The 244687-nt window shown below is 33.7% G+C and overlaps 6 protein-coding genes and 1 long non-coding RNA gene across 11 annotated transcripts; 2 read left to right on the top strand and 5 right to left on the bottom strand.

Moving 5' to 3' along the window:
• Positions 1-3763: 3763 nt before the first annotated feature.
• Positions 3764-10091, bottom strand: LOC120412891 (tryptophan 5-hydroxylase 1). Its single transcript, XM_039573521.2, has 9 exons — positions 9778-10091; positions 5371-5695; positions 5142-5307; positions 5026-5076; positions 4650-4931; positions 4461-4587; positions 4169-4401; positions 3895-4111; positions 3764-3837 (listed from the first exon to the last, which is right to left on the bottom strand). Exons 1-9 carry the CDS (start codon positions 9883-9885, stop codon positions 3769-3771), a joined length of 1578 nt encoding a protein of 525 aa, XP_039429455.1. The 5' UTR covers positions 9886-10091; the 3' UTR covers positions 3764-3768.
• Positions 10092-14273: 4182 nt separating this feature from the next.
• On the bottom strand, positions 14274-15468 carry LOC120412881 (uncharacterized). Its single transcript, XR_005604876.2, has 4 exons — positions 15308-15468; positions 15161-15252; positions 14943-15099; positions 14274-14881 (listed from the first exon to the last, which is right to left on the bottom strand). It is a non-coding gene; the product is annotated as an uncharacterized LOC120412881 (long non-coding RNA).
• Positions 15469-23664: 8196 nt separating this feature from the next.
• Positions 23665-24569, bottom strand: LOC120412882 (uncharacterized). Its single transcript, XM_039573509.2, has 4 exons — positions 24368-24569; positions 24133-24299; positions 23915-24071; positions 23665-23849 (listed from the first exon to the last, which is right to left on the bottom strand). The coding sequence occupies exons 1-4, from the start codon at positions 24471-24473 to the stop codon at positions 23734-23736; spliced, it is 546 nt and encodes a 181-aa protein (XP_039429443.1). The 5' UTR covers positions 24474-24569; the 3' UTR covers positions 23665-23733.
• Positions 24570-39922: 15353 nt separating this feature from the next.
• LOC120412875 (uncharacterized) lies at positions 39923-40944 on the bottom strand. The gene is made up of 3 exons (XM_039573506.2): positions 40448-40944; positions 40232-40388; positions 39923-40166 (listed from the first exon to the last, which is right to left on the bottom strand). The coding sequence occupies exons 1-3, from the start codon at positions 40652-40654 to the stop codon at positions 40033-40035; spliced, it is 498 nt and encodes a 165-aa protein (XP_039429440.1). The 5' UTR covers positions 40655-40944; the 3' UTR covers positions 39923-40032.
• An 8256-nt stretch (positions 40945-49200) lies between these two features.
• On the top strand, positions 49201-50318 carry LOC120412876 (uncharacterized). Its single transcript, XM_039573507.2, has 3 exons — positions 49201-49534; positions 49590-49752; positions 49808-50318. The coding sequence occupies exons 1-3, from the start codon at positions 49241-49243 to the stop codon at positions 49951-49953; spliced, it is 603 nt and encodes a 200-aa protein (XP_039429441.1). The 5' UTR covers positions 49201-49240; the 3' UTR covers positions 49954-50318.
• Positions 50319-57610: 7292 nt separating this feature from the next.
• Positions 57611-85075, top strand: LOC120412874 (JNK-interacting protein 1). Its single transcript, XM_039573505.2, has 5 exons — positions 57611-57925; positions 76536-76969; positions 83669-84450; positions 84510-84694; positions 84760-85075. The coding sequence occupies exons 1-5, from the start codon at positions 57843-57845 to the stop codon at positions 84830-84832; spliced, it is 1557 nt and encodes a 518-aa protein (XP_039429439.1). The 5' UTR covers positions 57611-57842; the 3' UTR covers positions 84833-85075.
• A 7284-nt stretch (positions 85076-92359) lies between these two features.
• LOC120412890 (hypoxia-inducible factor 3-alpha) lies at positions 92360-242265 on the bottom strand. 5 transcript variants are annotated; one of them, XM_039573519.2, is made up of 10 exons: positions 241231-242265; positions 201773-202065; positions 137315-137353; positions 121311-121477; positions 114956-115125; positions 105639-105874; positions 105390-105582; positions 99212-100409; positions 98998-99149; positions 92360-93101 (listed from the first exon to the last, which is right to left on the bottom strand). In XM_039573519.2, exons 2-10 carry the CDS (start codon positions 201970-201972, stop codon positions 92811-92813), a joined length of 2646 nt encoding a protein of 881 aa, XP_039429453.1. In that variant the 5' UTR covers positions 201973-202065; positions 241231-242265; the 3' UTR covers positions 92360-92810. The 5 variants fall into 5 exon arrangements, with proteins under 5 accessions (XP_039429453.1, XP_039429451.1, XP_052566784.1 ...); XM_039573517.2 differs by lacking the exons at positions 201773-202065; positions 241231-242265 and adding exons at positions 170850-171596; positions 189964-190767; XM_052710824.1 differs by lacking the exons at positions 201773-202065; positions 241231-242265 and adding exons at positions 170850-171586; positions 189964-190767.
• Positions 242266-244687: the final 2422 nt, after the last annotated feature.

Raw genomic sequence — 244687 nt, 5'->3', positions numbered from 1 at the left:
GAAGATTGATTGAAAATGTCTAGTCAAAAATTTATGTTCACAGGTTTGCACCTTCCCCTCTTGGACCGCCTATAAAATCCGCCGGTTGTTGGTCGTCGTGGTGCCGCGTCGCCGTCGTGTTGTTCTTTGTCGTCGCCCCAAGACTTCTCCGTCTCGACTTGCTTCATTTCCTTCTTCTGAACTTCTGAGCTTGTTTGTGTCCGGCAAACGGCGACGACGACAGACGGTGACGAGCTGTGAGGCTGTGTTTGTTTCTTCTCTTCTCCCGCAAGCCTGCAACTAAAACACGTTGCAAGCGAAATTAAAACTGGTGGCGTCGCAACGCTTGAACCCAACTGTGGGCTGTAAATGAAAAAGAGCTAAAAAGAGCTAATAAACTAATAAATATATTTCTAATAGAACAAGACAAATGTAACTAAGACAAAAGTGTCAACAAATGACATGATCTGACATAAGCAATATGTACTGTTTGTAAGCACTTTCGTTTTTTGAGCCATTTACATTATTTTGCTTGATGAATTCTCCAAATCTTGAGTAATAAAAAAACATGGTAAACACGCTGAAATTTGTATCTGTTGTGTTTATCAAATATTTATGACTTTTTTCAATGAGGTTCCTTTTCCAAAGAAATGAGTCAGTTTTCTTTATCTGTAAAATGGTACTTTAAAGCTATTTACTGTAACTTAAAGGAAATCCTAATAAGCTTAGTACATAAGAGCACAGAGGCATCAATTTGTTAGTTTTACTGACAGGCATTTAGATACAAAAGTATTGAAAAATTGCTATTTTTATCAAAAACATAAACTAAAATTTTAATCAAATGTTCAAAATCATGAATTTTAGAAAATTACCTATCGTTCAATGACAAAATAAACTTTTTGAATAATTATTTTTTCAAAAAATGATTTTTTATTGTAAATACAAAGAGACATTTTTTGTAAATCGAACAATTGATGCCGAGGATTTTACTACATGGAATTTGATTCGGTACTTATGGAAAAAGAAAAAGGGAACCATCAATAAAATAATAAATTTTGGTTTACAGTTGTACACAAGAATTCTGGACTCCAGAATCGGACACTTTTTGCCTTCCTCACCTCAATGAGGCAAGGCTATAAAATCACTCGAAAAATGAACTTCTTAAATACACCTCCTAGTATACCTTCACGTATACCTATCGACTCAGAATCAAATTCTGAACAAATGTCTGTGGGGATGTGTATGGACACGATTTTTTTTCCACACGATTATCTCAGAAATGACTGAACCGATTTTGGCCGGATCCGCCTTATTCTGTACGTTTTGGGGTCCCCTAAGACCCTATTAAATTTTATTCTGATTAGTTAGGTATTTAAAAAGTTATGCTAAGAAAAAGATATTTGTGTCTACAAAAAAGGGTGATTTTTTGCATAACCTCAAAAGGCCGGGTCTTTTTGTTTACGTGCGAGAGTCGCGCCAGATGCGAAACACCCGGTTGCCATATTGCTTCAAATGATAGTCTGCATGTTTTCTGGAAAAGTCTGTATCAGGTATATCGTTTTTTCATAAACTTATTTTCATTATTACTTCGTTAATGTGAGGAAGGCACCACCCAACTATTGGTGGATTAAGAAACGTTTTTAAATAACAGAATACATTATGAAGAATCCTATTATCCATTATTATCAAATTTAAAACAAGCTTGAATTTTTGTTGACTTAGTGAAATTCCAATCGAAATTAATTCAAAAAGCAAAGCAAAATGAATATGAGTCAAAACTTATTACACTATTTATTATGTTTTATGTTTCATTGAAGCTTGAAATATGGCTTTATAATTAATTTTTTCAACCGAATACTTGAATCTTAAACACCTGCAATAAACGAATTAACTTAACAAAAAATAAAAGCAAAATATTTACCACACAACAAAGAAAAATCGTAAGCCAAAATCTTAAACCAAAATTTTGTTGAAAGTGTTTTGCCCATCGGCTCTGGTTGTTATCGAGGATCTGGAAAAAGAGCATAACAAAGAGGAAGTCAATGGTAAATAATTTACGCAAAAAATATCAGAGTAACCTTTATACATTATTACAGATATTTTGCAGGCTTAAAATATGAAATCAAATATTCTACAGTTTTTTTTTTGCAAAATTTTGAATAGAAAAGGGAAACAAAAACATAAAAATACAGTAGCCTCATTCTTATTAGAAAAGTCTATTTTTTCCAAAGTTCAAAAACATTTTATAAAAAAATATAAAAATACAAATATATTAATTTGATTCAGCTTTTTTACTGTTAAAAACATGAAGATAAGTTGTTATTCGAAGTAATATGCTCAATTTTATTTTAATTTTGTGTACTGGATTGTATTGTAATTGGATGAAAATTAAAATTTTTAAGATTATAATATTTATTAACTTTTCAGGATAAACATTAAGGAACTACCATGAATCTAGTTTATATAGCAAATATTATTTTAGACATTTTTAATGGATTTCTACATATTTCAAACAATCCTGAAATGCGGAGGAAAAATAAAATTCACTACAAATCCAAAATTTTAATATTTTAGAAAAAAAACGTTACTTTTTCCACCCTTAGGTGGTTGGCGCTTTCCTCACATTTAAAGGGTGCTATCCTAAATGCAAAAAGTGCGTAAATAACACTTAAGTGCTTATAACTTTTGATAGGGTTGTCAGATCTTCAATGTCTTGGATGCGTTGGAATGGTCTTTTAAATACCTTTCTGAAAATGTCTTACAAAAACCACCCTTTTTACAATCTTCCGGATTTTTGTTAAAATCGTTTTTTAGCATAACTTTTGAAGTACTTAACTAAACTGCATAATTTTTAATAGCGACTTATGGGACCCCAAGATGGATCGAATGACGCCAAAACGGACAAAATTGGTTCTGCCAATGTCGAGATAATCGAGTGACAATTTTTTGATCAACATCCCACCACACACACAGACATTTGCTCCGAATTTGATTCTGAGTCGATAGGTATACATGAAGGTGGGTCTAGGAGGTCTAATTGAGAAGTTCATTTTTCGAGTGATTTTATAGCCTTTCCTCAGTAACGTGAGGAAGACAAAAAACCAATACCAGTTACTTGATTTCAAAATTCAATCATTAAATGTTTGAAATGATTTTGTTGAAATTTTCCACTAAGTGTTTAGGAGAATTACCATCATTTTGGGTGAAAAAGGACACATGAGGTGAATTGTACAGCTGTTATATTCATGTTTAGAGACAGTATTTCAAAGTGCTCTAAAAACCAATGTCCCTATACAAACTATAGTCTTGATTCACCCCATTTGAAAGAACTGAATGCAATTGAAATTTCATATTTATTCGTTTTGATTGAATTTATATTGACATTATTATTGTAAATTTTTGATGGTCTGACGGTCATTCATTAAAAAAAAACTCTTTTGCGCAAAATTAAAAATTTACAATAATAATGTCAATATAAATTCTATCAAAACAATTAAATAAGAAATTTCAATTGCCTACAATATTTTTAAAGAGATTCCCCATACTTGCATGGTGAAAGACCATTTTTCTCTATCTGCAAAAAATCATGAAGGCAAATATTTAAATTTTGCATTTTCTGCAAATTTGCTGCTACTACACTCAGAGGATATACTTTATTGTTAAACATTTGTTGATTTTTTTTTCATAATTTGATTCTGGTTCACATCGAAGAGCTGCCATTCTGACACATAGATAGCATTAGTATTTTTTCTTTGTATTTGCACAAATAGTTTTCAAAATTCACAACATTCACTGGTTCGGCGTGGTTGCCTTGTCCGTGGAGTCAGAGCTCTCCGAGTTGGGACTTTTTTCTGCCACCTAGAAGTAGAACATAATTAGTTCAATTCAGTTAAATCTCAGAGATCAACAAATTACATGCAAACTGCTCGAGAGCAACTTCTCGATCGATTCCACGTCGAGATTTTCGTCCATGGCGGAGATCTTCTTCAGTGCCGTGGACACAATGCTCAAATCACCGCGCAGCTCGCTGACCAGGGCCGTTATCTTCTTGGCATTGCTCAGCACCTCCACCGTTTGCGTGTACGGATTGTACCGCACTCCGAACGGTCGCTGGATGTTCTCGGCAAAGGATCTGGAAGGGACATTGGTCTTGTAGGAAATTTGCAGAGAACACCCCAACTAAGATTACCTCATCTTCTCTTTGGCCTCTTCGAAGGAATCCGTGTAGTAGTATGCATTCTGATAAGCTGTAATGATGCACTCCTCGCTGCAGGTGACCTCCGGATCGAACCGTTTGATCTTATCCGTGGCGGTGATGGCGTGGTTAAGTTCGGCCACAGAGGAAAGCAGTCCGGCACCGAATACCTTGAACGATCCATCCTCCTGACGGCACAGCCCAAACTCGACCGTGAAGAAGTATAGCTGGAATGGTGAAGTTTAATTGAGTTTTTTTGTTGTTGTTACAAATGGAATATCCTCACCGTGGCCAGCTTATCGATGTCCTCATCGGTTGCTCCAAGCGATGCCAGTCCAATCTCCTGGGAAAATTGGGCAAAACTCTGATTCGCCAGCAGTGGCATGTGCCCAAGCAGCTCGTGACAGCAGTCGCTGGAAATACAAAATTTCAAATTGTAACCACGAAGGAATTATAATTTGAAATTTTAATTTACGGTTCCGGAGTGTAGAACGGGTCCGACGAGTGCCGGATGTACTGGGTGCAGTGGAACACCCGGAATGCTAGGCCGGACAGGAAGTCTCGGGGCGAGAGATAACCGGCCACTGGCCGGATCTGGAACCCGGTTTTGCGCTTCAGGAATACGTTGATGTCTTGCAGTTGGGGCAGGTTATCTTCACGGTAACCGCAGTACTTGACCAACTCGGGCCAGTTTTCCATGTACTCCGGGACGGCATGCAACAGATAGAGCTTGTGCAGTTCACGAAAAACCGTTCCCCTGAAAGTGAAGAAAGCGCAAGAAATTGAATTAGCTTGTTTTGAATATGCTCTCGTTAGAGCAAAGATTGAGATTGAGACGTAATTCAATTTACCATGTCTTGATCTCTTCCGGTGTGTACTGAACCCTCGGGATGGGATTGCCACTGCAAGAGTTGAATAAAGTTTAATTGAATCCTTTCATCAGCTTCTGAACCTCGAAGACACCTACTGCTTATACGAGTTAGCTATCGCTGCAAATTGCTCCCTTCTTTTGCGATAAACTGGATCCTTGAACCCCGGATGGTCGGCATCCAGCTCACTCCCGTACATCAGAACGTTCTGGGCTCGATCCAGATCGGAAATCTTCCTCGGAAACCAGTGCATCTCACCAAAATCTAAACAAACAAATCAAACCTTAATTCCTGCACCAAACCATCCCAACCACTCCCAACAATTACCGAAACTTCCACACGCGGACAGGGGCGTCTGCGGGGGTCCATCGCTCTCCATCGGAGCGGCATAGCTTACGGACTGGACCTCCCGTTTCAGCAACCGGAGAACCTGATCCAGCTTGTTGGCATCGCACTCGATGTCCACCAGGACGTCGGCCTCTTCGCACAGCTCACCGCTCTTGTTAAGCTCCACGTGCAGCACGTTGATGCCCAGTTCCTGGAAGACCTGGAGTGCGCGGGCCAGTCCACCGACCTGGTTCTTCAGGGTGAAAATGATGGACGTTTTGTCGCCGCGGTGGTCGTTGCCGTTGCTGCAGTCGGCCGATTTGCCCTGAAGGGATGGCGGATTTTTTACAGACTAATCACGAGAAAGACGGGTTTTAAAGCATTTGAAGCATTCTACATAAACAAAAACTCAACCTAAAACAAAATGATAAGCATTCTAAATCATGCAAATTAAAATTGAATCATGCAACAAAAGATTTGATCAAAAATTTGTCAGAAATCTATTTTAGAACAAAATTGATCTTCTAAAAATAGAGAAAGCAAAAATCAAATTTTGATTTAATTTGTTTTAAATAAATTTGCCAATGTTAAAAAAAATCTGTGTCATTCTCGGCTTTGTTTTTGATTTCCATTTTCTTTATTTTAAGTCAAAATCAGGGTAAGTAAAATTTTATTGCAAGAATGATTTATGTTTTGGAAAAGTGAGACAGAGTCTACGTTTCAACAAATCAATTTTTATTATGTTGATGAAACTTTTTTCATTAATTTCCTATGTCAAATGAAACCATATTGCATCATCAGAATTTTCAATGCAAGTCTTTATACAAATTCACATTTTTTTTGGAAAAATAGGTTTTTTTTGCAAGAAATCGTAAATTTAAAAAAGGAATGCAAAATCAAATAACATACAGTATGTAAAAAACGTATTTACACCCCTTGGGCACTATGCACATTTTGTTGTTTCATCAATACCTGGGCAAAAAGTAAGTTTGATCCACGAGAACAAAAATTACGAAATTCCATACATTTTTGGCAGGTTGCTCGATCGAAACCATAACAACGTTTTTGCTAAGGTATTTAAAAACGTGGGTTTTATAGAAAACCTAGATGTATGGGCGATTCCACATAGGTTGACTTGTGAATTGTGGACCGGTTCGAATGCCGGCGGATTTTCCGACGACGTAATTCCGGGTTGGTACGAAATTCCAACGAAAAATCTATTCTATCGATACAAAGACCCCTAAAACGGTGTTATACCCACTTCAAAATGTTTATTTATCATTTCTATGGTAATATATTGACATTTTGTTAATTTGAAAGTTTGCAAAAATAAGTTTAGATAAGTTTTATATAGAATTTTCAGAGTTATATAAACATTTATACTTAGTAATTAGTAAACTTTATATTCAGTTTTATTATAAGTATTATAAGTCAAGGATGCCTATTTCGAGTTGGGAGCCTGGATTTATGGTGATTTGTCAACAATTAACATTATTTATGTTAATTTTTCGAAAGGTGTACAAACTTTTTTGGCACCTTTTTTATTTTTGTAATAGTATTTGTTATATAACTTTTTACAGAATCATCTTTTCATGAGCTTTTTGTAAAAAATGCTCGGCATGAGTTTCTGAACAAAACGTAGTACTAGGTTTCTGTCATAATTTTAATTGTTTACATTTTTCATCACAAAATGTGTATAGTGCCCAAGGGGTGTAAATACTTTTTTTACATACTGTATTTGAAAAGCTGAGTAATTTTCTAATACAAATTTTCAACATTGTTGAACGGACAATTCATTGCTCAAATTCAGCTTTTTCATGTTTTTAAAATGGGGCTTTCTCAGTGTCCTTTTATTTGCTCAATAACACTATATTTAATTTGAAATATTTGCAAAACCATCTTTTAAAAAAAATATTTTCCTGTTACCAAATTTAGCACCATCCTTAACTCTGGCGCTTTAATTGTAGTTTATGCAACAACTTGCAAAAAGAGGTTTTTTAGCATGAGTCGTACATTTATCCAACGAGGTTCAAAAGATAAATGAAAAAAATAACATTTTTTGCATTTCAGAAAAACACCCAATGACTAAAATTATAAGTCAAATGTTCATGTATTTTGTCAATAAATCGCTTGAATAATACAAATAATGAAAAGTATTACTTTTCAAAACAAGTACTGAAAATTTCCACTTTTCAGCACCCATTTCAGTGCTGATAAGTAGAACTTTTAGTATTTTTTTTGAATAGTGTTGCTATTCGATTTTGTTATTTTTGGTACAGAAAAGTAGGCTATTTCGTCGTTCGTTAGTAGTTTCAAGACGGAATTGCAAAAATGTATTTTTTAGTATCCTTACATCATAAATTTCGATGATAAAAAATACGCTTCATTTTAAATTCAGCTCTTAGGCCGGTGCAAATATTTTCCAAAGTTTTTTTCTCCCTGATTTTTCGGGCTCTTTTTGAAACGGGGAGAAACAAAACTTAATAAAAAGTTTTACATCAGCCATATCGAAAAAAAACTGCAACAAATATAATCGTACAAAGAAAATCCTTTTGAAATTAATTTTTGATGGAAATTAAAACAAATAGGTAAATGTGAATTTTTTTTTTTCAATTTCAACCGATCAAATCTTTAAAATAACATACCAAGTTTCGAGCAAAATTAGCTATTGGGAAATTCGAATAAACCCGGAAATTTTTTAGTTCACATTTTATCAACAACCAGGCCTGCAAAATGTTTCCAACCCAGCGTACACATGAAGCAAACCAAAATGTCAGTTCACTGCTAGCATCTGACTGTAAGCCTACTGTGTCCGTTCAACCACTGCCGCCTGACTCGTGCCGGTCGGCTGCTGGAGAATGAGAGACGTGAAAAATGAGCTACACTCACTCAATTCGTGTCGTATGACTGACTCGTAAAATCCTCTCTAAACACTATTTTGACTATTTTTAAACAATTGAATGGTTCTAGACTGTGCAAAACACTTAAAACAACCATAACTTATATTCAAAATTACATTTCCACGCATAAATACTAACTTTTTGTGTAAAAACTTGTTTCTTTATGTGTATGCGTGTAACGTCGAATGAGCGTTAGTCGACTACTGCCTCGCCTTACAGCTGCTCAGTGAGCTAGGGCACTCACGACTGAGTCGGGTTTGTTTATGTCACGGTTTTGCGGTTCAGTGAATGGATCTGAAAAAATCGTGTATGCGTCGCCGATTTTCGCGTCAGGACCCCTGACATTTTCAGCTCATTTGTACAAAATTTCACAAAATAATGATATTTTAATCAATTTCATTGTTCATCATCATCAAACAGAACAGCGCAAAGCTACGATATTTTGTAAAAAGTAACAGGATTCCTTCGAATCGAGATCGATTAGAATAGTCACACAAAACTTGAAGTTAATCAAACAAACAACTCGCTACTAAATAGCATTACGTTTGATGAAAAGCTAAGAATATTAAAAGAAAAAACTTTCGGGGATTTTTTTTTTCAAAAATATGGCATTTCATTAGCTTTAAGTGTCTTCAAACACTAGCACAAATGAATAGAAACGTCTTCATTAACAAAAGATTTTACATCTTTTTAAAACTTACACGAGATTTTATACCTTATTTTAGAAAAAAAAACTTTACTATTTATTTTAAACGCCGTTATTTGAAATTTTTTAAATCCAGGTAATTAAATGATATTTTTTTAACTTGATAAAAAAAATTGTTTTCATCAGTCTAAAGTCGAAGGTGGTGATGGCTGTTAAGTTCTTTGAAAAAAAAATCTAGACATGTAGCTGTTAACTTCAACGAACCTATTTTTTAACATGGAAAAAATAACCAATACAAAAATTCAGATCCAGATTCAAAATTAATAAATCATAATAATACTGCAACTGATAAACCTTTGAGAAACATTGTTCAGAAATATAATATCTTTACCAAAAATATTTAAAAATTGGCATTTGCGCGACAGACACGATGCATTATGAGAAAGTTGAAGAACTTTGAACTGAAAAATATAATTCAATGAATTTTGAACGATAAATTTTAATTTCTACTGGCAATACATTTAACGCGGTTTATAATCATGATTTATTTATGAAAAAACAAACACTTGAAACAAATGCTTTGTTAAATTCTTGAATGAAAGGCTTTTATTTTTTCAATAACCACAGTATGTAATTTCATTTGAAAATTCCAAAAATCATCTTTTTTTATCAAATTTTAATAATAATGAGAGATTGAAATAAAGTTCCAAATAACTTGGGTATTTTTATTTCACTATGTATTACCCTAAATTTTTTGTTATGAAATTTTAAGATGTTTTTCATTATTTCAAGTCGTAAACACACTTAACAATTGTAGCAGCAAACAATGCACATCAAGAGTGTTTAACCACAGATATTTACGGCAAACTCCTTCCGTTTGTGTAGCGGACTTCCCTCCTTGACGGTCCACTCCTGCTCTCCGCTGTGGTACAGCCATAATCCGAGTAATCCTTTGCCAGACCCACTCATCACTTTTGTTGTTCACTTATTTTTGGAAAATTTAAAATTTCCCGTCACAAATATCCACTCCAGAAGTCACTTCACTTTAAATCTCTTCCTGCACACAAAAGCAGTCACTCCAAAGTAGCAAGCAACCAACCCGATTTTTGGCTTCTGGGCTCGAGAACCGATCGACGAACCGACGCCAGCAACAAGTGCGAATCAACTGTTGCGTGCGGGTAGAATTTTCTGGCCTTTTATACCTTTCCGGTTTTCTGGGTCGTCAGCACTTACTTAAGGAGATGATGCTGCCGCTATGTATCCTTTTCTCGGTTTGGTTCTACTCATCGGCACATCCCACCGACGAACGCGACCCGTATTCACTTTTTGGGATGGGAAACTTTGGGAAAGGTTTGGGAAATTCGGTCAAAATAAACTCTAAAACTTAAAAACTAAAAACTAAAAACTAAAAACTAAAAACTAAAAACTAAAAACTAAAAACTAAAAACTAAAAACTAAAAACTAAAAACTAAAAACTAAAAACTAAAAACTAAAAACTAAAAACTAAAAACTAAAAACTAAAAACTAAAAACTAAAAACTAAAAACTAAAAACTAAAAACTAAAAACTAAAAACTAAAAACTAAAAACTAAAAACTAAAAACTAAAAACTAAAAACTAAAAACTAAAAACTAAAAACTAAAAACTAAAAACTAAAAACTAAAAACTAAAAACTAAAAACTAAAAACTAAAAACTAAAAACTAAAAACTAAAAACTAAAAACTAAAAACTAAAAACTAAAAACTAAAAACTAAAAACTAAAAACTAAAAACTAAAAACTAAAAACTAAAAACTAAAAACTAAAAACTAAAAACTAAAAACTAAAAACTAAAAACTAAAAACTAAAAACTAAAAACTAAAAACTAAAAACTAAAAACTAAAAACTAAAAACTAAAAACTAAAAACTAAAAACTAAAAACTAAAAACTAAAAACTAAAAACTAAAAACTAAAAACTAAAAACTAAAAACTAAAAACTAAAACTAAAAACTAAAAACTAAAAACTAAAAACTAAAAACTAAAAACTAAAAACTAAAAACTAAAAACTAAAAACTAAAAACTAAAAACTAAAAACTAAAAACTAAAAACTAAAAACTAAAAACTAAAAACTAAAAACTAAAAACTAAAAACTAAAAACTAAAAACTAAAAACTAAAAACTAAAAACTAAAAACTAAAAACTAAAAACTAAAAACTAAAAACTAAAAACTAAAAACTAAAAACTAAAAACTAAAAACTAAAAACTAAAAACTAAAAACTAAAAACTAAAAACTAAAAACTAAAAACTAAAAACTAAAAACTAAAAACTAAAAACTAAAAACTAAAAACTAAAAACTAAAAACTAAAAACTAAAAACTAAAAACTAAAAACTAAAAACTAAAAACTAAAAACTAAAAACTAAAAACTAAAAACTAAAAACTAAAAACTAAAAACTAAAACTAAAAACTAAAAACTAAAAACTAAAAACTAAAAACTAAAAACTAAAAACTAAAAACTAAAAACTAAAAACTAAAAACTAAAAACTAAAAACTAAAAACTAAAAACTAAAAACTAAAAACTAAAAACTAAAAACTAAAAACTAAAAACTAAAAACTAAAAACTAAAAACTAAAAACTAAAAACTAAAAACTAAAAACTAAAAACTAAAAACTAAAAACTAAAAACTAAAAACTAAAAACTAAAAACTAAAAACTAAAAACTAAAAACTAAAAACTAAAAACTAAAAACTAAAAACTAAAAACTAAAAACTAAAAACTAAAAACTAAAAACTAAAAACTAAAAACTAAAAACTAAAAACTAAAAACTAAAAACTAAAAACTAAAAACTAAAAACTAAAAACTAAAAACTAAAAACTAAAAACTAAAAACTAAAAACTAAAAACTAAAAACTAAAAACTAAAAACTAAAAACTAAAAACTAAAAACTAAAAACTAAAAACTAAAAACTAAAAACTAAAAACTAAAAACTAAAAACTAAAAACTAAAAACTAAAAACTAAAAACTAAAAACTAAAAACTAAAAACTAAAAACTAAAAACTAAAAACTAAAAACTAGAAAATCATTTTGTAGAGCAGATAATTCAAATTATATCTGTTTTATTTTTTATTGTCAAATATTTTGAGTTTAAATACTGATAAAATAACGATTTTATAATCCACAAAGCTGCAACTGGAATGGGAAAGTTCTTCGAAGTTTGAGAAAACCCGAATGGGTGCAAAATCTCTACCAGCATCATCAGCAAACCGAGACGCTCGGTTGGGTGGGAACTGGAGTAAAAGCAAACCAGCAAGTGGGGTTGTGGGAGGGAGGGGGACAGTGAAAAGAGTGTCCTTTTCGAAAGGAGAAAACGATTTGTCGCAAAACCCGCATCTTGACGACGCCTGAATTGGCTGAATCACGATAAAGTCAGGAATAATCTAAACTTTATTGTCATGAACTGGGACCGACAGCAGATGGGCTGCGTCACGCACGCAAAAGTTGGGTTTGTAGGTTGCTTGAAAGGGACGTTTTGGACGAAGGATTCGACTTGTTGAACGTTTCACGGTTGGCTGCGCTGCAAATGGGATATTAAATCTGGAAAATTTCCCGCATTCAATTTGGCTACAGGTTTTCTATCACCAACTCCTGACCCAGTCCTGCAGCAGCTATTCTAGTGACGTCAGAGCATCCTCTTGAAAGCAGGCTCGTTACCGTGTTTTCCAATCTCGCTAAAATCGATGCCGCAGAATGTAATGGTTGCATTGCAAATTTACGACCATCTCGGCCAAAGTGTATACTTTTCTAATGAATAAATGCATGAAGAATCCCAGCTCCACCAGGACTGCTTCTCAAGCGTGGAAGATGCTCAATGAAACATTTTTCGTCCGCCCACCACCCAATTGAGGGGAAAGCACCGGAAGAATAGTGGCGTCGTCAAACGCTAAAGATATACAACAATCCGAGAACTGGGAGTTCCTGTTCCGTTTTGTGCCGGAGATTTATAACAAAACGATTCGCTGGATCCTCTTTGGGTTTCCCCCGGCCCTGGACCGTGGGTACTTGAAAGGGGGAGAAAATCTTCTGAACCACCATCACTCGTCCCGAGTAGGCTGTCAAGCATTCAATTCTTCCTAATTCATTCACTTTGACTCACGATGGTAGCGAGGTGCGATCCATGGCGAATGAAGGTAAAAAATGTCTGTGTAAAATCGCATGCAAAAGCATGCACATCACCTTTGTGAGCAAAAGCATGTAATATTGTATGAGAAAACGTGCACACAAAAAGCATGTACGAAAGACAATACAATATTACATGCTTTTGCTCACAAAGTTGATGTGCATGCATTTGCATGCGATTTTACCATCGGATATTTTGCTGTACAATTGGCCTAGTATTTTCAAATATATAAAAAAATATTTTCAAGTTTTTTTCCGTCTGCTCGGGAAATTGACAAAGTTTCTCATGTTGCAACATTAGATGGAATTCTTCTCCTCCAAATCGTCCCACCCACGGACAAGGGTTAGCTCTTACGGATGGGGTGTTTCTCGCCAAACAAACACACACAGTGCAACAAGTGGAGTGGTCCTTCGTTTCTGGGAAGAAGAGGCTCTCCCCAAAACCACCCTGCCAAACAAAGCTTTCCTCGTTTTTTCCCTTCTTTTTGTTTGAAATCGTTTTCTGCTTGTCTAACGATCTTCTCTGCTGCAGCTCGTCGCTGTCGTGCTATCTTGTCGCACGTGCATTTTGGACCAACGCCTTTTTGTGCTGCTCACAATGCCTCAGATCCCCAAAATAAGGAAGATTCGATCTGATCGTGCTATCTTGACACACCCTGAAATTAGCTGTAAATGCGACAACTGGCCAAAGGGATTTCAGGTCAGAACGCGTTTGACACACATACATGCCCGATTACCGTAAACATTTGTCATTATAACTCGGAACTCCAGCAGCCAAAATCAACCAAACTTCAGGACAAAGCGACTTGCGACAAGATAGCACGACAGCGGCGTGCAGCTCAGCAGTGATTGATGTTTGCTCTGCTGCTATCGTCCGGGTTTCTTTCACTCTGTGGCGTACTGTTAGTTGAGGTAAAGGTGCTAGGTTCGAGCTTTCGTGAAGAAAATCTTACGATTGTTGCTATCTGCGATTAAAAGGAAGGTAATTTATTCTTCGAGAATAGTTTGCAAAAAAGAAAACGTTGCATACATTAACCCACTCAGAGTTGACTCCTGAATAAATAGTAATTTTATACACCACAATGATAGGAGTTCTGTGAGAGGTAGAACGAATAAGCACTTCGTTATACATTGCAACATTGTGTGGGGGTTGTTTGAGGTTACATCAAATGAGTTATTCTATTTTTAGAATTAAACATATCCTTAGTGAAGTAGTTTTCTATTCATGATTTAATTAACAATTTTTAAGTAAAAATGTGTTATTCATAAGTTGATTTTCTCAAAAAGTTATTACATAGATCTGTAATGTACTATGATGTTTTCGAGGATTGCAGAGAGCTTCTTAGAAATTATTTCCACTGATAAAGTTGAGGAACAGTTTTGCAATGCAAAATTTGCATTCGTAATTCCCGTTATTATATTCAGATTTAATTTCACACCTGTAGCAAATAGCAAAAACGAAACTATTGGCACTACGCCCCCCGGGGCATGGCCTTCCTCTAACGTGGGATTTCTGCTCCAGCGCCTCTGACGAGACAGGAGAAACCGGGACCGACGTTTTACTTCACCATCCGATAGAAGCTCTGTGGATAAGGCGGGAATCGAACCCGCGTCTCATAGCATCATCGGGATCGGCAGCCGAAGCCGCTACCCCTGCGCCACGAGACCCAAATAGCAGTAAAATTAAAAAAATTAAAATAACACAATTAAAGCAAAATTTGCTTTTCACAGCTGGATTCTAAATCGATCCGCGATGCGTTCTCGTGCTCCACGTATCGTACAATACCATTTAAAATCCAATTGATCAAAAAGACGATAGCTGTGAAGAAAAAAAAAATACTGGAAATTGATAATATTATTTTTTCAATACAAAAACTTACGGAGACCAAAGATCACCATATTAAACAAAGCTATCTCAAGCCAAAAATAGTCCTGCTGGTTGGGAATGAGTAAAACAGCGATAATGATCAGCACCGAGAGTTGAGCGACAAACACCAGGAAATAAACTTTGAATGCTTTGACATATCTGACGTTTTCCTGAAAAAAGTCGTAACGATTTGTTACACAATTTTAACTTTTTAAACTCGACTTATGATACCTTCAAAATACCAACGAGCAAAAACACGTGAGCAATGAATGACACGATACTTTCAACTGTAAACACTACATCTAGCGTGGTGGGTTCTTCAACTGCAAAATATAAAATTCAGTGATAACATTTTAATCACAAATTTATTCAAATCACCTAAATCGGCAACGAGCTGCCAAATGCCGGTTAGAACTCCAAAAATGTGTAAACAGGCGTAAAATCCACCAACAATTGGGAAAAAAGTCAAGGGCACCATTTTCAAAACTGTTCCTTGCCAAAACCAAAACCAACTGCACTTATCAAATGATTACACAAGACTGGGCTGGGATGTGAGCTGGTGCCGAATTTTTACTTGTCGCTGATAACGATAGTTTACTATTTTGCTAGTTTCTATGAGTGAGGTACAGTTCCAATTAATAATATATTTACTGTGTACGAGCTTCTTCGTTTTTCTTAAGCTATTTCGATGTTTTTTTCCCTTTCCCTCAAATGATTTACTTGTTCTGGAAACCAGAAAACTTTCTACCCAATTTGAGTCGATAAGTTGTTCAAAGGTTGGAACCAGTTAATTTTTTGGCATTTTTTTATTGCTTATTGCGAGATAAAATCACGTTTCTCCATCGCTGTGAGTGACAGGACACTATTGCCGCCTAACTACCGCAGTATAAAAATCAGCCTGTTGAACTGAAATTCTGCGTTGATTTGGCTGTCAACCTGGTTTGTTTTGAATATTTTCCAAAAATTCAGCTGAAAACTCAAGGCTACCTTTGACAACGGCCAAAAATTTGTTCTGCGGTTGTCATGCGACCATTATCTTGCGCTCGTATCACCGCGCGTAAACTCTAATTATTAACGCCCGCAGTAATAACTTAATTTTTATTTTAATGTTGAGCAATTCTCTACCAAAACCGGAAATGGATTTTATTTGTATTTTTTTATTTGGCTCAAACTTTGTGGGGGCCTTCCCTATGACCAAATAAACTATTTTGTGTGATTGGTTCATCCATACAAGTCTCCATACAATTTTGGCTGCTGTCCATACAAAAATGGTATGAAAATATTCAAACAGCTGTACCTTTTGAGTGAATTTTCTGATCAGTTTGAAGTCTTCGGCAAAGTTGTAGGTATTGTTGAGGACTTTTGAGAAAAAAATAGTTACACGGAAAAAAATTGCAGATTTTTTTATCAACTTTTTTTTCACTAAAACTCAATTTCCCAAAATACGTATTTTTTGATTTTAGAGATTTTTTGATATGTTTTAGGGGACAAAAATCCGCAACTTTTGAGCCATAGAGAAACATGGTCAAAAAATCTGCCGCTGAGTTATGAATTTTTGAAAAAACAGTGATTTTTGGAAAAAAATCGAAGTTTCATGCAAAAACAAGTTTGACATTATTTTTTAATGCAAAATTGAATTTGCAATCGAAAAGTACTTTACAAATTTTTTGATAAAGGGATCCGTTTTCAAGATATAGCCACCGAAAGTTTGATTTTAGCGAAATATTTGCAGTTTTTCAATTTTAAAAAATAGTGACCATGAGTGATCATTTCTAAAAATATTTTTTTTGAAAAGTTCAGAAAATTTGCTATAAAATTGTCTAAGAGACATCGAAGATTGGACCTCTGGTTGCTGAGATACAGCGGCTTAAAGAAAAAGAAACACGAAAATTGAAGTTTTCTAAGTCTCACCCAAACAGCCCACCATTTTCTAATGACGATATCTCAGCAATTAATGGTCCGATTTTCAATGTTAATACATGAAACATTCGTGAAATTTTCCGATCTTCTCGAAAAAAATACTTAGAAATTTTTTTAAATCAAGACTAACATTTTAAAAGGGCCAAACATTGACTATAACGCCCATTTAAAATGCTAGTCTTGATTCACTCATGGTCACTATTTTTTAAAATTGAAAAACTGCAAATATTTCGCTAAGATCAAACTTTCGGTGGCTATACCTTGAAGACGGAGCCCTTTATCAAAAAATTTGTGAAGTACTTTTCGATTGCAAATTCAATTTCGCATTAAAAAATTATGTCAAACTTGTTTTTGCATGAAACTTTGATTTTTTTCCAAAAATCACTATTTTTTCAAAAATTCATAACTCGGCGGCAGATTTTTTGACCATGTTTCTCTATAGCTCAAAAGTTGCGGATTTTTGTCCCCTAAAACATATAAAAAAATCTCGAAAATAAAAAAATACGTATTCTGAATTTTTTTTTCCGTGTACCTATTTTTTTTATCAAAAGTCCTCAACAATACCTACAACTTTGCCGAAGACACCAAATTGATCAGAAAATTCACTCAAAAGTTACAGCTGTTTGAATATTTACATACCGTTTTTGTACGGACAGCAGCCAAAATTGTATGGAGACTTGTATGGGTGAACCAATGACGCTAAATAGCTTATTTGGTAATAGGGAAGGCCACCACAAAGTTTAAGTCAAATAAAAAAATACAAAAAATAAAAATGGTTGGGGCTGCGAAGTCGGGTCATATTTCAAACGACTCCGACTCCGACTCCGGCTTTCTCAGATTAGCTGACCCCGACTCCGACTCCGGCTCCGGCTTTGAACAAATGGTTGGCTCCGACTCCGACTCCGACTCCGGCCTACCAACTCTAGCCGACTCCGACTCCGACTCCGACTCCAGCTTTCAACAAAAGGTTGGCTCCGACTCCGACTCCACATGTTTTTAAATGTTTCAAAAGTTAGTTATCTATTATTAGTTAATTATTTTTAAAACATTGATAATTAGTATTATTTAAATACTCTCTAAGCGTCTTGTTTTTCTCAAGAAAAATAAGTTAAGTAAAAGTAAAGTAAAGTAAATAAACGGAAAAAAGTTTCTAGGTTACAAGTTTTATACGTTATGGAAACAGAAATAAAAAAAAAACTTCAGTTTAAGAGGCATTTTGAGAAGAACAGTTTTGTAAGTAAATTTGGATTTATTTGCTTAACCTCAAATTTGAAAATATTTTTTTCAAAGCTAATAAATGTAAATATCAAATTGTTATTTTTGAATGAATAACTAAAAGAAACCTGGCCTGGCCTGGCTCTATTGAACATTAAAATTCAATTTGCTAACTTTGAGGCTGACATTTGTAAGAAGCACAGTGACATGCACATTCATCCCACATATTCGGAACACCCACAAATTCGGAACACTTTTGTGGTAATTTGACAATCGGATGCAAAATGCAACTTTTTTGTCGTCCCTGCTACTTTTAGGACCTTTATTTTGACATTCTCTTGCTATTTCAATAGCAAAAGTAGTTCATTTTGAACAAAAAACTGCATTTCGAGACTATTTTATTCAGCGCTGCAAAACACTGCCTCCAAATTGCCTGTTCCATAATTGTGGGATATTATTGTGCCTTGGTGGAAAACCTGAATTTAATTGATATTTTCACAAAAAAGTTATCAGACCATATTTTAAACATCACTAAGCTTGAGTTTTATTGGTTTCAGAGTGTGAAGTCATTATTTTGTAAAAAATATGTTCTCCTGGAGAGAAAAAAAAGTTTGTTTACATCGTAAGAAAAAAGTGTTCCGAATTTGTGGATTTCCAGGGTCAATGTTTTTCATTAAAAACTTGATATAAAACGTAAAAATATACAGCCGGTCTATACATCAACCGAAAGATCCCAAGAAAAGCTTTCAAATGAAGGTAAAAGCAAATCATTATGTTCAATCATCGATTTTTCATGATTTGTTGAACATTGACCGATCTGTAAACTGTTCCGAATATGAGGGATGACTGCACCTTGTTTTTTAAATGACAATTTTAAACGATACTTTTCTCTGTTTTTTTTTTTTTTTTTTTTTTTTTTAAGACGTACTTGGACATCACGCCATGGCTGAAGGAGATTATTATTGCAAATCAATAAAAAGTAAATCTTTCCCAGTTCCTGAGGGGAACACCCTTGAAGAGTATTGGGGCCGGCATTTACAAAGCGGATTCAGTGGCAGTTTCATTCTCAACTTAATGTTAACATGTTAGGGTTAATGATAACATTCCATAGGTCGCCTCCCTAAGGTGTCGTGATAAGGTCCAGTTTGTGACGATACACCACCTTCCCTTTACTAAGCAATCGATTCCGGAAGGGAAAAGATCACCAGTTGTGTTGGTCCGAGCCGGGATTTGAACCCCGCTCTACCGCTTACGAGGCGGAAGCGTTACCACTGGGCTACATGGCTCGGTCATTGCAAATCAATGTATCTAAACAATTTCTTCGTGGAAAGGATGCTTAAGATGTCCTTTTCAAATATCTGTGGCATGGAAAATATTTTAACATGGAAATTTTGAATTGATTTTCATTTTAAAATTTTATATACTTTAAAAAGGAGGAGCACGATACTTCGTGAATCTTCACCTAAAACGAAGCTTTTTGGATGATCTTGCGCCTCCATCAAAATATATGAAAAAACTTAAAATATAATAAAAACAAATATCCACAAGTAAAATATTTTCTAGGTCACAAACATTTCATTTTTATAAGGTTCATTGATTTACAATAATTATCACCTTCCGTCATATTGGCGTAAGACATACAGTATGAGAAAATTCGTACCAGTTGATAATATTTTAATTCTGGGTTTTTTATTTATAATATTTGAAAAATAAATTTAAATCCTATTTTTTGTTCTATAATTTTTATTATTAGTTCATTTTTGTACTGAATTCTTGAGATTTGTTCAACGATAATTTGCAACGCTATCAAAATAGTTTACCTAAAATCAACATCAACAATCAATGATTATCTCAAATTTGTTACAACTTCTTTTAACATTTTTTGTTAGTTTAAATTATTTTAAATGCAACACTTTGATTTTCTTGTACTCAGTTAGAAACAAAATGCGCATGTGGAGTTCCAAGTAAGAGATTGTTATTATCGTTGATTATTTGTTACAAAAGTTAAACTGTCAGTGACTCTTTTTCGACCTGCAAAAACAGTGATTACTATTTATAATCTTTTTATGTACCTCGTAATTTTTTCCTAAAAAATGATATAACTTAAACCTCTAAGACATTCGCTATAGGGGTAAAAGATGACTTTGTGTGTACTTTTTTCAGAAATAACTGAATGAAATTTGGCCAAATTTGAATTGAAAGGGAACATAAATATAGTCTGACTACATAACCAATATTTTTTTTATTATTTTTCGAATGATGATACTACATACTTGGGTAAGAGGTTATCATTTAGAGATTATAGTGTAATAACACAATTAGAGCATTTCAATCACAATAAAAAGCTTCAAATACATAATGGCATCTGATAAATCAATTCAAAATATAAGTTGTTTTGTAAATTAATTTGTTACATAGGAAATACTGAACAATGAAAAACATATTTTTTGTTGAATTTAAGATAACTCCGGCTCCGACTCCGACTCCGGGTTATCAGAAATCTTTGGCTCCGACTCCGACTCCGACTCCAGCTCATCAAATTTAGCCGACTCCGGCTCCGACTCCGACTCCTGCTGTTCGAGTTTTGACGACTCCGACTCCGACTCCAACTCCAGGTCCCCAAAAAGACCCGACTCCACCGACTCCGGCTCCGACTCCGACTCCGACTCCACAGCCCTGGTTTTTTGAAAAACATTAAAAATCTGGACATAAAAAGTATTAAAAATTATTTTTAAACCCAAAATGGAATTTTAAATCGAGAATCGTGAAGTACTTTTTTTATAAATTGAGCCGTTTTCAAGCTAATGCTATAGTTTTAAGATAGTCCTATAATTTTCCCTCTGGTACTTTGAAAATCTGATAATTAGTTTCTGAGCTTCAGCCTTTGATAATGTGCTGTTAAATATGAAAATAAGAAAATTATCTATTTTGAAACCTTTTTAAAAGTTTAGCTTGAATAACTTAGAAATATTTTTTATTAAACAGATGAGAGACTTTTTGTCTGGATTTTCAATATCTGACAAAAAAAAATCAAAAAAAAAAAATCAAAAAATGCTTAACAGTTACATAAAATATAGCATTTTTTCCGTGTACTTATTTTTTCTGAAGAATTTTCATCTTTACCCACAACTTTTCCCAAGACACCGAAAATACCAATAAAGCCCTTCAGAAGATACAGAATTTTCAAACAATTCAAGACCCATTTTGATCAGCCCTTAAAATTGAATGGAAAAACTAATGATGCATATTACCTATTATATTATGTAATTTTACCTCAATTAAGACTGCAAAAGTTACGTTACACCAGAAGAGAGGTCATAAAAAATGTACCCCTTCCCAGATGTAATATTGACATGATTTTTTTTACTGTGTAATATTTAGAAATAAGCAAATTTGTGAAAAGCTGAATCTCAGCTTTTTTTAAATGAAATCAGTGTCCAAATCCTGTGATTGGCCTCTCATATGTTGGGTTACCAAAAATTTTCAATGAGCCATATTGGAGATCTGGTAACCTAGTCATTAGAAACATGCATTTGTGAAGTATACATACTTGTACTGTCTACTTTTTTGATACCGGATCTAAGAAATAGCTGTGGAAATAGATGATTACAAGTCAAAATAGTTTAGTAAAATTGGGCCCTAAATAGAGCTAAATTGCAGATATTATTGTTCACAACGATAATGCTTATTTCTCGGAGTACAATAACCTTTTATACGATCGCAAAGGATTACAAATGGATTTAGGTCAATTTTAAACATTAACGTAACAGCCCTGCTTTACAGAATGCATCCTACTTGACAACTCGTTCCAAGGAGATCATAGTTGACCAATCGATAAAAGTTGTCTCAAGACAAGTGTCATTTTTGCATTTAAATAACAAAAAAAAAGTTATCAGAGATTTTTTTAAATCGTCTATTTTACCGTTGTACATAAAACTTGACACTGGGCTTTGGGACTAGAGGGTGACGATTCTCGAGATTTTCAATTTTACCGGGAATCGAGAGTAGAATTTGGCAATTTCCCGGGAATTCCCGGGACCCGGGAGTTTTTTTCAACTTTGCCAATAGAGCCAATAATTTATAAAGAAAAGTAATAAATGTTTTTCTTTTCAATGAATTCAGTTACAATTCATTCGTACTTATTCAATGAACCTCATTATTTTAGGGCACTGTCTACCTATTTTTTTTCTTTAACTTTTCTTTAACTTCGCAACCCTTCATGACAGAAAAGGTCCTACTTGACAGCTCGTTCCAAGGGAACCATAGTTGATCCATCGAAAAAATGTTGTCTTGTCAATAATTTGTTTGCATTAAAATGAAAAAAAAAAGAGATCTGAAATGGTTTTTAATTGTGTTTTTAATTAATGTTTATAAAAATTGACATAGAGCTTTAGTACCCAATTGAAAAAAAAACTAGATCATGAGAACTGCTATGCTCGAGAGATGATATGGAAATTATACTTATTTCGAAAAGTCTTTTCCCTCTTAGAAATAATAAATAGAAACAATAACAGTTATAATAACAGTGCATTTAGGTGCATTTATAAGTATTTATAGGTGTTTGATAAGTTAAAACTTACACTTTCTGAATAAAAGAAAATAAAGGGATGCATTGGTTTATTCAAACTTGAACATCGAAATTTTGAAAATCTTATGTTCTAAATAATTCAGAATTTTTCAAATGTTTTTTCTGATGAGTTAATATAATTTTTGCTTTGATATTCATAATTTTAAAATTTCCCGGGAGTCTCGACCAAATTTCCCGGGAATCGAGAGGTCAAAAATGGTCGATTTCCCGGGAATTCCCACTCGTCACCCTCTATTTGGGACCATATTGGGATCATAATACGTAACACTGCTGGTAGCGAAGATTTTCAGAGTTCAAAGCTGCCTTTAGTTTGAAATTGGGTCCTGAAGCCCTATACTTATTTTTATGTAAAACGATCAAAACACGATTAAAAACCATTGCTAATTTCATATCAAAACCTAAAATATGACCAAAAATTGTTTTTTTAACACTTTGGCTCAATTCTGAGGGCAGATTCAGCGGGCAAAATTCCTTAAAAATACATGTAGTTGGACAATTTTCGAATTTCGTTACGGTGGTCCCATACACTTTTCCCTTGAATATTGGACATTTTTGAATGAAGATATCTCGAATTTAAAGAAAAATACCCCTGGGATTTTTTTTCCGCATTTATAGTGCTAGAGCACCTCTTTCGAATGCAACCTGGCACTTCAAATTTGGCCTGCGCCTTTTCGAGATATTTAAAGTTCAAGAGTTTTAAATTGACATCCATTAGCAACAACTCTCCTGAAGACACCAATGCTCCAAAACTTCCCATTTTTTTCGGAACATCAATTTTCCAAATAATTTCAAATGTTGGAGTTTTTTATTAAAGGTCCAATAAACCAAATTTTCAGTTTTTACTTTTGGAGTGTTTGTTAATACCCCTGACTCAAGGCGGTTTGAAAAACATCCAAAAAGCAAAAACTGGAAATTTGGAATATTGGACCTTTTCAAAAAAAAGGAAATAAAAATAAGGAGCAACTGCTGTGTAAATTGGCGGGGAATGGCCCAGAAAGTAAAAAAGAAACTGTTTAGTTAAATATTTTTGTATAATTTGCATGGTCTTAAACGATAAATTTACACAATACACTTTTCCAAGTTACGCTACTTGGTAGACTATGTGGTTCGTGTCCAGAATCCAATTTGAAGATTTGTGTTCACTCTCAATGTAACGAATGACTCCGTTCAGTATCCACATTATGAGAACGAAGAAAACTACAAAATAAAAAACCACGCATTAGTTGTCATCATATGTTTGTTAAGAAAAAATAAATACCTACCAATCATCACACACGATCCAACCACCAGAAACAGTATTGAGACGGGATATTTCCGATGTACCAAATTGTAAACGTGAATTACTATGAATAACGTAAGAGCCACTGCAGAAATCACTACGAAGTGGACTCTGTATCCTCTGACAAAAACGATGTTGTGCTGCAAAATAAAAATGGTTAGAACGTGTCTTAGTCATCCAAAAGGGCAAAACCCGATATACCTTGAGAATCCCAACTGCCAGAAAGATGCTGGACGCAAGCCACACAACACCCTGCAGAATGGGACTACTAAACAGCATTACGTAAAAATATGATCGATTTGGTCCCATGGAAGCTTCGCCAGGGTTGTGGTCGAACATTCTGTAGGCAATAAAATCGTCGCCATTAGCTGAGAAAAAAGTGAAATCATTAAATTACGTTTCAAAAAGCCTCAAAAAACAATGTTTACAAACTTACCAATTCTCACAATGCCGTAGATTATCGCACAGAGTGCACCAATCGACACCACCGCGGCATAGGCCAGGCCAAGTATACGGAACGGTTTTTGCGACGATGACGACATTTTAGCTCGAGTAGTGCCGGTTTTCACATGCGTATTGATTAAGCTACACTAAGCGACTGCAGTACTACTCAGAACGTAGTAAACAAACGGCGCCGCCACAGTGCATTCTAACCGGGACCGGGAGGAGTGTGTGTGTGTTTGTGCCAACTTTATGGTCTTAGTCTTGGTAGGGTGATTTTTTTGCTGAATGACTCGGTTGGGTTTATTCAAAACAGTTGGGTAATTTGACAATTGTTGGAAAAATAACTGAAATGTAAAACAGTTTGATGTTTATACGAATATGTTGTATCTTTTTTTTCTATCGGTAGAAGATTGATGATAATTTACGAATTGCCCTTTTTATTTTGCAAAGTATGAATATTATCTGCTCATTTTTATCGGTCATGCTCTGACGATTCACATGAATTGAGAAAGCCCCCTTTAATCGTAAAAAATATAATTCAGATAAATATAGCTAGAATGGTCTTAGTTTGTCTTCTAAACAAATAATCTATACCGTTAAGTAGAAACGGTTGAGGTTTTTGTGTCAGATCGAATATTTGCAATTAAGAGGAGCGACCGTGGCTGACTGGTTACGGTGATCGCTTTGTAAGAGAATGGTTCTGGGTTCAATTCCCATCTGCTCCCAACGAGAAAGTTAAGAACACATAATTTTGAAAAGGAGAATATGAACGAAAAATCAAAGTCGCTCGTCATCTAACCTAAGGCACTCTCCAGGATCCCTTCGAAAGATTGGCTGCGCTAGGGTCTGCTTAGATTAGATTAGATTAGATTAGATCGAATATTTGCAATTAAGAAAATATGTTAAATAATCTGATATTCAAAATAATCTTGAAAATCAAAGTTCAAGAATTTAGCGTAGATACAAGTGTCAGTTTTCAAAAGCTATGCTAATTGGAAAACATTTTGACAGTTAAAATTTCATCAAATTTTACACTTTCAACGCTCGCAACTATTTATCTTTTTTTCAATTTCTTAACCCTTAAATGCCAATTTTTCGTATTTTTTTTACCGTGTTTTGGGGTTCATTTTTAGCAAAATGTTGTTCTTTTTTAGAACTCAAAAGTTGAAAATGAAATATTAATAATATTAGATACTTTGCAAAAAAAAACACAAGAAATTTTTTTTGTAGGCATGTAGGCAAAATGAAACAAATGACCAAAATGACCAAAATGACCAAAATGACCGAAATGATCAAAATGATCAAAATGATCAAAATGATCAAAATGATCAAAATGATCAAAATGATCAAAATGATCAAAATGATCAAAATGATCAAAATGATCAAAATGATCAAAATGATCAAAATGATCAAAATGATCAAAATGATCAAAATGATCAAAATGATCAAAATGATCCAAATGATCAAAATGACCAAAATGACCAAAATGACCAAAATGACCAAAATGACCAAAATGACCAAAATGACCAAAATGACCAAAATGACCAAAATGACCAAAATGACCAAAATAACCAAAATGACCAAAATGACCAAAATGACCAAAATGACCAAAATGACCAAAATGACCAAAATGACCAAAATGATCAAAATGACCAAAATGATCAAAATGATCAAAATGATCAAAATGATCAAAATGATCAAAATGATCAAAATGATCAAAATGATCAAAATGATCAAAATGATCAAAATTATCAAAATTATCAAAATGATCAAAATGATCAAAATGATCAAAATGATCAAAATGATCAAAATGATCAAAATGATCAAAATAATCAAAATGATCAAAATGATCAAAATGATCAAAATGATCAAAATGATCAAAATGATCAAAATGATCAAAATGATCAAAATGATCAAAATGATCAAAATTATCAAAATTATCAAAATTATCAAAATTATCAAAATTATCAAAATTATCAAAATGATCAAAATTATCAAAATGATCAATATGATCAAAATGATCAAAATGATCAAAATGATCAAAATGACCGAAATGATCGAAATGACCGAAATGATCAAAATGATCAAAATGATCAAAATGATCAAAATGATCAAAATGATCAAAATGATCAAAATGATCAAAATGATCAAAATGATCAAAATGATCAAAATGATCAAAATGATCAAAATGATCAAAATGATCAAAATGATCAAAATGATCAAAATGATCAAAATGATCAAAATGATCAAAATGATCAAAATGATCAAAATGATCAAAATGATCAAAATGATCAAAATGATCAAAATGATCAAAATGATCAAAATGATCAAAATGATCAAAATGATCAAAATGATCAAAATGATCAAAATGATCAAAATGATCAAAATGATCAAAATGATCAAAATGATCAAAATGATCAAAATGATCAAAATGATCAAAATGATCAAAATGATCAAAATGATCAAAATGATCAAAATGATCAAAATGATCAAAATGATCAAAATGATCAAAATGATCAAAATGATCAAAATTATCAAAATTATCAAAATGATCAAAATTATCAAAATTATCAAAATGATCAAAATGATCAAAATGATCAAAATGATCAAAATGATCAAAATGATCAAAATGATCAAAATGATCAAAATGATCAAAATGATCAAAATGATCAAAATGATCAAAATGATCAAAATGATCAAAATGATCAAAATGATCAAAATGATCAAAATGATCAAAATGATCAAAATGATCAAAATGATCAAAATGATCAAAATGATCAAAATGATCAAAATGACCAAAATGATCAAAATGATCAAAATGATCAAAATGATCAAAATGATCAAAATGATCAAAATGATCAAAATGATCAAAATGATCAAAATGATCAAAATGATCAAAATGATCAAAATGATCAAAATGATCAAAATGATCAAAATGATCAAAATTATCAAAATGATCAAAATGATCAAAATGATCAAAATTATCAAAATGATCAAAATGATCAAAATTATCAAAATGATCAAAATGATCAAAATGATCAAAATGATCAAAATGATCAAAATGATCAAAATGATCAAAATGATCAAAATGATCAAAATGATCAAAATGATCAAAATGATCAAAATGATCAAAATGATCAAAATGATCAAAATGATCAAAATGATCAAAATGATCAAAATGATCTAAATGATCAAAATGATCAAAATGATCAAAATGATCAAAATGATCAAAATGATCAAAATGATCAAAATGATCAAAATGATCAAAATGATCAAAATGATCAAAATGATCAAAATGATCAAAATGATCAAAATGATCAAAATGATCAAAATGATCAAAATGATCAAAATGATCAAAATGATCAAAATGATCAAAATGATCAAAATGATCAAAATGATCAAAATGATCAAAATGATCCAAATGATCCAAATGATCCAAATGATCAAAATGATCAAAATGATCAAAATGACCAAAATGACCAAAATGACCAAAATGACCAAAATGACCGAAATGATCAAAATAATCAAAATGATCAAAATGATCAAAATGATCAAAATGATCAAAATGATCAAAATGATCCAAATGATCAAAATGATCAAAATGATCAAAATGATCAAAATGATCAAAATGATCAAAATGATCCAAATGATCAAAATGACCAAAATGACCAAAATGACCAAAATGACCAAAATGGCCAAAATGACCAAAATGACCAAAATGACCAAAATGACCAAAATGACCAAAATGACCTAAATGACCAAAATGACCAAAATGACCAAAATGACCAAAATGACCAAAATGATCAAAATGACCAAAATGATCAAAATGATCAAAATGATCAAAATGATCAAAATGACCAAAATGACCAAAATGATCAAAATGATCAAAATGATCAAAATGATCAAAATGATCAAAATTATCAAAATGATCAAAATTATCAAAATGATCAAAATGATTAAAATGATCAAAATGATCAAAATTATCAAAATTATCAAAATTATCAAAATAATCAAAATTATCAAAATTATCAAAATGATCAAAATTATCAAAATGATCAATATGATCAAAATGATCAAAATGATCAAAATGATCAAAATGACCGAAATGATCGAAATGACCGAAATGATCGAAATGATCAAAATGATCAAAATGATCAAAATGATCAAAATGATCAAAATGATCAAAATGATCAAAATGATCAAAATGATCAAAATGATCAAAATGATCAAAATGATCAAAATGATCAAAATGATCAAAATGATCAAAATGATCAAAATGATCAAAATGATCAAAATGATCAAAATGATCAAAATGATCAAAATGATCAAAATGATCAAAATGATCAAAATGATCAAAATGATCAAAATGATCAAAAAAATCAAAATGATCAAAATGATCAAAATGATCAAAATGATCAAAATGATCAAAATGATCAAAATGATCCAAATGATCAAAATGATCAAAATGATCAAAATTATCAAAATGATCAAAATTATCAAAATTATCAAAATTATCAAAATGATCAAAATGATCAAAATGATCAAAATGATCAAAATGATCAAAATGATCAAAATTATCAAAATGATCAAAATGTTCAAAATGATCAAAATGATCAAAATGATCAAAATGATCAAAATGATCAAAATGATCAAAATGATCAAAATGATCAAAATGATCAAAATGATCAAAATGATCCAAATGATCCAAATGATCAAAATGATCCAAATGATCAAAATGATCAAAATGATCAAAATGATCAAAATGATCAAAATGATCAAAATGATCAAAATGATCAAAATTATCAAAATGATCAAAATTATCAAAATTATCAAAATGATCAAAATGATCAAAATGATCAAAATGATCAAAATGATCAAAATGATCAAAATTATCAAAATGATCAAAATGATCAAAATGATCAAAATTATCAAAATTATCAAAATGATCAAAATTATCAAAATGATCAAAATGATCAAAATGATCAAAATGATCAAAATGATCAAAATGATCAAAATGATCACAATGATCACAATGATCAAAATGATCAAAATGATCAAAATGATCAAAATGATCAAAATGATCAAAATGATCAAAATGATCAAAATGATCAAAATGATCAAAATGATCAAAATGATCTAAATGATCAAAATGATCAAAATGATCAAAATGATCAAAATGATCAAAATGATCAAAATGATCAAAATGATCAAAATGATCAAAATGATCAAAATGATCAAAATGATCAAAATGATCAAAATGATCAAAATGATCAAAATGATCAAAATGATCAAAATGATCAAAATGATCAAAATGATCAAAATGATCAAAATGATCAAAATGATCCAAATGATCCAAATGATCCAAATGATCAAAATGATCAAAATGATCAAAATGACCAAAATGACCAAAATGACCAAAATGACCAAAATGACCAAAATGACCGAAATGATCAAAATGATCAAAATGATCAAAATGATCAAAATGATCAAAATGATCAAAATGATCAAAATGATCCAAATGATCAAAATGATCAAAATGATCAAAATGATCAAAATGATCAAAATGATCAAAATGATCAAAATGATCAAAATGATCCAAATGATCAAAATGACCAAAATGACCAAAATGACCAAAATGACCAAAATGACCAAAATGACCAAAATGACCAAAATGACCAAAATGACCAAAATGACCAAAATGGCCAAAATGACCAAAATGACCTAAATGACCAAAATGACCAAAATGACCAAAATGACCAAAATGACCAAAATGATCAAAATGACCAAAATGATCAAAATGATCAAAATGATCAAAATGATCAAAATGACCGAAATGACCAAAATGATCAAAATGATCAAAATGATCAAAATGATCAAAATGATCAAAATGATCAAAATTATCAAAATGATCAAAATTATCAAAATGATCAAAATGATCAAAATTATCAAAATGATCAAAATGATCAAAACGATCAAAATGATCAAAATAATCAAAATGATCAAAATGATCAAAATGATCAAAATGATCAAAATGATCAAAATGATCAAAATGATCAAAATGATCAAAATGATTAAAATGATCAAAATGATCAAAATTATCAAAATTATCAAAATAATCAAAATTATCAAAATTATCAAAATGATCAAAATTATCAAAATGATCAATATGATCAAAATGATCAAAATGATCAAAATGATCAAAATGACCGAAATGATCGAAATGACCGAAATGATCGAAATGATCAAAATGATCAAAATGATCAAAATGATCAAAATGATCAAAATGATCAAAATGATCAAAATGATCAAAATGATCAAAATGATCAAAATGATCAAAATGATCAAAATGATCAAAATGATCAAAATGATCAAAATGATCAAAATGATCAAAATGATCAAAATGATCAAAATGATCAAAATGATCAAAATGATCAAAATGATCAAAATGATCAAAATGATCAAAATGATCAAAATGATCAAAATGATCAAAAAAATCAAAATGATCAAAATGATCACAAAAATCAAAATGATCAAAATGATCAAAATGATCAAAATGATCAAAATGATCAAAATGATCAAAATGATCAAAATGATCCAAATGATCAAAATGATCAAAATGATCAAAATTATCAAAATTATCAAAATTATCAAAATGATCAAAATGATCAAAATGATCAAAATGATCAAAATGATCAAAATTATCAAAATGATCAAAATGTTCAAAATGATCAAAATGATCAAAATGATCAAAATGATCAAAATGATCAAAATGATCAAAATTATCAAAATGATCAAAATGATCAAAATGATCAAAATGATCAAAATGATCAAAATGATCCAAATGATCCAAATGATCAAAATGATCCAAATGATCAAAATGATCAAAATGATCAAAATGATCAAAATGATCAAAATGATCAAAATGATCAAAATGATCAAAATTATCAAAATGATCAAAATTATCAAAATTATCAAAATAATCAAAATTATCAAAATTATCAAAATGATCAAAATGATCAAAATGATCAAAATGATCAAAATGATCAAAATTATCAAAATGATCAAAATGTTCAAAATGATCAAAATGATCAAAATGATCAAAATGATCAAAATGATCAAAATGATCAAAATGATCAAAATGATCAAAATGATCAAAATGATCAAAATGATCCAAATGATCCAAATGATCAAAATGATCAAAATGATCAAAATGATCAAAATGATCAAAATGATCAAAATGATCAAAATGATCAAAATGATCAAAATGATCAAAATGATCAAAATTATCAAAATGATCAAAATTATCAAAATTATCAAAATAATCAAAATTATCAAAATTATCAAAATGATCAAAATTATCAAAATGATCAATATGATCAAAATGATCAAAATGATCAAAATGATCAAAATGACCGAAATGACCGAAATGATCGAAATGACCGAAATGATCGAAATGATCAAAATGATCAAAATGATCAAAATGATCAAAATGATCAAAATGATCAAAATGATCAAAATGATCAAAATGATCAAAATGATCAAAATGATCAAAATGATCAAAATGATCAAAATGATCAAAATGATCAAAATGATCAAAATGATCAAAATGATCAAAATGATCAAAATGATCAAAATGATCAAAATGATCAAAATGATCAAAATGATCAAAATGATCAAAATGATCAAAATGATCAAAAAAATCAAAATGATCAAAATGATCACAAAAATCAAAATGATCAAAATGATCAAAATGATCAAAATGATCAAAATGATCAAAATGATCAAAATGATCAAAATGATCAAAATGATCAAAATGATCAAAATGATCAAAATGATCAAAATTATCAAAATGATCAAAATTATCAAAATGATCAAAATGATCAAAATGATCAAAATGATCAAAATGATCAAAATGATCAAAATGATCAAAATGATCAAAATGATCAAAATGATCAAAATGATCAAAATGATCAAAATGATCAAAATGATCAAAATGATCAAAATGATCAAAATGATCAAAATGATCAAAATGATCAAAATGATCAAAATGATCAAAATGATCAAAATGATCAAAATGATCAAAATGATCAAAATGATCAAAATGATCAAAATGATCAAAATGATCAAAATGATCCAAATGATCCAAATGATCCAAATGATCAAAATGATCAAAATGATCAAAATGATCAAAATGACCAAAATGACCAAAATGACCAAAATGACCAAAATGACCAAAATGATCAAAATGACCAAAATGATCAAAATGATCAAAATGATCAAAATGATCAAAATGATCAAAATGATCCAAATGATCAAAATGATCAAAATGATCAAAATGATCAAAATGATCAAAATGATCCAAATGATCAAAATGACCAAAATGACCAAAATGACCAAAATGACCAAAATGACCAAAATGACCAAAATGACCAAAATGACCAAAATGACCAAAATGACCAAAATGACCAAAATGGCCAAAATGACCAAAATGACCAAAATGACCAAAATGACCAAAATGACCAAAATGACCAAAATGACCAAAATGATCAAAATGACCAAAATGATCAAAATGATCAAAATGATCAAAATGATCAAAATGACCAAAATGACCAAAATGATCAAAATGATCAAAATGATCAAAATGATCAAAATGATCAAAATGATCAAAATTATCAAAATGATCAAAATGATCAAAATGATCAAAATGATCAAAATGATCAAAATGATCAAAATGATCAAAATGATCAAAATGATCAAAATAATCAAAATGATCAAAATGATCAAAATGATCAAAATGATCAAAATGATCAAAATGATCAAAATGATCAAAATGATCAAAATGATTAAAATGATCAAAATGATCAAAATTATCAAAATTATCAAAATAATCAAAATTATCAAAATTATCAAAATGATCAAAATTATCAAAATGATCAATATGATCAAAATGATCAAAATGATCAAAATGATCAAAATGACCGAAATGATCGAAATGACCGAAATGATCGAAATGATCAAAATGATCAAAATGATCAAAATGATCAAAATGATCAAAATGATCAAAATGATCAAAATGATCAAAATGATCAAAATGATCAAAATGATCAAAATGATCAAAATGATCAAAATGATCAAAATGATCAAAATGATCAAAATGATCAAAATGATCAAAATGATCAAAATGATCAAAATGATCAAAATGATCAAAATGATCAAAATGATCAAAATGATCAAAATGATCAAAAAAATCAAAATGATCAAAATGATCACAAAAATCAAAATGATCAAAATGATCAAAATGATCAAAATGATCAAAATGATCAAAATGATCAAAATGATCAAAATGATCCAAATGATCAAAATGATCAAAATGATCAAAATTATCAAAATTATCAAAATTATCAAAATGATCAAAATGATCAAAATGATCAAAATGATCAAAATGATCAAAATTATCAAAATGATCAAAATGTTCAAAATGATCAAAATGATCAAAATGATCAAAATGATCAAAATGATCAAAATGATCAAAATGATCAAAATGATCAAAATGATCAAAATGATCAAAATGATCAAAATGATCAAAATGATCAAAATGATCAAAATGATCAAAATGATCAAAATGATCAAAATGATCAAAATGATCAAAATGATCAAAATGATCAAAATGATCAAAAAAATCAAAATGATCAAAATGATCACAAAAATCAAAATGATCAAAATGATCAAAATGATCAAAATGATCAAAATGATCAAAATGATCAAAATGATCAAAATGATCCAAATGATCAAAATGATCGAAATGATCAAAATGATCAAAATTATCAAAATGATCAAAATGATCAAAATGATCAAAATGATCAAAATGATCAAAATGATCAAAATGATCAAAATGATCAAAATGTTCAAAATGATCAAAATGATCAAAATGATCAAAATGATCAAAATGATCAAAATGATCAAAATGATCAAAATGATCAAAATGATCAAAATGATCAAAATGATCCAAATGATCCAAATGATCAAAATGATCAAAATGATCAAAATGATCAAAATGATCAAAATGATCAAAATGATCCAAATGATCAAAATGATCAAAATGATCAAAATGATCAAAATTATCAAAATGATCAAAATTATCAAAATTATCAAAATAATCAAAATTATCAAAATTATCAAAATTATCAAAATGATCAAAATTATCAAAACGATCAATATGATCAAAATGATCAAAATGATCAAAATGATCAAAATGTCCGAAATGATCGAAATGACCGAAATGATCGAAATGATCAAAATGATCAAAATGATCAAAATGATCAAAATGATCAAAATGATCAAAATGATCAAAATGATCAAAATGATCAAAATGATCAAAATGATCAAAATGATCAAAATGATCAAAATGATCAAAATGATCAAAATGATCAAAATGATCAAAATGATCAAAATGATCAAAATGATCAAAATGATCAAAATGATCAAAATGATCAAAATGATCAAAATGATCAAAATGATCAAAATGATCAAAATGATCACAAAAATCAAAATGATCAAAATGATCAAAATGATCAAAATGATCAAAATGATCAAAATGATCAAAATGATCAAAATGATCAAAATGATCCAAATGATCAAAATGATCAAAATGATCAAAATTATCAAAATGATCAAAATTATCAAAATTATCAAAATTATCAAAATGATCAAAATGATCAAAATGATCAAAATGATCAAAATGATCAAAATGATCAAAATGATCAAAATGATCAAAATGATCAAAATGATCAAAATGATCAAAATGATCAAAATGATCAAAATGATCAAAATGATCAAAATGATCAAAATGATCAAAATGATCAAAATGATCAAAATGATCAAAATGATCAAAATGATCAAAAAAATCAAAATGATCAAAATGATCACAAGAATCAAAATGATCAAAATGATCAAAATGATCAAAATGATCAAAATGATCAAAATGATCAAAATGATCAAAATGATCAAAATGATCAAAATGATCAAAATGATCAAAATGATCAAAATGATCAAAATGATCAAAATGATCAAAATGATCAAAATGATCAAAATGATCAAAATGATCAAAATGATCAAAATGATCAAAATGATCAAAATGATCAAAATTATCAAAATGATCAAAATGATCAAAATGATCAAAATGATCAAAATGATCCAAATGATCAAAATGATCAAAATGATCAAAATTATCAAAATGATCAAAATTATCAAAATTATCAAAATTATCAAAATGATCAAAATGATCAAAATGATCAAAATGATCAAAATGATCAAAATGATCCAAATGATCAAAATGATCAAAATGATCAAAATTATCAAAATGATCAAAATGATCAAAATGATCAAAATGATCAAAATGATCAAAATGATCAAAATGATCAAAAAAATCAAAATGATCAAAATGATCACAAAAATCAAAATGATCAAAATGATCAAAATGATCAAAATGATCAAAATGATCAAAATGATCAAAATGATCAAAATGATCCAAATGATCAAAATGATCAAAATGATCAAAATTATCAAAATGATCAAAATGATCAAAATGATCAAAATGATCAAAATGATCAAAATGATCAAAATGATCAAAATGATCAAAATTATCAAAATGATCAAAATGATCAAAATGATCAAAATGATCAAAATGATCCAAATGATCAAAATGATCAAAATGATCAAAATTATCAAAATGATCAAAATTATCAAAATTATCAAAATTATCAAAATGATCAAAATGATCAAAATGATCAAAATGATCAAAATGATCCAAATGATCAAAATGATCAAAATGATCAAAATTATCAAAATGATCAAAATGATCAAAATGATCAAAATGATCAAAATGATCAAAATGATCAAAATGATCAAAAAAATCAAAATGATCAAAATGATCAAAATGATCAAAATGATCAAAATGATCAAAATGATCAAAATGATCAAAATGATCAAAATGATCAAAATGATCAAAATGATCAAAATGATCAAAATTATCAAAATTATCAAAATTATCAAAATTATCAAAATGATCAAAATGATCAAAATGATCAAAATGATCAAAATGATCAAAATGATCAAAATGATCAAAATGATCAAAATTATCAAAATGATCAAAATGATCAAAATGATCAAAATGATCAAAATGATCAAAATGATCAAAATGATCAAAATGATCAAAATGATCAAAATGATCAAAATGATCAAAATGATCAAAATGATCAAAAATATCAAAATGATCAAAATGATCACAAAAATCAAAATGATCAAAATGATCAAAATGATCAAAATGATCAAAATGATCAAAATGATCAAAATGATCAAAATGATCAAAATTATCAAAATGATCAAAATTATCAAAATTATCAAAATTATCAAAATGATCAAAATGATCAAAATGATCAAAATGATCAAAATGATCAAAATTATCAAAATTATCAAAATTATCAAAATTATCAAAATTATCAAAATGATCAAAATGATCAAAATGATCAAAATGATCAAAATGATCAAAATGATCAAAATGATCAAAATGATCAAAATTATCAAAATGATCAAAATGATCAAAATGATCAAAATGATCAAAATGATCAAAATGATCAAAATGATCAAAATGATCAAAATGATCAAAATGATCAAAATGATCAAAATGATCAAAATGATCAAAAATATCAAAATGATCAAAATGATCACAAAAATCAAAATGATCAAAATGATCAAAATGATCAAAATGATCAAAATGATCAAAATGATCAAAATGATCAAAATGATCAAAATGATCAAAATTATCAAAATGATCAAAATTATCAAAATTATCAAAATTATCAAAATGATCAAAATGATCAAAATGATCAAAATGATCAAAATGATCAAAATTATCAAAATTATCAAAATTATCAAAATGATCAAAATGATCAAAATGATCAAAATGATCCAAATGATCCAAATGATCAAAATGATCAAAATGATCAAAATGATCAAAATGATCAAAATGATCAAAATGATCAAAATGATCAAAATGATCAAAATGATCAAAATGATCAAAATGATCAAAATGATCAAAATGATCAAAATGATCAAAATGATCAAAATGATCAAAATGATCAAAATGATCAAAATGATCAAAATGATCAAAATGATCAAAATGATCAAAATGATCAAAATGATCAAAATGATCAAAATGATCAAAATGATCAAAATGATCAAAATGACCGAAATGATCGAAATGACCGAAATGATCGAAATGATCAAAATGATCAAAATGATCAAAATGATCAAAATGATCAAAATGATCAAAATGATCAAAATGATCAAAATGATCAAAATGATCAAAATGATCAAAATGATCAAAATGATCAAAATGATCAAAATGATCAAAATGATCAAAATGATCAAAATGATCAAAATGATCAAAATGATCAAAATGATCAAAAAAATCAAAATGATCAAAATGATCACAAAAATCAAAATGATCAAAATGATCAAAATGATCAAAATGATCAAAATGATCAAAATGATCAAAATGATCCAAATGATCAAAATGATCAAAATGATCAAAATTATCAAAATGATCAAAATTATCAAAATTATCAAAATTATCAAAATGATCAAAATGATCAAAATGATCAAAATGATCAAAATGATCAAAATGATCAAAATGATCAAAATGATCAAAATGATCAAAATGATCAAAATGATCAAAATGATCAAAATGATCAAAAAAATCAAAATGATCAAAATGATCACAAAAATCAAAATGATCAAAATGATCAAAATGATCAAAATGATCAAAATGATCAAAATGATCAAAATGATCAAAATGATCCAAATGATCAAAATGATCAAAATGATCAAAATTATCAAAATGATCAAAATTATCAAAATTATCAAAATTATCAAAATGATCAAAATGATCAAAATGATCAAAATGATCAAAATTATCAAAATGATCAAAATGTTCAAAATGATCAAAATGATCAAAATGATCAAAATGATCAAAATGATCAAAATGATCAAAATGATCAAAATGATCAAAATGATCCAAATGATCCAAATGATCAAAATGATCAAAATGATCAAAATGATCAAAATTATCAAAATTATCAAAATTATCAAAATTATCAAAATTATCAAAATTATCAAAATTACCAAAATGATCAAAATTATCAAAATGATCAAAATGATCAAAATGATCAAAATGATCAAAATGATCAAAATGATCAAAATGATCAAAATGATCAAAATGTTCAAAATGATCAAAATGATCAAAATGATCAAAATGATCAAAATGATCAAAATGATCAAAATGATCAAAATGATCAAAATGATCAAAATGATCAAAATGATCAAAATGATCAAAATTATCAAAATGATCAAAATTATCAAAATGATCAAAATTATCAAAATGATCAAAATGATCAAAATTATCAAAATGATCAAAATTATCAAAATGATCAAAATGATCAAAATGATCAAAATGATCAAAATGATCAAAATGATCAAAATGACCAAAATGACCAAAATGACCAAAATGATCAAAATGATCAAAATGACCAAAATGACCAAAATGACCAAAATGACCAAAATGACCAAAATGACCAAAATGACCAAAATGACCAAAATGACCAAAATGACCAAAATGACCAAAATGACCAAAATGACCAAAATGACCAAAATGACCAAAATGACCCAAATGACCAAAATGACCAAAATGATCAAAATGATCAAAATGATCAAAATGATCAAAATGATCAAAATGATCAAAATGATCAAAATGATCAAAATGATCAAAATGATCAAAATGATCAAAATGATCAAAATGATCAAAATGATCAAAATGATCAAAATGATCAAAATGATCAAAATGATCAAAATGATCAAAATGATCAAAATGATCAAAATGATCAAAATGATCAAAATGATCAAAATGATCAAAATGATCAAAATGATCAAAATGATCAAAATGACCAAAATGACCAAAATGACCAAAATGACCAAAATGACCAAAATGACCAAAATGACCAAAATGACCAAAATGACCAAAATGACCAAAATGACCAAAATGACCAAAATGATCAAAATGATCAAAATGATCAAAATGACCAAAATGACCAAAATGACCAAAATGACCAAAATGACCAAAATGACCGAAATGATCAACCCCCATTTTGAGCATGTTGATCATTTTGGTAATGTTGGTAATTTTGATCATTTTGATCATTTTGATCATTTTGATCATTTTGGTCATTTTGCTCGTTTTGGTCATTATGGTCAATTGGTCATTTTGGTCATTTTGGTCATTTTGGTTTTTTTGGTCATTTCGGCCATTTTGAGCATGTTGATTGATAATTTTGGTAATTATGGTCATTTTGGTCATTTTGATAATTTTGATCAGCAAACTGACATAAAATTCCTTTTACTATGGTCAAATTAGGAGTTATGAACATTAACTTTTTTTTGCAATTACCTTATTGTTTACGGATCAAGATAAGAGATAAAAAAAATGCCATTTTAGAATTAACACTGTCATTTATTGATCACTGACAAACGTTTAGTTTGAGCTTATATTCCTACGATGCTAATCTATTTTACTTAAACTAAGTGAAATGCCTACTGTTGTAACGCTCAAACTGAAGTGCTTTGATTCCATTTGAGGAGTTGTGCAGTTTTCAGAGCGTCACTTTCTATTTCCACTACTCGATTTGCTTCAATGTTTCGAATAATTGCTGATAACATCCAGATTATGAAGTAAAAATGTGCTGAAACCAAATTGAAAGTGAGATACATGAAGCGAATAAGCAAACCGAATCTTGATCACACTTACAAAACGTAACGGCAGTCGTGCTGATGAACCAAAAGTTAACGTTCACGTCTGGCTTATCTCGTCCAAAGTAGTAAATTGTGTACATGGCAAGTATGTAGTACAGGATGAATTTCACCACAAAATACCAAATGTATCCTTTTACGACTATTATGTTTTTCTGTAAAAGGATCAGTAATTGATTTCTGTGACTCATTTTTCACCACTCAGTTCACTCACCTTACTAACTCCATAGCTAAGATACAGACAAGCAATCACAGAAACAACGCTCAGCAGCATAACCGAGAAATTCCTCAACGTTTCGGGAAACCGGCCATTCGAGTTGATAAACTGCAGCAGGAAAACTCCAAACTCAAAGAACGACACGACCAAACACAAAACTACGTAGATTTTTTCCAAAATGAGGAAAACTCGAAACGACACCATGATCGGTGAAGCAATTAGCCAATCTAAAAATTCGGTTCATTCACTGCACTGCACTCGGAACGCCCAGCCGGGGGAGATATTTTGCTCAGATGTCAGATACACAATTGACAATGCAGCGGCGGAAAAAATGCCGCCGAGCAAACGAGCCTCGATGTCTGTGGATCGATCATAGCGAACGCGAGGATCCGATCGTCCGATCGCGACTGAAAACCGGCCTGCCCAAGGGGACAATCTCGCCGAGCGCTTCAATTCTCCCCAAACTCACCTTTCGAAATCAACAGTTTCTATGAATAGCGTCCGCTTTTCTAACGTGCGCAATCGTGCCAAATCACGCTCTTTCTTCCTCCCTCTCCCTTGATTCTCTCTCGCTCACTGGTCGCGAGCTAATCCAAGCCACTCAATGTAATCATAAATATACTAAGGACGCCCAAGCAACACAAACCAAGTTCAGCATGCGGATTGTTTTTGGCAGTTGAAATGGAAGCGGTACCTTGGCGCTAATATATCATAATTTGACAGTGAGGAACAGGTAATTGGGGAAGGCGAATAAATCAGCTCGCAATTGAATGAATTATGCCGATTTTGATTTCGATTGGTTGAGAACGAGTTTTAAACTCATCTGGAAGGAATTTTAGGGAAAAAAAACCAAACCATCCACTTTAACAACCACTAAGTCTTTTGTGGTTTCTATATTGCAAGTGTTTCTGCTCTAACCTATTCAGTAATAAAAAATGTAAATTTGGAAGGTGTAATTTTGTAAAGTTGAAAATTACCTCTTTTATGATGTAATTTTATCACAATTTAGACTGAAAAAGTGCCATTATACCAGAATAGTGATTAAATTACACATTTTTTCTGACATGAAAGACCCCTACCCAGATGTTATATTACCACGATTTTTTTTACTGTGTAGGGGTCCAAAGGCTTGCATGGGGAGGGCACCCAAACTTCTTTCTACTCCAAGAAACCTTCCACCCCAGGATTTAAACTGACGGCCTTTGGATTGCGGGTCCAACCACAGACAAGCGACTTTGGTGTGTTGTTTTAACTTATACGGGGGAGACAACTCATAAACCTAAAATGACTTAACGCTGAAAAAATCTTTAAAAACATTATTGTGCTTTACATTATCCATTAAAAAGAATAAATCATCAGAAGAAAACATTTCTTGAGCTGTTCTCTCAGATTTCGGTCATTCGATTTTTTTTGTAATTTTTAATCCGACTGAAACTTTTTTGGCACCTTCGGTATGCCCAAAGAAGCCATTTTGCATCATTAGTTTGTCCATATAATTTTCCATACAAATTTGGCAGCTGGCCATACAAAAATGATGTATGAAAATTAAAAAATCTGTATCTTTTGAAGGAATTTTTTGATCGATTTGGTGTCTTGGGCAAAGTTGTAGGTATGGATATGGATTTTTCAACTTAATTTTTCGATGTGAAATCAAATTTGCAATCAAAAAGTATTTTAGTGAAATTTTGATTAAGTGCACCGTTTTCAATTAAAATCCATTTTTAGGTGACTTTTTTGAAAATAGTCGAAATTTTTCATTTTTTAAAATTAGTGCACATGTTTGCCCACCTTTGAAAAAAACATTTTTGAAAAGCTGAGAAAATTCTCTATGTTTTGCTTATTCGGACTTTGTTGATACGACCTCAAGTTGCTGAGATATTGCCATGCAAAGGTTTAAAAACGGGAAAATGTATGTTCTAAGTCCCACCCAAATTACACACCATTTTCTAATGTCGACATCTCAGCAGCTAATCGTCCGATTTTCAATGTTAAAATATGAAACATTCGTGAAATTTTCCGATCTTTTCGAAAAAAATAAAATTAAAAAATATTTTTTTTTAGTATAACAAAGCTGACAGCAGCCTTCTTATTGACGTTTAGGCCAGCTTGTTTACTATGAAACCTCGTGGAGAGATGTGGAAGCGCGCCTGGACCTGCCTGGAGATAACAACAAGTCGTCGAAGTCATCGGATCGAATCTTGGGAAAGACGAAGTTCATCAAAAAAATGAAAATCTAAAAGTTCTCCATGAAGAGGGTTTCACATGAATCACAGTTAGAGAGCGCGAAAATATTATTTTATTTTTTTTTTCATGCAATTTCAATTTTTTTCTAAATAAATCGGGCAGAAACAAGCGTACCAAAATAGTCAGAGATACTATTTTTATTGGCTTCGTCGTTGATTGAAATTCTAATAAGAACTGTTTGTTTACATGTAAGTTGGGTAACGGTTAGACAACTGTTTTCAATCTATCTTTCCTTTTCAGTGTGCGCTTTGATTTGACAGCACAGCCGTTAACCACGCCCCCTTTTTTTCGTTGAATCTCTTGTTAGCTAGCACAGTGTTGTCAAATACATTTGTACAACTTACTCTGATAACTTGCATCTTATTCTGGCAAGTTATACAACATAAAAAAGTGCGCTTTTTCCAATGCACACGAGTTGTAGAACAAGTTGTGGTAACGAGGCCGTTCGGTTATACAACCAGTTAGGAAATACGTTTATCTGACAAAGTGTGTTGCTTGGGATTGAAAATCGGACCATTAGTTGCTGAGATATCGACATTAGAAAATGGTGTGTTGTTTGGGAGGGACTTAGAAAACATAAATTTTCCTGTTTTTAAACCTTTGCATGGCAATATCTCAGCAACTAAGGGTCGTATCAACATAGTTCAAAAAAGCAAAATCTAGAGAATTTTCTCATTTGTTCAAAACTATTTTTTTCAAGGGTGAGCAACTATGTGCATTAATTTTAAAAAATGAAAATGTCCGACTATTTTCAAAAAAGTCACCTAAAAATGGATTTAACTTGAAAACGGTGCACTTTATCAAAATTTCACTTGAGTACTTTTTGATTGCAAATTTGATTTTACATCGAAAAATGAAGTTGAAATATTTTTGCGACCAATTTTTCGATTTTTTGAAAAAATCAGTATTGATTCAAAAATTCATAACTCGCTCAAAGATTATTTGCACAACCTGGAAATTTCTGAAAAGTTGGCTTTTGATGTTCTCTAAAACATATCAAAAAATAAAAAAAATTAAAAATAGTGTTATTTTGCAAATCAAGTTTAAGTGATAAAAAGTTAAATAAAAAATCACCAAATTTTTTTTTACCTTGTATAATTTTTTTTCAGTGTAGTCCATATCCATACCTACAACTTTGCCGAAGACACCAAATCGATCAAAAAATTCCTTCAAAAGATACAGATTTTTGAATTTTCATACATCATTTTTGTATGGCCAGCTGCCAAATTTACCGAAGACACCAAAAAGGTTTCAGCCGGATTAAAAAATACAAAAATTAAAATTTAAGAAAAAAGACTTTGTTTAACTGTGTAAAATTTGCATCAAATTTTCACTTCAAACCCATTTCTATTTTATGCAACAAGTTGGAAAGAAGGAGATGTTTCAGCACGAGTTGTACATTTTCCCAAAGAAGTTGGATAAATACATTGAGAGCTTAAAAAAAAAAATTTACATTACCATTTTTTTTAAATTTCGGAAAACAGCCTCATGATTTAGATTTTTTCAATAAATGGTTTTCTCCTCCGCTTGAATGTTATTTTCCACCTACATAACTGTCAAAAAGATAAACAGTATCGAACAAATGAATGAACAATGATAAGCGTGCTTGTTCCGTATGTCAGTTACAAAACAAATAAAAAAGAAGATTTCAGCACAATCTGATAAATTTTCCAAGAAAACTCGTTAAAACTATTAGCAATCAAACGCAAAGATTTTTCAGTTTTTCACTAAAACACGTGTATAAACAACAGGTCGTCAATGTTATGCTCTCTTAATCCTATTTCGCCAAGAAAAAAATCGAACGAATTACCGGAATTTTTTTTTGTTGAATCAAATTTCTAGGCGCGAATTCAAACAGGAAAGGAAGCATTAATTTTTATTGGATTGTGCAACGAGGTGCGCAAGAAGACGCTGATTAAGAAAAAAAAATCTAAAAAGAAATCGCTATCCTTTGCCCAACATGCTCAAAAATCCAACTTTGCACTTCGTCGCCATCGTGCTAACTTGTCGTACGTGCATTTTGGGCCAAATTGAGTTAAGAACGCCATATTGTGCAGCTCACAATGCCTCACATTTTGACCGTCACAGATCCCCAAAATTCGATTTCAATCCTGAGATATTCAACAAAAACCGAAAAAACTCCGTGCATTTTTGTCACTTTATATATGAAAGCAGTTTCAGTCTTGTCCTGCTATCTTGTCACTCCATGAAAAATGATGTAAGTGCGACAAAAGGCCAAAGGGATTTCAGGCCAGGAAAGTCAGGATGCGTTTGTCGCACGTACAAGCTAGACTACCGTAAACAGTTGTAATTATAACTCGGGACTCCAGCAACCAACTTCAACCAAACTTTGGGACAATGCACAGAATGGTCAGCCAAACAAAACGTGTCATTGTCATTGTTTACATTGCGTGCTTTCGTTTTTGTTTATTCAAGGTCAAACATTAAAACGCGTTTTTCTCGGAACGTCGAAATGGCGGGTGCGACAAGATAGCACGACGACATCGACTTGTGAACAATGAATATTGCCTCAAAAATATGATATCAAGAACTTCAAGTGCTCCTTGCTCTAAAAAAACAAATAAATAAATTTTAAACCTTTAACTTATATTTAAGAAGAAAACAAGAATAGACATTTGGTGATGATGCTCAAAATTTACAATTTATTCGACTTTTTGAGATCTAGAGTCCCAAAAATAAGTTTGATGTAAAAAGTTCAAATGAGGGCCAAAAAAAATACCAAAAAAATGTCCCCTTATTTAAAAGAATTAGCATAGCATAGCATAGCACAGGTGCCCACCCGCAGTTGCTACTCCGTTATTGACCAGGACCTCCAGAAGTTACATCCACGAGCCGTGGAAGATAAGTGGGAGCTATCTTTCCTCGCTTCGCAACTTCTCAAAGGCCCCTATCATGCTGATCAATACCGGCGCCGGCCACGACCAGTGGTAGAGTCACGGGGAAGTGGATGGGAATGTTAGTCCGATACTTGAGTGATAGAGACCGCCCAATCGACTGCTTCTCCGACAAAGTATCACATGAGTTTTGAGGGGGTTAGTAGATGGGTATGAAATCAGAATTCACGAGAGGCAGTGATGTGACTATGAGCATTTTTTATCGGTTGAAAATTTTAAATCTTAAGCAGCCGGCTGCGGAAAGAAAGTTTTTTTAATCGAACGCGTGCCAACCGAGCAGTAGTGCTATGGGCTTGACTTGTCAGTATATATTTACTGTTTGTACAATTTAGATAACGCGAGCAAATTTCAAAAATGGTAAATAAAAGACGCATTACTCTTTAAAAAATTGAAAGTTTGATGAGTTAATACTAAAACTGTTAGCTGGAATAAATTATTACGATCAACGAATATAAACGAAAAGAAAACAGGTCATCACGTAACCGATTGTAATGAAATTAAAACAATAACATAAACGAACTAAACCGGCGGCATGCCTTCCAATCACCGATGATAAAAGAAGGACTTATAAAAAATAAAATATCAAATAAAAGGCTCCGATAAACACGGAAAGGCATCGCAAATCAGACTGGCTCAATTGTCATCGATGACAACCAGAGCCAGCCGCACCTTCTCACACACACACGCGCGCGAAAAGAAAAACGAAAATCACACCGACGACGAACGCGAAAAAACCCTGCGACCCGACGGCAAGGCATCGCAAATCAGACTCAATGACCCCTTATTTAAAAAAATTTAAAAAAAAGTAAGACAAAATTGAACATTGAACTTGGTTTAAGCAAACACCTGTATCATAAAAAAGAAAAAAATAAATATTATATAACGTCATGGTTCGGAATCCGGACACTTATTAGCATATCATTTTTGTTATAGCTGGCAAAAAAATCATATAACAAGTTGAAAAGTAGCAATATCATCAGGATGTAGTAAAAACAGCCAGTTTTAAGAGAATGCATGCAAAATATGTCTTTTCCAACAATTATACATCAGATTTTTGCAATTGAGATACCTTGTTATGCATCGAATCCAAGACACTGATAAAAGCTGATTCGAAATCCGGACACTCGATTTTGCTTAGGAACCGCACAAATCTGGACTGAAATGTTAGTGAATGGCATTTTTTAGGTCTCAAATAAGCCGTTAACATCAAAACAATTGATATTTTATATAATATTTGCTAAAATTTCAAAACCATAAATTTCTCGGACGCCTATGAAATATTTCAGTGAAATGTTTCACATTTTTAGTAAATTTATAATTTTATTTTATATAATTGCTTTGGCATTAACTACAGCGTTCAAACAAACTTTAAATGAAAGTTGATGTTAGAATTTATCAGATAACACAGTTTTGACATTCATAATGCGAACTTATATTCAAATAATTGATAAAACACGATGAGGTGTCCGGGTTTCGAAGCGTCCGGGAATTCAAATCATGACGTTAACAATTGAAATTACAAATCTGTTTATAAAGTTTTACATCATTACCAAAGGTTTTTAGGATCATAGAGTTATTATAGTTCATTAAAAAATAGATAGTCTGTAAATAACATTCTACACTTACTTTAAGCTTTCACACGTGCATTCATACTCATATTTAAGTAATTTTTATGCTAAAATGTCCACTTTGAAAATATGTGCAGCGATATTAGCTATGTCAAAATAATTACTAGGGAAGGTGGGCCATGCTCTTGTTTTACTGCTTAACTTGATGAAATTTACCCAAATAACTATTAATGTTGCACCTTATGCGAAATAAATCATTTTGAGCCACTTTTCAGCAAAAAATAAGTGATTTGTTCACAAAATGTTTATAAGCACCTGAGAAACAATTGCCTTAACGGTGCACATCAACCAGAGCTTTTGTTCCTAGATTTTTGTTACAGATATTTAGGTATTTTTAAAACTACGAAAATTATCGATGTAATTTTTAATTCATCCCCTATAGGGTAGGGTACTTTATAAAGTACTGTCTTCTAAGCCTATTTTTACAATCTGATTGTTGCAGGATTGGGTCCGTAAGTTTGTCAATTTTGGAATAAGAAGACAACAACTTCTTTGGTTGCTGTGCACCCTTAATCACCAGTGTGTCATAATATTTGTCATTTGACAAAAATGCTTGGTTTGTTAACTGTTTTAAAACCATTTTAGAGTATATAACTAAAGGTGTTCAATTCTATATCACGATGACCTTAACAGTTGATACAAAAATCAGATTTTTATGAATTATTATCTTAGTTCTCTTAGTTGTAAATAAAAAAGTTATCGTCTCACCACCACAAAAGAAGAAAGGATGAAAAAAACATTTTTTTCAAATCAATAAACAGAATCAATAAAGAAATAGTAGTTTATGCTACAAGTTGGAAAAAGATGTTTTGTTTTTTTTTCAGCACGAGTCGTATCACTTTTCGAAATTTTTATCTCGAGTAGAGAAAAGTAGGCCTTCTCGTAATGCGAGAATAACAGGAAAAGTAAAAAAAATCACAACGGAATTGCAAAAATAATATTTTAAAGATACCTAGCAATTTATTTTTATTTTAAATGAGTTCTCAATTTAAGGGGGCCGTCTAATCCCCATACATGGCAATTCTTCCCAAATTCCAGATACTTTTTTGATGTAGCCCAAACTTTTGGGGGCCTAGTTTGTATGGAGAATTAGTGCGGTTCGCTTCTCCCACATATTGCATGCATTTTTTTTTGTTGTATGCAAAGCGACGATCCGCTTTAATTCTCCATACAAACTTTTGAGAAAAACCAGTCGGCACTGTCTAAATACTTTTGGAAAATTCAAAATGCATGGATTTCTGGGGATCCTAAAGTTCATGCACAATTTGAGGGGAATAGTTTTTTTCATTCAAAAATAACGATCTTTTAGGCTCTTTGAAAGTAAACATTTAAATGGCCAAAGAGTCTCAAACATCAAAATTTTTTAGAGAAAAAAAAATACGGGTTAAATCTCACTTAACATTCAAATGTTACGTCCAATCAAGCTTATATTTTTGATTTGGGCTCAGTACGCCTACCGGAACAAGCCCCTGGATGACATTTTTGTTACATCTTAGTAGAACTAAGTTACAACATGTAGAAGGAATTTAGTCAACATATTGTCAGGGAATAACATCGAATAAAAACTCATGTCAATGATGGAAAACGTCACTTTATGTTTACTTCAAGATCGCTTCACATTTTCCTGTTTTTTTTTTATAATTTGCGATATACTCATGAGTTGCAAATACAGTTGTTTTGAGAAAAATGTATTTTTAATTAATTTCAGTAGTTTTTTTTTACTTTTCTGAACTTACAAATAAATAAGACGATCTTATTGAGTAGAGAAAGCACCACTTTTACGAATTATAAACCTCAAATCACAAAATCTGTAGCGTGGAATTAATCAGTTAGCCCGGTTAGTAGTTGAAGACAATAACCGGGGTATTTGCAGTATCGTCGATCGAGAGAAAAAAAAAGTACCGTCAACGGTCATCTAAAGCAAGTGAGCAAACCTCCGGCAACTTGAAGCTAGTCAGTCAGTCAGTTGTTCGCGGTCCATTCAGCAGCGAGTGAGTTTGGTAATGGGGGAATCCTACCCGGTCCGAATGGTGTCCCGGAAAACGTTCCACATTCTGGGCATTGCGTACGCCATTCTGGCCATCGTGGTGTCGCACTTTTTCGCGCTGGCTGGGCTGATCAGGGTGTGCTATCCGGACGATGGCCAACTGCTACAGCTGGAGAAGAACGGTGACGAAGAACTGGACGACGATGATGACTACCCGGTGAGCAGAGTGGACTACAACTTTGTGCTTCACCTGACGCAGAGCATTTTGTCGTCGGTGGCGGGGGTGGTGCTGATCGTTGGGATTGTGAAGGTAGTTTGAAGTGTTCTCGGTGGTTATCTAGTGATTGATTGTTGAAATTTTGCAGGAAAAGACAACCCTGGTACTGGCGTACAGAATGTACTACATTGTGATATCAACGATTGGTCTCATCATTTTCCTGATCGTGCAGATTGTTGACATGGTCAACTATGACTTACCAATGCCCGAAACGATATTCATTCTGTTTGTTAAACTTGTTCTGATGTTTGGTAAGTCCCTCTCTAGTTCTCACAGTAAACTGTTCTAAATAAAGAATAATTCCAGTGGTTTACTACCTTATTCTGTGGATTCTGGACGGAGTGGTCGAGTACATCGAGGGAGATCGCGGGACGATTGACCGAGAATCGGCACCGCAAGGAATCTTCAAGATCACGCTGGGGGACGACCAGAAGACAGTTCTTCAGATGTAGCCTGTAACACAGTCAACCAACTCCGCAGCCATAGCTTTTTCATCGCAAATACCTCAAACTCAACTTAGCAATAGCAACAACGACCGTAGAAGCCACGTGTTGATCCGTTTTGTTTCAACTTTCGATGGAATCAATAGTTTCTGGAGAAAACAACAACCACAACTTAACAAAAACACGCACGCACAATCTGTTTGTCTGAGCAAAGCTTTTCACGGCCCCATTGAAAGTGTGTGAACAGGAAATGAGATTAATCATGCACTGATTTTTTGCCCCACCTTCCGGTCCTCCCGATCTCGCGACTTTAGCTCATTAGAATGCAGTCTATCGGAGATCTTGCTGTAGGTAAGTCCAAACACGTCACCTTTAGTGGGGTACAAGCGAACCGATGTTGCTGTACGGCGATGACACTGCGTCGAGAAAGATTCAACAGCAGCTGAGGGATTTCTACAAAATTATAATAATTAAATTCAATTTGCTCATTTTGCGATAAGAAAAGGTGTTGCTGTAAAGTTGTAAATTAACTCTCTGAAATTTACTCAAGACCTCAAAACATCACATCTTAACAGGCATTTTAAACTGCAATAATATCTAAAAAAATCTTGTAAAATGTCCTTCTTGTAGGGTGTCCTCACTAACCGAAATGTACCTGTCATCCCTTATTCTTCGAACACAATCAGCACGACGCATGCTCGCAGAGCATAACCACCCCAAAGCAAATGCACTTTCTTCCATTTCTCCCTCTTCCTCTCTCAAAAAACAATTTTATTCCTTGTCCCTGCAAGGATCGATACCCTGAGGCGCCTAATGTCTCTGAGGCTCTCTCTCCCTAGTGTTCTCTCTCTCTTTGCCTTGTTCTCCTTCTCTCTCTCATTGTTATGATGTGTAAGGGTGTAAATAATTTATTTTTTTTCCTCGAAATTTACAACATTCTGCCGACGAAGGGCATAAAGAAACCGTACTGTTGCACGTTTATGCTCTAGCATTCCAATGCTGGTATGCGAAGGGTGAAACGTCATTGCTTGAATAAAAGGGGAGCGTCCTTTGATGGCGAACATTCTTAATTCTGGTTAATGTTTTTTGCTTCATAATGTCTTGAATAATTGTTTTCTCAGTTCCTCTCTTTTTGTTTGGCGTTAAAATTTGTCGCAGATTTTCCACTAAACAAAATTTATAAAAAAAAATAATGATCTCCTTGAAAATTCTGTAAAGTTTTATGATTTGGTAAAATCTACCCCAGGAAGATTAGAAAATTTCGTTGTAAACGTTGCAATAATTAAAGAAACTATGCAGTTCCATACAAAATAAGTACAACATTTTAAAAATTGCCAAAGTGACAACTTGGATGCTGTTTAGAATGACGAAATGATGACAATTTTAAACATAAAGCTAGGATTTTAAATTTTGATATTGTTGATTTGTTGTTTATGTTGTTGTTGATTTCACACAAGTTTTTTATATTTTTAACATTATTTTCCAAGAATCAGACTTTTCAGTCGTGATTGAACATGCATTTTTTTAATTGTATATATTTATTTTAAATTTAAATTACTATCAAAATGACTTAAACTTTAAAAAGGATATCTTAACCAGTAGATTACTAAATTGCAAAATAAATTTACCTTTTTTTTGAAAATTTGTATATTTTTTATTAAATAAAAAGAAGATTTTTGAGAAAAACTCAATAGTAAAAATAACATTCAACATTATTTTGCATTTAATTTCTCTCTTTTAAAAAAAGCATCGAAAAAATGATTTAATGTGTTGTATTACATTTTATTTGCAGTTTTTGTCACCGTCCCCACCTCCCCCCTTCAAGATTGGCCCAAAAAATCTGGGGACAAAAAAAATTATTTAAAAAAACTTCAAAATTTAGATGGAAATTTAAGTGCAATCAGCTCAAATCAATTTCAAATGCATTCCCCTGCGTTTAGAATCATTGTCAGCATGTTTGGGTTGATTTAACAATCTTATGATTCTTTGAAAATTTTCGATGTTTAGTATCGCAACTGAACTAGTGTAAAATGCATTTTAAAATACTTTTTGGATTCAAATGTTGAGACTATGGCTTGTTATTTAAATGTTTTTTTTTATTCGGCCAGACGGAAGTTGTCCCTTCCCTTTAAACAAAAATGCTTCGGCCTAATCACACAAGTTCGATGCATCATTTATGATTTTTTTTTAAATCTGTTCCGAAAAATATTGGCATATTTTGGATTCCAGAGTGACTTTTACAATTATAGTTTTCTGTGTTAATTTCAGACAAAAAGAGTGCAATTATTAAAATAATTATTTATTATCTGAATTTAATTAACAAGTCAAAAGGTTCCACAATTTATATGAAAATTTTTCTGCTGATAACGCCTCTAAATTTGAATATTTTTTCAAATTATGTTTCTGCTTAGTGAAAAATTGTCAATAGAATCAATAGAATATAATTAATATTATTTTTAGAATACCACTTTGTACATATTTAAATTAATCCACTGATATACAATTTCGTACTTATAATTAACATTAATTTGAATCATTTCAAAACTTCATAAATACTTCTTTTTGGAGTTATTTAAACACAGTTTGAACCCATATCATTCCGTACGCATTGAATTTGGAATTTTTAATCGTGAATAAATCTCATTTTTTTCATAGACAAACTATTTCAGCCGATTGTACGGTTCATGAGTACATGACAAGAAAATAACATCTTCAATTTACAATAGAGTAGAGTCTTCTCGAATTTCGCAATTTATCCGAGATTTTTAGTTTCGTGGTTTTTCATATGGATGAACCTTTTTTTCATGCATTCCTGATGTCAAAAGCCGAAATTTCTGCATCATAAGTTTTTCCTTACAAGGTTCCATACAATTTTCCAAAATGTGTAACTTGAAAAGTAATTTTTTGATCAATTCGGTGTCTTTGGAAAAGTTGTCAATCCCAGCACCAAAATACAAATTTCTTTTTTTTCTTTTTTATTTGTTTTAGGTTGCAAAAGTGCACTTAACTTAAAGTCATTTTCGATTTGTATTTTGAAATTTTGTTTTACAGTTTTCTATAAAACAATTTTTTAAAGATAATGATTGCTAGATATAATTTATGCATCATTATGAACTCAAGCTCAAAGGTTGTTTTTTTTTAGTCCCTTAAAACATATATTGAAATGTTTGGAAAAATAATAAAATCCGTATTTTGAGAATGCAACTTTTTATGAAATAGAAAAAAAGATTTCATAAACCTTTTTTTTCTCGCGAAAGTCTTAATCATAACCTGCCACTTTGCCCAATACACCAAATCGATGAAAAATCCCTTTTCAAGAAACAGATTTTCTGATATTCACATGCCACACACGGAGAAAAAAGAGTTCCCAAGATCGTGAACAAGCGTTTATGAAAATGGGAACCACAAACAAAGTGTTCAAATCCCATGGTACGTTTTTGGAAATCGTTCCATGGGATTTGAACACTTTGTTCGTTCCCATTTTGTTCACGATTTTGGGAACTCTTTTTTCTCCGTGCATGTGGTCTGCTAATAAACGCAAAAAATGTACTTTTAGAATAATTGTGTATGGAAAAGTTACTAAAAAATTAAAGGTACAAAATATCTTGCTTATATTGTTTTGCTAAGATTAAAGAAATTTAATTTGCTTACTTGCTAAACGAAAACATATCCTAATCGACATTTTCACCAGGGTAATTCTCCGCCAACTCACACAGCAGTTGCCCCGACCCCTCTTCGATTTGCGTGAAACTTTGTCCTAAGGGGTAACTTTTGTCCCTGATCACGAATCCGAGGTCCGTTTTTTGATATCTCGTGACGGAGGGGCGGTACGACCCCTTCCATTTTTGAACAAGTGAAAAAAGATGTGTTTTTCAATAATTTGCAGCCTGAAACGGTGATGAGATAGAAATTTGGTGTCAAAGGGACTTTTATGTAAAATTAGACGCCCGATTTGATGGCGTACTCAGAATTCCGAATAAACGTATTTTTCATCGAAAAAAACACTAAAAAAGTTTTAAAAATTCTCCCATTTTCCGTTACTCGACTGTAAAAAATTTTGGAACATGTCATTTTATGGGAAATTTAATGTACTTTTCGAATCTACATTGTCCCAGAAGGGTCATTTTTTCATTTAGAACAAAATTTTTCATTTTAAAATTTCGTGTTTTTTCTAACTTTGCAGATTATTTTTTAGAGTATAACAATATTCTACAAAGTTGTAGAGCAGACAATTACAAAAATTTTGATATATAGACATAAGGGGTTTGCTTATAAACATCACGAGTTATCGCGATTTTACGAAAAAAAGTTTTGAAAAAGTTGGTCGTCATCGATCATGGCCATTCATGGTCACCCGCGACAGACACGGACGACGAAACAAAGAGAAACGCAAAAAGTAACTATTTCAAAACTTTTTTTCGTAAAATCGCGATAACTCGTGATGTTTATAAGCAAACCCCTTATGTCTATATATCAAAATTTTTGTAATTGTCTGCTCTACAACTTTGTAGAACATTGTTACACTCTAAAAAATAACCCTGCAAAGTTAGAAAAAACACGAAATTTTAAAATGAAAAATTTTGTTCTAAATGAAAAAATGACCCTTCTGGGACAATGTAGATTCGAAAAGTACATTAAATTTCCCATAAAATGACATGTTCCAAAAATTTTTACAGTCGAGTAACGGAAAATGGGAGAATTTTTAAAATTTTTTTAGTGTTTTTTTCGATGAAAAATACGTTTATTCGGAATTCTGAGTACGCCATCAAATCGGGCGTCTAATTTTACATAAAAGTCCCTTTGACACCAAATTTCTATCTCATCACCGTTTCAGGCTGCAAATTGTTGAAAAACACCTCTTTTTTCGCATGTTCAAAAATGGAAGGGGTCGTACCGCCCCTCCGTCACGAGATATCAAAAAACGGACCTCGGTTTCGTGATCAGGGACAAAAGTTACCCCTTAGGACAAAATTTCACGAAAATCGAAGAGGGGTCGGGGCAACTTTTCCCGATTTCGTGTGAGTTGGTAGAGAATTACCCACCAAAATTACAATCAGTAAAATAAGTGTACTTAAATTGTATTTATTGTAACGTTTTTAAGCAAAAGAGAAATTTCTGAAATGTATAAGCAAAATAACATTTATAGCAGTTTTTTTAACATTCTGTACACTCAACTCCCGGTGGTTGGTCACTTTTTGGTTTAACAGTTTTCTAGTTTGTAACCCGTTGGTTGGTCAAAGTCAAACCAAAAAGTGACGAACTGTCACTTTTTACACGGCGCTCACGCACACTATCAAAACAAACGTTTGATAGTGTGTGTGAACTCCATGTAAAAAGGGTGTCAAACTAAACAGTGACCCCGTTCGTTTGACAACATTTGGTGTCAAACTATCGGGGTTTGAGTGTACTATCTAAATAGGAATCTCAGCAAGCATAATACAAGAAAGAACAAAGACGAAACGAAAAAAACGAAACTATTGGCACTACGCCCCCCGGGGCATGGCCTTCCTCTAACGTGGGATTTCTGCTCCAGCGCCTCTGACGAGACAGGAGAAACCGGGACCGACGTTTTACTTCACCATCCGATAGAAGCTCAGTGGATAAGGCGGGAATCGAACCCGCGTCTCATAGCATCATCGGGATCGGCAGCCGAAGCCGCTACCCCTGCGCCACGAGACCCACATCGACATCGACCCAGACATCGACTTGTTATTTATAATTCAGAAACTATAAAATTGTACGTATTGTACTTTAAATCTAGTTTGATTAAAAAAACATAAATAACTAAAAACGAAGTTGACTTCATAGCTGTCGGCCACTATTGCTAGTACCAACCACCCAAGTAGCACACTTTATTCGCCAAGAGATTTCCGAACTGCTTGTTGAACTCGTTTACTATGTTTTCCCAACGTCCCTGAGGACTCTTGAACGCTGGATAAAGCGCACGTTTTTCTGTTGATGAACATCTCTTCATCCGTCAGAAATGTGCGTGGTTTAAGTTAGTTTTGCATCATTGCATAGAGAACGTTTGTTAAACATGTCATAGGAATTCTTGACTATAAGATTTTGAATTGGGTTTGGTGAACGTTGTTAGAACCGTTTAGGAAAACGTTTTGAGAACCGTCCAAGAACATATCGTGGCAGACAAGAAATTTAAAGAGGCTTTTCATAGTATACGTCCCAACTTTCGCTTTAAATATATTTATCTTTATTTGTAAGCAATGTCACTTTACGATACTCTAACTACTAGTTTTGTGATTTATCAGTTTTGATAGGGATACGATGGATAATAAAAATATCAGCAAAAAACAAAATCATTCAATTTCATTATTATGCTTTTGGAGATATTTTTTTTTCAATTTTTGAGTACTAATCAACATCGCTTGCTGCTATATACTCTGCTGCTGGTTCCCCCGGTGGCTGCATTTTCAGTTTTCCTTTTTGATGAAGAATTCTCACGGCAAGCATCGAACCGTCGATCACTCCAAATGTCAACCCGGGCGCGCGTCTGCATCTTTCCACGAGAGGTTATGTTGGATGAGCTGGCCTAAACGTCAATTAGAAGTCTGCGGTCATCTAGCTTTTGCCAAGTTCACTAACAGTTTGCTAAAACTTCCCTTGAACATAAGCTGTTTCTATTTTTAGAACTATCTGTGCTTGTTTCGTCAACATGTTCTTTCTCGGTTTTTAAAACACGAAGACAAACTATACATTTACAACTTGTTTACGAGAAATCCCAGCCGAAGCCAAAGGTCAAATCTACTATGCTATCATGTTTAGCAAACTGAAATGAAACATCATGTCTGCAAATGTCATTTTGCTCTCCGAGTTCTACAAGCATGTTTCATTTAAGTCAGAATAAACTTCAAAATGAACTTTTCGTAATCCGTTGCTAGATTTGACATTTATGTTACACAACCATGTTTAACAATGGTTTTTTGATCAAAATTTGAACAAATTACAAATTGTTATGAAACTAGTTCAATAATTAACGTATAAAAACGCTTGTGCAGCAATTGTTCAACAAAAAAAATAAAAAGCGATGTTTTTCTTGCTACTTGGGCACTAAGGACTTCCTTTTTATCTACAAGGACTTCGCCGCTCTGGGCTCCTAAGTGTTTGAGTACGGCACGGAGCGACGGCGCCAGATACCCATATTTATACACAAAGAATTTTAGAGCACTCACCGCGGGATTCGAACCAGCAACCTATGAATTGTGAGTCCAGTGCGCGGTCCGATTGATCCACACTACATTTTTTTTTACGTTGTATGCAATGGATGTAATAAATGATAAGCAACGTTGTTTTAATAAAATTTCTAAAGATTTGAAAAAAATAGTCTTTTGTTGTGAAATGCTTCAAACTTCACATTTAATTGGAATCACTAAGCTAATCTTTTGTTGCAACAGTTAAAAGATTTAAACATTGAAGTAGAAAATTGTCTCTATGCTTCAATTTCATTTTGGCTCACGTTTCATGGACGCTCCCTCGCTACAACATAACTGTCACTAAATTGGTAGAAAACCCCTCTCTCGAAAAAGGACAGCTCTCTTTTCCATGCACGTGAGCAGTTCCAACGAAGAGAAAGAGAGTGCAAATTTTCGCCATCGTCCCTCTTGTGTTTGCCAGCCAACCCTGAGCTGCTGAGAGTCCTGTTTCTTCGTCGCGTGTGTCAAGTCGCCGTCGTCATCGTCGGGATAGAAAGAAAAGAAAAAGAGGAACAAAAAAAAGTGAAAGGAAAAGCCCGAGCCAGTGAAAAATCGACAGATTTTTCCTGCTCGCCCACAAATGCGTTAATTAACGCGAACTGCGACGGAGTCACGTGCGTGCGTGCGTGAGTGAGTGTGTTTTGTGATTTCGGAAGCGCTACGAATCCTCGAGGATAATCCGCACCGAGGATGGCCGATGCGGATTTCGAGGAGTTTCGCCAAACTTTGGATACTTTTCCAACCTTCAGCAAGGCTCCAGCACCGTTTTATACGTGAGTAAACTAGCAGAGAATGGGGAAAAGCTGACGGGGGGGAAAATATGTGGTTGTGCCACCCTCCTACGCACACACACACATACACCCATGTTCACATTTTCGATGCTGGAAGGAAAATCTGGACTTTTCACTTGGCAAATATTGACGAAAATTGCGTTTCTGGCAGCACACCTGGCAAAGAAGGAAGTGATTTAGTGTCCACGGAAGGACGCCCATCTACACGCGTCCTGTCACCGCCTTCCGATTTGGTTCAGGGACGAAAAATGATTCATGCTATTTTTATGCTTCCATTTAGCCATAGGGAACATGGTGGCCCCTCTCCTTTCCTCGTTTTCTTTCGCAATTGGTATCGTAAAATGTTGCTCAAAGTGTAATTAGATATACAAATGGGTGGCGAAGAACTTGTTTACCCAAAAAAGAAATGTGATTTTCATTGAGTTGATCCATATTACCGACGGGCATATCAAAAAAGATATCCAGGAGTGATATTCACAGTTCGTTGTCGAGATTGTATCTAGACTTTTTTTTCAAAACAACCTCTGCTCTATGGGTTTGCTATGTACATAAGACCTTTTGAAAAAGTGAGTGAGGTATGATGTTTATCCCGAGCATGGGTAAATAACAAGGGAAATTCGTAATAATACCTTTCTCTGGTATCAATACCAAATTTTGGTATTCCTGGACCCTTTAAAATTTGTCTTAAGGATTATGCAAGAGCAAAATGTGGTATCATACCAATTTAAGGTATTGTTTTGATATTGCACAATTGCAGAATTTGTCAATGATCGAACACCACATTTTGGTATTATTTTGGTATTAAAGTGTTTTATCAAATTCCTCTGAAACTATGGGAAAATTTTGACCAATTTTGACAAAATAATTAATTTTGCGCTAAAATCATGTCTCAAAGCGAATGCTTTCATTCAAAACCGGAAATTTCAAACTTTATATTAAACATTTTTGATATACCCCCTATAAAAGTGACTTGAAATTGTGGAAAATTTTCTAAGTCAGGATGGCACATTTTGGTATTTAAGTGTTTTATCAAATTCCTTTGAAACTATGGGAAAATTTTGACCAATTTTGACAAAATAATTAATTTTGCGCTAAAATGATGTCTCAAAGCGAATGCTTTCATTCAAAACCAGAAATTTCAAACATGATTTTAAACATTTTTGATATACCTGTTCGGGCCACAGACTGGCCCCACGAAATGCGGCGGATTTGTTTGCCGAAGGCGATAGGTGGACTCTGGACTGGCCGTGGGCGTCGGAAAGAAGCACTCAATAGTTTCTCACTAAATACTAGTTTATTAAATAATAGCTAAAACTAGAGAGCGAAATTGTTCTTCCTGCTGGTGGCGCGAGACTCACGTGGACAAAACTTCTTCTCGGTCGACTCCTTTCACGCGCCTTTTCCTTCTCCCTTTTCTGTCGTCGATCGTAGCAACGGCTGCCGTTGCGCGCTGAACACAGGGTTGCATCGATCGCAGCAAACATTGCGACGATGACAAGTGTTGCCATTTTTCCTCGATAGGTTGGGGATCCAACAATACCCCTTACAGAAATGACTTGAAATTGTGGAAAATTTTCTAAGTCAGGATGGCACATTTTGGTTTTATTTGAATATTGAAAGGTTTCATCAATTTTCTTTGAAACTATGGGAAATTTGCTAAAAAAAATTTACGAGTTAATTAATTTTGCGCTAAAATGACTTGAATGTTAAAGATGATTTTAAAAATTAGTGTGATATACCCACTAATATTTTTTTCAAAAACGTTGAAATATCTCTAAGTCGGGATAACCAATTACTTTGAAAAACGAGTCAATCGACAGATTAATGAATTTTGGTGAATTTCAATTCAGTTTCATTTTAATAATACTTATTTTTCAATCTTGTTATTTTTCAGAAGCTTCAAGAACTTCAAGCACAGGCCGTTCATCAATGACAAATGCATTCGGTGTGGTGAAGAATATCACTAATAACAACATGGAATCATCAGGTGAGTAGATTTGGCTGTTGCATATGAATAATTTCCGTTTTTTCACTAACTGCAACTGCTGCACTAAAAATGGTATGAAAATACCAAATTTTGGTATTACTTGTTCAAATACCAGCGACCATAATGTGCTCTTGGTTGCCCAGTAATAGATGGTAAAATACCATGAAATCATACCAAAATCATGTATGTGAAAGACCACAGAAATACCAAAATATGATTTTCCAAGGGCGCGAGAATATCTTAAAAATAAAACCATGGCAATACCAAGTTTTGGTATTCAAGCAATGTTCAAAAATCCAGAAGACCTCAACTTGGTATTGAAATGGTTTTATTTTGAGGTGGGTAATTCTCCGCCAACTCACACAGCAGTTGCCCCGACCCCTCTTCGATTTGCGTGAAACTTTGTCCTAAGGGGTAACTTTTGTCCCTGATCACGAATCCGAGGTCCGTTTTTTGATATCTCGTGACGGAGGGGCGGTACGACCCCTTCCATTTTTGAACATGCGAAAAAAGAGGTGTTTTTCAATAATTTGCAGCCTGAAACGGTGATGAGATAGAAATTTGGTGTCAAAGGGACTTTTATGTAAAATTAGACGCCCGATTTGATGGCGTACTCAGAATTCCGAAAAAACGTATTTTTCATCGAAAAAAACACTAAAAAAGTTCTAAAAATTCTCCCATTTTCCGTTACTCGACTGTAAAAAATTTTGAAACATGTCATTTAATGGGAAATTTAATGTACTTTTCGAATCTACATTGTCCCAGAAGGGTCATTTTTTCATTTAGAACAAAATTTTTCATTTTAAAATTTCGTGTTTTTTCTAACTTTGCAGGGTTATTTTTTAGAGTGTAACAATGTTCTACAAAGTTGTAGAGCAGACAATTACAAAAATTTTGATATATAGACATAAGGGGTTTGCTTATAAACATCACGAGTTATCGCGATTTCACGAAAAAAAGTTTTGAAAAAGTTGGTCGTCATCGATCATGGCCGTTCATGGTCACCCGCGACAGACACGGACGACGAAACAAAGAGAAACGCAAAAAGTAACTTTTTCAAAACTTTTTTTCGTAAAATCGCGATAACTTGTGATGTTTATAAGCAAACCCCTTATGTCTATATATCAAAATTTTTGTAATTGTCTGCTCTACAACTTTGTAGAACATTGTTACACTCTAAAAAATAACCCTGCAAAGTTAGAAAAAACACGAAATTTTAAAATGAAAAATTTTGTTCTAAATGAAAAAATGACCCTTCTGGGACAATGTAGATTCGAAAAGTACATTAAATTTCCCATTAAATGACATGTTCCAAAATTTTTTACAGTCGAGTAACGGAAAATGGGAGGATTTTTAAAACTTTTTTAGTGTTTTTTCGATGAAAAATACGTTTTTTCGGAATTCTGAGTACGCCATCAAATCGGGCGTCTAATTTTACATAAAAGTCCCTTTGACACCAAATTTCTATCTCATCACCGTTTCAGGCTGCAAATTATTGAAAAATACCTCTTTTTTCGCATGTTCAAAAATGGAAGGGGTCGTACCGCCCCTCCGTCACGAGATATCAAAAAACGGACCTCGGATTCGTGATCAGGGACAAAAGTTACCCCTTAGGACAAAGTTTCACGCAAATCGAAGAGGGGTCGGGGCAACTTTTCCCGATTTCGTGTGAGTTGGTAGAGAATTACCCAGGTATTATTTTACCCTTGGAATAACATGGTTTGGTATTGTTGTGCCCTTACACATACAAGATTTTGGTATGATTTCATGGTATTTTACCATCTATTACTGGGCAACCAAGGGCACATTTTGGGCGCTGTTATTTGCCCAAGTAATACCAAAATTTGGTATTCCCGTGTTATTTACCCCAGCTCGGGATGACAGGTTTGATGCAATTGATATTCAGAAACAACTTTATTAAAATAATATATTAAACAATTCTTTGAAATGTAAATATCGTTAAGCTTGATAAATCCATAAATGCTAACCATTTGAAAAATTGTCAAAATTTCACTCATAATGGAATGTGGCTACATGCCAAATATACATTATCATGATCCCGGGTTGCCGGATCTTAGCACTTTTGTAATCATTTAAATATTCCAATAACCTAACTAACGAAAGGTCAGATGATGGATCCTGGCATAGTTTCCATTCCATACAGATAAGTGATATCCGCACACTACGAAAAAACGTGTTATTTTCGGTCAAATATGATGTACATACATAATTTAAGCATCAAACTAGACGTATAGCTGTGTTAAATAAACCGGAAAATTACACGACCCAAAATTATCCAAGGTCGTGTAAAATAGCATTAAACGCAGTTTGGTTGATACTGATTCTAATAGATATCTCAAAATTCTAATTGGATGATCAAAAACGTGTTTATATTGTCATTTCTTGTATTTCCAAAGATTTTCCAAAGTATTTTGCTACCTTGTTGTTTTCGTTCACCACCATTCTTCCGGCATGCCTTTTGTACTGAGGAGGCCACCCCGCCGGAGAAGTCATCATGGTGACGCAGCTGAAGGGAACTCTCTATTTGTGCACTATGTTTTGATCCGCTCCGGGAACATCGGAACAGCAGCTTGCCGGAACAGTTTTACTTAGCTCTTCGCGACTAGAACGTATTTTGCTTGAGTTTAACAATTTCTGCAACGAGTCATTTTAATTTTCAAATTCTGATGAATTTTTTTTAGAAAAGACATAATTTGTATGCATTTTCTTAAAATTGACTGTTTGTACTACATCCTGATGATATTTCTACATTTTCCACAAATTAAATGATTTTTTTTGCTAGCTATAACAAAAACGATATGCTACTAAGTGTCCGGATTTCGAATCATGCCGTTATGTGCATCATTTTAAGCATAAAATTGGGTTATTTATTATGTAATTTTAGGTTTCACATACACGGAGAAAAATGAGTTTCAAAAATTCCGTTATTGAAAAACGTACCATGCAATAGAGGAGAAAAGCAACTCGCGACAAAATTTTGAGGCTAGGAATTTTGACAGGTATGATTTTCATAAAGTATTCGCCTCCTTTTCTCTCCCACAGAAAACCTGGGAACGAGGTAGCTGTCAAACTAGACCAAAATGTTAAAGTCACTCACAAAATGAACTTTGAGTGATTTGAGTTCATTTCTGACGTCACGATTTTCTCCTCTATTTGAACACTTTGTTTGTGGTTCTCAATTTCATGAACGTTTGTTCACGATTAAAGGTAAGAACAAGATTGTCCGTCAGGCTTGGACGCAAACGCAAAATTCTGCGCCTGTCATCATAGCCTGACAGTCATCGACCATTGAACAAAGCAACCCCTGCAGATTGTTCGACTGACAGCTGATGGAAAAATCGAACTGGCACAGCGTTCTGCGTTCACCACTGCGTCGAACGGACAATCTTGTTTTTAGCTTAAGGGAACTCATTTTTCTCTGTGTAATGTCACGAAATGCCAATAGATTGTGTGCGTTTTTAGTGTGCGGCATAATAAAATTTAACATTTTACATATTAAATAATTAATAAATTATTTAAATGTTACACAATTGCTTACTGAAAAAAATTATGATTTAACCTAAAAATTGATAAATCCTCATCAAAGTGTTGCCAAAGCTGCCGGTGGTTTCCTGATGAAAACAAAGAGTTGTCACAGCTCCCTGTGAAATATGTTGGCTTGACATCGGGGGGCCTTCCCTACAAAAACAGCTATAAGTCGCATGGTAAAAAACTTTTGCGGGAAAGATACAGCAGGATTCTAATGGAAATAAAACGTTAGGTTTGAATGTGTTGGTGAATTTCAAATAGAAAGATATTGACAGGAATTGTCCGGATGTAGCTCGTTTTCAGCAATAGCTTATGATGCGTTGGAACGAGACACGTCATAAAAGGATATTGACCTCAAGGCTGTATATTATAAGTAGGCGCCATCTTGACTTGCATAAGAATAGAGGAGAAAATCGTGACGTCAGAAATGAACTCAAATCACTCAAAGTTCATTTTGTGAGTGACTTTAACATTTTGGCCTAGTTTGACAGCTACCTCGTTCCCAGGTTTTCTGTGGGAGAGAAAAGGAGGCGAATACTTTATGAAAATCATACCTGTCAAAATTCCTAGCCTCAAAATTTTGTCGCGAGTTGCTTTTCTCCTCTATGTGTTTATCACTCCGTGACACTCAAATCAAAACAATAACAAAAGAAAAGCTCGGAACTTAACCTCAAAGGTAAACAACCGAATGAACTTTTTTGACAGGTGTCAGTTCCGGCACTTAGCAATTAAAATAATAATTTTGTTCCGGATGTTCCGTTTCGCATGGACACAAACACTCCTGGTCACGGGGCAAGGACACGGCCACGGGAATGGCCAGGAACAGACACCTACACGGCCAGAGACACGAAAACGGCCAGAAGCACGGGCACGAACACGGGCAGGAGTCCGGACAAGGACACGGCCTAGAGCACGGCCACGGGAACGACCAGGAACAGGCAACTACGTGGTCAGGTGCACGTACACGAACACGGCCAGAAGCACGGACAAGCACACGGGCACTAATACGAAAAAAAACTCGGATTATGACGTTTCGCGTAATCGGAAGCAAATTCAAATTCAAAAAAATGCTAAGTCCCGATTTGACACCTGTCAAACCACTCAAATGGCACTCACAAAATGAACATGAGTTCTTTGAGTTCATTTGCTACGTCACGGTTTTCTTGCCTATGGAACGTGACAGAATCACAGATAGTGATTTTGACGACGCTCAAATGCGAGTACTTTTGGACAGACAGCTGAACAGAAAAATCATCGGAAAACATTTTTTTTTTCGATATAAATAGTCAGCCAGTATTGGGATTGAATTCTCGATTATATAATTGAAATATTTTTAAAGAACAAAAATTCCGTGAATTTTCATGAATTTATCGTTTAAATTACGAAAAACTTGAAAATTTTAAATCAAGCCGTAGTTTTATCTGGCCTCCTGACAGTTTTGTGCTTTTGCTCTCATTTGACAACCGTGTGCATTTTCATATTTTTATGAAGGCAAGTTAAAGTAAAATCATGCTTAGAGGAATGGTCTTAAAAATAACTTTTTTTGTTGAATTGCATTTAGATTAACATTTCCAGTTTTTTGGGCTATTTGAAAGCACATTGCATTTTATGAGTGAGTACAAGTGGCTCAGTATCATCCCTGCCGACGGTACGTTAATTACAATTGTATAACTCTATATCCCATGCTAAAGTGAGATGAAATCAAATACTGAACTCTTGTACTCATGAGTAAATTGTCTCTCCTACCTATAAATCAAAGGTTATCTCAAAACGGTCATTTGTCACACACCTGAAGCAACTTATCACGAACGTGCCGAATCTTTAGCAATAAAGAATCAAAAATAAGGAAAAACAGCGTTCCAATTCGAATAACTGTCCACGTGACAGAAGGATTTTCTCAACCTGATTTTTTCTTATCAATCTGGGGGGGATTCCTTTCAAGAAAATCGTAAACCCTTACCTTCAGATCGTTCCACATGAAACTGTATGCTAACTTCTCAACCGGCAAACCAAAAGAAAATCATAATGCATGAAGTGTGGGAATCCCTTTTTAAGTGGCATTTTACGATTCAGCCCCCAAGAACCCAAAAAACTTCGCTGCCTAAATCATGGCGACACGTTTTTCCGGGTTTTCTCCCCGACCCGGCATCCCCCCATCACTAGCATCTCATTAGGCGAATGACATGCTTCGAGCCTGTACTAAATTACGCGTTTTTTCTTCTACAGCTTGTGGACATGGGAAAAAAACTATGTTTTTTTTCTTGAAGAAGATGAAAAAAATATTAGTTTAACTTGATGGTTAATTATTTCAGCCTTTTCTAATACAAATATCAGCAAATCTTTATTTTGACCATTTTTCGAATGAATAATCCCATCGTGCTTCGAAACAACCCATCTCGGATAGATTTGTTGGATCACAATATTGGAAAATTTGGCAAGCGGTCCGGCCGTGTCGGCCCAAGCCGGCAGAACATCGTCATCTCATCAGAGGGATAAGGGCAAGGCACGTAGTTCGCAACGGTGTGTATACCGAGAGTACCTACTACTTTCTAACGAGAAATTGAGCTTATGCAAACACGACATCTGGGTCCGGTCGACGACGGTGCCAGGGCATTATCCGGAAAGTGAGGAAATCAATCTGCGACCTTCCGGGCCGGGCGCTGTATACAGAGCATTCGGAAGATATAAAGAAGCAAAATTGATGAACGTTTGGATCATCGCACGATTTTGACCTCGTTGGTGAAGGGAGGGATGGGTGACACTTATTTAAGGGTGGGGGTTTATTGTGGAGTTTTGCTAAACGGTCGATGAGTTGAGAAATGAAAAAAGTTCGAAAAGAAATCTAAACATTTATTGTTATTGGCACAGGTGACAGTATATTAAAGATTGATATAACACTCTGTTCCAATAAAGACAAAATCACTAAACTTGATTTAAACTATCGAAAGAGATATCTGAGCACAGTACAAGAAGATTCATTCTATTCAGTGTGCATGTCATTCGCCTTCGTCTTAGATCTTGATGATGTCACCAGAGGCTGGGCTGTAAAATCCAGCAATCAATACTTTCTCATTTCCCTTGGGCGTCAAAAAGTTGCAAAGATGCACGTTTGATTACAGAGAATATCTGGCATCTGATCTATTGGTTTTTGTTGAGTCAAAATTCAATCAATTGTCATTCAGTCGTTCAGAATAGATTGCATAACGCTTTTTTATGAATTTTAAATCAAAGTAAGGCTTCTTAATATTCAAACAAATTTGGAATTTAGGGACCACGTATCGGTAAAGATGTTTGGGTATTTTTTTTATTAATGAATTCATTGATATTTTGCAGTCTTTTCATAATTGCATAACTATAATGAAAATTTGGCTTTAAATTTGAAATTAGTTTTTTTTTACTTGAAGTACAGTCACCCCACATATTCGGAACACCCACAAACTCAAAACGCTCGAAACACTTATGTGATAATTTGTCAAAAGCTTGCCAAATGATTTTTTCTAACGACCCTACTATTTGTAGGACCTTCATTTGAACTGCATTTCAAGACTATTTCATCCACAGAGGAAAAACAATCATGGTTACAGTACATCTGGGAAGGGGTAAATTTTTTTATGTCAGAAAAAAATGTAATTTTACCTCTAAAAATGTGTAATTTTACCACTAAAATGATGTAAGGTCACTATTTCAGGCTAATTTGAGGTAGTATTACATCATAAAAGAGGTAATATTAAACCTTCCAAATTTACACAATTTTTTACTGTGCATTGCAGCAAAATACTGCCTCCAAGTCGTCTGTTTCATAATTGTGGAATGTTATTAACCCACAATGTTAATACACCTGAATTGAACTGATATTTTCACAAAAAAGTTATCAGACCATTAATTCAACATTACAAAGCTTGAGTTTCTTTGGTTTCAATGTGTTTTTTTTTAATAAGTGAAAAATTGTAAAAAAAAAATGAAGAGCGAACCAAAATTGTTCACACCTGAGCATGAGCATGAGCATGGTTGACTGCCAATGAGCTGCTACTCCGTTATTGACAGATCAGCTGAAGTTAAACAATGAATCAAAAATGATCAGTGGGAGCCAACCATCCGTTCACTGTTTAACCTCTGAAGATCCCTACTTTATTAGTCAATACCGGCGCCCTTCCAAGAAGCCTGTAGTTCAACGAAAGGGAGGAATGTTAGTCCGATAGTTGAAGTTGCATACTCATCAAGCACATAGTTTTTCGCTATATACTTGTTGATACCGCTTGAGACCGTTGAATCCACAGCATCTCCTTCAAGCATCACGTGATTAATATTTTTTTGGGTTAGTAGGATAAGGTATTGGCTTTTCGATGCCTCCCGAGCTACGGCGCTATGGGGAGGACTTTCATAACAGACCCGTCGGCGAGCCTTCCGAGCAACGGTGCTATGGGAAGTTCTTTCTGGTTAGCACACAAAATCACTCACAAACAGTTATTTTGCTCCACTATTAACTCGACGATTCAAATTGTCAGTGCGTCTTTCGATCATTATATAGAAATGGCTTTTTCACCGCAAATAAATAAAACCTCGAAAAAAATAAAAACAATCCTCCCGACGTCATGCCTTCCAATCAACGATGATATAGGAAGGGCTTTGAAAACCACAAAACAATAAATTAAGACACACACAATTCACGACCAAAGGCACACACAAAAAAAATCACCTATCACTCCGAATGTTTTTTACACCACCTTTACAAATTATGCACTCACCCCATACGAACAGCGACACAAAAGCACACAAAAAAATATCCTGAATAATCACGACTTCGCGTCCCCACTTCCAGCGCACCAATCCGAACCAAAATTGTTCACACCTGTGAGAAAAAGTGTTCTGAATTTGTGAATTGGAAATGTCCTTTTTTTAACTGACTAGGTATCGAAGTAAGCCATGCGCACGGTCGGACGCGATTTTTCTGACGTTGTCATTTTTAATTTCAATATTTTACTTTGAATTAACCGAATATTTAATGAATTTCGAAGAATAACTTTCAGAAGTGGCCAGTTCTAACGATTGCAATGGAAGTGTACGAAGGCAAAGTTGCTGGCAAGTGAAAACGGCAGTCTTGGACGCCGGGAGTTTGCTTATCGGGGAATTGATCCTGAGGTCACGCGTCCCGTTTAATTCAAGAATCTCCAGCCCAAGGCGCTAACGATACTGCTGTTTTTGGCATGTTGCCGGAAGTTCAGCAAAAACAGTTTTCTCAAGGCTGAGATCTTTCCATTTTTTTATCATTTTTATTTATTATTTTATTCTTTCATATTTGTATTTGTTGAATGATCTACGCACTACTTCATTCGTCGGTGAAGTATCCCATCAATCCCTTTCCCCTTCCAAATCCGGATATCTTGGAGGTCGTCTAAGTTCTTAGGCATCTCTATAGGGTATCCAATCATCAAATCCCTCCCCCACTTCCTCCGTTGATCGTGAGGAGTCGACCAAAAGGGCAAATGAGTGGTGATGTGTCATTCGGCACATTCCTGGCGCATTTATTTTCCTTATCGGCGCCAACCTAGCTATTGCGAGCTTTATGTTCGGCTAGAGTTCGGTCAACCAAGCTAAACTAAGCTAAGCTAAATGTTATTTTTTTTAACTGGCTATAAAACGTACAAAATAACGGTCAATCGAAAAATCAATCGAAGGGAAGTGGGGTAAAACGGGCTTTGAAGTTTGAGGTACAAAAAACATAAAAAATCTTCAAATTGCTCGCATTTCCGTAAAACTTTATCAATTCTTACTCTCTTTGATGTATTCGAATGGTCTTTTAAAGCCTTCAAAATGTGCCATAGACATCCAGGGTTGGTTTAACTTTTTCTCATAGATTTTGCAAATTACTGTTAAAAATTGATTTTTTTTTTAATCTTAATATCTTTTTGCAACAGCGTCCAACACCTATAGTTCCATAGGTCAAATGTTTGGGAATTTTTTGGACTATAAGCCTACGGTATTAACTTTTTGGCCAATCACAGTTTTTCTCATAGTTTTTCGATTTTTCTATAACAAACTTTTTACAACGTTAGTTTTTATCCTGTCTCCATAGCGGCACTTTTGACATATGAGCAGTTCTCTCAGATTTCGGTCATTCGATTTTTTTTTGTATTTTTTAATCCGACTGAAACTTTTTTGGTGCCTTCGGTATGCCCAAAGAAGCCAATTTGGCATCATTAGTTTGTCCATATAATTTTCCATACAAATTTGGCAGCTGGCCATACAAAAATGATGTATGAAAATTAAAAAATCTGTATCTTTTGAAGGAATTTTTTGATCGATTTGGTGTCTTCGACAAAGTTGTAGATGGATATGGACTACGCTGGAAAAAAATTATACACGGTAAAAAAATTTGGTGATTTTTTATTTAACTTTTTGTCACTAAACCTTGATTTGCCAAAAAACACTTTTTTTATTTTTTTTAATTTTTTGATATGTTTTAGAGGACATCAAATGCCAACTTTTCAGAAATTTCCTGGTTGTGCAAAAAATCTTTGAGCGAGTTTTATGCAAAATATAGATAATTTTCTCAGCTTTTCAAAAATATTTTTTCTAAAAGGGTGCAAACATGTGTACTAATTTAAAAAAAAATTAAAACTTGGACTAGTTTCAAAAAAGACACTTAAAAATTGATTTAACTTGAAAACGGTGTTTTTTTTTTTCAAAATTTCACTAAAGTACTTTTTGATTGCAAATTTAATTTAACATCGAAAAATGAAGTTGAAAAATTTTTGCGACCAATGTTTCGATTTTTTGAAAAAAATCAGTATTGATTCAAAAATTCATAACTCGCTCAAAGATTTTTGGCACAACCTGGAAATTTCTGAAAAGTTGGCATTTGATGTCCTCTAAAACATATAAAAAAAACAATTTTAGTGAAAAAATAGTACAATTTTCAAACTCAAATAAAAAAGTGTTCCATCCAGATATCATATGTAAAATAGACACTTTTTTTGTGAAGTTTTTGAGTGTAAATTTTTGCTCGGGTGACCCAGTACATCCCAGTTTGGTGATAATTTGATCAAATTCATGTTTCTGAGTCAATTTCACAACAGATACATGCACTAACATTAGGGTGATCATAAAAAAAATCAACCTAAATGATACCACCTGATTCGATTCTTTAGGCAAAAATAAGTAACTGTTTACATTTTGAGCGAAATTGGTTAAGGGTTAAGAGTCACTTTTTATCGTTGAAGTTGGTGAAAAATAATCTTTTCATACAAAAACGTCTTCTTTAAATCATTAATAACTCGTCAGGGTTAACTCGGATCACTTTGCGGTCTTCGACAAAGTTTTTTGACTTATAGTTTAACTCAAGAATCTCACATTTGACAATGATCCAAAACAACGTTACATTTTGACGGAAATTCGAAATTGATGCTTTTTCCCATACATTTTTTCTCATACCAACCTCTGACATTTTTGCCATGTATGTATTTTATTATTACATTATTGTAACCCCTTGATTTTGTGGGTGTAAGAATATGGAGATAACTGTATTTCACAGCTACAGTAGATTCTACACATTTGATTTTTAAATGAATCAAATTTGTTTTCAAGAAATTTAATTTACCATTCAGTTTCAACTGTTTCAAGAGACATCACTTCCTTTCTCGCTCGAGAGTAATTAAAACCATTTCGAGCCACGAAAGCTTCTTCAAGCTCGGTGCTCTCAAGCAAAACGGAACACAACACATCTTTCAAGATGAGAGCTTTCAACCTTCAGCCTGCCAGGCTCAGAAAAAAAGGGCCAACCCTCTATTGTATCGAGGCTTAGCGCACTCTCCCAGCCTCGGTGTCCTCAGCCGTGACTGACTTGGCCTTTTCCATTTTTACTGTTGATACTGCTGGGGAGGACCGTGTTTTTTTTCGTTTTTCCATGTGACACGTGCTCAGACAATCGCGAATGAGAACTCTCGGGGATTTGATCAGAGATGGAAAGACGTTTTGTTTAATTTAACAAAAAAGTATTTTTTAAGTGATTTAAAAATTATGTTGACATTTCCCCCACCGTAGAAAAAAAAACTTAAGAAACTTGTGAAAGTGTCACACAATTTCGCAAACGACACTTTGGTTGACTGGGCTGGCTGTAAAGTTCACAACGTGGAACAATGAACACATCGCCCTTTTTTCCGGGTGACGTTTGTCGTTGCTCAGGGAAAAAGTTTTTCCCAATGAATGCCGAACAAGCTCGCAGACGCAGACCGGCACTTTTTGCGCTGCCTTGCTCTTCTGTTTGTGTCATTTTATGGCGGAGGATAATTTTCCCGACGAGTTTCGGGCTCAAGTTGGGTGCCCCCTTGTTCTGATATAAGAGCTTTTCTTGATTTGAGGAAACCTTTTTTTGCTAATTTTTTGAGGGGTTCTTGCGCCGGGCTATTCTACGAACGAAAACAAAAATAAGAAAGGGAAAAGCTTTCAATTGGGTTTCTCCTTAGCAATCTGATAATGAAGCCAGTTATCAGATTAGATTTTAATTTATGAAAACAAATTCAAAAATTTCGTCAGTTGGAATAGTTTGCTCGACGAAAATTTTGTCTAAAAAAAATCATTATAAATGGTAAATAATTGTCAGAAAATAAAATAATAATAGAAATAATACTTCTACTAAAATAAACTTAATAATCATAGAAAAGCAATCAAAACTTCATCTCATGATTAAGAATACATTATAAAGGCACTCAAATGTGAACAAAAGTCGCAGACAGAATAAAAGAACATAAAAAAACATGAATTCATTGCATTCTCACCTTTCTGCATTGCATTCATTGCCGTTGCTTCCATTCATTTTCATTTCCTTCAGTCTACAAGCAAAAAACAAATCCAAAATGAAAAAGGATGTTGCTGGTGGTGTCCTACCAGAGAGCAACTAAATAGGTCACTACTTCCTGCTGTTGCTGCTGCCCGGTCCAATGCTGTTAGTTCAAGTGCCTTGCCTGGGACTGTATCTTCTATTGATGTCGTCTCCAGGCTCACGTTCACCATCAGATTCTTCTTTCCTGTGGAGTAGTCCCAGGACAGTTGAGCACCGTGAAATTGTTGGAAGTTGATCGAAATTGAATTTAAAAGATATTTCAGCTAATCTTTTATGTTTCTTGTTTCTTGTTTCTTGTTTCTTGTTTCTTGTTTCTTGTTTCTTGTTTCTTGTTTCTTGTTTCTTGTTTCTTGTTTCTTGTTTCTTGTTTCTTGTTTCTTGTTTCTTGTTTCTTGTTTCTTGTTTCTTGTTTCTTGTTTCTTGTTTCTTGTTTCTTGTTTCTTGTTTCTTGTTTCTTGTTTCTTGTTTCTTGTTTCTTGTTTCTTGTTTCTTGTTTCTTGTTTCTTGTTTCTTGTTTCTTGTTTCTTGTTTCTTGTTTCTTGTTTCTTGTTTCTTGTTTCTTGTTTCTTGTTTCTTGTTTCTTGTTTCTTGTTTCTTGTTTCTTGTTTCTTGTTTCTTGTTTCTTGTTTCTTGTTTCTTGTTTCTTGTTTCTTGTTTCTTGTTTCTTGTTTCTTGTTTCTTGTTTCTTGTTTCTTGTTTCTTGTTTCTTGTTTCTTGTTTCTTGTTTCTTGTTTCTTGTTTCTTGTTTCTTGTTTCTTGTTTCTTGTTTCTTGTTTCTTGTTTCTTGTTTCTTGTTTCTTGTTTCTTGTTTCTTGTTTCTTGTTTCTTGTTTCTTGTTTCTTGTTTCTTGTTTCTTGTTTCTTGTTTCTTGTTTCTTGTTTCTTGTTTCTTGTTTCTTGTTTCTTGTTTCTTGTTTCTTGTTTCTTGTTTCTTGTTTCTTGTTTCTTGTTTCTTGTTTCTTGTTTCTTGTTTCTTGTTTCTTGTTTCTTGTTTCTTGTTTCTTGTTTCTTGTTTCTTGTTTCTTGTTTCTTGTTTCTTGTTTCTTGTTTCTTGTTTCTTGTTTCTTGTTTCTTTTTTTGTGTGTCTAAAATCATGCTAGAAAATTGATCTTTTCATTTTCATTAATTCTTTTTTTTTTCCACTATATTAAAGTATTTTTTTAAATACTGAAATTTTCACAAAATACCGAATTTTTCCTCAAATTGCAAATTATCATAATTTGCTATATGAGTATCAAATAAAATGAAATTTTGCATGCTTTTTCAATTTAATAAAGTTTTTTGTTAAATACTAAATTTTTCACAAAATACCTTATTTAAAAAAAACTTAAATTTTATAAATATGCATTATAAGTAACAAACGTCATTATGCGTCGTTTGATATCCATATTGCTTTTTTTAAATGAGTATTTTCGAAAAATATTGTATTTTATAAAAATTTTAGTATTTCACAATGGTAAAAAAAACTCTCAAAAAGTGAAAAAGCAAACAAAAATTCGCTTCGTTTGATACCCATGTTGCAAATTATGAAAATTTGAGTATTTTCGAGAAATACGGTATTTTGTGAAAATTTTCATATTTAACAAAAAAAGCTTGAATAGAGTGAAAAAAACATACAAAACTGCGCTGGGTTTGAAATTATAAAAATTACGGTATTTTGTGAGTTTTTTTTTTTATTTCCCTAAAGAATAAATTCTATTAATGTGAAAAAGAAAATCAAATTTTTACTTCGTTTGATAACCTAATGCAAGTTTTGAAATTTTGAGTATTTTCGAAAAAATATGGTATTTTGTGAAAAATTTCATATTTAACGGAAAAATCATAAATAAAAAGAAAAAGCATTCAAAATTTCGCTTCGTTTGATACCCATAATGCAAATTATAAAAATTTTTGTACTTTCGAAAAAATGCGGTATTTTGTGAAATTTTTAGTATTTTCCAAAAAAAAACCCTTTTATTCTTTAAAAGAAAACCAAATTTCGGTTCGTTTGATACCCATATTGCATACTTAGAAAATTTTAGTATTTTCGAAAATACGGTATTTTGTGAACAATTGTGAATACATATTATAACATGATATGGTTGAATTATTAGATTTTAGAAAGATTTTGAAAATGATGCATCGTTCATTATCGATGATAAGGTTATCGCTAGGGTTAGTGAAATTTCACGATTTCGCGGACAGCGTGAAATCCGCGAAATTTGGCTTTTTCCGCGAAATCCCATGAAATTTTATGTTTGTGTGAAACTGTAACGATTTTTTCAAAATCTTTTATCAAATTTGAATAGGAATAAAAATAATTTTAAGGACTACGGCAGAATTAAGTGAGTGAGTACTCTTATTCCATTTTTAATATAGGTTTAGTGAACTTGGACAATTTCGTGAAATTTAAAAAAAATCATTTTTTTCTTACATATATATATATTTTTTTTTCAAATAAGATCATAATAAAAATTTCAACCATATAGACTGTTTTGAGAAAATTTCATTAATTTTCATTTAAAAAGCTTGATATGAAGCATTTGAAGAATTGTTCAAATTTTTCATTTTTTTTAAATAACTAAATTTAGTTATATTTTTATTCGCTGTGGTAAAACATTTATTACTTTTATTTTTGAGAGGTAAAATTTCTTAAGAACTTTAAAGAATCATGCTTTGTTTTATTCAAAATAAAACGAAGAATATTTTTTATCGTTCAAATCACCATTTCGAATTTTTTCTGAGTCCAGTGTAATTTTAACGACATTTCAATATTTGGGTTTATGATTCCCGTAAAAGTAAAAAAAAATACCACCTTTTTTGTTTTCTGTTCTAGTTTTGAAAAAAAAAAATATTTTTCGTTACAAATTATATTAGTCTATTGATTTTAAAATTAGTTTTTGAAAAGAGAGATTAAAAACTTAAAAAATATTTTGAATGGGCTAAATGTCACAGAAAAAACTATTTTACTCATTTTGTCTGGACAAGATTGTTAAATTTTGCTTTGATATGAAATTCAATAAATTGTAAACAGATAAAACAGAAGCAAATCAGGGAAATCTTTTCCGCTTTATTAGTCGAATATTTTTAAAAACACCCAAGTAACATTTTTTCCAGGAGTTCTACAAGAGCTCTTCAAGATAGCTACAGCATAGCAGTTTGGACCGCGGTAGGATAAAATTCTCTTCAAGTACTCTTCCAAACTCCTGAAGAAGTTTTGAAGAGAATTTTATCCTACCGCGGTCCAAACTGCTATGCTGTAGCTATCTTGAAGAGCTCGTGTAGAACTCCTGGAAAAAATGTTACTTGGGCAGTTCAATAAATGAGAATACGCATACCCTACATTTTGTTTCAAAACATAAATAGAGCCCATCCATCAACCAGGTGGAAACTTTTTTGAAAATTGAGAGATTTTTTGTGTCACGTTCAAATTTAGTGAAGATATTTTTTAGTTTATTTTTTTTGCTTCATTATATATGAAGCATACAAAGTAGTTTCTGTGATTTTAGCATAACATTTTCAGTATTATTTTAACATTTTTCACGTTCCACGAAATTTGTGTGAAATTTTGTGTTTTGAAATTGTGGTCCCCGTGAAATTTGCTATAAGCCTAATAGAAATATCGAAATAACGATAACGATATATTATCGTTATCGAGCCTCGATATTTGGAAATTTTTGAATGAATTTTTACTAGATCACTGATTTGAATTGTGTATTAAAAGTCTAAGGGGTATGTCAATTTCGTTAATCCGATAATTGCCTACATTTATGGTTTCGAGAATATTTATTATATTCTTGAAATTAAAAATCTGGCCAACGTTGTTTCCATCCACAGTAGAGGTGTATCCGGCAAAAGCAACTCTACCCACTAGGACTATCGTCAAGTTTTATCACCTCATGTACAGCACGTTTACCACCACTTTGGGAGGTGGATTCTCGACTGCTCTCTCGCAATCCATTGCCTTTTTGTCCCAAGTGTTTAAAGCCATAAAGAGGGGACTTGAAATGATACTCTGTGCGGCATTTTCAGCAGGCGTTTTAGGACCCAAAGGGCACACACTCTTCACTTGAAATCACCCTCCTCGGTACGCCGTTTAGGCTTGAAAATTGGCCAACCTAATTGCTTTTTAATTAAACTCGATACTAGGTCAAGTCTACCCCCCTCGAGCAACCCAACAACCGGTCAAGTGTGAAATTTTCAATTTTTCTTCTCGTTTTCCCACTATTTTCCTACCAGACTGCTGCCCGATGTGGAGCTGGACGATGAAACGCCGTCGACCAAGAGCGGCGATGACGCCTCGGACCATGAGGACCTGCTGAGTGACACGGACTCCGTTCTCAAACCAACGGTCAACGGTCCCAGCAAAACCCAGCAAATCATCCAAACCATCTCGACCATCAGCAGCAGTAGCAGTGCCGAGGATGACGAAATTGGCGACGGTCTGCGAACAACCCCAGCCGTTGTAGCTGCAGCGGCCAAGGGCTCGGACGTTGGTTCCACCGGGGTGACGAACACGACGACCACAGCACAGGAACAGGCTGGTCAACTGCAGTTGACACTGTGCAACACCACGTCGTCACAGCTGGCCCGAACCAGCTCGTTGCCGTGGATTCCGGGACAGGTCGAGAGGCGGCGCCGCAAGCTGCCGGAAATACCCAAGAATAAGAAATGTGAGTTTAGATACCTTTCGTGGTCTACAGAAAAGTTGAAGCAACTTTTCCGAAGAGAGTAAATCTCTATCCTCAAACCGGTGTTTTTTCGAGACATTTTCGAACTTTATATTAGGGTGTTCCTTCAAAATGGATTTGTTTGATTATGCATCGTAAATGGAATATATTACTAAAGGTTAATAGACATAAAGCCCTGATGGGCAACAGGTAAAAATTGGAAATAGGTCTTCTTAAATAGATTTCTGCAAAATTTGCTCAAAGGGGTAATGTTGGTCTCTGATCACGAATCCGAGGTATTTTTTTCGATATCTCTTGATGGAAGGCGGTACGACCCCGTACAGTTTCCTGGACTTTTACTATGACACGTTTTTAGTGATTTGTAGACATGGATGGAACAATCGCAAAAAAAATCTCGCGAGCAAAAAAATGCTCCCGAACTTTTCGAAAAAAATTATAGAATAAATTGTTGAATCTTATTGTAAGCACTACTTAAATGAATTTATCTCGTTTTGTTTACAATCATCGTTCATTTACAAAAAGTGACAGGACAATTTTGGACGTAAGACGTTACACCTGCAAATATATTAGTGAAATCGATGTTCCGCCGAATAATCCTCATGATGATTTTTTGATTTTCTTTTAAATCATAATTTTCATCAAAAAAAGGAAAAAAAATAAATTCAAAATCGCTACCGTTTCCCGTTACTCAGATGCCAAAAATCATAAGCGAGAAATTTAATGCACATTCCGAATCTGCAATAAAGAGGGAGGTATTTTTTTCCAGAGTTGGGATTCTAGTGAGAAGAAGGAAAGCTTTGCGCTCACTTGCGAGTGAGGTAGAGAACTTGTGGTCCTTTCCTCTCCTCGTTCGACGACAACGAGTTATTTCAAGAAAATTTACCTCGGTTGATCAAAATCAAATTAACACTGCAATTCTGGTTTAAGCGAACGACACGATGGTAAAGAGGAGGCAATCCTTTCTCGCGAGCTAGCCATTCGCGAGTGGGGGAGAGAACAGGCAATCTGCGAGTTGCTCTCGGCAGCTTTGGACTCGCAGCGAGAACTCAAGAGAGATGATTTTTTTCTCGCGAGGGTGCCACAAAACACTGTATTTTTCACTATAAAAAAAAATCATTTTAAAATTACGTGTATTTTCTAACTAAGGTTACTTTTTAGAGTGTACCACTGCTCAACAAAGTTTTAGAACAGACAACAAAAAATGTTGTTGTATGAACATAAGGGGTTTGCGTATATTCTTCAAAAAGGCACGAGCCACATAAAAGTTCGAATAGTCATTCTTATTAAATTTTAATTTGAAAAAGTTGAAAAATTTAAAGAAAACTCACGGAAACAAGAATCAATTATTAACAAAAAACTTTTGAATTTAGCCCTTCTAAATAAATTTTTTCAAGGTACTCCTCAGGTTTGAAAAAAATGATAAAACTCTTTAAAAAAAGTTTTAAAAAATATAAATATTTATGTTTGAAGAAAAATAAAATCAAAGAATGTTAAAAATAGTTCAAAAACTATTTGAACTTTTAAAAAAATATAGAACTCTTTAAAAAAGTTAAAAAAAAATAAATATTTATGTTTGAAGAAAAATAAAATAACAGAATGTTAAAAATAGTTCAAAAATTTGTCTCACATCCAAAGTTGCTAGGTCAAAGTCGAAAAAATCTGGCCAAGTGCCAAAAAAGAATCTGGATGACTCTGGCAAACGAATTTTTGATTATTTTGATAGAATGAGATTAAGAATTAATTCAAAAGCTTGTACAATTCTGATGATTTTTTCATCAAATGGGTTGAATTTAAATTTTCATTGAAAAAAACAATATTTCTGGAGTTTTTCTTTAAAAGTTTTTGCTTTTCGGGTATTTTTGAAACCACCAGGGGTATTAAAAAACACCCAAAAAGCAAAAACTAAAAATTTGGTTTATTGAACCTTTAAAAAAAAACTCCAGATTTCCTTTTTTTACTTTCAGCTAAACTCATTCATTTGTACCAAAAAGATGTTTGACAAATGTAAAATCTGTCAGATAATGATAAATCGTTATTCTGGCTCACACTTGAAAACTCTGGCATTCCCAGATTTATCTGGTGACCTGGCTACCCTGCTCACATCCCAATCCAGGCCATCATTGTAACGAGTTGGTGTCTTCTAGGCATTTGTGAAGCTTATAAACTGGTCATTTTTCAATTCGAAAAGAATCCATAGGGATATTTAAAAAAAGTCCACATGTTAAAAAAGCCGATATCGAGAATCGATCGCATTACTTTTGACACATCGAATCTGTGCCTTTGTCGCAGGGGGCTTCTACGAACTGTCAAACCAATACAAACGCATCGTTATTGTTAGGAACCAGGCTGGTACCCACTTTTTGGATCTTTTACCCCAAAAAAGTTTAAAATAGGGCAAATGTTTCAAGTTTTGTCACGCTCTATTGTAGAAAATTCAATTTATAAATAATTTTTGTTTACATATTTTTCGAAGAATTAGAGCTCGTGAATAAAGTGTTTAAGTGTTTCAATGGGTTTATTGACGATTTGAAGGATTAAATTTTCAAAAGGTCCTCCCTGCAAAGGAAACCCATGGTGGATAGATTGTTTTGAAAATTTAATCTAGATTTAAGGATTAATTACCTTTTGGAACACCGATAATCCGAAAACTTTTCTAAGCCGATCACCAATGAGCAGTTCTCTAGGATTTCGGTCATTCGATTTTTTTTGTATTTTTTAATCCGACTGAAACTTTTTTGGTGCCTTCGGTATGCCCAAAGAAGCCATTTTGCATCATTAGTTTGTCCATATAATTTTCCATACAAATTCGGCAGCTGTCCATACAAAAATGATGTATGAAAATTCAAAAATCTGTATCTTTTGAAGGAATTTTTTGATCGATTTGGTGTCTTCGGCAAAGTTGTAGGTATGGATACGGACTACACTGGAAAAAAATAATACACGGTAAAAAAAATTTGGTGATTTTTTTATTTAACTTTTTATCACTAAAACTTGATTTACAAAAAAACACTATTTTTATTTTTTTTTATTTTTTGATATGTTTTAGAAGGCATAAAATGCCAACTTTTCAGAAATTTCCAGGTTGTGCAAAAAATCACTGACCGAGTTATGAATTTTTTAATCAATACTGATTTTTTCAAAAAATCGAAATTTTGGTCGTAAAAATTTTTCAACTTCATTTTTCGATGTAAAATCAAATTTGCAATCAAAAAGTACTTTACTGAAATTTTGATAAAGTGCACCGTTTTCAAGTTATAGCCATATTTAAGTGACTTTTTTGAAAATAGTCGCAGTTTTTCATTTTTTTAAATTAGTGCACATGTTTGCCCAGTTTTGAAAAAAATATTTTTGAAAAGCTGAGAAAATTCTCTATATTTTGCTTATTTGGACTTTGTTGATACGACCTTTAGTTGCTGAGATATTGCAATGCAAAGGTTTAAAAACAGGAAATTTGATGTTTTCTAAGTTTCACCCAAACAACCCACCATTTTCTATCGTCAATATCTCAGCAACTAATGGTCCGATTTTCAATGTTAATATATGAAACATTTGTGAAATTTTCCAATCTCTTCGAAAAAAATATTTTTGGAATTTTCAAATCAAGACTAACATTTCACAAAGGCCAAACATTCAATATTACGCCCTTTTAAAATGTTTGTCTTGATTTGAAAACTCCAAAAATATTTTTTTCGAAAAGATCGGAAAATTTCACAATTGTTTCATATATTAACATTGAAAATCGGACCATTAGTTGCTGAGATATTGACGATAGAAAATGGTGGGTTGTTTGGGTGAAACTTAGAAAACATCAATTTTCCTGTTTTTAAACCTTTGCATTGCAATATCTCAGCAACTAAAGGTCGTATCAACATAGTCCGAATAAGCAAAATATAGAGAATTTTCTCAGCTTTTCAAAAATATTTTTTTCAAAACTGGGCAAACATGTGCACTAATTTAAAAAAATGAAAAACTGCGACTATTTTCAAAAAAGTCACTTAAATATGGCTATAACTTGAAAACGGTGCACTTTATCAAAATTTTAGTAAAGTACTTTTTGATTGCAAATTTGATTTTACATCGAAAAATGAAGTTGAAAAATTTTTACGACCAAAATTTCGATTTTTTGAAAAAATCAGTATTGATTAAAAAATTCATAACTCGGTCAGTGATTTTTTGCACAACCTGGAAATTTCTGAAAAGTTGGCATTTTATGTCTTCTAAAACATATCAAAAAATAAAAAAAATTAAAAATAGTGTTTTTTTGTAAATCAAGTTTTAGTGATAAAAAGATAAATAAAAAAATCACCAAATTTTTTTTACCGTGTATTATTTTTTCCAGTGTAGTCCGTATCCATACCTACAACTTTGCCGAAGACACCAAATCGATCAAAAAATTCCTTCAAAAGATACAGATTTTTGAATTTTCATACATCATTTTTGTATGGACAGCTGCCGAATTTGTATGGAAAATTATATGGACAAACTAATGATGCAAAATGGCTTCTTTGGGCATACCGAAGGCACCAAAAAAGTTTCAGCCGGATTAAAAAATACAAAAATTAAAATTGAAGAAAAAAGACCGATTTCGTAGAGAATTGCTCCAATTTCTTTTTCAAAACAATAACATTGGGCGGCCATATTGCTTGGATGAGCGCTACGGGAAATTTTGACAGTTCAGCCCACCTGCTTTGTCGTAGCCGTACACAGTAAAATAAATCATGGTAAAATTACATCTGGGAATTAGTGCATTTTTGTGCCATAAAAAGTGTGTAATTTTACCTCTAAAAAGTTGTAATTTTAACACCCTTTTTGTTGTAATAATGTAACTTGTACTTGTATGACACAATCTTTTGTAAACTATCATTTCATTTCTGGTCCCCAGAAACACGTGCACTTTGAATTATTCGAAAAATATTTAGTCTGGGCCGAATGGTTTTTCTCCAAAGTTTGTATGGAGAATTAGTGCTGTTCGCTACTCCCACATATTGCATGCAATTTTTGGATTGTATGCAACAGCGACGAACCGCCCTAATTCTCCATACAAATTTTGGAGAAAAAACCATTCGGTCAGGACTAAATATTTTTCGAATAATTCAAAGGGCACGTGTTTCTGGGGACCAGAACCTTCATGATTCCCCTCGAGTTGAGCCTGCACAGTAATTTTTGTCAATTTTTGTTGGTCAGTGTAATGTGGTCCTCGAACACGCACCAATCGACAGAACTTAATTTCAGCCTGCCAATTAATATTATTTTAAATTTTGGGCAAACATATAAGGTCCACCTGAAGTAAACTCCGTAGCATTTAAAAACAAAATTTCCAAAGTTTTTTTTTAAACTGACCAATGAGCTATTGTTTTTCATATGTTTAAAGAACCTTTAAAAAAAACTCTAGGTTTCAATTTTGCTTATTGGCAGGAGCGTGTCCAGCGAGCCCGAATCTATCATACCTTGACGAAACTGAAGCGTTTACTCATATCAATTTTCAAAATGTCGGTTTGTGTTATGCGTGTATAGTAAATTATCTGGAAAAATACGCTTAGTTCGAAAATGAGCCAGTTTTTGCTTATAGGGGAAATATACCCTTTGCAATCAAACACCTATCTTTGTCATATGGAGAGTTTGATGCTCGATTAAAGCTCCAAAAATACTATTTAGACTATAAACTTACCAGCAACAGCACCGCCTCGAGTAAGCACGCAAATGTATGCCACTTTCTGGCCAAAAAGATCAAATTTAATGCACTTTGATCATAATTTCTATTTTGCGAAACCATTTCTCATCATTTTGGTGGCACACACATCCACACGCAAGATCAGAGGTTAACTGCTTAACGAAAGTCGCCAACAATATCTTTTCACTTGCGCTAACGATTTCAAAGCGCTTAAGATATAACATTGCTTCCTACTACCGGCAACCTGTTCTTTCGCACATTAGTTAGTCACTCAGTTGAAAAATAATCCGAAAAATGTAAATAATTAGCAAGCACCATCAAAAAAACAAACGCGCTAAGTCTTTTGACGTTTGAATTTTGAGTTCCCATTCCAAACGAAGGCTGAAGAAAACCGAGCGAGAAGCGAAGGCAAATAAAGAACAAAGCGCCTGTTGGTGTGAGCCAGTGATGCCAGGAAACGTTCTCTATAAATGCTACTTTTCGTGAGTGTTAGCATAAAATTTCATCAATTTTGGCAGCACTAAGCAGACCCAAAAGGGGGCTGGAAGAAAAAAAGAACTAAGCTGAAAATATGAAAATGGGCGTGGCCCAATGCATTATCGATTGATTAGAATACATTTTGGAAATATTTTTTTCAAATGCTTGTAAAAGGAATAGAATAGCTTGTAGTAAAAGTGGAAATAAACAGAAATGTTCACAAAAGGTTGCTCTACTCGTTAGTGTAATTGGTTTTGGTAAATTTCAAGGAGCACTCCAGATTATCCAGCATCATTCAAACACGATCGCTTATTAGGCTTAAAATGGGTTTATTTACCCTAACTTTTGATAAATTGGGAATTTTTTTTTAAAGGAATGTTTATTTTGACGTACTCAACAAAAGATTTTAAGGACTCAAAGTTGTACAATTTAATCTAGTTGTTTGAAATGAGGGAGGTTGAAATGTCTCAAATATCACCGTTTTTGTAAGTTTGAAATTCTTGTTACGACTCTCATTCCGCATTCTCTTTCAGCTTCCGTACTTCAGATGCTCTCCTCCGGGTACACCTCGCTGGCCGACGAGCTGAACGCCAGCCGGAAGGGCTCGATCGGCAGCCACGGCCACAACAGCCACTTTCACCACCATCACCACTCCGGCAGCACCAGCACAATGCTGAAGCAGAACTCGCTGCTGGCGCTCAAATGTGGCTACCTGCTGGACGAGGACTCCAGCCCCGACTCGGACCGGCTGCAGAGCCTCGGCGACGTGGACAGCGGCCACAGTACGGCCCACTCGCCGACCGACTTCAAGAGCATGTCGCCGCAGGCACCGGGACCGGGTGGCCAGGAGCCGAGAACGCCGGAGGCCACCTCGCCCTTTCCACCACCGTACGGGGGCGTTCCGTTCAGCCAGCTGGAGATGCTGGAGGCGACCCACCGGGGACTGCACAAGTTTGTTCCGAGGCATCATGATGAGATTGAGGTTGAGATTGGTGATCCGATTTACGTGCAGAAGGAGGCGGAGGATTTGTGGTGTGAGGGGGTGAATTTGAGAACTGGGCGGCAGGGCATCTTTCCGTCGGCGTATGCCGTCGATCTGGACTACAACGACTTTGACGCGACCGCGGTCGAGATGAAGCGGGAACGGTATCTGTTGGGTTATCTTGGGTCGGTGGAAACGCTGGCCCACAAGGGTACGGGGGTGGTGTGCCAGGCCGTGAGGAAGATCGTTGGGGATGGGACGGAATCGCCCAAGGCGCAGGCTTGCATCCTGGAGATTTCCGACCAGGGGCTGCGGATGGTGGACCGGTCGAGGGTGAGTTTGTGCCATTTGATGTTAAATAACATGATTATTTGAAATTTAATTCTCAGCAGAACAAAAAGGACAAACGGCCCTGCATCGACTACTTCTACTCGCTGAAGAACGTCTCGTTTTGTGCGTTCCACCCGCGGGATCACCGCTACATCGGCTTCATCACCAAACATCCGACGGTGCAGCGGTTCGCGTGCCACGTGTTCCAGGGCACCGAATCGACCCGGCCGGTGGCGGAAGCCGTCGGGTAAGAAGTTTGGAGTTCTTTTTGGGAGTTTTTGAAATCTATTTGATTTTTTATCATATTTTTAGGAGAGCATTCCAGAGATTCTACCAGAAGTTCATAGAGACAGCATATCCAATCGAGGACATTTACATAGAGTAAAAAGAGATTTCAGGACGGAAAGGTGCGGAATATTAAGGTGAGGTCGAGCGGAAGTTGGGGACGGACAACCAGAACAATTCAACCAAAGAGTAACGTTATCTCATTCATTAAAGCAACAGCAGTTATTGACTTATAAGACAAACATATAGTTTACCATTTGTTAGAAAGGACATTTCCCAGAAGAAAATAACGAAACAAATATCAGCAGTAAAATGTGACAAGCTTTCACCTTCTAAAATATTTCTCTTTCTATTTTAATCTACTTTACAAATCTGAAACAAACTGGACAAAACCTGAACTAAAAATAAATTATTGGACTGCAGTTTCACCATTTCAAAAGCTTTTTTTTGTTTTCTATAGCAAAACTATTACTTAAAAGAAATGAGCAATTCTCTACCAAAACCGGAAATGGATTTTATTTGTATTTTTTGATTTGACTCAAACTTTGTGGGGGCCTTCCCTATGACCAAATAAGCTATTTTGCGTCATTGGTTCACCCATACAAGTCTCCATACAATTTTGGCTGCTGTCCATACAAAAATGGTATGTAAATATTCAAACAGCTGTAACTTTTGAGTGAATTTTCTGATCAATTTGGTGTCTTGGGCAAAGTTGTAGGTATTGTTGAGGACTTTTGAGAAAAAAATAGGTACACGGAAAAAAAAATTTGCAGATTTTTTTATCAACTTTTTTTTCACTAAAACTCAATTTCCCAAAAAAAGGTATTTTTTGATTTTCGAGATTTTTTGATATGTTTTAGGGGACAAAAATCCGCAACTTTTGAGCCATAGAGAAACATGGTCAAAAAATCTGCCGCCGAGTTATGATTTTTTGAAAAAAATAGTGATTTTTGGAAAAAATCGAAGTTTCATGCAAAAACAAGTTTGACATTATTTTTTAATGCAAAATTGAATTTGCAATCGAAAAGTACTGCACAGATTTTTTGATTAAGGGCTCCGTTTTCAACATATAGCCACCGAAAGTTTGATTTTAGCGAAATATTTGCAGTTATTCAATTTTTAAAAATAGTGACCATGAGTGACCATTTCTATAAATATTTTTTTTGAAAAGTTCAGAAAATGTGCTATAAAATTGTCTAAGAGACATTGTAGATTGGACCTCGGGTTGCTGAGATACAGCGGCTTAAAGAAAAAGAAACACGAAAATTGAAGTTTTCTAAGTCTCACCCAAACAGCCCACCATTTTCTAATGACGATATCTCAGCAATTAATCGTCCGATTTTCAATGTTAATACATGAAACATTCGTGAAATTTTCCGATCTTTTCGAAAAAAATATTTTGAAATTTTTTAAATCAAGACTAACATTTTAAAAGGGCCAAATATTGAATATAACGCCTATTTAAAATGCTAGTCTAGATTTAAAAATTTTCAAAATATTTTTTTCGAAAAGATCGGAAAATTTCACGAATGTTTCATGTATTAACATTGAAAATCGGACGATTAATTGCTGAGATATCGTCATTAGAAAATGGTGGGCTGTTTGGGTGAGACTTAGAAAACTTCAATTTTCGTGTTTCTTTTTCTTAAAGCGGCTGTATCTCAGCAACCCGAGGTCCAATCTACAATGTCTCTTAGACAATTTTATAGCACATTTTCTGAACTTTTCAAAAAAAATATTTATAGAAATGGTCACTCATGGTCACTATTTTTAAAAATTGAATAACTGCAAATATTTCGCTAAAATCAAACTTTCGGTGGCTATATGTTGAAAACGGAGCCCTTAATCAAAAAATCTGTACAGTACTTTTCGATTGCAAATTCAATTTTGCATTAAAAAATTATGTCAAACTTGTTTTTGCATGAAACTTCGATTTTTTACAAAAATCACTATTTTTTCAAAAAATCATAACTCGGCGGCAGATTTTTTGACCATGTTTCTCTATGGCTCAAAAGTTGCGGATTTTTGTCCCCTAAAACATATCAAAAAATCTCGAAAATCAAAAAATACGTATTTTGGGAAATTGAGTTTTAGTGAAAAAAAAGTTGATAAAAAAATCTGCAATTTTTTTTTTCCGTGTACCTATTTTTTTCTCAAAAGTCCTCAACAATACCTACAACTTTGCCGAAGACACCAAATTGATCAGAAAATTCACTCAAAAGTTACAGCTGTTTGAATATTTACATACCATTTTTGTATGGACAGCAGCCAAAATTGTATGGAGACTTGTATGGGTGAACCAATGACGCAAAATAGCTTATTTGGTCATAGGGAAGGCCCCCACAAAGTTTGAGTCAAATAAAAAAATACAAAAAATAAAAATGGTCGAAATCGGCCGATTTCGTAGAGAGTTGCTCAAATACTCTTTTTGTTACTACTCAAAGTATTACAATTTTCCGCTACAATTGCCGTTTAAATTTTACACCAGAAAAACACAAATGATCACAGCAGCCCACTCAATTGTCTTTTGCAAGCAGTAACATAACCCAACTTTTCGGCACCCTCAGCAAACGTCAAATCAGTACAAATTACTGCCGGATCTCTCTCGGAAAAGACCCGTCAGCAATCATGCATGCTTTGACGTTTGCTGAGGGTGCCGAAAAAAGGTTTAACAAAAATCACTTCGTGCATCAGCCAATATTAAAAGCAAACTGAGAGCAACATTACTGGCGTAGCCTACTACGTTCCTATAGCAACCGAGGGGGATCAAACTACTTTAGATCAAACAGTGCGGCCGCGGCGGCTACCTTGATTCTGCTTTCAGCTCCTGAACAAACGTTGACTTACAAAATGATTCGCTATCATTTTCGGTACAAGTTAACAAACAAAAACCGAACAAAGGCTCATCGTTTACATAAGTTTGCAGTCTAACAAAAAAAACTGAATAAAAACAATACATTGTAACAAGCAGTATATACAAAACAAACATCTAACATGAAAATAAAACATTAACATGTAGCTGAATGTAAGAGTAGAGATTTCTTGTAAATACTAGATTAAATTTGTAAAGCAGAAGCAAAATCGTATATTTTTATGACAGGCATGGGTTGAGGATCTGCAGAAGCTAACAAAGCAACAACACAAATGGAAACATTCAAAATAAAAGAGAAGTGGTTGACAAAGTTGCCTAAAGTGTTTTCCATTGCTGGAAGAAAATGCTTTTTGTTTTTCAGGTATTTAAAATTGCTGATAAAAAGTTAGTATTTTTTGCAATTATTTAGTTTGTAACATCATCAAAACAAGTTGGGGGAGATTTATAATAAGCTTATTATCAGTATGATTTTCGTTTTCTTCGTTGCTAGTTACTGGACATTATTTCGTGAATGTTTGAGTGTGATGAGCGGGAAGCAAAAACGATACGAGAAAGTGTAGAAAGGGTGTGCGAACGGAGACATATATAGTTAAATCATAAATATTTCATAATATTATAGAAAGAGAAACCCAAAATAAAGACAAAATGTTATCATCATAATAATCTTCAAAAGTCGTTATTCGAGAGCTGATTCACAAAACTAAAAGGAAACAATTGAAACTACACACAATAAGCAAGCATTTTCGAACGACATTATAAGAAAAGTGACGACAAGACCTACTTAAAAAAATAAACTGTTGTTTGAAAAGATTTTATCGGTTGCATACAAAACTAAAACTAAAAACAATAATGAAGAAAGTCTAACAATATTTGCAATATTAAACGCAAACATTGCAATGAAAAGACCATTCTGAACGCAATTATAACAGAAACACATAACAACACACAAAACCAAGTCTTTTCTCTAGTCACAAGTTCAGAAAAAAAGTATAACACATTCAAATAAAAAAAGAAGAAAATCTGTAAGCAAACCGCATCTAACACACACCTAGAAACCATACATCCACACCAAGAAGCAGCTAGCTCAGCATTCTTTCTGCAGGCAGGCAAGATCGAACCCCTCAATGTTAGGTTCGCCAAACATCCTTGCAAAATGCAAATAAAAAATAAAAACTTACAAACAAACAGTCATCTGAATTCATTGCGAGAAGCAAAAGAAGAAATAAATCGTGATTGAGGATGAGCATTTTGTGTTGTTAATTTTGAGAAATAATAGAGAAAATTCTGGTATTTTAAATTCTTTGAAGTTGTGAGGAGCAAAGAAAACAGCAATTTTTCCTGCAATTTTTGCATTGAAATGTTAAAACTATGGCTTGGATTTTTTTTTCACCCCAGAAAAGCCATTTTGCATCATCAGTTAACCCATCTAATTTCCATACAAATTTGACAGCTGTCTAATGCAAAAATGATTTATAAAATGTCAAAAGACTGTATTTTTCGAAGGAATTTGATCGATTTGGTATCATAAACGAAGTTGTCGGTATGGATGGGGATTACACTGAAAAAAATTATGCATGGAATTTATATTTTTTATAATTATTCAAATCACTTTTTGTCACTAAACATTACATTCCTTCAAACACAATTTTCAATTTAATGCCACTTTAAAATGTTTCAGAAATCTGAAAATCAAATCAGACAATTTCACGAATGTTTTATTTATTAAAGTTGAACATCGGACCATTAGTTGCCGAGATATCTATGATTAAAAATTTTTTAGGTAATAACACTCAAAAAGGAGGTAATATTCAACCTACCAAATTTTTAACATTCCAAAATTCAACTTTTTTTTTTGCTGTGTAGCAGTACTTTCAAAACAAATAGGCATTGTTTTCAACATAAAAAGTTCTGTTAATTATGTAAGAAGATAGTTCATCTCGATTGTTTTGCATTTGCTGGCATGAAAAAGACCATAAAAACTGCTTAAAAACATTTAGAAACTATGTTTTTCGAACATTTTGCATTTACATTAGCAGTTCTTGAGAAACATGTAGAAACATTATTTATCTGAACATTAATTGTGTTTAATAAATTTGAAAAATGCACGCTAACATTTATATCGTTATTGAGCAACTCGTAATATTGAATGTTTGGCCTTTTTGAAATGTTAGTCTTGATTTGAAAATTTTGAAAATATTTTTTTCGAAAAGATCGGAAAATTTCACAAATGTTTCATATATTAACATTGAAAATCGGACCATTAGTTGCTAAGATATTGACGATAGAAAATGGTGGGTTGTTTGGATGAGACTTAGAAATCATCAATTTTCCTGTTTTTAAACCTTTGCATTGCAATATCTCAGCAACTAAAGGTCGTATCAACAAAGTCCGAATAAGCAAAATATAGAGAATTTTCTCAGCTTTTCAAAAATATTTTTTTCAAAACTGGGCAAACATGTGCACTAATTTTAAAAAATGAAAAACTGCGACTATTTTCAAAAAAGTCACTTAAATATGGCTATAACTTGAAAACGGTGCACTTTATCAAAATTTCACTTAAGTACTTTTTGATTGCAAATTTAATTTTACATCGAAAAATGAAGTTGAAAAATTTTTACGACCAAAATTTCGATTTTTTGAAAAAATCAGTATTGATTAAAAAATTCATAACTCGGTCAATGATTTTTTGCACAACCTGGAAATTTCTGAAAAGTTGGCATTTTATGTCCTCTAAAACATATCAAAAAATAAAAAAAAATAAAAATAGTGTTTTTTTGTAAATCAAGTTTTAGTGACAAAAAGTTAAATAAAAAAATCACCAAATTTTTTTTACCGTGTATTATTTTTTTCTAGTGTAGTCCGTATCCATACCTACAACTTTGCCGAAGACACCAAATCGATCAAAAAATTCCTTCAAAAGATACAGATTTTTGAATTTTCAAACATCATTTTTGTATGGACAGCTTCCAAATTTGTATGGAAAATTATATGGACAAACTAATGATGCAAAATGGCTTCTTTGGGCATACCGAAGGCACCAAAAAAGTTTCAGTCGGATTAAAAAATACAAAAAAAATCGAATGACCGAAATCCTAGAGAACTGCTCAGTAGCTGTTAATAACAGGAATGAGTCAAATATCGAAGAATTTTGAAAATTGGCAACAATTTTCCCACTAAAATGGACATAACTTTACTGAAAATGGATAAAATTTCATTCTTTTTTCTGCAAAATTGTTCTTCATTTTGTTTGCAACAATGCTACAACATTAGTTTTGGAATTCAGACATGACAGTTTATTTACCAGAGCAATTTGAAAATATTTTTAAAGAAAAAACACTATTTTACACCTTCTCAAGACGCTGGGACTCAAGTAATGGGCCGATTTAAGGTGTGCTATGTCAGGAATATATTTTGGGAACTAAGAATTGATATTTTGATGAAAATTTACATCTTTGTCCGGAGTTAGACCGAGATTTTAGTCGTATTTTTGAGGTTTTAGGTGAAATATTAGGGTTTTTTAACTTCAAATCGAGATAAAATCAGTTTTCACCGACAGAATATTTTGGAAATCGATTTTTCTGACTCAGAATAGTCTCCCCAACAACCTTCAGGAGGAATTTCCGAGGTGCATGCAAGTTGCATAATAATCCCCTTCTTACCCACCGTGGGGCATTTTGATCTATATCTATTAGTAATATTTTTATCAGGGTACTTGAAGTTCACATCCGTGATAGGGAAGCGCTTTCATTTGGGTGACCACTTCTCGGGTGAGATTTCAAAAAGCCGTAAGAGCCGCCGTGACCTCTTACACTAATTTTCGTTTTTCTCGAAAATGAGACAAAAAATCATTTATTTTTAGTTAGGGGCACTTGAAGGACGTGTAGATGAACAATCTCGAGCATTTTTGATATTAATTTTTCATAAATTGGTCGAATACCGATGTAAAAAGGACTTTGCTCTTACGGCTTTTTGAAAACTAATCCGAGACTTAATCTTCCCGTTGGTATAAGTGAAGCGGAATTTCTCTCCAGTAAATAAAACTTTCCTTTTTTAATTTACTTATTTTTCATTTTATTTCATTTTCACATGCCACATATCGAATGTTTTCTTCTTCTTCTTCTTCTTATTTTTTTTTTTGATTTTCAACCTCTCGCGCTGACTTCATTCTAGCTATTTTAGTGTTACACCATGTGCATTTCATTTGAGTTTTGGTTGGTTTGCTCTGCTGCTGCTGATCTCTTACACGCTAAACGGGGGGTAAACATTACAGACAAGTTGTTTGTTGTTGTTATTAAAAATGTGTGTTTTGTTTGTTTGTGTACGTCAAGCGGAATTATGGTTCATTGTTCGTTATTTATAAAGTAACAGTTAGTAACTAGGAAACAACAGCAACATTTTCATTTCATTTCGCTAATCCGGGTTGGTATCAATTTCTCTTTTCACTATTCTGTTTGTTTCTGTTCCTACGTTCGTTTGCACATGCTGTGTAAATTTTCCTAGTTGATAAGGTTAGATAGCTTCAACTGCATAAATTGTGGTTCGATTGTAATGAAATAAACTTTTGCAGATTTACTTGTATATGTACAGATTAAATTGTTAAACAACTTGGGTGTCTTAGTGTTTGTGTGTATTTTGAGTTGGTATCAGTTTTTTTTGTTAAAGCTAAGTTGCCTTCAAAGAACATAAAAATCTGAATTTGAATAAAACAGTTTTAAAAACTATTAACAAACCTTACACTTACAGTACCATTTGTAATTTTGTTTTTTTTTTATTTGTTTAGTCCCTTCGCGCACACTCGATATCGTTTTCCGCACACAGTTATAAATTTGTCTCTTTTATACAAATCACATTACGTCTAGTTTACAATATACACATTTTACAAAGTAGTCAATAAAGTCAATCTGTTCTAGTTTCGGAAAATTTTGTGGATGGGAACAATACTATCAATTTCAATGTGAAAAAACTCATATCACGCACGGTTTTCCTTGTTTAATTTTTTTCTATTTCTTTTCGCCCTACTCTTACACCAAATCTTAACTACATGTAGTTAGTGTTATCCTCTCAAACAGTTTTGTATAATCTTTGTATTTGTTAGGGTTTGCCTCCGGTTTATTCTCTGCGTTGCTCTTCCCCTCTCCCATCAGAATAAAAACCCAAAAAATAAGCTCGCAAAACTCGCATCCAAACCTGAGCCTCGGACTAGTTACTACCTCGGACTTAAATCCGCACCCCGGTGGTAAAAGTGCGAGCTGCTCGTGCTGTTGCTGTTGGGCGTAATGACCGATGTGGTTACTGCCACTGCCGCGGGAACGTCCACCGTGGGGCCTTCGGGCCGCATTATGACCGGATCGATGCGACGGAGCGCGCCAACATTGCCACCAGCGGCGGCCACAGCTAATCCTCCGGCTGCGCCGCCGCCACCACCGTTCGACTGGATTTGCAGGGTGAACTCTTGCTGAATTGACTGTAGCATTTCGCGGTGCTCTTGTTGTTCCTCCTGAGAAAGGGGGAAGAAAAAAAGGGGTTTGAATCAGAGATGGTCATGACTTCTACAGGGTGGTCACATTTTTAACATCGAGGAACGATATAAAATGTTGTACATATAATTTTTTGACTTTTTATCACGATTTCAAAAAATAAGATTTTTCCGTTAAATTGGCAACACTGCCCGATGTATTTTTACCAACTTGTGCCAAAGCTCAAAAGATTCGTTTTTTCTGTCCGAATAAGGTTTTTTAAAAAAATCGTTTTTTTTGGCGCAATTTTTAATGTTAAATAGTCGAATTTATGAAAAAATCAAATATTTTTTTTAGTTTAGTCCTAAACAATATCTACAACTTGTCCGAAACACCAAAAAGTTTAGAAAATCTATTCTCAAAAAACAGATTTTTGAATATTTAAGAAGCCTTTTTGAATGGACCCGATTCTCCACAGAATTGGCCGATTATGACCTTTTTTATTGTCTGTATACTTTGATTTGGCTCAAACTTTGTATGAGCCTTTTCCTGTTTTTTGAAAATGCAATTTTCACTCTTAAAAACCTCAAAATATTTGTTATAGCAACATTGGTATCAAATGATTGTGTTTTTGTCATACATTACAAAAGTCATAAATTTTTTTTTTGAAAACATTAAAAAATGACAACACAACGTATTTTCGAAAAACAATATACTCTAAATTTTATTTTTTTTTGCAATATGGGTATCTAATAATCGGGACTTTTTTATACATTTGGAATGTAATAAAAACATTTTATGAAAATACTCAAAATTTTCCCAAAACTACGTATGTTTGAAAAATACTCAAAATTTCAGTTTTTTTTTTTTTGCAATATTGCCATTAAATGATTCGGATTTTTCATACATTTCAAGTGTAATAACAAGATTTGTTGAAAATACTCAACATTTTCACAAAAGTACGCATTTTCGAGAAAAAAATACTCAAAATATCAGTTTTTTGCAATATGGGTATCAAATGATCTGGACAATACATTTGGAATGAAAAAAACAATTTTTTTTGAAAATACTCAAAATTTTAACAAAGCTAAGTACTTTTGAGCATTTTTTCAAAAATACGTGGTTTTGTGAAAATTTGAGTGTAGTTTTGTGATTTTTTTTAGAATTTTCAAAAAAATGATAATAAATTCAAAATGTATGAAAAAATCTCAATCATTTGAATCCCATACACCCAAAGTAAAAGAACGAGGGGATAGTCCTCACGAAAAGAAACGTGAGGAAAGTGCTATTTTGCGAGAGTATAGTCCTCTCGCGTGTTCATTCGTTCATTGGAACAGTTCATCCTATGGGTGGCTTATATGGACAAACGACCGCCACTTAGTCACCGAATCATGGTGGCCCATACGGCAAAGGCACGGTTCAATATGCCGAAGGTCTTGGGTTCGAGTCTCGGTACCGGTACTTTTTTTTGATAGATGAACTTTTTTGGAAAATGAACCATGAGTAAAGTACTCTCGGTAATTTCGGGATTTATCCTCTCCGTCCGCACACAGTACCATTTTACTACCGAATCGTGCTCTTTATCCTCTCGTATGCCGATGCCCAGTTCTGGGTGTATAGAAAAAAACTGAAACTGTAAAAACTGAGTATTTTTTCGGAAAAACTTAGTTTTGTGATTTTTTCAGTATTTTCAAAAAATGTTATTATTATATTCGAAATGATTAAAAAAACCCGATCATTTGGTACCCGTTTTGCGGAAAAATGAATTTTTGAGTATTTTTTTCAAAATTACGTAGTTTTGTGAAAATTTTAGAATTTTGAAAAAAATTTGTTTTAACGTTCGAAATGTATGAAAAATCACGAACGTTTGATACTCATATTGTTAAAAACTAAAATTCTGAGTTTTTTTTTTCAAAAATACGTGGATTTGTGATTTTTTTTTGTATTTTTTAAAAAAGTTATAACTAGGCTAAGTGATTTTTCACACTTGAAAATTTTAAATTTCACGGGGACCTCAATTTCAATACACCAAATTTCACGCAAATTTCGCGGAACGTGAAAAATAACTCTGAAATCATATGTTTAAATCTCAGAAACTACTTGTTATGCTTCATTTTATATTATTCTTAGATAAACTTAAAAAAACTTGCCTCAATTTGAACGTGACAAAAAAAAACAAAAGTCTCCTTATTTTCAAAAAAAAAAAAAAATCCACCTGGTTTACGGAAGAGCACTTTATATTTTTTGAAACAAAATGTAGGATATGCGTTTTCTCATTAACTGAACTGCTTTTTTATATAAATATTCGACTAGTAAAGATAAAAAGTCAATCTTGTTCGGCCAAAATAAGAAAAAATATTTGAATTTTCTGTGACAGTTAGCCCATTAAAAATATTTTTTACAGTTTTTAACTCACTTATCAAAAACTAAATTTAAAATCAATAGCAAAAATAATATGATCTGTAACGAAATCGAAATTTCTTATCCAAAATGAGCACAGAAAACAAAAAAAGAGTATTTTATCTTTCCCGGGAATCATCCACCCAAATAATCAAATATTTTTAAAATTAAACAGGACTCTAAAAAAAATCTGAAATGTTTTTAAAAGAAAATTTGACAAATAAAAAAACTCCTCATTTTAATTTACATCAAACAAAGCTGGATTATTTGAATTTCTATTGAAACATTACCTTTCAAATAAAATAGCAGCAAAATGTGTATTACAACGAATGAAATTATTACTTAATTTAAGTAATTTCCAAAAAAACTGAAAAAATGCAATTCTTCAAATGGTTCATGTCATGCTTTTCAATTGAAAGATGACAAAATTTACTTAAATAGTGTTTATGAATCAAATATTTATTATTTTGTTTTTTTTTAATATTTGAGAAAATTGATAAATTTCACGAAGAAGAATAAGCCGTACCCAAGCAGACGGAAATAACTTGGGAATAACATTTTTGATATTTAAAAATACTAGGCCAATAACATTTTATGTCATTTATAACAAGATTTGTTTTTCGTCGCTATGATTTTTTTTGTTATTGTAATAACAGACTAATATTTTTTTCAGTTATTCTTCGAACAAATCTTTGTTATAATTTTTTTTTTTATTTTAACAACTAATCCGATCATCCCAATAACAGTTGGAGGTATTCTTCCATAACAAAAAATGTAATTCCAAAGTTGCTTTGGCGTTCATCCAATATCAGTCCAATAACAAATTTTGTTATGATAAAATAAACTGTTATTAAACCTTTATGCAAAAATTGATTTTTCAGGAAGGTTCCATAACACTTTCTGTTATTTTAACAGTATTTGTTATTGAAATGGCATGAATTTAGTTATTACCGTCTGATCGGAATACACGAAATCGTCAAAAATCACTAACCCTATATTAGTAATTAAACCACTTAAAATTATTTTCATTCCTTTTGATAAATTATTTTGAGAAATATCGTTACAGTTTTACACAAACATACAATTTCACGGGATTTCACGGAAAAAGCAAAATTTCACGGATTTCACGCTGTCCGCGAAATCGTGAAATTTCACAAACCCTAAACCACGTGGACACTTTTTTGGGAATCTGAGGTTTACATTGATTGCTATGAAAAATTGTCCGAGGAACACGATGGTAATAAAATTAAAAAATAAAAAATATAAGGAATTGGTCGAAACTGAAATTTAAAACTTAAAACGTTAAAATAAAATATGAGGAGGCATTTAAGGGTTCAAATTTTTATCGAATTTCTTGGACAATTTTCTATAAAATGCAATCTGAAGAAAGTCTTTTGCTCAAATAGTTTCAGCTTTGATAAAAAAGAAAAAAAAGTTTTTTAGAAAATCGTCAAAAAAAAGAAAAAGTTTTTTAAAAAATCGTCAAAAAAGAGGGCTGTGCCAAAAATAGAGGGATGGTCCAATCAGGAACAAATTTGGGATTTCTGTTAACTATCAATAGATGAACGTTCCCTCCAGGTTTGGTCCAAATCGGTGAAGGTCGAGTCCAAAAGTGTACCCAGTTGACCTGGAATGACCCAAACACATTCAGTCAAAATAGCAACATTTCCTCTTAACATGTTTAACAAATCAATTTTTTCCAAACTCTTTCGATCGGGTTTTTAGACATTCAATCTTTCTGATTCATCTGTTAGGTCTGATAAAAAAAAACCTATCCAACGATAGTTCGCATGGAAGATTCGGACAATATTTCTATCACAATATCTGAAATCCGGCCTCCAAAAGTGTATAAATAACACTTAAGTGCTAATAACTTTTTATAGGGTTGTCAGATCTACAATGTTTTGGGCTCGTTGGAAAGGTCTTTTTAATACATCTCTAAAAATGTATAACAAGACGAGTTTTCTTACAAAAACAACCCTTTTTCCAATCTTCTGAAGTGAAGTCAAGATCGTTTTTTTTGCATAACTTTTAAAGTACTTAACTAAACCTGCTGATTTTGAATACGGACTTATGGGACCCCAAAACGAACAAAATCCGTAAAGTCAATCCGGAGATAATCGAGTGACAATTTTTTGTCCACCCACCTACATACATCCAGACAGACATTTGCTCAGAACATGATTCTGAGTCGATATGCATACGTGAAGGTGGGTCTAGGACGTCAAATTAAGAAGTTCAATTTTCGAGTGATTTTATAACCTTTCCTCAGTAAGGTGAGGAAGGCAAAACATAAAGTGAGAAAATTGGACAAAATGAGCCCTTCCTGTTATTTATTGTCAATATTTACTGTCAATAAGAGTGCTAACAATTAGTTCCTTGTTTTTTTTTTTACATGAAACATTTTGCTTTTAAACTGTTATGATCCACGGCAATCCGTCAAAAATCTACTCTGAATCGTAAATAATATATAATTGACCTTTGTTGTCATTTGTTTTTAAATGGAGTGTCAACAATCTTATTTTGTTTTTTTTGCTATAGCGAAAAAAATCGAGGCAAATACATTTTGTAAGCAATTTCCAATGAAATGTCCCAACAAAAATTGCACTTTTCTTACATCGACGTAACGCATCTAGAATGCATAACATTTACCACTGGAAAAGTACTTCCTTAACACGGACGAGGACTTCAAATACCTCACTGTTTGCATGGTCAAAACAACGTCAAAACACCCGCTCTGGAAACATCCAAAAAAGAAGGTGTGGAAAATGATACCTTTGAAATGGCGACACGGGTGTCAAATACAAGTGCTGCAGTGTTAAACCCCGGACCTTTGTTTGAATTTTCAAACAACCGCGACAAAAGGACGCTGCTTTCTGACTCTTATCACAACAGATTGACACGGAATATTTTTTTTCTGGAAAAATCGACAACGCGGCAAAAGCTAGCAACGTGGGAAAGGCAGTAGGCTCTGGAGATAATTCTATTGATAACCAATGTACGAGAGATGGATCGAAGAAAAACGGAACCTCACTGGTTCGGTTTTGAGGTTCATGAGCCGTTGCCCCAGCTAAAATTTGTAGAGCATAGCGAGAAAGACTACCACAACTCAAAAAAAAAAACAGCGCAACAATTTTCTACTGCAAAACCAAGACAGGGCGGTGAAAGCGGCTTCATCAGGATTAATTTCATGAAGCCAGTGAGGCGACCGAAACGTCCGGACAGTCTGGCAAGCAATTTAGTTTTGTTTGTTTTCGCCGAAAACTAATCGATAATTAGCACCGTGTTCAGGTTTCAAGCTGCCGACGTATCTGATATCAGGCAAAGGTAGTTGAAGTTCCCGTCCGTGTTAGGGAAGCGCTTATTTTACTCTGCAGTTTGACTGACTGAATTCAGACTCGCATATATCGCTTTGTAAGCATTTTTGCACTTACACAATTTTCGCAAAAATTGGTATTGACACCGTCGACTGAGCCCGTAAAACAACGTTTTTTTGCGAAAATAAGTTCTGGTTTATATAACTACTACACTACTAACCGCAATCTTGTCGAGCCGATGCTGCTGCACCTGTGCCCCGTGCAGCTCCTCGTACTCGCCCACCTGTCCCCGCATGATGGCCGTCGTGCTTTCCATCGTGAGCAGTGACTGATCCACGGCGTCGAACGCATCCGGCAGCAGCGTGGTCAAATCTAAAAAAAAAAATAATCGAATTTAACTAAGTCCATTGTTTCCAATGGTTGAGCTAGCTCACCCGCCCCGGGATCGACCAGTTCACTTAAACAGGCACTCAGATCGGAGGGACTAGCTTTGGGACGTTTAAGTTCGGAACCTTCGGAACTGCTGATGCTGCTGTTGCTGTACGTTCGCTTGAGCACGCTTGCGGTCCTCGTGTGGCCACTTGCCGTGTTGTCCCCGCGGACGTACGACGCCGAAGAGGCCATCGGTCCACCGGAACCGCCGGGAGGGGACAACGGTGGCGGTATGCTGCCCCCGAACGGACTTCGGCTGTTCCGCTGGAATAGGTTCTGCTGGGCGGCGGCGGACGCCGGTGACAGGATGGAACTGTTGCTGTTGCTGCTGCTGCTGCTCGTGCTGCCAGCTGGGGAGTAAGGCTGGGTGAAGTAATGGTCCGAGCTGGGCAGCGGTGGCACCCGGGATTCCGTCTTCTGGAGCACCGAAGGTCGCTGCGTGATGGCACTTGTATTGTTCGGCTCACCGTCCGTCTCCGAGCACGACGACGTGGACACCCTTTTGGACGCGATCGTAACCACGCGCATGCTCTTCAGGATCGACAGCTTGACGGCGTTTGGTCGCGGAGCGATGATGGCCAATCCATCCCCGGTTGGCCCGGAACTTCCACCGGGAGAAGCCGCCGGTGGCAACGCTCGCAGTTCGTCCTCTTCGTTCGACGGATGAAAGTTCGTAATAAGGTTCATGACGGCTTGCTCGATCTGCTGCTGATTTTCCACCGCCGGTTCGTCACTCTCGTCCGGCAGATCCTTCTGGTCCACGATCACCGAAAACTTGCGCTTCATCTCCTGCACCAACCGGCGACCCTCCTCGTCCGAAACCAACGTGTTGATGCAGACAAACGACTTGACCACCTTCGTACTGTCATCCACCTCCAGGTAGCCACGCGTCTTCAAATAAATGAAATCCCCCGTCCGGGTCATCAGCCGGTAGCAGGACTCCCCATTCGGCTGGTTGTAGTCGTACATCTGCCGCAGCGCCACGATCACCCACCGCACGTCGTCCTTGTGCATGAACGTGAACGGGGACAGGCCGGACACCTCGTTCGTCATGTAACCGGCGACCACCGAGATGCGATGGTCGCACTGCACTATCCGCCCGTCGATCAGGTGGCGCGTTTTGTACTCGTACTTGCAAGCCTCGATCAGCCGATCACAGATTGTGGGCACCTTCATCACGCGGACCATCGCCACCAGAACCTGGGAAAGAAGGGAAGAGTTAGTTACGCGTAGAAAATTCAGTTGGTTTTAAACTATTCAAAGCCTATTGTCACTCCCTCCCTTCAGGAGTGTGGAAATCGACTAACAAAACGAGAAAATAAATACTCGGAGATTTTTCGGATAGATATCGAATTTTCGGGATCTGTGAAGGTCAAAAGGTGTGAGGCATTGTGAGCGGCACAAAGTGGCGTTCTTAACTCAAAACTTTTAAAGTCGACATACGACAAGTTATCACGACAGCGACAAAATGTCAGGAATAAAATTTAGACAATTTCTACAGCTATACCATTTTTGAAGTTTTATTTTTGAATTTAGTAAGGCCGTTGCAAATATTTTTCAAAGTTTATGTCTGCATCAAAATGTATTTTTAGTTGCATTGTTCAATTTTGCGCCAAAATGTGCCATTTTGAAAACATAGCAACTTGAGAATGGGCTCAAAATCACTTAAAAACAGTTATATCTCCTCAATAAAGGCTCAAAACGTTTAGCTGTCATCGGCAAAAATGTGTAATTTTATGTCGTAAGGCGTCATCCATAAAGTATGTCACGCTCTAGGGGGGGGAGGGGGGGTCTGAGCAAGTGTGACATTGCGTGTTTTAAGTCTAGGGAAAGCGTGAAAAAGGGGGGGAGGGGGGGTAAATTTTGGCTGATTTTAGCGTGGCGTACTTTATGGATGAAGCCTAACGACTCTTCAGAACACAGTAGGACTCTAAAATCATTTCGTTCAAAAGTTTAGGAGTTATCACCAAAAAACTTTATTCGACTATTTTGGCGAAAATGGCGTAAATCTCGTGTAGATCAAGCGATAGAAATTTGGCATGACATGACAAAGTTTCATGAAATTTTCTCCTCTACAACTTTGCCGAAGACACGAAATTAAAAAACGTTACTTAATCCACCCTTAGGTGGTTGGCGCCTTCCTCATATTTAAAGGTTGCCATCCAAAATGTAAGTGCATATAACTTTGGATAGGGTTGTCAGATCTTCAATGTTTTGGACGCTTTAGAAAGTTCTTTTGAATACCCATCCTACGATAGGTCGCATGATAGTTCCAGACAACGTTTTCATCAACATATCTGAGATCCGGCCTCCAAAAAGCGTATAACTAACACTTAAGTGCTTATAACTTTTGATAGATTTGTCAGATCTTCAATATCTTGGACGCGTTGGAAAGGTCTTTTAAATTCCTTTCTGAAAATGAATAGCATGACGGGTTTTCTTACAAAAACCACCCTTTTTACAATCTTCCGGACTTTTGTTAAAATCGTTTTTTTAGCATAACTTTTGAAGTACTTAACTAAACATCACCATTTATAAATAGTGACTTAGGGGACCCCAAGACGGATCGAATGACGCCAAAACGAACAAAATCGGTCCTGCCAGTCCCGAGATAATAAAGTGCAATTGTTTTGATCACCCAAGTAACATTTTTTCCAGGATTTCTACAAGAGCTCTTCAAGATAGCTACAGCATAGCAGTTTGGACCGCGGTAGGATAAAATTCTCTTCAAAACTTCTTCAGGAGTTTGGAAGAGTACTTGAAGAGAGTTTTATCCTACCGCGGTCCAAACTGCTATGCTGTAGCTATCTTGAGGAGCTCTTGTAGAAATCCTGGAAAAAATGTTACTTGGGCAACATCCAACCACCCGCACAGACATTTGCTCAGAATTTGATTCTGAGTCGATAGGTATACATGAAGGGTGGTCTAGGAGGTCTAATTGAGAAGTTCATTTTTCGAGTGATTTTATAGCCTTTCCTCAGTAACGTGAGGAAGGCAAAACGTCAATCAACAAAGTTAAATCTTGGTTTACACCCTGGAAGTTCGTCACCCTGTATGTCTGTAACTCTAAATGATAGTCCTTATCAACAACTCTTTCGAAGGCTGTGCAATGGGTTGTTCAAATATTACGTCTCGAGGTTTTCGGAATTTCAGGCCCCTTTTGTTACGTGTTTTTCCTATACCTTTAACCTGGGTGGTGAATAGAGAGAATGCGTAACGTGATTTTCGAATGATCCCACTTTGTTTACATCTACAAAGTAGGAGGATGTTCAAGCAGAAGCATAACTTTTTTCTTACTGGTAGGGATGAGGGTTTTGGTCGGATATATTTGTTATCCGGATATCCGAATCCGGATAGATGATCCGGATAATATCCGGATCCACGGATATCCGGATAATTATCCGCTATCCGGATATTTTTTTCATCTGAACAAAAAAATAAATAGAAAAAATCGCTGTATGGCCAGGAGGTGCGGGATTTATAAGGCAAGGGTCTTATAAAAGACCTCAAATACCACGACGATGATTGAATTATTTTTTTTTCCAAATATGTATACAAATAAATTGATTGACGCACGGCTTATCTGAAGGTTGTTTTTATAAAACTTGAATGAACCTCTCTAATTCATCCTGGAGCTTGTTAGGGGAACTGTTACGAGTCAGAGAAACTGTTTTTCAAAATCTTGTATCGGTAAAAATTGTGAAGTTTTTATTCAATTTATTTAAGCTAAAATTTTGAAAAAGTATCAAAAATCGCTGAAATTAAGATGTTTTTTTGTTATTTCATCACAACATCAATATTGAGTTCCCTAAATATGCCGTTAGTATCCTACATCATAGAAAATTATTTGTCTCGGTCGTCAGTTTCGAAAATAGCAGATGCAAGGCCTACTAATAACACGACGTTGCAAGCATATCGTCAGCTGTGTGCTATCTTGTGACAACGACCATTTAGCACTTTTCGAGAAAATCGATTTTTAAAGTTTTATGATAAATATTTTCATAACTATGAATGGTAGAGCCAAACTTTTTGAAGCAATCGGTTCGTATACTATCGCTTAACAAACGCTCCAAGTTTCAACTAATTTGGTTACACCAGTTTAAAGATACAGTAAATTATGTAATCAAAAATCTGAAAAGCACGTGTCACAAGTGTGTTTCGAAAGTAAAATTGTACTACGTGTCACAAGTGTGCACAGAACAAACTAAAATAAGCTCAAATCAATGGTTTAATCGACTTAATCAGTATATTTTTATAAACAAAAGGTTCCATTGCCTTTAGAAAGTATGTGTGTACATAAATTTGTGAAAAACAAGAATTTTTTTTCCACATTTTCCAACAACATGTATGACGTGTCACAAGTGTGCACAACCATTTTGATGATAAATTGGTCTATGTCACAAGTGTGTATTGCGATATCCGGGAAACGGAAGCGAGTTTCCAAAATCGGGTTAAAGCATCTTGTAGTGTTTGTTAAGTATAGCAAAACGTCATCATTAACTCATTTTCGACCAAAATGGTCTATGTCACAAGATAGCACACAGCTGACGATATGATTTTAACAAGAAAAACTATGACTATCAAAGTCACCCCGGAAATTAAACTAATTTTTTTTAACATAACTGTTTTTTTAAACACTATTGAATTTTTTTTCCAAAATAGTGCATAGAGTGCCTACCCCAGTACATGTTTTAAAAATAATAATCTTGACAAAAATCTTACCTGTTGGAAAATATTCTAAAAACAAATTGAAATCCTATCAAAGAGTCCCGGTTTATGGTAGGTAATTTTTTTTTGTAATTATCTATTTTGCAATTTTGTAGAACATTGCTACACTCTAAAAAAATACTCTGCAAAGTTAGAAAAAAAAACACGAAATCATAAATAAAAAAATTGTTCTCAATGAAAAAATGACCCTACTGGGTCAATGTTTATTTGAAAAGTACATTAAATTTTCCTTAGTATGACATGTTCCAAAAAAATTTACTGTTGAGTAATGGAAAATGGGAGAATTTTTAAACCTTTGAAGTGTTTTTTCTATGAAAAATACTTTTTTTCGGAATTCTGAATACGCCATCAAATCGGGCGTCTAATTTGACATATGTTCGCATGTTCAAAAATGGAAGGAGTCATACCTCCCCTCCGTCACGAAATCTAATCTAATCTTATCTAATCAGACCCTAGCGCAGCCAATCTTTCGAAGGGATCCTGGAGAGTGCCTTAGGTTAGATGACGCCTAGCACTCTTCTTGTCATTTATTAACATTTGTAGTGCGCCATTGCATTAGAATGCATTGAAACATCACAAGTGTTAAACCGGCCAGGCCTACTGCGTAAAGCCGTATCGCAGAGATGACTCGTAATTGGGTTGAGTTTGAGCACTGAGTGTTCGAACAACAACACAATTCTGAATCGACAGGGGAGGAAGAAGCGTGGGGACACACCACCATACGCTCCGAGATTTGGTTGTATTCGTTGGGAGCACCATGCTAAGAAGGTTTGGTACTCCGGGACCCTCTGGGATGGGACATTGTATTTCCACGAATGCCCTGGACACTATTTGCCGTGGTTATAGCGCCACAACTCGCTCTCTGTAACAGTATTCCTAATTCCAGTCCACGCTCACCAAGTCGTCATGGCCTAGTGGATAGCATTTTTGCTTACCAATCCAAAGGACGGAGGATCGAACCCCGCCTCGAGCAACTTTGATTTTTCGTTCATATTCATCATCATTTCAAATTTATGTGTTCTTAACTTTCTCGTTGGGAGCAGATGGGAATCGAACCCAGAACCATTCGCTTACAAAGCGAACACCGTAACCAGTCAGCCACGGCCGCTCCCTCCCCTCCGTCACGAAATATCAAAAAACGGACCTCGGATTAGTGATCAGAGATAAAAGTTACCCCTTAGGACAAAGTTTCACGCAAATCGAAAAGGGGTCGGAGCAACTTTTTCCGATTTCGAAAATAGCTGAAGGGATTTATAAACTTTGGGCTTTGAATTGAAAATCGATCAAAAACGACTTCATAAACATCTTTTACTTGCAATTTTGATGTAGTTGATTTTGGAAATTTAATTTTCATAAAGAAAAATTGTGGGAAAAAATCAATCTTCTCAAAACAATTTGTAACGGCCTTATTAGCTAAAAAAAAAAAGTTCAAAACAATCAAACAATACTCACGATGTCGTTCCCGTTGATACTGTGCAGAGAAATTCCGTCCTCGCGGCCGCCCCGACCCCGCCGCAGCAGCTGCAACCCCGACGGGCCACTCGACTTGAGGCCCCGCGGGGCGGCGTCCGCCCTCCTGAAGCACCCGTCGACGGTGACCATCTCGTACGCCGTCGGTTCCGACCGGGGTCCGGCTCGAGCGATTCTAAAATCAAAAATCATCGTCAAAAATAAATCACACAAATGGTAAAGAATTCCTACCTTAGGTTAAACCTCCGCCGGTCCTGGCGCAGCTTTTCGTCAATTTCCGCCTCCTCGTCGCGGGACCGTTTCTGGAGGTCCTCGTTGCTTTCCGCGGTGCGTGAAGACGACGAGGAACTGGCGGGCGCGCTTGACTCGAACAAGTTGACCAGGTTGGTTGGCACTAGCTGTTGCTTGAGCAGGGCCAGATCGTCCGGGTGGACCATCCCGTACAAACTCTGCCCGTACAGGTCGGTCTGAAAGTGGAAGATTTGAGGTGGAGGTCATGGCGGGAAGATTGGGGTGAAAGTCGTTTATTTATTTTTTTATTCGTGCCGGCACGATTGATGATATTTTGGCGGGCTTATTTTTTGCAGCAGGTCAAGGATTATCTCAGCGAAATTTCGTCAGGCTGTCTGTGTCAGAACGTGAAATTTCTTGGGGTGCGAGGTTGTGCCAAAATAGCATGTATATTTCTTATCATTTTCAATTGTGATTTATTTGCTAACGATTTGCTGTAACATTTTTCATTCACAAAGAGCTTATCTTATGATTTTTTTTCAGTTTTCAAAGACATTCTGGTTTTGTTACCGAGGGACTCAACAAATCAAGGATCAAATTTTAACAATACAAGAAAACCTCATCAAAAAAATCATAACTCCGATCCATTTTAACCGATTTTAGCTACCTTCGACGCAAATGAAATGTGATAATTCAGCCTTTCAAGAAAAAAAAATTAGTTTAATGTCCAAGAAATCAGCTTAATATTTGAAAAAGTTGTTTAAAAACTTGCAATTCCAACGTCAGAAAATATTTTTATCGGATTACTCGGGAAATTTCACAAAACATAGGGTAATTCTCTACCAACTCACACGAAATCGGGAAAAGTTGCCCCGACCCCTCTTCGATTTGCGTGAAACTTTGTCCTAAGGGGTAACTTTTGTCCCTGATCACGAATCCGAGGTCCGTTTTTTGATATCTCGTGACGGAGGGGCGGTACGACCCCTTCCATTTTTGAACATGCGAAAAAAGAGGTGTTTTTCAACAATTTGCAGCCTGAAACGGTGATGAGATAGAAATTTGGTGTCAAAGGGACTTTTATGTAAAATTAGACGCCCGATTTGATGGCGTACTCAGAATTCCGAAAAAACGTATTTTTCATCGAAAAAAACACTAAAAAAGTTTTAAAAATTCTCCCATTTTCCGTTACTCGACTGTAAAAAATTTTGGAACATGTCATTTTATGGGAAATTTAATGTACTTTTCGAATCTACATTGTCCCAGAAGGGTCATTTTTTCATTTAGAACAAAAATTTTCATTTTAAAATTTCGTGTTTTTTCTAACTTTGCAGGGTTATTTTTTAGAGTGTAACAATGTTCTACAAAGTTGTAGAGCAGACAATTACAAAAATTTTGATGTATAGACATAAGGGGTTTGCTTATAAACATCACGAGTTATCACGATTTTACGAAAAAAAGTTTTGAAAAAGTTAATTTTTGCGTTTCTCTTTGTTTCGTCGTCCGTGTCTGTCGCGGGTGACCATGAATGGCCATGATCGATGACGACCAACTTTTTCAAAACTTTTTTTCGTAAAATCGCGATAACTCGTGATGGTTATAAGCAAACCCCTTATGTCTATATATCAAAATTTTTGCAATTGTCTGCTCTACAACTTTGTGGAACATTGTTACACTCTAAAAAATAACCCTGCAAAGTTAGAAAAAACACGAAATTTTAAAATGAAAAATTTTGTTCTAAATGAAAAAATGACCCTTCTGGGACAATGTAGATTCGAAAAGTACATTAAATTTCCCATAAAATGACATGTTCCAAAATTTTTTACAGTCGAGTAACGGAAAATGGGAGAATTTTTAAAACTTTTTTAGTGTTTTTTTCGATAAAAAATACGTTTATTCGGAATTCTGAGTACGCCATCAAATCGGGCGTCTAATTTTACACAAAAGTCCCTTTGACACCAAATTTCTATCTCATCACCGTTTCAGGCTGCAAATTATTGAAAAACACCTCTTTTTTCACATGTTCAAAAATGGAAGGGGTCGTACCGCCCCTCCGTCACGAGATATCAAAAAACGGACCTCGGATTCGTGATCAGGGACAAAAGTTACCCCTTAGGACAAAGTTTCACGCAAATCGAAGAGGGGTCGGGGCAACTGCTGTGTGAGTTGGCGGAGAATTACCCCATACTTAAAAAATTGAGATGTCGATGCGTAGGTTCCCGGGATATGATTTTTTTTAAATAAAAATTGGAGAAAATCAACAACTTTCACTGAAACTGCGAAATTGGCCGAGGAATCCCCAGAAAAAATCTTGAGTTTGATCGAAGAACTTGTTTCGGTTTAGCTCTTTTTATACAATTTTTCGATTTTTTCACGAATATAAAATTATTTTCAAGTATTTATAAAACAATTCATGTTGCATTCTCATAAATTTGAAGGGCTTAAATAGAAGTTGAAATATTGCTTAATTACCTCTGTGCCACCAATTAAAAAGATGCTTTGACGATTTTATTTTACGTAGGGTAGGGTAGTCATCAATGAGACACTTTTGGTTTTCAACTTTCAACGATTTTTCTAATTTTTTCATCAGCATGTTTTAATGAGCTTTTTGTTGCATTTTCTTTCTTTTAGTGTGTTCAAACATTGACCAAAATATGAGATCGATACGACATCTACAGTCAGAGTTATTCAACTGTCTCATTGTAGACGCACTTGGCAGGAACAATGAGACAGCTGGGGAACAATGAGACACTCTACGAAAGTCAATACTTTTCTAGTAAAACATCACGTTTTTGTATTGTTCCATTACTGGTGACTTGCCTTGAACATTTTAAAGCAATTTTGCCAACATGAAACTTTAATTAACAAAGGTTATACTAAAAAGTATTTAAATTTTGTAAAATCCATATATTTATACCAAATAACTTTGTATGTCTGGTTAAATGAAGTTAAGACTCTATAAATATGCCAAAAATCAGTTTCAATTCATGTTTTGAAAAATTTACATGGATTTTGAAATGTTTAATGAAGAAAAATCAAAGTGTCTCATTGTTACCCATTGGCTAACATGAGTGGGGAACAATGAGACAGCCCTGGATTCTGGGTATATTCTAAATTTTGGTCAAATCTAATAAAAGGACATTGTAGCCCAACTCAATCCCTATGGAACGTCGAAAGAAATTTGAAGAAATATTAGTTTTGGTGTAAATGGCAGCCTACGAGCGAAAAAGTATTTTTTGTCGATGATTTACTTTTACACCCCAGAATCAAACATTTATGAATAACTTTTCAAGGGAGCGTCCATAATATTCATCAGGTTCACATTTTTTACGTAAAATTAAAAAAAAAGGTAATATTCAAACAACCAAGTTTTCAACCTCCCAAAATCAACTTTTTTCTGTCATATGAATTTATGAAGATATGGACCATCCATAAACTACGTGGACACTTTTTTGAACTTTCAGACCCCCCCCCCCCAACCCCCTTTTTTGGAGGACAATTTTTATGAAAATAGCCTAAGATGCTACAAAAAGACTCACGAAAAATGCATGGATGGAGCAACTCACCTGAAAAAATACAAAAATCATTTACTGAAACTGTTTTTTCAAAAGTGCTCTAAACATAAAAATTTTCAAAATCCGAACACGAGAGTTGATTCTCCAGACAATTTTACATAAAAGTCTCCATATTGACCATTGTCCTAAGTCCAATCCTTGTGAAGTTACAGCGGTTTTAAAAATAAAAATGTTGAAAAAATAGGTTTTTTGATGGTTTTTCGTAATTTCTATATGACAGACTTGATTTTTCAGTCTCGAAAATATTTTTACCGGAATGCTCGTCCAATTTCCCATAAGTTTGTCTTTGACCACATTTCAATTGGATACATGGGCTTACAGATATAAGCTAATTTACTATCCAGGTTACTATACTACACTGAAAAAATATTATGTTTTCAGTTATGAGCAATGTAATTAGCTAATATCTGTAAGCCCATAGGGGAGAGTGGGGAGACTTGATCCCCGGGGAGACTTGATCCCAAGCCTGTATCTCGTCAGCATGTGAGTAAAACAATTAGCTTTGTTCTGGAAAGTTGTGCGAAATTGACTAAAACTCATTGTAGAAAACAAAGAAAAAAAAAATAAAAAATGTTTAGATTGAGTTACACACATTTTTCTAAAAAGTGCTGCCAAAAACTTCCAAGAGATCTTTTTTCTTTGTTTTGATAAGTATAGAAAACACTCAAAAATTATTCAAAAAAATATTTTTTATACATGAATTGTTTGATAAACATATCAACTCCAAAACCCTTACTCATTTGACGTTAAATTTATCGTCATACTATTTTTACAATGAATTGTTTTAAAAAGTGCGTTTAGGGAGACTTGATCCCTGCATTTTTACAGTCACTGGAATTAGCCTCAAGATTAAATAATTGGGCTGGGTTTTCGTACATAGTTTCCTTTAGTATAGTTGTACATAACTAACTGCAGTTTGAACCATTTTTCAAAAGTTTTGTAAACAAAAATGACCAGCTTTTGTAAACATGCTCAATTTTGGTCTTAAAAAGAAAATTTTAAGTTTTTTAATATTTTACATGCTAAACTTGTTGTATTTTGAACACAAACGTACAGGTTTAATGTGAAATTGCTGTATCTTATAGAAAATTAAAAGTTTGGATTAATAAGAAACATTTTGCTTAAGATTTCTTCAAAATGTTGAAAGGGGGATCAAATTACCCCCAACATTTTGAAAATGCCGGTTTAAAATATTTTTTTAAAACGCTTGGCATTTTTCTAAGAGTTTATCTGATGAAATACCCTTATCAGCCAAACATAGTTGAATGTTTAAGCTTTCAATTCATGCAAAAAGATCACAGTTTTGTGAGAAATTGACAGAGTTATGTGCGATACAAAAAAAGGGGATCAAGTCTCCCCACTCTCCCCTACATCCAATTGAAATGTGGTCAAAGACAAACTTATGGGAAATTGGACGAGCTTTCCGGTAAAAATATTTTCGAGACTGAAAAATCAAGTCTGTCATAGAGAAATTGTGAAAAACCAACAAAAATACTATTTTTTCAACATTTTTATTTTTAAAACCGCTGGATTGGACTTAGGACAATTGTCAATATGGAGACTTTTATGTAAAATTGTCTGGAGAATCGACTCTCTTGTTCGGATTTTGAAAATTTTGATGTTTAGAGCACTTTTGAAAAAAAAACAGTTTCAGTAAATGATTTTTGTTTTTTTAGGTGAGTTGCTCCATCCTGCATTTTTCGTGAGTCTTTTTGTAATATTTTAGACTATTTTCACAAAAAATTTGAACGAAAAAAAATCGTGGGCTCACCTTCAAATTTGACTTTTAAACATAAAAATCAAAAAATCTCATAAAAGTGGAGTGTTTTTTTGTTTCAGTGTATTTTTTACGAAAAGCCCGTCAAATTTCCTACAAGTTTGTCTTTGACCACTTTTTGATACAACGCAACGGCTTCGAGATACAGTAATTTTTAAATTACAAAATACAAAAATATTTAAATATTTAAATACCTTACGCCCTTCTCAAATGTTATTTTCGAGTACTATTAGCTCCATATACACAAAAATGGCTTATATAGGCCTAGGATAACATGTCTACAAAGTTTCATTGGAATCGGAGAGGGTCGAGAAAAAAGTACCTAAAAAATTCCTGTTTTGGGCTGGAATTGCTCACCAATGAAATCTTTTTTGTATGGAGCGTGGACAATCCATTTAGAATAAAAAAAATGTTTTATATTTTGTTTTATAATGTTCTACAAAGTTGTAGAGCAGAAAATAACTAAAACTAAATAAATTTCCAAGGTTTGCTTTTAACCATCACGAATTATTGCAATTTCACGTAATTTTTTTTTTTTGAAAAAGTTAACGTCATGATTCCAAATCCGGACACAAGAGAATGCATGCAAAATATGTCTTTTCTAACCAGTTTTCCTCAGCATTTCAAAATTAAAATGACTTGTTGTGCTTCGAATCCCGGACACTGCTCAAAGCTGATTCGAAATCCGGACACTTTTGCTTTTAATTCCGGACACTCGATTTTTCTACTGAATCTCACAAATTTATAAGAATTGAGAACTTCTTATAAATATATGAATAGGTTTTAACATAAAACATCGATATATTGTATAAAAATTTGCTAGAATTTAAGGAAATCAGAACCATACATTTCTGGTTAGCCTTTCCGGTGCTTCGGACGCCTATGAAATATTTCAGTGAAATGTTTAAATTTTTTGGTAAACTTATAATTTTATTTAATAAAATTGTTGTGGCATTGCATACAGGGACCAAAAAAACTTGAAATAAAAGTTAATGTTAGAATTTATCATACAACACAGTTTTGACAATTATTATGCAAACATATACCCAAATAATTGATAAAACAAGATGTGATGTCCGGGTTTCGAAGCTTTCGGGAATTCGAATCATGAAGTTTTTGTGTAGTTTTAGGAAAAAAAAAATGTATAAAAATGTCTGATGAATATTATAATCATTTTTTTTCTGCGTTAATTTGCAGAAAAAACTTCAAATGATTTTCTCATAAACATTAAAGAACATTAGAATTAAAGGTTCCACCAAAAACAGCAGTTTCCATTTTTTTTTTTAGTCTGAAGGTAAAATTGTTCTTTTCAAATGTTCACGGCTTAAAAAAAGAATAAATTTTGTTTACACCAACACATCTTAAAAAATGTGCGAATGATGTAATTTAAGTACCATTATGATCGTCAATGCAAAGCATGTTTTGGTGACACAGAGGTAATTTAGCAATATTTCTTGATTTAGTTTTCTAAATTCATGAGAATTCAACATAATTTTTTTTATAAATTCTTAAAAAAATATTTTTTTATTTGTTAAAAGATCGAGTAATAATATAAAAATAATTATTATGAGCAATTCTCTTCGAAATCGGTCTTTTTTTAATTTTGATTTTTGCATCATTAATTTCTCTAAATAATTTTCCATACAAATTTGGCAGCTGTCCAAACAAAATTGATAAATGAAATTTCAAAAATCTGTGTCTTTTGAAGGAATGTTTTGATTACCAATTTCAACAAAGTTTTAGTTATGGATTAGGACAACACTTAAAATACGATACACGGTAAAAAAAATGGTGATTTTTATTTTTCCTTTTTGTCACTTAAACTTGATTTGCAAAAAACACTATTTTATTTTTTTTTCATTTTCTGATATGTTTTAGAGGATATCAAATGCCAACTTTTCAGAAATTTCCAGAATAGGCAAAAAATATTTGACCGAGTCATGATTTTTTGATTCAGTACAGATTTTTTCAAAAAATCGAAATATTGGTAGCAAAAATTTTTCAACTTTCTTTTTTTCGATGTAAAAGCGAATTTGCTATCAAAAATTAGCTTAGTGAAATTTTGATAAAGTGCTCTGTTTGCAAGTTATAGCCATTTTTAGGTTACTTTATTCGAAATAGCCGCGGTTATTTATTTATTTATTAAAATTATTGGCCATGTTTGCCTTCTTTAAAAAAAAAATATTTTTGAAAACATGAGAAAATTTTCCGTATTTTGCCTTTTTCAACTTTGTTGATACGACCCTTAGTTGCTGAGATATTGCCATGCAAAGATTTAAAAACACGAAAATTGATGTTCTTAGTCTCACCCAAACAACCCACCATACTCTAATGTCGATATCTCAGCAAGCAATGGCCCGTTTTACAATGTTAAAATATAAAACATTCGTGAAATCTTTCAATCTTTTCGGAAAAAATATTTTGAAAAATTTCAAATTAAGACTAACATTTCCAAAGGGCGTAATATTGAATGTTTGACCCTTTTGAAATATTAGTCTTGATTAAATTATTTTTTGAAAATATTTTTTTTCGAAAAGATTGGAAAATTTCACGAATGCTGCATATTTTAACATTGAAAATCGGACCATTAGTTGCTGAGATATCGACATTAGAAAATGGGGGTTGTTTGGGTGACACTTAGAAAACATCAAATTTCAACCTTTGAATGGTATATTCTCAGCTTTTCAAAAATATTTTTTTCAAAAGTGGGCAAACATGAGCACTAATAAAAAAAATGAAAAATTACGGCTATTTTCAAAAAAAGTTTCTTAAAAATGGCTATAAATCGAAAATGGTGCACTTTATCAAAATTTCACTTAAGTACTTTTTGATTGAAAATTCGATTTTAACATCGAAAAATGAAGTTGAAAAAATGTTGCGACCAATATTCCAATTTTTTTTTTAAATCAGTATTGATTCAAAAAATCATAACTGAGTCAAAGAATTGTGCCCGTTCTGGAAATTTCTGAAAAGTTGACACTTGATGTCCGCAAAAAAACAGAAAATGAAAAAAATAGTGATTTTTGCAAATCAAATTTAAGTGACAAAAAGTGAAATTAAAAATCACTAAGCTTTTTTTACCGTGTTCCTTTTTTTTTCAGTGTAGTCCATATCCATACCTATATCTTTGCCGAAGACACCAAATCGATCAAAAAAATTCCTTCAAAAGATACAGATTAAATTTTCATACACCAAATTTTTATGGACGGCAACCAAATTTGTATTGAAAATTATATTGACAAACTAATGATGCAAAATGGCTGCTTTGGGCATACCAAAGGCTCCAAAAAAGATTCAAATCTCAGAGAATTGCTCTTTTACGAAAATTTTGTGGTCTAATTTGGTTGATATTTAAATATTGCTCAGAAGAATAAAATCAATATTACCAACCGAGTTAAATAGCAACTTGTATTATATAAAACAGCTCATAGCCGGATGGTTGCTCGAGTAGTAAAATCAGCGTAAAAGCGAGTTCAAATAAAATAGTTAAGTAATATTTTTTAGAAAATAATAATTTTATAGAAAAAAAACAAATGTGTACCCCTTTCCACAATGTTTGAAAGCACGTTTGCTGAAGTGTTGATTTGCTTTTCAAGTGCTCTATTTGTTTGCTACCTTCTCATAACTTTGAATAAATATTGTTAAACATCCGAGAACAACTGTACCAGCGTTGTAATTGTACTACGCAATTTGCACTTATTATCATCGCCAACCGTAGTGAAGTACGTGCTACCGTGTAGGATGACAGCAAGTCCTGAACAGTCCATCAGGCAAAGTGTGCAGCAATCGCTCTACGACTCTACGCCACAAGTGGCGCTGCAAATTGTAGCAAACTGTAATAGACTTGGGGGCAAATACTGACCACCCTTTCGCCACTTAATCAAAGACGGAAAAGCAAACACTGATAGTGGGTTGCAAGCTGCACTTTAGGCCAGACAATGTAGTACTATTTCCCAACATAATCTCACCTGACAGTGGCCGAGGAACTGCTCGACCGAGGCGGACACCAGCACGATCTGGCCGCGGCACGTGACCGTCAGCAGGAACCCGTTCAGCATCCGGAACAGCGTGTCCTGCACCTCCGGCTGCTGGACCACCACCGGCTTGGTCTCCGGTTTGGGGCTGGTCTTGCCAAACACTGCGAACGAACGCATTAATGGGAAAGTTGATGAGTTGAGCAAATGTCACACAGTGTATATGTATTAGCTTGCAAAAAAAAGGGGGAGATAGAACAGAACAGAAGGTTAAAGGGTAACATCATTACTAAAAGAGAGGGCAATAAATATTTTCGGAATCGATCATGTGTGAGGGGGTGTTTGTGTGCGCGGGAAAGGGCAGAGTGTTATGGGCCTTTGCTGGAATTTACTGTTAGCGCGAACATAATGAACAGTTTATGTAGGTTTGGTTTATGATGGCACCATCGTTCGCTAAAATAAAATGGCATAGTGTCATTGGTTACCAGGGCTGTGGAGTCGGAGTCGGAGTCGGAGCCGGAGTCGGTGGAGTCGGGTCTTTTTGGGGACCTGGAGTCGGAGTCGGAGTCGGAGTCGTCAAAACTGGAACAGCTGGAGTCGGAGTCGGAGCCGGAGTCGGCTAAATTTTAAGAGCTGGAGTCGGAGTCGGAGTCGGAGCCGAAGATTTCTGATAACCCGGAGTCGGAGTTATCTTTAATTCAACAAAAAATATGTTTTTTTATTGTTCAGTATTTACTATACAACAGCTTGATTTACAAAACTTCTTATGTTTTTAATTGTTTTTTACGTCGCATGCAATGCGTCGCCATTTTTTCATTTTTTTAAAGAGATTTATTAGATGCCATTATGTTTTTGAAGCTTTTTATTGTTATTGGAAAGCTCTAATTGTGTTATTTCACTCTTCAACATTGATTTGCAATAATAATCTCCTTCCGCCATGGCGTGATGTCCATGTAAAAAAAAACAAAAAAAAATGTTTCGTTTAAAATTGTAATTTAAAAACAAGGTGCCTGTCACTGTGCTTCTTATAAATGTCAGCCTGAAAAAGAGCAAATTAAATTTTAATGTTCAATAGATCATTAAGGCCAGGTTTCTTTTAATTATTCATTCAAAAGTAACAATTTAATATTCAAATTTATTAGCTTTGAATACATTATTTGCAAATTTGAGGTTAAGCAAATAATTCCAAATTTATTTACAAAACTGTTCTTTTCAAAATGCCTCTAAAACTGAAGATATTTTTCGATTTCCGTTTCCATAACGTATAAAACTTGTAACCTACACAGAAAAAAATAATGTAAATTTGGAAGCTTTAATTTTGGAAGGTTGAATATTACCTCTTTTATGATGTAATTGTACCTCAATTTAGACTGAAAAAGTGACGTTACACCAGAAAAGTGGTAAAATTACACATTTCCAGGGGTAAAATTACACCTTTTTTCTGACATAAAAGATGTACCCCTTCCCAGATGTAATATTACCATGATTTTTTTTTCTGTGTAGAAACTTTTTTTTCGTTTTGTGATTCGAACTTATTTTTCTTGAAAAAAAAACATGACGCTTAGAGAGTATTTAAATAATTTTATTTATCAATGTTTTAAAAATAATTAACTAATAATAGTTGACTAACTTTTGAAACATTTAAAAATATGTGGAGTCGGAGTCGGAGTCGGAGCCAACCATTTGTTGAAAGCTGGAGTCGGAGTCGGAGTCGGAGTCGGCTAGAGTTGGTAGGCCGGAGTCGGAGTCGGAGTCGGCTAGTCTGAGAAAGCCGGAGTCGGAGTCGGAGTCGGAGTCGTTTGAAATATGACCCGACTCCGCAGCCCTGTTGGTTACCATTTGTTCTAGTTAAAAAAAATCCACTCCAGTTTTAGATTAACATATTTATTTAGCTTATTTGTGAAAGTTTTTGATCAATTGTCTTCGGCAAAGTAGTAGGTATTGTAGGTAGGACTATTCAGAAACAATAGGCACACTGAAAAAAAATGTCAGATTTTAATTAACTTTTTTTTCACAACTCAATTTCCCGAAATCCGTATTTCAAATTCAATTTTACATTACTTTACGTTACTTAAACCACCATTAGGTGGTTGATGCCTTCCTCACATTTAGAGTGTAATGCTAAGTAATATCTGAGATCCGGCCTCCACAAAGTTCACAAATAACACTTAAGTGCTTATAACTTTAAATAGGGTTGATAGATCTTCAATCTTTTGAACTCGTTGAAAAGGTCTTTCGAAAACCTTTCTAAAAATGTATAAGATGACGAGGTTTCTTACAAAAACCACCCTTTTTACAATCTTCCGAACTTTTGTTAAAATTATTTTTTAGCATAAATTTTGAAGTACTTAACTAAACATCACCATTTATAGATAGTGACTTAGGGGACCCCAAGACGGATCAAATGAGACCAAAACGGTCCAAATCGGGTCAGCCAAAGCCGAGAAAACTCAGTGCATTTTTTTTATCGACATCCCACCACACACACAGACATTTGTTCAAAATTTGATTCTGAGTCGATATGTATACATGTAGGTGGGTCTAGGAGGTCAAATTAAGAATTTCGTTTTTCGAGTGATTTTATATCCATTCCTCAGTAAGGTGAGGAAGGCAAAAAGATAGGTCAAACATAATTTATGTTTGAAATCTAGATTTTCCCAAAAAATACTATTTTTCCAAAAAATTCTAACTATGCAGCTGAATTTTTGATAATACTTCTCAATGGCTCAAAAGTTGTGGGTTTTTGTTCCTTAAAACATATCAAAAAATCTCGAAAATAAAAAAACAGATTTTGGGGAAATTGAGTTTTGTAAAAAAAGCTATAGAAAACCGGCATTTTTTCCGTGTACTTTTTTTCGAAATAATTCTCATTAGAATTGTTTATTTGGATTAAACTTTGTCCATCGATTCGTATGTCCAAATAAGCCATTTTGCGTCATTGCTATCTCCATACAATTTAGGAAGACCGTCCATAAAAAAGTGATTTACAAATATTCGAAAATCTTTATCTTCAGAAGATATTTTCTGATCGATTTGGTGTCTTCAGAAAAGTTGAAGATCAAGTTGTTTTTTTTTTCTAATAGACCTTTAGGTCTATTTGAAAAATAGATAAATGTAAAACAAATAAAAAAATAATCAATGAATTTTTTATTTAAAACACAATATTTTGCCAAACTTTACACTTCAGTTATTTTTAAAAAATAATTTTTGGATGAATTTTAGGTCAAAATGTGCCAAATTTCGAGTTATGTTATTGGGTCGGACAGGGGATAGACGATAACGATAATCGATCGTTATTGTTATCGTTATTTCGATAATTCTATCGGCGGTAATCTTATCGCCGATAATGGACAATAACTCATTTCTAAAATCATTCTAAAATCGATTAATTCAACCATATCTTGTTATATTTCCAATGCTTTCACTAATTAGTCCAGCTTCCGTGGTCGTGAGGTTATGGGTTTCGCCTTGTAAGCGGAAGGTGATGGGTTCGATTCCTGTCTGGCTCGGCAAAGTCAGATCCCTTCAAAGAGTTAATCTGTTCACTGGGAATACTGACCGGTAGGGGATGGGTTTCGACTAACGGCGTGCTGGATTTCCAATCCAGAGGTCGTGAGTTCGATTCTCGTACCGGGATGATGAAGTTTAAAAAAAAAATTACATATTCTTTGAAAATTACTCACAAGTACTCAAATTTTCATGATTTGCAATATGGGTATCAATCGAAGTGAAATTTTGCATGAATTTTCATTTTAAAAGACTTTTTTTGAAAATGATAAAATTTTCACAAATTACCGTATGGATATCAAACGAAGCAAAATTTGGTTTGTCTTTTCACAATAATATATTTTTTTGAAAATTTTCACAAATTACCGTATTTTTCGAAAATACTTAATTTATCATTATTTGCAATATTGGTATCAAACGAAGTGATATTTTTCATGCATTTTCATTTTAAATTACTTTTTTTTGAAAATACTATAATTTTCACAATTTACTGTATTTTTTCGAAAATACTCAAATTTTCAAAATATGCAATATATCAAACGAAGGAAAATTTGGTTTGTCTTTCCACAATTAAAAATATAGTTTTTGAAAATATAGAATTTTTCACTCATAACCGTATTTTTCGAAAATACTTAAGTTTTCCATAATTTGCAATATGGGTATCAAACGAAGTGAAATTTTGCATGCTTTTATAATTGATTAGATTTTATTGAAAACATTAAATTTTAAACAATCGTATTTTTTCGAAAATATTCAAATTTTCAAAATATGCAATAAAGGTATCAAACGAAGGGAAATTTGGTTTGCTGTTTCACAATAATATAGTTTTTTTTAAATACAATTTTTCACAAATTACCGTATTTTTCGAAAATACCTAAATTTTCTAAATATGCAGCGAAGCGAAATTTTGTTAACTTTTTCTCATTTAAAGAGCTTTCTTTTGAAAATCCAAAAAAAAAATCACAAAATAGTGTATTGTTTCGAAAGAAAAATATGCAATATGAGTATCAAGCGAAACGAAATTCTTTATTGTTTTTCACTTTATTCAAGCTTTTTTTGTTATATTTTTGTGAAAAGCAAACCAAATTTCTTTTTGTTTGATTCTGTCTGATATTGCATGGTTTGAAAAATTGGGTTTTTTTAAAGAATTACGGTTATTTGTGAAAATTTTAGTGCTTTCAAAAAAAAATGTTATGTGTGAAAATTTTAGCATCTAAAAAAAACTAATAGAGTGAAAAGGCATGCAAAAATTCACTTCGTTTGATATCCATATTGCAAATTATAAAAATTAAAGTACTTTCGAAAAAAACGGATTTTACTGAAATTTTTGATTTTTTTTTGAAAAAGCTCTATTAATGCAAATCAAATCTCGCTTCGTTTGATACCCATATTGTACATTATGAAAACTCGAGCATTTTCGAAAAAATACGGTTATTTGTGAAAATTTTAGGTTTTCCCAAAAAAAATCTAAAAAAAGCATACAAAATTCCGTTTTGTTTGGTACCAATATTGTAAATTATCAAAATTTTTGTATTTTCGAATAATACGGTACTTTTTGAAAAATGTTGTATTTTCCAACAAAACTGTAATAAATTGAAAAAGCATATACAATTTCGCTTCGTTTGTTACCCATAATGCATATTTTGAAAATTTTAGTATTTTCGAAAAAAATACGGTACTTTTTGAAAACTTTTGTATTTTTCAACAAAATTTGAATGAATTGAAAAAGCATATAAAATTTTACTTCGTTTGATACCCACATTACAAATTACGAAAATTTTAATGTTTTCGAAAAAAAATTGCTTTCTAGAGCTTTTTTTGGAAAGGTCCTATAGATACACTTTCACAAGCTTCAGAAAGTATTTTGAACTTTTATTTGATAAATATGTTTTGTAAGGAATTTGAAAAGAACAATTATTGACAATCAAGTTGTAACTGAGGAAAACCCGGAAAATTATGCAAGTTATCTCTTTAAAATTAAACTGACAGTTAAATAAAAATGTCTTATTAGCAAAAGCTTTGACCCAATCAAAAAAGCAATGATTTTTTTTAAAAAGATTGTTAAAATTCCGTACAAATTCGTACTATGCGAAAAAATCCGTACAAAAATTCCGTCTTGTTTAAAATCCGCGGAGAGGGTCGAAAATCCGTACGGTAAGGAAAAAATCCGTACAGTTGGAAGCCTTAACGATAACCGTTATCGTTATCGTCAGATGATAATATTATCGACGATAATTTTGCAGATGAACCAACAAATTTTCATCCAAATTAAAAAAAAATACATAATAAAATTTCTCGAAAAATATCGCTATTCTAAAAAATTTCAATTGTGTTTCCAATTGTGTAGCATGATTCATTGATTTTATAGATTTTCTCAAAAATGGTTCTACTAAACATGTTAATAAATCTCAAAATATTTCAAATTTCTGTTTCAATAACACTTCAAACTTGTAACATAGAAACAAGTTAAATTAGAGCCAATTTTTGCCGTCAATGTTTAATATCTTACTAACAATTGAAATTGGCAAATTGACAAGCACCTTCTTATTTTTAAGTGTAACTTTTTTTTAAATTTTGAATGTATTTCTGGAAAGATAAAAAAATCGAAGATGTTTGCTGTCGTATCATTGAAGATAAGAGATTTTAAATCTCAACCTAGGATTTTTTTCCACAAAGCTTGATATAGTAACGCCAATTATACTGAAATTTGCACAATTAGACTGTCTCCAGGTGAATAGTTCACCAAATTAAGTTAAACGAACCCCTAAAAGACAAAACGCCTATCCCCACCACCTTCGAACGCACCCGTATCAATTTCCACCCAGCAAAATGTACAACTCACCGTAGTCCACGCGCAGGGCGTGGGCGGATAGCCGCAGGACGGCGGTTTTGTCCATCCGGCGGGGCGATTCGGCCACGTGCGGCACCATCCCGGACAGTTCCTGGATCGAGCCGTTGAGCTTGTCGCGGCGGTTCTTCTCCGCTCGATTTCGCGCTTCGCGGCCATTTCTGAAAAGAATCATGAAGAAGACGGAAAAAAATGACAAGATTTGATGAGTACAGATTACGGAGGGAAAAGTGGCATCCCGTCGATCCCTTCTTTTATTTACTTTTTTTTCTGGGTGGGTATTTCTTTACTTTTTTTCTTGGGAAATGGCTGACATTATTATAAGAGTAGACGGATGAGGGGGCAAGCGAAATTCCGCACAAAAGCTCGCTGGAAGGAAACCCATGCGGTTGTTATTAATTTGGCAATTCATTAATACGAATTATGGAAGAGGCTGCCCGTGCCGTTACCGGGGGACCGTTATTACGAGTATTCCGGTTTCATTTCGAGTGACTTTCTCAAAGTTGTGATTTTTTTCAGCACGAGTTGCACATTTATCAGGCGAGGCTTTACCGAGTTGGATAAATACGACGAGTGCTGGGAAAATCGAGTTTTTTTGTATTAGTTTATGAAACAAGTGAAAAGTTGAACTTTTCAGCACTCAAACAAAAATCAAATAGCGCTCAAGCCAACGGTACCCAAAACGAAGAACCCAATCGGTTTCGGGGCAAGAACGTGGAAAATTTTACGGGCAGCCCACAACCAGGCAAGGTTTCAGGCTGTTGTGGGTGGTGTGGAAACCGTTCAAGTACCGGACCGAAAAATGAACGCTCGCAAGCAAAAACGCAAAAATGCCAGCCAGTGTACATTTGCAAGCAATCCTAATTAAATTAATCCCTCATTGATGGAGTAATGTTCTGCCATACTTCTTGGAAGCTTCCGCGGTGCGATCCTTTGCTAAATTGGACAAATTTTTAACGGAGAAAAATATGGCAAGTAAGGAAATGAGATTCCGCCGAACTGGTCGCGAAAATCTGTAAACAGAGGTTGCTTTTGAGGGGTGGGAGTGGTTTGAAGGAATTATCTAACGAGATGAAGAATTTAAAGAAATTTGCAACAAAAAGGTTGTTTAATCCTTCAAATATTAACAATTTTTTCTCTCCGGCTTCGTTGACGGACACGTGTCATTCTAATATATCTTCACAATCGATCGACTTTCTCAGCTCTAGAATTCGCGAACCGGAAAGTACCTCACAAAAAAAAAGAATATTCTTTCCGACATTGCCCAAAAAACCACTTCAGTTGTCCATCAACCAGCTTCGAGAGTTACTGTCTCAGCAGAATCCTTCAATTGACTAAGTGGGCAGCCGGTAGGAGATATTCCTTTCTGTTAGCTTTCTCTCTTTCTCTCTAGCTGCCACTTTACCACTTCACCTGAAAAGGATTTTTTTTCGGTCCATTCTCTGTCTTAGATAAGACACCGCCTTCTACTGCTCCTTAAACAGTCTGAAATGGGCTGAAAGCTGCAAAAATGGTAGCAGAATGTTTAATCTAAGGTTTTGACTGGAGTTTGAATTTCTACAATTCTTATTGTTCTCAAAATATAATTTGACATTATTTTTTTTCTCATATCAGAATGTGGAACAGTTGCAAAAAATCAGAGAAACAAATTAATTATTTATTAAATAAAAAATATATATATCATGTTTCATAATTAAGCAATCTTTAATTAACGACAAAACTTCTCTAATTTTCCTTGTAAATTCTTGATAGTGCGTAAGAGGATGCACATAAGTGAAATTGACCAAAATTCTAATTTCTAGAATTTGAAAAAAAACTGTTAACTGGTCTTACCACCTCAAGAATTCATCAACACCTTTTTTGTTTTGTGTCTGTATTTTTCAAATTGTCATATTTCAGCCAGTTTTGATTAAAAATAAAAAAAAAAATAAATCAACGATTGAGACCAAACTTTTTTTTTATGAATTTTAAAGGATTTTTGTTAAATGATCTCACAAAAAATGGAAACTTAACTGTTTCAAACATCTTCTTTTCGATTTTTTTTTGCAGATTTTGTCATGGTTTTGATTGTGACTTTTTTAAAAATAAGAAAGCAAAATTTTTTTGAAGCTTGTTTTTATGTAAGTGGCAAAAATTCATTACATGTTTTGGGTAATTTTTGAAAGCTTTTTAAATTTTTTTTTCTTTTATTGCCTTTTTGAGTTATAGGCAAAAAAAACTTTTTACTGAATGCAGATTTATAGTACCGTCGCTCGAGAGTCTTATTTAAGGGGTTACATACATGTAAATCGGCAAAAATGTCAGAGGTTGGTATGAGCACACAATTTAACTTTTTCTAAATCTGTTTTCAGGGCATTGAAATATACATTTTCATCTGTTAACAAAATAAATTTGAAGACATTTCGTTGAATGCATTGCTGAGATTAAGCTATTTGAAGTTAGCAGTTTCAAAAAACGGGTGCCACGATATCTCAACACTACATCTTAAGAGTCTTCACCTCAAATTTCAGCTAATATGGTCCATAACATCTCCAGATATCGTCCCAAGTAACATTTTTTTCCAGGAGTTCTACAAGAGCTCATCAAGATAGCTACAGTATAGCAATTTGGACCGCGGTAGGATAAAACTCTCTTCAAGTACTCTTCCAAACTCCTGAAGATGTTTTGAAGAGAATTTTATTCTACCGCGGTCCAAACTGATATACTGTAGCTATCTTGATGAGCTCTTGTAGAACTCCTGGAAAAAAATGTTACTTGGGGTGGCACCCGTAAATCAACTTGATGTCTCATGTAGAAAATCACACATTTTTATATTACAGAATAATTGTTTAATCCACTCAAAATATGATTATTAACCAATCCTGAATGTTTCATGAGGATGTTTCATGATTAAACTAAGTAAGAGACGATTTATGCTCAAAATTTTGCAGTGCGCAAAGCGGGCTGTCTTACTTTGTTGGCGTTTTTCTCTAAACACCGAGTTGATTTACGGGTGCCACGATATCTCGAGATGGAATGGACGAAATTGGCTGAAATTCGAGGTTCAGACTCTCAAGACGCATGACCGGGCCCAATTTTTGAAATTTCCTTTTTTTCAATACAAAAATCTTTTTAAAAATATTTTTTTTTGAAAATCGGGCTTCTTCATGCACATGGAATCGGTTCAACGAGTCTTCACCAAAATTTTGAGCCGATTTGGTCAAGACAGTGTTGAGATCTCGAAGCACCCATTTTTTGAAACCGCTAACTTGAAATTGCTGTATCTCGGTAATGCAACCAAATATGTTCAAACTTTTTTTGCTCGTAGGTGAAAATGTATATTTTAATACCCTGAAAAAAGAATTTAAAAAAGTTGAAGTGTGTGCTCATACTAACCTCTGACTTTTTTTTGCCGATATCCATGTATGTAGCCCCTTAAATCACCTCTATCTCAGTTTATTCAAGAAATATCATCATGAAATTTTCAGGAGTGATTAAAAATTATCTTTTAAGTGAATTCATTATTTGTTTGGTTATTTGAAATTTTGTGATTTCTTACATGTTTGTAACCCCTTAACATCAGACGATATCATGTATTAAATTGTTAAAAAGCATTTATTTTTAAACTGCATGAAATAATAATGATGAAATTGAATGAAAATAAAACCGATTGTTTTAAATTGATGGGCTGAACTGAAAAGTAATGCTTTACGGATTTGCTCAACAATATTTCATCAAATAAAATAAAACAAGAATAAAAAAAACTCGAAAAAATTCTTTTGATGAAGATTCTTCCATCAATGGTTCAAACTTTAAATGATTTAAAAAAAACTGTTTTTTCGTAGACGTATTTAGTTTAAAATTGTTAGTACTCACAAATTTCCACAAAATACTCTATTTTTTGAAAATAATCAAATGTTGTACAGAATTTTTATTTATTTTTGTGGAATTTCTTTAAATTGAGTTTTAAAATGCCAAACTCAAATATTCATAAACTATAGTTTTTTTACATTGATAATAATAATCATGATGTTTTTTAAATAAATAAATATTGTGTTATTATTTCTAAATATGTCTACCTTTTTTTTAAATCTGTTATCCCGAGCAGACGGAAATAACTTGGGAATAAAATTTTTTGATGTTTGAAAACACTACGCCAATAATATTTAATGTTATTTATAACAAGATTTGTTATTCATCGTTATGAATTTTTTGTTATTGGATTGTTTGTGTAATAACAGACTGCTAACATTTTTAGTTATTCTTCGAACAAATCTTTGTTATTATTTTTTGTTATTTTAACAACTAATCCGATCAACCCAATAACAGTTGGAGGTATTCTTCCATAACAAGAAATGTTATTCCAAAGTTGTTTTGGCTTTCAACCAATATCAGACCAATAACAATTTTTGTTATGATAACATAAACTGTTATTAAACCCTTATGCAAAAATGGATTTTTCAAGAAGATTCCATAACGTTTTCTGTTATTCTGTTAATTTAAAATGAAAATTTTTGTTCTAGATGAAAAAATTACCCTTCTGAGTTATTGTATTTTCGAAAAGTACATAAAATTTCCTTAAAAAATGTCCCAGTTCTTCTGTGAGTTCTTAAAACTTTTTAAGTGTTTTTTTTTTCAATGAATAATACGTTTTTTTTGGAATTCTGAGTAGGGTTGGGTAAGGGGTCTTCAACGATTTATTTTATTTATTTTATCAGCATATTTTAATTAGTTTTTTGATGCATTTTATTTCTTTTAATGAGTTCTAACATTGCCCAAAATATGAGATCGATCTGACGTCTACAGCCAGAGTTATTCAGCTGTCTCATTGTAGACGCACTTGGCAGGAACAATGAGACAGCTGGGGAACAATGACACACGCTACGAAAATCAATTCTTATCTAGTAAAACATCCGTTCTGAAAATGTCTAAAAAGTAGGTATTTGATGCCCCCTAAAACACAACAGAAAAAATAAAAATAGCTTTTTTTTGCATATCAAATTTTAGTGACAGAAAGTGAAATAAAAAATCACCATTTTTTTTAATTTTATTTTAATTTTATTTCAGTTTATTCCTTATCCATACCTCTAACTTTGCCGAAGACACGAAATCGATCAAAAAATTCCTTCAAAAGATACAGTTTTTTTTTTAAATTTTCATGTATCATTTTTGTATGGACTGGACAGCTGCCACGTTTGTTTGGAAAATTATATGGGTAAACTGATGATGTAAAATGGCTTCTTTGGGTATACTGAAGGCACTAAAAATATCAACTGGATTAAAAAAATCCAAAAAAATTGTAAAATGAAAAAAAGTATTTAAAAACAATAAAGTAAGCAATAAAATGTTATGTCTATGACATAAATACTTCATCTTTTCTTGTTTTTATATAAGCCTCGTCAAAAATTTCTGAGCTTAGTTATTAAGATAAGTTAAGTTATGATTATGTTCTTCAAACAATTTCTACTCATACTTCACCAATTTTTTTTTTGTAAAACTCAACCAAATTTGGACATTCCACCTTTCGTGAATAATTCATGGTTCGTGATTTTCTCCCGGCTATTGACTAAGGTCTGTTCTTTTTTCTTGCGTTATTTTTCGGCCTATTATCTTCCCTCCATACAGTACCGAACTCCCGTGCTCGCCTCGAGTTGACGATCCTTCACCTGTGTTTACATTTCCTTCCCTTTTCCTCCCAAGACAAAACCTGTCAGTCGCCGGCCGTCACCGGTGACGTTCGTGTGTAGTACAAAGTCATGTTTCCGAGGAGCTCCTTTTTTTTTCTTCTTCTCTCTTTCACTTTTTCACTTTGCTCGCTGAAGAGAGACTCTCCACGCGACAGCTTTAATCGGCAGAACCAAAAAAAGCTTTTACACAATGTGAATATAAACATATTCGTGCTCCGGCTCCAGAGCAGGGCAAGTGCCTCCGGGGGATTTTCAAGGCATCAGGAAGGATCAGGAGGACTCTCGAGGGTTGTTTTTGTTTTGTGCTTGCCGCTGCCTACCTGGGGGAGGGGATTAGGCGGCCTAGGATGATGAACGCCAACCCCTGTGGGTGGTGATGCAAACGGTATGATTTTTCAATTATCCTTTCCGAGGTTGCCGACTGTGGTGGGAAAAGTCAACCTTGAAAAGGAATTAGTGGGTTTGGAAAATAGCTCTGATTTGGAAATGGTGAGCAACTGGTTAGATTTTATTTCAATAGTTGTATGTTCTTTTTCTTTTTTGAACTTTGTTGATACGACCCTTAGTTGCTGAGATATTGCCAGACAAAGATTTAAATACAGGAAAAATCATGTTTTCCAAGTTCCACCCAAACAACCCATCATTTTATAATGATATTCAATATCAAAATATGAAAAATTCATAACACTTTACAATCTTTTTGAAAAAAATATTTTCATTTTTTTTTAAATCTAGAATAACATTTTTATATTTTATATAAAAATGTTATTCTAAAATATTTTATTCGAAAATGATCAAACATGGGCACTTAATTGAAAAAAGAATAACTGCGACTATTTTAAAAAAAAAAGTTACGTAAAAATGGCTTTAACTTGAAAACGGTTCACCTTTAACAAAATTTCAACTTCAGAGCAACTCTCTACGAAATCAGCCGATTTCTACCATTTTTATTTTTTGTATTTTTTGATTTGGCTCAAACTTTGTGGGGGCCTTCCCTATGACCAAATAAGCTATTTTGCGTCATTGGTTCACCCATACAAGTCTCCATACAATTTTGGCTGCTGTCCATACAAAAATGGTATGTAAATATTCAAACAGCTGTTACTTTTGAGTGAATTTTCTGATCAATTTGGTGTCTTCGGCAAAGTTGTAGGTATTGTTGAAAACTTTTGAGAAAAAAATAGGTACACGGAAAAAAATTTGCAGATTTTTCTATCAACTTTTTTTTCACTAAAACTCAATTTCCCAAAATAGGTATTTTTTGATTTTCGAGATTTTTTTATATGTTTTAGGGGACAAAAATCCGCAACTTTTGAGCCATAAAGAAACATGGTCAAAAAATCTGCCGCCGAGTTATGAATTTTTGAAAAAATAGTGATTTTTGGAAAAAATCGAAGTTTCATGCAAAAACAAGTTTGACATTATTTTTAAATGCAAAATTGAATTTGCAATCGAAAAGTACTTAACAGATTTTTTGATAAAGGGCTCCGTTTTCAAGATATAGCCACCGAAAGTTTGATTTTAGCAAAATATTTACAGTTTTTTTATTTTTAAAAATAGTGACCATGAGTGACCATTTTTAAAAATATTTTTTTAAAGTTCAGAAAATTTGCTATAAAATTGTCAAAGAGACATTGAAGATTGGACCTCGGGTTGCTGAGATAGAGCCGCTTTAAGAAAACTAAACACGAAAATTGAAGTTTTCAAAATCTCACCAAAAAAACACACCATTTTCTAATGACGATATCTCAGCAACTAATGGTCCGATTTTCAATGTTAACACATGAAACATTCGTGAAATTTTTCGATCTTTTCGAAAATTATATTTTGAAAATTTTTTAATCAAGGCTAGCATTTTAAATGGGCGTAATATTCAATGTTTGGCCCTTTTAAAATGTTAGTCTTGATTTAAAAATTTTCAAAATATTTTTTTGAAAAGTTAGGAAAATTTCACGTATGTTTCATTTATTAACATTGAAAATCCGACCATTAATTGCTGAGTTATCGTCATTAGAAAATGGTGGGCTGTTTTGGTGATATTAAGAAAACTTCAATTTCCATGTTTCTTTTTCTTAAAGCAGCTCTATCTCAGCAACCCGAGGTCCAATCTTTAATATCTCTTAGACAATTTTATTGCAAATTTTCTGAACTTTTCAAAAAAATATGTTTAGAAATGGTCATTCATGGTCACTATTTTTAAAAATTGAAAAACTGCAAATATTTCGCAAAAATCAAACTTTCGGTGGCTATATCTTGAAAACGGAGCCCTTTATCAAAAAATCTGTAGAGTACTTTTCGATTGCAAATTCAATTTTGCATTAAAAAATAATGTCAAACTTGTTTTTGCATAAAACTTCGATTTTTTCCAAAAATCACTATTTTTTTCAAAAATTCATAACTCGGCGGCAGATTTTTTGACCATGTTTCTCTATGGCTCAAAAGTTGCGGATTTTTGTCCCCTAAAACTTATCAAAAAATCTCGAAAATAAAAAATACCTATTTTGGGAAATTGAGTTTTAGTGAAAAAAAAAAGCTGATAAAAAAAATTGCATTTTTTTCCGTGTACCTATTTTTCTCTCAAAATTCCTCAACAATACCTACAACTTTGCCGAAGACACCAAATTGATCAGAAAATTCACTCAAAAGTTACAGCTGTTTGAATATTTACATACCATTTTTGTATGGACAGCAGCCAAAATTGTATGGAGACTTGTATGGGTGAACCAATGACGCAAAATAGCTTATTTGGCAATAGGGAAGGCCCCCACAAAGTTTGAGCCAAATAAAAAATACAAATAAAATCCATTTCCGGTTTTGGTAGAGAATTGCTCTTAAGTACTTTACATCGAAAAATAAAGTTGAAATTTTTTTGCAAACAATATTTCGATCTTTTGAAAAATCAGTATTGATTCAAAAATTCATAACTCAAGAAATCAAGTCAAGTTTCAGTGACAAAAAGTGAAATTTAAAATAATTAATTTTCTTTTTACCGTGTATAATTTTTTTCAGTGTAGTCCTTATCCATACATACAACTTTGCCGAAGACACCAAATCGATCAAAAAAATTCTTCAAAAGATACAGATTTTTGAATTTTCATTTTTGTATGGACATTATATGGAAAAAATGGCTACATAGAAGGATTTAAAAATACAAAAACTAAAATTAAAAAAAATACCGATTTCGTAGAGAATCAACATAAAAAACGACTAAAAGTTGAGAAAATTAATACTTTCATTTTGCTGGAACTGCCCATCTTATCCTTCAAGGAATGTTAACAACTTTCTTCCGGGAAATTCAGCGCCAAATTTTATGCGTATTTGTTACTTCCAATTGGGAAAAAATAAATAGAAAGCACACACGACCCTCAAACATACGCAAAACTTTCCACGAAGTCAGCAACTGATATGAAGGCCATTTGCTGGATCGCCCCCTCGTTTTTCGAGCGAAAGAAACTTCCCGAAGCTGTTGAGACGTTAAATTTCCTTCAGCGAATTTTTGAATAACTTATCTATTTTCTGAATGTGCTTTTTTTTGGCTGAGAGAAGAAATACACAAATTGCACGATAAGTTAGGTAAAGTTCAATTGAATCGTGGAAATTTTTGGAAAACTTGGAAGCTCCCCCCCCTTTCCCAAAATCAAAATTTTCGCTCAACCTCCTTGAGGCAGGACGCGAAAGCAATCGACAACAGAACCAAATTGCTGAACTTCCGCGAAGTGATATATCTGGCGTCATTGAGATTTCGCCGTCGTCAACGCCGGTGAGAAGAGCGGATGCTTGACAACAACCATCCGGACCGTTTTTCTAGGGGGGAGAGGACCGACAAGAACTTTGACGAGGTCGTTGACGGTGACAGCTCCGAAGGAGCTCTAGCGAAAGGAAAAATTTCCTCTTCTTCCGAGAACTCTTCTCTCCTTGGATATCAGAGATGTTGATCAAGTCGTCGGAGAATCGGGCGAGTGGGAGCGACTTTTAGAAATGCTTTTTTTCTGGGAAGATTTTTCTATGCTGGAAAGCAACAGTAGTGTGTTCTGCGAGGGTTGACAGAACATCCCTTCTTTTCAATGGCAATTTTCCAATCGATAGAATTATCTGCTTGAGGGCACGGGGAAAATATCTTGAAAATGATAAATTTTCGAAACAAAAGTTCGGGCAACATCCGAGTGAAATACCAAAGCTCAAAACTTTTCGGGGAATTCCTCTTGGCAGAAATTAAGACATTTAAAGATATATACATGAACGCATGCTAAACGAATGTTGATGATTACGGGCTGTTTCAAGGTTGACAGGACACCCATCGAAGTGGTACAAATTTGATCCCTCGCTAATTAATTACAAACTTGAAAAGCTCAAAGGAGAGCCGTGCGCGCCCCGGGATTCGAGGAAATGTTGACAGTTTTTCTTTTGAGATTTTCCAACCTCCACCGTGTCGTCGGACAGACATCGCAAATTTTGACAACCGTGAAGGTGTTTTCCAAGAAAATGGTGAATAAATCGAAAAAGTGCGAAAGTGACCGCAGGTTTAGTTGAACAAAATTACCAGAGTTAAAATTAGTCACTCAAATCGGAGTTGAGCCTCACGACAGTTACTGTGTAACGAAATTGATCACGGCTGGAAGCGCTTTTAATCTTTTAAAAGGAGATGCTTTCATCATTCAACATCATTCAAAAATTGGGAAATCTTCAAAAGGGTTGGTGTACGACATGAGAGCGACAAGGGTACAGGTGTACAATTTTGCTTAAAAAATCTTCAAAGCAAATGCGAGCACACCTTTTCGCTACACAGTCAAATGATGGGTAAAGAATGGTACTCTTTGTATGGAAAAAGATACTGAGTACTTTGAAATCATGTATCTATTTCAAGAAGAACTGTTTTTTATGTATTATATGATTGGTATAAGTTGCTGCAGATCATATTACAATCTTTTGTCCTGCCTTTTCTTGAATATGGATTACATTTTGATTACTGTTGTGATATTTTATTGATTTCTAGTAAGAATTAAGGATATTTTATACATCATTGACGCTTCAAGAGGTGAAAAAAAACAAATTAAAATGAAAAAAATACAGGAAATTTCAAAATGTCCACCATTGAAAAATGCATTACACACCCGTACAGTTTATATGCAATTAATCGTTTTCAAAAAATTAGGATTTGAGAAAAAAAATGCGAGCAAAAATCTTTTTGCGGCCCTGTGGATCGAAAATTTAGTAAAAAACATAAGAAAACATGTATGCAATAGTGCTTAAAAAAGTTCTAATTGCAGGAAAATGCATTTTAAATTGATTTCAGTTGATTGCACTTGAATGTACATTGAAAATTTGAGCTTAATGCATTTATTTTGCAGATTATAAAATATAGAACAACTCCCGAAATTCAAGCAAAAAGTATACAATTCCTCAAATATTGCAATATTTTTTCAATTTACAAAAAAAATATGATTATTTCTTATTCAATTTAATGTATTGTTCAAATTGAATTTATCAGCCCATCTTAAAATTTCAAATCAAGTTTTTTTTCAGATGATATTAATTTCGGAAGTATTCACAACTGGGAATATATTTTGTTTATTTGTTGGGCAGCAAAAAAAAAACGATATAATGGAATGACAATAAACTGATATAATTTTGGTACAAGAAAATTGGTGTTATATCATTTGAAAATAAGTTGAGTTTTTTACGTTTTTGTTTACCCTAACAAAATTTTAATAAAATTCAATTGATATCATTAACTGTCTCAAAGAGGGTTGTGTAAGAAAAATAAGATTAATTTGTTTAAAAGTCTACGATAAATTACAGTTTTTAGTTGAAAATGTACAGGGCACTAGAGCTTCCAAGGACTTCAGAGGTTTTCTGAAACTACTAAAATACCGTAAACCCGGGTAACATTGGAGCAATTCTCTCAGATATCGGTCATTTGATTTTTTTTCTTTTTTAATCCGGCTGAAACTTTTTTGGTGTTATTGGTAAGCCCAAAGAAGCCATTTTGCATCATTAGTTTGTCTATATAATTTTCTGTACAAATTTGGCAGCTGTACATACAAAAATGATGTATGAAAATTCAAAAATCTGTATCTTTTGATGGAAATTTTTGATCGATTTGGTGTATCGTCAAAGTTGAATATATGGATATGGACTACACTGAAAAAAATGATACACGGTAAATTTTTTTGATGATTTATTAATTTAAATTTTTGTTACCAAATTTTTGTTCAAAATTTTGAAATATTTGTTTTCGAATAGATCGGAAAATTTCACGAATGTTTCATATTTTAACATTATAAATCGGACCATAACTTTTGGTCCATAAGTTGCCGAGATCGACGTAAGATGGGTTGTTTGGGTGAGACTTGGAAATCAACAATTTTCATGTTTTTAAACCTTTGTATGGCAATATTACAGCAACTGATGGTCGTATCAACAAAGTTCAAGAATGCAAAATATTGAGAATTTACTCAGCTTTTCAAAAAATATGTTTTCAAATGTGGGCAAATATGTGCACTAGTTTAAAATAATGAAAATCTGCGACTATTTTGAAAAAAGTTACCTAAAAATGTCCTTAACTTGAAAACGGTGGACTTTATCAAAATTTCACTAGATAAACTTTTTGATTGCAAATATAATTTTATATCCAAAAATGAAATTGAAAAATTTTTGCGACCAATATTTCGATTTTTTGAAAAAAAAACAGTATTGATTAAAAAAATTCATAACTCGGTCAAAGATGTTTTGCACAACCTGGAAATTTCTGAAAACTTGGCATTTGATGTCCTCTAAAACATATCAAACAATGAAAAAAATAAAAATAGTGTTTCTTTGCAAATCAAGTTTTAGTGACAAAAAGTTAAATAAAAAATCACCAAACATTTTTTACCGTGTATCATTTTTTTCCAGTGTAGTCCGTATCCATACCTACAACTTTGCCGAAGACACCAAATCGATCAAAAAATTCCTTCAAAAGATACAGATTTTTGAATTTTCATACATCATTTTTGTATGGACAGCTGCGAAATTTGTATGGAAAATTATATGGACAAACTAATGATGCAAAATGGCTTCTTTGGGCATACTGAAGGCAGCAAAAAAGTTTCAGTCGGATTAAAAAATACAGAAATTAAAATTTGAGAAAAAATACCGATTTCGTAGAGAATTGCTCTATTGCATTTTATACTGAATTCAAAGCACAAATTTGAAGATGATGTCGAATTATATTTCAAAACCATGTTATATTTATTGTTTACTAGCTTATTTAACCTTCTTCTAATGGAATTGTCCAAAGAATCCGAAACTGTGTATTCCAGGTTTCGATTCGAAATTATGTTCATTGAGAAAATCATGCCACTTAGAGAATACTAAAATAATGCTATTCATCAACATTTATTTAAATTATAGTAAACTAACTATTAAAACTATTCATTAAAAATTTAATGAAAACTTCTTCTTGAAGTACTTTGAACACTTCTCTATCAAGATCAGTATGATTCCATAGCATTCCGTACATATTCAATTTGTTCTCTTCATTTTGCGGAAAAATCTCAAGTCAATCAAAGTCATCCCGTTTTACGGTACTATTGTTTGCAATCAAAAACCTTTTAAAATAAAATTTTTTGAAAAAAAGATTTGAGCAGTAAAGGGTTAAAGGAAAATGCTGATCTGTAAGGTAAATGCAATGATTATCTATTTATTCATGAGCTCAAATCAGAATCCTGGCAATTTTCGAGATTTTCAAAATAATTTTCTCATTTCCAGTTAGTTCAAATCATTTTTCATACAAATTGGAAAAGTGTTGGGCAAACATTGTAAATGAATATTTAAAAAGAAAGGCCTTTTTTGATCGATTTCGTGGCTTTAGTAACATTGTAGATGTGAACGAAGACCACACAGAAAAATTACGGATTTTTTGCCTATAAGAATAACTTTTGACACTATAAATTAGTTATAAAAACTATTTTCATTGTTTTCTAATTTTATATGTCTTAGGGAACATACCATCTTTTAAGTAAATTTCAGAAAGGGCAAAGGCAAAGAGAAACTCAAATTTACATTCAAAATGTGCTCAAGTGAAATTTTGACAAAGTGCACCGCTTTTAAGATAAAGTCATTGCCAGGTAACTTTAAATAAACATCGCAGTTCCTCAATATTTTTTTAAATGCGTTTGTTTGTCTGTTGTCACAAAAATACCTTTTTCAATTTTTAAAACATAGTAAAACTTTTGAAAAAGTTCTTCGTATTCATAATTTTCTTCATTTGATAATTCTAACCTTTAAAACATTTAATTTGTTTATTGAAAACTAAAAAAAATCTCAAAAGTTTAATTTGGTTACACTGAAATTGAACCAATAATTTTGAGTTATAAAAAACTCGTTTCATTGATGAGAATTCACTTTGAGACTGTATCTCAGAAACTGCTTGTTCAGTTTGCCAAGTCTCAAAGAGAAAGTTTTTCGAATTTTTCTCAGCTTTCAAAGATATTTTTTTCAGGTGTGGCTTTCCTTCGTTAAGTTTTGAAAAAAGAAAAAAAGTTGAAATTTTAGGAAATTATACCCAAAAAATGACTAAAATTCTAAACCGGTGAACTTTATCAAAAAAATGTCACAACTTTTCGATTGCAAATTCGATTGAGATTTTTAAAATAATTTTTGGAACACATTTTCACATTTTTCAAAAATTACATTTAATGTCTCTGGAACAAAAATTTTCCCACTATGCATCATGCCTCAAAGTTGGACCGGTGGATCTACCGCCGTAACAACTTATTGATCATCCCAATAAGTTGTTACAACAATGCACTGTAGCCTACCACACTCACTGAAGCAGTCTGGGTAGGATCCGTAGTCAAAATCTTGAAGCTTCGACTTGTATTTTTGGTAAGCCTCTTGCTCAAAATTCCCGGAAGTTTCGGATGGACTAGAACATCCCAGATGTTGCAAAACTATGCTTACATGTTTTTATAACATAACTAAACAAAATACCCGAGCAGACGGAAATAACGTGGGAATAACATTTTTTGTTATTTGAAAATACTAGGCCAATAACATTTCATGTTATTTATAACAATATTTGTTATTCGCCGTTATGATTTTTTTGTTATTGGATTGTTATTGTAATAACAGACTAATAACATTTTGCGTTATTCTTCGAACAAATCTTTGTTATTATTTTTTGTTATTTTAACAACTAATCCGATCATCCCAATAACAATTGGAGTTATTCTTCCATAACAAAAAATGTTATTCCCAAGTTGTTTTGACTTTCAACCAATATCAGACCAATAACAAATTTTGTTATGATAACATAAACTGTTATTAAGCTCTTATGCAAAAATGGATTTTACAAGAATATTCCATAACATTTTTTGTTATTTTAACAGTATTTGTTATTGAAATGGCATGAATTTTGTTATTACCGTCTGCCCGGGTACACTTTGAAAACTCTCCGAAATATTACGAAATCCCGAAGATTTAAGTCAAATTCTCGATTTAAGTCATGGACATTAGTTTTTAAAACCATGACTTTAAAAAAGTTGTGTAAATCGAGAATCGTTTAAAAAAGGTGACTTAAAAAAATAATATGGTGTAATACATTGAAAATGAAAGTAAGTCAATATCGAATTCTTATAAAGTATTCAAATAAATCCAGAAAGAAAAGTCACTCGACGAATAAAAAAAACGCCAATCGAAATCACACCACAACAAAAAATCCATTAACCACGTCGACAACAATGTCACAACACACACCCCGTCATCATCAGTGGAACGGTTGGCATCCGTCATATTACAGCTCGTTAGCAAAGTTCCGACTGATGGGTTCGACCGAAGGCGGTGTGGTGGCTTGGCATTCGAAATTACCGACAAACATGTGGCGCTCAAGTCCCGGAAATGTTTTTCCGCCCATTTTCCTCTCTCTTTTTTTAAGTAGTAAAAAATACCTTGCTCAATTTTACGATTTTTTAACACTGCGAACAAAATTTGACATTTTTGTTCGCAACTAAATTTAAAATTTGAAAGTTTTGGAAATATTTTGGAAACATTCGACACGACCCACTCGCTCCCCCCATCCTTGGCCGCTTCTAGAACTTTGGGCCGATGAAAGCTAGCGATGATCCAATCACGTTCACGGACTGTGTGCTGCACTGTGCACAACATTGTATGGAGCTCGGCTAAGTGGCGAGTAATTTATAAGCTAGACACTCAAAACAAACAACAAACTGCAAGCAAAACTGCAACGAGTAGTGCAAGTAGCAGTCGAGTTGGGGCAAGTTCAAGTGGAAGAAAAAGAAGAAGAAGAAAAAAAACTTTGAAGAAGAGGAAGATTATAACAATTATACTCACAGGATTTTGCAGGCGGCTTTGGAGTCTTCGTAGTCGTACCTGGAACAAGGAAACAAGAGTGGGAAACACGTGAGAAAATATTGCAAAGAAAACACTGCTGCTGCTGGGTAATTAATCAAATCTGGCGCAATAATGAGTCAAGTGTTCCCCTCGGGGGGATTTGCGATAGGAAGTACAGAAGAAAATGCTATTTTTTATTGTCCGCAGCGGTATCGCATGTTGTCAGCAATTGATTAGAAAAAAGAAGGTGTCGATTGCATTCTGCGTCATTAGATCTACCCTGAACGAGGCAACGAGCAATGAACGGTTCTTGTTTTGGTAAATTGAATTTAATGATTTTTAATTGTTATAGTAAATAAATGTCGTCTCAACAAAGTTCAAAAATGCAAAATAAAGAGAATTTTCTCAGCTATTCAAATATATTTAAAGAGCTGAGAAAATTCTCTATACTTTGCTATTTTTAACTTTGTTAATACGACCCTTAGTTGCTGAGATATTGTCATGCAAAGATTAAAAAACAAGAAATTTGATGTTTTCTAAGTCTCACCCAAACAACGCACCTTTTTCTAATGTCGATATCTCAGCAATAAATGGTCAGATTTTCAATGATAATGTATGAAACATTCGTGAAATTTTTCGATCTTTTCGAAAACAATATTTAATTTTTTTTAATCAAGACTAATATTTCAAAATTGCCACACATTTAAACATCAAAAAATTATACTGTTTTTGAATCGGGTTGATGGAAGCTATCCATTGTAATTAAAGTTACATAAAAAATTTCACAAAAATACGTATTTTTCCTGCATTTTGAAAATGAAATTTTTTACTGTAAAAAAACCTCAAAATATTTGTTATTGCAATATCGGTATCGAATGATCGTGCTTTTGTCATACATTTTTTTAATACTGAAAGTTTTCACAAAACTACGTACTTTCGAAAAAATACTCAAAATTTAAGATTTTGCAATATTGATATGAAATGATTGGGATTTTTCATACATTTCGAATGTAATAACAAATTTTCACAAAACTACGTATTTTAGAGAAATTACTCAAAATTTAAATTTTTTGCGATATGGGAATCAAATGATCGGGATTTTTTCATACTTTTGAAATGTGATAGCAACATTTTTTTTAAATACTCAAAATTTTCACAAAACTACGTCTTTTCGAAAAAACACTCAAAATTTATGTTTTTTTACAATGAGAAATGATCGTTTTTTTCATACATTTCGAAAGTAATTACAATTTTTTTGGAAAATACTCAAAATTTTCATAAAACTACGTATTTTCGAAAAAAAACACTCTTAAAATTTATGTTGGGTAACAAATGATCGTAATTTGTTCAAACATTTCGAATGTGAGCAATTCTCTACCAAAACCGGAAAAGGGTTTTATTTGTATTTTTTTATTTGGCTCAAACTTTGTGGGGGCCTTCCCTGTGACCAAATAAGCTATTTTGTGTCATTGGTTCAACCATACAAGTCTCCATACAATTTTGGCTGCTGTCCATACAAAAATGGTATGTAAATATTCAAACAGCTGTAACTTTTGAGTGAATTTTCTGATCAATTTGGTGTCTTCGGCAAAGTTGTAGGTATTGTTGAGGACAATTGAGAAAAAAAATAGGTACACGGAAAACAAAATTTGCAGATTTTTTTATCAACTTTTTTATCACTAAAACTCAATTTCCCAAAATACGTATTTTTTTATTTTCGAGATTTTTTGATATGTTTTAGGGGACTAAAATCCGCAACTTTTGAGCTATCGAGAAACATGGTCAAAAAATCTGCCGCCAAGTTATGAATTTTTGAAAAATAGTGATTTTTGGAAAAAAAAATCCAAATTTCATGCAAAAACAAATTTGAAGTTATTTTTTAATGCAAAATTGAATTTGCAATCGAAAACTACTCTACATTTTTTTTGATAAAGGGCTTCGTTTTCAAGATATAGCCACCGAAAGTTTGATTTTAGCAAAATATGTGCAGTTTTTCGATTTTTAAAAATAGTGACCATGAGCGACCATTTCTAAAAATATTTTTTTCAGAAAATTTGCTATAAAATTGTCTAAGAGACATTGAAGATTGAACCTCGGGTTGCTGAGATACAGCCGCTTTAAGAAAAAGAAACACGAAAATTGAAGTTTTCTAAGTCTCACCAAAACAACCCACCATTTTCTAATGACGATATCTCAGCAACTAATGGTCCGATTTTCAATGTTAAAATATGAAACATTCGTAAAATTTTCCGATCTTTTCGAAAAAAATATTTTGAAAATTTTAAAACCAAGACTAACATTTTAAATGGGCGTAATATTCAATGTTTGGCCCTTTTAAAATGTTAGTCCTGATTTTAAAATTTTCAAAATATTTTTTTCGAAAAGATCGGAAAAATTTCACGAATGTTTCATATTTTAACATTGAAAATCGAACCATTAGTTGCTGAGATATCGTCATTAGAAAATGGTGGGTTGTTTTGGTGAGACTTAGAAAACTTCAATTGTCGTGTTTCTTTTTCTTAAAGCGGCTGTATCTCAGCTTCCCGAGGTCCTATCTTCAATGTCTCTTAGACAATTTTATAGCAAATTTTCTGAACTTTTCAAAAAAAATATTTTCAGAAATGGTCTCTCATGGTCATTATTTTTAAAAATCAAAAAACTGTAAATATTTTGCTAAAATCAAACTTTCGGTGGCTATATCTTGAAAACGAAGCCCTTTATCAAAAAATTGTAGAGTAGTTTTCGATTGCAAATTCAATTTTGCATTAAAAAATAACTTCAAATTTGTTTTTGCATGAAATTTGGATTTTTTTCCAAAAATCACTATTTTTCAAAAATTCATAACTTGGCGGCAGATTTTTTGACCATGTTTCTCGATAGCTCAAAAGTTGCGGATTTTAGTCCCCTAAAACATATCAAAAAAATCTCGAAAATAAAAAAATACGTATTTTGGGAAATTGAGTTTTAGTGAAAAAAAAGTTGATAAAAAATCTGCAAATTTTGTTTTCCGTGTACCTATTTTTTTCTCAATTGTCCTCAACAATACCTACAACTTTGCCGAAGACACCAAATTGATCAGAAAATTCACTCAAAAGTTACAGCTGTTTGAATATTTACATACCATTTTTGTATGGACAGCAGCCAAAATTGTATGGAGACTTGTATGGGTGAACCAATGACACAAAATAGCTTATTTGATCATAGGGAAGGCCCCTACAAAGTTTGAGTCAAATCAAAAAATACAAAAAATAAAAATGGTCGAAATCGGCCGATTTCGTAGAGAGTTGCTCATATGCATTTCAAAAAATCTCGAAAATAAAAAAATACGTATTTTGTCAAATTGAGTTTTTGTGAAAAAAAATTATAATTAAAAAATCGGCAACTTTTTTCCGTGTACCTACTTTTTTCTCAATAGTCCTCAACAATACCTACAACTTTGCTCAGAAAATTCATTTAAAAGATACAGATATTCGAATATTTACGTACCATTTTTCTATGGACAGCTGCCAAAATTGTATGGAGACTTGTATGGGTGAACCAATGACACAAAATAGCTTCTTTGGTCATAGGGAAGGCCCCCACAAAGTTTGAGTCAAATAAAAAAAAATGGTCGAAATCGGCCGATTTCGTTGAGAGTTGCTCATGTAATAAATTTTGAAACTTTGAAAGTGTGAGTATTCTTAAAAAAATACGTAGTTTTGTGAAAATTTTGAGCATTTTCAGAAAATGATGTTATCACATTCCAAATGTTTGGAAAAGCCCCGTCATTTGATATCCATATTGTGAAACATTGAAATTTTGAGCAGGTTTTCGAAAACACGTAGTTTCGTAAAAAAATTGATTATTTTCAAAAAAATGATACTTAGTTTTGAAATATTTTCAATAAATGATGTCATTAAATTCGAAATGTATAAAAAAAAATCTGATCATTCGATAACGATATTGTGAAAAAATAATTTGAGCACCGTCATCTGGGGCGAAACGGGACACATGGGGCGAATTGGGACAGCTGTTTTACCCATGTTACTGCACAATATTTGGATGTTTTTGATTGTTTTCGGATAGAACAGACACAGATCAACAAAAATAGTGCATCGATTTCCAAATTGCAAGCTTTTAAGTGCTCTAAAACCTGCTGTCCCTATTCAGACTGTAGTTCCGATTCATCTCATATGACGATATATTTTTCAAAAATACGTAGTTTTGTGAAAAATTCGAGAATTTTCAAAAAATGGTGGTATGACTTTCGAAAGAAATGAAAAAATACCGAGCGTTTAATACCCATATTGTTAAGCACTAAAATTTTCAGTTTTTTTTAAATACGTAGTTTTGTGAAATTTTAAGTATTTGAAAAAAATATATAACATTCAAAATGTATGAAATTTTTTGAATTTTGAGTATTTTTTCGAAAAACATTGCATTTTCAAAGTACAGGAAAAGTATGTATTTTTGTGAAAATTTTCATGTAATTATAAGTCGAACAACCGATTCCAAAATTATAATTTTTTGATGTTAGTATGATTTTTCATACAATTATAGCTTAACCGAGGCTTCTGAATGAATCAAAACCAGGGTAGTGCAAAACAAAGGCGTGCAAAACCAGGGTATGACTGTATAACAAAAAGCGTACAAAAAAATAAATAAAAAATATAAACGTTGAGCTACCCTTGTAAGTTTCTGCTACTACAATGTGGAAATCGTTATTACAAGGGAATCCATTCCAACTGATAAAGTGATTGCCAATTAATCATCGGATGTCGCGCAACCGGTTGTTAGTTTAATCCGCTTCGCGTGTGTACGCCAAACGTGAACGGCTGCAGTTGACCAGCAGGGACAGAGCTTGATTTCCTAGCATTTTCCAAGCATTGCGGATATTTTATCCGGCGTTACATCTCAAAAACCAAACCAAAATCGAACCAAACCATCGTTAGTCACGCCCCAACAACCGGTTGCATGTACAGGTAAATAATTAGCAACAAGTAAACACCTCCCCCTTTTTCAACACCCCACCCCCCTCCCCCACCCTTCTTGAGGTGGGGTTGTTTTGCGTTGCACTTGAGCGCACTTGCACACTACTTTCGAGGTTTAATCCGCTACCGGAACACGCTTCCTGGGGCCCGGCCCGTCGACTGGCGAAAGCAAACACGAGATAAACTATCTTATTTTATGGTCCCCCCCCCTCGCCCCGATCCGGCTTGGGCCAGTGGGACTGGCGGGGTGGAGTTTGTTGTTACAGCGTTACAATGTTGCAAAAATAGTGCACGGAGAGTGGTGTCGTCTGGACGGGGCTGACTGAAGGTTGGCAAACAAACACCTCATGGTCACGGCCGTCAGCGTGGACAGCGTTTTGGAGGACGGGACGGGAGGGCACGGGGGTGACCCTCAACAGGGACGGACGTGCCGCCACCGTCAACCGTTGAGGGTAGTCTGAAAAGTGGGACAAAAGTGCTGCAATAGCAAGTGTCGGGAACAGTGGGAACGAAGTGGCGTTTTGCGATTTGATTTTATTTTACCACATTGAATTATGTTCAACTGTCGATTTTCTTGAATTTTTTAAACTCCGAGCTAACAGTTAACTGTTCCAAATATGAGGGATGACTGTATATAAACTAAAGTTTTGACTTCGACTTCATGTTCCTGAGAAATTTTTACAAAAAAAAAAAAATAAAAAATTATTGTAAATGTTTTCCTTTCAGTAAACAAGACATTGAATAACTAACTTAAAAACTAAAAATATTGATTTCCTCATCCTTTGAAAATGCCCTGAACAATAGAAGCAAACAAAATTTTACTAAAGAGGACGTGGCATCTTCATGGCCTTTAATTCTTCCAATCTCATATAAATGAAGTTTTCTTTGAATATAGTCCAGACTGGATCATCCGAAGGCCTTGGCAAACTTTCACTCCGGATAGTCGAATCACGAATTTTTGATTTTTCGTTGACATATTTTTGATTGTAGAGCTTTAGTATGACCCCTAAACTACTCAAAAGAGATTTTAAATTTTTAAATCCAAGATGACGGCCAAAAGTGATTCGATTATCCAAAGTCCCATACAAACCTTCAGATAATCGAACTTCGGACAACCGAGTCTGGACTTTTGAAACCTATACGGAGAAATATTTTCGATATTCCACCTTGATTCGATTGTTATTAGTGAAATTTGGTGAGGACTTCGAATGATTGAATCTAGACTTGGTGACACAATATTGTGATTTTTTTACAATATTGTACAACATATGGGCATTCCAGGTCAACTGGGTACACTTTTCGACTCGACCTTTACCGATTTGGGCAAAACTTGGAGGGAACTTTCATCTATTGATAGTTAACAGAAGTCCCTAGTTTGTTGCTGATTGGACAATCCCTCTATTTTTGTCATCGCCCTCTTTTTTGACGATTTTCTAAAAAACCTTTTTTTTCTTTTTACTATTTGAGCAAAAGACTTTCTACAGGTTGCATTTTATAGAAAATTGTCCAAGGAATCCGATGAAAGTAAAATTTTAACCCTAAAATGCCCCCTTATATTATATTTAACGTTTTAAGTATCAAAGCTCAGTTTTGACCAATTCATTATAGTTTTTTTTTTATTTTATCACCATCTTGTTCCCCGGACAATTTCACATAGATATCAATGTAAACCTCAAACTAAAACGAACTGTTGGCGAGATACAGCGATTTTACTGGAAAAAAGTTTGATTTTGCGCAGCACATTTCTCACATATAAAAACCAAACTATGCGGGATTCATCCCTTTTTGTTGAAAAGTACACCATGTAGTTCCGAGTGCTGCGCAAAATCAAACTTTTTTCAGAAAAATCGCTGTATCTCGCCAATAGTTCATTTTAGTTTGACTTTTGCATTGATTATTATGTAAAATTGTCTGGGGAACACGATGGTGATAAAACAAAAAAAATATATACAGTCGTGCCTCGGTTTAGCACCGCATATGGGGGATGCAAAACCGAGGCGTGCATAACCGAGGTACAGAGCTTATGGGATTTTGGCTATATGAGAGACATTGGCTTTAATCGTACGAAAAATCATGCAAACATCAGAAAATTATAGGGTTTTGGAATCGGGATGATGTCAGCTATCCATTAAAATTATGATTTCATGAAAGTTTTCACAAAAATACGTAATTTTCCTGTATTTCAAAAATGCATATTATTTCTCTAAAAAAACCAAAAAATTATTGTTATTGCAATATGGGTGTCAAATGATCAGGTTTTTTTCATACATTTTGGATGTAAAAATAACATTTTTAGAAAATACTCAAAATTTTCACAAAACTACGTATTTTCGAAAAAAAATACTCAAAATTTCAATTTTTACAATAAGGGTATCAAACGATCGGAATTTTTTTCATACATTTCGAATGTAATAACAACAATTTTTAGAAAATACTCAAAATTTTTCACAAAACTACGTATTTTCGAAAAATTACTCAAAATTTACAATTTTTACAATATGGGTATCAAACGATCGGGATTTTTTCATACATTTCGAATAAACAACATTTTTTATAAAATACTCAACATTTTCACAAAACTACGTATTTTCGAAAAAATACTCAAAATTTCAATTTTTACAATATGGGTATCAAACGATTCGGATTTTTTCAAACATTACGAATGTAATAAAAACATTTTTAGAAAATACTAAAAATTTTCACAAAACTACGAAAAAGTACTCGAAATTTCCGTTTTTACAATGTGGGCATCAAACGATCGGGATTTTTCATACATTTCGAATGTAATAACAAAATTTTTAGAAAATACTCAAAATTTTCACAAAACTACGTATTTTCGAGAAAAATACACAAAATTTAAATTTTCACAATATGGGTATCAAATGATCGGGTTTTTTTCATACATTTCGAATGTAATAACAACATTTTTAGAAAATACTCAAAATTTTCACAAAACTACGTATTTTCGAAAAAATACTCAAAATTTCAATTTTATCAATATGGGTATCAAACGATCGAGATTTTTTCATACATTTCGAATGTAATAACAACATTTTTAGAAAACACTAATACTTACTAATCGTAAGAGGCACTCATTTTCGTTTTTCTCCAAATTGAAATAATATTTCATTTGTTTTAAGTTTAGGGCGATTGAAGGACGTGTAGATGAACAATCTCAAGCATGTTTGAAATTGGTTTTTCGTAAGAATTTCGAATAACGATGCAAAAAAGGCTTTGTTTACCAATGGCTCTTACGTCTTTTTGAAAACTAATCCGAGATATATTGCAATAACAATATATTTTTGGTTTCTTTAGAGAAAAAAATATGCATTTTCAAAATATAGGAAAAATACGTATTTTTGTGAAAATGTTCATGAAATAAAAATTTTAATGGATAGCTGACATCATCCCGATTTCAAAACACTATAATTTTTTGATGTTTGCATGATTATTCATAGAATTATAGCCAATGTCTCCCATATAGCCAAAATCCCATAAGCTCTGTGCTTCAGTTAAGAACTGAGCCGAGGCAGCTGAACGGTGCAAAACCGGGGCAGTGCAAAACCGAGGCGTGCAAAACCGAGGCATGGCTGTATAAGCAGTTGGTTTGGTCCAAATCGGTGAATGTCGAGTCCACAAGTGTACCCAGTTGACCTGAAATGACCCATATTTATGAATTTTGGCTTTGATTTTTGGGAAAATATTATTGTTTAATAAGAAAACAAAGTTCACAAAATTATATTTGAATTCTTACTATTTCCGTACATTATTTAATCATTTTCTTTTTGCATTTTCAACCTCTTGTTCTTTCGACGTTTTGTCTTTCGACCTTTTGGCATTCCATCATTTGTCCGTTCAACCTCATGTTCTTTGACCTTTTTTCGCACATCCGAATCAAGGGAATGATAGAACGAGATGAATCTTAAATTATGATAGCTAATTTAATGGTTGTTCAGGTGGACACCGAAAACGCAATCAAAAGTAGAAGTGAAAAAATAAGGCTCTGCTTTATTGAACTGTTTGTGAACAAAAAGCCGAGTTATTCAATAATTTTCTAGCTTGAAAATAATTTTGCAGCCCAAAACCAATAATTTTGTTTGAAGTTCTGCTTGTTCGATTTGCGAGCTCCGATGAAAAAAAAAAAAACAAAATTGATTATTTTTTTACTCTCTGCCAGCTCTATACTCTATTTGGACCAAGCGAGAGATGGGACATAGCTCTCCCTCTTGGGTAGAATAACCCGAGAACTCTCAGATCAAAAATTACTAAACAATATGAATTCAAATTAAAATACTAAAATGTAAACAAAAAACATACACAAGAGAAGTAATGCTTATCTAAGGACAAACAGGGAGGAAACATTTACATTAGAAGGTTAGGAAAAATGATAAAAATAGGTTTTTAAATAAAAAAAACTTTAAGGTGAAGGCGTGAATCATTAAAAAAAAGTTCATCGTAACATTAACATGCTCTGTATATATTTAATTCAATCTATCCTCCAAAAATGAACCAGCAAGTCGACGCCGTCGAGCTAACTTGTCGTACGTCGCTTTTTGACGTTCCAAGAAAAACGCATTTCAATGTTTGACCTTGAATAAACAAAAACGAGAGCACACAATGTAAACAATAACAAACGCGTTTTGTGTGGTTGATCATTCTGTGCATCGTCCTGAAATTTGTCTATGTTTGGTTTCTAGAGTCCCGTGTTATAGCTTAAATTTTTTATAGTAGGCGAGCTCGTGTCAAATGCGTTCTGACCTGAAATCCCTTTGGCCAATTGTCGCACTTACATCCATCGTTAGGCTATGTTAAAATAGCACGACAAGATTGAAACTTCCTCATATGGAAAGTGACATAAATGCAACGAGTTTTTTCAGCTTCTATTTAATATCTCAGGATTGGAATCGAATTTGGGGATCTGGGCACGTCAAATGGTGAGGCATTGTGAGCTGCACAAAATGGCGTTCTAAACTCAATTTGGCCCAAAATCGACATACGACAAGTAGACACGACAGCGACGAAGTGTCGGTTGTGAAGGCTCTGACGGAGTTTTTATTCCTATCTGATGTCTTTAAATTTATAAAGCACTGAACCAAAAATCATGAAAATGTTAAAAGCCGTGCTTAGAACAAATCACAGAGGAATTAATACCAAAATTTCTACATAATTTTCCGCAATTTTTGATTTGCTGGATCACTGTTTGTTCAGTAAGGGAGGTAGCAGCCTAGCAGTTGTACGGAGTGATGTGATGGAGCCCTTACATGACAAACCACACTACCGGATGGGTGTCGCACAAGTACCTGGTGCTGAACAAGTCAGTAACACGAAGGTACTTCTGCTTTCCAGAGCCAGACGGGTGGCGGTTGGTGGAAATATTGTCCTATTTGCATGTATTCTTTGAGCATAATTTTTTTTTATTGGACAATTATCTTAAAAATTAAAATCCTTCCTCCTGAGCATTCTCTGAGAATTCGGTCATTCGATTTTTTTTTTGTATTTTTTAAATCCCGCTGAAACTTTTGTGGTTCCTTCGGTATGCCCAAAGAAGTAATTTTGCCTCATTAGTTTGTCGATGTTGCCACCTGCTCGTCTGTATCAGAGGGTCCAAAAATCTTTTTTATCTGCACCAAGCTTGACGAATATCTGTACCATTATCTGTACGATATCTTTTTCTAAAAAACTTTTTTGAAACATGCAATTTGAACAATCTTATGACAACATTAAACGAAAATGAATATTTCTTCAACACTGTCTCTTGTAAATATAAGTACTGTTACCTGAGATGAAACGGGACACATGGGACGAATTAGGACAAATGTTATAGCCCTGTTTTTTTTATTTTGTTTCAATTAGTTTTGAAAAAAACAGGCACAGAACAACAAAAATAGAGCCTTTTATCAAATGTCAAGCTTTGCAGTCAGACTGTAATCCGTGCTGTAATCCCTATTCAGAATATTCAGACTGTAGTCTCGATCAACCAAGTTGACACAATACATCATTGAACGAATACTTCCAATAAAATTTACATTGGCCTTATTCAAATAATAATGAATTGAAAAATGTTGATTACTATTCAGGCAACTCCAAGGTAGTTGAAAATATTTTTAAAATTTAGTGTTTGTTAAATATGGAATGTTAAAAAAATAATATTTAAATCTTTTTTTTTGCGAAAAATACGTTAAATGCAATTAGCAAGATTACAGATCTAAACATTTATGATTATTATTTACATATGATTTCAAAATTCAAATAATTAACAAAATGCATTATGCTTCATTATTTTTCAGCAAGAATCAATAAAAATTTCATAACTTTTTTAGATTTATTTTATCTGTTTTCTCTTTGATTTGAAAATCATTTTTGAGGAGAAAGTAAAAGGCTGGAAATAATGTTATAATTATAAAAAAGCTATAAGGTGCCAGCATGAGTGGGGCATTAGAACTTTTAGATAAACGAAATGCTATGTTATGCAATGTTATAAATATTCTGTACCAACAGCAAATTTGTTCAGATGGTTTACAACATATTTTTCATGAATTTTTTGATCAACGAACAATTTTTAAATTTTTCAATTGCAATAGCTTAAGTTATATCATTTCGAGTAAAAATCCGTTTTATCTGAAAATCTGTACAAATCAGTACGGTGACCCAAACATCTGTCATCTGTACGTACAGATTCTGTACCCAGATCTTTGCTAAATATCTGTACCATGTCAGATAAATCTGTAGGGGAAGGTGGGGCAAGACGACCATATGGGGCAAGAGGAACAATCGCTCGTACGGCCGTAATTTTTACAATTTTGATTACTTCCAGTATGAGGAATTGTTGCTAGCGATGCAATCAGCTGATTCTACTACCACATAACCGCCAAAACGACGTAAACACCACGGGGCATAAGATTTAATGAAGTTTTTTTCAAAACCTTTGTTTTCTTATAATATTTGGAAAGTACAAAATAAGGCTTAGGGTTCGTTTTAAGGCTCATTTTATCAAAATGCTATTTTTCCTAGATCCGTAGTGTCCCTACCAATGACATGCACCTATTACAAAGTATGATTTAACTTTTGATTATTTTTATTGAGAGCTTTTACAAAAACTTTGTTCAGGTGGGGCAAGAGTACCATATGGATTTTTAGTATGGAAAAAATACGAACTGCTGCAACAACATATTTTATAGGGAAAAAAATACATGAAAGTACTTAAAAACTGATAAATAATTGTTAAAAAATTTGTCCATACAAAATATAGTGATATTATGAAAATTTACTATTTATCATCCAGGGAATATTTTTTTTCGTTAAAAGATGAATTTTTTATTAAAATATTATCATTCAATAAAAAAATGGAAGAAACCTTTCAAATACATTCTAATCTGATGTATCTAAGTGATAACAGTTCAATTGTTAGTAAATTAACATGTTTTTTCATGCATTGTTCCTCTTGCCCCACTAGTTGAGTAGAAAATACAGAAAATTAAAAATTTTAAAATCAATTTATTTACATTAAAAAACAGGATTTTTTCAAAACTTGTTCTTACAAAGTCTAAGTCAAGACTTAAAATAAGATGATTATAATAAAATCCGACAGATTTTTAAACTTTTGAATGGGTTATAACGAGCATTTCCTTAGCTTGTTACACTTGCCCCACTCTTCCCTATGTGTGGCAACGCTGGTTTGTCCATATTTTTTCCTTACAAATTCGGCAATATTTTTGCAGGAATTTTTTGATCGATTTGGTGTCTTCGGCAAACTTGTAGGTATGGATAAGTACTGCACTAAAAAAATTTGTTTTAAGCAATTTTTATTTTTTTTCTGACATGTTTTAGTGGACATCAAATGCCAACTTTTCAGAAACTTGCAGAACGGGCAAAACATCTTTGACCGAGTTACGAGTTTTCGAATCAATACTGATTTTTTTTTTTTCAAAAATTGAAACATTGGTCGCAAAAAAAAATCAGTTTAATTTTTCGATGTGAAATCGAATTTGCAATCAAAAAGTACTTCAGTGAAATTTTGACAAAGCGCACCGTTTTCAAGTTTTAGCAATTTTTAAGGTAATTTTTTTTAAAAAATAATCGCAGTTATTCAATTTTTATTTAAATAAATGTCCATGTTAGCCCAAAAATTCATAACCCGGTCGAACATTTTTTGCACATTCTGTAAATTTCTGAAAAGTTTGCATTTGTTGTCCCCTAAAACATATCAAAAAATTAAATAGTGTTTTTTTTTTTTGAAAATCAAGTTTTGGTGACAGCTGAGCAACTCTCTACGAAATCGGCCGATTTCGACCATTTTTATTTTTTGTATTTTTTTATTTGACTCAAACTTTGTGGGGGCCTTCCCTATGACCAAATAAGCTATTTTGCGTCATTGGTTCACCCATACAAGTCTCCATACAATTTTGGCAGCTGTCCATACAAAAATGGTATGTGAATATTCAAACAGCTGTAACTTTTGAGTGAATTTTCTGATCAATTTGGTGTCTTCGGCAAAGTTGTAGGTATTGTTGAGGACTTTTGAGAAAAAAATAGGTACACGGAAAAAAAATTGCAGATTTTTTTATCAACATTTTTTTACTAAAACTCAATTTCCCAAAATACGTATTTTTTGATTTTCGAGATTTTTTGATATGTTTTAGGGGACAAAAATCCGCAACTTTTGAGCCATAGAGAAACATGGTCAAAAAATCTGCCGCCGAGTTATAAATTTTTGAAAAAATAGTGATTTTTGGAAAAAATTTAAGTTTCATGCAAAAACAAGTTTGACATTTCTTTTAATGCAAAATCGAATTTGCAATCGAAAAGTACTTTACAGACTTTTTGATAAAGGGCTCCGTTTTCATGATATAGCCACCGAAAGTTTGATTTTAGCGAAATATTTGCAGTTTTTCAATTTTTAAAAATAGTGACCATGAGTGACCATTTCTAAAAATATTTTTTTTTGAAAAGTTCAGAAAATTTGCTATAAAATTGTCTAAGAGACATTGAAGATTGGACCTCGGGTTGCTGAGATAGAGCCGCTTTAAGAAAAAGAAACACGAAAATTGAAGTTTTCTAAATCTCACCAAAACAACCCACCATTTTCTAATGACGATATCTCAGCAATTGGGTCTCGTGGCGCAGGGGTAGCGGCTTCGGCTGCCGATCCCGATGATGCTATGAGACGCGGGTTCGATTCCCGCCTTATCCACTGAGCTTCTATCGGATGGTGAAGTAAAACGTCGGTCCCGGTTTCTCCTGTCTCGTCAGAGGCGCTGGAGCAGAAATCCCACGTTAGAGGAAGGCCATGCCCCGGGGGGCGTAGTGCCAATAGTTTCGTTTCGTTTTTTAGAGAATTGCTCAGCTGCCAAATTTGTATGGAAAATTATATGGCATACCACAGCCTCCAAAAAAGTTTCAGTCGGTTTAAAAAATACAAAAAAAAATCAAAAGACCGAAATCTCAGAAAATTGCTCTCCTGTCACATGAGACAGTTCTCCGATCACCAGATCACCGGCGAATGGGCACGCACGCCATGCGCAGCTTACAGTGTTGTTGGTTGTTGGTCGGATTGTCACGTCTCAATGGGACCCCCATCATCGGGGGAGATCGCGACATGGCACGTGGATTCCCGAGGCAGGGTGGAGGAGGGGGGGTTTTTGTGTGTGTTTTGGGCAAAAATAAAGCGCCAACCGCCCAAGCTAGAGCAATACTGTTGAGGAAATTTGCGAACGTGCCAATTTGCCGAATGCAATTAAGGGTTTTGTAAATTGTGGTACACTTTGTGGCGCAGTTTGCGGGAGTTGAATGAAGTGTTGATGTTGAGGCAGGAAAGCAACATCTGAGAGTATTTTCAGAGATTAAATTGTACCTCAGACTTGAACTCGTTATAAAGAGTCAACCAAACCCCAAATATTGTTGGTATCTTAAAATAGACCCACGCATTCAACCCTTCCCAAAGGCTGATGTCTTCATCGGATTCCTCCTAGTGGGACTCGATTCCACGTGTCCTCAGCATGGGATCTGCTCTCGGAACAAATAAAAAAAAAGCTAATCTCCTCACTGTTAGAGTTGCAAGTCAATTACAATCAGATAAGTAATCTCGACCAGATGGCAATCGAAATTGTTCGCTTCATGGACGGATTCCGTACAAAAAGCTTCCAGTCAATGATTCGCAACCAGATATCGATTGTAACCGTGAGTTGCGAATTGGCCAGACCGATTCGATAATTGCGCGCATTTTTTCTCTCTTCATAATAACCCAGACATCAAAACAACTTGGAAGCTGACCACTCCCCCTTCCTGAAGAAAAGAAGTAAAGTCCGCCGGCAGCAATATCCGTATCATGTACGGACCAGCCTCCGGCACTCAGGTTGCATGTTTTCCCAAACATTCCAGACACCGAAGCCAAGTGGCACACGTGCGTTCCGATCGTTGGCATTGCGGGCTTGACCGCGAAAAGGTGGGCGCGACGACGCGCCAGGGATTCCCACAAGTCCTGTCTTTGATTTGTGTAATTTTCTGATCTATTCTCTGCAGATAAGGGTTACCTTTGGATCTCGATTTGAAATTGTCTCTAATCAATTCAGGCTTGTCTCCGTCTCTTTTTGAATCATGTCTCAGCTTTGTCTAAGGCACTTTTTTTCAGTCTTGTTTAAATCGTTTTTTAATCAGTGTTGTGTCAGTCTTGACTCAATCTAGTTTCAAGTCGAAAATTTAACCACCTCTGCTCTACTAAACCTGCGAGGCTTTTCGTCTAATTCCCATAAAGTTCATTTGATCTGTCTGGGGATTTCCAGAGCCCCAGACTTTTTTTTGTATGTTTGTTATCGAAGAAAAATGAAGTATGAAATAACTTTATACACAAGAGCTCTCTTCTCCTCTACCCAATCCTCATCCATTAAACCCCCTAACTAAAAGCGATCATAACAGATCCGATCTCGAATCACTTCTCAGTCCGTTTGTTGATGGCAATCAACGCCGCACAGTGGCAACAAACTTGTTCAAAACACGTGTCCAGTGCTGCAAAAAAAAACGGAGTACCACATCGGCGGACACACCTCCGCGACACGTGGAACAACAGCAAAACGAGCCGATTCAGTTCTGCCCAGCAGGGATCGCTAATATTAGTGATGATAGAGAGGTCAGTTTTGGCTTTTTTTTGCGTTCAAGTTGCTGGAACGAGGAAGCAAACAGCGGTAAACAAACGCCGACGAGCAGTGCAAAATGAAGAAATAACAAATCGGGGCTCACACAGCAAAAAAAAAAAAGCTGTTCGTGTTGATGGCATATTTAAAGACGACCATACTAATGCATGCGAGATATTAGGCTGTGGTTGTGTTTTGGTTGGTGGTGTGAGCGGTGACGCACAGGTGGTCAACTGAATTTTCGGTGAACATTTTGGCGGTTTGAGTCGGTGTGTGGACACTGGCATGCAAACAAACCTTGAACATTGGGGGTAAAGAAATCACCAAAAAAGTGTTTTATATGCAAACGGATTGGAGCATTAACAGGAATTGATAAAGATTTTTCAGAAATATCACAATGAAAATGCAATGAAAAAGAAATGATACATGCACAAACGATTTATAAATTTATATCTTTAAATTGGCGGAAAACAATTATGACAATTACTCGGTTTTCTTCGGAGAACAAACATAGCTTTCCTAAAGGAGCAATTCGCTACCAAAACCGAAAATGGATTTTATTCAATTTAATCTTACATAAAAATATCAAATTAGTTTTTGAATAAAATTTCGATTTTCTCCAAAAATCATTATTTTTTTCAAAAATTTCGTAACTCGGCGGCATATTTTTTTACTCTACTTCTCAATGCCTCAAAAGTTGTTTCGAAAATAAAAAAAACATATTACGGTAAATTTAGTTTTTGTAAAAAAAAAGGATTAAAAAGGCATTTTTTCCCTGTACCTGTTTTTTCTCAATATTCCTAAAAAATACCAACAACTTTGCCGAAGACACCAAATTGGTCAGAAAATTCACTCAATAGTAAATGTAACAGCTGTTTGAATATTTACGTACCTTTTTTGTATGGACAGTTGCCAAAATTGCATGGAGATGGGTGAACCAATGACACAAAACAGCTTCAAAGTTTGAGCCAAATCAAAAAATACAAAAAATAAAAATGGTCGAAATCGGCCGATTTCTTACAGAATATCTCAAAGAGTTTTCACAAGAAATAAAAAAATGTAATCTGACCTCAGCTTTAACAAAATTTTCATTTGGTACGGGTTAGATATTTCCGGAAACCGTCTTGTTTAAGAAAATTATGTTTTATTTCTACAGGAAATGACTATAACAACTTTAAGTCATTTCTATTATGAATAAAACCATTGCAAATATTGTTTAAAGCTTATTTCAATTTTCTTACCAAAATATCGGTGCAAATAATTGAAGTTGAAGTTTGAAGTGCATTTTTTCTAAATTTATAATAGTTTTTAGCAAATCAGGCCGTCGCAAATGTTATTTGAATTTTACGTCCCTTAATTGTGACCAAAATCTAGGCGGAGGGGAGACAAAAAAATATTGAATTTTTCAAAAATTAAAACTTTATCAATTTTATAATAAACAATGAAAATGCGTTTTAAACTGTTTTTAGTTGATTAAACTTCAAGTTTCATTAAAAAAATGTAAACAAATATGTTTTCTCTTTGATTTTTCGAGGCCATTTGAACCCTCTAATGACAATTTTTCGATTTTTTTTTATTTTCTTTATCTTGTTAAGTTCATGTTTGTTTTTGGTAGGATTTGCCTCATTCTACCACCTCCTATCATTACATTTTGCCTGTATAATTTTATCATGTTTTTACAGTCACTTTTTCTTTTTTTGCCTGTTTTTCAAATTTATCATTATTGAATGATAATGAAAAAAAATGTAGTTTATGCAACAAGTTGCAAAAAGAAGATTTTGTCAGTACGAGTAGTACGAGTGCTGAAAAAAACAAGTTTTGCAACGACTTGCTTACAACATTTTTTGCCATTTCAAAAAATGCTTCTAGAATGGATTTTTATGTCAAACATTCATGTATTTAGTAAATTCATCATTCAAAATTGAAAAAAAACATTTAAAAATGTTACTTTTCAACACTAGTGTTGAAAAGTTCAACTTTCTACCACCCATTACAGTGCTGAAAAGAAGAACTTGTTAGCACAGGTATTGAAAGGTATTAATTTTCCATTCTGTTTTTTTTGGTAGGGAAAAGTAGACCATTTCGTTTCTCCAGAAGGACAGGAAAAGTTGACAGTTTCACAGCGAAATTGCAAAAAATATGTATAGGCATCGTCTGGGGCACTACAAAAGTCACTGCATACTTCTTTTTGCTTAAAATATGTACAGATGAAAAATCAAATTTAAAACCATCAAGAGCTCCATTTTTGTTTTTATATTGTATCCACCTAAAAGTGATTACATAAAAATAGTTTTTTTTTGTCAGTAGAATTCAAAGAAAAAAAAACCAACAACAACATCATAAATATGACTAAGCTTGACTTAATCTGAAAAAAGAAATATCTTGGAAACATTTTAAAATTTCTTATACGGCCGATACAAAACACTTGTTCATTTGTTTTGCAATCATTAGTTTTCAAAAATAGGAATATTTGATGAAAACAAAAATTATTGCGAAAAAACACCTTCTTAAAATGGTTCTAAACGCAGGAAAATCTTTTTAAATTGACCTTGAAATTTAATTAAAGTTTTTTTGTTTTTTTTTGCGTCCTAATTTTTCAGGTCAACTGTGACAAAAACTTTAAATAAAATTGGTACTAGCCTAAATTTAAAAAAAATAATTTTGGAAAATACTTGAAACCCTAAATACTTTTCTCAAGGATCAGCTGTTAATCATTATGAACTCAAAAGAGCACCAAATTTCACGAAAGTTTCGCTTTAACATCTGTTAAACAAAAAATAGTTTCCGACATATCGCGAGTTGAAAAATGAGGCTAATAAGGTTACACTGAGAAAAAACATTTTTCACAAGTTTTAAACTGTACATCAGCAACCAGCATTTTGATCGATTGAAATGCTGTCGACATGTTTTTTTGAGGATTGCTATTCTTTTAAAGTGTATTTTAAATATTAAAAAAAAACCTTTAACTTTTAAATTGTGCAATTTATAATTAGTTACTGAAAATTTAATTATGCATCTAAAAATGGTGTGGAAAATATTATTGACAATATTTTCGATTTTTTTCCTTTTCTAAACTCAAGTGTTCTGTTACGCTTTTTAGAACCCTTAAACAAAATAAAAATCGAAAAGCTATTATAAGTCGAATAAAAATCTGGGAATCGAGGAGTTAAATAAAAAATTCGGGAAGTATCAATGATAACTACAACTCACCAAATCGAGCAGAAAAACTTTAATCAAGATATAGATTTTCGAATGTTCACATGCCCATTTCGAATGACCAGCCCACAAAATTGAAGAGATCCCCGCATTGAAAAACATTGATACAAAATTACTAACTTTTCAAAAGGGTCAATCATTTAATATTACGTCCTTTTGAAATGTTAGTTTTGATTTGAAAAAAAAAAATGAAATATTGTTTTCGAAAATTTTGAAAATTATTAGACATTAGAAAATGGTGGGTTGTTTGGGTGAGACTTAGAAAACACAAATTTTCCTGTTTTAAAATCTTGGAAATATCTCAGCAACTAAGGGTTTAAACAACAATTTTCAAAAAGCAAAATATAGTGAATTTTTAAAGCTTTTCAAAAATATTTTTTTAATAAAAAAATATGTTTGCGACCAATCTTTCTTTTTTTTTAAATTAGTTTTAATTCAAAAAATCATAACTCGGTCAAAGATATTTTGCACAACCTGGAAATTTCTGACATTTGATGTTCCCTAAAACATATCAAAAAATAAAAAAAAATAAAAATTGTATTTTTTGCAAATCATTTTAAGTGACAAAAAGTGAAATTGAAAATCATCAAAAAAATTTTACTGTGCATCATTTTTTTTTTCAGTGTACTCCTACAATTTTGCCGAAGACACCAAATCGATCAACAAGTTCCTTCAAAAGATACAGATTTTAGAATTTTCATAAATCATTTTTGTATAGACAGTTGCCAAATTTGTATGGAAAATTATATGGACAAACCAATGATGCAAAATGGCTTCTTTGGGCATATCGAAGGTACCAAAAAAGTTTCAGCCGAATTAAAAAATAAATGAAAATCCAAAGATCAAAATTTCAAACAATTAATCATATGTTTTTTTCATGCATGTTCTTGTCTAGAATGTTTTGGAAGCTTTTGTCATATTTTTAAAAAGATTTCGCTAAAAAAAACAAATAATAATAACGTAACCATGATCATTTGAACATAACAACAAGTAAATAAATCAAACCTTAAATGCTAATAACATGCCAACTAAAATCCGATCATTTGCAATTGATCGAAATTATCAAATCCAATCAAATATTCATCAACAACTTTCAAAGTAGCAACGTTCAATTCCACGTACTTTAGTTCAAAACAATACCGGCAACTTTGCCGGCACTATCCCACCCAATCAATTGTGGAATCATTTCACCCTCTGGGGAAAGGGGGCGAGATGGCATCATTTGCCATAACCATCCAGTCATAAACTATGGGATAGTTTAAATATAGGTTGGAACGCGACCATGACAATACGGTGGCCAGTGGTGGGGGAGGGGAAGGGGCTTGTGCATCAAGTATTCTGTTTCGTGCTCATTTCTCCCACCAAACGAACTATATTTACAATCATATGTACGTATATTTTGGATAGTGATACAAATTGCATTGCATTTGATAATTTCGATTTATTTTTACACTAATTTTGACACATTTTCAAAAAAAGTAAAACGGAACTTAAGATGTGACGTCAAATGTGACCATTAAAGTGACCTTAAAAGTTATGACATCTAATGTGCAGCTCAACTTTTCCCACTCTTCCTGCTCACTTTCAAAAGGGCCGTCTAATGCAACATTGTTGCAGAATATTCAATGAGTCTGGCTGCCAGTCTGAGGGGCGGTGGCAGAGACGGTATTTGTGCAATGTTGATAGTCTGTGTTTGCGCGTCTAGTATGTGTGAAGAGGAGGCAGCTGGTGTTATGCACATAAGCAAGTGAGGACGAACCTCGGTACTTAGCCATTCCCGGGGTAGGATGCATGGTTGGATTAATCATGAGAGCGGTTCATTAGGGCCAACACGCAGGGCGAAGATGTAAAAACAATGCATTTCATCACTAGATTGTATGACTTTTGAAGTGATTTTTTATCTATTGAGCTAAATGGACACACGTGTATGCCAGATAAAAATATTCTTTTGAAAACTAATTAATTAAACCATACAATGATTTTTCCCTTCTGGAATCGATTGCTTAGTAAAGGGAAGGTACACAGTAAAAAAAAGGTGTACATTTGGTTTAGTTTAGGAAAGTTGAATATTACCTCTTTTATGATGTACTTTTACCTCAATTTTGACTGAAAAGTGACATTACACCAGAAAAGCGGTAAAATCACACATATTATTCTGACATAAAAGATGTAATATAACCATGATTTTTTTTTACTGCGCAGTGTCGTCACAAGCTGAACCTATGGAATGTTAACATTATGCTAAGAAATAGCCACTGAAATTGCTTTGTAAATGCGGCCCCGATACTCAGCATGGGTCATTGGAAAAATTTACTTTACTTATACAATACATTCTTTGTATTTAATTTTCAACCCAAACATAAAAAAATCTAGAAAAAAAACACTGGTTTTTGGCCTGATTTTAATCCCTTGATCTAAAATTAAAGCTAAGGATGTCTCCTTAGTAAGGAGGCCTTACCAAAATTTACCAGGATTTCGCAAATATCGTCATTAGATACAGCTAGAAAAAAAGCCCGTTTAGAGATATCCTTTGTGTCAGGAATAATTTCAATGTTCACAATAAAATGTGTAAATTTACATTTCTGAAGCCAAATTTTTGATTAGATTTTTTTGGGGACCCGAACAGACGGAAATAACTTGGGAATAAAATTTTTTGATATTTGAAAATACTAGCCAAATAACATTTAATGTTATTTATAAAGATTTGTTGTTCGTCGTTATGATTTTTTTGTTACTGGATTGTTATTGGATTGTTATTGTAATAATAAACTAATAACATTTTCAGTTATTGTTCGAACAAATTTTTGTTATTAATTTTTGTAATTTTAACAACTAATCCGATCATCCCAATAACAGCAGTTGGAGTTATTCTTCCATAACAAAACATGTTATCCCCAAGTTGGTTTTGCTTTCAATAAATATCAGACCAATAACAAATTTTGTTATGATAACATAAACTGGTATTCAACTCTTATGCAAAAATGGATTTTTCAAGAAGTTATGGATTGTTATTTTAACAGTATTTGTTATTGAAATGGCATGAATTTTGTTATAACCGTCTGCCCGGGGAAGCAAAAAATAATGTTTGACTGAAACTAAATTTATCATTGAAATTTTTTGTTAAATTGACTGTAAACTATTCTGAATAGATTGAATAACGCCTTTAATATGCATTACAAAAAAATACTTTTTAATCTTTTAACAAATATTGAATTTAGTTACCACAGATCCGTAAAAGACTTAAAAGTGTTGGAAAAAATAAATTTTTGAAGATTTCATTTATATTTTGAAAATTTTCAGCATTTCTGTAATGAGTTTTAAGGTATTTTGCGACACTTTTTTGCAAAATTTTCAAAAATTAAGCTTGAATTCAAATTTCGATCGATTTGTGTGTTTCCAGAAAAGTTGCATGTATTTTGTTAAAATTTCTATGAAAAAATAGATATACTCTAATAAAACTTACCATTTTTTGTGATTGGACTGTTTACACAAAACATTGAACAGTGGGAAAAATCGAGGCAAAAACCGGACATAATTGATGCCTGTCAATTAAAACTTTCAATCAAGACTTTTCTAAAGTGAAAAATTCGGAGAAATCGATTGGTGATGGTGAGAATCTGCGGAAATTTGCGTAAGGCTCTTTCAGGGTCGGTTTACCATTTTTTAGCTGTTTTAAATTTTTTAAAAATATGTTGCTGAAATGTTCAATATTTTGACCAAAAAATTTCTTCAGTGGAAAATTCCGAGGAATCGTTTGATGATTGTGAATACCCGTAAAATGTACCTGACACTCTTTCGATGGAGAAGAGAAAAGAGAAGAAAATGTTATGTCAAAGCAATATATTTAAAACAAATAAAAAGAGCAAAAAATCGATTTCGCGGAATTTTTAACAAAAGAGCAATTCCAGCCCAAAACAGGAATTTTTTAGGTACTTTTTTCTCGACCCTCTCCGATTGCAATGAAACTTTATAGACATGTTATCCTACGCTTATATAAGCCATTTTTACACTCGATAATGACATTTGAGAGTGTTTTCAATATTTTTGTATTTCGTAATTTAAAGATTGCTGTACCTCGAAGCCGTTGCATCGTATCAAAAAGTGGTCAAAAACAAACGTGTAGGAAATTTGACCGAAAAAAAAAAAATACACTGAAAGAAAAAAAAACACTCAACTTTTATGAGATATTTTGATTTTTAAGTTTGAAAGTCAAATTTGAAGGTGAGCCCACGTTTTTTATTTCGTTCAAAATTTTTGTGAAAGTAGCCTTAGATGTTACGAAAAGACTCACAAAAAATGCAGGATGGAGCAACTCACCTAAAAAAAATACAAAATTCATTTAATGAAACTGTTTTTTTTTTTTTCAAAAGTGTTCTAAACATCAAAATTTGCAAAAAACCGATAAAGGGAATCGATTCTCCAGACAATTTTACATGAAAGTTTCCATATTGACCATTTTCCTTAGTCCAATCCTTGTGGTGTTGCAGCGGTTTTAAAAATAAAAATGTTGAAAAAATAGTTTTTTTAATGGGTTTTGGCAATTTCTATATGACAGACTTGATTTTTCTGTCTCGAAACTATTTTTACCGGATAGCTCGTCCAATTTCCCATAAGATTGTCTTTGACCATATTTCACTTGGATGTATGGGATTACAGATACATATGAGCTAATTACATTGCTCATAATTGAAAACATAATATTTTTTCAGTGTACACAGAAAAAAAATATGTAAATTTACTCGACACGGAAAAAATTAATCACATGTAAACTCAGTTGATGTAAACTTGAGATTCGACGTAAACGGTTGAATCACACGTAAAATCATGTTTTTACGTGTAATTTTTTGCAAATTTACATCAAATTGCATTTAAATTTAAATGTTTAATGACGTGCAAAAGTGTTACATCATAAATGATGTAACATTCGGAAATATTTTTTTGTGTGTAGTATAGAAACCTGAATAGTAAATTAGATTATATTTGTAAGCCTTTACATCGGTTTAACAAATTTTGATATTTTGAGTACTTTTGAAAAAAAAAACAGTTTCAGTAAATTATTTTTGTATTTTTTAGGTGATTTGCTCCATCCTGCATTTTTTGTGTTGCCAATTTAAAAAAAAAGATTTTTGATCAACGTTGAAAAGGTCGAAAACAATTTGAAAATTCAAATTTAGATGGTATATCATTTTTTTTAAATCGGATGCACATCTTCTGAGCTATCATCACTTAAAAAAATACCCGATTTAAGTGACCATTAAACAAAACGTAATTTTTCTTTATTGCTTTTTTTTAAGAAAATTATTTCAATTTTAGGTGGCTATAACTTGAAAACGGGCACCAGAACGTAATTCATGTTAAGTACTTTAAAATTGTAAATTTGAGTTACCATCTTAAAACTATGTTAAAAATGCGGCTTTTAACAGGGAACATTTTTGTAATAAATACATATCATAAACGGCTATTTTTCGCAATTTTGTTTTATTTGAAAAGTCCAATTTTTAAAAAGGTAATTTTTTAGAAAGGTATGACTTGTTTTCTGTAAAGCTGTTTGAATAGTTTTTTTGTATGGATAACTGCCATAATTGAGAGACTATAGTACTGACAGCCAATGATGAGTTATTTGGTCATAGAAAAAATATACACCAAAGTACACACAAAGTTTCATCAAAATTAAAAAATAAATAATGATTATTCGAAGCCTCAGGATTTTTCCAAGAATTTTCATTTGCCAACCATACGCAACATTAAATGAATGAGTGCAAGAAAAGATATAACTTTCCGAAGCAAATTGGACGAGCTTCCCTGAAGCTCCAAATCAATTTATTAACTTTCTATGACTAAAGCCGAAGTTGAACTTAAGCATAACTTTAAGTACCACAATCTAGTCTTGAAAAATGTTTCAAAATTGGCCCATCACGCGTCCAATTATGATTGAGCTTTGCAAACACAAATATGTTTACTTGAAGAAAAACTAACTTTTCTACTTACAAACAAATTTGAATGTGCCTTCCCCGGTCTTCCTGAGATGAATTATGAATCGATCAATTAACTTGTCGTTATGCCATATAATTTTCCACAAGCCAATTTGCCTACCTTTAGATTGCTCTCAGCAAACATAGACACACACACACAACCACAACCGAGAACATTGTTTACATTCTAGTATTCAAGAAAAGAGTGAAAAAAAAAATGCTCGAGATATGCTACTCGTGTGACCGACAGCAAGCAAACAGACAACAATATATGCAATAGGCAATCAAAATGCATTATTAGATGGTGCATGAACTAACGTGTCCCACACGAGAAGCCTTTCTCGGCTTTTCCAATTTTCCACATGCATGAGATGTGTGACTCTCTTTATTGGGTTTTCACAGGATTCACAGAGTGGTGCGTGGCAAATGCAATAACAATTTGTTGAACAGGTGAAACCCAGACTTGCAGGTCATTTCTTACTTACTTTACTTACTTTTATTGGCGCTACACCATTAGCTTGGCCTGCTGCACGATTCTCCGCCAACAAGCTCGGTCCATGGCTGCATGTCTCCAATTTCGCGGTGCACCCACACTTTCTAGATCGCTCTCCACTTGGTCCACCCACCTCGCACGTTGCACCCCCCTACGTCTTGTTCCTACCGGTTCCGACACAAACACCAACTTCGCAGGATTGATCTTCTGGTTCCGTTGGCTCAATTGCTCGGTACGTTCCGGCATCCTTGCAACATGACCGGCCCACTGCAACCGTCCAGCCTTCGCGACCTTCCGGATGCTTGGTTCGTTGTAGAGTTGTGCAAGTTCGTGGTTCATTCTCCGCCGCCATCCGTCGTTCTCATATACGCCACCAAAGATGGTCCTTAGCACTCGACGTTCGAAGACGCTTAGCGCTCGTATGTCCTCTTCGAGCATTGTCCACGTCTCGTGCCCGTAGAGGACGACCGGTCTTATCAGCGACTTGTAGATGGAACACTTCGTATGTAGGGAGAATTTCCGGGACCTTAGGCTCTTGTGGAGACCGAAATAAGCACGACTTCCAGCGATGATGCGTCTCCGAATTTCCCTGCTGCAGCTGTTGTCCGACGTCACCAACGATCCGAGGTATACAAACTCCTCTACCACCTCGAATTCGTCCCCGTCGATTGTAACGCTTGGTCCAATGCGAGCCCTAAGGGACTCGGTTCCTCCTGCCAGCAGGTACTTTGTCTTCGCCACATTCACCCTTAGCCCAACCTTCTCTGCTTCCCGCTTCAAGCCGGTGTACGCATCCGCAACCGCCTTGAACGTTCTGCCAACAATGTCCATGTCGTCAGCGAAGCAGATGAATTGGTTGGACTTGCTGAAGATCGTGCCCCGCAAATTGAAGCCCGCTCGTCTCATAACACCTTCTAGCACGACATTGAAACAGAGGCAAGAGATCCCATCGCCTTGCCGAAGCCCCCCAAGTGAAGGAAACGAGTCCGATTCCGCACCCGATATCTTCACACAGCACCGAGCCCCATCCATCGTCATCTTGATCAGTCTGATCAACTTCCCGGGAAAGCCGTTCTCGTCCATGATTTTCCATAGCTCTTCGCGATCGACTGAGTCGTACGCGGCTTTGAAGTCGATGAATAGGTGGTGCGTGGGAACTTGGTACTCGCGACACTTTTGGAGGATTTGTCGCACAGTGAAGATTTGGTCGGTTGTTGATCTCCCCATGACGAATCCGGCTTGATAACTTCCAACAAAACCTTCCGCTATTGGCGATAGGCGGCTGAAGAGGATCTGGGAGAACACTTTGTAGGCCGCGTTGAGGACTGTGATGGCACGGTAGTTCTCACAATCTAACTTGTCCCCCTTCTTGTAGATCGGGCATATTACTCCCACTTTCCACTCCTCCGGTAGCTGTTCTGACTCCCAGGTCATTTCAACAGGTGTTATTGAGGTGTGATTGAGTTTATCGAGTGTGGCAAACACAATCAGTGTGTCAATCAATGACGTTTAAATTCCTGAAATCACTCCCCCTCGAAAAAAAAGAGGTTTCAATTACCCCAAGGGACAAACCGGAGCGACTTCATTCCATCCTGGCCAATTTATGCAAATCTGGCCCCAAATCGCATCGGGTTTGTGGCAGCAAAGTGGAACGAGCTTTTTCTTTTGTTTCCAAAGCCGATCCCCTCGGGGGCTATTTTTGGAACGGAGATTAGTGTGCCTCGAATTCCCAGCAAACAGGTTGTCCTAGAGATTCCTCCCCCCATGGGCCCTCTCCCAATAAAATCGTAATTGTTCGCCCCGTCGGAGTTTTAAAGGAGAGAGTGACAGCTCCCCGTGACACCGTGGTGGAGGTCGTCCGAGATTATCGCGTTGTTTTGGTTTGGTCGAGTACGTTGTTGCTAAAGTGATTGTATGAGGAGCAGAGTGAAATTGATACGTTTTGCCGGGGAAATGTTGCTGTTGCGGGCATAATTATGGTAATCTGCTTGTTAGCTGTGGTTTTTGGTTTGTCTTTTCACTTGCAAAATTGTGTCGAAACCAATTACTGTTAAAAGCGAAGATCAACCATTCAAAAGCGATAAGAGAAATCTAATGAAGATTAGTTCTATTAAAAAATAAAGTAAAAGGTTTAAACTCAAAAAGACAAATTTTGCACAAATTTCTAACGTTACTACTTTACTCACAGTAAAAATAAACAATAATACTAAAATTAAAAAGCCATTCGAGATGGACCTCTTTTCGATAAACTTTTACCTCAATAAATGAGAAATAACCCGAGCAGACGGTAGTAACTTGAAAATTACATTTTTTGACATTTGAAAATACAAAGCTAATAACATTTTATGTTATTTAAAACAATATTTGTTATTCGTCGTTATGGGTTTTTTGTTAATTGATTGTTATTGTAATAACAGACTAATAACATTTTTAGTTATTTTTGGAACAAATCTTTGTTATTATTTTTTGTTATTTTAACAACTATTCCGATCATCCCAATAACAGTTGGCGGTATTCTTCCATAGCAACAAATGTTATTCCCAAGTTGTTTTGGCTTTCAATTAATATCAGACGAATAACAAATTTTGTTATGATAACATTCAAATCTAATGCAAAAATAGATTTTCCAAGAAGATTCCATAACACTTTTTGTTATTTTAACTGTATTTGTTATTGAAATGACATGAATTTAGTTATTACTATCTGTTCGGGAAGTTAATTTGCGCGTAGAAAGAAGTATATTTCAACATTTTTGGAGAATTCCATTTTTTTGTATCAGCCAGAATAAAGATTAATCATTGTCTGTTCCCGATTTTAACAGATTTCCAATGTTCCAATGTTGAACAATTTTTTGATAAACGAGTTAATAGCAAAACAAGACAAAATTAATTTTAATTTAAATTGATTATTTTGTAAACCAACAAATCAATTTAACCAGCTAAATTCAGCAGACTTTTGAAATAATTTTCGTCTGTCAGATTTGTTATCGATACTTGCCTCATCAGTACTTTGAGATTGAATTTCCCTTTCAATGGTTTCAAACGTCGCGTAAACATTAAAATACAGAGAAATTATCCGTATTTTACGTATTAACCGGAGTTTATGTAGAAAAATGGAAAAAAAAAGTTTTACTCAAAAAAAAAGCTTTGCTTTTGTTTATTTTTGCAAAAAAAGTTTTATTTGTGAAAAACTGCATGTTGTCGAAAAATTGTAAAAATAATTTGTAATTTTATCACTTTCCGCTGAAGTCATTAAAAAATCAAAATGATAAATATTAAACCATAAAATATTACATATCCCTAATCCAAATTTTATATACTTTTAGGCGAAAAATATGAATATCCCCTACTTATCTTGTTAATAAATGATGATATATTGGCCAACACATTACGAGGAGGATACTCAAAGATATATTATTTTTATTTTTAACATAAAATCCATAAAATCTTTTTTAGAAATATTAAAATTTTCTGGAATTTGAATTTTAAATTGATTGATTGTTATTGTCGGTTTGGTATTTTCAGAAAAGTACAGTCATGCCTCGGTCAAAACCGAGGCGTGCATAACTGAAGCACAGAGCTTATGGGATTTTGGCTATATGGAAGACATTAGCATTAATCCTATAAAAAATCATCCAATTTTTTGAAAATAATAGTATTTTGGAATCCGGATGATGTCAGCTATCCATTGCACTCATAATAACATGAAAACTTTAATTCACAAAAATATTTATTTTTCCTGTGTTTTCTAAATGAAGTTTTTTTCTTTTAAAAACTTAAAAACAATTGTTATTCAAAAATGGGTATCAAATGACCGGGTTTTGTCATACATTTCGAGTTTCATACATTTTTTGTTAAAAATTCTAAACATTTTCTCAAAACTTCAAATTTTCAAAATAATGCTAAAAATTTCAGTATTTTGCAGTTTGGTTATTCAATTATCGGGATCTTCAATACATTTTCAATTTAATGACAACATTTTTTTAAAAAAAAACGCAAAATTTTCACAAATCTACGTATTTTTGAAAAATAAAAAAGTCAAAAAAAAATTGTTTTATACAAAATGGGTATCAAAAGATGGTGATTTTTCATACATTTCGAAAGTTATAATACAAATTTTTGAATATTCTTAAAATTTCACAAAACTACGTATTTAAAAAAAAACTTAAAATTTAAATCTTTTACTATATGGGTAACACATGACCGGGTTTTTTTTTTTCATTCATTTCGAAAGTAATAAAAACATGCTTGAGAAATTTTTGAAAAAATCGGGAAACAACACAATTCGAAAGCAATACCAACATTTTTTGAACACACTCACAATTTACAGAAACCTACGTATTTTTTTTTAAATTTGATAGTAAGTCGATTTTTTAAAAATACCCTAAATTTTCACAAAACTACGTTTTTTTCGAAAAAATACTCAAAAATCCATTTTTTTTCAATGATCAGAATTTTTATACATTTCGAATGAAATATTTTTTTTAAATTACTGAAAATTTTGAGTAATTTTTCGAAAATTTCGAAAGTTATTTTTTTTAATGTGTTATAACTGAGCAGTTCTCTAGGATTTCGGTAATTCGATTTTTTTTGTATTTTTTAAGGTGAAGCCGTTGATCATTTTCGATGAAAATTAATCATCAATATAAAAAATTGTGTATTAAATTCAATTTAACGAATTTCAGCACCAAAAGGAATCAGCATGTGCCGGTTGTTGTCTTCTTGAAGCCACTGAAGGAATTTTTGATCTAAATCAATTGTGCTTCAAAATTTATATAATTTTGTGGCACAGTCATTGACGTCCTAGTTGGCAATCATTGATTAATGACGATTTCCATAACTTAACAAGGAATGGGATAATCGTTACCAAAAGGAATCAGCATGTGTAGGGCACTATTCTAAACAACTTGTTGAAGGAATTTTGTCAAAATATTGAAAGCGACGCAAAATTTATATCTTTGATGGAAAAATCATGACAATGATGGAAGTCTTCACGTTAACCCGACTGAAACTTTTTTGGTGCCTTCGGTATGCCCAAAGAAGCCATTTTGCATCATTCGTTTGTCCATATAATTTTCCATACAAATTTGGCAGCTGTCCATACAAAAATGATTTATGAAAATTCAAAAATCTGTATCTTTTGAAGGAATTTTTTGATCGATTTGGTGTCTTCGGCAAAGTTGTAGGTATGGATACGGACTACACTGGAAAAAAATGATACACGGTAAAAAAAATTTGGTGATTTTTTTATTTAACTTTTTATCACTAAGGGCGTAATATTGAATGTTTGGCCTTTTTGAATTGTAAGTCTTGATTTGAAAATATTGTTTTCGAAAAGATCGGAAAATTTCACAAATATTTCATATATTAACATTGAAAATCGGACCATTATTTACTGAGATATCGACATTGAAAAATGGTGGACTGTTTGGGTGAGACTTAGAAAACATCAATTTTCCTGTTTTTAAACCTTTGCATTGAAATATCTCAGCAACTAAAGGTCTTATCAACAAAGTCCGAAGAAGCAAAATATAGAGAATTTTCTCAGCTTTTCAAAAATATTTTTTTCTAAAAGTGTGCAAACATGTGCACTAATTTAAAAAAAATGAAAAACTTCGACTATTTCCAAAAAAGTTACCTAAATATGGATTTAACTTGAAAACAGTGAACTTTATCAAAATTTCAGCAAAGTACTTTTTTATTGCCAATTTGATTTTACATCGAAAAATGAAGTTGAAAAATTGTTGCGACCAAAATTTCGATTTTTTGGAAAAATCAGTATTGATTAAAAAATTCAAAACTCGGTCAATGATTTTTTGCACAACCTGGAATTTTCAGAAAAGTTGGCATTTTATGTCCTCTAAAACATATCAAAAAATAAAAAAAATAAAAATAGTGTTTTTTTGCAAATCAAGTTTTAGTGATAAAAAGTTAAATAAAAAAATCACCAAAATTTTTTTACCGTGTATCATTTTTTCCAGGGTAGTCCGTATCCATACCTACAACTTTGCCGAAGACACCAAATAAATCAAAAATTCCTTCAAAAGATACAGATTTTTGAATTTTCATACATCATTTTTGTATGAACAGCTGCCAAATTTGTATGGAAAATTATATGGACAAACGAATGATGCAAAATGGCTTCTTTGGGCATACCGAAGGCACCAAAAAAGTTTCAGTCGGATAAAAAATACAAAAATTAAAATTGAAGAAAAAAGACCGATTTCGTAGAGAATTGCTCAACTTTCGAAATGTATGCAAATAAATCCCGATTGTTTGGTACTCATATTTCAAAATCTGAAAATTTTAGTATTTTTTCGAAAATACGTAGTTTTGTTAACATTTTGAGTATTTTCAAAAAATGTTGTTATTGTAATCGAAATGTTTAAAAAAATCCGATTGTTTGATACCCATATTGTAATAACCAGAAATTTTGAGTATTTTGGTTTGTTTTTTTTTTTATTGTTGTTTGATATGGTAACCATTATGTATTTTTTTTTTGTAATTTTGATGAAATGCACCGATTATTAGTTTCAAGTTTTTTAAGGGCATTTTTTCCATGATTTTTTTTAATCCGAGATTAAGTGTTCATCCTCGTCTATCTCTGGAAAAGTAAATTTCAAATGACTGATAAAATTCTCTACTTTTTTTTTGATTGGTAACCCGAGCAGACGGAAAAAACTTGAGAATAATATTGGTTGAAAGCCAAAACAACTAGGGAATAACATTGATGATCGAATTAGTTGTTAAAATAACAAAACATAATAACAATGATATGTTCGAAGAATAACTTAAAATGCTATTAGTCTGTTCTTACAATAACAATCCAATAACAAAAAAAATCATAGCGACGAATAACAAATACTGTTATAAATAACATAAAATGTTGTTGGCCTAGTATCTTCAAATATCATAAAATGTTATTCCCAAGTTATTACTGTCTGCTCGGGGGAGGTCAACTATGTTTCAAGTTTTGTTTAACGCTGAAGCCGTATCACACTTCCGATTTGTCAGATTGAGGAAATATACCCTGTCTCGGTCCATTTGTATTATTGCCTTATCAGAACTTTGATCATGTATTATACCTTTCATAAAGTGTTTTTTAGTAATAAATAGCTGAAGTAAAAGTGAACAAGCAACTCTCTGTTGTTGATGTATCTGAAAATATTGAAGTTACGACAAAAGCTTAGTGTGACCCCGGGCAGACGGTAATAACAAAATTCATGCCATTTCAATAACAAATTCTGTTAAAATAACAAAAAGTGTTATGGAATCTTCCTGAAAAATCCATTTCTGCATAATGGTTTAATAACGGTTTATGTTATCATAACAAAATTTGTTATTGGTCTGGTATTGGTTGAAAGCCAAAACAACTTTGGAATAACATTTTTTGTTATGGAAGAATAACTCCAACTGTTATTGGGATGATCGGATTAGTTGTTAAAATAACAAAAATTAATAACAAAGATTTGTTCGAAGAATAACTAAAAATGTTATTAGTCTGTTATTACAATAACATTCCAATAACAAAAAAATCATAACGACGAATAACAAATCTTGTTATAAATAACGTAAAATGTTATTGGCCTAGTATTTTCAAATATCAAAAAATGTTATTCCCAAGTTATTTCCGTCTGCTCGGGACGAACATTTTTATATTTCCCCTATGTCATATTGTGCTACTATCAGACCATTGAAAGAATGTTTGTGACACTGAATATCCGTTTTACCTCCCACCGAACATAAAGCCCACAATTACCTGTTAAAGTGGTACATGTTGTACATGTGCCCCGGCGGAATTGGGTATGCCCTCGGTGGCCCCCCATACCACGGCATCTGATGCCCATAGCTGACCCCGGCGTGGTTGATCATGGCAATCTCCTGCGGTCCCGGGCTGGGACCTTCCGGACCACCCGGATGGTACCCGGCCGCCGTCGGGAAGCTTAACCGATCGTCGTGCGGACCCGAGTACATGGGCGGCGGCGGAGGTGGCGGGTAGTTTTGGTTGTACTGTTGAGGTTGCTGTTGCATCGGGTAACACCCGACCGAGGACGGATCGTACCGGTTGTCCGGGTAGTCATCCCCGTAGTAGCTGGGACCGGGCTGCTGGTGGTGGTGATGGTGATGGGGGTAGTACCGGGAGGACCCATGGTGATCACCGAGGGTCGCGTAACCCGGCGAGACACTCATTTCGGTGACCTGTCCAGCAGGTTGATGGCCACTGGAGTTAGTGCTGCTGCTACTCCGGCAAGGTTCGTTTGGCGGATCCAGTTTGGCCCAGACGTGACTTTTCAGCCGTTAGTGATGCATTTTAATCGCCGATCGCTTTGAGGTTAACTTGGAGCACCAGTTTTGTCGTTCACTGCGAAACATTTTTTTTTGCACTTGTTTGAAACCACTTTTTTCGCCCACTCGGGTAAATCTTTGTTTTGCTTCACAATTCCACTGCCAAAGTGATTGTTGAAAAACTACATTTCACCGTTGTTCGTTGGCATTCTGCGGACACCTTTTGTAAAAAAAATCGACATTGATTCATGGCTCACTTCAGTTGAATGGGGCTAAATAGACAACTTAGATTAATTGTCCACATGGTTTGAAGTTGAGTGTACGCTGATACATTTACTTGCAATTCAACAGGCAACGAGAACAACGGCACGGCAATTTTCTCAGAAGTACAATTCGAGCACGTAACACCTCACGAAAAATTTCCGAGAAACCATAATGGAACACCCATTAGCTATCGATCCGTATCACAGACAGGACTAATCATTACACGACCTGGGCAAGGACGAGAACCCAGGAAATCCTTCCCGACCGTACTTTCCACGATAATTTCCTGAGAGTCCTTCACCTTCTAACCGGTGCCGATCCCGTAAACTTTCCCAAAAAGGACATCTCGGAAATTTCCGCGAACGAAGCTCGATACGCTTGAAAAGTTCTGAAATCGTAACGAAGTTTCCATAGTTGAGCACAAAGTGACGAGCTCGAAAGTTTGCTGAATCGTTTCTTTCTTTTTTTTTTTGTTGTTGAAATTTTGGGTACTTCTTGGAATATGCTATGACTTATTACATAGTGTCGGGACGTTTTGCCATTTGCTAAGTGGATTTTAATGTGTTCTGGAGTCCAAGAAATCATCTATTTTCACGCAGAAATATTTCGCCATTTGAATCCTTCATCTTTCTTATTGTTTTCGTCTTTTCTCCAAAAAAAAAACAAACGGTACGATTTTTCCACTCATGTTGCTGCCTTGTAGACGAAACAATGCAATAATGGAAATGGCCGCCCCCCGGGCACACAGGTACAACAAACCCCCGAAAAGAAAAATTTTCCATTCAGAGCCTCCCGGAGTGCTCCGGATCTTCTGAGGAGTGTGGGAGAAAAATAATAAAAGTTCAAGTCATGGTGACTGCTTAAACCTTGAAAGCAAAAATGGAAGTTTAAACATTTGTTTGTGTTAATGGTGCAAATAACGTGAGAGGTTATTAACTTCTTCTTAAAATAATTATTCAATTACGAAACCATTCCTGAAATAGTGTTTACTGTCTTCAATAATTGGCTCAACTTTCTTGATATTTTTTTCTGTAATTTTAAAAGTTGTTAAGAAAACTATTTTATTCATATGAAACGATTCAGTTTAACTTTTCCAAAGTGTTACTTCTGATTCCATTGAACAAAAAGACGTTTTTTTGTGCTCTCGAAACCTTTCCATAAAACAGATAGTACACGGATAGAAATCCTGTCCGGGAAATCGACAACATTGTTGTCGATTTGCTCTAAAATTCGTTTCGTAATGTTGTCGACCAGTCGTCCGGTAACATTTGCATTGAAATCGACAACAATGTTCTCGATTCTGAAGCGTGACGATTGGGTACGCCTGGCTCAAAACAAAAAGCACGCAGCCATCCCAAACGAAGGGTGGCGGTTTAATCGGTTTTTGAATTGACCGTTGGTTTTGGTTTTTGAATTGACCGTTGGATATTTCTTTTGGTTCAGTAAAACAGTTGATTCGTTTTTTTTATTTATTGAGGCAAAAAATACATCATTAATTAACAAACTAATCTTTGTGTGAGTGTGTGTGTGTGTGTGTGTGTTTGTTTGGAATATGGGAATACAAGAAATTAGTGTTTTTACAATCAGGAAACATGGGGATCTGGGGATTGAAGAATGTGGAGTTTTTGGGAATATGGGATTTTCTGAATCTGGGAATCCCGAATCAAAATTAGGGAATTTGTGATTTTAGGAACTTGGTATTATGTTATTTTAGAGATTTGGGAATATCGAAATAAGAAAATTTAGGAATTCAAGAACCTGATAATGTGGGATTTTGAGATTTAGGAATTAAGGAATTAAGGAATTAAGGAATTTGGGAATTTGGGAATTTGGGAATTTAGGAATTTATGAATTTAGGAATTTAGGAATTTAGGAATTTAGGAATTTAGGAATTTAGGAATTTAGGAATTTAGGAATTTAGGAATTTAGGAATTTAGGAATTTAGGAATTTAGGAATTTAGGAATTTAGGAATTTAGGAATTTAGGAATTTAGGAATTTAGGAATTTAGGAATTTAGGAATTTAGGAATTAAGGAATTTAGGAATTTAGGAATTTAGGAATTAAGGAATTTAAGAATTTGGGAATTTGGGATTTTGGGAATTGAAGAATTGTGGGATTTGTGAATTTAAGGATTTGGGAATTTAGGAATTTGAGAATTTAGGAATTTGCGAATTTGGCGATTTGGGAATTTGGGAATTTGAGAATTTGGGAATTTGGGAATTTGGGAATTTGGGAATTTGGGGATTTGGGAATTCAGGAATTTGAGGATTTAGGAATTTAGGAATTTGGAAATTTGAGAATTTGGTAATTTGGGAATTTAGAAATTTAAGAAATTGGAATTTAGGAATTTAAGAATAAAGGAATTTGAGAATTTAGGAATTTAGGAATTTGAGAATTTAGGCATTGAGGAATTTGAGAATTTAAGAATTTGATAATTTTGGAATTTGGGAATTTAAGAATTTGGGAATTTGGGAAAATGTGAATTTGTGAATTTGGGATTTTAAGAATTTGGGAATTTAGAAATTTGAGAATTTGTGAATTTGGGAATTAAAATTGAGATTTTGGGAATTTGAGAATTTGGGAATTTAAGAATTTGGGAATTTAAGAATTTGGGAATTTGGGAATTTGAAAATTTGGGAATTGTGGAATTTGGGAATTAGTGAATTTGTTAATTTGGGAATTTGGGAATTTAAGTATTTGGGAATTTGAGAATTTGGGAATTTGTGAATTTGGGAATCTGGGGATTTGGGAATTTGGGAATTTGGGAATTAAGAAATTTAGAAATTCAGGAATTTGGAATTAAGGAATTTAAAAATTTAGGAAATTAGGAATTTAAGAATTCAGGAATTTAGGAATTTAGGAACATAGGAAATAGAGAATTTGGGAATGTAAGAATTTGGGAATTTTGGAATTTGAGAATTAAGGAATTTGAGAATTAAGGAATTTGGGAATTTGGGATTTTGGGAATTTAAGAATTTGAAAATTTTAGAATTTGGGAATTTGGGAATTTAGGAATTTAGGAATTTAAGAATTTAGAAATTCAGGAAATTAGGAATTTAGGAATTTAGGAATTCAGGAATTGAGGAATTTAGGAATTTAAGAATTTAGGAATTCAGGAATTTAGGAATTTGGGAATTTGGGAATTAAAGAATTTAGGATTTTGTGAATTTGGGAGTTTGGGAATTAAAGAATTTGGGAATTTGGGATTTTGAAATTTGAGAATTTGGGAAATTAAGAATTTAGGAATTTGGGAATTTGTGAATTTGTGAATTCGGGAATTTAGTAATTGAAGAATTTTTGAATTTGGGAATATCAGAAATTGGGAATTTGGGAATTTGAGAATTTAAGAATTTAAGAATTAAGAAATTAGGGAATTTGGGAATTTGGGAATTAAGGAATTTGAGAATTTAGGAATTTGGAATTCAGGTATTTGGGAATTTAGGAATTTGGGAATTGGGGAATTTTGGGATTTGTTAATTTTGGAATTTGGGAATTTAAGAATTTGGGAATTTGGGAATTTGTGAATTTGTGAATTTGGGAATTTGGAAATTTGGAAATTTGGGAATTTGGGAATTTGGAAATCTGGGAATTTAAGAATTTGGGAATTTGAAAATTTGGGAATTGGGGAATTTGGGAATTAGTGAATTTGTTAATTTGGGAATTTGTGAATTTGGAAATTTGGGAATTTGGAAATCTGGGAATTTAAGAATTTGGGAATTTGAAAATTTGGGAATTGGAGAATCTGGGAATTAGTGAATTTGTTAATTTGGGAAGTTGGGAATTTAAGAATTTGGGAATTTTGGGAAATTTAGAATTACGGAATTTGGGAATTTGTGAATTTGGGAATTTGGAAATTTTGGAATTTGGGAATTTAAGAATTTGAGAATTCGGGAATTGGGAAATTTGGGAATAAATGAATTTGCTTGTGAATTTGTTAATTTGGGAATTTGGGAATATGGGAATTTAAGAATTTGAGAATTTGGGAATTTAAGGGAGGAGGAGGAGGAGGAGGAGGAGGAGGAGGAGGAGGAGGAGGAGGAGGAGGAGGAGGAGGAGGAGGAGGAGGAGAAGGAGGAGGAGGAGGAGGAGGAGGAGGAGGAGGAGGAGGAGGAGGACGAGCAGGAGGAGGAGGAGGAGGAGGAGGAGGAGGAGGAGGAGGAGGAGGAGGAGGAGGAGAAGAAGAATTGCGACCCAAGTGTCCAACTGAAAACACCGCCAACAAAGTCGTTCCGGACCGAGTCGAAATTCACAAGTGATTTCGGAAGTGGCAAAATCATCTGTCCGGGAGAAGTCAACGGTCGTTCCACACCAGCAGCGGCGGTTGATGATTTCTTCTCGCTAAACAACATCTTCTTCCGCATCGGCCGTGGGGCAGAAGGATGAGGAAGAGGTTCCGGCGATGCACTTATTCCGCTTTCCGGCTTCTCGAGTGCGGCCATTAGCAACGGTTCCGTCTTTAATTCCGTACTGGCCCTTTCGATCACTGTTGAGAACCGCGGCTGGCGGATCGACCTTTCACTTCTCCCGGGCAGGTGATTTTGCCACTTCCGAAAGCACTTTTTAACTTCGACCCGGTCCGGAACGACTTTCTTGGCGGTGTTAGCAACTAGACACTTCGGCAGCACATGTTGGTGCTTTCATTTAGCACAAAGTACACTTTATTTCACCAACACCCTCGGGAACACCGTGAACTTTTCCGGTCCTCCGGTTACTTCTCCCGAAAACATAAAAAAAAACTTTGAAAATATAAACAAACTGTCACGAGAGCAGAGTTGACGTTTTGAATTGGGCTGCGTTTTGACAGTAGTTACGCGTCGCAAAAGGATGACGGAAAAAGTCGCGTTTTCGAACACAAAAGTTTTCGAAATCGATGAAAATGTTTTCATTTTTGAAAACATTGTAAACGAAACCGAAAACAATCGATGTTATCGATTTTAAAACAATTTGTTGACGGTTTTTCCGACAGGATTTCTATCCGTGTGAACACGGTTTACTGTATTCCCATGCTTTTGCCACCCTGTCTGGTGTGCCAGACTACCCGCCGAAGGCAAATGACCCAGTACTTGTGCTGGGAGAGAAGTTTTCAACCTTGGAGTCGTTGCAGAAATTGGGCTCGGTATTGTTTGCGTCGGATTCTTGAGATTTCCATCCCAGAAAAGAAAGGCTCGCGCACTTGCAAAACACAAAAACTCATCCCAGACAAAACAATTGGAAAGCTTTTGCACGTGAAACCCCTTCGCTAACGGTCTCTGTGGCTTCCCTCTAAACTGACACGGTAGTAAACAACGTACAGGTTGCAGAATCACGACGGACACTCACGGGGTGGAGGTAGTAAAGTCTGGATCACTCCACGGGCGGAGCCTTGAAACAACAGATGGTTGGCACGACTATGGAGGAGGCGAAGAGCTGCTGCGTTCTGTTTGTTTTCTCAAACATGTGTACGATTGTGAGGCAGTGCTGTGAAGAATGTTTTGCTTAAACATCACCTTCATTTACTTCACGGCAGTAGCAGAAACAGACAGGTGTATGGCCAGATTCTTGGTTTCGAAGCGATGCTCGAGGGGTTTCCAGGTAAATTTGATGAAGTTTCGAAGAAATGTGGCTTTGACATCAGAGCAGTTCTCTACGAAATCGGTCTTTTTTTTAATTTTATTTTTTTGTATTTTTTGATCCGGCTAAAACTTACTTGGTGCTTTTGGTAAGCCCAAAGAAGCCATTTTGCATCATTTGTTTGTCCATATAATTTTCCATACAAATTTGGCAGCTGTCCATACAAAAACGATGCATGAAAAATCAAAAATCTGTATCATTTGAAGGATTTTTTTGATCGATTTGGTGTCTTCGGCAACGTTGTAAGTATGGATAAGGACTACACTGAAAAAATAAATGATGCACGATTATTTTTTTGGTGATTTTTTAAACACTATTTTTAATTTTTTATTATTTAGGGGAATCAAATAATGCCAACTCTTCAGAAATATTAATAATGTTCAAAAAAATTTTGATGTTATGAATTTTTGAATCAACCTGATATTTTCAAAAATCGAAATATTGGTCGCAAAAATTTTCATCTTAATTTTTCGATGTAAAATCGAATTTGCAATTAAAAAAGTCGCAAAAAAATTTCGACTTCATTTTTGGATAAAAAATCGAATCAAAAAGTTGTTCGGTGAAATTATAATAAAGTGCACCGTTTCAAAGTTAAAGCCATTTTTAGGTTACTTTTTTTAATAATCAGTTATTAATTTTTTTAAACTAGTGCCCATGTTTGCCCACTCTTGAAAATGGTAAAATGGAGCAATTCCAGTCCAAAACAGAAATTTTTAGGTACTTGTTTCTCGACCCTTGAAAATAGCGTAATGTTTTAAATATTTTTGTAATTCGTAATTTAAATATTTCTGTACCTCAAAGCCGATGCATTGTATCAAAAAGTGGTCAAAGACAAACTTGTAGGAAATTTGACGGGATTTCCGAAAAAATACACTGAAAGAAAAAACCACAACACTTTTATGAGATTTTTGGATTTTTAAGTTTAAAAGTCAAATATTCTAGGTGAGCCCTCGATTATTTTTCGTTCAAAATTTTTGAGGAAATAGCCTAAAATGTTACAAAATGACTAGGGCTGGTGATTTTTCGCGATTTCACGGAAGCCGCGTAATCCGCTAAATTCGCCCCAGTCCGTGAAATTTGAGAAATACCGTGAATACCGTGAAACTCATTGCATTCAAGTTTTTTTTAATTCAAAATTTTAAATGACTTTAAACAAGCATTTTAAAAAGCAGTTTACAAATAAAAAAAAATCATATCAGATCTACAACTATTTTTTAAAGATATTTTCATTACAAAATTCAACAATAAAAAGATAGTTTCTTTTTTCCAAAAAATCATAAAAGATTTTAAAAGAACATTAATCAACACTTTTTGAAAAAAATGCAAAAAAAATCTTTTTTTAATTTTTTGTAAAATTTATTTTTATAGATCGACGATATAAAACAACGACGAACAAAGTGCATTTAAATATTTTTAATTTTAATTATGTGTTTTAATTCAATTGATTAGTAAAATAATACATATTGAAATCATATTTGTTAACCATTTTGCAATGTTTTATATTATTTCTTGAATTTTATCAATATATGTAAAAACTGCTTTTAAGGAGTATTGCCTGAACTTTATTAAAATACTTAAATTTTCCAATGGCTTAATAAGGGAAAGCAAAAAAAATCTTTATGGCACTTATTTAAATGATTCTAGTTTTGAAAATTGAAGGTTCAGGACGTGCTTCGTTTTGGAGGTATTTAAGCAAATTAATTTTATAAAAAATCAATAAAATTAAATCATGAAATTCTTGACTTTTTTTATTAGGTCTTATAAATAAATGTTAACATTGAATGTATCCCTTTCACACCTTGTTTCATAAAGAGTTTCATTTCATTGTAAAACCTATTAAATAAATCTAAAATCGAATACTCCTTTTTTTCAAATGAATAATTTGTGTTGGAAGTTTTATTTTGTATCTAGAACTTCTGCTAACTTTAAAGACACTTGTCTGTTAATAATTTCGCTAAAAGAACACATTTTTGCGTTTATTTTGAGCAGTTTTTAAAGTGCCGTGAAATTTCAATGTTTTGTAATTGACATGTCGCGTATTTTGGTTTTTTTTGCCGTGAAAAATCACTAGCCCTAAAAATTACTGATGAAAAGTGCAGGGTGAACTCTCCTAAACAAATACAAAAAAAATTTACTAAAACTTTTTTTTTCAAAAGTGCTCTAAACATCAAAATCTTCAAAAACCGAACACGAAAGTCGATTCTCCAGACAATTTTACAGAAAAATCCCCATATTGACCATTGTCCTAAGTCCAATCGTTGTAAAGTTACAGCGGTTTTAAAAGTAAAAATGTTGAAAAAATTGTGTTTTGATGATTTTTGACAAGTTCTTTATGACATACTTGATTTTTCAGTCTCGAAAATATTTTTATCGGAAAGCTCGTCCAATTTCCCATATATTTGTCTTTGATCACATTTAAATTGGATGTATGAGCTCAAAGATATAAGCTAATTACATGGCTCATAACTGAAAACAGAATATTTTTTTCAGTGTAGGATAGTGATTTAAAAGTGGGCAGACATGGCTACTTATTTAAAAAAAATGAATAACTGTGACTATTTTCAAAATAATTACCATAAAAAAGGCTATAACTTGAAACCACTTTATCAAAATTTCACTGCAGTACTTTTTGATTATAAGTTCGATTTCTTATCGAAAAATTAAGTTTATTTTTTTTGCTAGCAATATTTCGATGTTTTCAAAAATCAGAATTAATTTAAAAAAAATCTTAACTCGATCAAAGATTTTTAGCTTATTCTGGAAATTTTTGAAGAGTTCGCATTTGATGCCCCCTTAAACATATATATATATATAAAATAGTGGAGCAATTCTCTACCAAAACCGGAAATGGATTTTATCTGTATTTTTTTATTTGGCTCAAACTTTGTGGGGGCTTCCCTATGACCAAATAAACTATTTTGTGTGGTTGGTTCACCCATACAAGTCTCCATACAATTTTGGCTGCATACAAAAATGGTATATAAATATTCAAACAGCCGTAACTTTTGAGTGAGTTTTCTGATCAATTTGGTGTCTTCGTCAAAGTTGTAGGTATTGTTGAGGACTTTTGAGAAAAAAAATAGGTACACGGATTTTTTTTTTTTTGCAGATTTTTTTATCAACTTTTTTTGCACTAAAACTCAATTTCCCAAAATACGTATTTTTTATTTTCGATTTGATTTTTTTATATGTTTTAGGAAACAAAAATCCGCAACTTTTGAGCCATAGAGAAAAATTGTTCAAAAATCTGCCGCCGGGTTATGAATTTTTGAAAAATAGTGATTTTTGGAAGAAATCGAAGTTTCATGCAAAAACAAGTTTAACATTATTTTTTAATGCAAAATTGAATTTGCAATCGAAAAGAACGTAACATATTTTTGATAAAGGGCTCCATTTTCAAGATAAAGCCAGCGAAAGTTTGATTTTAGCGAAATATTTGCAGTTTTTTAATTTTCAAAAATAGTGACCATGAGTGACCATTTCTAATTTTTTTTTTTTAGAAGTTCAGAAAATTAGCTATAAAATTGTCTAAGAGGCATTGAAGATTGGACCTCGGGTTGCTGAGATAGAGCCGCTTTAAGAAAAAGAAACACGAAAATTGAAGTTTTCTTAATCTCACAAAAATAACCCACCATTTTCTAATGACGATATCTCAGCAACTAATGGTCCGATTATAATCGATTATAACCGGACCATTAGTTGCTGAGATATCGTCATTAGAAAATGGTGGGTTATTTTTGTGAGATTAAGAAAACTTCAATTTTCGTGTTTCTTTTTCTTAAAGCGGCTCTATCTCAGCAACCCGAGGTCCAATCTTCAATGTCTCTTTGACAATTTTATAGCAAATTTTCTGAACGGCAGATTTTTTGATCATGTTTCTCTATGGCTCTAAAGTTGCGGATTTTTGTCCCCTAAAACATATCAAAAAATCTCGAAAATCAAAAAATACGTATTTTGGGAAATTGAGTTTTAGTGAAAAAAAAGTTGATTAAAAAATCTGCAAAAAAAATTTCCGTGTACCTATTTTTTCTCAAAAGTCCTCAACAATACCTACAACTTTGCCGAAGACACCAAATTGATCAGAAAATTCACTCAAAAGTTACAGCTGTTTGAATATTTACGTACCATTTTTGTATGGACAGCAGCCAAAATTGTATGGACACTTGTATGGGTGAACCAATGACGCAAAATAGCTTATTTGGTCATAGGGAAGGCCCCACAAAATTTAAGTCAAATCAAAAAATTCAAAAAATAAAAATGGTCGAAATCGGCCGATTTCATAGAGAGTTGCTCAGTGTTTTTTTGCAAATCAAGTTTTAGTGACAAAAAGTGAAATTTAAAATCACCAAAAAATATTTTACCGTGTATTTTTTTTTCCAGTGTAGTCCTTATCTATACCTACCACTTTTCCAAAGACACCAAATCGATCGAAAAAATCCTTTAAAAAATACAGATTGTTGAATTTTAATGTATGATTTTTAATTATATGGACAAACTAATGATGCAAAATGGCTTCTTTTGGTATAACGAAGTTTCAGCCGGATTAAAAAAAATACAAAAAAATCAAATGATCGAAATCTCAGAGAATTGCGCATTATGTTTCAGAGGGGTTAAGATTTATGATATTTTAATATTACAGGTAATCAAGAGAATCCTGAAAATGGCGAAGATAACAGCGTTTCTCCAGAGATTCGCCCAATTTTGACACAACCTAACTCTCGAATCTTCGAGAGAGCTCAAACATCTCATACTTCTTGGAAAGGCTTCAAACAGGCTACCTTCCAATAACGTCAACGGCAGCAGCAACGACGACGAAAATTTGAAAATTTTCCCGGTACCATTATCCAGAACAGCCAGCCAGTCAGCCAGCAAGCCATGGGCCATGTTTGCCGTGGCCAAATAATTTCGCACTGATGTGGCAAACATTTGTTCTCCCAGGCTGGGTATTGGAGTAGGTTCCGATACGCGCGCCTCACATTGTCGTGGAGAAAGGTCACCGCCGAACAGTGACTTCCGTTGTTTTGCCCGCGGGCCACAAAGCCAGAATCGATCAATCTTCATTTTGGGGGGAGTTGCTGTTTTTTGGGGCGAGAGGTAGGTTTAAGCTTGTTTGAAAACTTTAAGATGAGAACTTGGCACACTGCAAATTTACAGACTTTTGCGACTTTGATAAAAATCCTTGTGTGCTTTTCCAAACAATAAATAAAATGAGAGATATCATATCAGTGCCACGACCTGTGCTCCAGAAAGTGTAGTATCACCCGAGCCATCCAAAAATACTCGAATGATCCAACCAACCAAGCACCAACCAACAGCTGATAAGATAGCGTTGCACCAAAAATCGTGGTGCGTGGGTCAGTTCAAGCGCGTTTTTTCGCACCAAACCCCAATTTTTCCGCCGGCGGCTGTGTGTGTGTGTTTCCGCGTGTCAAACGCATAAAAATGACACCCACACACACACACTCGGCGGGGAAAACATCTGGCGTGTGCGGCAGTGGAAATTTTTCGCCAACGATTATCTGCGCTTTTTCTTTCTTTTCCTTTTTTTTTGGCTGCACACTTTGAGCGAGAAAAGCACTGTGGTGGAAAATTAATTGGTCGAAATTTAGCGCTGCACTTATTCAGTCATTCATCGTGGCGTCTAGTTGAATGAAATTTTGGCGATAATTTATGATGGTTGATACGATGACTAGATAAAGATATCTTAAAATTCGGGAAGCATTTTAAAATTGGTCGATTGACATACTGAGGCAGCACAGACGCAGTGAAAAGAACATCAAAAACGTAATTTATAACTTTGATGGTTGAGAAATCATTGAAAATGCTAAACACAGTGGAGTTGAGTTTGCAATCAAAATTTAATTAAAACAAACTTCTTTTTCCTGCAGTGAACACTTTGAGTGACTTGTCTCAAATGTGCTGAATAGTGAAACAGGGTTTCAACCGCACATTAGTGCTGATCCGTGAAATCATATATTTAACTAGTCGTCACATTTATTGGTATACATTTTGAACAAGCGTTAACTCGGCTGTTAGCGACTCTGGTTGATAACCGGAAATGGAATTCGCTTGCGATTTTTTATTCGACTAAATATGTTGGGGCTGTTCATACACAAAAGGTATATTTTGATCGATTTGGTAACCTTGGCAAAGTTGTTGGTATTGCTTAAGACAATTCAGCGTAAAAAAAATTCACTTAAAAAATAAAACATTTTTTAATAACTTTTTATCACTATGAATTGAACTCCCGAAATCATATTTTTTTAATTCGAATAAAAATGTTTTAAGAGATCACTTTTTAGTGAAAAATCATATTTTAAGCATATATTTTTACCTGTATAATTTTCTGATGGCACATCGATTTGGCCATTGGACCGTTTTAGAGTTAAAGCCATTTAAAACTGAGAAAATTTCTTATATTTTTCAAGTAATGTTGGAGATTGATATCTTCTTTTCTCAGATAAAAACCCTCAAATATATTTAAAAAATAATAATAAAATTGATATTTTTTTAGAGTTACCCAAACTGCAATCGATTATTGATCAAAAAATGAATTATTCGTGTAAAGAATAACTGTAAGAGTCGTTTAGATACAACGTCAAAACACTTGCAGCTAAAGGGGGTCTAATAAGATGGAATTGCAACTTTTAACATCTGTGTCTTCTGGGATTTCTAGCGATTTTAAAGATTTTTGTTGCAAATAAATAAGAAATAAAACAAAAACTAAATTTCAAATTTCAAGTCTAATCTTTCCAAAATTTCGAAATTGCTTAATGAATCATTACAGTTTCGCTACCATAAAATAATTGGTAAATTTCAATGAATTCATGAACATATTTTTTTCCATAACTGTTACGTCTTTTCACCGATCTGTGGTACCAAAATGTAAAATTTGTTAAAATATTTAAAAAAAATATTGAAAATGCATAAATAATCGTTAAATCCAAAGTTGCTATCGATAAAATTATCGAGATTAATAACGACAGACGTGCATCGGCACTCAATAGCACTTGACAGTGAAAAAAAAGCTAAATAACGTTATCGTTATTCCGATACTTTTATCGGCGATAACGGACGATTACTTATGATTAATATACTTCTAAAATTTACTTAATCCAGCCAAATTATTTTCAATTTTCAAGCTTCCCATATGAAAAAGTTATTTTTAATACAATAAAAATCACAAAATACCGTATTTTCTTGAATATACTCAAATTTTCAAAATTCGCAATATGGGTATCAAACGATTCGAAATGTTGCTTGCATTTGCACTGTTGTAGAGTTTTGTATAATGAAATACTCAAAAAGAAGTGAATGCAGCCAAAATTCCAAATCGTTTGACACCCATATTGCGATTTGTAGAAATTTGAGTATTTTCGAGAAAATACGGTAGTTTGTGAAAATTTGAGTATTTCATTCAAAAAGCTCTAAAAAGTGAAAATGCATGCAACATTTCGAATCATTTGATACCCATATTTCAAATTATGAAAATTTGAGTAGTTTACAAAATACAGTATTTTGTGATTTTTTTTGTATTATTGCTTGGGAACTTGGCAAATTATAGAAATTTGAGTATTTTCGAGAACATACGAAATCTTGTGAAAATCTGGGTATTTAATTCAAAAATCATTAAAACGGTAAATATGCATGCAAAATTTCGAAACGTTTGATACCCATATTGCGAATTATAAAACTTTTAGTAGTTTCGAGAAAATACGGTAGTTTGTGAAAATTTGAGTATTTTATTCAAAAATCTCTACAACAGTGAAAATAAATGCAAATTTTCGAATCGTTTGATACCCAGATTGCGAGTTATGAAAATTTAAGTACTTTCGAGATAATACGGTATTTTGTAAAAAATTGAGTATTTCATTCAAAAAAATCTAAAACAGCGAAAATGCATGTAAAATTTCGTTTCGTTTGATACCCATTTTTGAAATTATGAAAATTTTAGTGCTTTAAAAAAAACGGTATTTTGCGATTTTTTTGTATTTATGCTTATTTATGCTAAAAAAATACGGTATTTTGCGATTTTTTGTAACTATGCTTTGAAACTTACATGATCAAAAATTATAGTCTAAACAAATGCAATGAAAATTTATTTTGATATTGATGGGCTAAGCAAATTTAATAGTAGTTTATGCAACAAGTTGCAAAAAGAGGATTTTTTCAGCACGAGTCGTACATTTATCCAACGAGGTTCACCGAGTTGGATAAATACGAAGAGTGCTGAAAAAATCAAGTTTTGCAACGAGTTCCATACAACATTTTTTGCAATTCCAAAAAACACACACTGAGTGAAATTTTATGTCAAATTTTCATGTATTTTGTCATTTAATCGTTTAAATCAAAAAAATGTTGAAAAGCGTTACTTTTCGAAACAAGTGCTGAAAAGTTCAACTTTTCAGCACCCATTAGAGTGCTGAAAAGATGAACTTTTCAGCATTTATTTTGAAAAGTGTTGCTATTCGATTCTGTTATTTTTGGTACAGAAAAGTAGGCTATTTCGTCGTTCAAGAATGTCAGGAAAAGTAAGTAATTTCACGACGGAATTGCAAAAAAGAGATTTTTAAAATGAATTATCGAAATAACGATAACGATAGATTATCGTTATCGTCCCGATGATAGCGATAACCATTAACTGATTCAATCAGGTATCAACCCCAGTTACAAAAAAGTATAATCATGATTAATTTAGAAATAAATATGTAAGCAAAAGATAACTTTCAAATATTTCAACATAAAACTATTCGTTTCGTTACAATTTACCAAACATTTTAAAGAAATCAAAATCTATACAAAACTAAACACCTTCGTTTTATCAAAATGCATAACTTTACTTGAATTATCTTCAAAATTTATTTATTTTTTCTTTTGAGGTCACTGCAATTATTTCAAAAGTTGTTATCAACAAAATTATCCCAAAAAATTAGGGAGCAGAACAAAACTGTTGAACAAAATCTAGAAATTTTCAATTTTCTGTGAAATTCGATCTGTTTTGTCTTCTTGGAAAAAATATGTTTTATAGCACAGGTTGGAAAATTACAAAATATTTGACAAAAAAAATGTTTCCCAAAAACTGCCTAAGACTGAATTTAATGATGAACACCGTTATCATAATCAATGTTGTATTATTTATTTTACGTAATATTATTCTTAGCTACGGTGCTATTCGTCTCTGTGAGAGCTAGGTTTTGAATCCCGTCGGTTGCAGACCTTTTTGTGTGTGGAAAAACTGTGCATGCATGTTTTTGACAAAAAAAATTGTTTTCGTCAAATCTTAAATTTTTTGAAAACTAATGATTGCATTGCAACTGAACTAGTGTATACTGCATTTTAAACACATTTTGCAATCAAATGTTGAGACTATGGCTTGAAATTATACTGAGAAAATTTATTTTCTATTAAATTTAAACTTTAAAAAAGTCTGAAACGGTAATTTTCATAAAATTGTAGTCAGATTTTCGAAAAAAATGGCTTAAGCTAAGGTCAAAGCAATTTAATTTGAAGCTTTAAGAATGGAGGCCTCCTTTTTTTAAATTGTACTCATAAATTCAGAAAGCAAAATATAATATTTATTTTTGTCCAAAACTTCATTTTTTTCTGCAAGCGATTTGATATCAATTTTTCTACATTAATAATTATATGTTGTTTGTTCGTGATTACTTTGAAAATTTTTTGATGTTTTTATTTTTTCAAATTCCGATGTACGGCAAAAAAAAACACTTTTTTCATGGACATGTTGAAAGCAAAGTTTATAATTTTGATTTTTATATTTTATCTTTTTTTTTGTAATCTTCAAAAAGCACAGATAGGAAAACAGAAACTGCTGAGCAAAACAGTATCATTTAAACTAAAAAAATTATAATTTAATAATTCTAACCCCGCAATTAGTTGACAAAAAAAACTTGCTTTTGCATTCCAATTGAGACTAACTGAATGAGTAAGATGATTACATTTTTTATTATTTTTGGATTGTCCCTCGGCCTTAAAACGAGCTCGAATTCACTACAGCATGTGATTCGAGTTAAGTTTTTAAACAAAGTATTTTCTTAATGGTTAAATACTCAAAAAAAAAGAAAATTTTGTTATCTGGACTAAAAAAACTCCCGATTGTTTCATTGTGCAAAACAGACAACTTGAAGAAAAGTGTGAATGTTTGATGGAATTTAACATATATCAATACGTTCAAGAATGTAAAATAAAAAGAAATATACAAAGTTGATAATTAAGTCTTGAACACTACAAATACATTGCTATACAATTTATACAATTTGAAAAAATCTCTCTGAGGGCTGGAAATTTTGAAAATGAGTATTTTTCTTTTTGGAATTGAGCGGAAATCAAATGTGTTTGCAAAATGCATCAATATTTTATCTAGATCTAATATTTAAAAAATATACTTATGCATATCGCAAATTCCACATAAGTTTAAAAAATAAATTGCGAGCTCAATAGTATAGGGAACATACACGAATATTTCAAACTACTAGTAAAACTAACACAAAAAGGATTTTGTTTTCAATCTTTGCAATTATTTGGCTTAATTTTTCTACACGTATTTTGATGTACCATTATTGAACTGCTATAGCTTAAAATGTTTAAAAAGCTGTGAAAAATACCTAAAAGTCAATTAAAATTAGAGGTGGGCAAAAAAAGAGCGAACCGCTCAAAGAGCCGGTTCGCTAAAAAGAGCGATTGAACCAGGGCTGGTAAAAAAGAGCCGTGGTTCTTTTTAAAATGCGGTCATTTTAAAGAACCGCCCCAAGATGATTTTTTGAAAACTTGTGTCTATTTTTAAGTTCATAAATAGAATCCATAAAATTTACAACAAATTGTAGCCCCAAATTTGTTTTTGGGAATTGTAAATGGAATTTCAAACATTCCAATGCATATAAAAATTTAATTTAAAAATTTCCCCACGGTGTATTTTTTCAAATACTTTAGGATAAAAACGGCAGGTTAAAGAGGGGCTTTTTTCGACATCTTGAGAGCCGAATCGTCATATTTCGTTAGGAGTTTATTGCAACTGTTTTCATAAATATATTTTGAAAGACTCTAAATAGCATTGATGTCCACATTTGAGCAATACTTTAATGTTTTCAATTTCATATTTTTCAGTTTCCTAGTTTTCTTTGAAATCCCAAAAGTGAATGATATTCTAAACAAAATAAAAAAAAACTTTTCACTGTACAACTGATCGTAAATTTAAGCATTTCAGATTGTTTAACTTGGAAAATTTACCAAAATATAATAGAGATTTTGGATAAAAATTAATCCTACTAGCCCGTTTAAACTCTAGCATTTATCGCCTTTATCGATTTAATCACAATGTTAATAGAATTCGCAGAATATTTTCTCCAAATATTAGCATTTATTCAATTTTGGCAGAAATAAACCCATTTTCGAAAAATTAAATGCAGTATTTTCTCAAAAATCCTTGATTTAAGTCTGGGTGCCATTCAATAAATCGAACGAGTAGGTTTGAGCACAAATCTTGACATAGAGACACCTAAGATCTATAGTTTTCATGCGCATTTTCTCGTTTTTAGGTTTTTGTTTTTCAAATTAATTATACAAATTCAATAAAAAACTATAAAATCTATAAAATTTTTGAAAAGGAGCGAAAGAGCCGTTCAAAAGAGCCGCTCTTTTTAATGAGCGAACGAAAATGAGCGGCTCCTAAAAAAGAGCGGGTTTGCCCACCTCTAATTAAAATGTTAAGTTGTAGGACAAATTTTTTCGGCATTTCAAGCAACTATTTGTTAGTTGATAAGCTTAAAAAAATAACCTCAATTGGATTAAATTGCTTCAAATTAGTTTTGCTTCTTGTTTTTTGTTTGTTTCGAAAACAGCTAAATGAACCGCTCTTTTTTAAGTGATGTTTTTGGTTCAAATTCGCACGAGGCAAGTATCCCAAATTGATAATGAGCAAACAATATAGCGATTGAAACAGGTGGCTTCCACTTGCTTTCTTTCAAAGAGAATTGAAATCGAAAAATTTCCACCCATTTTACACAACGTATCTTTTATTTAAGTGAAACAAATTTTGTTTTGCGATTTAATTCTTAGATGTTTTTAATTGTTTATGTGGGAGAGGACCTCGTAATCTTGAAAGTTCAATGATAAAAGCCATCTCCGGAGTTTGAAGCGTACTCAAGCGTTCGTACTTATCGTAAAGAAATAGAATAAAAATAGACTGTCTAAAGTACATCTGGGTGCTATTTTTAAACATCCTCATTATAGTGAAGTTATGAGTCAGCTAAAACAGCTAATGATATGCCAAGTTCCCGGATTTCGGATATTGACGTAAATCGGTTCTAATTTTTTTAGCACTCTCCAAAATGAACAGGATCAAAATCACTATTTCATTCACTTTATCCTGAGAGTTTCTCCATGTGTTTCAAGTCAAGGACACCTGACCGGTGATGAGTAGCCGAAAACTGTGCCCCCAAAGATCGTTTACCACTCAGTTAAATAAACAGAAACTTAAGAAAAAAAAATCAAAAACCATTCACAGCGTCCGTACACTCAACTTCCATGTCAATCCATCTTCGCGCCGGTCACCCAAACTCAAGAAGTGAGCCATAAATAATCTGTTATTTTTGCACTGTGCCCGTGTGTGTTTGTGTGTCAATAGCCAAATTAATGACTTGCACGCACACACACACACACCCACACGAATTTCGGCAATCCATTATCAGCTCACGTACACACAAACTATACCGTTGAAACCTGCTGCTGCCGCCGCTGATCAGTTGTCATTCACTCTTTTATATTTTCTTGAACTCTTGTTGTTGTTGTCAAACTTCTCACTTTCGAGCAATCACCTCCCTCTCTTCCTCACTCCCCCACTACCACACGATCAACAATTTGCGATTTTTTCGCCGAAATTTAGCGCTCTCACTCGTTTCACACTTCAAGGCCACTCGTTGATATTTCACGCGTTATCAATCGCACACACCAACACCACACGAAAATGTGCTCCTGCCGAGCGTGGTGCGAACTCTATTTTTTTGTTGTTGTTTCGTTATCACTTGTTTTCTTCTCGATATTCTTGCTCTTCGCGACAATAGTGTTGATGCTGGGCCCACCAGTTGATCCGGCAGATCACACCACTACACACGCAGGCTCAACAAGTGTCAGCTGAGCCGAATCCTTCACCCCGTTGGCTATCAATCGCTGTAACAACATGCACCAACATTCGATAAAATCTTCCCAAGTGGAACAATATCTCTCCCGCAAACACAACAGCTAGCTCCAACAACGACGTCAAAGGTGGTTCCGTCAAAAACAGCCTACTACGATGATGTTTATTTCCACTTTTTCTCGCTTCTAAGAAAAAACAGCCAAAAGGACGCACGAAGAGGTCACGGAAAAGTGTGGAAAATCCCGCCGAGGAGGAGGGAGAGAAAAAAAAAGTTTTCCCGAAAACCGCCGGACCGCGCGCGCGATTCTTTTCTACATGTGTGTGGTGAAGAGCCCGCGCCTGAACCAAGACTGACTGCCGGAACTCGGAGCCGGCTGGCCCACGGCCAGAGCCCGCCCGTCGGTGTGCAATCACCACACGAAGACGACGGCGAGAGCGAACTCAAACTTCGGCCTGCCGTGCGTCTCCACCCCGCGAAATCACTCACTTTTATCTGTGTGTGTGTGTGGGTGTGCGTGTAAATTTGCCACCCCTCGTACAATGTTGCACGAGCGCGTGTGTGTGGTAGTGGAAAACTTCCAACTCGCGCGCGGTCTGCTCCCCCCAAAACACACTGAGAATGTGTGATTGTGAGAAGTTGAAAGGAGCAGGAAAAAAGAAACAAGCTAAACAGCAAAATCCACCGTCAACACGTATCGGGCACGAACGGGGCCCGAAGTGATGCAGAAAAAAAAAGGTTTTTGCTAATTTTGGGATGTTCAAGTTGGTTGAACAATCGGTGCAAGTCGGTGGGAAAGGAAGGTATCGATATGAGCAAAGACCGGTTGGTGGTGGTGCTATTTTCGGTTGATTGAATCGTGTGGTTGATGATTGCTGGCGTGGTTTTTGAATATAACAGATTGACAGGATAGACAACTTTGTAAAATAAAAAAAAGTTGCAGTAACACAACTGTTAACATTATTTCTTTAATAGAAATTTTTTATATGTTTAAAATTTATTCATTATGACAAAACATTCATACTTCTTATTTGCTGGGCTGCAGAGATGAATTGCTTTTGAGGCGACTCCAACTCCGACGCCGTCGCCGATTTCTGAAATTTTAGTAACTTTGACTCCAGCTTCTCAAGATTTAGCGACTCCGACTCCCAAAACGACTCGGTTATGACTCGGCTACGACTACGACTCAAATAACAACTCCAGTGGAAGAAAATAAGCCGACTCCAGCATATACAAATTTTCTGACTCCGACTCCGACTTCAGCTCACCAAAAAGACTCGACTCCTGCTTCGACACTACAGCCTTGAATTGTTGTATAATTTTCATCAAAAAGTATTTTTTTCGAAGCATTGAATTTCATATTAGATGATCTGGATTGAACTTTGTTAATGCATACCCATTGTCTTGAAAAGCCAGTTTTGAAAATGTGTATGAAGATAATGGAATTTCTGATCGATTTGGTGTTTTCTGCAAAGCTGGTTGATTATGATGTGGAATTTGCAGAAGTAATAGGTAAACGGAATAAAATCCCGTTTTTTTTATTTTACTATTCATTGCTAAAAGTTCAACTAAAAGAGGTGATTTGATAGGATGGTGCAAAATCTGATACCGGAGAAAGAATTTTCCTATTGTTATTGAGAAATATGTTCAAGAAAAATACCATTACCTCATTTTTAAATGCAAAATAAAATTGTAGTTATAGACGTTTCAAGGTAAAATTTTCTAAAGGAAAAACACCCCTGAATTAATAGCTGAAAAATTTTCCAACTTTTTTTTTTTACTTTTGCTGATCAACCAGCAACCAGCTGAGATTACAGCGTCCGATTTCCGGTCTCGGGATTTCTCGGAAAAACATATGTCCCGTTACCAGGAAAATTTGTGCATTTTCCGGGAATTCCCGAAATTCAAGCGGAAATGTATTTTTTTTACCTTTTTGGTACATGTTTTTTTATTTACAAAAAAAAAAAAAATAAACAAAGAACTTATATTTTTAATTCAATTAAATGTTCTTATTGAAATTTTCAGTTTTTCTAAAAAAAATCATTTCAAGGTTTGTTTCAGATGATATTAATTTATGAAACATTCACAATTGTGAAACAAAACAAAAAACTAACAAACATTTCTATGTTATGGAATGAAAATAAAACAAATAAATTATAATTTTTGTAAGCTTTTTGAACGAAAATTGTTGTTATATCGTAAAACCAAAGTTGAGTTTTTTTTTTTTATATTTATGTTTATCATGACCAAAGTGGATGAAAATCGAATTGCTGAAATGTTTATTTGTTTACAAGTATCAGTTTTGTTTTTTGTCGCTACCAAGCGCGTAAGGTGTTTAAATATGAAAATACTAAAAAGCTTTTTTTAATTCTTTAATTCGAAGTCATTTATTAGGCTGAATCATAAAAAATATTAAAAAAAAAACTTCATATTATATCAATGGTGCCCAAAAAAAGCAAACGTATTCCAAAAACTCACTACAAATATTTTAAAACTTTGGGTCGTGATTACATAAAAATGGTATTCTAAGTAAAAATCAGATTTCTAAGGTAATTTCAATGGTAATTTTTCATGAGCTCAAACCAGTAAAATTTGTTCTGTAAAAATAATTGGTCATAAAAAACATATTTTCAATATTATTTTTTTCTCGTTTGAACTTAATTCTCAATTTTCTTCTAAGTAATTTATCACAAATTTATAAGCAATTTTATGGTTAATTCACTGTCCACACTGTTATCAAAAAATAACACCTACCTCGTAACAAAAAAATACTAATCATTATTTTTTGATAATTTTAACAAATAAAAAAAATGCTTATAAACTTGAAAAAAAAAATAATATTTTCTTGATGTTGTATGTTTTTAAACAAACAGTCACGGCATTCATTAATATTCAAACTTATTTTGACTATTTAAGATTGCTATTCTATACAATTTCGTTGCAAAATATTAATCAGAACCAGGATCAGAACAATTTTGGATAAGTTTCAAATTTCCCGGGAATTCCCAGGAAATTTGTTTAAAATTTTCCGTTTCCCAGGAACTTTGGACGCTCTAGCTGAGTTCCAACCTTTTAAAGTTTAAATTTGGTTAAAAAACGATTTCTCTCTGTGTCTCTCTTTGATCTTGTAATATCTCGGAAACTATTGGTTCAATTTCAATGTTAAATATTAAACTTATGTGAAATTTTCTGCTCTTTTCTGTAAACATAATTTTGAAATTAAAAAAAAAAAGTTGAAAAATTTTAAATTATTTTTATTTTTATCAGAAAAAATTCCAAAAGTTTAATTTTTTAACATTGAGAATCGAAGCAATAATTTCCATGGTATTGCGAGTTTAAAATGAGGGTCGACTACCCGAGCAGACGGAAATAATTTGGGAAGGTCAGTTTTTGATATTGTGAGAAGATCGAAATATGTTATTGGGATGATCGGATTAGTTGTTAAAATAACAAAAATCAATAACAAAGATTTGTTCGAAGAATAACTTAAACTGTTATTATGTTGTTATTGCAATAACAAAGCAATAACACAGAAGGAATCATGAAGGAATAACAAGATTTGTTATTTTGTGCGGAGAGGTGGAGCAGCATAATAACAAAAAATGTTATTGAACTGGTATGTCTCCATAACAAAAAAAGTTATTGTTTTAGTTTTTTTGTAATTTGCAAATAAACCTGCAGTTGCCATAACTCTTCTGTACTAGTCAGGGCTGCAGAGTCGGGTACCTCCAAGCGACTTTGAATCCATACTTTGAAGACAGCTCCGACTCTGGATGCAGGATATGACGTCAACGACGACTTCAGCTCTCCAAAAATACCCGACTTCAGAGATTCCGACTCCAAGTAAAAGTTGCTGAAAATTTGCTGAAACCGATGCAGTCTCCGAGGTCTCACTCCAGCTCGAACTTCAACGTCAGCTCCGACTTCCTGGCTCTGTGAAAATAATAACAGTTTTTGTTATTCACACTTCAAAAAATATCAATAAATAAATCAATTTCGTTAGGGAATATAACAAAATTTAAAAAAAAATGAACTCTCAAAAGTTAATTTTATCGGATTAATTTTAGCTTGATACCCCATTTCATGGTGAAATAAATGACCCCGTTAAAATTGGTCAAAATTATTTCATAGTTCTAGCTAATTTTAGCAAAGTCCCTTAGGGGGTATATCAAATAATTAAAAAAATCAACTTTCAAAATTTCAACTTTTGAGAATAATTTTAGCTTAAGGACCCCATTTCATTGCCAAAATAATGACCCCGACGAAATTGGTCAAAATTATCCCATAGTTCTAGCCAATTTCAGCATAGTCCCTTAGGCGGTATATCAAATAATTAAAAAAATCATCTTTCAAAATTTCAACTTTTTAGAATAATTTTAGCTTAAGGACCCCATTTCATGGCCAAAATAATGACTCCGACGAAATTGGTCAAAATTATCCCTTAGTTCTAGCCAATTTTAGCAAAGTCCCTTAGGGGGTATATCAAATAATTTAAAAAATCAACTTCCAAAATTTAAACTTTTTAGAACAATTTTAGCTTAAAGACCCCATTTCATGGCCAAAATAATGATCCCGACAAAATTTGTCAACATTATCCCATAGTTCTAGCCAATTTTAGCAAAGTCCCTTAGGGGGTATATCAAATCATTTAAAAAATCAACTTTCAAGATTTCAACTTTTTTGAACAATTTTAGCTTAAGGACCCCATTTTATGGCCAAAATAATGACCCCGACGAAATTGGTCAAAATTATCCCAAAGATCTAAACATATTTAACAAAAGAAAAAATAATAACAGATTGTGTTATGGACACTTAGATAGTTTTCCATTTGTGCGATTTATGGTAATTTTATTTCTAAGTCAGTATACCGAACGAATAACAAATTTAGTTATTAGGAGAGTTTTTGAAATGTATAACATTTCCTCTTATTAGCGTGTTATTAAACATTATCAATACAATATCACTTCAATACCAAATTTTGTTATTTTATCACAAACTGTTATTATTTTTTCTTCTTGAAGTTGAACTTCAGGATAAAATAATAACACTTTTTGTTATTTTAACAAGATTTGTTATTGAAATATTATTCATTTTGTTATTACCGTCTGCCCGGGTAGGAGACACTGAGAAAAAATCAGTCTGATTAACAATGTCAACATTTTAAAATTGTTCGAAAAAAACTCTAAGCTTTCTGAAAAAAATATTTGTTGCTGGGTATTTTTCTTTCATTTGTCTTTAAATTGCACGAAAATAAATGTTAAAAAAAATCACAAATTATGCTTTTTTTCAAAAAAGGTATCACAAAATAGGTTGATGTTAAATATAACTTTCAAGATTTTATCTATATTTTTTTGCCAAACATTCGTTTTTATCATTCATTATCTGTCGCGATCTCTCTTTTTTCTGAACAGTATTAAAGAGAAATTTCGTTACATTATTAAATAAACGAAGACAAGCACAAAAAATGTTCAAATGATTTTTGTTCTGAATGTAAAATTTAACCTATTGATAAATTCAAAAATTAAAACTGATTAAATATCCTACGGTGTTAACAGTTTAGCACCGAAAAATTCTATTTCTCACGTCCAGGGATAGAATTTTTGTAAATCTCCTTGTCAGCACCACTTGAATTAATTACTTCGTTTTGTTTACACACATTGTCTATCAACAAAAAATGACAAGGATTATTTTCTTTTGACGAGTGTCAAAAGATTTTTGTTTTGATGATGATCGTTGCTCATGTCGCTTTTGAAATTTAAAAAAGGAAAAAAAGATTAATGAAAAACTCTCAAAAACGAAATTTTGTTTTTTGGGCATATAAAAAAAATCGTTTTAATTGCTACTGGGACTGATAAGCCGAGAACTACCAGTCGATAGCATTTATCTATTTTTAATTAAAAAAAAATTCAACAAAATAAGACAGATATCTCAAAATTTTCAGCTTTGTAAAATCAATTGAGGGGTATTCAAAATACATTGCATAATGGTAATTAATGTATTTTAATCAAATTAACTTTTTAAGCTTTAAAAATATGGATGTTAGTGCAATAATTTGGATAACGACAAGCAGCAGCAGAAAAAAAAATCATTAAGTCATTGACTTTTTTGAAAATTATTGATGTTAGCATAACTGTAATGTTGTACAAAGTATTTTGCGATTCTTGTCACCTAAAAATAATCAAAATCATGCTTGATTGTTTTGCCCCTCCCTCTCCTCACGACTATGACCAGTTCTGAGGGACAAAAACCTCAAATAAAATTTGTACTTGTCCAAAATAAAATCACTTTTTTTTAATAATCAAAACTCAAACATTATTTATTGAACAAATCCAGAGTTTTTTTTTTTTTGAAAAGGTCCAATAAACCAAATTTTCAATTTTTGCTTTTTGGGTGTTTTTGAATACCCCTGGTATTCGGTTCTAAAAACACCCAAAAAGGAATAATTGAAAATTTGGTTTATTGGACCTTTTCAAAAAAACTCTAGAAATGTTATGTTGCGACCAACCAAACAAATCAAGTGCTCATTTGGGAAAGAACTTTCAACAAGGTTAACGAGTATGTTTTTTAAATTCTTGAAAAAAGCATAAGCCTTATACCTGACGGAAACTTACCTCGTCGGTATAAAGTGCACGGGGAAATTGTTAAGTGGCGTTATAACCCTTGAAACTCATCGAAATTCACTCTTGCGTGTGCAGTTCTAATCCAAATCTAACCAGTGATCAACGAAGCTTATTGACATATTGTGGATTTAGTTTGAATGTTCAGCCTTTATCGCCCAGCTTTCCAAGCTCATCGTCGTAAGTTTGATTGCCGAGGCGCACCTTTTGGGTGTAAAAAGAGGTTCTTACCAGGGTTAAGGCGCGGTTCTGTTTCGAACGCCAAACATGAACTGCTCAAAATATTTCAAGACCCAAAGGGTGAATGGTACTTGAGATTTTGCTTTGTTTTGCTGTTAGCATGAACTTATGCTTCTGATTTGACAGAAAAGCAAAACAAAAAAAATTAAAATAATCTTTTCACACAATTTTTTCAAAAACAGCTCAGGCGACATCCCTACCCGCATTACATTGTGTTACAATGTTGCAAACACGCAAAACATATCAAATAAAAATGAGCAGAATCTTCCACATTCATAGCCGAGAGAACCCAGTGAGATCCATCAGAATCGAGAGTGAGTACCACGAGAAAAATTACGAGCGCGCGCGGAGGAGCTCACAGATGGAAACGATTCTACCGCCGAGAGCTTACAATGTTGCTGCGAGGAACCTCGTTTGTAGACATCACGTCGGTATCGTTACAGTAGCAGAAGCGTGGAAAAATGTAACACGAACAGAAATACCGACTCTGGCACATGAGAACCTGTGCTGAGGCCCGGCTACGGAGTCGGGCCAATATAGTTGCACACTAATTGAGGAAGAAAGTAAATTAGGGGTTGGGAAAACTGGGGAGGGGAAGCTGAAGGTGGCGAGATGTTTGGACAAGTGTACGGTACGTAGTCACAACTTACGGATCGGAATGCTTCCGAGTTGGGTAGAGGCGAATTTTGTGAATATTTTAAACTTATTGATTTTGTCTGCAAAATCGTTTGATTTCGAAAGCAATTTTTTTTTAACCCGAGCAGACGGAAATAACTTGGGAATAACATTTTTTGATATTTGAAAATACTAGGCCAATAACATTTTACGTTATTTATAACAAGATTTGTTATTCGTCGTTATGATTTTTTTGTTATTGGAATGTTATTGTAATAACAGACTAATAACATTTTTAGTTATTCTTCGAACAAATCTTTGTTATTAATTTTTGTTATTTTAACAACTAATCCGATCATCCCAATAACAGTTGGAGTTATTCTTCCATAACAAAAAATGTTATTCCAAAGTTGTTTTGGCTTTCAACCAATACCAGACCAATAACAAATTTTGTTATGATAACATAAACCGTTATTAAACCATTATGCAGAAATGGATTTTTCAGGAAGATTCCATAACACTTTTTGTTATTTTAACAGAATTTGTTATTGAAATGGCATGAATTTTGTTATTACCGTCTGCCCGGGAAACTATTAAATTCTTTAAAAAGTTAACCGCATTCCAGTCCTCAAAAAAAGATTTTCCTTAAAAAAGCAAACCCACGAGGAATGTTGTTGGCGCGAAAATCACGTATCACGTTGATAAGCACTTGTGACGGTTGGTTCCGGACAGGAGGCACTCGGTGGAGTTCTCAGGACACACACACACACGCACATGCTTCTGAAATATAAGTGCTATTATCACGTTCGTTGATTTTTTGTTAATTTGAATAATTTTCTCTCTTTCTCGTTCTCTCTCTGTTTCAGGCGCTCTCATTTTTCTCGATGACAAAAGTGAAGAGTTTGTATAAAAAGTTGCTATTTAAAAAGCCTCCTGGCAATTCTAAGTGCATTCGCCTGCATTTATAATCAATTTAAACAAGTTTGAAATAGTTTAAAAAAAACTGTTTTTGCAAATTTTCGAGCACGTTTTTATTCCGCAAAAAAAAACTCTTAAAAACTTAGATTGGAGCAATTCTTCATGAAATCGGTCTTTTTTCTTAAATTTTAATTTTTGTATTTTTTAATCCGAATGAAACTTTTTTGGTGCCTTCGGTATGCCCAAAGAAGCCATTTTGCATCATTAGTTTGTCCATATAATTTTCCATACAAATTTGGCAGGTGGCAATACAAAAATGATGTATGAAAATTCAAAAATCTGTATCTTTTGAAGGAATTTTTTGATCGATTTGGTGTCTTCGGCAAAGTTGTAGGTATGGATACGGACTACACTGCAAAAAAATGATACACGGTAAAAAAAATTGGTGATTTTTATTTAACTTTTTGTCACTAAAACTTGATTTGCAAAAAAAAACTATTTTTATTTTTTTTTATTTCTTGATATGTTTTAAAAAACATCAAATGCCAAATTTTCAGAAATTTCCAGGTTGTGCAAAAATCTTTGAGAGAGTTATGAATTTTTGAATCAATACTGATTTTTTCAAAAAATCGAAAAATTGGTCGCAAAAATTTTTCGATGTAAAATCAAATTTGCAATCAAAAAGTACTTTAGTAAAATTTTGATAAAGTGCACCGTTTTCAAGTTAAATTTATTTTTAGGTGACTTTTTTTAAATAGTCGAAGTTTTTCATTTTTTTAAATAAGTGCACATGTTTGCCCACTTTTGAAAAAAAAAATTATGGAGAGCTGAGAAAATTCTCTATATTTTGCATTTTTAAATTTTGTTGATACGACCCTTAGTTGCTGAGATATTGCCATGCAAAGGTTTAAAAACAGGAAAATTGATGTTTTCTAAGTCTCACCCAAACAACACACCATTTTCTAATGTCGATATCTCAGCAACTAATGGTCCGATTTAAAATGTTGAAATATGAAATATTTGTGAAATTTTCCGATCTTTTCGAAAAAAATATTTTCAAAATTTTTAAACCAAGATTAACATTTCAAAAGGGCGAAATATTCAATATTACGCCCTCTTAATATGTTAGTCTTGGTTTAAAAATTTTAAAAATATTTTTTTCGAAAAGATCGAAAAATTTCACAAATGTTTCATATTATAACATTGAATGAAGCAAAATGGCTTCTTTGGGCATACCGAAGGCAATAAAAAAGTTTCAGTCGGATTAAAAAAAAACAAAAAAAAAATCGAATGACCGAAATCTGGGAAAACTGCTCATTTGCAAACAGACTGTTCTGCTGTATCATGCGTTTTCATACCTTTTGCATTAAAATATTGAAATTCTGGTTTGTTATTTGAATTTGTTTGCGCCTTTCCCCTAATCTCGAATTCGGAGAGACGAGGGACAAATACGGACTAAAGGGAGAGGGACTAAAAAAAAATTAAATCGATTAAATAAAATTGGATAAAAATTGATTAAAAATTGATTGTTTTATTGAAAATCTAAATTTGTTGCCTCATCCCGGGCAGACGGTAATAACAAAATTAATAATATTTTAATAACAAATCCTGTTAAAATAACAAAAAGTGTTATTATTTTATCCTGAAGTTCATTGAAGTGATATTATATTGAGAATGTTTAATAACACGCTAATAAGAGGAAATGTTATACAATTAAAAAACCCTCCTTATAACAAAATTTGTTATTCTTTCGGTATACTGACTTAGAAATAAAATTACCATAAATCGCACAAATGGAAAAGTTTCTAAGTGTCCATAACACAATCTGTTATTATTTTTTCTTTTGTTAACTATGTTTAGATCTTTGGGATAATTTTGTCTAATTTCGTCGGGGTCATTATTTTGGCCATGCAATGGGGTCCTTAAGCTTAAATTATTCTAAAAAGTTGAAATTTTGAAAGTTGATTTTTTAAATTATTTTATATACCCCCTAAGGGACTTAGCTAAAATTGGTTAGAACTATGGGATAATTTTGACCAATTTCGTCAGGGTCATTATTTTGGCCATGAAATGCGGTCCTTAAGCTAAAATTATTCTGAAAAGTTGAAATTTTGAAAGTTGATTTTTTAAATTATTTGATATACCTTCTAAAGGACTTTGTTTAAAATGGTTAGAATTATCGGATAATTTTGACCAATTTCTTCAGGGTCATTATTTTGGCCATAAAATGGGGTCCTTAAGCTAAAATTTTGTTATTGAAATGGCATGAATTTTAAAATTACCGTCTGTCCGGGTAGTAACATAATTCATGCCATTTCAATAACAAATACTGTTAAAATAACAGAAAGTGTTATGGAATCTTCTTGAAAAATCCATTTAATAACAGTTTATGTTATCATTACAAAATTTGTTATTGGTCTGATATTGATTGACAGCAAAAACAACTTGGGATGATCGGATTAGTTGTTAAAATAACAAAAAATAATTACGAAGATTTGTTCGAAGAATAACTAGAAATGTTATTAGTCTGATATTACAATAACAATTCAATAACAAAAAAATCATAACGACGAATAACAAATCCTGTTATAAATAACATAAAATGTTATTGGCCTAGTATTTTCAAATATCAAAAAACATTTTCTCGGGTTGGTTGTCGAAATTCATGGGTTTTGATTTCGGGCATGTAAATTCATGTTATGAAAATTTCGCTCACAACCAAAGTTTAAACATCATAAACAGACGGTTAGAAAATCCGTAATTTGGAATATTTGTTTAAGGAAAATACCATTATATCCTGCTAACTAATGACTGAAACATTGTAACGCGTAATACCCATTCAAACTCTTCACCTAATCAAGTCACTCCATAATTCATCAGTCATCAGTTTCCCCCCCTCTTCCCGTAAAACAGCGCTCATTACCAATCTATATCGAGTAGCTTCAAATAGCTCATTTTGCTGCTTTTTTTTTTAAATTACTTACTTGGAAGCACTGCTGCTACCGCCCAAGGACTCCCCGTCGTCACCAGAGTCCTTGCCACCGGGAGCCGCCTTAGGTTGCAGCATGTTGTCGTCACTCTCGGAGTCGTAGCTGGTCGCCGAGGTAGTGCGCGAGTGACGTCCCGACTGCTGGCGTTGAAGTTGCTGGGAAGCGGACCCGCCCAGGTCCGGTTCCTCCTTCATGGTGCGGCCTGGCGGAAGCCCACGTGAGTCTGTGTGATTGCGGTGTTGGTTTTTCTATAACTGGACCATCGGATATAATCGCGGCGGCTGGACCTGCGGAGTTTTGAGAAGCAACGAAAAGATAATGAGTTTATTTTGCTCGCGTGGAGATTCCTCGGCAGATTGCGAAATCTGTTACGGGGGCGAATCATGAATGAACCGCAATCCGCATGCATGATGATGATGACAACCACGCGATTAATGAGTTACACATGCCGCTCTCAAGGATTCAGAACCGGGGGCCTCCCAGCGGGATCAAACCCGGGAAGGCTCATTTGTGGCCGTATTGTTCCCTTGGGGACTCGCCCGGGAGGGGTAGATTTGTGAATTGAATTGATGACAGCAAGTCACAGCAGCGTACTGCAGCTCGGTTCTCGGTACAAAGTTTCAACAAGCATTTTGTTTTTTTTGTGTTGACATTTGAGCTGTTTGTTGCGCTGACTCTGGTTGAAATTGTTTGTGCGGTTTTGGGAGGTACCCTTCGACGAGCAGGTTGGCAACAGCAGATTATGTTATGCTGATGCAGTTGTTGCTGATCGGTTATGAAATGTGAGGAACTTGTTTTTTGAAGCGCTGAATGGATTGAATTGCAAGAGTTGTCAATTTTGTGGGGCATTTATGAAATTGCATAGCTGGGTATGATGTCAAAATAAATCGAAACGTATTTCTTTTCGGTACAAGTGCTGAAAAGTTAATCTTTTCAGTGCTCAAATAAATGATTTATTCCTGGTAAATGACCTGATCGTTGTTCTTTCTGAGCACCAAACTTCATCAGTCAGGCAGCAGCAAGAAGTCCATCGACCTATTAGCAATACCAAACCAAGCTGCGTGCTGACCGATAGGTGGACGACATCCAACGTCACAAAGAAGGAGACTGGTTTCTAGTCAATTTAGAGAGTAGTGTGAACGACCATGGCAGCGTCACTTTGGGCATTTTTCAAACAACGGTTCCAAATTCCTCCTAAATGCATTCGCCGTCGTCGTAATCGCGTTCTCGGTAATTAGAAGGTGGAAAAGTACCCTCCGCGCAGCTGACTCAACCTGGAGAACCTTGGAGTGTAACGGGCAGTGCTAGAGGTGATGCACGACAAAGCTCCCGAGGTAAGCCCGTTCGTCCTGTATGCTAACTATACGACCAACACCTGACACGGGGGTGTCAATTTGGTGACGACAAAAGTGGGCGAAGTTTACGCTTGTTTTGTCGCCTGCGAAAAACTATCCCTTTCCCCGTAAATTGTCTGGAGTGCGCGAACGGAATGCCCCTTGATGCACAGTGAAAAAGTGTTGAAAATTTTGATATGACTCTGTTTGATGTTGCTGACATGTAACTCAATTAATAGTTTGAAGAAAAAAAATCCTTTTGAGCAATGCAAATTTTTCAGAGTGTCACGTTGGACAAAAGTTACGCGGGTTTGAAAGTGAAACCTTGAGTGGGCAGTACAGGAGCTGCCAGGCTCGGTTATGTCAGTACACGTGGTGTCCCGATTAGCTCAAGGCCATGGCAGTTTCTGGGGTAGAAATGGCGAAAAATTCTCGCGAGTTAATTTGCTTTCGCAATGAATGATTTTCTATTTTGAACAAATTTTGTACTTCTAACTGGAATTAAACTTGACAAAAATTCTCCCCGTCAAACAGGAACAGGTTTTACTTGGTTTGCCAAACAGTTGACAGTTGAAAATTGCAGGCTAATTAGGTGATGCATACTTAACGAAACTATTGGCACTACGCCCCCCGGGGCATGGCCTTCCTCTAACGTGGGATTTCTGCTCCAGCGCCTCTGACGAGACAGGAGAAACCGGGACCGACGTTTTACTTCACCATCCGATAGAAGCTCAGTGGATAAGGCGGGAATCGAACCCGCGTCTCATAGCATCATCGGGATCGGCAGCCGAAGCCGCTACCCCTGCGCCACGAGATGCATACTTAGAAAAGCTCATTTTCGTCGATTCGAATTCTTTGTTGGACTGTATCTCAGAAACTAATTGCCCGATTATCAAAATCTCAGATAGAAAATTTTAAGAAATTTTCTCAGCATCTCAAAAATATTATTTCAAGGGTGCTTGTAGTTTTAAAATGCAAAAAAAAAAGATGTCGAAAATTTATACCTGAATTCAGCTATAACTTAAAAACGATAAAATCGGTAATATAAATATAAAGTAGTTTTCGTTTGTAAAATTGATTTTGCTTAGCACAATATTTTTAATATTTTACCAGATTCTCGATATATTTAAAAAAAAATAGAAATAAACAAAAATACTTATTTTGAGAATTTCACATTTAGTTATAAAATGATAAATGAGCAGTTCTCTCAGATTTGGGTCATTCGATTATTTTTTTTGTATTTTTTAATCCGGCCGAAACTTTTTTGGTGCCTTCGGTATGCCCGAAGAAGCCATTTTGCATCATTAGTTTGTCCATATAATTTTCCATACAAACTTGGCAGCTGTCCATACAAAAAATGATGTATGAAAATTCAAAAATCTGTATCTTTTGAAGAAATTTTTTGATCGATTTGGTGTCTTCGGCAAAGTTGTAGGTATGGATATGGACTACACTGAAAAAAAATGATACACGGTAAAAAAAATTGGTGATTTTTTATTTCTCTTTTTGTCACTAAAACTTGATTTGCAAAAAAAAAAACACTATTTTCATTTTTTTTTTATTTTTTGATATGTTTTAGGGGACATAAAATGCCATCTTTTCAGAAATTTCCAGGTTGTGCAAAAAATCTTTTACCGAGTTATAATTTTTTTAATCATTACTGATTTTTTCAAAAAATCAAAAAATTGGTCGCAAAAATTTTTCAGCTTCATTTTTCGATGTAAAATCAAATTTGCAATCAAAAAGGACATAAGTGAAATTTTGATTAAGTGCACCGTTTTCAAGTTAAATCCATTTTGAGGTGACTTTTTTGAAAATAGTCGCAGTTTCTTTTTTTTTTTAATTAGTGCACATGTTTACCCACCTTTGAAAAGAATTTTTTTTGAAAAGCTGAGAAAATTCTCTATAACTTGCTTTTTTGAACTTTGTTGATACGACCTTTAGTTGCCATGCAAAGGAGCAGTCTTCAAGGATTTCGGTCATTCGTTTTTTTTTGTATTTTTAATCCGACTGAAACTTTTTTGGTTCCTTCGGTATGCCATTTTGCATCATTAGTTTGTCCATATAATTTTCCATACAAATTTGGCAGCTGTCCATACAAAAATGATATGTGAAAATTCAAAAATCTGTATCTTTTGAAGGAATTTTTTGGTCGATTTGGTGTCTTCGGCAAAGTTTTAGGTATGGATATGGACTACACTGAAAAAAAAATGATACACGGTAAAAAAAAAATTGGTGATTTTTAATTTAACTTTTTGTCACTAAAACTAGAATTGCAAAAAAAACACTATTTTTATTTATTTTTTTTTATATGTTTTAGAGGACATAAAATGCCAACTTTTCAGAAATATTCAGGTTGTGCAAAAAATCGTTGACCGAGTTATGAATTTTTTAATCAATACTGATTTTTTCAAAAAATCGAAATATTGGTCTCTAAAATTTTTCAACTTCATTTTTCGATGTAAAATCAAATTTGCAATCAAATCAAGACTAACATTTTAAAAGGGCGTAATATTGAATGTTTGGCCTTTTTGAAATGTTAGTCTTGATTTAAAAATTTTGAAAATATTTTTTTTCGAAAGGTTGGAAAATTTCACAAATGTTTCATATATTAACATTGTAAATCGGACCATTAGTTGCTGGGATATCGATATTGAGAAATGGTGGGTTGTTTGCGTGAGACTTTGAAAACATCAATTTTCCTGTTTTTAAACCTTTGCATTGCAATATCTCTGCAACTAAAGGTCGTATCAACAAAGTCCGAAGAAGCAAAATATAGAGAATTTTCGCAGCTTTTCAAATATATTTTTTCCAAAAGTGTGCAAAAATGTGCACTAATTTGAAAAAATGAAAAACTGCGACTATTTTCAAAAAAGTCCCCTAAATATGGATTTAACTTGAAAACGGTGCACTTTATCAAAATTTCACTGATGTACTTTTTGATTGCAAATTTGATTTTACATCGAAAAATGAAGTTGAAAAATTTTTGCGACCAATATTTCGATTTTTTGAAAAAATCTGTATTGATTAAAAAATTCATAACTCGGTCAACGATTTTTTGCACAACCTGGAAATTTCTGAAAAGTTGGCATGTCATCTAAAACATATCAAAAAATTAAAAAAATAAAAAATAGTGTTTTTTTGCAGATCAAGTTTTAGTGACAAAAAGTTAAATTAAAATCACAATTTTTTTAAACCTTGTATCATTTTTTTCAGTGTAGTCCTTATCCATACCTACAACTTTGCCGAAGACACCAAATCGATCAAAAAATTCCTTCAAAAGATACAGTTTTTTTTAAATTTTCATATAACATTTTTGTATGGACAGCTGCAAAATTTGTATGGAAAATTATATGGACAATGATGCAAAATGGCTTCTTTGGGCATACCGAAGACACCAAAAAAGTTTCAGCAGGATTAAAAAATACAAAAAATAAAATTTAAAAAAAGATTGATTTTGTAGAGAACTGCTCAAACGTAACGTAAAAAAAATATTAAAACTCTGTCATTTTTCGTTACTAAACTGTAATTTTTTTTTGGAACATGTCATTTTAAGGGAAATTTAATGTACGTTTTGAATATATAACAATCCAGTCGGGTTTTTTCATTTTAAAATTTCGTGTTTTTTTGTAACTTTGCAGGATTGTAGAGCAGAAAATTACAAAAAGGGTTATCATTTTTGTATAAAATTGGGAAAAACTTTATCTTAAAAAACAAACAAGGTGCATAAAGTATGTTTGTTATAATGACCAAACTGTTTTAAAATATATTTATTTCAACCCTTTCAAATAATCATAATTTTGTCTATGCAAAAGAGTTTAAACAGTAAACGGACTGCATTTTTGAATTTTGTACAAAATGTTAGACAATAAAAATCGCATCAATGGCATCCCAATTTACGGTACACTTTAATTTTAGATTTTCCTAGAAAATGATGTGATGATGATTCGCTACAATTGTGTAAGTGTGTTCCAGCTTAAATACTACTTATACTAAATGCAACGCTTGATTGTAGATTGTGAGAACTATTAAGATTATCACAATTGAATCGAAAATTAATGTGTTGTCTTTCACATGGAACCCATTATACGTGCATTAGTAAATGACGTTCGATCTTTCAGCAAAATGTTAAGCTGATCTTTTAACTGGAACTTGTTCTTGTTTAAGTTTAGTTGATTAGCTGATTAGTTTGAAAGGCATATATAAACCTGAGAGGTAATAACAAGCAAATTATGATAGTTTTCGGTGCACAATTTTCCGTTTGACGACGCTGATTCATTACCCACAGCTACAATGTTACAAAATCCCCTGTAACTTTGCTTAAACTGCACAAATAATTCGATCCACGCTGGTGCCAATTAGCTCACACCTCGAATTGCCGACGCAGCGTCAGCAAAACGGCGCAATATTAATCCACCTGAACTGTTCTGGGGGCCAACATTTGACTGGTAACGCCAACTAATTGGTGGGACCATCCTTCTGGAGCAATCGCTGACGTAGTTTATTGTTTCAGCGATTCACCGTGGAGAATGTTTGGAGCAATTTGCGAATGTAGATGTGTTACTCCCGAACATCAGTCTAGAATTGCAACAACAACAAAAAAAACATCGTAGTGATGAGTTGCACTTTCTTCTAGAAGGACGCTGAAGCTCCGCGATCCACATCGAGCCGTGTCGTGCCACAGAAAACAGCCACTCTTCTTCTCTGTTATGGGTTTTCATTATCAGGGTCACTTTATCAATAATAAACATGGGAAAACGTGACCGTTGAGTGCAGCTTTTGTCACACATTAAGCTTTCTGTGTACTTTGGAGTTGCTGCTGCCGCCAGTTTGCTACATTGTTGCACGTAGTGGAAAAGGTACGAGGGCCTATCTTCGACCTGGTTTTGAGGCTATTCCACGCCTAGAATCAAATAGGCCCAAAATAGGTCCGCTGTGTAGAACAACCCAGACATGGCCTGATGGAGGCCCCCGGTACGATTGCTCAGGTGTAATGCCATACCAGGGACTGCTAGCTTGGGTTGTGGTTCGTCAATGATGATTTAGTGAGTGATTATGGCGGGTTTGTGAAAACTGTCCGTCGATTGCAGTAATTCATTCATCCGTAATTGCAGCCGCGAACCGGCTCTTCCACTATCAGGGCGAAAGTGTGGCGTAGAAATGGCGCTGTTTTTTTTTTATTTTTACTACGATTCTAGGGATTTGTAAATAGTGGGTTGTTGGAATGAAAGCTTTTTTTTCTCCTCCAGCTTTCTTGTTGATGAAGACATTTGCTAGCGTTGTCACGGTTTGGGTTTTGCGAAATTTGCATGTGTGCCAAAAATAGCATTGAAAACAATTGATACTGCTCGACTTTGACAGACGTGTTTCAGTTTCAAAGCAGTCAAACTCATCTTGGACATTGAAACGTGTATGCTTGGGAGTTTGGTTGACATTTTGAACATATTTGGGTTTTATGGTCCTCAACATAAAACACAAAAATGTTCACAATGTTTTTCTTGGAAATGCAACAAAATCAACAATTTGATAAATCATGACGAGTTTAAATGATTTTCAATCACACATAAACGCATGAAAATTAGATAGGATTCCTCTGAGAAAAATAAATAATAATATTTGCAGCTAAAAAATTGCAGAAATTTACGCAAATGATTTTTTTTTAAATTTCACAAAACAATTTATTTTTTTCTAAAATTCCATTTGTTATTGTATTCTCTTGTAACGTTTGATAGAGAATTTTGCCCTCAAGTTCATTTCGGAAATCGAATCAAGAAACATTGACAAACTAACCCAATTACAAAATAATTGCTGAAGAATTTTAAAAATTTGGGGAATTTTGAGAATTTTGAGAATTGTGAGAATTTTGAGGACTTTGAGAATTTTGAGAATTTTGCAAATTTTGAGAATTTTGAGAATTTTAAAATTTTGAGAATTTTAAGAATTTTGAAAATTTTGAGAATTTTGAGAATTCTGAGAATTTTGAGAATTTTGAGAATTTTGAGAATTCTGAGAATTTTGAGAATTTTGAGAATTGTGGAAATTTTGAGAATTTTGAGAATTTTGAGAATTTTGAGAATTTTGAGAATTTTGAGAATTTTGAGAATTTTGAGAATTTTGAGAATTTTGAGAATTTTGAGAATTTTGAGAATTTTGAGAATTTTGAGAATTTTGAGAATTTTGAGAATTTTGAGAATTTTGAGAATTTTGAGAATTATGAGAATTTTGAGCATTTTGAGAGTTTTGAGAATTTTGAGAATTTGGAAAATTCGGAAAATTTTAATAATTTTGAGGATTTTGAGAATTTTGAAAATTTTGAGATTTTTGAGAATTTTGAGAATTTTGAGAATTTTGAGAATTTTGAGAATTTTGAGAATTTTGAGAATTTTGAGAATTTTGAGAATTTTGAGAATTTTGAGAATTTTGAGAATTTTGAGAATTTTGAGAATTTTGAGAATTTTGAGAATTTTGAGAATTTTGAGAATTTTGAGAATTTTGAGAATTTTGAGAATTTTGAGAATTTTGAGAATTTTGAGAATTTTGAGAATTTTGAGAATTTTGAGAATTCTGATAATTTTGAGAATTTTGAGAATTTCGAGAATTTCGAGAATTTTGAGAATTTTGAAAATTTTGAGAATTTTGAAAATTTTGAGAATTTTGAAAATTATAAGAATTTTGAAAATTTTGAAAATTTTGAGAATTTTGAAAATTTTGAGAATTTTGAAAATTTTGAGAATTTTGAGAATTTTAAGAATTTTGAGAATTTTGAGAATTTTGAGAATTTTGAGAATTTTGAGAATTTTGAGAATTTTGAGAATTTTGAGAATTTTGAGAATTTTGAGAATTTTGAGAATTTTGAGAATTTTGAGAATTTTGAGAATTTTGAGAATTTTGAGAATTTTGAGAATTTTGAGAATTTTGAGAATTTTGAGAATTTTGAGAATTTTGAGAATTTTGAGAATTTTGAGAATTTTGAGAATTCTGATAATTTTGAGAATTTTGAGAATTTCGAGAATTTCGAGAATTTTGAGAATTTTGAAAATTTTGAGAATTTTGAGAATTTTGAAAATTTTGAGAATTTTGAAAATTATAAGAATTTTGAAAATTTTGAAAATTTTGAGAATTTTGAAAATTTTGAGAATTTTGAGAATTTTGAGAATTTTGAGAATTTTGAAAATTTTGAGAATTTTGAGAATTTTGAGAATTTTGAGAATTTTGAGAATTTTGAGAATTTTGAGAATTTTGAGAATTTTGAGAATTTTGAGAATTTTGAGAATTTTGAGAATTTTGAGAATTTTGAGAATTTTGAGAATTTTGAGAATTTTGAGAATTTTGAGAATTTTGAGAATTTTGAGAATTTTGAGAATTTTGAGAATTTTGAGAATTTTGAGAATTTTGAGAATTTTGAGAATTTTGAGAATTTTGAGAATTTTGAGAATTTTGAGAATTTTGAGAATTTTGAGAATTTTGAGAATTTTGAGAATTTTGAGAATTTTGAGAATTTTGAGAATTTTGAGAATTTTGAGAATTTTGAGAATTTTGAGAATTTTGAGAATTTTGAGAATTTTGAGAATTTTGAGAATTTTGAGAATTTTGAGAATTTTGAGAATTTTGAGAATTTTGAGAATTTTGAGAATTTTGAGAATTTTGAGAATTTTGAGAATTTTGAGAATTTTGAGTATTTAAAGGATTTAGATAATTTTGAGAATTGTGAAGATTTTGAGAATTTTTAGAATTTTTAGAATTTTTAGAATTTTTAGAATTTTAAGAATTTTAAGAATTTTAAGAATTTTAAGAATTTTAAGAATTTTAAGAATTTTAAGAATTTTAAGAATTTTAAGAATTTTAAGAATTTTAAGAATTTTAAGAATTTTAAGAATTTTAAGAATTTTAAGAATTTTAAGAATTTTAAGAATTTTAAGAATTTTAAGAATTTTAAGAATTTTAAGAATTTTAAGAATTTTAAGAATTTTAAGAATTTTGAGAATTTTGAGAATTTTGAGAATTTTGAGAATTTTGAGAATTTTGAGAATTTTGAGAATTTTGAGAATTTTGAGAATTTTGAGAATTTTGAGAATTTTGAGAATTTTGAGAATTTTGAGAATTTTGAGAATTTTGAGAATTTTGAGAATTTTGAGAATTTTGAGAATTTTGAGAATTTTGAGAATTTTGAGAATTTTGAGAATTTTGAGAATTTTGAGAATTTTGAGAATTTTGAGAATTTTGAAAATTTTGAGAATTTTGAGAATTTTGAGAATTTTGAGAATTTTGAGAATTTTGAGAATTTAAAGGATTTATATAATTTTGAGAATTGTGAAGATTTTGAGAATTTTTAGAATTTTTAGAATTTTTAGAATTTTAAGAATTTTAAGAATTTTAAGAATTTTAAGAATTTTAAGAATTTTAAGAATTTTAAGAATTTTAAGAATTTTAAGAATTTTAAGAATTTTAAGAATTTTAAGAATTTTAAGAATTTTAAGAATTTTAAGAATTTTAAGAATTTTAAGAATTTTAAGAATTTTAAGAATTTTAAGAATTTTAAGAATTTTAAGAATTTTAAGAATTTTAAGAATTTTAAGAATTTTAAGAATTTTAAGAATTTTAAGAATTTTAAGAATTTTAAGAATTTTGAGGATTTTGAGAATTTTGAGAATTTTGAGAATTTTGAGAATTTTGAGAATTTTGAGAATTTTGAGAATTTTGAGACATTTGAGAATTTTGAGAATTTTGAGAATTTTGAGAATTTTGAGAATTTTGAGAATTTTGAGAATTTTGAGAATTTTGAGAATTTTGAGAATTTTGAGAATTTTGAGAATTTTGAGAATTTTGAGAATTTTGAGAATTTTGAGAATTTTGAGAATTTTGAGAATTTTGAGAATTTTGAGAATTTTGAGAATTTTGAGAATTTTGTGAATTTTGAGAATTCTGATAATTTTGAGAATTTCGAGAATTTCGAGAATTTTGAGAATTTTGAAAATTTTGAGAATTTTGAGAATTTTGAGAATTTTGAAAATTTTGAGAATTTTGAGAATTTTGAGAATTTTGAGAATTTTGAGAATTTTGAGAATTTTGAGAATTTTGAGAATTTTGAGAATTTTGAGAATTTTGAGAATTTTGAGAATTTTGAGAATTTCGAGAATTTGGAGAATTTTGAAAATTTGGAAAATTTTGAGAATTTTGAGAATTTTGAGAATTTTGAGAATTTTGAGAATTTTGAGAATTTTGAGAATTTTGAGAATTTTGAGAATTTTGAGAATTTTGAGAATTTTGAGATTTAGGAAATAAGGAAATTAGGAATTTATGAATTTAGGAATTCATGAATTTAGAAATTTTGGAATTTAGGAATTTAGGCACAAGGAATTAGGAATTTAGGAAATCAGTTATTAAAAAATTAAAAAAATAAGAACTAAGGAATATTAAATTTTAGGATTTAGGAATATTGATTTCTTGGGATTTTAGGAATTTGAGATTTGTGGAACTAAGGAATTTTGATTATAGCAAGTCGGTATTTGGAATTTAGAAATTAAGGATTTAGGAAATACTGGGAATCTCTGCATGTAAGAATGTAGGATTTTGGGAATTTATGATTTGAGGAATTCTGGAATATACAAATTCAGAAACCCAATCAAAAACGTAGCATAAACAAATCAGTTTTGCTTCTTTATAATTTGCATACAATGTAACTTGATTTATTCAGATAATTATGAACACTTTACACATAATTTAGTACATTGTTCATATTTGATCAGTAGTGCGGTGCCTGTGTGGACGCTCAGTCCTGTTTTTTCGTGTTATTTTCCTTCTCTTTTATGTCGCTGTTCGAGTGCATGGGGTGATTGGTCATTATAATTAAATAATGGCATCAGTAGTGCGGTGCTTGTGTGGACGCTCAGTCCTGTTTTTTCGTGTTATTTTCCGTCTCTTTTGTGTCGCTGTTCGAGTGCATGGGGTGATTGGTCATTATAATTAAATAATGGCATCAGTAGTGCGGTGCTTGTGTGGACGCTCAGTCCTGTTTTTTCGTGTTATTTTCCGTCTCTTTTGTGTCGCTGTTCGAGTGCATGGGGTGATTGGTCATTATAATTAAATAATGGCATCAGTAGTGCGGTGCCTGTGTGGACGCTCAGTCCTGTTTTTTCGTGTTATTTTCCGTCTCTTTTGTGTCGCTGTTCGAGTGCATGGGGTGATTGGTCATTATAATTAAATAATGGCATCAGTAGTGCGGTGCTTGTGTGGACGCTCAGTCCTGTTTTTTCGTGTTATTTTCCGTCTCTTTTATGTCGCTGTTCGAGTGCATGGGGTGATTGGTCATTATAATTAAATAATGGCATCAGTAGTGCGGTGCCTGTGTGGACGCTCAGTCCTGTTTTTTCGTGTTATTTTCCGTCTCTTTTGTGTCGCTGTTCGAGTGCATGGGGTGATTGGTCATTATAATTAAATAATGGCATCAGTAGTGCGGTGCCTGTGTGGACGCTCAGTCCTGTTTTTTCGTGTTATTTTCCTTCTCTTTTATGTCGCTGTTCGAGTGCATGGGGTGATTGGTCATTATAATTAAATAATGGCATCAGTAGTGCGGTGCTTGTGTGGACGCTCAGTCCTGTTTTTTCGTGTTATTTTCCGTCTCTTTTGTGTCGCTGTTCGAGTGCATGGGGTGATTGGTCATTATAATTAAATAATGGCATCAGTAGTGCGGTGCTTGTGTGGACGCTCAGTCCTGTTTTTTTCGTGTTATTTTCCGTCTCTTTTATGTCGCTGTTCGAGTGCATGGGGTGATTGGTCATTATAATTAAATAATGGCATCAGTAGTGCGGTGCTTGTGTGGACGCTCAGTCCTGTTTTTTTCGTGTTATTTTCCGTCTCTTTTATGTCGCTGTTCGAGTGCATGGGGTGATTGGTCATTATAATTAAATAATGGCATCAGTAGTGCGGTGCCTGTGTGGACGCTCAGTCCTGTTTTTTCGTGTTATTTTCCTTCTCTTTTATGTCGCTGTTCGAGTGCATGGGGTGATTGGTCATTATAATTAAATAATGGCATCAGTAGTGCGGTGCCTGTGTGGTCGCTCAGTCCTGTTTTTTCGTGTTATTTTCCGTCTCTTTTGTGTCGCTGTTCGAGTGCATGGGGTGATTGGTCATTATAATTAAATAATGGCATCAGTAGTGCGGTGCTTGTGTGGACGCTCAGTCCTGTTTTTTCGTGTTATTTTCCGTCTCTTTTGTGTCGCTGTTCGAGTGCATGGGGTGATTGGTCATTATAATTAAATAATGGCATCAGTAGTGCGGTGCTTGTGTGGACGCTCAGTCCTGTTTTTTCGTGTTATTTTCCGTCTCTTTTGTGTCGCTGTTCGAGTGCATGGGGTGATTGGTCATTATAATTAAATAATGGCATCAGTAGTGCGGTGCTTGTGTGGACGCTCAGTCCTGTTTTTTCGTGTTATTTTCCGTCTCTTTTGTGTCGCTGTTCGAGTGCATGGGGTGATTGGTCATTATAATTAAATAATGGCATCAGTAGTGCGGTGCCTGTGTGGACGCTCAGTCCTGTTTTTTCGTGTTATTTTCCGTCTCTTTTGTGTCGCTGTTCGAGTGCATGGGGTGATTGGTCATTATAATTAAATAATGGCATCAGTAGTGCGGTGCTTGTGTGGACGCTCAGTCCTGTTTTTTCGTGTTATTTTCCGTCTCTTTTATGTCGCTGTTCGAGTGCATGGGGTGATTGGTCATTATAATTAAATAATGGCATCAGTAGTGCGGTGCCTGTGTGGACGCTCAGTCCTGTTTTTTCGTGTTATTTTCCGTCTCTTTTGTGTCGCTGTTCGAGTGCATGGGGTGATTGGTCATTATAATTAAATAATGGCATCAGTAGTGCGGTGCCTGTGTGGACGCTCAGTCCTGTTTTTTCGTGTTATTTTCCGTCTCTTTTGTGTCGCTGTTCGAGTGCATGGGGTGATTGGTCATTATAATTAAATAATGGCATCAGTAGTGCGGTGCTTGTGTGGACGCTCAGTCCTGTTTTTTCGTGTTATTTTCCGTCTCTTTTGTGTCGCTGTTCGAGTGCATGGGGTGATTGGTCATTATAATTAAATAATGGCATCAGTAGTGCGGTGCTTGTGTGGACGCTCAGTCCTGTTTTTTCGTGTTATTTTCCGTCTCTTTTGTGTCGCTGTTCGAGTGCATGGGGTGATTGGTCATTATAATTAAATAATGGCATCAGTAGTGCGGTGCCTGTGTGGACGCTCAGTCCTGTTTTTTCGTGTTATTTTCCGTCTCTTTTGTGTCGCTGTTCGAGTGCATGGGGTGATTGGTCATTATAATTAAATAATGGCATCAGTAGTGCGGTGCCTGTGTGGACGCTCAGTCCTGTTTTTTCGTGTTATTTTCCTTCTCTTTTATGTCGCTGTTCGAGTGCATGGGGTGATTGGTCATTATAATTAAATAATGGCATCAGTAGTGCGGTGCCTGTGTGGACGCTCAGTCCTGTTTTTTCGTGTTATTTTCCGTCTCTTTTGTGTCGCTGTTCGAGTGCATGGGGTGATTGGTCATTATAATTAAATAATGGCATCAGTAGTGCGGTGCTTGTGTGGACGCTCAGTCCTGTTTTTTTCGTGTTATTTTCCGTCTCTTTTATGTCGCTGTTCGAGTGCATGGGGTGATTGGTCATTATAATTAAATAATGGCATCAGTAGTGCGGTGCCTGTGTGGACGCTCAGTCCTGTTTTTTCGTGTTATTTTCCGTCTCTTTTGTGTCGCTGTTCGAGTGCATGGGGTGATTGGTCATTATAATTAAATAATGGCATCAGTAGTGCGGTGCTTGTGTGGACGCTCAGTCCTGTTTTTTTTCGTGTTATTTTCCGTCTCTTTTATGTCGCTGTTCGAGTGCATGGGGTGATTGGTCATTATAATTAAATAATGGCATCAGTAGTGCGGTGCTTGTGTGGACGCTCAGTCCTGTTTTTTTCGTGTTATTTTCCGTCTCTTTTATGTCGCTGTTCGAGTGCATGGGGTGATTGGTCATTATAATTAAATAATGGCATCAGTAGTGCGGTGCCTGTGTGGACGCTCAGTCCTGTTTTTTCGTGTTATTTTCCGTCTCTTTTGTGTCGCTGTTCGAGTGCATGGGGTGATTGGTCATTATAATTAAATAATGGCATCAGTAGTGCGGTGCTTGTGTGGACGCTCAGTCCTGTTTTTTCGTGTTATTTTCCGTCTCTTTTGTGTCGCTGTTCGAGTGCATGGGGTGATTGGTCATTATAATTAAATAATGGCATCAGTAGTGCGGTGCTTGTGTGGACGCTCAGTCCTGTTTTTTCGTGTTATTTTCCGTCTCTTTTATGTCGCTGTTCGAGTGCATGGGGTGATTGGTCATTATAATTAAATAATGGCATCAGTAGTGCGGTGCCTGTGTGGACGCTCAGTCCTGTTTTTTCGTGTTATTTTCCGTCTCTTTTGTGTCGCTGTTCGAGTGCATGGGGTGATTGGTCATTATAATTAAATAATGGCATCAGTAGTGCGGTGCCTGTGTGGACGCTCAGTCCTGTTTTTTCGTGTTATTTTCCGTCTCTTTTGTGTCGCTGTTCGAGTGCATGGGGTGATTGGTCATTATAATTAAATAATGGCATCAGTAGTGCGGTGCTTGTGTGGACGCTCAGTCCTGTTTTTTCGTGTTATTTTCCGTCTCTTTTGTGTCGCTGTTCGAGTGCATGGGGTGATTGGTCATTATAATTAAATAATGGCATCAGTAGTGCGGTGCTTGTGTGGACGCTCAGTCCTGTTTTTTCGTGTTATTTTCCGTCTCTTTTATGTCGCTGTTCGAGTGCATGGGGTGATTGGTCATTATAATTAAATAATGGCATCAGTAGTGCGGTGCCTGTGTGGACGCTCAGTCCTGTTTTTTCGTGTTATTTTCCGTCTCTTTTGTGTCGCTATTTGTGTACATGGGGTGATTGGATTTCTTCTGATTCGTGTTGTTTTCATCTCTTTTGTGTCGCTGTTTGTGTGCATGGGGTGATTGGTCTTCTTCTTCTTCTTCTTTTTTTTTCTTTATTTTTAGTTCGCGCGTTCGTTGGCCAATGAGTTTTTTTTGTTCTCTTTACATAGTTTTCGATAGAAACGATCCGAATTCTTTTTTTTTCGAGACAAGCAAGTCGTATTGCTGGATTAAGTCCTTTCTATATCATCGATGATCGGAAGGCACGCCGACGAATATGTTTTAAGGCTTATGATATAAAATCATTTAAAGAATAAAGCCCTTCTTACATCACCGTTGATCGGAAGGCACGCCGACGAAGAATTTCTGGAGGATCGCGGTCGAATTAATACTATATTTAAAATTCTAGATAGCTATCTTTCGGATTCGATTGTGAGGACTTCACGGTTACTATGCAACGTGCTTTTTGGAGTCTTTTTATATTTTAAATTTATAAGTCCTTCTTTTATCATCGTTGATAGGAAGGCACGCCGCCGGTTAAGTTCGTTTAAGTTTTAATTTCATTACAATCGGTTACGTGGTGTCCTGTTTTCTTTTCGTTTATATTCGTTGATCGTAATAATTTATTCCAACTGGCATCTTTAGTATTAACTCATCTACTATTTTTGACATTTGCTCGCGTTATCTTAATTGTACCAACAGTAAAAATATACTGATAAGTCCAGCCCATAGCACTACCGCTCGGTTGGCACGCGTTCGATTAAAACAAACTTTTTAAATAATCAATTATTTATCTTTCCGCAGCCGGCTGCCTAAGATTTAAAATTTCAACCGATAAACAAAATGCTCATGGTCACATCACTGCCACTCGTGAATCCTGACCTCATACCCATCTACTAACCCCCTCAAAACTCATGTGATACTTTGTCGGAGAAGCAGTCGATTGGGCGGTCTCTATCACTCAAGTATCGGACTAACATTCCCATCCACTTCCCCGTGACCCTACCACTGGTCGTGGCCGGCGCCGGTATTGATCAGCATGATAGGGGCCTTTGAGAAGTTGCGAAGCGAGGAAAGATAGCACCCACTTATCTTCCACGGCTCGTGGATGTAACTTCTGGAGGTCCTGGTCAATAACGGAGTAGCAACTGCGGGTGGGCACCTATGCTTATGCTTATGCTTATGCTTAATTTGGTACATTGTTCATATTTAAGCTTCAACTGCTCGCATCAATTATTCAGCAGGGAGGGCAAACATGTGTACTGATAAAATATGCATCGGTTATCCTTCCATTGATCCTACGCCGTCAAACTACAATAGTACACCATTGATGATATCAAACGAACATTACATTACACCACTCGCCATCGCGATGGTGTTTTCAATCCTCGTGGTAGTTAATGGGTAATAACAATTATCAAACGAACGCGATTTGGTCCCTTTGCATGTCCAGTTCTACACGCTTCACAATTAGAGTGCACTCTTTTTTGATTTATTATTCCACTTTTTGCTGTCACTCATCGGTGAGCGAGCGAAAAGCGTGAGATGGCGTGAGAACAATCACTTCGGACGACAAAACCATCGCGATTGCACCTCATCTTCGTCACTCATCACGAGAATCGCTCATTCTCTCTCTCTCTCACTCTCGGGGTGATGTCGTCCGTAACTCGGAGCTCTAATCAAAACTCTATCATTTAGTTAGCGGGTGATTGCACAGTGGGGGCACACAAACACACACACACGTACGTACAAAAAAAACAATCAAACAAACCGAGTACTATACCGCAACTACTTTGTTGCAATCATCAATCACTTGCAGGGCTGGTGCTGGGCGTTGAAGCGGGCTTAATTACTCAAAGAGCGGGAAGTGCGGGTGTGTGTGTTTGTGCGGTGTGCACTAATTCATCGATAAGATCGCCGGGCTTGTTCTGCGGTCATTTTAGATGCTTTTTTAATGCGAACATCCAGATTTGAACTTTGATTAGTGGATGAAATTCAGGCACGTGTGTATTGATTTTCGATAATTGATTGCTTCAGTACTTCAGTTTCAATTTTTCGAACAACCTGTTTGCTAAATCCTTATTTGTGTGAGTTTAATCAAATCTATTTTTTTAATGTTTTAAGGTGCAATACTTGATTTTTTCCCAAAGTACTGCATTTTTTTTTAAATTTGCAATACATATTTCAAACGAAATGTAAGACTGGAACTGGAACTGTTTTAAATAACTTTTTTGTTTTTTTTTCGGAAAATTTTTTGTTATCGTTTGCTTTAATTTGTTCAAAACAACTAAACTACACCATAAATTCAAGCAGAGAGAATCGTTCCAAACAAATGTGTTCATTCGTTAATTGAAACAATAAATCTCGAACAAGTGTCATTCATTGACATCTGACCACTCCAAATTGTGGCGGCCGAGGCAGTTAAGTGATTGAGTTATTCTGCCAAAATCTCTGGTTTGATTCCCGTAGTCGACACTTTTGGACACCTTTTTTTTGTTTTTTGCCTTCCTTATTATTTTTGCCTTGCTTTTAGTTTTTAGTTTTTAGTTTTTAGTTTTTAGTTTTTAGTTTTTAGTTTTTAGTTTTTAGTTTTTAGTTTTTGTTTTTTGTTTTTAGTTTTTAGTTTTTAGTTTTTAGTTTTTAGTTTTTAGTTTTTAGTTTTTAGTTTTTAGTTTTTAGTTTTTAGTTTTTAGTTTTTAGTTTTAAGTTTTTAGTTTTTAGTTTTTAGTTTTTAGTTTTTAGTTTTTAGTTTTTAGTTTTTAGTTTTTAGTTTTTAGTTTTTAGTTTTTAGTTTTTAGTTTTTAGTTTTTTGTTTTTAGTTTTTAGTTTTTAGTTTTTAGTTTTTAGTTTTTAGTTTTTAGTTTTTAGTTTTTAGTTTTTAGTTTTTAGTTTTAGTTTTTAGTTTTTAGTTTTTAGTTTTTAGTTTTTAGTTTTTAGTTTTTAGTTTTTAGTTTTTAGTTTTTAGTTTTTAGTTTTTAGTTTTTAGTTTTTAGTTTTTAGTTTTTAGTTTTTAGTTTTTAGTTTTTAGTTTTTAGTTTTTAGTTTTTAGTTTTTAGTTTTTAGTTTTTAGTTTTTAGTTTTTAGTTTTAGTTTTTAGTTTTTAGTTTTTAGTTTTTAGTTTTTAGTTTTTAGTTTTTAGTTTTTAGTTTTTAGTTTTTAGTTTTTAGTTTTTAGTTTTTAGTTTTTAGTTTTTAGTTTTTAGTTTTTAGTTTTTAGTTTTTAGTTTTTAGTTTTTAGTTTTTAGTTTTTAGTTTTTAGTTTTTAGTTTTAGTTTTTAGTTTTTAGTTTTTAGTTTTTAGTTTTTAGTTTTTAGTTTTTAGTTTTTAGTTTTTAGTTTTTAGTTTTTAGTTTTTAGTTTTTAGTTTTTAGTTTTTAGTTTTTAGTTTTTAGTTTTTAGTTTTTAGTTTTTAGTTTTTAGTTTTTAGTTTTTAGTTTTTAGTTTTTAGTTTTTAGTTTTTAGTTTTTAGTTTTTAGTTTTTAGTTTTTAGTTTTTAGTTTTAGTTTTTAGTTTTTATTTTTTAGTTTTTAGTTTTTAGTTTTTAGTTTTTAGTTTTTATGTTTTAGTTTTTAGTTTTTAGTTTTTAGTTTTTAGTTTTTAGTTTTTAGTTTTTAGTTTTTAGTTTTTAGTTTTTAGTTTTTAGTTTTTAGTTTTTAGTTTTTAGTTTTTAGTTTTTAGTTTTTAGTTTTTAGTTTTTAGTTTTTAGTTTTTAGTTTTTAGTTTTTAGTTTTTAGTTTTTAGTTTTTAGTTTTTAGTTTTTAGTTCTTAGTTTTTAGTTTTTAGTTTTTAGTTTTTAGTTTTTAGATAATGTTTTTTGAAGCAAATACCTTCTAAAACTGGTTTGTCAAATTCCGTCCTACATGCTGCCGTAGAAGGTTCTAAGTTTTTCTCACAAGGACGTGCGCCGCTTGAAGATTCCTCGGTAGCTGCATGACCACAAAATGCCATTCCACCGAATAGTTTGGTCTGACATTCTATTTAGATCTCTGATCGGAATCAGTTGTTTATTTTTATCCCGTCGCTATTTTTGTATTAAAAAATCCTACTGGTCTGGTGGCGCAACAGTTTGTTTGGGTTTTCGCAGTGAAATCCCTCGGAGCGCAATGCAATCAGAGAGGCCTTTTCCAACTGTCAACAAAGTTAAGCCCCTGCGTTAGATTGCTGTTTACGGTGCAATTTGCAACTTGTTGCGTCTTCCCGAGGAGAACGTCAAGGTCCGTTTTCATGTCAATGAGAATCTTGGGCGGCTTGAGTGACATCTGAATCTCTGGACGGTTGGACGGTTTCTAGTGCAACCCCTTCGGGACGAGATAACCCAAACAATGCATTGTCTAATTGACGATGTGACACGATCCGCTTGCAATCTGTGTTTTAAAGGCTTTCTATTCTAGAAGCTAGATGGCGCTCACGGTTAGATTTCACCTTTTTTCTGATGAGCCCGTCTAGACTCTCTCAGTCTCTGTTTGTAGACGAAACATAAGAGCCCTTTTGCGAGCTTGCTCGAATGACTTGTGTACACACAAACCGGTTCAAATGGTTCTCTCTCTCTCTCTTTTTTTTCGGCAGCTTCTTGTCACGGTCGCCGCGGCAGCTTCCTCACCAGCTTCAATGCCGTTTCGTGCGTCACAGATTCGGCTCCTCTCTATACAGGTTCGCTGAACCGCTGATGAGATGTTTGCACGATGATGATGATGTATTATTTTGGCGATTTCATGTTCGGTTCGGGAACGGAAGATAACGATTATAAATAGACTTGATATCGAGCAGTTGTTTCAAATCTAGAATTTGGCGGTTTACTCTACAGTTTAAAAAATAAGAAAGAGCAAAAAGGTGCAACCTTTTCTAATCGATTGCTTTGTTCAAATTATCTCAATCAAATCTATTTTAATGATGCATGTTTGGTAATTATTCGCCAATTTTGTACGCAATCAGCAAGGTGTGAAACTAAAAATAGCTTTTTCATAAGGTGCCATCAACAAATGACGTAGCATTTTGTTCGGACCAAAATCTTTGTGCTGAACTGTGAATTTAAAAAAATAGTTTGTGATCCTATGTTTTGTAATTGGCATGCACCGAAATTTTCGTCTTTCGTCTTTCGTCTTTCGTCTTCCGTCTTTCGTCTTTCGTCTTTCGTCTTTCGTCTTTCGTCTTTCGTCTTTCGTCTTTCGTCTTTCGTCTTTCGTCTTTCGTCTTTCGTCTTTCGTCTTTCGTCTTTCGTCTTTCGTCTTTCGTCTTTCGTCTTTCTTCTTTCGTCTTTCTTCGTTCGTCTTTCGTCTTTCGTCTTTCGTCTTTCGTCTTTCGTCTTTCGTCTTTCGTCTTTCGTCTTTCGTCTTTCGTCTTTCGTCTTTCGTCTTTCGTCTTTCGTCTTTAGTCTTTAGTCTTTGTTTTTGTCTTATTTTTATTTCTATAATTGGGACCAGAAAATTTTAATTGAGAAAAATGAAAAAAAAACTTCAAAAAAATTGCTATAAAAAGTTTAAAAATATTGAATGATGATTTCTAGAGTTTTTTTTTTAAGGTCCTTTAAACATATGAAAGACTCAGCTCATAGAAACTTTTCATAAAAAAAATCTAGATTTGAAGGAACAGACAAATTATTAGGTATAATTCATTATGTTTCCGCCAACCCACAAGACAAATCTAACAAAGTTTTATTACAGAACGAACATGTCAAAACAGAGAAAGGTAAACAAACCTAAATGAAGTGTGTAAACGTCCCGGCCCGGTGGGCACGCAGAAATGACGCACGAACGTCGTCGGTTTTGTTTATTTGGCATTTTCTCACTCGGTCAAATACTTGTCATACCGTTCAAAGAGAGCCAGTTTTGTCTTTTTGCTTCATGATTATTAGATCTTGTTAGTCTAGAAAATACCCAAAAACCTCAAATTAATTTAACAGCTAACACTTTCCGTTTCGATTATCTGTGGACCAGTGCCAATGCTGCGCTATAAAATTCATGTTCGAGCACGAATTCCACTTCATTTTATAGCACCCTCTCCCGATAGCCAAATGGCATCGTCGAAATATTTAGAAGACGAAAGAAAAAGAAAAAAAGAACCTCAAAACGAAAACTAAATTCGCCAGTTTGGTTCGCTGCGTCGTAATAAAATGCAAGTGAGAGAAATTAATTCCACCTTCTAGTTCGAGACGAGTGGTGCAAGTTTGACGTGTCGTCGTGCCCCTGCTGAATGTTCACACCGCGAGTGGTGGTACAATTCCACGCAAAATGACGTTAATTTAATAAAAAAAAGTCTTTAGTGAAAAAATCTTGAAAGTTAAGATATTTTCAACAGTAAAATTCAGTTTTTTTGTTTTCAAATCCACCTTAGAAATTCTCTCAGAATTCCCTAAATAAATGTTATTTGACAAATTTTCAAGCGACAAAAACGACACGTTTTGGCAGCTGGCTCGAACATTTTATTTATTTTTTCGTTGTTTTATTGGTTCAATCATCAATCGCAGCTGGATTAACAAAAACAAATGTTTAAACTTAATGACTTGTTTATCTGTATGCAACCAAAACCTGTCAAAGTTTTGCTACTTTGTTTTATAGTCACGGAGTGATCGATGCTGCAAATTACGAGTTCGACTTTAAATTAGTTCTCTATAGACACTACTTGTAGAAAATTCAATTTCTATTCCGAACCTTTAAAATTATTTATCCCTCTACCGCCCAATTTTTTTAACGAAATTTTTTATTTTGCCCGTGTTTAGGAGGTCATTTTGAGCAACTTTTGTTCTAGGAAAAACTTCACCTCTCTTGTTATATTTTTAGTATTTTAATTTGCACTTATCTTAATTATTTAATGTTTGTTTTTGGTAGTACTTGTCCCACTCTACCACCTCATATCATTACATTTTGTCTTTCTAATTTTTTTTATGTTTTTACAGTCACTTTGTCAATTTTTGGCTTGTTTTTCACATTTTCTGCTTTAAAATGGCACCATTATCATTTAAATTTAAAAATTCGTAGGGGCATAGTCTAAGACTCTAGAAAAAATTCTGTTCTTTTTTTTTGATTAAAATATAGGAAATGTTAGTAAAAAACTCAGCCAAAGTTGACCCCTAAAAAACGGATTTTTTTTAAACATTGGCAAAGTCACGTAAAACAAGTCAAACTTCCAACCCTGAAACTTTCTTAAATTTTTAAGAGTTCTTTTTTCCAAAGCTTTGTTGAAAAATTGATTTTTGGCGATTTTTTTTCAGATCTAAGCCCGTCTAAAGGCGAGGTTAGGTTGTAGAGGGTTAAATTTAGGATATGTTTTGATATTATACGAGACATATTTTAAAAAATCGTGGCGTTGCAACACCGGAATGTGTCATTCGTGTTTTTTTATTTGGCTCAAACTCGATTTTTTTAGTTAACTGTTTATTGCTGATGGATAAATTTTCAATGCAACATTTTATTTTCATAATTTTCCTATATATTTATGGAACTTAAATGACATATTTTGAGGCACAGTGCGTGGTGTTGTAATCATGGTTAGGAGATATGATTTGTTTTAAATCATGTTTTTGGAAAATATCGGAAGACTCGATGAAAAAAATTCATCAAAATATTGTTAAAAAACAAAATTTAATTTCATCAAAATAAGGTATATATTTTCGTTTTTTGCATTTTGAAAAAAAATCTTGAGAGAAACGTACCGCTGAAAAAGAAAATCCTACAATTGTTTCTCTGAGACTTTGAAAAGCGAGCAATTTTTTTCTGGTAAACAGCCCCAAAAAGAATTAGAATCGATGAAAAAGGTTTTCTCAATGAAACTTAATAAGCTTTTATATTTTTAACAGAGAGTATTCAATTTTCGGTCCACTTCTCAATGTTTAAAAAAATGTTTTTTTAAAATATTTTTATCCCTTCAATAAAAATATTTAATTGTTTAAATCAATTTGGTCTAATTTAGAAAATTATAAAAGAAAGCTTTTTGTAGACCTTATCAAAAATAAAGCTTGATATTCAAATTTTGAAAATATTTTTATTGGAAAGATGAGAAAATTTCGCAAAAAAATCATTTTTCAACAATGAAAATTGGACCAATAATTTCCGAAATATCGTCATTTGAAAATTATGAGATAATTATGTAAGGTCGTTGTAAATATTTTTCAAAGTTTATGTCGCCCCCCCCCCCCCCCTCCCTTCAAAATTGTCCTGAAAAATCAGGGGACAAAAAAAATATTTTTTCGAAAAACTTCAAAATTTTAATGAAAATTAAAGTTTAACCAACTGAAAACCAGTTAAAATGCATTTACCCGCGTTTATAATCATATTTAGCATGTTTGAACTTCTTTGAAAACATTTTAAATTTTCATGAAATACCAATGTACAGTCCCACAAAAAAATTTTTTTGGGGAAAAACAAATTCCGTCAATATTTTCAAAACTAATGATTGGAAAGCAACTGTACGCCTGTAAAAAGCATTTCAAAACACTTTTTTCATCAAAAGGATGAAACCTAGGCCTGTAATTTAAATTTTTATATTTTTTATTTTTTTGCCCCCCCCCCCCTCGACTTTGGTCAGAGCCGAGGGACATAAACTTTGAAAAATATTTGTAACGGCCTAACATTAATCAAACAACTCATTTTCATCGTTTCCAATTCTTTGTGAGGCGATAACCCAGAAATACAATTATAGACAACTCAGCTCTTAAAAAATGAGATGTGCTTTTCTTTCAAGAAGTATTTTTTTTAATGCAAACAATCATTATTTATTCGAAAATTTTAACCTTAAAGAAGCTATAACTAGACAACGGTACATTTCAAAGAGTTGTAGAGTACTGACCGATTGAGAATTTGATTTGGCTTTAGAGAATATTTTCAAAATTTTGTTCAGGTTTTCGATATAAAAAGGTGCAGGTGGTTATGTTCTACATGACCAATATGACAAAGAACTTTGTACAAAACTCCTAAAAAATATTCTATTTTATTTTATATTTTTAAAACATTGCCTATGTATTTAATCCTAAATAATTTATTCCTATAAAATGTTTTCAATCTTTGGCACCTCTGTGGAAATAAATTGCCAAAACAAGTATGGTTCGGAAAATGTCCAATCAAAATGGCCATTTTCATTACCAGTTTCAAAAACCATGAATTTTGATACCCATATTGCCCCAAGTCGAATAGTTCGATTAATGTCCCCCCGGTAGAACCTTCCCGAGGGCAATTGCCACTCCGGGTATGGCCAATCCGGTCAAAATGCCCATTTTCATTACCAGTTTCAAAAATCATGAATTTTGATACCCATATTGCCCCAAGTCGTATGGTACGATTAATGTCCCCCCGGTAGAACCTTCCCGAGGGCACTGGCCACTCCGGGTGTGGCCAATCAAGTCAAAATGGCCATTTTCATTACCAGTTTAAAAAACCATGAATTTTGATACCCATATTGCCCCAAGTCGTATGGTTCGATTAATGTCCCCACGGTAGAACCTTCCCGAGGGCACTGGCCACTCCAGGTGTGGCCAATCCAGTCAAAATGGCCATTTTCATTATCAATTTCAAAAACCATGAATTTTGATACCCATATTGCCCCAAGTCGTATGGTTCGATTAATGTCCCCCCGGTAGAACCTTCCCGAGGGCACTGGCCACTCCGGGTGTGGCCAATCCTGTCAAAATGGCCATTTTCATTACCAGTTTCATTAACCATGAATTTTGATACCCATATTGCCCCAAGTCGTATGGTTCGATTAATGTCCCCCCGGTAGAACCTTCCCGAGGGCACTGGCCACTCCGGGTGTGGCCAATCCAGTCAAAATGGCCATTTTCATTACCAGTTTCAAAAACCATGAATTTTGATACCCATATTGCCCTAAGTCGTATGGTTCGATTAATGTCCCCCCGGTAGAACCTTCCCGAGGGCACTGGCCACTCCGGGTGTGGCCAATCCAGTCAAAATGGCCATTTTCATTATCAGTTTAAAAAACCATGAATTTTGATACCCATATTGCCCCAAGTCGTATGGTTCGAATAATGTCCCCCGGTAGAACCTTCCCGAGGGCACTGGCCACTCCGGGTGTGGCCAATCCAGTCAAAATGGCCATTTTCATTATCAGTTTCAAAAACCATGAATTTTGATACCCATATTGCCCCAAGTCGTATGGTTCGATTAATGTCCCCCGGTAGAACCTTCCCGAGGGCACTGGCCACTCCGGGTGTGGCCAATCCGGTCAAAATGGCCATTTTCATTATCAGTTTCAAAAACCATGAATTTTGATACCTATATTGCCCCAAGTCGTATGGTTCGATTAATGTCCCCCCGGTAGAACCTTCCCCAGGGAACTGGCCACTCCGGGTGTGGCCAATATCCTATAAATGTGGTCCCAAGCCCATTGCCCCAAATCATTCTGGTCCGGTGACCGTCCTTACAATCTTCATAAGAACAGAATTCCTCCCAATTTAGTGCACAAACTGTGTCTTTCAATGTGTGCGTGTGTGTGTGTGTGAGCAATAAAATTACCACCGTGGATCCGCTTTTGTCGAAACCTCGTAAGGCACTGAATTTTTCTGAGGCTATCTGTTAGCTTAAATAGTTCGCATGAAATGTGGCAACAGTGGTGCAACATTCTCGCGTGACAGTACCACGAAAACAGGAGAGGATGCAAAATTTGCACCATGTTGCCACATTTCATGCGAACTATTTAAGCTAACAGATAGCCTCAGAAAAATTCAGTGCCTTACGAGGTTTCGACAAAAGCGGATCCACGGTGGTAATTTTATTGCTCACACACACACACACGCACACATTGAAAGACACAGTTTGTGCACTAAATTGGGAGGAATTCTGTTCTTATGAAGATTGCAAGGACAGTCACCGGACCAGAATGATTTGGGGCAATGTGCTTGGGACCACATTTATAGGATATTGGCCACACCCGGAGTGGCCAGTGCCCTCGGGAAGGTTCTACCGGGGGGACATTATTCGAACCATACGACTTGGGGCAATATAGGTTTCAAAATTCATGGTTTTTGAAACTGATAATGAAAATGGGCATTTTGACAGGATTGGCCACACCCGGAGTGGCCAGAGCCCTCGGGAAGGTTCTACCTGGGGGACATTATTCGAACCATACGACTTGGGGCAATATAGGTATCAAAATTCATGGTTTTTGAAACTGATAATGAAAATGGCCATTTTGACTGGATTGGCCACAACCGGAGTGGCCAGTGCCCTCGGGAAGGTTCTACCGGGGGGACATTATTCGAACCATACGACTTGGGGCAATATAGGTATCAAAATTCATGGTTTTTGAAACTGATATTGAAAATGGCCATTTTGACTGGATTGGCCACACCCGGAGTGGCCAGTGCCCTCGGGAAGGTTCTACCGGGGGGACATTATTCGAACCATACGACTTGGGGCAATATGGGTATCAAAATTCATGGTTTTTGAAACTGATAATGAAAATGGGCAATTTGACAGGATTGGCCACACCCGGAGTGGCCAGAGCCCTCGGGAAGGTTCTACCTGGGGGACATTATTCGAACCATACGACTTGGGGCAATATAGGTATCAAAATTCATGGTTTTTGAAACTGATAATGAAAATGGCCATTTTGACTGGATTGGCCACAACCGGAGTGGCCAGTGCCCTCGGGAAGGTTCTACCGGGGGGACATTAATCGAACCATACGACTTGGGGCAATATGGGTATCAAAATTCATGGTTAATGAAACTGGTAATGAAAATGGGCATTTTGACAGGATTGGCCACACCCGGAGTGGCCAGTGCCCTCGGGAAGGTTCTACCGGGGGGACATTAATCGAACCATACGACTTGGGGCAATATGGGTATCAAAATTCATGGTTAATGAAACTGGTAATGAAAATGGGCATTTTGACAGGATTGGCCACACCCGGAGTGGCCAGTGCCCTCGGGAAGGTTCTACCGGGGGGACATTAATCGAACCATACGACTTGGGGCAATATAGGTATCAAAATTCATGGTTTTTGAAACTGATAATGAAAATGGCCATTTTGACTGGATTGGCCACACCCGGAGTGGCCAGTGCCCTCGGGAAGGTTCTACCGGGGGACATTATTCGAACCATACGACTTGGGGCAATATGGGTATCAAAATTCATGGTTTTTGAAACTGGTAATGAAAATGGGCATTTTGACAGGATTGGCCACACCCGGAGTGGCCAGTGCCCTCGGGAAGGTTCTACCTGGGGGACATTATTCGAACCATACGACTTGGGGCAATATAGGTATCAAAATTCATGGTTTTTGAAACTGATAATGAAAATGGCCATTTTGACTGAATTGGCCACACCCGGAGTGGCCAGTGCCCTCGGGAAGGTTCTACCGGGGGGACATTAATCGAACCATACGACTTGGGGCAATATGGGTATCAAAATTCAAGGTTAATGAAACTGGTAATGAAAATGGGCATTTTGACAGGATTGGCCACACCCGGAGTGGCCAGTGCCCTCGGGAAGGTTCTACCGGGGGGACATTAATCGAACCATACGACTTGGGGCAATATGGGTATCAAAATTCATGGTTAATGAAACTGGTAATGAAAATGGGCATTTTGACAGGATTGGCCACACCCGGAGTGGCCAGTGCCCTCGGGAAGGTTCTACCGTGGGGACATTAATGAAAATGCCCCAAAATGGCCATTTTCATTACAAGTTTCAAAAGCCATGAATTTTGATACCCATATTGCCCAAATTTTTATGGTTCCGTAAATGTCCTCCCGGTAGAACCTTCCCTCAGGGCAATGGCCACTCCGGGTGTGGCCAATCCTGCCAAAATGGCCATTTTCATCACCAGTATCAAAAACCATGAATTTTGATACGCATATTGCCCCAAGTCGTATGGTTCCGTAAATGTCCTCCTGGTAGAACCTTCCCTCAGGGCAATGGCCACTCCGGGTGTGGCCAATTCTGCCAAAATGGCCATTTTCATCACCAGTATCAAAAACCATGAATTTTGATACCCATATTGCCCAAATTTGTATGGTTCCGTAAATGTCCTCCCGGTAGAACCTTCCCACAGGGCAATGGCCACTCCGGGTGTGGCCAATCCTGCCAAAATGGCCATTTTCATCACCAGTATCAAAAACCATGAATTTTGATACCCATATTGCCCAAATTTGTATGGTTCCGTAAATGTCCTCCCGGTAGAACCTTCCCTCAGGGCAATGGCCACTCCGGGTGTGGCCAATCCTGCCAAAATGGCCATTTTCATTACCAGTATCAAAAACCATGAATTTTGATACCCATATTGCCCAAATTTGTATGGTTCCGTAAATGTCCTCCTGGTAGAACCTTCCCTCAGGGCAATGGCCACTCCGGGTGTGGCCAATCCTGCCAAAATGGTCATTTTCATTACCAGTATCAAAAACCATGAATTTTGATACCCATATTGCCCAAATTTGTATGGTTCCGTAAATGTCCTCCCGGTAGAACCTTCCCTCAGGGCAATGGCCACTCCGGGTGTGGCCAATCCTGCCAAAATGGCCATTTTCATTACCAGTATCAAAAACCATGAATTTTGATACCCATATTGCCCAAATTTGTATGGTTCCGTAAATGTCCTCCCGGTAGAACCTTCCCTCAGGGCAATGGCCACTCCGGGTGTGGCCAATCCTGCCAAAATGGTCATTTTCATTACCAGTATCAAAAACCATGAATTTTGATACCCATATTGCCCAAATTTGTATGGTTCCGTAAATGTCCTCCCGGTAGAACCTTCCCTCAGGGCAATGGCCACTCCGGGTGTGGCCAATCCTGCCAAAATGGTCATTTTCATTACCAGTATCAAAAACCATGAATTTTGATACCCATATTGCCCAAATTTGTATGGTTCCGTAAATGTCCTCCCGGTAGAACCTTCCCACAGGGCACTGGCCACTCCGGGTGTGACCGATATCCTACCAAATTGTTCCCAATAATTTCGGTATTCCGGTGACCGTTCTGGCTACCGTCAATAACTTCTTGGACCTCCTCTCAAGTTCGTGCACCACCTGCGTGTGTGTGTGTGTGAGCAATAAAATTCCCAACGGTCCGTCTTTGATGAAAGTCTGATGGACACTAAATCCTCCAGAGGCTAATTTTTAGCTTAAATAGTTTTCACGGCATTTACGCAACAGAAACAGAATGTCACGCCGAGGGCTTGCGACGGTAACGCTACATTTTCGAAAAATTTTGCATTGACACCGCAGATAGAGCTTTAAGACAAAGTCCTTTGTCAAAAAAAAACATTTTTTTTTATGTAAACCTCCTAAATCAGATTTTGCACCATCATGCACTATGGCTAAGAAAATTTATTTTAAGTCCCCTAAAATAAATTTAAAAAAAAATGAAAATAAAAAAATATGTTTTGGAAATGATGATAAAAACTTTTAAAAACATGAAAAATCAGTTTTTTTTTTGTAAAGCTACTTTTCCTACAACTTTGCTGATCATAAAATTCCATCTTAAAATATACAAAATTTACATACATAATTTGTATGACCAGCCCACAGTGTTCGGAATGGCAAAATTAAGTGGAATAAATTGATAACTCCTTTATTTGACATCCTAGTGAAATGGTGTCTTCGGAAGAGTTGTTGTACTTGATAAGGGCTATCTTTTGAAGTTATTGACATACAGGGTGACGAACTTCCAGGGTGTCAACCAAAAACTAACTTTGTTGGATGACGTTGTAGGGCTTTGGTGTCTTCGGCAAAGTTGTAGAGGAGAAAATTTCATGAAAGTTTGTCGAAGGCGCCAAATTTGTAGCTCTTAATCTACTCGAGATATACGCCATTTTTGCAAAAATGGTCCAAAAAAGCACTTTTTTGGTGATAACTCAAAATGTTAGCATTTTAGCGGCCTACTATGTTCTGGAGAGTTAATTATGAAATAAAATTACACATCTTTGCCGAAGACAGCAACATGTTTTGAGCCTTTATTGAGGAGTTATAACAATTTTTAGGTGATTTTGAGCCTATTTTCAAGTTGCTATGTGTTCAAAATGGCGCATTTTGGCGCAAAACCGAACAATGCACCTGAAAGTACTCACTTTCAACTACATTTCCTGAAAATATCTCCGTGTCTATCGGTGTCTATTTTTAGATAACTCAATTTTAGTTTGACTGTTTTAAATCAATTTATTTATAATTTTTAAGCGGAATCTTATTGAAAACGTGGTAATAATCGGTTAATTGAAGGGTAAATTGATCGATTATTATGGAAAAAACTATGTCTATGAAAAAATACGACAACCTTTCTGAATTGACCAAGTATAAAAAGAAATACTTAATTTCAAATACGAACAATTACTTAAAATTTTAACCTGCATTATTTTTGGGCTATATATGTTTTTATTCATAATTTTAGAATGTGTGTCATAATTAAAGCATAAATAATGTATTTTCCATAATAATCGATCAATTTACCCTTCAATTAACCGATTATTACCACGTTTTCAATAAGATTCCGCTTAAAAATTATAAATAAATTGATTTAAAACAGTCAAACTAAAACTGAGTTATCTAAAAATAGACACCGATAGACACGGAGATATTTTCAGGAAATGTAGTTGAAAGTGAGTACTTTCAGGTGCATTGTTCGGTTTTGCGCCAAAATACGCCATTTTGAACACATAGCAACTTGAAAATAGGCTCAAAATCACCTAAAAATTGTTATAACTCCTCAATAAAGGCTCAAAACATGTTGCTGTCTTCGGCAAAGATGTGTAATTTTATTTCATAATTAACTCTCCAGAACATAGTAGGCCGCTAAAATGCTAACATTTTGAGTTATCACCAAAAAAGTGCTTTTTTGGACCATTTTTGCAAAAATGGCGTATATCTCGAGTAGATTAAGAGCTACAAATTTGGCGCCTTCGACAAACTTTAATGAAATTTTCTCCTCTACAACTTTGCCGAAGACACCAAAGCCCTACAACGTCATCCAACAAAGTTAGTTTTTGGTTGACACCCTGGAAGTTCGTCACCCTGTATGTCAATAACTTCAAAAGATAGCCCTTATCAAGTACAACAACTCTTCCGAAGACACCATTTCGCTAGGACGTCAAATAAAGGAGTTATCAATTTATTCCACTTAATTTTGCCATTCCGAACACTGTGCAGCCCCCAAAATATGAAAAAACTTATGATGCAAATTTGCTTCTTTTGACAAAGGGAATGTATGGACAAAGCATCATCGAATTAAAACAATACAAAGAAAAATCGATTTTCGATATCGTGTTTTCGAAAAACGAAAAAAAAAACAATTTTGCTGAATTTTAGATGCACAGCACAACAAAAAAAAAAATTTTTTCTAGTAAGGTCGGGTTTCAGCATATGAATGAAAAAAATGTTTTAAAATGCCTTTTGCACCTGCCCAAATGTTTTGCAGTCTTAAGTTTTCAAAATTATTGGGGAAATATTTTGTTTAACCGATCAAATTTCAACAAGACAATTTAGGAATTAAATTGAAATTTGACGCTACTGAATTGGAAATGTAAAATGGATCCTTTCAAATTGATATCTTATTTTCTGAACAGTCATAGAAATTTCATTCGGATTAATTAAGACATACCAAAATTGTTGTTGAAACTTTAAAGTAGACATGTGACTTCTTTACAATCTAGGTTTTGAATTGATAATAACATTAGATTTATTTGATTGTTTTAAAGATTTTGGTACATTGTTAACCCTCCTAAATTATTTAACATTACATAATTTACAAAAATACTGTTTTCAATAAAAATGTATTTTAAAGTGTGTTTTTTTTAAGGCAAATATCAACTAAATTTCTATTAATTCTGCAACATGTGTCCAAATGACTCCACAAGAGGTGTTTAAACTACCCCACAAAAAGTGTGCAAATTACCCCCATAAATACGATAAAAAACTCAGGTTTGATTACAACTTTGCAGATAAAATAGTTCCAAATTTGTGGAATTCAGGGGTCAATTTTGACAAAAATAAAAACAATCAAATTGGCAGTCAGTCTATTCAAAAATTGGAAGATAACGTGAACATATTTAAAATGAAGAATGAAGCATCCAACAGGGACGACTGCCTTGATTCTCCAAGCAAACTTACAAAAAATAAAGAAAATTATCATAAATTATTACCTATCTAAAAGCATTAAAAAAATTAATCATGATGAGAAAAAATTGACCACATGATGTTATTTATATTAGCGATTATAATTTGAAACTAAATGATCAACGAATCAATGAAAAGGTCTTTTGTGCACATTCGCGTGGAATCGCCCGGATTGTTTTCAATAATTATTTTGGTCACACCACTGCTGCTGAGCTGTAGTTGTGCCAGCCAGCGCACTCCTAGCCTGACTGATAGTGTGCACTTTGCAGCGATTTGCATCGCGCAATGCAACTTGTGTGTGAGTGTGTATTATTATTGCAAAACAACTGCCCCGTCTATTAGGCCGCACATACAATACCGATGACATAAACCGATATGACGACCCGGCACATAATGTACGTCTCGGCTTCACTAGTGATAGTGTGTGTTGGTAAATGCAGTATACAGAGCACAGACTGTCGCAACCAATACCAGCGAAAAACCGGGGAGGTGGCCGCCGGGTTTTAGAACGAGAATAACATTTGAAAAGGTAGTATTGCATTCTAAACATTTGCACTTCACTGCAGACAGAGACGGTGATGGTTCCAAGAACCGCTCCACCTCAAACTGACCTATGGCTTCGCGCTCCGTGATGCCATCTTATCTTATCAGCTTCGAGCTCAATTTAAGGACAACACTGTCCGTCTCCAGTGGGTGCGGTGGGTGGGTGGATCTGGGACTCTGGACGGGAGCAGACTGAAAATGAGGCCATGGCCACCGCAAAAAGTACATAATATTCCGCTCCGCGAAGAATGTTTTCGTCTCTGGAGGAAAGCTACCTTGGTGGCATTTGATGGCAGAAATCGATTGGGAAAATTATTATCATGTACATTTTTTTCAAATTTCATCTAGTGTCGAATGTCTGCTTGGAAGTCTGGTCTTCTTTTTAAAATATTTTATTCCTCAAAGCAAATTTATAACGAAACAGAATTGATCGATTTGACATGACTCTAGTTTAGAAAAAATATTTATGTAAACTGATTAGAATAATGTCATTCCTGGTTTTGATAGCCATTTTTGGTTGTGGTCATGGCAGGTCACCACAGCACTCGTCAGCCTCATTTCGCAACGCCCAGATAAGGTTAGGCTTGTTCTCTACACGTAAAACCTCAATTTTGAATCTGAAAGTCATGTTCCGGAGTGGCCGGGTAACCTTGAACGATCTCTCTCGTGTAGCAGGTGAATTGGCGCAGTTAATTACTCAAAGTCCTCACATGATTAGCTAAGTTAAAACGAGCTTTTGTGAACCGAGTAACTTTTCATCATCGAACTCTGGTAGGCACTATTGAAGCATAGGAGGAAAAATTACACAGCTTGGTTGCTGGTAATGCATTATGTGAAAGTAAACTAAACACAGGTAGGTTTGTACACCTTGCTGACCTTGAACGGACTGCAATTGCAGTGGAAGTTGTCACACGGCCAAGGTGAAGCTAGATATAGGGCAAATGTCCCTTTATTCCGCCCATCATTTAAAAAATTGGAAATTATGCCAAATCATGTATTCCGATAAAATCGAGTTTTATTGTTTGTCCCTAAACCTTTATCAATACAATTTCCTATTAGAGTTGGATATTAGCCTCGTATTGGATCTTGTATCGAAAATGTGAAATTCTCAGAGATTTGTGCCATTTGATTTTTAATTTTGATTTTTTCGAAGCATAATTTTACTGAGAGTTATTTGGACAAAATAATTAGACCCATATTTTTTTGTTTGAGAGTGACCTGAGGGCCTCGTGGCGCGGTGGTTAGCGGCTTCGGCTGCCGATCCCTAAGTTGCTATGGGGCGCGGGTTCGATTCCCGCCTTATCCTCTTGGCCTTCTATCAGATGGGGAAGTAAAACGTCGATCCATTTGCGTAAAAGAGGTTTTGGGTGACTCACCACACGTAACCTTCGGACGCATAGAAATGAGCAGAAACTTGCAACAGAGCCCACAAAAGACCTGGGGGTCGTTAAAGTGGATTGCTTTGCTTTTTTTAAGGGTGACCTACGCCGTGTTAGGGTGGTTCGAAAAATGGCAAATTTCGTGGATTTTTGCAAAAAAAAAAACACTTTATTAAAAAAATCATAACTACCCGTCATTCTAACAGATTTTAGCTGTATTATTCGCAAATGAAAGGTGATAGGTTGAATAATAGTAAAAAGTTTCAAAAATCTAGCCTGGCATATGAAAAGTTTGTATGAAACTTTAAAACAGGCCTGCCCAACGTCCGCCCGCGACGGCTTTTCAAAATAGTTGTATGACCGGCCCGTAAGGCTGTTCATGAAATATTAAATAAATAAATAAATTGATTGTCTGAATTAAAAAATTAGCTTCAGATCAATTTTTAACACATGATAACAATATTCTTCGTGTTTGAATTTAATTCTTAAATTTTCTAAATGAAAATGGTGTCAGAAAACAAAATTTTCCATTTCGTAAAATTGAAAAATCTATGAAAAAACTTAGATTGTGGTCTAAAAATGTACAAAAAGATACTAAATTTAAATTTCTTTCAGTTTTAACTGTATTTACTTCAAATTGAAGTTGTTTTTCTATTTTCCTAAATAAATAAGTCATGCTTGCCATTTCAATAGGGCACATAACTTTTTTAACCAAGAGTGTGTCCCTTTCACACTTTATGTAAATTGTAATTTGAGTAAAATGGATACACTATTGTTTACAAAAGTTATGTGCCCTTTTGAAATGTTAGGCTCCAAGTAAGCAAAAACTTATTTGTTTATCCACAACAACTTTTTAGTGGAAAAGTTTTTTCGAAAAAAAGCTTTAAAAAGCAAATTATTCATACTGAAAAAAGATCGTTGCAAATATTTAGAAAACTTAAAACATGTCTCAAAATGAGTAATGAAATCAGGGAGCAAAAAATATATTTTTTCATAAACTTTAAACTTCTAAGAATAATGAATTGAAAATTATTTAATACATATTTTTTACACATTTTAAATTTTGTGTGTGTTTAAAATCGTTTGGAAATATTTGAATTTGAATAAAGGTACAGCAAATTTCGTTTGAATAAATTTTATCATGTCTCATTGATTCTTCATATTGTAGTGTTGAGAAAATTTAAGTTAAAAAAATTGCAACGACCATTGAAATTGGAATGTTTTTTGTCAAAAAGTATATCAAGGTATTTAATTGCAATCGTCAAAAACAATAACGATGCAATTTAAAACAAACAAAAATTTAAATAAGTCAAATAAACACAGTTTTAAAAGTTATTTTTGTTTTCCATTCTTAAAATCAAAATATATGAATCTTATTTGCAACACAAGTTTTTTTATTTATTTACTTTAAAAGAACCCAATCATAAATACAATTGAAATAAATCTGTTTACTTTTTCAACTTTTATCAAATATTAGTTCCGGCCCGCCACTGCTTTAGAAAAATCAGATCTGGCCCGCGGGGCCAAAAGGTTGGGCACCCCTGCTTTAAATTGACGTTTTGACGGTGTCTGGACCAAAAAGCCTATGTCTGAAAATATCTTTGTCGAATTCCTTCGACAATTTTTCGAAACATACTTAACAGGATTCCGAAATACGATTTTTTGAAAAAAAAAACTGGGGTTTTGGCGAGCGGCACGAAAAATTGAGAAAATGACGAAAACGGGAAAACATCTTATTTTTTCACTCAAACTACGATAACTTTAAAAGTTCAGCAATGACCTATATATGTTTGGGTACCAAAATGTTCGTTATTAAAAGACGGCTCTTTGGCCCAGACATCGTCAAAACGGCATTTTAAAGTTTGATTAGACCTTTTCAAATGTTGGGCTAGATTTTTTGGTCTTCGGAGTATTTTTCCAAAACAAAACAACTTTTCCCCTTTCATTTGCGTCCAAGACAACTAAAATCAGGTTTTTGCTAAAAACGATGAAAATGGTCATCTTGGGCCACCCTAGTACAGTGACGGCCGAACAAAAAAATACGGATCGAATAATTTTGGCCAAGCAACCCACAGAAATTTTTTCAGCCCGATCGGAGAACTTTTTTTCGTTTCAGGCTCTTTTCTAATGGAATTGCTGTATATTTAGTAACTCAGTTTATAAGCTTTTCATCAAAATAATAACACATTACAAATTTAAGGAAAAATTGTTAAAAAGTCAGATTTTTCCCTAAAAATCGCTAAAACTAGTTTTATTTATCAAATTATCGATTCATATTAAGTTTTTAACTAAATTTAAACCATAAATCAAGAATTTTCACATATTTTGTGAAATTTGGTCTACTGATAATGCCTATAAATTGGGAGATTTTATTTAATTATGTTTCTATAACACATACAATTTATTATTTTAAAACTTATTCTAAAAATCAAGGCACTTTGAGAATATTAAAATTATGGTATTCTTCAACATTTTTTTTATAATAGCTAAGTAACTTTTGAAACATTTCAATTTTAATGCAAAATTCTTCTTGCAGTACTTTGATTACATCTCTAACACGGTCAGTATGATTTCATACCATTCCGTACGTAAGGAAAAGCAGGGCAAGTGTAGCAAGCTAAGAAAATGCTCGTTAAAATCTATTAAAAATGTGAACAATCTGTCAAATTTTTTGATAATCATGTTTGACTTTGATAAAACAAGTTTCTTAAAAAAAACTGTTTTTCACAAAAACAAATCTTTGAAACTTATTGATTTTCAGTACGTTTTACTCAACTAGTGAGGCAAGAGGAATAATGCATAAAATAGCAGGGTAATTAGCTAACAATTTAACTGTTATCAATTTGACACGTAAGATTAGAATGTACGTTTCTTTCATTTTAAGATGAAATAATAATTCTTTAGCAATAATTGGATCGCTTTTCGAAAAAAATATTTAGACAGTAAATGGTAATTTTTTATAATATCACTATATTTTGTGTGAACAATTTATGATCAGTTTTTATGCATACTTATACTTATGTACTTGTATGCATTAATTTCCCAATGAAATATGTTTTTGCAGCAATTCGTATTTTTTTGTATACTTTAAATCTACCCAGCTCTCAAAAAAAAAAAAACAAAAATGAAATGATAAAATATACTTTATAATAGGTACAAATCATTGGTAGGGATGCTACTGATTTAGGAATAAAAATGCATTTTTATCAAATGAGCCTTAAAAGAACCCTAAGCCCTATTGTACTTTCCAAAAATCATAAGAAAACAATAGGGTTTAAAAAAAATCATTCAATCTTATGCCCCGTGGCGTTTACGTCGTTTTGACGTTAATGTCAAACCTATCTAAGTCTAAGAACAGCACCAATCGTTTAATGTGGCGCGGAGCTATGATTTTTTTTAAAGTGATTTTTCAAAAAATGACGAAAAATACAATTTTTGGGACCATCATAGCACAACCCCTAGGTCATCCTTATGGCAAAAAAAAATACTGATCTGATTATTTTGGCCAAGGAACCCCAGATTTTTTATTTCGAGTCACGACGTTTTCGTGGTGTACTTATGTTTTGTTTTTACTTTGGTGAAACCGGAAGGCAGCGCCAAATTGACACCACGATTCGAGTTTTTGGAAGCACTTTTACGGAAAATGCCGTAAGTCACGAAGTTTTGTTTTTTGCAAACAAATGCTAAACAAATAAATGTGAAGTTCAGAAATTGATTTAAGTCGAACAGAAGTTGTCCAATAACTTGCAATAACATCATAAGTCTTCTACCAATATTTCCCGAAATTCAAAAACTGTGAAAAACCTCTTTTTGGTTAGAAATACAAAGCAAAGCACTTAAAAATTATTTTGAATAGTTTACATTCGATTTTATTGGTTTCTTCAATGAAATTTTCAGTAATTATTTTTAATGCTCCTTCAATTATTAGATTCATTGTGAAAGGGGGTCAAAAACTTGAATTAAAATTTGCTCTGCAAAAATAAATCAAATCAAGTTTAGCTATACTGTTTACAGACGTAGGATGCTAATTGAAGATAATTAAATTGACATTAATTTAAACATTTAAACAACACCTCAGTGATAAGAAAACAAATGTTTATTTTTAAGTCACGAACAAATTTGAACTAGAACGAAGTGGTTTAAAAACAACGCACCAATATTGTACTTTTTCGTCAACAACAATCTTTTTTTTTATTTTTTTTACCGGTGAGATACATTTAGGTTAATTTAATGTTATTCGACTGTACTCATCAATCATTTCTACTTTTGGCTAGGCAGTTGTTGAGACAAAGCTTCCCAGTCACGAAATATTCTAGCAGAGCTGGTTCTGTCAGAATCTTGCTAGAACGGTGGAACACTTCTGCTAGAATGCTGTAAGAATATCCAGCTCTGTAAGAACTCTGTTAGAATCGTGCTAGAACGTCGTGACTGGGTTAACCCAGTCACGACGGTCCAGCAGGATTCTAGCAGCTTTGCTAGAACTTGCTCGACGTTCCAATTTATTAAAAATCTTTTCAAACGAAAAAACATGAGAAATAAAATCCCTAGTAAACTGAACTGTTGAAAAGGTAAACAAATGCCATTTCTGCAAAACGCAATTTCTCGGAAATACATAAATCAACACAACCTATTTTTGCCCAAGCAAAAACCAGCCCACATTTTTCGAGCACTGCGACACAGTTGCCAGCGATGCAGTCTGGGCCGCGAATGCATCCTTCCCGCCGCCGCACCTCATCCACACAAACAAACAAACAAAAACCGAACTTATATACATCACGTACCGGCATATTTCCCGATTATGCAATCACTACGCAGCAGCGGCAAAACTATTTATTTGTTCCCCCCTCATCAACATTTAGAGTGCACAAGACTGCATCCCGATCCCCACACAAAATGACACACACACACACTCACACAATGCCGGCCGCCAGACTAAACGTCGAAACATTCTTTTATTCGCCCTAATGTGTGTCTACGTGACTGTTTGTGTGTGTGTTTATTTGCACTAACTAGTGCCCGGGCTAAAAATAAAAATTCTCAAAACCCAGACCTTGCTCGTCGAACTCGAACCCGAACGCGCTCCGTTCCGAAATATTGAGATAGGTTAGAAAATAATGACACGACGACAGGCCCAATACAAAAAAAAAACAACAAACGAGACGGAAACAACAAAAAATAAGCATGCTTCCGTCTCGCTCTCACACCACCGAACTGACCCTGGCGCACTTACCCGAACGAAAACAGATGCGTCTGGGTGTGTGTTGGTGTTGGTGTGCAACGCCTACTGCTAGAGAACTGCTCCGGCTCCGTGTTATCGATGATAATGTGGTCAGTTCGGCCTACTTTGACAGTCACGATCACCACTGGCGGGCCATTGTTAAACTGATAAGGAACAATAACACGGCGATCTCGATCGAACTACACAATCGTGGTGAATTCACCAACACTTGCGCGCACAGCCTTTTCCTTTGTGTATTTATTTAAAAACAAATAAACATTATATAAAATCAACATTCGTGTTGGCAATTGAAAAACGACACTCGCTAAAGCGATAAATTTTGCTCGAACAAATTTGCATACAATTTTGACGACATTCTTCACCGGACTTGCACAACTCGAAATTTGATACGCTATCCGCACCGAAATTGCACCAATACACTCGAGTACGCACTTCCAAAAAACACAAATGGACTGTCAAATTTCCTTCACTCTGGTCAAAACAAACCTTCATTCGCACTTGTTTCTACGTGTTAAACCGAATCACCTTGCCTTGAACGACTTTTTATCGAACAGAATCAAAAAAAACCGGATCTTCCCCAGTTTACCCCGACACGATAACGTCGACACTCCTGTCTCCTGTCGCGATTCACACCTAGCAGCACTGCATTCGCGAAATGTCACAACGCGACAAAAACAACAATTACGACGTCTAGCGCGGCGCTGCACAATGCAAATTATGTACCAATAGTATGTGATTTGATTTTCATTACCACCACAACCTCATCCGGATCCAACACACTCAACCCCGATACACATACACACCGCCCCCTACCCTCCCTTTTGGGTGGTCACTCCTTGGCAAAGAAAAAGAGGTAGCCAAATTGCACTGCTTTACGACCGTAACCGTAACCGGAAGACACCGCGTTGGCACCTCAAAGCGTTCGGGAATCCCTCGAAATTTCACTATTGCACCCGGAACGACCGCATATCGAGCCCGAACCCGGAACCGACGGACCGACGAAAAAGCAAAACATTCTCCATCTAGCTCGAATGTTCCTTTTTGATGGTGTATGAAAAAAAGTCGAGCAGTTGATGACATGACAGATGACGCTGGTGGCAGTGATGCCGGATTGCATCGCTACGCGACCGGGTTTGAGAGTGTATCACCCCTTGGTTTTGCGGGTCGCTAGTGACATCTGGTGGAAATGGGGTGCATGTGAGAAGTGCGCGATTTGAAGTGAGCGTTGGCCCCCTTGGTTCGACGAGGGCGAATTTTTGCTATTAAAAATTTGAGATTTTCAAGTTGGAGTTTTACAAGTTTGAGCGAGGCCGTTATGAACAATTCAATCTTAAATTCGGTAGTGCATATAAAATTGTTGAAAAAAACAACTTATTTTCATTCAAATCTAAACAGGACGATTTGTTTTTTGTCCAGCACCCCAAAGTTATGCATTACAGTGTAATGCGTTGAACAAGACTAAGATAGAAAAAAAATCGTTCGGATATTCAGCGTCGAAGAATTCACGGAGTCGAAATATTTCATTTTTTCACGCTGGACGCCCTGATTTTGATTGAAGATTTATTTTGTCGATTTTGCTGAACATGAAACATGACATAAGTGACGAATCCGATTGTTAAAAAAACTGTTTGCCGAATATGTTTAATATTTTTGTTAGAGAACCTATACGGAGAGGCGAAATGTCACTCTCAGGGTTCCAATCGAACTGTCAAATCGGGGTTCCAATCGAGCAACAAGATCATGCAAGAACAAGGTTGGAATCAATTTAAAATCATTTTGGCAAAAAACGAGACTTATAACAATAACAAGTATTTAAAACTGTTGTTGATAATAATCTGGTAGTTTTTGTTATGCTTGTGCTTCTTCGGTACAAGAAAAGTGACAACACCAAAGAAAAACTACTAGTTTTTCAACCTTAAATGACTTTGGGTGTTTGAAATTTCTCCCAGAACATTTCATTTTCCTATGTAGGTCCCTAATTTTAGTAGGTGGTCTTCGAGATGTTCAAAAAGAATAAACTTATTGTTTTCGAATTTGATTTTCTTTTATTTCCCGTAGTCATTTTAAGCAGGTTTTGTTTGATATAAAAATATGTCAATGGAGCATTTCCATTCCAGCAGTTTTTGCTTTTTTCTACAATGTATTTCTTATGGAGCGAACTGTCAAAAACTGCTCGACTGCGGGTGCTCCATTGTTTTAACTTTTTTTTACATAAAATAGGTTATTTGTTATTATTATTAATTTCATTTTTCTTGTTTGTTATTCCTACAAATTATTAAAAACATCATCCAAGTTTTAATCATCTCATTTGCATATTTTTGAATTTTAATTTTTTTCTGTCGAATTCTCATTTTTTTTTATATTTTAACATCGGGCCGTTGAATGTATATTTCAAAGTTCTTGGGAAGTTTTGGGAAGCAAACATTTTTTCATCAGAACTTCTGTAGTGTATAATGCATTTTTCAAAAGATTTTGCATGTAAATGTTAAAACCATTCTCTCTTTAATTTTGGTTAGAGTCGATAGCCTACAATAAACAAAAAAAAAATATTGTACTATAAATAATAATTTGAAACAAATGGTTATGAAGCAATTTCCTATCAAAAACGATACATTCACGATACATATCAAAAATTACTTTTATGAGGTAAGAATTGTATATCACATTTATCACTTTTTTACATATTTCTTTTTTTTAATGAATGCGCGTGTCCCCCAAAGTTCTGCAGAGGCAATAGCTACAAAAAAAATGGAACGATGTTTTCGGTCGTAGAAGTTACAGATTTGGTCAAATCGAGTTCTGCAAAATTCCAGAATCATCTGAACATCCTTACAAATTAATGGAAGAAAGGTCGTATCCGTTAGTTGAGATATGACCGGGGTCAAGCGACCTTAAGTTACCGTTCCGCCTTTCTTTTAGTCTTGAGCTTCCGTGTTCAAACCAAACGTATGGCAGTAAGTGTGAGGTCTGTATAATGAAAGAGTCGAACTAAAAAGAAGTGTCAAACCATCGGGGCTTAAGTGTACCATAAATTGTACTCTTATTGACGGCAAAGGCACGTTTTGCAACATTTTCCCTTTTTTTATGACATTTTCTTCAGAACCTTGAATTGCCGTGGTTTCTAACAGATTAAAAGTTTTTTCAGCGGTACGAATGCTCAGCTTCTCGAAAATACTTTCTCCAGGGATGATAAACCCAACACCGCCTCTAGATGTGCTTCAATATAAAAATTCGCTAAAAATCTATTTTCATCAAATTTTTGATTATTAAAAAGCATTGGAAAGAAAAACTATTAAAATTTCAGTTTTGGAAGTTTTTTTTTTTTTTAAATGTATTTTTTCTGTGTTCAAGTTCAAGGCTATGGTTTGTCACTAACATTTCCTATACCTTTTGTAAAAATAAGAATGCAGTAATTTTTATTATCTCCTAGACTATGCATCTACCTATT

This window comes from Culex pipiens, chromosome 3 (genome assembly GCF_016801865.2).
Source record: "Culex pipiens pallens isolate TS chromosome 3, TS_CPP_V2, whole genome shotgun sequence".
Lineage (NCBI taxonomy): Eukaryota > Metazoa > Arthropoda > Insecta > Diptera > Culicidae > Culex > Culex pipiens.
Note: the sequence above shows the minus strand (reverse complement) of the source record. Positions and strands in the feature narration are given on the sequence as shown.

Bases quoted from the DNA above. Each gene is read 5' to 3' on its own strand.
- LOC120412891 (XM_039573521.2), bottom strand. From the start codon at position 9,885: ATGAGTGGGTCTGGCAAAGGATTACTCGGATTATGGCTGTACCACAGC. The intron at 5,308-5,370 runs GTAATTGTTGGG...TTGTTTGTTTAG, and splicing joins GTCCGCGTGTGGAAGTTTCG to ATTTTGGTGAGATGCACTGG. The intron at 5,077-5,141 runs GTAGGTGTCTTC...CAACTCTTGCAG, and splicing joins ATAGCTAACTCGTATAAGCA to TGGCAATCCCATCCCGAGGG.
- LOC120412882 (XM_039573509.2), bottom strand. From the start codon at position 24,473: ATGTCGTCATCGTCGCAAAAACCGTTCCGTATACTTGGCCTGGCCTAT. The intron at 24,072-24,132 runs GTATATCGGGTT...TTTATTTTGCAG, and splicing joins TGGCAGTTGGGATTCTCAAG to CACAACATCGTTTTTGTCAG. The intron at 23,850-23,914 runs GTAGGTATTTAT...TTTATTTTGTAG, and splicing joins TGGATCGTGTGTGATGATTG to TTTTCTTCGTTCTCATAATG.
- LOC120412875 (XM_039573506.2), bottom strand. From the start codon at position 40,654: ATGGTGTCGTTTCGAGTTTTCCTCATTTTGGAAAAAATCTACGTAGTT. The intron at 40,389-40,447 runs GTGAGTGAACTG...ATCCTTTTACAG, and splicing joins TTAGCTATGGAGTTAGTAAG to AAAAACATAATAGTCGTAAA. The intron at 40,167-40,231 runs GTAAGTGTGATC...ATTTGGTTTCAG, and splicing joins CACGACTGCCGTTACGTTTT to CACATTTTTACTTCATAATC.
- LOC120412876 (XM_039573507.2), top strand. From the start codon at position 49,241: ATGGGGGAATCCTACCCGGTCCGAATGGTGTCCCGGAAAACGTTCCAC. The intron at 49,535-49,589 runs GTAGTTTGAAGT...GAAATTTTGCAG, and splicing joins TGATCGTTGGGATTGTGAAG to GAAAAGACAACCCTGGTACT. The intron at 49,753-49,807 runs GTAAGTCCCTCT...GAATAATTCCAG, and splicing joins TAAACTTGTTCTGATGTTTG to TGGTTTACTACCTTATTCTG.
- LOC120412874 (XM_039573505.2), top strand. From the start codon at position 57,843: ATGGCCGATGCGGATTTCGAGGAGTTTCGCCAAACTTTGGATACTTTT. The intron at 76,970-83,668 runs GTGAGTTTAGAT...ATTCTCTTTCAG, and splicing joins AATACCCAAGAATAAGAAAT to CTTCCGTACTTCAGATGCTC. The intron at 84,695-84,759 runs GTAAGAAGTTTG...TCATATTTTTAG, and splicing joins CCGGTGGCGGAAGCCGTCGG to GAGAGCATTCCAGAGATTCT.
- LOC120412890 (XM_039573517.2), bottom strand. From the start codon at position 171,280: ATGAGTGTCTCGCCGGGTTACGCGACCCTCGGTGATCACCATGGGTCC. The intron at 105,583-105,638 runs GTAGGAATTCTT...TTTTGATTTTAG, and splicing joins CGGCGGAGGTTTAACCTAAG to AATCGCTCGAGCCGGACCCC. The intron at 99,150-99,211 runs GTGAGCTAGCTC...TTTTTTTTTTAG, and splicing joins ACTGGTCGATCCCGGGGCGG to ATTTGACCACGCTGCTGCCG.